Source organism: Sycon ciliatum, chromosome 1 (assembly GCF_964019385.1).
Source record: "Sycon ciliatum chromosome 1, ocSycCili1.1, whole genome shotgun sequence".
Taxonomy (NCBI): Eukaryota; Metazoa; Porifera; class Calcarea; order Leucosolenida; family Sycettidae; genus Sycon; species Sycon ciliatum.
This window is the reverse complement of record NC_088643.1, coordinates 30,266,083-30,493,582: the sequence shown is the minus strand read 5'-3', so window position 1 is coordinate 30,493,582 and position 227,500 is coordinate 30,266,083. Positions and strand designations below refer to the sequence as shown.

Here is a 227,500-nt window from a genome sequence, read left to right as displayed (position 1 = left end):
TGTTATGTACATCAGTCAGCTGCACATTGTAGTGTTTGCAAAGGCGAAAACCTACACATTCCGCTTTCGGCCATTGTGGCCTTGCATCCTGTTCCCAAATGCCACAGACTTGCACGTCCAAAACTAGCGACAGAGGATAGTTGACAGTGCAATCATTTAGTATATAAAAGGAACGGACATTAGACTGAAGAACAGAAGAATCCAAAAGAACACTTCTTCCTCCCAGATTCTCCTAACGCAACTCCCCTAACAATGCACGAGTTGCCCTAAATACCTCTGCTGTAGCCTAGGAAATAATGGCGTACACGACGCGCCGAAACTGGCGCTGCATGTGACAGCACAGCCTTGCGCGGTACAACCTCCGGTAAAACAACATGCATGCAACACATGTAATGAATACAAGGTGTGTGATGACCTATGCTGTGCACATGCACCAGTACTCATATACTAACACCATGTCCCCCAAGTGACGCATGTCACTTCAGAAACAGCATAGCAAAAAAAACCCAAAACATGAATCGTCAACGGTAACGAGCAGGTGCTTGCAGTCGGGATCGGTCACGCAAGACCCGACCAGGTGCACCTGCAGGAGCAGGTCCAGGAGCAGGTGCAGCTGCAGGCAGGTCAACGACTTCAAACAAGTACTGCTCCTCATCTTGCTCTGGCTGATCATCATCTAACTCAGATGGTACATCAGGAAGCTCACCGTTGTCTCCTCCGTCTTGCTCTCCAGCAGGAGACGGATCACGCTTGACTAGCTTCACATTCACGATCTTCTCCGAACCACGCCCAGCATGTCGAATCAGAATCGTTGACGGACCGACGTGCTTCATCACCACCCAACCGACCTCGTACGCTGCAAACCGCTTCTGACGACGTGGAGGACGTAGGAACAGTTCCTTGTCTCCAGGCTGGTACCGCGGTGTTGGCTGATCCAGGAAGTCAACTCCCGCATATGTCTCCTCCAACATACTGCGGATGGCTGCTGATCGCTGATCCAGCTCAGCCACCCATGAACAGATGTTGTAGCGGCTTGGTGGTTGATCGATCACAAGATCACGAGGACTCCAACCACTCATGGCCTTCATCGGCGACACTCCAGTCGCACTGTGGGGGCGAACACGGTAGTAGTAGAGCAGCAGATCCAGGTCGAGCACCCAATCATCTGACTCACCGAGCACCTTCCTGATGAGCATCAGCAGCGTTTGGTTAGGGTTGGTTCACATATCGCCGGTACGCGCCGGGAGTGGGCCTCTTGCAACCTCTCCCGGCGCATTGCGATTATGTGAATCAGTGCAGTCGTAACAAAATCATACGGTAAAATATCGCAGTGGATCGCCGGCAAAGTTGGACAATGCCCAACTCTTGCGATCTGCCCCGGCGCCGATCCCGTACAAATTTGACCAAAAGTGGTTTGTGAACCGTTCGCGCCGGTGATCGCCGGTGCCAGGAGCCAGACTTTGTCAAAATTTCGAACCAAGACTCATCCTAAATTTTCCTAAATTGAAGCCAAAGATGAGGTCCGTTCGCAATTCTTGTTGTCGTTTCAAGGTGGCAAATTAAGTCAGCATACCAACCCGTCCTTCTCGGATGATCTGCTTGACTGTTGTGCAACTTATGAGACAAATACAATTGAAATAAAAATAAAAAATACGAAGGATACATAGACAAGTTCGTGGGACTTCATAAACGTTTGCACGCTTAATTTCGACACCACCGCTTACTAGACTGCAATAAAAGGTGTAGAAGTAGTTTCATGATCTCCAGTAAAAGGTAGCACCGAGTGGCCATCACCGAAAGAGCTTGAACTACTGAAGAAACAAAGAATTCAGGCAAACCTGTCGTAGCATTTGGGCACATTATGTACTACTTTGTAGTAGATTTGGTACTGGAACCGTATGCGCAACGGATCGGGAGCTGGCTCACCGTCGATGTCTTGCGATGTCTTGCGGCGCCGATTTTGCTTATGTGAACTAACCCTTAAATCGCTCAGCTGCACCTTGCGACTGTGGGTGTCGCACTGCTCCATGCGCGACCGTCACCCCAAACGTCTCGTAGACCGCTGAAACCAGAGCATTGCGAAACTCTGTGCCGTTGTCCGATCGAACTACTGTGGAGCACCCCACCGACAGCATATGGACACGAATGCTGCGGCTACACTCTGTGCGTCGTGCCGCTCCAGTGGTTGAACTTCAACCCACTTGGTAAAGGTGTCGACGCATACCAAGACACAGTGATAGCGACCGCTGCGAGAGGGGCCCAGCTCCAATGTGTCAAGCTGAACCACCTCCCGTGGACCACTTGGTGACACCGGGCGAGTTGGCGGCACGCTCCCCGTGCTGGACAGCTTGCTGCGTGGGTACTCGCCAATGCCACAGCCGAGGGGAGATGACGGCGGCGTACCATCTTTCCAGGTCCACTGCGGCTCCCTATAGCCGGCGCTACCGCTCCAGGTCACAGAAACATCGGTCATTTCGAGCGTCACGGCATCGTCATTCTCCTTCACAGACAAGTGACTTGACAGCTTGCTAGAAGATGCCACACCTGCACCAATCACGTCCAGCCGGGTACCGAACACTACTGACGACAGCCGTCCGCCTGGGGTCTCGTACGCGATGTTCACCCCTCCGGTCTTAGCTGCAATGTCTGCGCCCAGCAGAATGTCGGTGTTTAGCGCAGCCAAGTCCTCCACCACCACTAGCGTCGCGCATATGTGCGGTAAGTAAACATGACCGTCCAGACGTCGCATCATCACATCGACGCAGCCACTGGTGTTCAGCGTATGGCCCTGAATCGTCAGAAGCGACTCGTTGCTATCCCTCACGCTGCGCAGCAGACCCAACCTCCTCACTAGTGCCAGCTCCACGAGAGACGTGGTGCATCCCGTGTCCACTACCGATGCATGCCTGCTCCATTTTGCACCACCATCCGACGAAACGTCCACTGCCACTCTCACTAAACCATTGCATGCACTGTGAGGCATGGCCAGACACAAGCCAGTACGGTCCTCTGCCGAGGCCGATGCTGCAGCAGAACCAGACTTAGTCGACTTGTTGGTGGGGCAGTTCCGCTTGATGTGCCCAGGCTGCTTGCACTTTCAACACTTGATTGGTGGCGCACCAGCGCGACCCTGTTCGTGGTTGTCGCCCGTCCGATCACGGGAGCGCTGGCGGGGGCAGTTACTTTTCATATGGCCCACTTGGCCACAGGCGAAACACAGCGTGGGCGACGACACCCCTGCAGCAGCCGCTGCTGCAGCCTGCACTACTGCACCACTCGCCTGCATGACCCGCGCCTTGGTCACCAGCTCCGGGAGAGTGTGCGATTTCGCTGCGTGCTCCAAGCGAAGGGTCCTGCTAAACTCTGCTGGAAGGCCACTCAAAAACTGTTCAATGAGCACGGGATCTTTGCCGTCCGCGGCGAGTGTATGCTTCGACAGCTTCAGTATCCGCTGCAAATCCGCGACGAAGATATCCACTTCAACCCACTTGGTAAAGGTGTCGACGCATACCAAGACACAGTGATAGCGACCGCTGCGAGAGGGGCCCAGCTCCAATGTGTCAAGCTGAACCACCTCCCATGGACCACTTGGTGAAACCGGGTGACACTGGGCGAGTTGCTGTAGCCTTGGTCACCAGCTCCGGGAGAGTGCGATTTCGCTGCGTGCTCCAAGCGAAGGGTCCTGCTAAACTCTGCTGGAAGGCCACTCAAAAACTGTTCGATGAGCACGGGATCTTTGCCGTCCGCGGCGAGTGTATGCTTCGACAGCTTCAGTAACCGCTGCAAATCCGCGACGAAGATATCCACAGTCTCGTCCAAAGGCAAGTGCCTACCGACAAACAAGTGGTATGCTTCAGCTGCCGATGGAGCAAACGCCGTCTCCAACGCAGCTTTGACTTTCTTCGGGTCCTTCCTGTCGCCATCGGACATCTGATCCACCACGACGAATGCCGCACCATCCAACAACAGCGGAAGACGGGCCATCTTGTCGTCATCAGAATCCCATTTCTCCGCAACACACAGTACCTCGAACTTCTTCCAGAACGACGCAAGGTCGTCCCCTCTGACGCCTTTGAAAGGCTTCAAGAAGCCACCAAGTTTCAACGACATCCTGCAAGTTTTCCTTGGCCACGAACGAAACGAAACTCCACTCGTCCAAACGAGTATTCCCGGGTTTCGGCACCAAAGCTGTTCCCAAATGCCACAGACTTGCACGTCCAAAACTAGCGACAGAGGATAGTTGACAGTACAATCATTTGGTATATAAAAGGAACGAACATTAGACTGAAGAACAGAAGAATCCAAAAGAACACTTCTTCCTCCCAGATTCTCCTAACGCAACTCCCCAACAATGCACGAGTTGCCCTAAATACCTCTGCTGTAGCCTAGGAAATAATGGCGTACACGACGCGCCAAAACTGGCGCGGTATGTGACAGCACAGCCTTGCGCGGTACAACCTCCGGTAAAACAACATGCATGCAACACATGTAATGAATACAAGGTGTGTGATGACCTATGCTGTGCACATGCACCAGTACTACTCATTTACTAACAATCCTGTCCATTGTGGCCTTGCAACCTGTCCTGTGTCTTGTGTGCAGTAACTGTTGCAAGGAATGTGTGCGAGCACTACTGACTCACTTTGTCAAGCAACCACCAGCACCAGAGAAACCTGAAGCAGCTAGTTTGTTGAGTAAGTTCACCGTCATGACTCACCAGCTATGCTCATGCTATGGTAGTTTTAGAATGGGGGCTTTCTTCCAGGTTTCTTGCATTATCCAATAGAGCTTTTTCAAGGTTGTACCAACTGTCACTTTTTGAGGTCACGTGCGAGAAATTTTTGAATCGCTGGTGATCAGGCGAAGCCCAGTTCACGTTCACTTTGGATGGGAATGGATGCGTGGAGGTGAAAGAAGCAGTAGAGTGGCACTCCACTTGATGTCCGACACTCGTGTTGAGTCAGAGCAGTTGCCAGGAAGCCCTCTCATGGCTTGGGCGAAAAAGAGCAAGCTTCAGAATCGCTCCCAGTGTTGATGGGGACGAACCTGTCACATTTCGTATACTTTTCAATGCGTTTTGACATGCGACCTGTTCACCACAATCTCGGGGTGATCGCCGAGGCGGTGGCGGGGAAAGGTGTCCTTGAAAAAGCTCTATAAATGGCGAAAACCCACGTGGCTTCCATGACCTACATACACGATGTAAACTTCATCATGTGCAGTGCATCATGACATTCTACTGGTGTGTCGACTGTGCTTGGTTTGGCAGTACTTTGCCGCCAGTCATTTTTCTTTGAGGATCTGAGATGCAAAACCCACTAAGTAACTAGTTATACTTACCGGTATGGTAAATGGCAAAGGCTGAATGTGGTTCCATACGATTTCCACTGAAGTTAATGATTTGTGACATGTAGCATGAAGTCTGTGCCTGTTATTTATGTCCATGGTGTGTATTGCGTAGGTGGCCTGTGGTCCATGGTATTCACAGCAGCACAATCCAGCAGCAGTAGCAGCACATCTACAGTGGTTACATCGCCGCTAGCTCACCTGGCATTACACCTGCTGCTCGTCCTGACTAACTACTTCCAGCAGAAGGGTCAGAAGAACCCATTCCACTTCTCCTTGGCATGTATTGCCGATGATCGGGGTGAGTCTAGTAGTTGTGCTTACCTGGCAGTGCCAAGAGTTAGCTTGGCCATGCTGCCATGGTTGAGGTTTACCATACCTTTTTTCATAACTTAACTTTGCTTGGGATGCGGTGACACTTCAGTATAACGGAACTCCTATCCACTACAAACCCGTATGTGGATTAGGCAAGTACCTGGTGCAAGTCTGGACAAGTCTTGATCTGTTTCATTTGCACCTTGTACCCTATTGTTTTTTAGAGACTGTCTGGACCCGGCAGTAGTCGAATATCAACATTTCACAAGAGCATACTTGACCAGTTTGAGGATTGCGTCAGAACTGTTTTCACCCGGCGGTTGAGATGGGGCAAGATGGTTACCAAAGTAGGTGCATGCGTAGATCTACGTATAGTGCGCAGGGATTTTGCTGCAGATACTCTCGAGTAGGGAGTAGTGGTAAATTACCTTCTGCCAAAGAGACTCCTGCTGCCTCCTGTAGAAACTTGGCGCTGGGAATATCCAGTAATTCTTTGGGAGTCAACCAACCTACTACTTGTATTTTTACAATAGAAGTCCGACAATAGTGGTATCACTTTGGGAGGCATTCCTGCGTGTCGGGAAATTTTTCTGTGTCGATACAAGCTGTTTACGACAACGTAGCCGCATTTTCATTTGTTGACGAACCTGAGAACATTTCACATTTCATTCCAAAAAGTGAACTTGCAAATCTCCAGTATCAGATAATGGGAAATACTGACCATTTCAAGACAGGTACACAACTGAGGAGAAGAAAGTTTGCATCATGTGGGCTCCAAGGGCTACATCTGACTTCGAAATCAGCGCAATCGCTCTTCGACGCCAACACACTACTTCCTCAAGGAAGTCAACTTTGTTCTCCCTGTCGATGCCGTCTATTGGGACGGATTTTGCAAGAGGGGAGGGGGTGCCTTTCCACATGACAATGACGCATATGTATTACAAATAAAAAAAAGGCTGTTCCAGTTCTTCGACAATTACTCAAGATCGATTTGACAAATCGTCTTATTTGCCCCAAAAATATTTTTGCGAGGCAGGCATCGAAAATTATAGTTAGGGCCGTGTCATCTGCCGATGGTTTACTACTACCTGATTTGCAAAACTCGAAGGCACGTGAACAAAAGCACGTGCAAAAGAAACAAAGCCGGAACATGTATCCTCATGTGCCAGCCTTTCTTCCTCAGTTTTCCAAAGACAAAGACAAAAACAGAAAATGAAAATTGTTTTCCCAACAGCCAAGGGAGGGATGGGTGGGTGCACACTGCACAGTGTTCATGAATGCTACTAGGATACGCGTAGAACTCTGATTGGAGTTCGCCGAGGCTCCTCCGATCTACATTTCTACTTCACTCCTCTCCGTATTCATGATCATTACTGTGTATGCACAGTGGTAACCAATCTGATAGGAAACTTCAAAGCCCGAAAACAATCTTCAGCACGCCAAAATCCAGCGAGGTACACGCTGGCACAACGTTCTCAATCGCTCAAGAACACTGAGAAAGAGAACTTTGTAAAATAAGGCATTAGCCGGAGCACGAGAAGGCAATTGCATAATGTCTACTAGAAGACGACAGGCCAGACCAATCACCTGCCCGGTGCAGCACCGCGTCTGCAGGCGCCGCAAGCATTCCAATGAATAGCAGCAGAGCAAGATGCTGCACGTACACTATGGGTACTGAACTTACTGCCTGCTATCAATGCCAGCCTTGGACATGACAGTGTGAATCCAGTGGGTGACCGTGTCAGGGCAAAGTACATGACGGGTGTGCATGGACGTGCCGTACTCTTAACCAGTTCAGCCATGCATTGGATGTGACAGTATTGCCTTTGACCGAAAAGCTTGCAAAGAACGAGACAATCCCTCTAGTAACTGCACATGGCACATTTCACAAAGCATATCCTTGGTCTGAGAGTACACCAGGATGATTCTTCCTCAGGGAAATGTAAGTATTCAATATATCAGCCGCACTGAGCGCATCTTGCTCAGAACGAGAAGGCAGATAAATGGTAAAATAAGGTCTTTGATCCTTGAAAACAAAAAGAAAGGTGCCACTATTCAGAAATTGAACACCAACATCAATGTTTGTTTAAAAAAGTATGGACAAGCGGACAGGACAAGCAAGCCAGGATAGTGGCCAACTAAACTACTATCCTTCAGGCAACTAGAAGAAATCAGTTACTCCACTGCTTGACATAACTCAGAAGATCCGAAGCATTTCAAAGGAATACTTTAAAAGTGTGGGTGGATGCAAATTCTTGGCACCAGGAAGAACCCGACAAACGATACGATGTTCTCCTACTCCTAGATGCTGGTGGGTGGTTGAGGGCTGTAGGTCGGCACCAACTAGAGAACGCATCGCGAGATTGGACTCGCCTGGCATACACCGTCGATATTCGGCCTGGATATCAACACATACCAAGAGAACTGTCACCTTTCTATCATTACTGAGAAGGCCGTGCAGAACCATCGGTTCATTGATGTTCATCATATCAGGAATCGACTGTATTAGTACACTCATTTAAATTATAGTACAGGTAGACTCCCTCTAATTCGAATACGGTATAATTCGAACATTCCGTGTAATTCGAACTTTTTCGTCGTACCGATCTTCTGCAAGTCACTTCAAGTCAAAATCGAATGCATAATTCGAAGTACAAAAAGTGCGCCGGTTGGATAATTCGAACCCAGTCTTCGTACAGAGAGCTATTTACAGTACATTGGCTATGTCCTTTGAACGCTTATTTCGAAGTGAGATTGAGTTGCTATCCTTTCAATTCGAAGTTCATTCTTTTCTCCTTCTCTAGCCAAGAGTAGCTCAAAAATCGATCGATGGTCCGCTGCAGGATCAACTATAGCGTTCAAGAAACCCACCTTCTCTCGAAATTTCTTTCAAGCCCGTGCGAGGCAAATTGCAAAGGTTTTATTGAAGACGACTTCTTCCAGGTGGCTGACTCTCTTCGCGGATCTCGATGGCCTTTCTTGCCGCGCCAGCTCGTGCGCGGAGATGTTGGCGCACAAAAACACTATTGTCGTAAATATTGTCTATGCCTATGCTCCACTTCCGTTCTTCAGAACGACGTGCTGCTGTCCGACAGCCTTTCATGACGCGAATTAGGCAGCGCAGTTCTTTTCCATTGAAATTGTTTCAGGAAAGCTGCAGTGACTGACAACTTCTTCACTAGAAGATGAAGATGTCAAAATGATTTTGTGTCGATCCAGTGTTTTGATGATCCGTTGTACACGACCGGTACGACCACCTATGTTTCGTTGATGCAAATAAGAACGTGCAAAAAATATTCAGCATGCGATTTCAAGCATTTTGACATACATATCAGTGCCTGGGGCTGCATTTGGATAATTAGAAGTTCTGGATAATTCGAAGTTAGGGCCTGGCAATTTGAGGTTCGAATTAAAGGGAGTCTACCTGTATAAAAATCCTCCGGTCATTTGCGTGTTCTAAAAAGCAGTTAATATTTCTGGTAATCACTCATATAAAAAAACCTGGTGCTATAAAAAACCTGTATAAAAAACTGGTGCTGTAAAAAAACCTGTATTAAAAACCTGGTGCTATAAAAAACCACGTTTTAGGAAAAAAACAGTCTAGAGCCTGGAGGTTTTTTATACTATAATTTAAATAGAATATAAGCTTCGCCCTCGTGTTTACGGGAAAAAAACCCTCGGCAAAAAACCTCGGCTTCACCTCGGGTTTTTGCCTCGGGTTTTTATTTCCCGTAAAACACTCGGGACTCAGCTTATATTCGATACGTACATGTTCTATGCAGAGAACATGCATGTGGATACATGTGCATAATTCCTATGAACAGTTCAAGTCCTGAGTTCTTCCAAGTATTCGCTTTCTAGTTTCTATCATGCTAACTTGTGCACTGCATGTTATGTTTGTTCACATGCTGTCGTGTCTGCTTGACCCGTACAGATCGCGACTTGGATCGAGGTGATGTGTCGTTCCCGTTCCACCTTGATGGCTTGTATAATACACTCTGTTCGTAAGTAACACTTCTGCTGCTGCTGCTGCTGCTGCTGCTGCTGCTGCTGCTGCTGCTGCTGCTGCTGCTGCTGCTGCTGCTGCTTCCTTCTGCTGTTGTTGATCATCTGTTGTGCTACCTGTAGTGATGCCTGTGTAGTCACTACACTACCAGTCTTTCCTCCATGCCTACTGTCTGAATGCTTTTTTTTCTTGCTTTTCAAGTACTGTAAGACATGTTATTATAACGAGTCGCAAATTTAACGATGGTCCAAAATTCATAGGTTAACGAGAAGATACGTTAACGATCTTGCAGTTTTCAGGCGTATCCGCACATAACACATATGAGGCATTACAGCCTCAACAGAATTTATTATAACGAAAAAATCGCACCCGTTAGAACGTTAGATTTACCTCCTCGTTATAATTACATGTCTTACAGTATTGGATTTTAGTCTGCTCCTTGATCCTTGAGGGTGATCGTGTTCCTACGTATACGGATGTGGAAAACCAGGCCTCTAGCCGAGTCTCGCGCGAACCATTAATTTTTGCAAGTAATCTTCGACACTATAAAAATTCAAAAGAACAAAGAAAAAATAATGCCGAAACCCGGGATTGAACCAGGGACCTTTAGATCTTCAGTCTAACGCTCTCCCTACTGAGCTATTTCGGCAGTGCAATGGAAAATACTTGAACATAACCCATCAGTTAGGGAGTGGTGTTGACTGTTGTTCTGTGGGACGAGGAATTGGAAGCACGACTCCCTTGTTCTGGCTACAATGTACCTGCTCTGAACCCATGTCTTTGCTGTGAATGTGTGTATGTGTGTGTGTGTGTGTGTGTGTGTGTGTGTGTGTGTGTGTGTTTGAATGTGTGTGTGTGTGTGTGTGTGTGTGTGTGTGTGTGTGTGTGTGTGTGTGTGTGTGTGTGTGTGTGTGTGTGTGTGTGCATGCATGTACATATTCACATGTTACATCATGCATGCACAGTCAACTCACGGAGCCGTCTGCCGCCCTGCTGCTCTATATCTTCCTGCACAACAACCCACGTGTGTCCGGCTACATACTGTCTCGCACTGACATTGAAAACCTGGTAAGATAAGATTGTTTATACAGATGAAACAGATTTTAAATGGAGATAAGTTGCATATCTCATGACTGTGTTGTCTCTACTACAAGCACAAGCATGGTCAATGAGCACTGTCTACAAGCATGGTCAATGGGCACTGTCTACAAGCATGGTCAATGAGCACTGTCTACAAGCATGGTCAATGAGCACTGTCTACAAGCATGGTCAATGGGCACTGTCTACAAGCATGGTCAATGGGCACTGTCTACAAGCATGGTCAATGAGCACTGTCTACAAGCATGGTCAATGAGCACTGTCTGCAAGCATGGTCAATGGGCACTGTCTACAAGCATGGTCAATGGGCACTGTCTACAAGCATGGTCAATGAGCACTGTCTACAAGCATGGTCAATGAGCACTGTCTACAAGCATGGTCAATGGGCACTGTCTACAAGCATGGTCAATGAGCACTGTCTGCAAGCATGGTCAATGAGCCCTGTCTGCTAGAGCTGGCTCTACTTGTCTGTGTGGCATACTTAGTCTTAGGTCGGCGGCAGGCATTTCTTGTGTATTACCGGCTAAATCAGGTTGCTTTGCCCCCACCCCCAGTAGTCAGTGCACCGACATGTACTTCTCTGGATCAGCCGCAGACTGAGGCTCTTTTCCCTTTCGATCAATCATTCATGGACACGGTAAAGTGCACCGTCAAACACACCAGTCCACACAGAGAAGCAGCATGCCAGAAAAAAGGGCTGATGGCGTGCATGCACAGAGCGATGTGATTCAACAATGCGTACACTGTCTGTATACTTAATGCTGCTCTGTTGCACTCTCCTGTTCACCACTGTGAAATGCCGGCCAGCGTTGATTGTGTGCGTTGTTCTTCTACAGTAAAGCATCCACGCCCTTTTTTTCTTTTTGCCAATTTTGGTGTGCGTATGTGTGTGTGTGTGTGTGTGTGTGTGTGTGTGTTCTAGGTTCTACCATTGCTACAAATGTTGTACGCAGCGGACGAGTCTCAGCAACATCACATTTTGATGCTTCTGATTAACATCCTCATTTTGACGCAAGATGAACAGTTCAACCGTGCTGTACATGAAATCGTACGTTCCAGCGGTTGTATGTGAGAGTGTGTGTGTGTGTGTGTGTGTGTGTGTGTGTGTGTGTGTGTGTGTGTGTGTGTGTGTGCGTGCGTGCGCGTGTGTGTATGTATGTGTGTATGTATGTGTGTGTGTCATTTGGTAGGCTACCGTGGACAATGTGTATCTACTGACATGACCGCTCTCACACTAGCATTTGGTAACTGGACGAGATATTTTCTCTCTCTCTCTCTCTCTCTCTCTCTCTCTCTCTCTCTCTCTCTCTCTCTCTCTCTCTCTCTCTCTCTCTCTCTCTCTCTCTCTCTCTCTCTCTATCTCTCTCTATCTCTCTATCTCTCTCTCTCTCTCTCTCTCTCTCTCTCTCTCTCTCTCTCTCTCTCTCTCTCTCTCTCTCTCTCTCTCTCTCTCTCTCTCTCTCTCTCTCTCTCTCTCTCTCTCTCTCTCAGGAGCTGAAATCTGTACCATGGTATAAAGAGCGTGGTCTTGGAACTATCAGTCTGGGCAGTCTCATGGTTCTTGTGCTGTTGCGTATCATTCAACTCAACATGGCAAAGATCAGGGTGAGTGCTAATGATGATTTGAATGATGTGTGTGTAAGTTTATTTATGTGTGTATGTGTAAGTGTGTGTATGAGTGTATGTGTGAACGTTTAACTCGTGTATTTGGGCACTCAGGTCCAGAAAACCCACATGTTGCATATTCAGTGAGAAGAAACAAAGAACTTGATGCATGTACACAAACCTACAAATATAATCATAGCTTCAGGTACCCAGAATATTTATTTTATCCAACAATGTCCAGTCTTGAAGGTGTCGGATATCTAACACGCAACTGTAGGCTCAATAGATTGTTTATTTTTTGCTTGTCTGTACCTATATACTTTTGTATACTATTGTGTGTGTTGATTGCTGCATGCTTTATTCCAATGCTGCTGCTGCTTTTCAGGATAAGTTTCTACACAACAATTGTCTCGCTGCTCTTGCCAACATGAGTGCATCGTTTCGAGACCTGAACGCCTTTGCGGCGCAGCGTTTACTCGGGTAAGGCGACAGTACGTTCCTGTGCGAACTGTCAAAACCTTGATGTGACATGTGGCTATTGTGCTTGGCATCAGTTGTTTTAAAAGTTAGGTTGTTGCTGTTGCACGTCTGTATGTTCAGTCTTCAGCATGGGGGTGTGTGTGTGGGGGGGGGGGGGGGGATGCCTGCATGGTTCATATGTTTCACTTGTCACCGTGAATGAATTGTCGCGTCTCGATGGGCTTTGCTTTTGTTTTGCCATGCAGCGCTAAAGCTTGCATCCACTCCTCTCATACCTGTTGCTGCTGCTGCTGCTGCTGCTGCTGCTGCTGCTGCTGCTGCTGCTGCTGCTGCTGCTGCTGCTGCTGTTGTTGTTGTTGTTGTTGTTGTTGTTGTTGTTGTTGTTGTTGTTGTTGTTGTTGTTGTTGTTCAAATCTTTATTCTCACGATAGCCTGTTGTTGTTGTTGTTGTTGTTGTTGTTGTTGTTGTTGTTGTTGTTGTTGTTGTTGTTGTTGTTGTTGTTGTTGTTGTTGTTGTTGTTGTTGTTGTTGCTGTTGTCACCAATAGCTTTGTGTGTGTGTGTGTGTGTTCAGCTGCTGTTTGACAAAAGTAGACCTTGTCCGCACTGGGATAGAATCTGTACGGACAATGGTATGCTGTTTTCATTTCCATCCACCTCTGTTCTGTCTGCTCAGACTCTTTGAGGCTCTGTCGAAGAAGCACCAGAAACTTCTGAGGAGAGAGCCGTATTCTGTGAAGGACACCGCCGAGACTTCCGATGATCAGGTACTTCGAACTGGATACTTGTACCACCATATACCCTATACCGTGTGCACTATCACTCTTTGCCTACACCTAGAAAACCTTACTTGCGGTTACTGCACTGACTGCAGATGCATTGACGGCGCAGCCGGAAAGTTGATCAGGCGGTGTCGAACCGGTGTTTTTTCTTCGTCGGATGTTGTTGCTCGATACTCTAGCTGGGGTGTCTCTAGGGGGGTGATTATATGTGCAGCTCCAGCCCGGGCTGGTCGACAGGCGGGCCAGCCCGCCTGCAACGGGATCTCGGGGTTGTACACAAATCCACACAAAACCTGTGGTGCATTTAGATGGCAAGCGGGCTGGCCCGGCGAGGCGGGATCCCGCCTCGAGGCACCCGGGATCCCAGCTAGGCGGGCCAGAAAAAGCACATATAAACAGCCCAGCCCGGGCCAGAGTTGTATTATTATGGTGTCGACACTGCGTTCATACTACAAAATAGGTACTTTTACCTTTTGAGGGAAGTAAGTTTTAAAGAGGATTCCCGATATTGTCTTGAAAATCTATGAAGCTTTTTGTACAGCAACAAGAAGGACATGCCGTGAGCACTGTTTATTTGTCGACATGCATGATTGTATTTTACAATGGAAGGGGAGCTACTTGCAAAATACTTTGATATGGACAGCTAAAAAATGTGAAAAACAAGAAAAAGAAACGAGGTGATACAACACACCAAGCATGTGCCATAGCGCGAAAAGAAATCAGCAGAAGAATACATTGCGTGAGAATTTTTTTAGGTTTATAACATGAGTATGGCTTGCAGCCCTGCGTTTCAGCCCGGAGCAGCACACTACAGTCGTAGTGTGTTCGTTGCATACTCACAACGGGCTGGCATGTGCTCAGCGCATATAAACTCACTGCGGGCTGGCAACCAGCCCGGCCGTGCACATGTAATTGTAAACACTCTCGGCGGGCTGGCCCGCTCGCTCCAGCCCTGGCTGGAGTTGCACATATAATATGCCCCTAAGCTCTAAGCTCTAGTTTGCTACTGGTACTGCTGTTCTTGAAGAGAACTGACATAGCTGTACATTAGTTCTGCAAGGAAAACATGGCAAGGTATGGCAACTGTAAAACGGCTAATTTTAGCGACGGTGATATTTTAGCGACTTTAGCGAAAGGAGTGTTTTCGCTACAGTGTTGCCGCACCATTACAGTCCATTTCAAAACTATAGACGCGTACCTAGGCAAAAACCGTTATGCCAGCATCTATACCACATAAAATCTGTGATCACTTTGTGCATAAATTTTTCCAAATTGGGCGTCTGTTATCCAATCGTTTAGAAACTATATGAGAGTAATTGTGGAGCGGTCCTGAGCAATATTCCGAAAACTATTCTCAAAAAGTTCCAGCCAAATTTGAAATATTTCAAAAACCCTACGCGTCTATAGTTTTGAAATGGATTGTAGAACATTTGCATGCACAGTACAGTACGAGTCATCTTTTCTTTCTTTCTTTTTTTTACTCTGAAACTCGGATTGCTAAAGTAATTCATAGCATATTGGTCCTGATTCAGAAAACCCTAAAATTTCTACCCGCTATTATTAGCTTTTCTACAGTAGGTCTGTAGTGCGCTGTGTGCAGTGCGGTAGCAGCTTTTTTCGGCTCTGCTGTGAAACTGTCCTCCATTGTTGTGTACTGTGAACAGAAAGACTCACAGGTATGTCAGTTTTGTACTTTGTAATGCACTGCTGCAGTTGTATTGTATTTGTTTAAAAGGATTCTCCGAAAGCAAATGGATGCTTATCACGGAAGTCTCCTACATAAATGTAGCAAGAAAAATGGGAAAATGGGGGAGAGGAGAGTGGAAGATGAAGCATGGGAAAAAGGGAAACAAGTCCCTAAATATCGAGGTATAACAGCAGGAAGGAAATCGAGTTGATAGTGCCGTCGAGTGGATTACGCAGTACTGCAAAACATGCTCTTATCTTTGCTAGGTGCAATCTTTGCTATCCTGCGGCGAACACTTTCATGATCATGCTTGCCATGTTTGCACCTGTTTGTGTTTTTTATGTTCATCTGTTTGTCGCATGTGTAGTCATGGGACCTGCCTGCATTGGAAGAGGTGTTGCGCACTATCTTGGAGATTGTCAATGCTGCACTGACATCAATGCTGGTTCACAATCAGCATCTGATCTACGCACTGTTACATCGTCAGCGTGTCCTAGCGCCCTACTCTACCTTGCCTGCCTTCTCTGATATCATGTCCAATATTGATATGGTGAGTAGGGGTGCTGCACGTGTGTGTGTGTGTGTGTGTGTGTGTGCGCGTGCGCATGCGTGCGTGTGTGTGTACATGTGTGTGTGTGGGGGGGGGGGGAGGGGTGCGCACACGCACGCAACGTGCAAAGCTCAGCCAGCCACCCTCGGCCCCATATCCCCATTACAAGTAACATCATCTACTAGTAGGGATATCAGCGAACGCACTGCGCAGCCCATCTGCGCAGGTCAGCCTGGCCCATCTACGCGCGGCCGACAAGAAAACTCATGAACACTTTCATTTTTTTGCAAAATAAATCGTGCGAAGAAGATGCACGGAATGGCTGAAAACTAGGCTGAGGAATAGTAGCATCCAGAGACTCTCAAACAAATTCATGGTCCATCGCTTCTGACAATGGCAGCGAAGACATCAGGGAGCTGATTGCAGCAACTCTCTACCAAGCGCGACGCTGGTTACTCACCAGGGCAGGGCGCTTCCATCGCGCAAGAAATGGCCGCGAGTGAGAAATGCAAGTCCGATTTTGGAACGATCCAACCAGGGAAATCCCTTGAAAATTGGCCTGAACACCTCTCGTACTGGTGTTTCACGATGTGCAAACTTTCAGAGAATTCGACCGGGAGAACGTGGTGAGTAGGTGGGTCCTTCGTATCGCGTATGATTTGGATGGTCGCGGGGACAGAAGAACAGTAATTTTACGACTCCCAGCGGTGCAAACAGACCGCGGCCATGTTTTCTCTGTCGGCCGCGATTAGGCACCGGGCAAATATGCTCGAAAAATCACCCATTATGCTTTCTCGCAATTCTTTCAAACAAGCCGATAATGCCTGAAACCATGCCGATAATTCCCAGAAACTCTCACAAATTTTCGCTTGAAATCCAGGTCTTTCTTCGCATCCAACACGAAAAGATGCATTCTCAATTTTAAGCTTTGCTGGTTTCAGCTTGTCCAGCAGAGAAACCACCTTCTTGCTTTCCTCATCCCTTTCACTTTCAGCCTCCTCCTCATCCGCACTATCTACTCGACAAACGTCAGTAACCAGCCGATTATGCCCGCGAAATCACCGATTATGCTCGTATGATTTTTGCACCCAAAATGCTCGATTTAGTGCCGGCATATTTGCCGGGTCCCTAGCCGCGATCACGTTAAAAAAATCGATGACGCAATGCATGCGCAGAGACCTGCGCAGTGCGTTCGCTGACATCCCTACTACTAGTATTCAAAAAAGGAAGTGATTGCAGATTGTCCAATTCTAGGTTGTTTTACGAATGTGATGGAGTGCGTGTGTGAACATTTGTAGGGGCTTTATTTGCGAAGAATAGTTCGTGAGTTCGTCAGAATGTTTCGTTCGCCTCTATTGAGTATTGGGGTTCATTTCAGCCCTACTGTACAGTCATGGCTTGCATGGCTTGCATAGCTTGCATAGCTTGCATAGCTTGCATAGCTTGCATAGGCGAATGAACCACATTGTAGGTACATGTACCATGTGATTCTCAGGGCCACTGTCTAGCATGCAGTGTTGGCTGATGTCAAGAAAATGACTGCTCTGTTGCATCATTGTGTGTCTGGATTAGGACTAAATTTAACTTTTGACCTGTGTTGGCTTTCAGGTGCTAACTTATTTTTCGAGTCGCTTGGAGGACACTGGTAGCGGTTCTGTAGAGGACGTGCTGGCCATGATATCCAAAGGAGCACGACAATGGCCTGCCGACTGTCTTGCTGTAAGTAGTCAGAACCATCTGAATCTGTGCTGCATATGTGCACCCATGTACGTGGTGTGTGGGTGTGTGTTGGTGTCCCTGCTCCTTTATCCTCTCCTCTTAGATCACTCAACCATGGTGCGTGCGTGCATGTGTGTGTGTTCGTATGTTTCATCATGCCACCATTAACGTTATTCTGTCCTAGAATTGACCGCCATCCCTCCCTCTATATTGTCCCGGTAAGGCGACCAAACAAATGAGATCCTGCGCACACACGCACACCAAAATCTAGCCAAAGTCGATATTGTGCACACACTGGTTATGTGAATTGATCTACAACTCCTACTCGTACAGCTAGTCTTCTAGTCTTCTTTTGGTAACTAGTGCCGCTCCTCTGTGCTTGAGCTTATGTGTAAGGCCTTTTCTTGCGCATAACAGCAGCAGCCAATGGAGCTGACGTAGCTCTCTAGGTTATGCTGGTAGGATTGGGCCCAAGCGGATCCTGGAGATTTCCCGCTGATATTAAATGATTTAATTTCGCTGGAAGTATTAAAAGTCATTCCCTTGAACTTCTGACGATTTATAGAAGACTTATTAGAAGTGATTCTTTTTTTTTCTCTCACTGCCGCCTCCTCCGCCGGTCTTGTTACAGAGGTTTCCTGAGCTACGCTACCAGTATGTAGAGGAAGAGCATTCAGTGGAGTTCTTCATCCCCTACATCTGGTCTCTGGTGCAGGCCAGTCCCATTATTCATCTCAAGCGCGACGCCATTAGCAGTAGCAGTGGCAGTGCCACTTCTTGAACGCGGCTGCATATTTTTACCATTTTTACCTTGGTTTTATCCCTCCCCATCATCTCCCCCTTTTAACTGAACATTCCATTCCAACAACAATTTCACCCCCATCTTGCTTTATATTCAACGTTATTTTTTCACATATAATGTGTAGAGAATGTACACCAGGTTTCTTTGCTGCTATCGCTCCTTAGAATAGGAAATTTAGAAAGATATGAGAAAAAGTAGTTGTTTCCTGTCTTTTGTGGACATCTTGTAAGAAAGGAGAATGTTATGGGTATAGAACTGCTCAGGTGGTCTTTTATTGGTCATTTCCCAGGATTGACCTGGGTGTGTGTGGAGTGTGAGAAGCTAGAACTCATTAGGTAATATAATGGAGGGGCCTAGTTGGTGGTGCTGCAGCCATTGTGCTGTTACCCAGAGCTGCTATATCCAGTGCTGCTGGTAGCCCCACGCCACCAGCATGATGACGATGATGCTGCTGGCGGTGATGCTGCTGGTGGTGATCCTGTAACATATACTCTGGCTGGAGTGGCGCTGCTGCTGGTGGTGGCTGTGGTGCTTGTCGATACTGCATGCTGAGGAGATTGGACGAGGGCGGTGGCGGCGGTGCCAGACCAGCAGCAGCACCACCGGCAGTGTTGGGCATTGGCGGTGGATAGGTGTACTCGCGTGCCGTGTCGTACACCACACCGTCCTCTCGTACAATCACCAGTGGCACCTTGAGGCACTCGTTCATGTTTGGATAGTTTGGGTCCAGTGCACACGGATCTGGCACGACAGCCAGGATGCACTCACTGCAGCTGTATAGCGATGATCAACAAAGCACAGGGAGAGAGAAAATATAGGTACAGTGCAGCGCTGAACCACCATGGCAAACAGGAATTGGTCTTAGGGGCTGTCTGGGGTTACTGACTGTTTTTGCGAAGCTAAAAGTTTTAGTATAATGATGCAATGTGCACCGTACACATATTAACAGACGTACCCTGAACCTGTGGTGGACAAAGCCCTATTTGATCCTGTACAAACTAGTGCAAAGAAAGACACGAGATAATTATGTTGACACCCTGTATAAATGTCGTAAATCACTGGTGCAAGGAGCATTGGATCTTAAAAAAATGACGTCGGTACAGCAGGGACAGCAGGTACAGCAGGGTATGCGCGAGTTGCACACTCCGGTGGGTTATGTACTCTTACATATACGAGGGTTCCATGCGAGTGCTAATTTACCCCGTTCGCCGATACTGGCCCTGCATGAAACTGCAAGGTGCAAGCCAACTCCCTGCTCTGCTTTCTATGTACATTACTGTACGGACACCATTGCATGGACAACACTCAAGTGTGTATCTAATGTAAGGATAGCACTCGTTATGATAATATCCGCCATACCGGTAGAAAGTGTCCACCATGAGATCGGCAAACCACACGGTCATGTTGTCGTGGAAATCTTCACCGATCAGTTCGACATACTGCTGAGAGTTGCAGCCAGTCATGTTCATAGACAGTACACGCGGTACAGGTGTCACAGGGTCAGAGACTGGACCCATGGCTTCGTGGAAGGTGTAGCGCATCACATCTGCACCACGGCGAAAGTAGTACAAAACGTACAAGCAATTAACAATTTCACAAGGCATTCGTTTTTGAACCAGACTGTACTACAGCTGTACAAGGGTTTGCAAAAAAACACTGACAATGATCAAGTTTGCCTTTCCAAGGCCAATTTTCTAATCTCTGAATGACCTTGAGAGGATCCAAGTTCAAAAGCGAAGCACTTCCAGACCCTGGCTTTCAAGTTTCGATGACATGTCTGAATGATGCCGGGTAGTATGGTAAAGTACCATTTAGCAGTGCATGCATCGGTTCAACACCGTAGTTCTACGTACAGTCGACCTACCCTTATAACGATAACCTCTATAACGATATTACCCTTATAACGATATTTTTCTGCCAAACCAAATCACTCCATTGACTTGTGTATACAACGCCTTACCTCTAGAACAATATTGCTATAACGATATTACCATTTAGTAGTGCATGCATCGGTTCAACACCGTAGTTCAACGTACATGTATCTGCCCAGGAGTCGCTTCACAGGAAAAAGTTCCAGAGTGGGTAGATCAACAGTACTTTTTGGTACATGACTCAGTAAGAACTCTACACACACCATACACAGTGTGCAGTAACGTTACATATACCATTGTATACATGGTTGTCACTAACTGTTAGTGTAGCTGAGAGACCGGCCAGGGGCAGATCCAGGAGGTGCGACGGGTGCTTCTAATAACTTGACAATTGAGCACCCAGCTCAGGCTTTCGTGACCAGTGTACTGGATCTGGTTTTGGCACTGAGCACTGAGCTGTCTGAAGTAGTACTTCCTGGCCCTTGTGTACCGGTATTCAGTATAGGGTCTGGTCTGTTGCTCTGTGAACAGTCAGTTAGACTCGAGACTGGTCGACCGCGTGACTGCGAGAAGTCATTACAGAGCGAGAATGGTATGTGATGGTGTAACAATGATCTATACAATCTGGTACACAACCCAAGGGCGTCCAGGCCTCTTTTCCATGATGGGCAAACTAAGCAGATTCGGAGAAGCCTTGCTTCAATCAACATTTGCCATTGCATTTTCAGCACCCCTCGGCCTCCGGTTAGAGTCGACCTGGTGACTGAACACAATCGGAGTGTAAGTATGCACCGTGTACCGGCAGTGTGTACCGGCAGTGTGTACCGGCAGTGTGTACAGTACAGCCTGTGTGCAGTACAGACAGTGTGTGATAGTTACACGCAGCAACTCACCAGTACTGATAATTGTCCAGCATGCTCCATCGTTGATTGAGTCACGACTGTCATCATCTTGATATTTGGTCGCCTGCAGAAATGTGGCGAAAAAGAAACAGGTCACATACAGCGGACGTTCAGTCGACATGCGAGTTGAGGTGGACTTTAGGAATAGCACGTAGGAGAAATAGCAAGCAACTCTTGTTATGAGTGGAAGGTGACACAAACTTGCAGCAAGGAATATTCAATATTCGGGAAAACCGTATTTTACAAAATAAAAGTTGCACTGGAGTATAAGCTGCATGTGGGGTGTGGGGTGTGGGGCCACAGGAGCCACAGTTCTCTTTTTCTTACCTTGAACTGGATAATGCGGTCCTGTGACAAGCACAGGTACATGCGGTTGGTGTCCTTCATGTAGAATGCAACCTTGTGCAGCTGAGACACCGGATCATCTGCGTCGACCAGCGCCACCTGTTTGTCCACCTTGCGGATTACCTGATCACGGCAACGAGCAGTGGACAACAAAGAGCGAGTGCATTGCACGTGCAGTCAGATCTCGCTTATCCGGTCCTCGTTTATCCGGATCCCTCGCCATCCGGAAAAAATCGCTGGTTACCGATGTGCAGCATATGTTATGCATACAACATAACGGGACCTCGCAATCCGCATACCGGTGCATGATTTTGTGTACAAACTGGTTAAAATGTGTACAAAAAGCTTCGTCGTATCCGGCTGCATGTGGCTAGCAGAAGCTAGAACCAGGGAGTTGTACAAGCAAATGAGGTCCTTGACGTGCTGGGTGCATGCAGACAGCACTCAGTTGCATGCAGTTGTCATTTTTCTCGCTTGTTTTACATACTGTGCACGCTAGCTGTACTGCATAGGACCCGTCTAGTCTACATGTACATGTATGGACGATGTCACTGCTTTACTGCTTTTTGACATGCCACATGCCACGTATGTGTGTTCAGTTATCCGGTTCCCTCGCCTATCCGGATATTTTTGTGGAAAACAGATGTGTGCGGTTAAGCGAGGTCTGACTGTACCATGGTTGCTGTGCCAGGTGACCTTTGTGCTAGATGAGACATAACTCCATGGTAATGCCATGGTGACTGCTTGGTAACTGCTGAAGTATTTTAATTTTAAATAGAAGCTAGTGCATGGAATGGTGTTGGGAGCTGAGCGAACAAGTTGGGATGTCACCCAAGCACAACCACACAGAGACCGCAGTGCATGACAAAGTAAGATGATGAGCCTAACCCAAGGTTCTTCGGGCTTAGATAGTATTATGAATAGGGATGTAGCAGAGTGGCAATGAATGGCAAGTACGGGTAGATGGTGACAACAAGGCCCGTGCTGGCCATGGCTGCACATCCAAGCAACATCAGGCGTGTACGCAGGGGGGAGGGGGGGGGGGTTCCCGTTGCCCGGAAACCCCCCAAATGTTCCAAACGAGCAACGTTTTGGGGCATTTTTGGTAGGGCCCACGATCGATCTGGCAAGAATGCAAAACTTCAACAGATCGCAACTCAGTCAAATCTCGCTCAAATCCAACGATCCGAATATCCAGGTAGAATAGAAAACTCTCAGCTGTCCGTTGAAACAATTTTCGACGCGCTGCGAGCAATGTCTCTTGAGATAAATCATTCGCAAGTTGAGCCGCGATCTTCCATTTTGAAAAGTGCGCAGTGCGACTGGAGTATCCAGAATTTGGGACTTTTCGTCGCGCTGACTTGCTCAATTTTGCAGGGGCTTCACTTGTGATATTTTCAAGAGAACACAGCCAAACAATCGAAACTCTTGTACTAGTATCACTCTGCGATCAAGAAAAACGAAATCGCTGGAGCAGAACGCGTTTGGGCTTTTGGCCAGGACACAGTACAGTCATGTACATATCCAGCGCTATAGCTATTTATAGCGGTAGAGTGCAGCGACGGTGCGAAAAGATGCCCCAAAGTTTGGGGCATTTTTTCGCACCGTCGAGTTTGGGGCATTTTTTCGCACCGTCGCTGCACTCTACCGCTATAAATATCCAAAGCGCTGGATATGTACATGACTGTACTGTGTCTTGGAGTATCATGGTCGACCTCATTCTCTCCCTGGTACCTTTCCACTTCCAGGAAGCCCAAGATAATGAAGATTGAGTGAGTAACTGTAGTTATGATCCAAAGAACACGAAAAATGCATAATTTTGAAAATTTCCTAGGGCTCTTTAGAAAGGGTTAGAACGAGTCATTGTTTGCGATTCGGTTGGAAACCCCCCTAGAGGTGACCCTGCGTACGCGCCTGAACATTGGTACACGGGTAGTGGACTACACAGTTTTGATAACAGGGGCATCGGAAGGTATTCTTCATCGGAAGGTATTCTTCATCGGAAGGTATTCTTCATTGGTGTAACTATGAAAAGGTGGGGGTCCAGCTCATTATCGGTGCGGCTTTGAGCGCACCTGCCGCACCGGTTCCGACTCCCCTGGGTAAGGCTATACCAGTTAGTGCCCTAACCAGTCTTGGTAACGCTATACCAGTCATAGTGCACTAACCAGTCTTGGTAACGCTATACCAGCAGGGTTCTAGCCAAAGGGGGGTAGGGGGGCGCAGCGCCCCCCTACTCCTTTGGCGCGCCCCCTGTGAAAAAGTGCCCCCCCCCCCTCCCCTACTCATTTTCCGATTTTTGTGTTTTTTCACGCCATTTAACGAAAATACAGTCGATAGTCACTACTACAGGGTTCATAAAGGCACATTTGTGAGGGGTGAAGTCGGGGTTCACCCTGCATGTCGCATTTTGCATGGCAAGACAATTTTGGACAATGGAAAAAATGGGTCATGGGGTAATTTTTCCCATGCCCGCCCCCCTACTATATTGACCTGGCTAGAACCCTGACCAGTCATAGTGCACTAACCAGTCTTGGTAACGCTATACCAGTCTTGGTGCAGACCAGCTTCACTGTGTGCCCATAGTGAATGAAACCCTCGCACGTCGTGAACTCCTCATCTTCCTTCTCATCGTCCGGCACTAAGAAGAGCGACACAAACACAGAACGCACAATAGTGATGCCAAGGACACAGAGCAATGGGAATGAGCCGCCTGCGTGCATAATACACTAAGTATGTAGTGGCAAACTAGTGGAGAAACCTACCTAGGACTGAGATGTTATTGACTGAATACTTGGAATGTTGGATTGCAGGACAATGAAGGTTACCATGACAACCAATAATGTCATTGCACGGTAAGAGAAATTGCTGCGATCGAGTACATCGAGTACAACTAAGATAATTGAATTTTACTGTACACGTTGATTCTCTTCTGTTGTTACCGTACGAGTCCGAGTTCCATGGCTATTCAGCTATTCAGCAATTCAGCCAATCATCACACAGCAATGATCATAGTGGTCTGATGATCATGCAACAGTGACCGAATAGCCATGAAACTCAACAGTTACAACAGAAATTTAGACCGCTTGTTCCAGTGCAAGCTTGTGTCATTCGGCTCTGTCCTTGTGGTATCGAGCACTTTTGCAAGTATTTAGCAACTTAGCGTGTGGATTCGACTTACGCAGATGGATGGTGAAGGCACCCCATTCGTTGCTGCTGGCTTCAAAGTGGCTGCGCGGAACGTGCAGATAGCGGGTACTGACGGTCTGAGAGCGCAGGCGATTGAACAGTGCAATGGTCGTGCCTGATGCAATGCACACTGCTGACAACATAGCAGGCACAGGAGTAGAGGAACAGGCAGCGCACAAAAACAAAAACAAAACAAAACAAAAAACAGGTTTCTATTGAGTCTTCCTGCACAGTACTAGTGACACATTATATCGGTTTAGATTTGCTCGAGTGCTAGCAGTCGTGCTTACAAGTAGCATAGGTAACATCATCTAGTCCAGAAGAATCCCTGCTGTCAACTACAACTACCATGTGTCACATAGCTCTACAGACACAACGCTCTACACGGACACAATCACCATGGCTCTACAGGCACACAATCAGCAGAGTTCTCTGACACACACACCAACATGCCCCCATTCCGTTCAGCCCAAGTGGACCATACACTGGAGCATGCCACTGTAAATCAACAGCCAGTGAAGTACACAGGATGCAACATAAATGTCACGGGCACCACACTATGTACTCGGCTTACACTCCGCATTCTTGACAGACTGCTTCTTCTTAGATGGTTTTGAGATGACCTGACACAGCGGCACACAGCGGCACACACCGGCACACATCGGGACACAGCGGAAGAACACGTACAGAACGCCATTACACCACAACTAGTACGGTCCACTGCGGATACCGTGAAATGAGAAGAAAACTAACCCCGTGATGAAATGTGCCACTTCCAATGCTTGGCACATATTCCTATTGAGAGCAGATTCAGTCTTCGAGAGCAGTCTTGGCAACCACTTGCTGGGAGCACTGGTTTGCTGGGCTTCAGGTTGGCTTGGGGTAATAGCAGCTTTATTCCAGTTGAGCTTGAAGAGGTCAAACTAAACTAGGCTTCAGAGCTTTTATACCCTGGCAACCAACTATGAGCCAGTCCACTCAACTGCACTGTGATAGCACCTCTTGGCCAATCACACTGTGTCATACACTGTTCACACCAGACCAGTGTTCACACCAGACCACCAGACCAGTGTCCACACCAGGCTGTTACTGGTTTACATCACACGGCTGGGTGTACTGGTTTACATCACACCTGGGCGTACTGGTTCACTTAGTACTCCTCACATTGGACTATTGGATTGGGATCATGGGCTGCTGCTGCTGCTGCCTAAGAGTGTATGTGTGTGCATGTGTGCAGGTGTTCGCACCTGCTGGTGACAGGTACAAGAGTGGTGCTAAAGGTAAAGGAGTGGAGGGACCACCGTAGTCTCACTGACACTCACTCCACACACATTCACTATAACGAATGGTAGAGTTGTGTTAAACATCATGCCCAGACATTGTGAAATATGATTTAGAGGGTTTGCCCCGATTTACCCTCCAGAGCTCAGTTGGTCACACTGACCATCACCCTGCCTATTACCTTTATTCGGTTCGAGTAGAAAGATCCTAAGTCGTGGCCGTCTCCATAGATCAACTGCAATGACAGAGAGAACGTGTGTGCATGCATAAACAGAAACACACAATCACGTGTTTGTGTGTATGTGTGCGAGAGAAGAGAGAAAGAGAGAGGGAAAATGAGAGAGAGAGACAGGGAAAATGAGAGAGAGGGAAAATGAGAGAGAGAGGGAAAATGAGAGAGAGAGGGAGAGAGAAAAAGGATAAGGAGAGAGCACACAGTTATGAGTACAGTGACTCAGTACACACATGTCATGACCCTGTATAGATAGTAGTACAAGTACTTCAGTACATGTACTCACTACTACTGCGCTTCGCTCCTGCTAGCTGCTGACCTCGTTTGGTTGCTAGTCCCCGCCGTCCCGGTCGGTACAGCACAGAAACTGTCCAAACTGTGGCGTGGACCATTTACGGTACGAGACCGCCTCACGGATGTTGTGCACCGCATCCAAACTTTGTCCGGTCCTCATGGATGCTTCCAGGTGGTTCACATGTGAATCGTCTAAAGCGCTGCCACGTTCGTCCTGAACGCTTGGCCACCATCCCTGAGATGGCGGAACAAGAAACGTCTACTGAGTCGGTGGAAGATCTACCGTCTTGCTACGCCGCTCCAGCATGTCGTGAGTGGGGCACTCCTGCCACATCCAGCGCAATGGCCATTGGCTCCAGTGCTCAACAACCTGACTCGCCATCATATGCTCCCGTTGTGACCGATAGCCTGTATCAGGATGAAGTCGACGATAGTGTTGAGTCGTTCCCTGAGACTCGTCCCATGCCAGCCAATCACCAGCCATTGCCGCCTGTTGCTCATGCTCCAGCCAATCACCTGTCCGCTGCCTGCTGCTCATGCACCAGCCAATCACCAGCCATTGCCGCCTGCTGCTCATGCACCAGCCAATCACCAGCCATTGCCGCCTGCTGCTCATGCACCAGCCAATCACCAGCCATTGCCGCATGCTGCTCATGCATCAGCCAATCACCAGCCATTGCTGCCTGCTGCTCATGCACCAGCCAAACCTTACCGTAACCGTCGACCACTGGGTCACCCCGTCAATTTCATCTGGGGTACATGCCTTTGACCTCTGACAACCAACGGCTGGTAGTCATGTCAGCACCCATCCGTATATGGTAATAAGTGTCTGTCTCATCATCAGTTTGCTGACCAAGTCTACCATCTTCTACTGCCTCTTCTGCTGTCATCTTCTATTGCGTCTACTGTCTAAGTACCGTCTCCCCACACTCGGCCTGCCTGGAGTAGTGCATTCTCCCCACACTCGGCCTGCCCAGAGTAGTGCCATGCATTCTCCCCACACTCGGCCTGCCTGGAGTAGTGCCATGTGTTCGACCAGTCACATGGGTGCCTCTACTACACTTTCTCATCCATGTTCGGCATTAGTGCACACTATTCTTTCCTTTCCATTTGATTGCGATAAGTCAACCTCTCGCTGTCGCCCTTCAACGCAAAAACAAATACGGTTTGCGTTAAATTCGGCTGGAGGCCAAGTTCTCTGCATCCGTCGGGACGCCACCACCCTCTGTGGATCACATAAGGCCTAGGCCGTGTGACTATTCATTACCACAGAGCTATCATCTATAGTCTCTGTTGCCGGTCCGCTGTTCTGCTGTTCCGCTTTGTTGTTTCCATTTACCTTTGGCGTTAGCTTCCACTTCAATACTTTACTCCTTGCTGACTTTAGCACAGCTCACTGGTCCTAGCTCCTAACGCCCGGCCTCTACTCTTTCCCTTACGCGGGATTCACAGAAGCTTTTTTGCGATGCGACACACGATACGACTGCCGCGAAACCGGGAAATCCCCAAATCGCAGCCATCTCGCACCCCACGTAACTGCCGCAACTGGGCCATCGCAGAAGTTGAGCTTGGCTCAACTTTTGCGATGCGACAAGCGATTTGGCGTACGATTTTGACCTTTTCTACAGCAAAGTTGTACAAAGGTTCAAGAGTTGCCTACAAATTTGTACAAGTTGTACCAAACCGCGCGAATACCATGGTGGCATACCCAAATCAGCAAGATGTTGTCGCATCGCTGACTTCTTCTGTGAATGGTGCTTCGCGAGTTCGCATCGCACGCATCCGTCGCAGATCACGTCGCATCGCGTGTCGCATCGCAAAAAGGCTTCTGTGAATCCCACTTAACTCTCCTTTCGCTATATTAGAGCTTGTTTCCTTTTAGTTAGTCGGCTTCAGAGCGAGTTTGACTAGACTTAGTCCTTCAGAGCGAGTTTGACTAGACTTAGTCCTTCAGAGCGAGTTTGACTAGACTTAGTCCTTCAGAGCGAGTTTGACTAGACTTAGTGAGTGCTACATCTTTCCTCACTATTTCCATCATTCTTTGGACCTGAACTGAATCCGCAACTGACTCCCCCTGAGAGCCTACGAGGTGAGCGATCATCTTTTATGTTCATCCTAAAGGACCAATAATATTTACAGTATAAATACTCCACGGCTGGAATTCCTGAGTTTCGTGTCTAGCGCTTCTACTTGTTGTCATGTATTCTGTTTCTCCCTGGCAGGTTTTACCTGTAGGTTTTCGTGAGCAGTGTTTCTGATAAGTCTTTTCCTTTGTCCCTTTTCACTTCCCTTTCATCAGTCTCATCCACCCTTCCAGGAAACTCCCTTGATAAGAATCCATTTACTTTTGGAGAATCCTTCAAATAAAGGCTAATGAATGAATGAAGCGAGTAACGGTAACGGTTGCCCGACAGGTTGCCCAACACCAAGGTTTTAATTAAGAACGTTTTGACAGTTTGGATAACCTAACTTTGAACTTGTCTATAGCACATTCAACAGTCAGCAGCAGCATTTGCAGGAATTACAAAATCAACGTAGAAAGAACAGTAGCATATCGTTCCGCGCACAAAACCACATGTGCTTACCCAATGCTGTACATGTGCTGTTGTGAAAGTTGCTGGTTCTGCCGGCGGACTGAGAGAAGTCATTTTGCTAACGGATAAGTACGTGCTTATAATACTGATGATGCACAGCGGATCATAAATGCACATGGCCCTTCATGGGCGCAGAGACCAGTCTTCATGGACTTTCATGTATGCGGATACAGTTCGTATGGGAATTCCCTGCTAGACCTGGGTGAAAAGTGATTCTGATAATATCAATGTCAGTGTGTCAACTGGTGGATTATGTAATAAACTGCCCGGTTTGAACTGAAATTGAGGGATTGTTTTCAATGTTTTGTTCATTTTCTAGCACATGGTTCATCTGTGAACATGTGCTTATAATTATTTGGATCTAAGCGTGGGTGTATTTGTACACGGAAATACGGTACCTCAGAAATCATCACTGTCAGATGGACCAAGAGACCATTCAACTCAGTCAGGCCCATACAATACTCTACTGACCCTTATTTTAGGGAAGCTCCCTTTTAGCAACAATTCCAGGTAACTTGTCATTGACCATCATGCGCCTCCTCCCCCCCCCCCCCCTTCTCCAGACTTGCTCTCTATCCCTCGAGCACTTTGGGTTTTCCCTACCTGCATCTTCTTAGTTCTTACCCCTCCCTCCCTTCCCCAGACTTACATGTATTCTCTATCCCCAGAGCACGTTGTATATCTTAGTTCTTACCCTAGCAGCAAGCTGGAAGTTCTTGCGCTTGTCAGAGTCGGATATGAATAGTGTTTTGGCGACGCTGTAACCCTGCACGAGATCAAGCAATCACGGGACTAGGCAATTATGAAACCATGCAATCATGATTCCTGAATCAGACACTGCACAGTAGTCAGAAGTCAGCTGGTGAGTATCACTGCCTATACAGACCAGGCACTGTGATTCATAAACACACAGGAACCCGCACAGTGAGCACACTCACATCCCGCTCAGGTAACCACAGTTGCACATTAGCCGGTATCGGAATGCAACAGCTAGCTTTCCAGTCTATGGCACACTCTGTATTGTACCTTGTAATTGACGGGCAGCTGTGACATTCCATTTTCACCCTCGTGAATACCCATGAAACACCGCGGATAGCCGGTTTCAGGTGGTGGCGGTGGCGTTTTAGACTTTTCCTGCGACTTGCCGTCAGTGTTGTCATCATCTTGTTTGGAGCTCTTCGGGCTGGCCTTGTCGTCACCATTGGCCGTGTCCGCTGCTGACTCGTCGGCTCCTCCTCCTGCTGCTGCTGCTGCTCCTGCTGCTGTGTTATTTGTCTTGGCATGACTATCAGAGCCTGTTGCTTGAGCAGCTGTAGTGGCTGGTGGTGATGCTAGTCCATTAGTTGAGGAGGGTTGATCTCTGGCCCAGTAATCCCCGGTCATGTATACACACGGTGGTGGGCAAAAGAACCTGAAAGGCACACAGGCGTGCACACACATATGCACACACGCGCGCGTGCATGCACACACACACACATATACACATGCACGCACACATACACACACACACACACACATACACACACACATACACATGCACACACACATACACACACACACACACACACACACACACACACATACACACACACACACACGCACACACATACACTTACACACAGTGTGATACATACACGTCATAGTTCTGCTGCCTGCAACTTTGTATTTACCAACCTCCCCTGCACAATATTGAATGATGGCATCTCGAGAGTCCGAGGTCTCCGAATCTACCACCCTAGACAACTGCTAGCTCATCACCTGATTGGGTGAGATCATGAGATGAGACCCATTAGCTGAGTGGGTGACTTGGTGACTGTGTGAGATGAGACCCATTAGCTGAGTGGGTGACTTGGTGACTGTGTGAGATGAGATTCCCCTTAAATACTCTCTATCACAGGTGTTGTTGCGCTCAGTTGAATTGCCGATTTCCATCAAGTCCACTTTTAAAAATTCTCTTGCACAGCCGGGTATCAAGCACGAAGAACTGATATCACTTACCGCTTCTCATTCCCGTACGACTTCTGCGCCACTTTTGCATGTAGAATAGTCACACAGCAATCCGGTCTGGTCCTCAAGTAATCCTGCATTGCTTCTCTATACAACACAATGAACAGAAGCAACACCATGAACGCCACGAACACAATGAACACAATGAACAGAAGCAACACCATGAACACAATGAACACAATGAACAGAAGCAACACCATGAACACAATGAACAGCAGTAGCACCATGAACAGAATGAACAGAAGCAAGAGTAGCAAAAACAGTCGCAGCAACAAGGGCAGCAGCAGCAGCAGCAGCATGGGAAAAGAGAAAGCCACGATACACCTAGTGATACCTAAGAACATACTGTGTTTTCTCTAATAAGAGCCTGGGGTTCTTATTTTTTCGTTGACCCCGTTACCCGTGCTACTATTGGAGACCGGGCTATTATTTTTTCAATGCTGATATCCTGGATATATCGATGTCACAGTGCCATATTACACCACATAAAACTTATGATTGCAATCATACTACGGGTCTGCACTGCGCTATGTGTTTCAGTACTACAGGACTGAACTCTCTAAATCTAATAGTGACCCACGCTACTATTAGAGACTGCGCCTTTAATTTTTCAATCAACCCGCGCCCTGCACTACTATTAGAGACCTGCGCTATTATTAGAGAAAATACGGTAGATATAAGATTGACCCCAATCAGTCCAATCCATTTGCGAGTCTAATAGCCACAGGTCATACGCTGCAGCAGGACGAGAAAACTGCTCTTCCATTTTGGGGGATAAGCCATGAAGTAGCATCAGCACATACCTTGTTAGCACACACTGTGGACTTCTCCCGCCGTTCCTGTAAACAAAATGGCAGGAAGAGAGAGAGAGAGAGAGAGAGAGAGAGAGAGAGAGAGAGAGAGAGAGAGAGAGAGAGAGAGAGAGAGAGAGAGAGAGAGAGGGAGGGAGAGAGAGAGAGAGAGAGAGAGAGAGAGAGAGAGAGAGAGAGAGAGAGAGAGAGGGAGGGAGGGAGGGAGGGAGGGAGGGAGGGAGGGAGAGAGAGAGAGAGAGAGAGAGAGAGAGAGAGAGAGAGAGAGAGAGAGAGAGAGAGAGAGAGAGAGAGAGAGAGAGAGAGAGAGAGGGAGGGAGAGAGAGTGTGTGTGAGAGAGAGAGAGAGAGAGAGAGAGAGAGAGAGAGAGAGAGAGAGAGAGAGAGAGAGAGAGAGAAGAGAGAGAGAGAGAGAGAGAAGGAGAGAGGGATTTCCAGTCGGGCCGACGCGAGGACAAGAAGATGCAACAGCACAGTGATACCTATTCCACAGGACTATTGTCTACTATTAAGAATGGTATTCTAGAGGACAATTGCCTACTATTACTAATGGTGTGCGGATTGCCGTTATAGGTCATGTAGACATAGGACACTACACACATATTCAGTACAATGCCATCTACTTACAAGTACAACCATACTACTTTCACAAATACATTACATATTGTACATGTACCGTGATTGCGGTGCATGTACGTGATTGGGACACAGTGCAGCATGACAACGGTCTGCTGATGTTTGCAGCGTAACAATAACTTACTGAGCATGCGAAATAAAAGCCTGGTGATGAGAGTCAAGAAACAGGGGAGATGATGGCGATAGTGGTGCTGCGCTACACTGTGCTAAGCCATTGCCCGGCTGCAGCTGCTGGTGATGGGGATGCTGTTGCTGAATGCCTGGTGGCAAGCGTGCACGCTTGGCTGGTGGTGGTGCGGCTGCTGCTGCATCCGACGCCATACTGCCATGATGGTGCGGTGTGTTAGCCAGGATGTCTAGTGGCGCAAGGGCTGCAATGGCTGCTGAAACATATGTACACACGCACAAGAGTGCACCCACGCCACACCCACAACAGCAGCAGCAGCAGCAGCAGCAGCAGCAGCAACAACAACAGCAGCAGCAGCAGCAGCAGCAACAACAGTACAATATATCATTGTGGTCAATGTTCTGCCAACTGCTCCTCTCTCCAAATGTACAATGTAGACCATATATATTTGTGGACCAGGATGGGGCTGTGGCAAGCAACATAAGTCACTGTCTCCCCGTTGCCAGCCTTCACGTTCTTGTTTTGTTGATCCTGTGCAAAGCTGACCTCTACCTGCATGGGCGTAGGAACCGGTCCGGCAGGCCCGGCGGTCGCCGGACCAATAATTTTCGAATTTTTTTAAAACATTTCAACCTTGTTGATTGCTTTTCGACTCTTGTACAGGTACCATGTTTTACATCGACAATGCGGTGTATCGTCAGCATGCATATTCTTATTTCTCATATTATTCTGTAGCATTAAAATATGGCCTTTTAGGCCCAATTTTCAAACAAAATCCCGGGGACGACCCCGGACCCCCCTCTCACAATTTCCCCGCACCAATATTAAACTGCTTCCTACGCCCCTGACCTGTATTTGTACTATCACATTCTATCAGCCAATGTTTAGTCTACCGTGGATGTGAGGTTCATGTTGGGCATGAGCTACCTTTCGGAATCAACTTGCACGGAATAAACACGTCGTTTTTCTCTAGTACATGTCATACGATATACACATGGAATCTGTGCGCGGGGGAGGGGGAGGAGGGGGGGATTTAATTCGGGCAGCATGCAAATTGGCCTAAACTTACTTGGCTGCAACATACAGAATACAGAATCAGGAATTTAACGGGGGGGGGGGGGGGGGTGCATTTATACACTGAAAAAGTCTCACATGCCCTCTACTGCGGCTCTAGACTAGTAGACACTAGTTGTGCAATATCAGATTCTAATAAGTACTACCATGACTACTACTGTCCAAGACTTAGTACAGTCCAGCTCAATGATATCCGGTCGTGTCACTCAAGTTTGCGCCTTGCACCTTTTCGCAGCCCAATGTTCGCAGGTCTGGGGCTGCGCAATGCCCGGCGCGTACTTGAGGGACTCGACTGGATTTCATTGAACAGCACTGTAGTATTGCACAAAATGGAACATCAGTCTTCACACGTACATAGCTATAGAGAGGCTGATCACAAAAAAATATTCAGCTACAAACAGACAACCTGGCCAGCTTGTAGTTGTAGAAGGCATTGTACACTCTACAGTGTTTCGGACAAATGAGTCTCAAGTCGAGTCCCTGGAGTCTGAGTCTCAAGTCGATTATGGTCTAAACTTTAGCGTACTTTAGACTAAAGTACAACAAGTCACCCAAGCGAGACGGGTCGACCAACAAGCATTTCTCATACATAGTCATTCCTGGGAAAGCAAGCGTGTTCGAGCTGCGGAAATCAACTCTGACTCCGGCTCCGGCACTGTGGTGCCGCTACGCGGGTATGCGCGGGGTGGTTACCAAGAGAAACATCACCACGCGGCGTAGATCTACATCGTACATGCGCATGCACACGCACAGTTACACAAACACGTATCGTCACGAACCTTGAATTATTGGTTAGCAGCGGCAATTATCTAGGAGACCTAGGAGATCACCATGAACCACTAAGATCTCAAACACGTCCTCGAGCTGATATTGCGAGGCTCTGGTGCAGTGTTGGTCTCATTCGCTCTGGCTCTTTCCACTTGAATAACCCAAGTAACAAAGTTAGTTCCTGCAGCACTCACTGTCTTGTTTTCCTTGTTTACCCAGTCTGCCTGATACTAGTAGATAAAATAATTATTACAAAGGCCTTGTAGTGGCCAGTGCTGTGAGGAGCAATCAGTGATTCGAGGACTACAACTAGCTGGAGCACTCAGCATCGCTTGCCAGATAGACAAACAGCTGCTTGGCCCATTTCCATTGGCGATTCCGAACTGTTTCCTCTTGCGCTGCCCTACATGACTTGCACAGCGGCGACTCCGGCTCTCTGATTGACGGGTGACGAGACGGACGCAGCTGAACTGGCATCGCATTAGGAACAAAATTCGCACCTCTGTTGCTCTGCACCTGACGAAGCATTGCAGTGGTCGACATGTGCCTTGGTCTGTGCCTGTACTGTGGCTGTGACTGCGAAGCGGACCATTTCGTATGACTGTGTAACGACAGCCCGGACAGGTCACCCGTGCTTGAGACAAGTAGTTGCCAAACCACACGGCACACCTATCAGAATATTTTGTTATGACCAGAAACAGCCACATCAACATACATGACTACTAGTAATCACTCACTGACTGTTAGTGTTACTTTATTGGTCCTCCACGCTCCAGTGCAATTCCCATTCCGTTTTTGCTTTAGTGTAGCCCTGAGGTCGACTCACTTATCTATTTTCTACCCTTCCTCTCTCCGTATTTCTGCCCCCCCCCCCCCTCTCTCTCTCTCATTCCCTCTGTCGTCCACATGTACATGTATCAAAGGAGGCGAAACCACCTGTTTGTGGTTCTACATGTACAACAATGGCTCAAACTCAAAGATGTGATTTGTATCATGGCTGCTATTCTCGACGCATTTTGGTATGGTAGGTGTGTACCAGGAGCTGCATGACGTTATGGATACATGATTGTACTTTCCTTTCTTGTCTTTTTCTACAAAAATTACCATGAAAACCACACACCATTTTGACCGCATCAAGCAGCAAGGCAGCGACGGGACATAATCATGGCATGGCAGGAGCGAGGCCAGGAGAGGCAGGAGCAGCTTCGCCGACCAAGCGCTCCACAGAAACAAAAGGATAGAAAAGTATGCAGGGCCCAGGGGTGATTGCGCCGCAGACAGTATGCGCTAGTATCAGAGAGTCACAATCACATAATTATTGCGTTTTGCTTTGGGGTTCACCGGAGGGGGTTGTTCTGCTTCGGGGTTCAATATTCTTTGTTTTTATACTGGGTTTGCATTGTCTAACGATTTTTGTATTGCAGTTTCATTCATCATGTTTATTGTGCCTGTAAAGGAGGCTCCTCATAGAGAGTCACAGAGCGAATGGAGGAGGGAACAAACTAAGTAAGTAACTAGTTAGACCTTTTTTTCAAGGTTTAGTTCACAGCCTACATGTACATTGCAGTACCATCAAAGGCATCATTCAGATACTCAGTTACTGATTCACGATGATTGGGAGTGTCATTGGCATTGGCCCATGCCATGGCGCATCCCGCGCAACTGCAGTGACTGCCAGGCGGAGTCACAGGCCAGCCAGTGACAGCACTGGCAGAACAGCAATGTGGACAGCATGCTCTGGGTGTTGCGGTTTTCCCACGGCAATTGGCATGGGAAAAAGTGGAAATGTCCAACCCTGGACATGGCCTATGGGGCTGGATCCACGGATTTCGTAAACATGTGACCAAATAGTCCCCACTGTCCCAGGCTGCCACGAAAAGCATGAAGAAAAGGAGCACCATCAAATGACTACCCAATGGTGTGGTGAAGTCGGCCTGCCACAAAACATAATTACAATGATTGTAGACATGTAGTCAGTCATTGATGACACTAGTCCTCTGCGATGTTGACAGGTGTAAACCGAAGTCAGAGAAGCACAATACCGTACAATCATGTACATGACATTGCACACAATCATTATAGTGCTAGGGGACGTCTGACTCTTGAGGCTTCCATAGTATCTACCCTTCTTCCACACACTATTAGCTACAGTATTAATTTAGATTGTGAGCCAATATAGTTATGATGAAGAAAGGAAAAGGACAAAATGTTACGAGTTATGACGAACCGTCCACCAACGTAACCAGATCTTATACAGTCAGCGAGTGCGACAAAATGGCACAAAACTGACAAGGAGTAATGAGACATTCGGCGACCTGACACCTAGCTCCAACACTTCTCCAAGGCGCAAACAAACAAACATTCAAACTTGGAAGGCTCTGGAAGGTTGTTGGTTTGCGCCTTGGAGAAGTGTTGGAGCTAGGTGTCAGGTCGCCGAATGTCTCATTACTCCTTGTCAGTTTTGTGCCATTTTGTCGCACCCGCTGACTGTATAAGATCTGGTTACGTTGGTGGACAGTTTGGCATAACTCGTAACATTTTGTCCTTTTCCTTTCTTCATCATAGTATTAATTTAATACTGCACAAGAGTGGCATAGAACTAGAACTAAAGGATTTCACCTCCACGCTGTAACTATCTGTAACTCACAGGCAGAAAACTTTCTTCAGTTGATTCAAAGGCTCTGCGACAGCACAGTACAGACTGGAATACTTAGTAGTGTACACACACACACACACACACACACACACACACACACACACACACACACACACACACACACACACACACACACACACACACACATTGTGGTCATTGAGAGTCTGTTCTGTACACACACACACATTGTGGTCATTGAGAGTCTGTTCTGTACACACACACACATTGTGGTCATTGAGAGTCTGTTCTGTACACACACACACACACACACACACACACACACGCACACACACACACACACACACACACACACACACATTGTGGTCATTGAGAGTCTGTTCTGTACACACACACACACACACATTGTGGTCATTGAGAGTCTGTTCTGTACACACACACACACACACACACACACACACACACACACATTGTGGTCATTGAGAGTCTGTTCTGTACACACACACACATTGTGGTCATTGAGAGTGTCAGTCTGTTCTCAAATGGCCACATCACAACAATGTTTTACAGTACAATTATTATAGAGATTCGTTGTACTAAATTCTACGCGTAATGGTTTACTCACAGGTGGACGCTGTTGATGCAAGGTCTTCATCGCAGATGATGTCGAACGCTCCTGAACTTGGTGGCATCATTGGCGTATGCGGATGTTGGAAACTGCACATGGCCTCCACGTCACTCTGCATGCTGGCACTCATACTGGCAGCATCTGCACAGCTGGTTGCAGTGATAGCAACGGAGTGGTTAGATGCAGGAGATAGTAGGGTGATGGCACCAGTGTCCGCTGGTCCGCCACTGCTAGCCGCCACGGTCGCTAGGTCGTGCGGAGGATTGAGGCTACTCTGTACAACAGTGGTCGACGAAATAACACCCTGCATAGCCTCGGCTGTTGAACAGAGCTCCTCTAATTCGGCAATGTTCACGTCGCTACTAAACCAATGAGGTATCAGGGGCGTATTGGTTAGGCTCTGTGAGGAAAAACCAACACAAGATCAATCTGCCTTTGCCACCCTGTCAATGATTCCCGAATGTGTGGATGTTTATTCTGATGATTGTTTTCTATAGTCACGTGGTCATTCCAATTGTCATTTGAAGGTGCTAGAAATTAGAATCCGTTCATATACACACCCAGCAGCCCAACCTCTGCAGGCAGAAGCAGAACATAATCACTGCCCAGTTGTATTTGCTCAATTCACACCTTTCCCCACTTCGTAGTGTCACTGTGTGAACCTATACTAGTGACAATAGTGCAATAGTGTGTGTGTTTCGCCTGGCCACGTGCTGTTCTTCGCACCATTTTGCTGGCCCCCGCCTTGCTACTGCTTTCACACCTGGCTGAAGTAGCTTTATTGTCTGCTACCATGAACTGTTTCGTTCATTCTCTATCATCTACCAGAAGTAGTTACTGATGATTTCTGGAGAAAAAAAGTTTCTGTCAAAACGAATCGGTGGTAAGTTTTTTTTTACGTTTCTGTCAAAACGAATCGGGCGCAAGTTAGTTATTTCCTACGTTTTAGTCATGACATTTTTGCGGTCTCTCTGTGCTCAACATTATCATCCACTGACAGTACTCTGTTGTTTTGGTGGTACTGATATGACAATGATGTCCAGTGTAGCTTTGGAACATGGGCAATCAGGACTGAGGCAATCAGGACTGAGGTAATCAGGACTGAGGCAATGCAGGACTGAGGACTCAGGAGGTCTTTCAAATCATTTCAAACACATTACTAGTGTACAGACAAATACAGATACTGTACACACATGCACAAACATGCGCGCCACACCCGCGCACACAAACGCACGTACGTACAGACAGACACACCAACGTACCATTTCTACTTGATTGTCACCGACAAGGCATTTTCTCTCCGGGGAATGGTCCTTTTCCATCATTACAGTCTAGCAGTACAATGTCATGTAACACTGGATCTTGCTACAGTATAGCATAGACAAAGATCTGAGCTACAAAGTACAAACGTAGACGATTCTGCCACCGAAGACTAGGTAGGAAGCACACGCTAAGACTAGGTAGGAAGCACACGCTAATTCAGTCCTCGTTCAGTTTGTACTTGCTACTTGTATGCTCCAACTAACATGTACCGACGGTAGTTGGGTAGCTGATCAAACACCTTTTCCAATCGGACCCTTTTCTTTAGATCTGACATACCAAAGTAAGTTGCAGCAGGTTTTTGTCGAAAGGGCGGCGACATAGCGGCCTGTAACACTATACTAGCGAAGCGCAAAATCGACTTTCTCTTGTCCACTCATAGTCATACGGCATGTTGCAGATGTCAACCACTCAGCCGAGATTTCAACCACTGGCGAGTCTGTTCGGTTATGTCAGTAGTCAGGATATTGTCTGTGACAACTGTCGTATCATCATACACTCATGGACTCATGGAGTCATGATCTTCCAAGCACATGTACTCTCAGAAAATATACGCCTACAACATTCAAACATTCATGCATCTGCAAGTCTTGTTGTCATTGACTATGTGCCTAAGCCAAACTCCCAAAGGCCAGGCAGCTATGATAATGAGCCGGTGATGGCCTGCCAGTTTTCAGGACATTTTTCCCAGGACACTCTGCGAGCTCAAGCAAAGGACAGTCATTAGTCAGTGAGTCAGTGAGTCAGTGAACACTGGACTCAAGCAATGGACAGTCAGGGAACACTGGAGACCGTAGTCGCGTCATCGCATTTGCAGCAGATCACCTGCGGGAGGTTGGCGCATGGCCTGGGAGTGAGAAGACTTGTAGCCTACCTGAAGTAGGCTCGCCTACCTCTCAACGTTCCCACACTGCTTTCACCCCGCATCGGTATCAATACACCTAGCGTCACACGGAAATGCCGTTTGAGCCGGCTAGGCTAGCTAGGTGGACTTCGGAAACACAAGGGAAACTCACCTTTCCTACCACCATTTCGGCCGCCATTGCCAAGTCCGCCAAGTCATCGTCGTTTGTATCGACACCATCAAATAGGAGAGCCATGGTGAACGCTCACGCCTGGACGACCCTCTCCGTTGCAACTGTGTTCCTGTGTTGTTCGACGGCTGGTTTCGTACCTTGGAAAGCCAAAGTATCGAAAAAAACCGTTGCATGGTGGAGCACTAAGTATTGCTCACTGCTCAGCCGTGGTGGTGCATCAACCGGCTTTCCGTTTCGCAGACACCAGTGCATGCTAGTGACAGTCAGTACAGTGTCACCGTTATGATTGATGCTTTAGTTTTGGCATTGACCGGTGTTGGGACACCACGTAGATCTACGTGTACCGGGCCTTCCGCTGAGTGAGTACACTGTACAGCTTCGATTGCACATCTCAAGCGCGACGGTGGAGAAGTAAAACGAGCTTCTGGATGAGTAGGCCAAGCGACAGGTCACACTGTCAGATCAGAGAGTCGGGACTGCATACACACTCGACTCAGACTAGGGAAGGCCGAACAAGACGAGACTCGAGAGCGTACTCGTTCCATTCAAAAAATGTTGACAGCCAGTCGAAAGCGCTAGCCACGAGACAATGGAGGCTGGGGTCGTGTTTCCTCGGCTAAAGAGGTGACAGCTAGCGACAAGTCTACCCGACACTACTCCCAGCAATGAAATAGGTCTGGTTTAGCGTACACAAGGTGCCACCATCATTCCACATTGGCGGAACGTGACTATGTTCTTCAGTTTGAACATGCTGCGTTGTTGCTTTGAAAATTTATATTGAAAGTCGATATCAAAATGACTACGGTGTTCAGCTGTAGCTGTGCAATGTTATCTTGCACTTTTCACTCAAATTTCAGTCTCGCAAAAATGTATGAAAGGCTTACCGGTACATGGACAATCAAGAGTACGCGCGGGAGCTTATTTTACTCTTGCCTCTTGGTACAATGATCATGTGTATGCACTAGATGCACACTACTCACTAGTAGTAATAGTATGGCTATGATCCGGAAGGACCATACCGTAAAAGTCCGTAAATAATAATAAGTACCTGCCCGAAAGAAATACCCCCTTCATTCTTTTGGCTCTGTCTGTTGAAGTCAAGTCAAGCCCGATAAACATACTGCCCGAAATAAGTACCGGTACGATGCGCACAGGCACCCTGTAGCATGTACATCTACATGAAAATGACTTCTCCACTACACACAAGTCAGGTCCGAAAGTTAGTTCGTGCCCGAAAGTCAGTACCCGCCCGAAAGTTAGTACGGGTGTGGTCACTAAATTCGAAAGTAAATACGTACTTATTTACGGACTTTTACGGTAACTGGAAGATACATGACTATGGGCCCTATGGGTAAGCTCACACATAAACAAAAAATGATATTGGGCAGAACCGTTTGACATGCGATGTAAAAAACAAACAAACAACTGAACAACAACAACAACAACAACAACAACAACAACAACAACAACAACAACAACAACAACAACAACAACAACAACAACAACAACAACAACAACAACAACAACAACAACAACAACAACAACAACAACAACAACAACAACAACAACAACAACAACAACAACAACAACAACAACAACAACAACAACAACAACAACAACAACAACAACAACAACAACAACAACAACAACAACAACAACAACAACAACAACAACAACATCAACAGCAACAGCAACAGCAACAGCAACAGCAACAGCAACAGCAACAGCAACAGCAACAGCAACAGCAACAGCAACAGCAACAGCAACAGCAACAGCAACAGCAACAGCAACAGCAACAGCAACAGCAACAGCAACAGCAACAGCAACAGCAACAGCAACAGCAACAGCAACAGCAACAGCAACAGCAACAGCAACAGCAACAGCAACAGCAACAGCAACAGCAACAGCAACAGCAACAGCAACAGCAACAGCAACAGCAACAGCAACAGCAACAGCAACAGCAACAGCAACAGCAACAGCAACAGCAACAGCAACAGCAACAGCAACAGCAACAGCAACAGCAACAGCAACAGCAACAGCAACAGCAACAGCAACAGCAACAGCAACAGCAACAGCAACAGCAACAACAACAACAACAACAACAACAACAACAACCAACAACCAACAACCAACAACAACAACCAACAGCATAACAACACCATCAGCGGAGGTGAAAGGCTGTGTAGCTGTTACTAACTTCAAGTGAGTACATGTAATTAGTTTCACGCATTTCAGCCATCATCAGACAGCGACATTTGGCATTATGAGTACTGTACATGTGCCTCATTTCCCATGTAAATAATCATCACCAAGGTCCATGATGGCATCATGTCTATAATCATCGCCGTCGCGCGATGTATTACTATTAGTATTAGTACTCTTGAGTCTTGTGCTAGGGTTGATTGGTGGCATGTACTGATGTAGTTGTAGAACGTCAGTACCGTTGCTCAGTGTCCTGTAGTGATTATGAGCTGATTGGAAGTACCAACTACCAAGTAGCTGGTGGTGTGGACATTACGTAACTTGTGGTTCCTTGATCTTCCTTTTCTCCCTAAAGTAATCATTGTATCTCCATCCGAGTCTATCTTGGTGTAATACATGACTATTGTACTTGTATTTGATTGGTTAGTAACGTTATACATAAACTAGTAGAATCCTACCTTTCAGACACTCTAGTGACTAGTACAGTAGTAGTGTAGCCTGGACGTGTTTTGCAGTGGTGAAGTGCGGGAGCAACGATTCACTACATGTACTGTAGTGGAGTCATTGCAGGCTTTGCAGCGCTAGCGCTAGCGGTGAATAACAGTGCAAGTGCAGTACCACCAAGACTGTGAGAATAACAAGGATGCAGTTTACAGGGTTTTTTTTTTTTTTTTTTACAAAGACCACTTAAATGCCAAACATGAGATGCAGCTAGGTTATGGGCCGTTACCATGGTTACACGCCCGATTGGTTGAGAGACTAACCTCCTCTCCCCTGACTCACTTGTGAGGTCTGCATTCGCCACTAATAAGGTGAACAGGCATAGTGGTGGCCTGCGGATGCGAAGGCTAGTTTGTGTGTTTCTGAACATTCAAGCGATGCCGACGCGGATATCCCGCGAATATTATTATTATTACCAAGACTGGAATAGAGAAGAAGTAGCGACGATGAGCTCAGGAGGAGCGAAACAGCTGTCTGGAGGGTCATTCTCAATCTACATGTATATGTACCGGAATTGTCCTCGCTGTGGTGATGGTAACGTGAGTGCAGAGTTTGGATCGGCCAAGAGCGCAATGTGGTGGTGTGGTGTATAAGACTGCACTGGAGTAATTATAATTATAATAATAATATAATAATATTCGCGGGATCCGCGTTAGCATCGCTTGAATGTTCAGAAACACACAAGCTATACTTCGCTTCCGCAGGCCACCACAATGCCTTTATACATTAAGGTGGCAGTCTGGGTTCAGAGGGTCAAAAAACAAAGTTTCGATTTTCTGTATTTTTTCACTGGCAGCGTCTTGTGTATGGTCCAAAGGGTTTATCCTGAAAATTTGAGCGTAATCGGGTGCTTCCTTCCGGAGATATAGCCGCGCAAAGTCTGCACAATTGTTTTTGAAATACTGAAATATCAGCAAATTTCTACAAAATTTAGGTTTGCACACTATTCCGATTTTTACCGTCAATCTTTGAGCGATTTCATTAAAATTTTCTGGAGCGACTCCTGGTACTCCTCTGCGCTGCAGACTGACAGCCGCGCACGATCTTTGTCACCATGGCAACCAAGATAACTTTTGCGCATGCGCAAATTCAAAAAAATTCAAATTTCGACTCTCATGATCTCAGCTGATCGCTCTGCTGTTGAAACTAGTTACTTTTGGAGTAATTGTTTTGAAGTAATTGTTTCTTGGAGCTAACCCCTTCGTTGGCTACTATGGGGAAGTCTAGAGCCAAGGGAAAGCCCGGACGATCTAAGAAAAGGAAAAGAACGTTCTATGGAGTGTCTCAGGCGCCGAAGGCTCCCTCTGGTGAAATTTCGCCTGCAAAACAAATTCCTGACTTGCCACTGTCTGATGACGACCTTGAAGTGTCAGCTGAAGCCACGTCTTCAAACAGCGATAGTGATGGAAGTGGCGGTGAAGTCGACAGCAGTTCCTCCGACAGTGACTTGGATGAAGAGTGTGAGGAAGGGGCGCATGGATTTCGCCTGATTGATCTCGAGTGCCTTCAGCAGCTTTTGTCAGCTGCAGTTTGTTGCAGTGGCTGTAATGGCGCAGTCACGATCAGCGAATCGCAACGGGGAGGCCTTGCATCATGCCTGGAGCTTTCCTGTGTTAACTGCGGCGACATAGCAAGCGAATTTATGTCCAAGAAGTTCAATCGGGTCTGGGAGGTGAACAGACGAGCAGTATTCGGAATGCGACTGATTGGCCGTGGACGTCAATCAATGGTAAAGCTGGCGGGTGCACTGAATATGCCATCACCTATGAGTCGGTCGACATTTTACAGCCATGCTAAAGGCCTGCATTCCGCGTCCAAGAGCGTCGCTGAGCGTAGCATGACTGAGGCAGCTGAGAAAGCAGTGTCCGCAGCAGATGGGGGTAGCGATATCGCTGCTTCCTATGACGGTACCTGGATGCGCCGAGGATTCGCATCGCTCTTCGGAGCCTTCACTATAATTGCATATGATGTCGGCAAAGTGGTGGACTGCGAAGTGCTTTCAAAGTTTTGCCACAAGTGCACGCACTTGGCGTCTAGAAAAGAGAAGGGAGAGCTAACCAAAGATGACTATGATCGACAGATTGCCGAACACGATTGCTCAGTCAACACCACTGTATCAGCTCCTGCCATGGAGAGTGCAGCCGCCAAGACTCTGTGGGCCAGGTCCTTTGAGAGCCGCAAGCTGAGGTACACCACCTACATTGGTGATGGAGATACCAAGAGTTTTAAGGCTGTGCGTGACGCTTGTCCGTATGGGCCCGAGGTGCCTGTAGTCAAGGAGGAATGTGTCGGCCACGTTCAAAAACGCATCGGTACCAGCCTAAGAAAGCTGAAGAAAAACCTTGCGGGCAAGAAGCTTGCTGATGGGCGCACTATAGGCGGACGTGGTCGCCTCACGGATGCCATGATCGACAAGCTGCAAGCCTACTATGGCATGGCTGTGCGGAACAACAGCGGAGACTTGCAAGCCATGGCCAGGGCCATATGGGCATCCCTCATGCATCGTGCATCCAGCGACAGTAAACCTCAGCACCAGTATTGTCCGCCTGGAATTAACAGCTGGTGTAGATGGCAGCAGCAACAGGCAGGTGGTGATGTCTACGCCCACCACAATATCCTGCCAGAGGCAGTATGGAAGGAACTGAAGCCGGTCTACATTCGGTTGTCCGACCGGAGTTTGCTCGAGCGCTGCCAGAAGGGTGCTACGCAGAATCGCAACGAAGCGTTCAATGGACTCGTGTGGCAGTTGTGTCCAAAGACAGGCTTTGCATCCGCTCCCACTGTCCAGATGTGCGTCTACCTGGCCGTGGCCTGGTTCAATGATGGAGGTGTGGCAGTGAAACGCGTTCTGGACGAGATGGGCCTCCCTACTGGACACCATACGACACGTCTCATCAAGCTGCTAGACCGTGAGAGACAGGCACATGCTGCCAGAAAGAAGTCAGAAGAAGGGAAGAGGTCACGAAAGAAGCGAAGGAGGATCAGGAAAGGCATCCAGGATGAGCAGCAAGAGGAAGAAGGTTTGACATATGAAGCTGGTGGCTTCGACTAAGTTCTAGTAAGTTCTAGTTGGACAGACATACCTCCATCTGTACTTGCACAGAGCACTTTTTTTCTCCATTTTCCACTGAGTCCCGTACCTCTTAGACAGCGTAGCGAAGAACCTGTAAGTCACAGACCCCATAAACCATACATTTTTGGAAACTGTGAGCATTTATCAAGGTGCTAAGTGTCATGGATTTTTATATTTGTCTAGTAGCTTTGAGTAAAGTGCTACTGATCGAGGACCTAAATTTTGCGCGATTGCATGATTTTTGTTTGACAGCTTGAGTACTTTGTTCTGAATATGATTTCAAAATTCCGCTCCACTTAGCACCTAGGTATATGTGAAGGAAATCCTGTGGAGCACTCAGTTTCTACCCAGCTTCTTTCTGCGTTTGCATATTGCGTCTAAGGTATTGGTGGTACGGCATAATCGCAGATTTGACTATTGTGTCTGCGGATTCCCATGTGTGAGCTTGATTTATACTTCATTGGACTTAGTGAAATACACTGGGTATGTGGTCAAGATTTGAGCAAAATTCATCAATTATTATGGAAGTTACGGCTGTGTTCATGCGGTCGGGCCGCGAACCCAGACTGCCACCTTAAATAGTGGCGAATGCAGACCTCACAAGTGAGTCAGGGGAGAGGAGGTGAGTCTCTCAACCTATCGGGCGTGTAACGGCCCATAACCCTGTAAACTGCATCCTTGTTATCTTCACTCGAGCTGTGAGTACCCGGGTACCCAGTTGACCGTGGGTTTCGGCGCAGTTCAACACGCGTAAAAAGTCTTCTTACACGCTCCCTGCTGCCAGCGCGGGTCTCGAACCCGGGACCTCATGATTCGCAGGCAGGCCTGCAAACCAATCGCCTGAATCGGCCATATGCGTTGGTCTAATTAATATTTAATAAAATTTAGTTGCCAAGAGTAATATTAGCTTTTTAAAATACATGTACATGTACATGTGTAGCGCTGGCACGCTAGTAGTAACCATGGTAACTTACACAGCTGCAGCGTGAATCCCTTTTCAATGTATTGGTCACGCGTGTTACACCGCACCCGTACCCCGCACTTGCAACTCTGTACCGTGCTTGCAGATCCATGACATGGTAATATGGATAGTAACTAGTCTCACTGCGTTCAATGTTTCATATTGACCTTAGAAATACTGCTGCACTTTCAACCGCCTCTTTTACGCCCATTGCCCATACTGCTATTCAGCTCCTTCTTCTGCATAGAATCAAATGGCATTCCTTGTGCAATGACTGTAGCCCACACATCTTACTTTGACCTTTCTTCTTCTCTCTGCTGAGCTTTGCCGTGACCATTGCTGTTGCAGCATTTATGCTGTCTGCCTATAAAAGCTGCTGTTCACAATTCTCTACACGACAGTTAGAAAGTTCAGTTAGAAACGCCAGTTAGAAATGCCAGTTAGAAATGTCAGTTTAGAGTTAGAGTCAGAGTTAATGTTTACAATGTAGTCTTCCGTTTAGTTCACTAATAATATGTGTTCACTGAGACCCGTCTGCATTTGCCTCAGAGAGAGAGACTGCGGCCCGTTACACACATGTACACGTACATGTACATGTACATAGTGCATACATGCAACTGTCTGTACTCTTGGCAGAACTGGCAGAACTAGCAGAACTGCATGCATGGTAGTATGATGGTACTGTACTAGTAGTATTCTAGAACTGGCATGCACTGCATGCAAATAGTCAGTTACAACTACTTTTATGTGCTATTTTGGCGATCCGCCACAGACAGTGAACCTAGATTGACCGTTCAATGGTCATGCCGGTCCAAGAACAATGGAATGACCATAGCGTGAACAGATAAGGAGAGATAACACTAAACTGACAGTACATGTACAGGTGGAATCCTGATAATTCGAATAATATGGCTTAATTCGAACATTCCGAGGGCAGTCCCCACAATTGTTTGAACCAGCTCTACCACTCGGTATTGAGCACTCTCTTGGACAGCCTGGAACCTCTCTGTTTTACAGACGTACATGTACATGTATGGTCTCCTTACGGGGTACCCTTAGTACTACCCTAGCCAATCAGGATTGCGATACGAAATTGACTTGGTGAAGCAGCAAGGCGGACTGAGTTCCAGCGGTCAGCGGCTGTATAAAATATTCAACAAAATAATGAGAGTCCTCCGGGCTCCGGCTCGGTAGAGTGTTCAATATTCAAACGAATAGAGCTACATCAGTACTTAAGTACTTTTAAAAGTACATCTTACACACGACATAGAGCTACATGTACATGTACATGTTACACGACACGACACGACATAGAGCACCACGCATCATACTACACACGACATAGAGCTACATGTACATGTACATGTTACACGACACGACACGACATAGAGCACCACGCATCATACTACACACGACATAGAGCACCACGCATCATACACACGACATAGAGCACCACGCATCATTCGTTGCAAAGATGATTGCCCATGGGCATGAAACTGTTAGTAATAGGTTTTTCATTTGACCCGACGAGACCATACGACGCTTGCAGACAACAGCACGAACAGTTCACCAGCCACACTCCACGAAAGCAAGTAGTATTACTCCTGACAAGTCTTGTTTCGTTCCATAAAGATGACGGGGAACTCATCAGAGGAGAAGCAGTTGTTGAATGATGGAGTTAAGCTGAATGTTATTTTATGGAGAAGATACCAGCGCAAGGTGTAAACACTCAACTATCTCACATAATATTATGTGACAAATCAACACAAAAAGGAAAAGTGCAGAACGGAGGTGTTATGAACCCTACCAGACATAACTATCACAAGTGCTAAATCGATCACAATGAGAAGGAGAGGTACACAGGCATAGGTTGCGCTTGTTTACACGTCACAAAGAGTACTGAGTCTGAGGTGGTGACAAAGATAATAATCCATCATTCAACAACTGCTTCTCCTCTGATGAGTTCCCCGTCATCTTTATGGAACGAAACAAGACTTGTCAGGAGAATACTAACGTTACTTGCTGTCGTGGAGTGTGGCTGGTGAACTGTTCGTGCTGGTGTCTGCACGCGTCGTATGGTCTCGTCGGGTCAAATGAAAAACCTATTACTACTATTTGACGGACCTATGGAAGATGGCAACAAAGAATTATGACTTCTCCTGTACCAGGAAACCTGCCATTGTCAGAGGAAGGATGTGATCTGCTGCTCGGATTATAGCGTTAGACGCCAACCCTGCAGTCAAGATCTAGATGGATACGTCGCCTCAGCAGCCCACAGTTCTACTTCAAGTATGTCACACCCAGCAGCCTTCCTTTCACCTACCGTTGGCTGAATTTCAATCATCGAGGTTCGTGAAGTATTTGTCTTGTGCAGTTAGCAATCTTCAGATGTGACGTTAGACGTCCGTGATGATTTGTAGGCTTTCACTTGGCGTCTACTTTTCACTTTTCACCTATCTTTGTCACCACCTCAGTACTCTTTGTGACGTCTAAACAAGCGCAACCTATGCATGTATAGCCCTTTCCCAAAGATGCTCGCCACTTTTTTCGCACCTTCTCGTTGTTTAGGAAGAAATCGCAACCTTCGCAACTTTCTTCATTTTCGCGAACTATTTCGCAACTTTTCCGCAACTTTAGCACAATTGGCATGGGGTCAAAAGGTCAAGTCACCGACTCGCCGACTATATGTCGGACAAAATAATGCATACTCGTACTCGCTCATTTCTCGCCTGCCTTCAGACTGATTTCAGAGAAACAGTAGATCAACGGTAGTTGTGATAATGTGCACTGAAGTACATGTACTACTATAGTTCCCTTTTCCTTGCACTGGAATGATGTACATGTACATGCAACAGGCTACTGGCACTGTGTAAAGTGGTGGTTCACAGCAGGAAGGGTTGTTGTAGATCTACGAGTTTGCTGTCGATGCATTTCTACTAATGCGCGCCTATTTTGGTGGTTTTTGCACAACTCTCCAAATTTAGGTTGCGATATTAGCAACTTTTGAGCTTTTTCTGAAAATATGGATGCGATTTCAGCAACTAGCACTTGTTTTGGCACGGTTGCGAAAAGCATAAGTTGCGAAAAATTATGGCATCTTTGGGAAAGGGCTACATGACTTGTGTACCTCTCCTTCTCATTGTGATCGATTTAGCACTTGTGATAGTTATGTCTGGTAGGGTTCATAACACCTCCGTTCTGCACCTTTCCTTTTTGTGTTGATTTGTCACATATGTGAGATAGTTGAGTGTTTACACCTTGCGCTGGTATGTTCTCTATAAAATAACATTACCCAGCTTAACTCCTTCATTCAATAACTGCTTCTCCTCTGATGAGTTTCCCGTCATCTTTATGGAACGAAACAAGACTTGCTTTCGTGGAGTGTGGCTGGTGAACTGTTCGTGCTGTTGTCTGCAAGCGTCGTATGGTCTCGTCGGGTCAAATGAAAAACCTATTACTACTATTTGACGGACCTATGGAAGATGGCAACAAAGAATTATGAAACTGTTAGTTGCAACGAATGATGCGTGATGCTCTGTGTCGTGTGTAGATGTATAGAATAATAATACGAGCTTAGAACTTAGATTTAAGGAAAAGAAAAGGACCAAGGAACTACAAGTAATTTAGTAAATAGTTACGCTATGCGATAACATTGAACGACACTGACCGACGGTACTGACATTCTACAACTAACTGGCTAACGGCTCTAGCACATCTTGGATGCGCACTCCAACAGCCTTCCAACTAACTTGGAAGATCAAGGTGTGGGTTCTCTTCACTCAGTGGAGTCGAGTCGAGCGAGCTGCAACTCCCGCCGCCGTAAGGCGGGCTCACGCCCCTACATGGCTACTTCCCCTTGTCTAAACCCCAAGACGAAATGATAGTAGCCGACTGGCCGAAATTTTAAAAAAAATTGGAAGGTTCTAAGTTATAGGAGGGGAAGGTGAGCGCAACCAAGACAAGCACGAGCTGAAATTCTCAGCTGTAAAGGACGTTCTTGCACACCTGATGAGCCGCCCTTATCTTAGATTCCTTGGGCAGGCTTGGGCAGTGGGCAGTGGTCCTGGGCACCCTGAAAGAAGGTCATAGCCTAGGCCTGTTGCGGGGTATAAGTACCCAAGCCTAGTAAAATACTACAGTCGACCTACCCTTATAACGATAACCTCTATAACGATATTACCCTTATAACGATATTTTTCTGGCAAACCAAATCACTCCATTGACTTGTGTATACAATGCCTTACCTCTATAACAATATTGCTATAACGATATTACCCCTATAACGATATAAAATGGGCTGACCAATCAACATTTTCCATTTTATAACAATATCTAGCAGGGGATATGTAGAGCCCACTATCCAGGTAGGGCAAGCTTCACTTGATAAGTCGCTGGGACATGACGAAATCCAATGGGGGCACCAGTAGGCACCTTGCTGTGTACACAATGGGCATGTACGTCAGTCTTATGCTATAAAGAGTGTAAAAAATCAACAAAATCCATGCATTATGACGTATGTGTATGAAATGAACCAGTTACCCTTATAACAATATTACCCTTATTAGGCACTTCAGTCACGTGACAGGACCTGTCAAAATTTGCTAAGGTGAGAGTGCGTACTTGCGTGGCACCAGTCAAGTGCATGCGCAAAACTGTACAGGTACGCGCTATGCTTCGTTGTACGGGCTGATAGTTGGGCGCATCGTGTTGCTCTGACGTTGAGCTTTCAGTAGATCCCGCATACGTCATAGTGCGTACATTTTTGCGAGTTGTAGATCACGTACACTACCAGCAAAGAGTTTTTTCACAAAGATCTGTTGTTTGCTCGCGTTTGAAACGCTGCTTATCGTCTTCAGCGTCGTCTTTCCATTCGGAAACAGTAGAGTTCTTGTTTGCCAGGGCTTGCGCATCGCTGCGCAAGGAGACATTACGTACGTAGGCACTGAGAAGTATGCGCTTTAGGCGGAGGAGAACGACGATGCGTCGTCCTACCTGGGCGAATTCTCAAAGCGTACTGAAAGCCAAGTTTTGACACGGTTGCGCTGAAAGGCCTACTGATGTTTACGAACAATCAAAAGGCACAGTGGCTGCTGGAGAAACCCTCTGATGAGCGGATGCTTTGATATACGCAGCCAGGCACGCTTCATCAAAATTTCAAAGCTCACCAGCAGGCAATTCATGACTGCTGCATGGAGCAGTTGAAGGAGAGGGAGGCAGATATCACACCAGGGAAAGAAGCTACCAACAGAGGTCCTGAGGAACTTCTTGCCAACTTGGAATCACTTGAGATGGCATGACTGTGGGCACGAATGTCCTGTGCAGTAATTCGCGCGCGCACGCGCGCGTACTTACCCTCCACGTTGCGGTGTACGGCGTACAACGAGGAAGTTCTCTGTTGTTTTTGTGCCAGAAGAATGTCTTTATAGCTCTTACCCTTTAGTACCCGCAGGAGCCTGCCAGTATGTCGTTATCAGTTCATTTCACAGCAAACTGAAGCTGTTACTATGGGTTACTATGGCGTTGCTATGGGTTGCTATGGTGTTGCTATAGTGATTGCGGTCACAATTGCCGTATTCTTGCCTATTCTGAACTTTGATCTGTATTGTTTCGATCCATACAGGGTTGTTGGTGTTAGGATTGTTTTTGGTTTCCCTTGGCACTATGATGTTTCAGTCTTACACACCAGATATGGCCTTGCTCCTATTGCACTGCGCTATCAGCTTAAACTGTATATTCTTGTCTTTCGGGCCATACGTGGCATGTGTAGCACTCTGCTCTCTGATTGCTTCTGCCTTCGTTCTGCCACAACACGCACAGCTGCCCATACACGTTCCCAGTCCATAGATTCACTTGCTCTGCCTAAAGCACGCACTCGTTATGGCTTATTCGCTTTGAGCTTTCTGGCTTCTGACCGCTGGAATTCTCTTCCAGCTGACATTCGCTCTTGCTCCTCGCTTTCACTATTCCGCAAATCTATACGTGACCACATAGGGTACCCTGTAAAAAGGCCTTAGGCCTGTGGGGATTGCCCTATTCAAAATTTAAATAATAATAATAATAATAATAATAAGTGAGTGATGTGTGCTTGAAAAAAACACTCTGATGTTTTGTGACTATATCCACTGATGATACTTCGGAGATGCTGTTGGTGCCACAAATTGTATTGATTTCGCCTTATGCAACTGCCTATCTTCAACCCTTCATATCTGAGTGGTATCACTGTGGATTTCAATAAAATTTTCTGTGTGACCTTGTGATACCCACCACCATCGATTACCGATGATAAACCTGGAAAAAACGCGATTTCAAAAAATGGGGTGAAGTGCCTACCCTTATAACAATATTTCTTGGTTTGACGCAAATATTGTTATAAGGGTAGGTCGACTGTACTACTATAGATTCTACATGTACATGTATACGGCGAAACGATCGTCGTGTGAAACTGCTGCTTGTTACTGCTGCTTGTTGTCCATCTAAATTGTCATAGTCGAAGAACAGTGCTGTTTTTCTGAGGCGACCAATGGTCTTTCCAGTATCGTCATCGACATGCATGTACCTGTACATGTACAGTCAGTACATTCGCCAACGTTGCAACGTCCTTCACAACTACATGACTGTATGTACAATGTAAGACTTTCACAGTTTCAGCTTAACATGCATGCTTGTCTAGGTTGCGCGTACCTTCCCCTCCTATGTTATGCCTAGTATAACTGCAAATAAAACTTAAAACCTTCGAAGTAACAAGTTGGAAGGCTAGGCTGTCGGAGTGCGCATCCAAGATATGCTAGAGCTGATAGCCAGTTAGTTGTAGAACGTCAGTACCGTCGGTCAGTATCGTGCAATATAGTATTATGTTATCGCATGAGCTGATTGTCAAGTAACTGGTGGTGTTAGTGGACATTATAGCATACATGTACCTTGTGGTTCGTTGGTCCTTTTCTTTTCTATAAATACTGCAATACTGCAATACTGCTCCTCGTTTGGCCTTGACGGATTATGCTAGCATAATTTTTCGCATAATTCCTACCAAAATCGAATAATCGCATAATTCGAGGCAAATTGCATACGAATCGCATAAAATTGGAATAATCCGCCTGTTCGCATCAAATTCCATACAGTTGTACATGTTCTACAAGTACGAGTACAAGTAGATGCACTAGGAAGTTGTAGGTTTACGACTCCCTTGATAACATGTCCAGTCCACTACAATCAGTGATGGTCGTAGCTAGGTCGGACGGTGCGTTGACCCCGTTGAACTTTTGCTACTACAGTACAACGCCCTCTACAAAAAAATTCCCCTGTTATTTTGCACAGAACCATTATGCATTAGCAGCATATGTGAGCATAATGCGGCATAATAATTATGATAACTGATGTCATATCCGGCAATGCTACAACTGTGACTTTTCCTACTCATGACTAGATGTATGTTATTATTATTGTTGGCCGCGAGCATCATGCATGCAGAGCTGTCCTAACGTATCCCCTTACCTTTACAATCATCTGTGTACTTGTTGTAATGTACTAGTAGTAGTATTGATCCACGCCGCCATCATCTTGCCTCTAGCTCTCCCCTGACAAATCAGTTGGTGACAGTGCGACATATTCATACCTGTCACCGTCGTTATGGTCTGGTGCGCATATACATGTACGTCCGTACTAGTACTGAGTACTCTTAGTCCCGCTGATGACAACATAGGACCTCACCGTATAGCCAGTGCTATTGCTGTTGCACTGAACAATACATTAGCAGCGTAACTGCTTCTCAGCTGGCATTGTCGTTCGCTATTGCATTATAACCCGCGCTGATGTTTACTTCATGTTTTTAGCTAAGCTTACAATAGGAGGTGTTCGTAGCCGCTAGGGTCACTTCTCGTTTCTCCCTCTTCTTGTCCGGGGCAATAAACGTCCTTTAGGTTACGGTGACCTTGTTGTGTGAGTGGTTGGGCAGTAGCCGTATATTGCGGCTGAACGCTACTACTAGCGGGATACCCGGTTACGACATTTGGCGCTGCGAGCAGGGTCTGCCCACCACTCTACAAAGGACGGCTAGATGGCGGAAACTAGCAATTGCCAGGCAGAAGAGGTCCGGAGGGCGCTCCGCGATGGAGCGGCGGCCTTGGAGGCAACCGGGCGCGAACGGCCTGCCACGCTGCTGCGGAGGCTGCGTGGCGAGCTGGTTCGGTTGCAGCGGTCATCGGAGGGCTTCTTCTCCTCCTTCGTCGGTGCGGATGCCGGCAGGAGTGAGAATTCCCCTCCGGTACCAAGGCGGAACGGTTCCCTACCCCAGAAGCGGCGACGAGAAAGCGAGGAGTCTGCCAACGTCGCACCAGGAAAGAGGTCCTGTTCTGACCGACGGCGGGTGAAGCGGGAGGAGCGGTGGCAGGCGCATTTGGCCAAGCGAGGTTGGCCCGCGGAGAAGCCTCGCGGTGAGGCGGCGGCAACAGTTGCCGCAACTACTGCTGCAGCTGCCGTGGTGGCAGCGGGAAGTGTGGCGGGAGTTGTCAATGCTGCACCTCCCAAGAAGCCCCCCTATGCTGACGCGGTCCGCGGCGGGCCAGAACGTCAAGGTGACCAGGTCGCGATGGACCTGGACACCGATCTCGATTACGGAGGCACGGAAGACGAGGAAGAGGTCAGCGCAACCTACACCGGTCGGCTACGGTCGGTGGTCGTTAAACCAGTCCGGCCACCACCGCCACCACCGCCGGCACCGTCAGCGGAACCCCAATGAGCGCCTGCTCACGCGGACATCGTGTATACTGACTTGTATGTATTGCTAACGCATGATCTACATGTGCATGTATCATGTATGTCTACCTCTCCTTCAATGAACCAATGCTTGGATATGAACTAGTCTGCGGCATGCTGTTGTGCTGTGTGCGTCACCTGCTTGCGGTTAGCAGTCACTTGCTCGCATGAGTTCAGTTACGGGTCGTGACCGAAACCCTGGCAAGGCTTTAGACTAGGTGTGGAACTGCGGTTAGTTCCAAATCATGTATCAGCATTGGCTGTGGTTCTGATCAGTCTGAGTAGGTGTCATGGTTGGTTGCGTTGTCTGTACGTCTAGAGGCTTGTTGTTACCCTTGAGGGCATTGGTGGTTTGTTCGGAACAGCGCTCTGATAAGGGTCTAGTGGTTGTGATTCGGTGTGATCCGATGGAGTTGATGTATCCTGGGAGCCTGTGGTTAGTTCAGGTTACAGTTGACGAGGATAATTTAAGAGTCTGGTGGCGCCACCAGGGATAACGATGTACTAGGGTACTGTGTGCGTGTGTGTGTGCGTGTGGACCGAATGCACAGAGGTCAGGGTGTCGGGACGGCTAAGGTAACAATGGACAGCTCTTGATGAGCTGGTCGTGGGCGATCGGGAGTATCGCGCGAAGACCTGGGTCTTCGGTGGGCCGCTAGGAAGTGCTAGCGGGCCCAGTGATAGTATAAAGCAACGTGTTCGTCGCTGGGGAGTCAGTTGGTGGTTGTTGTACCTTGTTTCCTGACGGATTGTGCCTGGGTCCTGTCGTCCCAGGTTTTATTTTTATTTTGTGTTCTTAATTTGTTGTGTGCGGGAGAGGTGCGATGGCTCAACGAGGGCAAAACCAGGGTGCTGCCGGTGCAGCGCCCGTAGGTGGTGGTGGCGCTGCTGCTGCGGGGGCAGCTGCGCTTGGAGGTGTTCCTGCTGCAGGAGCCGCTCCAGCGAGAGCAGGCGGCGCGGTTGCTCGGCCTGCTGTTATGCCAGAGACCTTTGATGGAGAAGGAGATTGGCAGGAATACTTGGCCTATTTCATACAGTGTGCGGAAGTCAACGGATGGCAGGATACGCAGAGGGCCCAGTTCCTTGGGGTGAGGCTGCGCGATGCGGCTCGCCGGTTCTTCACTACCTTGCCTGCTGCTCGACGAGTGAATTGGCAACATCTCTGCGCTGATATGGGAAATCGGTTTGCCTCTGCTGCGGTTGCAAACCAGTACAAGGCCCAATTCCGTACGCGGCGACGGAAGGCGGGTGAGGACCTACTGCGGGTCGCTGATGATCTTCGTCGCTTAGTCGTCTGGGCTTACCCTATGATGCCAGATGCGGTTCGCGATGATTTGGTGCGAGACCAATTTATCGAATCTCTTACTCCAGTGGCACACTTGCCTTGTGTATATTGACGACATCATCGTCTTTGGCCGTACGTTCGTTGAGCAGCTTACCCGGCTGGAAGAGGTGTTCGCCAGGCTGGCGACAGCTGGACTCCGTCTCAAACCTAGTAAGTGTCACCTCTTTAAAGATGAGGTTGAATTCCTAGGCCATGTTGTAACGCGGGAGGGAGTTAAGACTGACCCCGCCAAGGTACACCAACTCGTCCACTGGGCCCGTCCTGCTACAGTTTCAGATGTCCGTGCTTTCCTAGGCTTCGCTGGGTATTATCGTCGTTTTGTTCGTGATTTTGCAACTCTTTGTCGGCCCCTCCATGCCCTAACTCAGCAGGGACGCTCGTTTGAGTGGACAGACGAATGCGAGCACGTATTTTGTACATTGAAGGACAAGTTGTCCCGTGCCCCAGTGTTGATGTACCCTCGTTATGGGTGCGATGCCCCACGTTTTGTTCTAGATGTGGATGCTAGTGGGGTGGGGTTGGGCGCGGTGCTCTCCCAAGCTGATTCTGAGGGCTGCGAACGGCCCGTGGCTTTTGCCAGTAGATCTCTTACCGACACGGAGCAGCGGTATGCGTCCACAAAGAGCGAGTTGCTCGGCATTGTTTGGGCCTTCCGGCACTTCAGGTGCTATTTGCTGGGTAGGCCATTTCTGGTGCGCACGGACCATCGCGCGTTGGAGCACTTGTCTCGGTTTAAGGATCCCCCTGCGATTATCGCGCGTTGGTTAGAGTTCCTCAGTGAGTTTGATTATGTTATGCAGTATCGTGCGGGGCGGTCCCATGCCAACGCCGATGGCCTATCCCGACTTCCTGGGAAGGCGTCTGCGGTGGCTTCTGTCTCTGCTAATACGGTGGCAGAGCATGTAGTACCCTCACCTTTGGTGCAGCGTCGCGGTTGGACGTTGCAGGACTGGCGCGACTGCCAGAGCAGAGACACGGATTTGTCTCAGTTAGCTACGTTGCTCAGCGGTGATGAATCTGCTGAGGTCACGGACTTGACAGGTGTCAGTCCTGCTTTCCGGTCTTACTGGCGAGGACGCCAGCGCATGTTCGTTCGGGAGGGGGTGGTGTGCAGAAAGTGGGAAGATCCATGCGTCTCTGTGCCACCCAGGACCCAGGTACTGGTTCCGGTGAACCAGAGGACTGCGGTTTTGTCTGAGTACCATGACCACGGGGGTCATTGGGGAGTACAACGCACGTACGCGCAGTTGTCGCTAAGGTTTCACTGGTATGGAATGAAACGGGACGTCGAAGACTGGGTCGCAAGCTGTGAATCGTGTAGCCAGAGACGTAAGCCAGCGCAGAGAGGGCGAGGCGCCCCTCTGCAAGTAACATGGTGTGGCTACCCTTTCGAAAGGATTGCTATGGATCTTATTCCTAACCTGCCTGAAACTGTGAGAGGCAACAAACACATCTTAGTTATCGCAGATTATTTTACTAAATGGGTAGAGGCCTACCCACTACAGAGGATGGACGCCGAAACCATTGCCTCAGCATTTGCTAGCGAGTTTGTTGCACGCTATGGTGCGCCGGAAAGTATACATACAGATCAAGGCCGGAATTTTGACTCTGCTCTGTTCAAACAAGTGTGTAGCCTGTTGGGTATTAGAAAAACACGCACCACAGCGTATCATCCAGCCAGCGATGGTCTCGTGGAGCGTTTCAATCAGACGCTCGAGAAGGTCTTGTCACACTATGTGTCGGATCACCAGCGGGATTGGGACACACACTTGCCCGCCATGTTGTTGGCGTACAGGGCCACGCCACAAACCAGTACAGGGTATACCCCGGCTTACCTGTTGTTTGGTAGAGAACTCTGTTTGCCACAGGATGTCGCCTACGGTTTACCCCCGGTCACGACGGCTCGGGCCGAGACAACTGCAGGATACGTCAAGGAGTTGCGACTTTCCCTGCAAGAAACACATGCGTTTGTGCGGGACAAACTGCGGGCGGTACATCGCCATCAAGCACATCTCCATGACGCGGGCGCAGTGCTCGTGTCGTTCGAAGTCGGCGATTTGGTGTGGATGCTGGTGCCCGCAATCCCAGTTGGAACTTCAGCCAAATTTGCCAAACTTTGGCGCGGTCCGTTCGAAGTTATGACCAAGCTGTCGTCTGTCCTGTACAGGGTGCGGGACCCTGTCGGGAAACGTGGAGTCATGATAGTCCATGTAAACCGGCTGAAGAAGTGTCTAGTGCGTCCGCAACACCTGCAACCAGTACCGGAGGAGGTCGAGCCCGTGGGTGATTCCGGATGCAACCCCGCTAAAGTTCGACAACCTGAAGCGTACCAACCCGATGCCACAGACCTTCTGTACCAGGACGAGTGCGATAATGGCGAAAATTATGGTGGTGAGCCTGCCGTTATGGCACAAGTGCATGCTCCCATTCCTCAGCTGCCACCAGTAGTTCAGCTGCCACAAACGCCTTATGCCATGGCGCGGCCGCAAAGGAATCGTAGACCGCCGGCACGGTTCTGATATTTCATGTTCTTAGAGAAGGTGCTGTGAACTATTATAATGATCATGTGGCATTAGCAATACCATAATTACCGTTCCTAAACGAACGCGTTAGTGAAATACCTTGGGTAGGTTTAAATTCCCTCCTTTCCCCTCCATTCATTGCTTGCGCTACGCGGACTCTCTGTACAGTCTTTTTCCATTTGTTAGTTATTCCACCTTTGCAAAACACGAGGACGTGTCTTTTGCGAAGCCGGGGGAGATGTCATATCCGGCAATGCTACAACTGTGACTTTTCCTACTCATGACTAGATGTATGTTATTATTATTGTTGGCCGCGAGCATCATGCATGCAGAGCTGTCCTAACGTATCCCCTTACCTTTACAATCATCTGTGTACTTGTTGTAATGTACTAGTAGTAGTATTGATCCACGCCGCCATCATCTTGCCTCTAGCTCTCCCCTGACAAATCAGTTGGTGACAGTGCGACATAATAGAGAGGTTCCGCACTACGTAAAGTTGAGCAACTTTACGTTAGTGGGCGGGGAAAACCCGTGAATTCGCGAGTTTGCACTCCACTTACGGAAAGTTGTCTACGGAGAGTACGTAGATAGGGCTCTGATAACGTAGCTGGTCCGTAAGTGGATTGGGGTACAAATTTATGACTTTCTTCCCAGGTCGATCTGGTCGTACACTGCCGGCATGCCGCGTTCGGAGTTGCCAAGGGCAGCTACGTGATTTGAAAACTCCGTATGGCGGAACACAGATGCGCATGCAGTTTACGTAAGACTTTCCGTAGATCGACTACGTTTTTTACTAACGTAATTACGTTATGCGGAACCTCTCTATTCATACCTGTCACCGTCGTTATGGTCTGGTGCGCATATACATGTACGTCCGTACTAGTACTGAGTACTCTTAGTCCCGCTGATGACAACATAGGACCTCACCGTATAGCCAGTGCTATTGCTGTTGCACTGAACAATACATTAGCAGCGTAACTGCTTCTCAGCTGGCATTGTCGTTCGCTATTGCATTATAACCCGCGCTGATGTTTACTTCATGTTTTTAGCTAAGCTTACAATAGGAGGTGTTCGTAGCCGCTAGGGTCACTTCTCGTTTCTCCCTCTTCTTGTCCGGGGCAATAAACGTCCTTTAGGTTACGGTGACCTTGTTGTGTGAGTGGTTGGGCAGTAGCCGTATATTGCGGCTGAACGCTACTACTAGCGGGATACCCGGTTACGACACTTTTAGCATAAAAATAGCATAATTCTGCAATTTTTTCAGCAATGCGAAAAGCATAATTTCACGAAAATATTAGCATAATCCGTCAAGGCCTACTCCTCGTTGATGTTTTCATTATGTTTTAGTCATCTTTTCACCTTCACACTGTTTTTGACCTGTTCAGCTGAATTTTATTTTTATTCCACACGTGTAGCCGCGGTGAGGTTTTCATCTACTAGTACGTGTATGCCTTTGCTTCAGCTCTATACAATGTAAGTTATCGCCCCTCCCCCCGAGACACACACATCATAGCACCATAGAATGGGGTTGTATTTTTGTTGTTTTTGCCATGTGATTAAGCAATCACGATTGAAACGAGGGTTGCCTGCTGCTCCTCGTTGTTAGTCTTGAAGAAAAAAAAAAAAAAAAAAAAAAAAATCACGCCCATCTGCTGCTGCTGCTAGCTGCCAATATTGATGCTGTCCCTGCATTCGCCACCTCCAACTGCTGAGGTGCCTCGTGCTGTGGCACTACCACACCTTGGTCCGCCCTGCGTTGATCCGGCCTCGTACTCTCGTACTCTGCTCATGCTGCCGTACTCTCGCGTTGTGGCCTCGTGGGTACGTCTTACGCTATTTGCGCTTGCCACGTGCTTATGTGGCCCGCCTTACCTGGTGGGCTCTCGCGCCTTATTTCCCATATAAGCATGGTGGTGTCTGTCATTGTGGGCCGGGCGGCATCCGGGGACTTCGCCTCTTCCATACGTGGTATGTTTGCTCCGCCACACCGCCTGTTCTATCTTGCGTACTCTGTTAGTACTGTACTCTGGCTGAGGCTTAGTACGCGCGCTGGAGTCCTTTCGTGCCCTAAAAGGAACTGCTTCCTAATATAGAGATTAGGCGCCATGAGCCCTGCTTGTAGTAAACATTGCATTAGTAGCGCTGATACCTTTATGCAAATATGGGGTAGACTCGCCCGCGCATATGGGCGTACTCGTACTGCGGCCTGGGCTTTCCCCAGTACGGCTGCCCGCCATTGCATGCCAGACACCCCCATTGTTGCGCGCCTAGCCACGCGCGTGGCTTTTGCCTGCTGCTCGGTTGTCAGCGATAACTACGGTTTGCCGTACGCTGCAAACCTACATTTCTGTATTTGACGTTTTCCATTATTCCCTGTACTTACCCATGAAAAGAAGGGAACGAAAACGCTCAGTTACCAAATTGGCTGTACTTGACTGTGTGGATTGCATCGGTGCTGACACTTCTTTCAAAATGACTTCGTACTAGGTTGATATGAACTAAAAGTAAAAAAATTACTAAAACTCTCGTAAAACCGGACCTCGGCTTCAACTACAGCTCGGTCTTTTACTGGTTTTTTTTCATTCATTGATCTCGTACTCAGTTAGTACAATCAGTCATGTACATGATTGTTTAGCAGGACAATTATGTACCTATGGCAACAACGAAGTGCTGTCACTGCACTGGAGTCACGTGTTGAATCAGGCTAATGATTCTCACAATCGATAATCGCAAGTACTAGTATTCAATCACGTTCATCATGTCAGTGACTGACTACTCTTCGGAATGGGATAATTAATTAGCATTTAATACTAGTAGTTAGTCAACAGTACAAAATTAATACGAAATCTCCCGACTGAGATGTAGATTCTACTAATCCGGAAGTAGTATTTTATGACTCCCCTGTATACGCGGTAAGGGGTCGTCCGTAATTTTCGAAAAATTAAAAAATCCGTCCTCGTGCAAAATTGTGTCTGACCCACCCACCCACCCCCCATTTTTCCCATCAATTTTTTGATTTTTACCGATGCCCGGCTCGAAAATAAGAAATCCTGACCCCATGTTTTCTGACTGCACCTGTGTCAAGTACTAGTAGCTAAGTACAGTGAGTATTAGGTCTACCAACGTCACGGCCATGCACCGTCCTTCAACTACATGAAAAGTCATATAGTACATACTGGTGTTTGCGACAATCGATCCTACACTACGTCTACAGTACAGTACACAGTCAGCTATACCTACCGTATTTTCCGGAGTATAGTGCGCACCTTTGTATAACGCGCACCCCCAATCTTCATTGGGGGTGCGCAATTCAATCTTCATTGAAGTACATACATTTCATATTCGGAGCATAGTGCGCACCTGCGATTTAGGGCCTAAAATAGTTCATCTAAAGTGCGCACTATACTCCGGAAAATATGGTACAGTATATCAGTGCAACAAGTGTATGAAAGTCACTGGAGCAAAAAAAAAAAAAAAAGTTCGAAAAATCAAAAAATTAAATTCCGCCAGCACTCTTGACCACCCACCCTCTTTTTGCCTGAGGACGGATTTTTTAATTTTTCGAAAAATACGGACGACCCCTAACAGACAATGAGACCGTCATACATGACTGTACAGTCATGTACTTGTACATGACTGTACATGTACAGAGTCAGTCATGCGTTTCATGCACAACCCGGCATGCATCAGGCGACATGATACTGGTACCATGGTGATCTCGGCCAGTACCGTGTGAGCATGGTGAGTGCCATTAGTTGTGTGTGTGTGGGGACAAGCTAGCAGCCCGGCGCCCATGCATGGGTGTAGAAATCACAATCTGAAAATAAATTAAAAGGGCCAAGCAGTCACACTACATGTAGACCACTGCGCACGTACACAGACGTCAGACATGGTCGTCCGCTCAAGTGACGGCACAGGGACTTCCTAAAAGCATAAAACACAAGAACGATAGTTCCTGGCCATAGCAGTCTATATCCCTGCTGTGTACTTGACATGATGACGAAATGTACAATGTACATAGTTACTGAGTGTTATTGAGTGAGCGGAAAAGGTCACATGATTCAAGCAGACGCAAATGTGCAGGAAAGAACACAATCAGGAGACTCTGAACGCTGCGATAGAGCACAAGGAAATAGTCTGAAACCCTTGCTGAACTGTGTATACATGAGGTAAGAGTACTGATCACAAGAACTGTACACACCCGCAGCACTGCAGTAGAAGTAGACAGCCAAAGATGCTCCATACGATAGATCGGATCAAGACAGAAATTCAACCTGTGATACACTAACTACATGCGGTGTATACACCGCATATACCGATAGCAACACTGATAGCAACACTGCTCATGGCCATTGCCAAATAACTCAAGACATGAGGAAAACTGAGATATAGAGAGGATGATAAAAAGAGAGAAAAAAGAGCGAGTAAGCCCACAAGAATTGCGTCTCCAACACACACACACACACAGAACAGAAGAAAACGCGGGCGGTTACGATGGTAGAAAGAGATAACACAGCTTCCTGAAATTCCCCGCCACCGTACCAACTTCACCACCTGGGTGCATACGGACAAATTGATGTTTAGTCTTAACACGAACTAGTGATGGATGCAACCATTGTGAAGTCCTTCACTGATCTGTTAATTATAGCAGGGAGTAAGGAGTACTGACGTACACTAGAATAGGTCTGCTCACCAACATGTCTATTCCAAGACCAGCTTGGTCTATTCCAAGACCAGCTTGGACATGTAAACTACATACTACTCATTTACTGCCAGAACTCTATGGGTAACACGGTCAGAACTCTATGGGTAACACGGTCAGAGCAACTAGTGTTCCAGAACTGTCTATGGGTAACACGGTCAGAGCAACTAGTGTTCCAGCAACTTGCTCAAACTCTCTATCAGATGGGTCAGGCCGAAGAGATAGTTCTCGTCCAGACTCTGCTCGCCCGACCCCGCCACCAGGAATGTGTGCGCAAAGTCGATCATTTTCACCTTGACGGTGGCAGGCGATGCGGGCAGGCCACCGTCATACACAATCAGTAGTGAGCTAGCATAGAAGTGTGCGGCCGACTGCCGTAGAAACACCTCCCGCAAGCTCTGCAGCTGCGACAGCACATTCCTAATGACATCAGCACGCTGACCCACACCGTCGTAGAAAAACGCGTGCAGCGAGTCCAGCACAGCGCACTCGTCCAGAGATAGCCCGTACAGCTTGCTGTAATACTTGAATTCATTCTTGGTGCGGTTGAACACACGCATGGCAGAGATCCGGTAGCCAATGTGCTCTTGCTGTGGATACTTGGCAAGCTCAGCATTGATTTTGGCTGAACTTGCACTCTCATCCCAACATCGTCGGCCGATTTTCAAATCAATGACACTAGCATGGGGCAATGTGGATGCCAGGTCTTCTAATAGGAGAAATGTCTGCTGTCGTTCTGCGATACCATCGGATATTACTATGTCCGTTACTCCATGGAACTGTGGAACCCAGGGTCTCAAGCACTGCAGCTCATCTCTGCACTGCGACGCTGACAGCTCCTTGTAGAACTGCAGCTCTCGAGGACCTTTGGGCGAGCGTTGTACCGGCTTGAGCACTGCTGTACCGTCCCCACATCGTCTTAGCATGCCTAGCTTGCCATTAGTGAAAAGATGACCAGCTACTTGGTGCGGTAGCGGCTCGTACCCGTCCGGCAGACTCACACCGCGACCAGCAGATACTGCTGGGCTGGTTTGTCGTCGTTGTTCGCCTGTCGACATTGCAATTGGGCTCCGACACACATCCACCATCGTTCCTCCAGGCATTCGTACTGCTGTTGTTGTTCTCCTCCTTTCAGCACTGAGAGTGTTCGCTCTCGCTGCCTTCTGCACGTTTCAAATGATCTGGAGTCCCTCGTTCAGCTGCCAACCGGTTCCAGATGGCACGATCTACCCCTTCTCTGCTCGATATGGCGGTTGCTTGCCCTTGGTGGGAGCAGGCGACTCGTGCTGTCGGTAATTCGTCCCGGACACAAACGCAGTCAATGTGCCCACATGTGTTGCTCACGAGAATATGTCTCGGTTCGGCAAGCCCGGTGACTAGGTGTTGACTGTTGGTGCTGGTGACTCTGACAGAACAAGTCCTGAACGACTCGCTTACTTCTACGGTCTTGGAAGGAATCTGAAAAAAAGAAATAGATGAACATCCGCGGATCTGCGCCTACAGTAGTACAGTTTGACAGCCCGTACTGCACCGCTACTCAAAAGCACTCGAACACGTCGGTAAATCTACGGATGGTGGCCAGCAGCGGCCGCTACTCATGACCAACACGGCATCGACATCAGTTATTCAGTACAGGAACCAGTACAGTGACGGCCTACGTGGCTAGATACATGGTATTACTGCTGCTTTCCCCACCTACTAGTACTAGTACTACTAAGCGCCTCTTCACTGCACCAACGACGTCTGTCTTTACATACCGCTAGCGCTCAGCACAGACTGTCAGTAGAATCGGATGACACCGACTAACCCTTTGAGGCCCATAGTACGGATATATCCGTACCAGTGTACAGTGCATACTTTTCAAAGCGCAACCTGGCGTAACTCGGCCGTCCCTTGACCAAATCGGACAATCGAAAGGGCTATCGACATTAGAATTGTCTCAGCTATCGGCTCGAAAAAACCCGAAAGCGATCCGAGTTCGGAGAGCGGAGATACGAGACTCGAACTAAATTTACTCAGCAGAGTCAACTCGAGCGCGTGCATTTTGAACTCGTTTTTAGGGGTTTTCCCTGACTCGCGGCCCACGCAGCTACAGATAGTTTACGTCATCGCAAAGGCATGTTTCTCAGCTCTCCAGTAAAAAAAATTTGAGCGATCTGCGATGCAATTTGTTGAAATGGCAGAGAATTTGAGTTGGGCGCTCGCAATGCTGGCTTTGGAGCGCCGTATCGCGCTGCGGCGCTGGTTCTGTGGATCGAGTGATGTATTGCTGGCTATCGCTGTATTCCTCTGGCCAAGAGCTTTCCAGAAAGCCCAAGATCACCAAAATCGGCCAAAGGACACCAAAGTTACGGCCAGATAAGTACCCGGGCTCGCGTATGCAGTGCATTTCTTGAAATAATTGTGGGCCCTAAAGGGTTAATACAACGAGTACAGTAAAACTGACTGGGAACCAAAATGATCAGAGATGAATCGAACTGCACCTCAAGCAAAAGTGCAAAGCACTTAGCTTTGTTTCAATCGCTGAATCTGCCACCTGGCAGAGAGTCAAACTGACTCATCAAGAAGCTGTGTTGCATGGAATGGCTTGCCTCAAACAAACCCACGTAGACTGAACACCAGTGACACACTTACATGCACAACCATTCACAAAGACTTGGAACAGAGGTCGCAGGCACATAAACAACGTATCTCCACAGTGGAAGCAGATCACTCATGCAGTCATGGCATTGAGAGGCGCTTCTTTTTAGTCAAAACCAACTCATCGGCTTGCTCGAGATGTGCTGACGTGCATAGGACAGGTCGGTCCTGTTGCCAGTGTTGGTAGGACTGGCAGTCGAAAGATATCGCTGCTTTACTTCAATGTCTTGTCCTAGGTCCTGTACTGATACATGGCGTGTGGTGATGGGTGGCCTTGCATCTGCGCCTAGAAGTACTAAGGCTAGATCCTGTAGCGGATACCAGGATACAGACAATGCTCTATGCCTATGTTAAGGGTTACCAGGTTACGCAAAGCAGTCCGGACACAACGCTACGTAGATCTACGAGTGACTACGAGCAGCTACTGAGCTAGTGCATGCCGAGTCTGAAACAAAAGTTACAGTTGAACTCGAAGATTCAAATGCGGAAAACGAGTTACCGGGTACGTGCGTGAGTACGGGCTGCGCGGTTTCGATAGCGCCGAAATCATGAGTAAAGATAGGTAACGACTTCATTTACAGCCCGCTGCCTGTCATGAGTCATGACGCACTGTAGTCAGTGTCTTGTGTTGCCAGTGCAGTGTTGGTAGTTTTACTTTAGCTGCACGTCTTGACAAAGACTAAGTGCATGCACCGCCGCAGACTCAAAGGGACGTTGACAAGCGCCCGTCCCTTGTCTGCAATGCACTCGGATCAGCCTATCACCTGCCTATCACCAGCCTATCTCTATCGCCAGTTTTGGTCGGTTTCAGGCTACATCGCACGACAACCTTTGTCACATTTTTGTCGTAAGTGGCGCCAGCATGGCCTTAGCCTTAGGCCTAGTCCTGTGCGCCTGGCTAGGCTGGGGTGACCTGGTGACGGCCCGCTGCACTGGCGGGCGCTGTGGCATGTCGACGTGATGTGTAGCACTGAAGACGAGTCAAGACCGTTGGGAGGATCGATTGTGATGTTGAGGACTGTGACAGTGTGCGGCTGTGACCCTGACTGCGGCCGGACAGACAGTGCATGCAGTTCTAGTGTACGGAAATGACTTTTCTGATGCTCCGCGCTGTATTAGTTAGTTCCACAGTGGACCACACTACCATCGCACGAAGTATCGGGTTACAGAGATCGCAAATAACCATAGTTAGTTACTTGTCTTTTACCAGGGAGTCGTATAGACCGTATACGACTCCCTGCTTTTACTAGTTCGCAACTCATCCCTACTACATGTAGTAGTACTAGTACTACATATACGCAAAACCGAAAAACATGTTGAACTACCAAGCAAGGCTTCTGTATAATTAATGTACGTTAGTAGTACTACACATGTACAGTGTGGTACTGACACAGTGACAGTCTGTCTCGAGAGGAGAATGGCTGTACAATGTATTATTATCAAGAGTACATAACTCATATGTGTAGTTATGTACTACAAAGCGCGCGCGTGCATCATTGGCGTTGTCATTGACAACACTAGTCTAGGCCAGTGCCACACGCGTATTCACTGCAAGTGCAACTACAAATTACAATGTACATGTACATGTACATATTGTTAGATTGACAGCATGAAACAAGGTGGAGGACACTGTGTTCGGAAACAGTGACCTTACTACAACCTTCCGCGGTTGGCGGAGCCCCAAGTAGTATAAGGTCACTGTTTCCGAACACAGTGTCCTCCACCTTGTTTCATGCTGTCAATCTAACAATATGCGTGAACTATAACAAGGTTGATCTAATACATGTACTAGTTCTGAACTAGTAGTACATTGTATACATGTGTACTTGTGTAGTATTGGGGTATAATACCATACCTGTACATGTGTACAATCATGTAATCATTTAGGTTACGTTTGGTTGGTCACATTCCCAAATGGGAATCACTTGGAATCACTCGGAATCATTCTCGCCCGTTTGGTTGGTCAAAAAAGTGCGTTAGGTTGGTCACATTCCACATGATTCCAGAATGGGAATCGCTGAGAATGATTCTTTTTGGAGAATGTTCATTCCACCTCATATGCTGGAATGAGCATTCTCATTCCGGAATCAAAAATGATAATGGCTGCCACGAGCCAAACAATGTAGCAACAGGTTCAAGTGCCTCAAATCATGCGCTCAGAAGTACCATGACTCTCTCAAGGAAACTAGAGTCGGGTAAAAGAAAAGACAGCCGCCGTTCCACAACGACATCATGGAATTGTTATGTCAAGTGATTCCTAATTGATTCTGGCGCGTTAGTTTGGTCAGGTGATTCTTGCCGATTCCCATTCCAGAACGGTTGTCATTTACATTCTGAAAATGCCCAACCAAACGCAACCTTAGTGACATCATTGACAGTCTGATTGAATCATTCATGCACATTTTACATCTTTCAAAGTATTCGTCTAGGGATTTAATTGAATCTCTTACACAACCTTGTTACATCTGCCTTGGCTTGAGTTTCTTTGGATTAGACTACATGTACTTCAAGTACATAATCATTGTACATGTACATGTATTTCAATTTTTCATTTTGATTTCACCGCCGAGTTTCATCCCTTGTATCTTTGGTGTTCTTCCTTTTTCCATGTCGTATTGATTGAATAAACCCGTTTAGATAATAAACATTATGACAGTCGAGTCTGGAGTACTAGTACAATGGACATGTACACTGTACATTGTACTAGCGGATGCTCGCAGCATGCTCGAGAAAAAACAGCCAATTATGCTTTTATATGCTTCACCAAAAAGACCAAAAGAACAGATAATGTAGTGTAGAAAGGAAAAGGACATATGGATACGAGTTAAGAGTAACTGTCCACCACTAGTGCACTGTATCTACACGTACATGTAGATACGATATACATGTACATGTATCTACATGTACATGTACGTGTGTATCTTTTACTGCTCTCGTCATTGTCCAGTAACAATCGACATTCTTTGTTCCGGTCGGACTGTAGCTTGTGCTCATTTCCGTTGCGCTTGCCTTCCCCTTTTTAGTCTTTCCTTAACCTTGAACCTTCCGAGTTGGAAGGCTGTTGGTTAGCGCTACAGAGATGTGTTGAAGTTAGGTGCCAGGACGTGGAATGTCTCAGTACTCTGTCAGTTTTGTGTCGAGTTGTTGCACTTTCTGACCATACATGTACATGTACATGTACATGACTGTACAGTATGTACAGAGTACTGTATAACACCTTTATTTCGGTGTAATTTAAATTTCGGTAACTTCGGTACTGGTCCTGGATCACCTAATTTAACATTACACCTAAATTTTCCGAAATCCAAAAATATGTAAAAATCATGAAAATCACTGTCAAAAAATCAACTTGTATACAGTCATATTATTACAGGGTGCGACAATCGTCATGTACATACCGGTATACATAATGATAAGTACGAGCCTAGCCGGAGATATTAGTGCAAGAGCCGTTTTTTTTTTTTTTTTTTTTTTTTTTTTTTGGTGCCATGCATGCATACCGAATTTATCCTTCCACCGAAAGGTCAGGGGTTGGCTTTTACCGAAATTTTACAACACCGAAAATAAGGTGATATAAAGTGGTGGACAGCTCGTATCCATACATGTACATGTACACTGTATGTCCTTTTCCTTTCTACATTTTTTTTTTTTTTTACAAAGACCACTTAATGCCTTTTTTTAATTAATACTGGCCCAACATACTGTACGAGTTTCAAAGAACAGATAATCGTCATGAAAAAAGGACTCAGACCATTGTCATGATGTGGACTGGGAGCTTTGTGGAAGTACAAGACAATAATACATGTACAATGTATGCAAGAGGAATACCAAATTCACAAGCAAACGCTGAACTTTTGGGAGGTGTCCTATACTGGCTATAGTGGCTGCTAAAATATTCATTCCAAATCGACAAGAAGCGCTACCTGTACATGTATGGTCCTTCAATAGCAGGTGTAAGTACATTGTATATACATTGTATATACATTGTACATTGTACATGCAACAGCCTCATTGGGCATCTGCCCTTGCCCTTGTTTGTCGGATGCCATTTTATGCTCCTTCTCAAAAAGGACCTGATTATGCCTTCAATAGCAGGTGTGTATAACAGCCTCATTGGGCATCTGCCCTTGTTTTTCGGATGCCATTTTATGCTCCTTCTCAAAAAGGACCTGATTATGCCTTCAATAGCAGGTGTGTGCATGTATAACAGCCTCATTTGGCATCTGCCCTTGTTTTTCGGATGCCATTTCATGCTCCTTCTCAAAAAGGATCCGATTATGCCAAAAATTATTCCTGCATAATCTGCTTACCCCTAGCCACCATCCCCATTTCCAATTACCTCCCGGTACCGAGAGGCGGGCTCACGCCCCTAAGGTTCTACGTCACTTAGGAGCGGGACATTTCGACAAGCGTCAGTTCGAAGAGGTCATATCGTCGAGAACCGTCTCGTCGCGGACACATTTCGAAACCCGTCACTTCGCTGCCACGACAACTCATCGCACGTCAACTGGGACCTGGGAAGTTCGGACCCCCGACGTTTCGAAGCGCCATTGCAATGTTCCCACAGCTGAACAGCTACAGACCGACTGCTTCAAAGTACAATACAGTATCGTGTAGTATTGTGTAGGTATTTTGTACATCAATGCAGTGACAGACTCACAGTCAAACCAAATTATTATAACAATGGCAGTTCTGTATCACGGGGAGTTGCAGTTCCACTTTCGGCGAGGAGAGAGAGAGAGAGAGAGAGAGAGAGAGAGAGAGAGAGAGAGAGAGAGAGAGAGAGAGAGAGAGAGAGAGAGAGAGAGAGAGAGAGAGAGAGAGAGAGAGAGAGAGAGAGAGAGAGAGAGAGAGAGAGAGAGAGAGAGAGAGAGAGAGAGAGAGAGAGAGAGAGAGAGAGAGAGAGAGAGAGAGAGAGAGAGAAAGAGAAAAGAGGTGCGATTCTTCTCCCAGCAAAAGCCATTGCTTTTGAAGGACGGAGTTATAACCAGGGAGTCGTGAAATGAACAGGCGAAAAGTTCAAACCAGGGATTCGTGAAATGAACAGGCGAAAAGAAGTGCGATTTTTCTCCCAGCAAAAGCGGGTGTGACGACGAAATGAACAGGCGATGTCGTGGCCATTCTCCGAACTGGTTCTCGTCGAATCGTCTGGCGCCGAATTTGACACACTCCGAAGTGTCCCCGTTCCTAACTGACTGTCTTCGAAATGACCGCTTCGAAAGGTCGCGCGACGAGACGTCACGCTCCGAAGTGACGGGACACCTAAATGGCTACTTGTACAGTACTTCCTCTTGTCTACCCCCCCCCCCCTCCCCCAGACGAAAAAGAAGTATACATGTACATGTATATGTAGTAGCCGACTGGCCTATAAAAAAATTGAATAATCACTTATTTCATGCGTGGTCAGAGTTAGACTGCTGTAAATAACACCATGAAGAGCCTGCATGTGGTCACCAGCAGTGAGTGGGCAAAGTGTTGTGGAAACCGTGTTCCGCAAAGGACGATCGCACTTCAGGTGCATGTACTACATGTAGCTCTGCATGCTACATGGCTTGACTTCGGGAAGAAGTAACAGCCGCCTGAATTCATACCGATATTTAAAAGAGCGTTCTCCGTGTAGCGTTTGATAGGAGGCTGAGGACGTGTTCAAGCCTTGAAAAAAGCCACCTCCATCCAAACTGCCATGGTCAAAGTCAATACGGAAATGATTACATGTACATGTACATGTGTATGATGAGCATCTATCCGTTTTTGTTTCGCTCTGTAAAGAGCACTTAGGGCTCCCTGTAACAAGACGGCAACGTCTGTAGGTCCTTCCCTATCAAAATAAAAAATTCTACTACTACTACTACTACTACTACTACATGTATAATAATATAACCCAATACTAGTACTAGTTCAGAACTAGGAATGGGTTGGCTCCCACACTGGAGCTCGCGCTATTCCGCCGACGACTTGACACTTGACTGACTCACGACTGCCATCCAGAGAACACGAGAAGTCCATCGAACCTTCGACTCGGCAAACCTGCAAGAAAGCACCACTCCCTGCTCAATACACAGTGTTTCGGGGAATTCACCCCTCATCAGTTGAGCTTGAGTAGGCTGAGGAAGATTGTGCCTGAAGAGCACCACTTATATAGTGCTGTCCAGGCACAAACATCACCAGGGATACAAACTTACAGAGACACTCCGTTTCCAGCGCGACAAACACCTCGTGAACACCAGATAGCAGCGTGAGTCAGTTATCGCTCCTGGACGGTGAGAACAGACGAAGAGGACCCTCGGTCATTCACAACGCTGTCACCTCCAAACCACCTAGTCGCACGCCCGCGCTGGGCACAACAGTACGAAATAGAGGTTGCGACTTCGGCGATGATTTTGTTTAGGAATGGGTTGGCTCCCACACTGGAGCTCGCGCTATTCCGCCGACGACTTGACACTTGACTGACTCACGACTGCCATCCAGAGAACACGAGAAGTCCATCGAACCTTCGACTCGGCAAACCTGCAAGAAAGCACCACTCCCTGCTCAATACACAGTGTTTCGGGGAATTCACCCCTCATCAGTTGAGCTTGAGTAGGCTGAGGAAGATTGTGCCTGAAGAGCACCACTTATATAGTGCTGTCCAGGCACAAACATCACCAGGGATACAAACTTACAGAGACACTCCGTTTCCAGCGCGACAAACACCTCGTGAACACCAGATAGCAGCGTGAGTCAGTTATCGCTCCTGGACGGAGAACTAGTACATGTATTATATAAACCTTGTTATAGTTCACGCATATTGTTAGATTGACAGCATGAAACAAGGTGGAGGACACTGTGTTCGGAAACAGTGACCTTAAGTTACTACAACCTCCCGCGGTTGGCAGAGCCCCGGTCTCTGCGGACCATCTGAACCATATGGGTGTCGCACCCGGTTCTGACCCTCATTATGCTAGGGTGGTAGGAGACTACTCCTGACGTCCGTCGTGTATTCTTTGGTCGCTCCTGGATGTCGTCCTGGTAGTCATGTAGCTACTTAAACCTCAACTTCTTTTCTTCCAACTTCTGCCCATGGCGTCCTTCTCTCAGCTCGTCAGCTGTCGACAGTTACTGCCACCACCATGACACTGTCGCGAGAAGGTGCTCTCTATAGACGGGGTTGGTGATGTCCCGGCGTGGCCATGGGTAGGCCTTCACCACGTCGGAACACCCCACGTGACCCCGGCTACACGTTGGTTACCTCCACTCGTTAACTTGTTTGTTGTTGATCTTGTCACGTAAACTAGTACTGGTCAAGAAAACTTAAAATTCATCTACAAACCTGAGCAACTGCTTCAATTTTGCTACACGTTGGTTACCTTCATCAGTACCGCTTGGAAATAACTCGTATGTTGTTAATGTTGTCACGTAAACTTGTACTGTAAAAAAAACTTGAATTTCATCTGCAAACCTAAACAACTACAAGTTCCTCAATTTGATCATGCAGTTTCGTTAGTTACGTGCATACCCTCACAAATTTAAAGAAAAAACGAGCTTGAGTTACGTCTTACCTGTTTCCGAACACAGTGTCCTCCACCTTGTTTCATGCTGTCAATCTAACAATATGTACATGTACATGTACATGTATCTACAAGACTGCTGCCTCGTAGGGGACGCACCTCCCTCCAAACGTTGTCTACATTTGCTTTCCCATTTGAAATCAGCCTGTACTTAAAAAGTTACCTGTAGCTTTGCGTGGCAACCCAGACTCAGGCTGTCTGCATGTTCTGGCAACCCAGACTCAGGCTGTCTGCATGTTCTGGCAACCCAGACTCAGGCTGTCTGCATGTTCTGGCAACCCAGACTCAGGCTGCCTGCATGTTCTGGCAACCCAGACTCAGGCTGCCTGCATGTTCTGGCAACCCAGACTCAGGCTGCCTGCATGTTCTGGCAACCCAGACTCAGGCTGCCTGCATGTGCTGGCAACCCAGACTCAGGCTGCCGGCATGTTCTGGCAACCCAGACTCAGGCTGCCTGCATGTTCTGGCAACCCAGACTGCTGTCTGCATGTTCTGGCAACCGAGACTCAGGCTGCCTGCATGTTCTGGTAACCCAGACTCAGGCTGCCTGCATGTTCTGGCAACCCAGACTCAGGCTGCCTGCATGTTCTGGCAACCCAGACTCAGGCTGCCTGCATGTTCTGGCAACCCAGACTGCTGCCTGCATGTTCTGGCAACCCAGACTCAGGCTGCCTGCATGTTCTGGCAACCCAGACTGCTGCCTGCATGTTCTGGCAACCCAGACTCAGGCTGCCTGCATGTGCTGGCAACCCAGACTCAGGCTGCCGGCATGTTCTGGCAACCCAGACTCAGGCTGCCTGCATGTTCTGGCAACCCAGACTGCTGTCTGCATGTTCTGGCAACCGAGACTCAGGCTGCCTGCATGTTCTGGTAACCCAGACTCAGGCTGCCTGCATGTTCTGGCAACCCAGACTCAGGCTGCCTGCATGTTCTGGCAACCCAGACTCAGGCTGCCTGCATGTTCTGGCAACCCAGACTGCTGCCTGCATGTTCTGGCAACCCAGACTCAGGCTGCCTGCATGTTCTGGCAACCCAGACTGCTGCCTGCATGTTCTGGCAACCCAGACTCAGGCTGCCTGCATGTTCTGGCAACCCAGACTCAGGCTGCCTGCATGTTCTGGCAACCCAGACTCAGGCTGCCTGCATGTTCTGGCAACCCAGACTCAGGCTGCCTGCATGTTCTGGCAACCCAGACTCAGGCTGCCTGCATGTGCTGGCAACCCAGACTCAGGCTGCCGGCATGTTCTGGCAACCCAGACTCAGGCTGCCTGCATGTTCTGGCAACCCAGACTGCTGTCTGCATGTTCTGGCAACCGAGACTCAGGCTGCCTGCATGTTCTGGTAACCCAGACTCAGGCTGCCTGCATGTTCTGGCAACCCAGACTCAGGCTGCCTGCATGTTCTGGCAACCCAGACTCAGGCTGCCTGCATGTTCTGGCAACCCAGACTGCTGCCTGCATGTTCTGGCAACCCAGACTCAGGCTGCCTGCATGTTCTGGCAACCCAGACTGCTGCCTGCATGTTCTGGCAACCCAGACTCAGGCTGCCTGCATGTGCTGGCAACCCAGACTCAGGCTGCCGGCATGTTCTGGCAACCCAGACTCAGGCTGCCTGCATGTTCTGGCAACCCAGACTGCTGTCTGCATGTTCTGGCAACCGAGACTCAGGCTGCCTGCATGTTCTGGTAACCCAGACTCAGGCTGCCTGCATGTTCTGGCAACCCAGACTCAGGCTGCCTGCATGTTCTGGCAACCCAGACTCAGGCTGCCTGCATGTTCTGGCAACCCAGACTGCTGCCTGCATGTTCTGGCAACCCAGACTCAGGCTGCCTGCATGTTCTGGCAACCCAGACTGCTGCCTGCATGTTCTGGCAACCCAGACTCAGGCTGCCTGCATGTTCTGGCAACCCAGACTCAGGCTGCCTGCATGTTCTGGCAACCCAGACTCAGGCTGCCTGCATGTTCTGGCAACCCAGACTCAGGCTGCCTGCATGTTCTGGCAACCCAGACTGCTGCCTGCATGTTCTGGCAACCCAGACTCAGGCTGCCTGCGTGTTCTGCACTGTAGGCCCAGTTCAGGGAGTTTGCATCGACTTGTTTCCTGTAAAAAATGGTCCATGCTTCCATGTCCATGTGCATGTCCATGTCCATGTCCATGTCCATGTCCATGTCCATGTCCATGTGCTAGCTACACATTACTGCCTAGTCGGTCTGTTTGACCAGCAGAAAGACCAGTTCGATATCTTTTCTCCACATAATTATTATTTTATAAAATTTTGTGTTACTCCCTACGTGGGAGCTTGCGCTATTCCTGCGAACTTGTTTTTTTTACTCACTTGACTGACTCACGACTGCCATCCAGAGCACACGAGAAGTCCATCGAACCTTCCACTCGCAAAACTGCAAGAAAGCACCACTCCTGGCTCAATACACAGTGTTTCGAGGAATTCATACCTCATCAGTTGAGCTTGAGACGGCTGAGAAAGACTGTGCCTGAAGAGCATCACTTATATTGCTCTCTAGGCATAAACATCACCAGGGACACAAACTTACGGAGACGCCCCGTTTCCAGCGCGACAAACACCTCGTTAACACCAGATAGCAGCGTGAGTCAGTGTCGCACAACGGTATTTGAGGCCTCCAAACCATCGAATTCGCAAGCCCGCGGCGGGAACAACAACGTGAAGAAGAGGTTGGTGTGACTTCGGCGGTGCTTGGGGAATTGTGTGTTGCTCCCTACGTGGGAGCTTGCGCTATTCCTGCCGACTTGAATTCTCACTTGACTGACTCATGACTGCCATCCAGAGCACATGACAGGTCCATCGAACCTGGGAGCAACACACAATTCCCCAAGTATCGCCGAAGTCGCATCAACGTCTTCTTAACATTGTTGTCTCCGGCGCGGGCTTGCGAATTAGATGGTTTGGCGGCAACAACGTTGTGAATGGCCAACGGTTCTCAGCGTTTGTTCAGCACCTTCATGAGCGACACTGACTCATGCTGCTATCTGGTGTTAACGAGGTGTTTGTCGCGCTGGAAACGGAGCGTCTCTGTAAGTTTGATGTTTGGGCCTGGAGAGCACTATAAGCAGGGCCGGAGGCAGGTTCCGCGGAGCGGTGCGGCCGAAGCCATCTTTAAGGGGGATCTGGGGTCCTCCCCCAGAAATTTTTGGAATTTAGACGGCAAATCCTGCACTCTGGGCAAATCCCTGTACAAAATCATACATCGAAACTTTTTCTCCCCGGTTTTGGACGTTCCACGTGGACCGACTCTCTCGCATCGTACCGGGAAATGCCTCCGGATGGCTTACGGTGTTGCCCCTGAAGCGCGAGGGGTATGATCTGTCGAGTACAGAATTCCGAGATCAACTTGCCATCCGCTATGGTCGGCAGCCGCTTGCCCTGCCAGCGCAATGTGATGGTTGCGGGAAGCCCTTCTCTCTTCAGCATGGCCTTGACTGCCCGAAAAGTGGACTTATTCAAACGAGGTCACAATGATCTGCGTGATAGCGATGCAAAGCTAGCTGATATGGCATTCGGTGGTGTTGTCGTCGAGCCGATCATGGTACCGCAGGATGATCGGACGGGGCAGCCTGCTCTTCGGGCAGATTGGCTTGCCCGGGGTGTGTGAGAGGATAACAGGGTGGCGTTTTTTGATAATCGCATCATTGATGCCAACACACCCAGTTACAGTACTCCCATTCAGGTCTGGGAGGCTACTTCCAACCGCGCTGCTAACGCGAAGAAAAAGAAGTATCGTCAGGCCTCCGAGGACCTCCGTGGGTCGTTCACACCACTGGTTTGTTCCACGGATGGGGTGCTACATCGCGAATACGCCAGCTATCAGAAGCGACTTGCTGGTCGCCTCGCCCTCAAGTGGGACAAGCCATTTTCAATCATCATGGCTTGGGTGCAAATTCGCAGCCAATTTGCTGTGTTCCATACAGTCGACCTCCGGCTACGCGGGTCCAGAAGGCGCCTGGCAGGCCTGTCGACGCAGGATGGTGCTGGGGTAGGCATCGGCCATTGAGAACTGAATTTCGTCTGTTTTACTTGAAATTTCTTGGAGTTTCCCAATGTATTGTACTTGAATAAAATTCTATTTTACCTTTCATGGTATCTCTATTTTTTTCACGTCTACATGACTTTATCTTGCCCGTAAAAGAGGCCGTTACCCCCGAAAAAAAACTTTTTGGGAAGTAATAGTTGGTACGGCGGCTACGGCTACCGGTCGTACCAGTGGCGCCGGCCCTGATTAGTGGTGCTCTTCAGGCACAATCTTCCTCAGCCTACTCAAGCTTACCTGATGAGGGGTGAATTCCCCCGAAACACTGTGTATTGAGCAGGGAGTGGTGCTTTTTTTCAGGTTTGCCGAGTGGAAGGTTCGATGGACTTCTCGTGTGCTCTGGATGGCAGTCGTGAGTCAGTCAAGTGAGAATTCAAGTCGGCAGGAATAGCACAAGCTCCCACGTAGGGAGCAACACATAATAGAGAGGTTCCGGGGTACGATTTTCCGTGCCAAAATCCGTATGGGCGGTACGGATTTTTTCCAGGCCTGCTCCATACGATTTTTCGGCACGAGAATCCGTGTAGACTGGCTTTCATACGAACCATGCTTCGTATGGAGATTTTGCGTCATCGGGTGCAGAAAGATTTTTCGCGTACAAATTTGGTACGAGAAACATCGATTTTTCGCGGGAAGTTTTGATTTCGGTACAAATTTTCAAAATAAAAAGGCATAGCGCGGGAATGTGACGTGTTTGCGATCGTAACCTAGGCAATGACGGCAAACACATAAGTTCCGTACCCCGGAACTTTTCACTGCTCGAAAACGACGTATAAAAAATCCGTAGAGCCTCCACGGATTTTGGCACGAAAAATCGTACTCCGGAACCTCCCTAATAGGGAGGTATATTCCCACGTAATCCGTGGGTACTTTACGTGTGTGTACCACGTGACGTGATACTCAGTGACCCACGGCCACGTACAGACGGTCTTTGTGGTCCACTTTCACGACAATAACAGAAATATAAGCACAAGATACTGCTGCTAGTCGCACAGCAAAGCACACAGAAAACGACAAGATGTTTCAATGAATGTAACAACACCCGTCCAAGCTAAAGGACCTACATCCCTGCCCCAGGACGGTATCTTGAAAACCCCCACACACTCACCACACGGTCATCATCCAGCTTCAGTTCAATCACAATACAGTAGTATTCTTTCCATGCAGATTCAATTGAACTCCCCTGGCACTAGCCATACAATCTGAAGCTGTACGTAACCATACAAAGGCCCGCGACGCACACACCACCCCTACGTTTTTTAACTAAAAAAGAAAAGCAGTCGTGACTGCCACAGCCACATGGCCAATACGATTATTATATCGATAAACACACACCCAGACGTCAGGGGTGGGAGGGTGGGATACAAACTGCACCAACTAAAAGCCACTGCGAAGTGACAGGAATGCGGTCAAGCACAACATTTTTGCTGAAGCAAAAAGTTGCAGGGAAATCCCAAAATCAGTGCGATTTTACATTTATTATTATTATTATTTATTAAATGTTTAATAGGGCATTCCCACAGGCCTAAGGCCTTCTTACGGGGTACCCTATATGTTTTTGTATAGATGAGCGGAAGTCTGATACATGAGCCCCAAATGTCCAAGTTACCCACAAAGACACAAGCTTTCCAACTCTCTTTGGCCGTTGGAAAGCGTACCTTTTCTGATCCACGACATACCGTGTATGGAGGCTTACCCACGTTCCGCCACAACGTGGGTGAAAATCAGAATGGAGCGCATTGTGCGAGCTGTGAGGGTGCTCAGCTGAAGAAGTTTCCGAAGCATGAAATCAAAATTAATATTGGATGAGCTTCTTAGGCCCGGGTAGCTTCGTCTTTGACCAGGTTTGGGCCTTTCGCTTGATGCTTTTGTTTGTTCCGTGTGACTAAACACAACATTGCAACGTGGGTGCCCTTCATCCACTTCTTTACCGTACGCGTTTCCGTTACGTGGGAACTAAACCTCCCTAATTCCCCAAGTATCCCGAAGTCGCACCAACATCTTCTTCATAATATTATTATTTTATAGAAAAGAAAAAGGATCAAGGAACTACAAGTTACGTTATAATGTCCACTAACACCACCAGTTACTAAACAATCAGCTAATGCGATAACAATGCACGACACTGACCGACGGTGCTGACGTTCTACAACTAACTGGCTAACAACTCTAGCACATCTTGGATGCGCACTCCAACAGCCTTCCAACTTGGAAGGTTCTAAGTAATAATTATTAGTTATGTGATAACATATACATGTACTTGTACGTGTATAAGTGGTGAAGGTGAGCGCAACCAAGACAAGCACGTCAGCACCATCGATCATAGTCGTGCAATGTTATCGCATGAGCTGATTGTTTAGTAACTGGTGGTGTTAGTGGACATTATAGCGTAACTTGTAGTTCCTTGATAACCGCAAATTATTATCTCCTCGCAGTTTGTTTGTAGTTCCTTGGTCCTTTTTTCTTTTCTATAAATACTTTTATATCCTTGACTCTCCATCCGAGTCCATTCTTCCACATCTTATTATTATTATTTCATCATCAATCCCCTCAGTCTTGGCAATGGAAATCTTCTTCGCAAACAACAGCACCAGATGGCTTGGCCGGCCACGCGTCACACTTCCCAGCGTGCTGCCTCAAGATCTGCAGAAAGCCGGGTTGGGTAGACTCCTGACTCTGGGAGATCTGCATTCATTCGCTCCGGGCAACAGCTGCCTGCCGTAAGGAAGGCTCTGTGCGAGGCAATTATATTATGTTCATCTAACTAGAATGTAGTTACAAATCAATGTAATCCCATATTATTAGCCCGACAGTGCAACGTAACATCAAACTGGATATATCTCCTTATTTTGCTCTCTCCCTAGGCCCTATGTTTCTCTCTCTCTCCCGTGGCCAGGGAATATAGCATTATAGGCCAATATGGAGGAATGGGGGGGGGGGGGGCGATAGCCAGCCATGGCAGTAAGCAAAAACAATGCAAAATATACATGTATGCAGATTGAGTGTCATGTATGTATACATGTACATGTATATACCGGAGGGTGTACCCAGTGCGCTGTACCCAGTGCGCTGACAGTGCTCAACACCGCGGAGGCAGAGCGTAATACAGAACAGAACAACAAGGACAACTTCTTAGGTACATGTACATAATAAACAGCTTCACTGTGCAAGATTCAAGAATTATTATGATGGTTGGTGTGGTGATCGCGTTTCTACGGGTCCGGGTAAGAATTTTCGCCACGCATCCCCTGCGAGGAGGTGCTAGGTCGCTATCCTAGGCAGGATAGATACATCATGTACATGTAAATGTACAAGTGCATGATGCAGTGTACATGTACATGTATGGTGGTGATGGGAACACACAGTACGCGTAGTGCTCGGAGTCGTAGTCGTAGATCTACGAAGTAATGGTCCCCCTCCTCTCCAAGGCCTGCATGTACTCCTGCAAGTGAAAATAATATTAATATTGATGGGTGGTTAATGATGGGGAATGCGTGCCGCTACAGGTGACACACGCTCCAGTGTTGGGCGGGTGACAATTGCCTTGAATTGGATTAAGTATTCGCACTGACCTCCTTTGGAGAGTGAAACCTGCATGCTGTGCTTGAATAGTCCTTGACTCCCAACTCTAGCTAGTGCCAGTGCAGTACTAGTAGTGGAGCTGTCGTCGTGTTGACTGTATCTTCACACTTCGTAGTCATGTTACTAATACTACTAGTAGTATGAACACATCCAACCTGACACATCCATCCTGATTGAAACGGACAACAAAGGCTACATGTCGCCTACATTAAAATTTTTGAAATATGCAAGGTGCAGGGACAATCAGTCATGTCACATGTGTCATGTCATGTTTTCAGTGGTCTTATAATGTGTAGGCACTTAAGTGCACTATTTCTGGGCACTTCGTCACGGCATGGTTGCCAAGCTAGTTGTCACGCAGTCATGAAGAACTGCACTAGCCATTACGCCTGCATCTGGCCTGTAGTTGTGCTAGCTTCACCTTCGGGGGGGGGGGGGCTGTACGGGTGCCATACAGCAGCAGTCTTTACCGCATCGGCGCAACCGCCACGTGAACAGTGCCGGTTAGCTCGCGAAATTCAGTGACAGCAAAATATCCTAACCGACTTACTTCTCCAAGTCTACGCCGGCCAAGTAATCCTCGCTGCCCAAGCTGGCCTGGCGAATGACTGCTATCGACCCATCAGAGTTACATCTTTCCTTTCCTGCTGCAACACTCGACGTTCCCTTGTAGCTAGCCATGTCCAGGCAGTCGCTTGCCCCGAAAAGCAGCGTATCTCCAGCCTTTTCTCCTCGATTCCGACTAACAAAATGTATTACTATTACTGTATTAGTATCAGGACCCGCAAAGCGGTGGTCATCTTTGTACCTTGCACGTGTACACCCCTCAGGCTCAGGAGCAAGGAAGCAGTCACAGTCACCTTCTCTCACAGTCACAGTTTCGTCACCATCATCACACGAACGACTTACGTACACACGTACGCGTACACCACAAACACAGGCGTGCATAGGCTGACAGAGGATCTAGGAATAGGCTGACAGTGGAATTGCGTAGGTCCAAGACAAGGCGTCCACTAATCGTCTGGCAGTACCCCGCATTGCACTGACTGTGCAGAAGCAGAGGATTATATGGGGGATGCTGCAAGTCAACCTCCAACGCGGTCGCTGCATGCAGCAGTCACTATTACTTAGAGTAGTATTAGTTTATCAAAACTCAGCTCAGACATGGACGGGATGCGACTCACTGCGCAGTAACAGTTACTGTACGTACCGTACGTCATACGTCATAGGTAAGCAGAACCACCCCCACCATCAGGCAGCACCAACTCAGCTCTTACTTAGTCTTAGTCTTAGTCTCAGTTAGACTTAGAGTTAGAAGTAATTTTAGTTAGACCGTCGACCACATAGCTCAACATCAGGAAACAGTCAGCAAGTCACCCACCTGCCGTCAGTGTGGTGTCCTGTTGTTGAGTACTACTGCCAGTACGTGTAATATTGGTTGGCAGTATGGGATGCAGACGCAGACGAGAGAGTAACAGTTTCTTGATGAACTGAGAGTGAGAGATCAAGAAGATCTGTCCAGTTTACAATTTTCCCGGCGCTCCGTGACCCAGCTCTGGAGTTTAAATGCGTCTCACTGAATTCATAAGTGTGTTCTCGCCGAGGATTGGCTAATCATTGGACTTCCATGTACATCGTGTGCCGCTGGCAAGTAGTGAGGGTTACGAGGAGAGGAAGTTAGTTAGCTGTGATCCACCTCAGTCACATGGTGACTGCGCTGCTAGTCAATCTGCAGCCTTCTTCCGATCCGCATTCGGTGGCTTCGCTCGACCTGCTTGAGTGTATCACCAGAGTCCTGTGCCACAGATTAGCTAGCTGCATCTGGAACAGTTCAGTCTCTGATTGAGCTGACATTGCCATCTACGAATCGACGCCGTTGCAGAAGTAAGTAGTTAGTTCTTCCTGTCAGCCGTGTTAGCGGAATGGCTGTTGATGCCCATGCACTACTACGCTGCACTTGCTCGTCACCGGTAACGAGAAGGTATCGTCACTGCCCAAGCCAAATCCGCCCGTTCGTGATGAATTGTTGGACAATGCTGTTACTGCTGGTGGTCGCCGCATCAAGTAGCACAGGGACCGGCGAGTATTTTGACCGGTGTATGCCGAATGAGGTGAGTTACTGTAGCGAGACCCTCTGGTACAACTTCACCGTCTCTCACCCAGAGCAGCAGATATATGTGTCAGGGTTCATGAACCACTTCGAGCCCATTATAGCGAGCAGGGTGTGTCATCGGCATTTGTTCCGTTTCCTGTGCTTTAGCCTGGCGCCGATGTGTCTACCAGGCGAGGGAGACATGCCGTTAATGGAAAAGGTAGTACTGCCCTGCCGTAGACTCTGTGAAGCAGTGCATAGTGACTGCTCGCCAAAGATGGATCTCCTCTTTGGAGTGCAATGGCCAGGATTTCTGAAGTGCTCAGACCTTCCGGAAAAAAACTGTTATGAGTTTTATGGCGACTCGGACGCTGTGACTGGCTACGATGTAATACCGTTCCGGAGGATAGGCGGTTCTGATGAGAAGCTGTCTGGAAGAACGCAACAAAAACACACTTCCAAGTCAGCACCTCAGCCGGACAAGAGTGTATGCCCCAAGTCGATGAGCACCGACAACAGTTCGACGTTTTTCAATGTGGCCAATATCTCCCACTGCGGCATCCCGTGCAAGGGGAGCATCGCTCAGGAATTATCGAGTCCGATAGCCCTTACAGTGATTCGTTTGCTGTTATCATTGACTACTTTTGGGGCAACCATGGTTGCAGTTTGCTTCTACTTCACGCATCGAAGACGCCTGTTTGAGTTACTGGATAAACCTGTTGTGCTTCTGACAATGTCGATGGCTGTTCTGTCCATGGTACTATTTCTAACGCGCATAATCACGATGATGGATGGTAAAGGTGTGTTTTGCAGTCGCCACCATGGAATGGTTCATCAGCCATCGTCCGCATTGAAAGATGGCACCTGTGTGGGGGTATTCCTCTCGACACATTTTATGTGCACAGTATCCGCTCTCTGGGGTCTGGTGTTTGCGTGTCTTGTGTTCCTAAAACATGCCATGCTCTACACAGACGCAAGCATCAATCAATCGTACTGCTTCACTTACCTAACTGCTGTTGCTGTGTTCATGGCCATGGTGTTTACATCAGCAGTTGCCATTGTCGGAAGCATAGAGGGCAGCAGTATCACTCAACTCTGCCAGGTACAGCGCTCTTTCAGCGTCTCACAATTTATACTACCGTTGGCTGGAATCTACCTTCTCACTTTGATCATAACTATCCTCGCTGCTATCATACGCTATAATCAGCAAAGGCAGCCGAAAGGTGGTCTCAGCTTCACTGTGCCACTTGTAAAGCGTCCCAGGCACAGTGCCCGAGTTCATGATGATCCAGTATCCAGCAATGAGGAAGAGTCATGGATGGTATCTGTCGTGTTCATCTCGGCTCTCCTCACGTTTGGTGGAGTTCTGATTGGTGCAGTTGGTGTGAACCAAGCACCTAACACTGTTGATCACTGGGAAAAGACCATCTTGGCTTGTCAGCAGCAACCACGCTCGCTTGCCTGCACCCAAGGGAGCCATCCCTCGATGGCGCTCATTGTGTTGGAGGAACTCGCACGTCTACTGCCGGGGTTTCTATGTGCTGCGTGGCTATATATCAGACAGAAGCGGGTGAAAAACACAAGAACTTCACGCAGACCACTTGAAACAGCAATATGATCTGCAATGGCAAAGGTACTACGAAAGCGTTGAACCAAGCTCGGGGAACCATTATAATGATCAGGAAAGAAGAAATCCCAATCAACTGCAAGGCGCCGCCCTGTTTCTTTAGTCAGCTGCTAAATCTATTTTGAGGAACCCAGATGATATAACATTTCTGAGGACTACATTGTAGTATTCTCGACTCTCGCAATCTAATTGTACAATTGCATGTATAAGTATATCTGCACAATTGTAATGATGTGTTGCTTGTCTATGCCACTCAGTCTATGCCACTCACTATTTTTGTCAAACTTACCAAGAAGGGGAAGAGTGTGTTGCTCCCTACATGACCAAGAAGGCATGATCAACTCTTCTTTAAAAGCGACACAATGTATGGAGACTTCATTCCTACCATTTACCCGTGTTACTCATCCAGAGTTTATACATGTACATACTTTGATGTGGTTAAATTACGTTTCTCGAAAGTCAAACCCAACACCCTATTGTATTCACGAAAGAATTTATGCTCGCTCGAGTGATACATACAGTACTCGTCTTCCGACCACTCCCTTCATTCGCTTGTGCTTTTTATAAAAAAATCAGATCCCAGCGAAAGTAGACGACAACGCTACATGAAACAGACCGCGGGGCTTCACTCGTCTACCCTGAATTCTTTAGGAACGATGTACCGGTAATCAGTGTACTCGCCTCTGTACTACTGTAGTGTTCATTCCTACAACAAGTACAAGGGTACACGCCCAAACTGGAAGTGGAAAGAGCTGCAGGCAGTACGACTCGGCGGCTTGTCGTGCCAGTGGTTGCTATGCAGGCCAGTTGTCATGACATTTATTTATTTATTTTTATTGAAAAACCACAAACCTTCAGACATGTACATGTGAATGTGCACATGATATACAGTGTACATACGCATGTATTGAGAAGGCAGCACAGAAACGGCAGTGGTGGTGAGACCTGGGCAGCTCGTCCGACCGTGGGCCTCGGAGTCAACACTGGGCACATGCACATGCTCTACCCTGGACCTGGTCGCGTTGGCCTGGTAGATTCGACAACACAAAATGTTGTACAGTGGTCATGTACTTACGACAAAGACTGTGGCATCATCCACAAAATACGGGACATCACTTGCGAAACGGGACATTATTCATTCATAATCGCCTGGTATAAACATCTACCGTGCCGAATCAGCGGATGACTACAGCAGAGCAGCTTGTACCGTGATAGCGGCAGGACAGAAGGATTGTACATGTATTCGGCTATTCTGACCAAGCGCTGGTACCGGTATATACAGCGTGCACAGCGTGTTGGCCAAAGAGTCAACACTCCCGTGGGCATGGATGGACAATCTCCCCTGAGGTTGACGCAAGTAATGGCCGCGATAGTGATCTGCATTCTGAGATTTGCTCACTTCTCACTCGCAGCAGACAGCAGTCCGAAGAATGTGTTGATGATAGCCGTGGACGACCTGAGACCTCATTTCGGACAGAGTTACGACACACCCCAAGTCCTCACACCCAACATGGACAAATTGGCGCAGAGAGGTGTAACATTCAAACGAACGTATTGCCAAGCAGCTACATGTGGTGTTAGTCGTTCATCACTCCTCACAGGACGAAGACCAGACACCACACACGTACTAACAAATACGGGATGCTTCAGGAATGCTGGAAACTGGACTAGTTTACCACATTACTTCAAGACCAAAGGCTACACCACAGCTGGGGGCGGAAAAATCTTCCATGTCGGTGTGTGCGATGGTGCGGCGTTCGGTGAGGATCGTTTAGCATGGAGCCTTCCCTACTACCACGCACCATGCACACGCCTTGGAACATCCACGCCATGTGCTCCTCCCCGAACATTCGCGGCAAGGCCCTATTCCTGGTTTGCCAATGATTCAGTCACAGATGATGGAGTACAGGATGGGCTCATAGCCATGAACGCCATCTCGCAGATGCACAATCTCACCAAATATCACGCAGATACACCTTTCTTCCTGGCCGTCGGGTTTCACAAGCCACATCTTCCTCACATTGCGCCCAAGAAGTACTTTGATATGTACCCACTGGAGAATGTAGATCTGCCAGTCAATCCAAGGGTTCCCAAAGGCCTGCCTAAAGTAACGTGGAATGCGTGTAGCGAGTTTCTCTCATACAACGATTCCCATGTGGAGTCCAGGGAGGTAAGACAATTTATGTGCTACATACACCTGGATATCAGTGGTCAAATAGTAGACTCCACCACCCCCCACCCCCCCCCCCCTTGACCTTAACCTTTGAGGCCCATCGTTGGAGGCGATGATAGCGATGCTACAGCAGAAGCCTAAGCAACTAATACTTGTGGCAATCTACGTACATGTATTGTACAAGACTTTAGTGCACATTGTGTTTTTCATAGGGCACTAGATTTCGCACTGGGGAAGCTCTTTTTCATTTTCAGAGCGGTATCGTAATAATAATAATACCGCGCACTGTACATGTATATCGCGGCCTCCGTTAGTTAGTACTAATACTAGTAATAGTAGTTGCAGATGAATCACCCGGGATGTGCACACCACGTGACCACGGGCTGCAGACTGACTCCTTATCCTATGACTTATGAGTATGACTCGTTGCCGTCATTTTGCGACAGCTCCGCCTGTCGATCGACTAAGCTATGGTCAGTGAGTAAGGAAGATGAGGCTTGCACGTAGGTCTACATGTATGTCAAAATGCACTGTGAGTGATGCAGTATGACTACTAGTACTACAGTACAGTACAGTACAGTACAGTACAGTACAGTACAGTACAGTACAGTACAGTACAGTACAGTACAGTACAGTACAGTACAGTACAGTACAGTACAGTACAGTACAGTACAGCACAGGTGCTACAAATACATGTAGGTGACCGTGTCGACGCCTCCAACTCCAAGCTACTGCTCAGCGCCTGTAAAGTCAGTGTCTTCATCCATGTGTGCCACGTCCAAGAAAGATGTTATATCGTGTACTAGAAGTATTTTAGGAAAATTACACGAAGAGCCTCGCAAGGCGAGCAGCCTTTTTATAGAACAACCTATACGATGGAAGAACGAGCTATTATGAAACTGGCTTTGGTGCATGGCGCTGGCACTCCCAGGGCTGCTTCTCAGCGCTGTTCAACTGCCGCTTGCAGCAGCCAGCAGTCCGAAGAATGTGTTGATGATAGCCGTGGACGACTTGAGACCTCATTTCGGACAGAGTTACGACACACCCCAAGTCCTCACACCCAACATGGACAAATTGGCGCAGAGAGGTGTAACGTTCAAACGAACTTATTGCCAAGCAGCTACATGTGGTGTTAGTCGTTCATCACTACTCACAGGACGAAGACCAGACACCACACACGTATTGTCAAATGGAGGATGCTTCAGAAATGCAGGCAATTGGACTAGTTTACCTCATTTCTTCAAGAAGAACGGTTATACTACGGCTGGGGGCGGTAAAATCTTCCATCCTGGAGTTTGTGATGGGCTCGAGTTGGGTGAAGATCGCTTAGCCTGGTCTCTACCTTATTACCATGCTCCATGTCCCAGCCATGGAAGTTTCCCATGTCCCATTGGTCAAGGGAGACCCTTCTCCTGGGTGTCCAATGAGACAGCTACGGATGACCAAGTACCGGATGGTATGATCGCTCTCAACGCTATCTCGCAGATGCACAATCTCAGCAAATTCAACACTGAAACACCATTCTTCTTAGCTGTCGGCTTTCACAAGCCACATCTTCCACATGTTGCGCCTAAGAAGTACTTTGACATGTACCCACTGGAGAAAGTGGACTTACCTGCTAACCCAAATGTACCCAAACACTTGCCCAAGGTCACCTGGAACGGCTGTGGCGAGTTTCGGTCCTACAATGACTCGAATACTGAAGCCAAACTCGTAAGTCAAAAAGGCAAAGTCAAGTTATTATCTCCCCGCTCCTATAACAAAACAATAAAGGGAGAAAATACTAAATTGCCCACAGTAGTATACTGCAAGCTAGAGAGTAGAGGCGTGAAATTCCATTCATATCAGTAATCCAGTATCGTTCTGTTCGTTTGGTATTCGACCACGATCCCGCCGAGTGCAGCTGTAGCCGGATTTCTTTTTGAGCAGCATCTCTCCGCCTGCGAAGATCAGTCACTGCCACTGGTTGGAGGGCCCAGGACGTCCCTGTCCATTGAGTCTCTATTCTGCAACCACACAATGGGGTGTGTAATTGGCAAAACTGGTTTGGGTATTGCCCTCCCAGTCCCAAACGAGTCGCGAAGTCGGCTCAGGTTGCGGCGTCGATTAGTTTGTGCGAAGTAATTAGTTAGTTAGTAGATGACCACATGCGGGAGACTCATCTGGGATTGGGCACCCGACTTCAGCTGGGGAGGAATGCGAATGCGGAGCTGAAAAGGAGATTGGTGCTGCCCTCACTATGTCGAACCTGGGCCGGGAATTAGACCTCCGAGGCATTGTACTATTCCCTGGCCAGGAGTCTGAGGAGAGCTAAACATGTCTCTACAAGTAGATCTGCATGGTTATTTACAAAGATGCCTCCAACACCTCTTGCACCTACCGTTGGTTTCTGGCAGGGAGTCGTAAAAGCCTACCTGGTTTCTGGCGTAGTCTGCGATGGACCACCATTGTCTAGGAGCGACGTGTACGTCCTCGGCCTCGGGTCACTATTTAGAAGCATGCGAGTATCATGTGATCGAAAAAAAAGGTCTGCAGACTTTTTAGTTTTACATCAGATTCTACACTGCGACACTAGACTACGCATAGCTCAGATACACGATCATGATCAAGAAAGCGGCATATTATTATATCCCTGGCCCATGCAGTCAGTATCAGTGACTTGTATCGGTGGTCGAGAGCTTGGCCACCGGTGCACCCGCACTGCGATCCCGCACGCCAACTGGCTGTCTCAGATACATTGTAGGTCTGCGCTCCGCAGACCGAGACTTCAGAAGTGCGATTTTTCTTTCAAAGAGAAAATATTTCGCAATGGTCGATACCTTCACCTCCGGTGCTGATCTGACCTGTTTTGTAGGGGTAGTTTTAGGAGACGGAAGTAAATCAGGCAGAAATGGCGATTGTAGCGTTTGCAACTGCATTGGCTCTTCTTCTTAGCATTGCGCAGCCATCGCTGACTTCGTTCAGCAGTCCGAAGAATGTGTTGATGATAGCCGTGGACGACTTGAGACCTCATTTCGGACAGAGTTACGACACACCCCAAGTCCTCACACCCAACATGGACAAATTGGCGCAGAGAGGTGTAACGTTCAAACGAACTTATTGCCAAGCAGCTACATGTGGTGTTAGTCGTTCATCACTACTCACAGGACGAAGACCAGACACCACACACGTATTGTCAAATGGAGGATGCTTCAGAAATGCAGGCAATTGGACTAGTTTACCTCATTTCTTCAAGAAGAACGGTTATACTACGGCTGGGGGCGGTAAAATCTTCCATCCTGGAGTTTGTGATGGGCTCGAGTTGGGTGAAGATCGCTTAGCCTGGTCTCTACCTTATTACCATGCTCCGTGTCCGCAGCTTGGAAGTCTTCCGTGTGCAGAACCTAGGGGTTTTCCCCATAGAAATCACTCGTGGATATCGAATGAGACAGCTACGGATGACCAAGTACCGGATGGTATGATCGCTCTCAACGCTATCTCGCAGATGCACAATCTCAGCAAATTCAACGCTGAAACACCATTCTTTCTGGCTGTGGGATTTCACAAGCCACACCTTCCACATTTCGCTCCCAAGAAGTACTTTGACATGTACCCACTGGAGAAGATGGATCTGCCGGCAAATCCCAACGTGCCGAAGAACTTGCCGAACGTCACGTGGAACAATTGTAACGAGTTCCTGTCGTACAATGACTCGCAGGTGGAAGCACATATGGTACGCGACCAGAGAAATCTTGAACCCCTAGAGACTAGAGAGGTCTTGTTTGCACATCCAGTGCCAGGTTTTACGACAAAGAAACATGTTGATCAGTTGATAGCATGTTACACTGAAGGCGGAGGATGCACTGTGTTGAAAACAGTGCACCTGACTACTTGACTAAGTAATTAGTTACAACCATCATCGGTTGGCAGAGCCCCGGTCTTGTGACCATTTGAACCGTCTGGCCACGGTCTTGTGACCATTTGAACCGTCTGGCCCCGGTCTTGTGACCATTTGAACCGTCTGGCCCCGGTCTTGTGACCATTTGAACCGTCTGGCCCCGGTCTTGTGACCATTTGAACCGTCTGGCCCCGGTCCGGACCCTAGTAAATTACACTAGGGAGTCTTTTGTCACGATATGAGGGTCCGAACCGGGGCCAGACCCGATACGGTTCAAATGGTCGCGAGACCGGGCCTCTGCCAATCGACAATGGTGGTCAGGAGCCGCACTGTTTTCAACACAGTGTGTTTCCGCCTTCAGTGTAACATGCTGTCAACCGATCAACATGGCAATCTATCAAACAATCCTTCCATACGACAAAGAAACTTGTGCGAATGTTTAACAGCTGGCTGGTTGTACAGCTACATGAATACTGTGCAATAGAAAATCATTATGTCCTGGCCAGTGCTGTACATTGAGCTGCTCTATCTAGTTGTTAGCACTGATTGAGTTTTGTCATGTGTGCTCCCTCTCTTTCAGGATCACTTCTCCCAGGAACAGCCGCTTAGTGACGCGCACACACGCATCCACCGCAGAGCGTATTACGCAACCACAACATTCGTGGACGCGCAGGTCGGCAGAGTTCTGGATGCTCTGGATGAGCTTGGCCTGACAAACGACACAGTGGTCATGCTGTGGGGTGACCATGGCTGGCATCTCGGAGAGAACAACGAGTGGGCAAAGCACACCAACTTTGAGCATGCCACTCACGTTCCTCTGTTCATATCGGCACCGGGCGGCCAGAAGGGTGCCATCAGCCAAGCACTTACTGAGCTTGTAGACGTGTATCCAACACTTGCTGAGCTTGCTGGCTTGCCTGTGCCCACAGAGTGCCCGTCCGATTCCAAACTTGTTGACGTTTGCACGGAGGGCCGTTCTCTAGCCCCATTAGTAATGAACCCGGCTGTTGCGTGGAGCCCAGCGGCATTCAGTCAGTGGCCCAAAGGTGGAGACATGGGTTACACAATGCGCACGCAGCGGTACCGCTACACAGAATGGGTAGGCTACAACAAGACCTCGCATGGCCCTATCTGGTCTAAGCTGCTCGGCACAGAGTTGTACGACTTCATGACGGACCCGAACGAAACCGTCAACCATGCACAAGACAGCGCCATGGCTAGCCTAGTCACAGAGCTCAGCCATCAGCTGCACGCAGGTTGGAGGAATGCTACTGTATCCACTGTTCCATCTTGAGAAATCACACTCACATAAAACATAAAAACACACAAGTGCATGCATACATTTTTAAAACAATCTCTCATTGTCCCTCTACACTATTTTACCCCATCTAAGATTGAAGAGTAGAGTTTGTTTTCGTCCATGGGTTGGTATGGAAGGAGATTTTCAATCCAATCAAGACATCGAGCTATTTGAGTACTTGTAAGTTGTAGTTGAAACAGAAGCTCAGGGTATTCTAAAAGCGATACACCACTTGATTGTCCAAATCGGCCCACAGAATGATGGTCGAGTGACGCGCATTTGAATGCACTACAGTGGTATGGATTGATCCGCTCAGTGTATATGTATCCGAGTCAGTTTACAAAACCGGCATTCTGTGTGCATTCATACCACATGTACTCGTATCGTATTACACGTATTGTAGGGATGATTCAGAAAAGCCTCACGGGATGGAATGCAGACCAGGTTTATAGTGACTCATATAATGACAGACTCACAGGAAACCTTTTAACGTCGTGTCCCTGTGGTGCTGACCTACGTGAGGATAGCTACCTTCCCATGGCTAGTGCGTGAGACTCCAATTACAACATAGTCACAGAGTGGTCAGGCCTTGATTGCCCGGTCTTTCATTCACTTCCGGTCGGTGCACAATCAGCTGGAGCAGAACAACAGCCACTGCTACGGTTTGCCTCACTGGTGTGGTGAACACGCCAATCGGCTTATCCAGTTCCCTTGTCCCTGCAGATATTCAGCAATTGACTTGTCGGACGGCTCTATGGGCATGCAAATCAGTCAGTCCTGTACCCTGTGCATGCACCTGAAATACGCAAACAACACACTGAACAGAAACCCGACCGACAAAATGTTAAAAGTATATGGCTCAGCGCAAAATAAAATTTGTTTGAAAATTCAGTACATACCAAGCAAGGTGGCCGGAGATAATAAATGTGAGGACTTGGCTGGCTTGGAAAAGGAGGACAAATTTACACGACTCGTGAGCATTCCATAGCGATGAACTCATTGCTGTCCCGTGTGAGTGGATATAAATATGTTTTCACTTTGCTATATTCACGGTAGGGCCGTCACAACAGAAAGATTGATCACGAGAGAAAGCCACAAGCGACTGAATCATTGATATCCAAACAACATCCTTTAAAAGTGCCACCAGCAGAGACAGGCAGTAAGTCAAAGCAGACACAGGAACAGTGGGAAGACCCACCCACCCACACGCTCGGGGCACACACACAACAAAAAGGAAGATGTGGCAAGCAAAATGATGTTCAAAAAGGTACACACATGTTCTCAAGTGACAGCTACAGTTATAGATAATGGAAGAGTTATGAGGGTAGCGGTTAGCAGTTTCAAGAACTTGCGCGTGTTTTGTTCATATATTATTAATATACGTGTTCGATTTCCCACCATCATGTCGTAGAAATTATGGAGAGAACATATCCGTTTCACAGCAGCGTTGCGAGCAGTCGGCACCGCTGTCAGTGCGGACCACTTAAACATAGAAGACTCGAACAAGAGAGGTACTGACCAGCTCTGATTCGTCAAAGAACAAGGTTTCAATAATCACCTTGCCACTGTGTGTATGTGCGAGCAGAACAAGAAGCAAAACAGTATAGACAAGAATAATAACGATTTCCGGCATGGAAGCGCCCGTCCCCGTACAGAGTTCTTAACGGGTGCATACTGCATTAGCAATGCATTCCGTCCACACTTGGTTAAAAGCCCCTCTTGAATGATAGCCCCCCCCCCCCCCCCCCCCCCGACTGACAGGCTGCAGGGGCGTGCATGCAGGCTCCCGCAGACAAAGTGCCTAGTACGTATTGTCTCACACATCAACATGTACATCATTGAGTATACAACTCCTTATGTACCGACTGGTACATGCAATAGTCGCACTTGAACACATCCCACTGACTGGCCGGGTTGCAAGAGGTGTGCTAGGAACAACACGTGTATCCGATTTATTAGAAATCCTAGAGCAGATACTTAGAGTGTGTACATTTCATTACTATTAAACACTCGACACTCGACACTCGATACCTCGCTAGAATATTATAGCTTAATGATTCACTCGTTCACCCCTACTATAAATGCACTGCGACCCTGAAAGGTTTATTTAAATTTGGCAAAGAATTGACCGAGATATGAATACAGTCGACTCCTGATATAACGAACACCATTTAATATGCAGGAGAATTAGTTCTTTATAGCCGAAGTTCGTTATAACAGAAATGCACTAATACTGTGGGTTCAAATTGGAACATGGACTGCGGTTCGCTATACAGTCGTCCCTCTCTAATCCGGCACTTTATAATCCAGCACCCTCGATAAACCAGCACAATTTTCAGTAGCCAAAATGTCCTCTTCATGCACATTGCAGCAGTAAATCAGATTTGTTAATCCAGCACCCTCCCTAATCCAGCAGATTTTCGTGGCACAAATGGTGCCGGATTATAGAGGGACCACTGTATCATGAAATTCTCTATATGCGAGAGTTTGTTTTAAGTGGAATCGACTGTACATTCCTCAAGTCTCCCAGGAATATCATATCTATCACATCCATGTTCATCCTCTCACCTTAGAACATTAGCGGGGATCATATCTTGAGCAGGTGCTGCCTCAATGATTGACTGCCATGTGTTTGTGGAGTTCGGGATGACAAATCCAAAGTCGAAAAACCATTCTGCAGAAGCAGAGAAGCAAGCGCACGCACATTCACACATTTCCAAGGTAAGCGACCCCCCGCCCGTACATCTACTGTAGTATGTCCATTGCAATTCTATTCGACCAGCATCACAGCATCACTCAGTCATTATCAGTATGCCAATGCTCTCGCGAGGATTTATAGGTCTGATGGTTTCTCTGATTGATGACCATGTGCCAATCACAGGTCTCAACCTCTCAGCTGCAACCAGAACGACAGCCCGCTTTGCTCAATGTGCACACCTGAAATATACAGGTCACTCGTACAAACACGAATCCAGTGTAGCTGTACTGAGCATCGGCAAATATCACTCTCTGCCTGCAGAACAGATAGCAATGTCGACCACCGTAACCTTGGACCATTGGGTTTACACCATGAGAATCATAACTATTATTATATTTCCTTATGTGCCAGTTCCCTGGCCTGACTTCCAAGGCCATTGTTCAAGAAGGAGAGAGATGGCAATGTGCATTAAAAAATTTGCTTTAACTGGTTTTTTTTTAATAGTAGAAGACAAGCAGACAATTGTGCACTTGCCACTGCATCCTTTCACAAGACGAAATGTACCGATTCAATAGCCACTTATATGGAGTGTTGAAATGAAAACGATTGCAAGCGTCCACTCGCCTTCAACCTACTGATGAATCCACAGTGTGCATATCAGTTGCAGCACAAGCAGCCATATCACTCAGAACAATATCAATACCACCAGAACATCAGCAACAGTGGTTAACCCCGATCAATATCAATGGCAGTACCTTCCAGGACAGTATCATTCAAGATAACACGTTGCTCAAGACGCAGCTTCTTGATTGCTTCTCTCGAGGAAAAGTTTATTTCACGGGACACACTCCTGCACTTGAGAATCTTCTTCGGAACACGAGCTGCACAGGCAGGGCAAGAAGTTGATCATCATCATCAACAGGAGAATTTCACAATAGCAAACCCATATCGCGTGTGACGTTCTTCAGTCACAGACTCAGAAACACATGTCTTGAGTTATCTCGGAAATATTTATTGGCGCTATGATGAGACGAACCTTCGCTCTAGAAGAACCAGTAGTCATTGGATAAATGTCTTATTCACTGGATATATGAGGCATCGGCAGCAAGAACCGGGGCCGGGGTCCTGGCGATTTTTCAAAATGCCAATATTTGCGAAAAACCGAACCGATGTCGTTTTTTAGTCACCGCGTTCAAAGCGAAAAGACTTCTAGCGCTATCGCTTTGAAAGTGCCTTCCTCTTGGTGGCTTCACTATTATTTTGTCGTCGTCGCAGTTGTAGTTTATCCGCCAAGCACTTGGGACGTCCAGGTAGGCGTTTTCAGCCACTATGGAGGCGTTTGCGCTCTGGGTAGCATCTGCAAATCATGCGCTCAAAAGAGAGCGAAACAAATAATTCTTGGCGGAACGATCCCGTCACAAATTTTTGATGGAGCACGAGCGACTAGAATATTTGGCAGCTGGATCTCCAGAGATACTCCGCTGCCTGTGATAGTCCCCCGCAAGAAGAATCAGGTGAAAGTGAAGAGGTTTCGCTCAGATGACAAGCCATCAGCGGAGGCAGCGGAGACGCTGAGTTTGAGAGCTCCGTGACACGAAGTGGCGACGCGGACAGCAGCGCTGAGAGTGCCGAACGGGATTCAGTACTCCGTGGCGACTATTCTCAGCTGGATAAGTTGGTGAGATACGGAGACAGCCCTGAATGAACTTAAAGGGGAAGTATACCCTAAAATCAAATTTTCACAAGTTGTAGTCTTCGGGGTGCTGAGTCGAATGGTCTTGGTCCAAGGAAGCTGAGACGCTCCCTTCCTCCTTTATTCCCAATCGAACTCGCGCACTTCCACCGAAACTGGGTGACTGCGCCCTACTAGATGGGGATTTGTATGCAAAATGTCACAAAAGCGCCATTTCGTTCTTATAAAAGCACGGATGACCGCCATTGGCCCATATGTTGTAGTCTTTTGGATGCTGAGTCGACTGGTTTTGGTCCGAAAAGGCTGCGATGCAGCGTTCCTCCTTTATTCCTAATCGAAAATGGTTGAACAAGCGGTCACGTGCTCCTGCGTACACTAGTCACCTGGTCACCGTGCCTGCAGGGTACAACTTACTAGCCTGTTTGACCTTTTTTGGGTGCAGTCCTGTCACTCGAGTTGAACCTTGGTGTGAAAGTTGTCGGCTGCTGGCGCGGTGCCCTGTGATTTGGGCACCCAGGAGCACGTGACCGCTTGTTCAACCATGTTCGATTGGGAATAAAGGAGGAACGCTGCATCGCAGCCTTTTCGGACCAAAACCAGTCGACTCAGCGTCCAAAAGACTACAACATATGGGCCAATCGCGGTCATCCGTGCTTTTATAAGAACGAAATGGCGCTTTTAGTGACATTTTGCATACAAATCCCCATCTACATATAGTAGGGCGCGATCACCCAGTTTCGGTGGAAGTGCGCGGGTTCGATTGGGAAAAAAGTAGGAAGGGAGCGTCGCAGCTTCCTCGGACCAAGACCATTCGACTTAGCACCCAGAAGACTACAACTGGTGAAAATTTGATTTTAGGGTATACTTCCCCTTTAACCTTACTTGATACAAGATATTTCGTGAATAAAATTGTTGCAATATATAACCATGCACGCTTGCAGTGCTCATGAAATTTATCACAGTATAATGCATGTATCTACGAGCTCCTGTGCGTAGGATCAAGGAGAGCAAGGCATGCTTGGTGGATGTATCTGGCTTGGCCCAGCATGCATATCTAGTCTTGTAGGTTCTTCCCAGCAATGTAAAACGTCAGTTGCTTGGCTTCTTTCTGTCTGACAAGTCTGCGTACAACACCACACCTGCACATGACAGGGATTGAGTTTTCAAGCACAGCAGCAAGTGCAGGCAACAATGTTACTATAATTACCAACTAGAGTACGCTGTGCTTCCCTCAAGACCTATAAATATGCTAAATCATTCTCAACCACTCCATCAGAGCCAACTGTAACTGCATTCCATTTTGCCTTTTTGCTGACCATTTTTGTCAACCTTCACCCATCATTTCGGGCGTTTTTTACCATCTTGGTAGGTGCCCAGAGCTCCAAAATTTGGCCCATAGATCACTCATTTAGTGGACAGTTCAAACCCATCAAAAACTAATTTTTGCCAAATATCACCTAACCCTGGTTTTTGCTGCCCATGCCTCATAATCATAATGGATAAGAAGAACTCCCATTGTTGCGAACAAATACCAGCAGTACCTTGATGTTCGTCCTAAAGAGTTTTAATGTACGAATATCAGTTATACGCTCCACTACAAGATATGGCTTGCTATACAGTGTATATGAAAACAGCTCGCTGCAAAGGGTTTTGTGCAGACTCAAAAATAGGCAAGGACAATGGCTTGGTAATATCACAAAATTTGCTCCACACGAGTTGGTTAACCGTGGAGTCAACTAAAAGCCCTGTAGGGATATCAGCGAAAGCACTGCGCAGCATGTTCGTGTCTTACGTCATGCAGAAATCTATGAGGCGCACGGTCGACAAGAAAAAATGGCGATCGCAGAAATCACGTCGCGGATCAGGCTCAGCGCAGACCGGCAAGGAGTAAAAATTAAAATCGACACTCGACAAGAAGCTTGTTTGTTGGTTTGCTTGAGCTCGATTCATTCAGGAAAGGAGACATCAGGAGCCAATATTCTTCGGCGCCCATGCCTGTTAAACGTTCTCAAGCAAAGACATGACGAAGGAAGAAGACGTTCGTAGCTGGATGGAGCTATGTTTGCAACAAAGAACAGTACTCGTACTTGAACAGGCCACCTGGTGACCTCTGGTTGCGTCCGAAACTTACTTGTTGATTTTGCTCTAGCCACGCCAAGCAAGTTTCCAAGACTTGGGCTCCTACTCCCTTGTCTAGACAGCCATGACCCGAAACTACTTGGGCAAAGGTCCTCGACGCGAGAACAAGTAGTATTGCCACTGTCATTCAAAACTTCAAAAGCGCCATATGTGTGGTACATGGTGCCCAAGTAATCTTTCAATTATTTTCGCGCGAACGCCTCCGTGGATTTCCTCCAATCTTGGCACGTGTAGTCCACATGGTCACGCCAATTCAATGACGTCTTCAAAAGGGGACTTCCCTGGTTAGATCTTGCCAGGTACCAGCCGACGTTCTACGAAATCTAGCTGATGATCGACCATTTTTGAGCTGGAAGAAAGTGCCTCGGAAAACCTGTGGACGACGTCGAGAACAGTGTAATAAATGATGAATGTATTCCTAGTAACCTCTGTAGCCATCGTCCAGCGTCGTAGAGGGAAGCTTCGAAGTAGCTCGGCTCTAGCTGGTCTTCTTCCTCAGACACTTCTTCGCCATTCCGTCCTTCTTTTCCATCCTGATTTACTTGCGAATTTTTTCGGGTGTGGATGGTCGCGGCTTGTCGGCCGCGTTAGATGTGCACGTGATCACCTGCGCAGTGGGCTGCGCAGTGCGTTCGCTGATATCCCTAACACAGGGCAGCCTATGCAGAATTACTGATGGATAGTCAGTTAGGATTGCACGCCTAGCCATCTTACCTATGTGCTCTTTTCCTGGCTTGGACCTAGCGGTCAATTAACACATGAAAACAGTGCAACGCACACACACACACACACACACACACACACACACACACACACACACACACACACACACACACACACACACACACACACACACACACACACACATACACACACATACACACACATACACACACACACACACACACTTGTACTTGTTGCACACTGCCAAAACTGGTCACGTGGGTCTCCCCGGGAGAGAGGAGAGAGACTCAAAAGGAATCTTGGAAAGATGACTCAATTGGCTATTGAACCGCCCAACGGCCGACACCCTCTGAAATCCCCAAAACTCTGGGTGGACTTCAAAATGATCCCACTTATGGGCTCACCACACCTCAGTAAGTGGGTGAGGACAAGGTGCAGAAAAAGGATTGACGGCATCAGGGTATCCGTCCTGGGATCCAACTGCAGTTACCCCTGCCCCCAGTGAAGGTAATACTTGCTACTAGTGTGGGTGGCTAAATCAGAGTGGATCTGATATAAGCGTCACTAGCACAATTGATTACACAAGACACACACACACACACACACACACACATACACATTATCAAAACCAAGACAGCTGGAGATGAACAAGCACCGTGTGTACTCCCAGTCACAGAGACTTACATATCTTCGCTACTCTGCCAGAGCACCTTGCCGGAAGCTGCATCACGCAGGTTCATCCAGTTGCTGCAAGAATCATGGCAATCTTGTCAAGGGTTTCACAACACTACAGATTTGGGGAAAAAAGTAGCATATCACCTCAGTCCTGTCCTGAGCCTGCATACACTCATATACTGTTATGAGCTGGCTGAACAGTGCAACAGAGACAGGAAATTCGAGACCAGTTGTGATACGGTTATGATAGGAATGAAAGATAATTTGCCCCCCCCCCCCCCCTCTCCTCCGTAAATGCAAAGTTATTTGTACAGTGGGACTAAGAAGGCACATACATGTACTCTGATATGGCGTGTACTTGCCAAGAAAGAACACCAGTGTCCGGAGGGGGCATGGATGTGTGGTGCATTGTGTGAGTGTCGGGGTATGTAGTGGTGTGTTGTGTGAGTGTCGGGGTATCATGGGTATGTAGTGGTGTGTTGTGTGAGTGTCGGGGTATCATGGGTATGTAGTGGTGTATTGTGTGAGTGTTGGGGTATCATGGGTATGTAGTGGTGTATTGTGTGAGTGTCAGGGTATCATGGGTATGTAGTGGTGTATTGTGTGAGTGTCGGGGTATCATGGGTATGTAGTGGTGTATTGTGTGAGTGTCAGTCAGACACACTATTAAGTACTAGCATCTGCAGGAATGCCATCACCCTACTCCCTAGCTAGGAATGCCATCACCCTGCAGGAATGCCATCACCCTACTCCCTAGCTCAATGATCAATACGCTAATGCAGATCGGCTCAGACATCTGTGTAAGGCCGTTTAGACACCTCTAGAGAGAGGGACAGTTCTCATCACCAGTAACCTTCAAAAGATAATGAAATAGTCTGGTAATACTAAGAAAGTTCCAGCACGTAAAACAACCTACCACCCCCCCCCCCCCCCCTCCCACACACACACACACACACACACACACACACATCAACCTACGCTACCCCTCTCTCCCCCATGGCCCACGCAAGACAACGCGAGTTTTGATAATAAAATTAATATTATTATAATAAACAATCAATGACATTCACAAAATCAGCCTGTCCGTCTATACACCGGAACGTAATGTCGTAGCATACAAGCAGCAATATTCTTTGCCTCGGAGTGTGTCGCGTTACCAAGCAAGAGCACGAATAAGTGTTACCTCAAGATCAGTTAGCGTGCATGCTACACAAGCTAGCGGACAAATACCCGCACCCGTCAGCATGCTTGCAGTAGCCAGAAGTAACAGCAATAATAAGAATAATATTATTATGATGTTTGCATCGAGAGGATACAGTTTGAAGCCGTCTAGTATTTTGTCCTTCACTTCTGGTGCCGTTGGACTAGCCATCTCCACGCCGTTTTCCAAGACAAGCAACAAGCTATTCACAAAACAATTTCTGCACTACGTGAAGTCGATAGTACTAGTACTAGTAGATGTCTACAAGCGACGACGTCCAAGCGCCAACAGTGAATGTGTCCATACAATCCGGGCATGTGCTGGTTTCCTCCTTCAAAAAAATAATATATTCGTTGTGATGTGTCCACTGCGCGTGTACTGACTCACTCAGTCACTGATATGAGATGAGTCTGTCGATGTGACTCCCTGGCCTTGGCTTAGCCCTACGCGCGTAGACCAAGGACTTAGGTAGACTGTACTCTGTAGTGTAGAGTCTACGAGCACCGGCGTCGTAGATCTACTTGACGGAAAGTCTGAACTGAACTGAAGCATCGTGATCGATAGACGATAGACCGCGATGGGAGTGTTTTGTCATTTTGACAATATTATTATTTTGAGCAACGACGTGTATCATGAGTCTTCGTTCGAGCTTCGCGCGTTATAACTAAAACCGTTGCATGACGTGACACGTACCAGCCTAGTAGTACTGAGCTGTAGCCACAAATGCGCACCTGGCATATGCATGCTGTAGATCTACTCATAATAATATTATTATCATTCTTGCGCGAAAAGAAGACGGACAGATACTCTACATACATACACACGCACACGTAGATCTACTCTGTGCTGGAGGTAGTCGTGGCAGCGGCTTGGACGTGACACTGACAGGCGTGCAAAGTGACTTCAGTTTTGTGGGAGTAAGTAGACTAACCAGAGAACTGCCATCCCAACCTACACCAAAGAGAAGATTGTACTCCGAACGGGAGGCCTAAACACCGGTAGTACTGGTGGTAGTATCGGTCCAGCGGGCCGTGGAGCTGAACAATCGTGGAATGAAGTGACTCCATACTCTGTGAGCCACCTCGAGGATTGTGGTCAAGAACGTTAATTTTTGTACGACTTGTCGGAGCATCATACAATAATAATAATATTATTATTATTGTGCAAGAACAGCTGTCCCTACTGCTATCGCAATGGCAAGACCATTGCGCACCATCGTTCCTGCTCGATTCCTAGCGCTGTCGGCGCACTTAGCTGTTGTAATTATGTCATTTTATGCACGGGTAAGACAATGTGATAGCGAGACGAGTATTGAGACGAGTAATGATGATGAATGAGACTAGTCATGCACATACAAACAAAACTGCCCAAGTGCCTGGGTGTAGGAATCATCTCTCTCATCTCTTTCATTGTAATGATTCCAATGGGTGAAATGTGATGTGAGTGTGGATGTGTCGAGTCCCGGTGTACATGTACTATGTAGGTCGTTGTTCCCAGGGAGTACGTGTAGTAGGTCATTGTTCCCAGGGAGTAGTAGGTCGTTGTTCCCAGGGAGTAGTAGGTCGTTGTTCCCAGGGAGTAGTAGGTCGTTGTTCCCAGGGAGTAGTAGGTCGTTGTTCCCAGGGAGTAGTAGGTCGTTGTTCCCAGGGAGTAGTAGGTCGTTGTTCCCAGGGAGTAGTAGGTCGTTGTTCCCAGGGAGTAGTAGGTCGTTGTTCCCAGGGAGTAGTAGGTCGTTGTTCCCAGGGAGTAGTAATGAATAGTAATGTCTAATGAGTAGTAATCAGGCGCGTGCGCCGGTGCCCTTCAAGGGGCCCCCCCCCCAACAAATTCAAAAAAAGAAGCAAAATCCTGCATTTTGAGCGAAAGGGGGGGGGGGGTTCCGGGCACCCAGGAACCCATACGGGCACCCAGGAACCCGCGCCTGGTAATGACTACAATGTACGCATTGCCCCACTCCCTGGTTCCTACTGATTCTAAACTCATAAAAGTCGTGAAGATGAATGTGCTGACCGCGTTTGTGTGTGCATCTGTGTGTTTGTGTATGTGGTGTGTGTGTGTGTGTGTGTGTGTGTGTGTGTGTGTGTGTGTGTGTGTGTGTGTGTGTGTGTGCATGTGTGTATGTGACTGTGCGTGTATTTGACTGTGTGTGTGTGTGTGTGTGTACGTGTGTGTGTGTACGTGTGTCTGTCTGCGTGCGTGTGTAGGATGGTAACATCAAAGAATGTTTGCCGTTGCAGTATACAGCAAGTGAGTACAACAGCAAGGATGACAGGTGGGTTGGCATACACAGTGTTGCATGTGTGTTGGCATACGCAGTGTTGCATGTGTGTTGGCATACGCAGTGTTGCATGTGTGTTGGCATACGCAGTGTTGCATGTGTGTTGTGTAATATTCTAGCCAGGCAGGGTGTTACCATTCTCGCACTGTGTTGTTTACTTAGGCCGTTAGGCTACTAGTACATGTACATGTACACATTTTGCGATGTAAAATAAAACTTCAAACAAACATGTACTACTTGCTTGCACAACAAGAATGAACACAGGGGCGTGCTTGGCGAGGGGCACAGGGGGCAAGTGCACCCCCCAAAATATTTCGACCGGGGTTTTGAAAAGTCACCAATGTATTGCGGAAAGCCCGACCTCGCGGGAGCACATCCACAGATGAGGCGCTGAAGCTGTTTTTTCGACGCTCTCCTCGCCGAATCCTGTGTCCAGATACGTCAACTCGTGTGACGATTGTTCTTAGCTATATCCGTGCAATGTGTGTTTGCATCGGCCTGCCTGGCACAGTGCCGTCAACGGATTGGTTTTTAAACATTTGTAAAGTTTTCATCCTTTATTTTGAAAAAATTGATAATTATGATGCTGTACTGTGTTCCTTCTTGATGACATACAATCTTTGTAACAGTAATTATGACGTCACATGTACAAATATCTGATGATGATGTCACCGGTACAACCTTTTGAAAACTGCTGTCGTCTAGAAGTGGTGCACCCCCCCCCCCTGGAAGGGGAGCCGAGCACGCCCCTGGAACACAATGGCTTACCACCGTGAGCTCATTCCTGCCGGTGATTTTTTTGTGTTGATGTCTTACAGGCTTATCGTTGGTCTTTCCTTCTCACTCGGATTCCTGGCCATTGAGTTCTTCGGCTTTCTGTTCGGCTTCACCATGTTCAACAGTGCCATTAGCTTAGTCTGTATCCTTTTCAACACGCGTACCATGAGTTTAGGCTGTGAGTTTCACAGGGCATTGCCTATTGGCTGCACCTGTGCAATGGATGTACCAAAGGAATGTAACAGGCAATTCACACGGCGCGCTTAGCTAATCTTGAATGTGTCAATGTGTATTCATAGTGGCATGTCTGGTAGTGGCATGCCTGGTAGTGGTGCCAGTGCTGGTGCCAGTGCTGGTGCTGGGCTTGCAAGTGGAAAGAGTACCGTAATGTGAATACTGAATACAGCGAACATCACAACATCACACAGTGACGTGAAAAAAGAATAAACTAGTCAGTCCCCCGTTCCCCGAATGAGTATGAGTCGGACTGTATCTCTAATTCTCTATGCATACAGTACGACTAGTGGACTCTTGCTCTTTGTGCGAATGGCCGATAAGTGAAGTGTCACATTAAAAAATTATTCGCTTGCACTGAGATAGTTGTTGGGCGTATAAAGCAGCCAAACTATTTGAGACCGATTCCATAGTATAGGTGCAGGGCAAAAACATGTACCAAGTATAGGTTAGTGCATGGCAGGGAGGGCTTTATGGCTTGTTAGTGCCCAACAGGTTACCCTGAGGGCCGTACATCTATAAAAAAAATGATCAGTTTGCTTGGCTGAAGTTGTGGTGGCACCTCTGCATGCACTGATCCTTGACAGTCACACTGTTTAGCAATTGGTCTTCATATCAGCGGTGCTGTTTCCATGCTCTTCTTCCGCATCAACACATGGGACTGCGACCGCTTTTGGCCGATATTTGGCGTCTGTAGGTAAGCAATGCCCGGGTGTGTAGTGCAGTAACAATGATTATGAGGTAGAACAAAACGAAACAAAAATTTAATGTTCTTGCCGTATGCGAGGGCTGCTCAGTTGTGCCAGGCCTTTGCCACCATTGAAAAGGGCCACCGCGGATGTCCGCCAACTAGTGCGTATGCCCTGTCGGTACAGTCAAAGACGCTAGCTGTGTGCATTCAAAGCGGCCAGCCTGCTAGCTCGGCTGTTTGGCGATAACTACGGTTTGACTTACACGGCAGACCTACATTTTTTAATCGGCGGAATGCTCTAATTTCCAGCATTACAAAGAATATCTACAGATGGAATCCTGATAATTCGAATCCCCAAAATGCCACGCAAAAACTTCTAATTATCTGGACATTCTAATTATCCAAACATGTACCCACAACACATTATGTATGTCAAAATGCTCGCCGGTTGACGCACAGAGTTGCACTACACACCCTGACACAGATTTAGTGGACACTGAACTGCCTGCGGATGCAAACCAAACTGATTTTTAGAAAATATACTGAACTTCGAATTATGCTTTGCTGACTTCGAGTTCTCAGCATGAATCCCACACATGTTCTATGTACATGTAAGTGGATTCCGTGGGACTACTGATTAACCGGACATACCCAGTTTGAGGTTCGAACTATCAGACATTATTATGCCACTCACTGTGACTGATCGGTACACGTGCTAAGGTAGCTGGGCCGGATGGAAGAGTTCATGAGATGGTATCAAACACATGTACAGTGTACACTGTACATGGCGTCTGTGTATGTAGAGTAGTTTGGTGTGCAGTACAGCACTGTGACATGTGTTGGTTCTCTTCTCACCGCTCTGTCATGTGCAGCGCTCTACCGGCTGTCCTCGAGGCAATTGTAATCATCTACACAGCCAAGTATCGGCGGTGAATGCCCGGCAAACAGTATCACACACAGCACTGCAACCAGCACATACTCAGCAGCATGCGTGTGTGTATCTACAACAATACCGCCCTTGCAGTGCCATGCTGGATGTGTGTATCTACAACAATGCCGCCCTTGCAGTGCCATGCTGGATGTTTGGCACTAGCTACTGGCATGTACACCGCTGCAGTCAAGGCAAACCCAGCCATAGAAGTGCCAAGCTATAGCCGACAGGATTCATTTTCACAGGAGTGCTGCATCATGATCCTTGTGGCAGTACATGTACACACTGTACTGTAGCTAGAGTTGTGAGTGTGCCTGGTGGCAGACCGGAGGAGCTGTGGATATGTCGGCGTAACGCTATAACCATGATCAAACTGTGAGAAGACCTCAGAGTCTGATGCGGGCACAGGTGACATCATGCACTGAGCTGCATCTACTGTCTGACAGACCCAAACAACACATGCATCACCATTCGAGAGAGAGAGAGAGAGAGAGAGAGAGAGAGAGAGAGAGAGAGAGAGAGAGAGAGAGAGAGAGAGAGAGAGAGAGAGAGAGAGAGAGAGAGAGAGAGAGAGTTTATGGAGTTATCAACGCTAGGCTAGATTAAACCAATCATGGTTTCTGAGCTGAATCCACGCAGGCTGTCTTACTTTGGTTCACAGCATAGCTAGTTATTTGCCAGTACATGCAAGCAATGCTGAGCATCAGAAACAAGTCACTGGCTGATCAGCTGTGCATGTAGCCAGATCAACATCATCGTACCACACAGCAGTAGACACAAGTACGGGTGTGAGATAGTTGTGTCTAGAGTAATGTACACACGCATACATTTGCACACACATACACACACACACCACACACACACGCGCGCACATACACACACACACAGACTCAGACCCAGGCATGCCCATCGCGGAAGTGATGATAGCGAACAGCTATGTCAGACATAGCAACTTGTGCTGGGATTACACCATTCAACAGCTTGCAAGGCTGATGAATTGACCGCCACCAATTTTAGCCTGGTATCCACCACAAAGCTGATTGAAGTGGCTTTTTCTGGCCAGTGAATCCCTATTTTTCATTTTTTTTTCATTCTAATATAGCTATGAATAGGATGAAGGCCGCAGACATCACGCAACTATGTTACTTGTTTGACACGTATATGACTGTGTATTTTATAACAAAAATTAATATTATTGAAACCCAGAATCGATTTTCTCGTTCCTATCATCAGTGGGAAAAATACGGAACTAAAGTAACCGTAAGCAAAGGTGAGAAGGCACTGAACGAACTGTGTCAACCTATGAATACAACCTCAGTGCAACAAAGTGCTCTTTCTGCTTACACAAAACAGGCTTATGAATACGTATACAAACTGCCTCAAGGACTTTCAACTGTTGGACATAACGCGCATGACACAGTACAGAAAAATGAGAGTCATCATACACACCAAGACAGCCAGGACGAGATAACAAGTGTAGATACACAGCCGACTTCTTACGATCAACACATTCGTCTGCCTCATCTCGCTTTATCCCATCCGACTCCTCCTCGTCCATCAGATCGTCCTCTTCCTCGTTCCGCTCGTCATCTTCATGATCATCATCACTACCATCATCTGCCTCGTCCTCTGTCTCTTCACCAACCGTTTCGTCATTCAATTCCTCTTCCATCCTCTGATCATCCGTCTCATCCTCCGTTTCAGTACAGACTTTTTTCATTCTTTTTTTCTTTTTCGACACACACACACCACATACTCCGGCATACACTGGCTGTTGGTAACCACCCAGGAGAATGAAAGAAGAGCTAGGAGAATGAGAAAGAGAAGAAAGCCGTGTGGGACCATAATCGTCGGGAATTGAACCCGCAACCTCTCGATTGGAAATCGACTGTACATACAACTGCACCATATGGGACACACACACACCACACGCATACACACCATACACACACACACACACACACACACACACACACACACACACACACACACACACACACACACAAACACACACACAGAAACGCGCAAACAATAATTTGAGGATAAAATAAATGCTCCAAAGCAAATATATTGTAGCGAAATTCAGTCCAGCGTACATGCAACAAAGGAAGTCGTGGGACGTACCCAGCATTTCCTGCCCTCCCTCAGAGGGCCCTAAAGCTACGCTACACAACATCATGTACTTGCATTAAGAAAAATAACACAGTCCTATGCACATGTTGAAGAAAACCGTATGTTGCACTGATGCCGCCGTACCAGTCCTTATTGGGTACTCAGGAAATTAAATTAAAGTATGTGCAAGAAAATGAGAGTGGGGCAGCGCCTTTCTACAAAGAAGGTGCAATAAAAGCTAGACATGTACAACTATGGCAAAAGTGGAACTTGCGAGAAGAATCAAGGCAATTGCAATTGGTAGGTGTACATGTGATTTCGGACAAGAGACTGTTTACAATGTTGTCTTTAATCGATATGGAACACGAAAGCTGTCAGTAGCTGCATAAGAACACTAGAGCGCTCGTAGTGTTCTGCTACTGGTGCTGCTGTTGCAACTGCTGTTGTCACCGAGTGTGTACTGGTGTGCTGTTGATGCCATGTCGGCATACATGTACACACGTACACACTGTATACCACACACACACACTTACACACACACACACACACGTACACACACATGTACACACACACACACACAGCCCTTGCCACGGGATCGCCAGGAGACAGCGCCGCTGGCAGCACATCGGAGCACTAAAAACAGGACTGCTCACAGCTGCTGCTGTTGCGGCTAATGCTATCCTCTCCTCCGACGGTATAGCATGGTACGGATCATCATCATCACACAAGACAAGCAATGACATACCAACAACCCATTCCAGCTGGGTGCTGGGTCATGATGCTGTCAGCCATGTCATGCCACAGCACCCTCCCTTCACTGTGTTCACTGTGAGATCACATGCTAAACTGACTGCGGCTTGGACTACTTATTTACATAGCCAACCCACGGCTTGGACTACTTATCTACATAGCCAACCCACGGCTTGGACGGTGCCAAGTATACACGTTGGCCGCTGGACAGGAACGAAACAACTCCCTTGTAGGCCATGCGTGGAACACCGGCCTGGAAAAGCAGAAAGGACACACACACACACACACACACACACACACGCGCGCGCGCACGCACACACACAGGCAAGCACACACACACAGCTATGTCTTTGCATTGTTCCACCACTAAAGAGAGCCTGAAGGAGGCAACACAGAAATCAGAACATACAGGCCATGATCCTGTGGCCCAGTCCTGCATTCACTTTCGTAACATAGTATTTATTGGCTTAGAAGTGCTTAGTGAACCAAAGAAAACTCAGTAAAATTTGATACTGTTGATGGTGTGGTCGCTACTTAGTGTGGGTACTACATGTATTTAATAAATGCGAATATAAACAGTCTATAAACAGTTTAAAACCCTCAGCTATGCCTTGATTTTTATAGCAGTGTTTATATTCCTTTTTCAGTCTCTCAGACTTACGAATATTTGATGCATTGGGGCTCATAATAATGGGTGTTAGTCTGAGTGGTCAGCTGCTGCTGTCGCAAGTTATTTACGCCGGAAAAACCAACCACTGTCACCCATCTGGAAATGTCCTTCCTCTTTGGAACATCACGCACTCGGATAAGCACTGGTCGACGGACACAGACCATGCTGGAGTATATTGACAGTGTGCTAGCTCTGTTCATGGCCAAGCAGAGGGAGGAGTTGGGTCAGCCAACTGATGCCAGGGGATTGCTCTTGTGACATGTGTTCAAGGCACATCAGTGCTGGAGAAACTTGCTGTGCATTAGTGCTGGAGAAACTTGCTGCTCACCGCTGTGCATTAGTGCTGGAGAAACTTGCTGTGCATTAGTGCTGGAGAAACTTGCTGCACAACATCAAGGTGGTATTCATTCCAGTCGGATGTACATGTACTGGGATGCTCCAACTTCTTGACCTGACCGTCAACGAAGCTTTCAAGCGATGCTTGAAGAATGAGTTTTCGGAATTGTATGCAGTGACAGTCCAGACCGAGTTGGAGAAGGGTAATATCGTGCCTCAGAAAAAGAAGAGAAAGCTGTCTTTGTTAAAGCCGAATTTCTTGCCACTCATGAAATAGCCGTGATCTTGGGACATTTTCTTAGTATTTTAAAACGCTTTTCATGTGCTGTGCTATTTGCTGCTTTACTGTGCTGCTATGTTCCATCTTTCTGCTTGCTTTCTTGTGGTTCTTGGAATGGAGGGTGTTGTAGTGCCCCCCCCCCCTCCACCTACAATTACATACCAGTTAGAAAAACCTCGGCTTCGCTTCGGTTTTTATACTAGTATGTAATCGCAATAAATCCTTCGGCTCTACATTAATTATATACCATAAAGCTTGTGACCAGAAATTAGTGGGGTTAATAAAAAGTGGATATAATGGTGCCGTATTTTCCGGAGTACAAGCCGACTATAAACACCAGGAATTCACCCAAAAAAGTCGGTGCAACATGTACTACAAAGGTCGAATTAACGGTGATAAACAGAGTAGATGTCTGTATTTCGTACAAAATCTGCATGCGACTTACTACTCCGGAAAAAATATGGCACTTGCTACTTCAAGCACAACGGGGTTTTTTCTTCTTCAGTGGCGTGTACTGCATGATTACTGGTTGTGTAGAGCGTCCAGCCCCTATATGATGTCCATCCCCTATATAGAGTCCATTGGTCCAAAATCCACTATACACAGTCCAAAGTAGGAATCAACTGTAAGTTCAAAGTTTAGATGGACATCACTCCCTGTATAGAGTCCAGCCAATTGGCTCCCCCTATATAGAGTTTATTGGTCCAGAATCTATTATACGCAGCCCAAACTTGGAATCAACTATAAAAATAGTCTTCATGTGGACAACACTCCGTGTATAAAGTCCACCCAATTAGGCATCCCCTACAGAGAGTTCAAAATTTAAATTAGACATAATTATTTACTAGTATTGCTAGTACACGCATCGCGGTAGTGTTATTGCTGCAGTATCAGGGTGTTGATTTTATTAGTGAGGTTCTGCAATACGTGAAATGTAGAGAAATCACGTAGAGAACAGGTGTCTGGGTTAGAGCGCACAGCTTCGCGTGTTTGGGTCCAGATTTCTACGTGTAAATGAGGTTCTCTACGTAGTAGCACACACAAAGAAAATGCACAGGGATCTGCTATATGTAGGTGTCCTTCAAGTTAGGCAGAAAACTGCCAAATTCTGAACGTAAGGCATTCCCAGTACACATTCCATGTGACTTATTTACGCGGACCTAGAGCAGAACGGGTTTCCTTTACGTTATGGGGACGTGAAGAGAGTTCCCATGATTCTTGGCGTCGCGTTCCCGTAACGTAGAGCGGAACATCACTATTATTGGTTGTACATGAGTAGCAGCCTGAAACACAGTCATACCTGTAAAATCGACTGGTCGAGTGGTGTGCAGCACTGGCATTACTATCATGACTTTTACAGTAGATCACAACATACTGAAGTACTCGATCCAGTGCAGCCCCCCCCCCCCCCCCCCCCCCACACACACACACAGAGTATGCATAGCAATCTTACGCGAAGATCATCCATGATGCCCAGCTTCTTGGCCTTCATCTTGAAGTCAATGTTATTGGCGTACAAGACGCGAACAGACTTGGCCCCGTTCAGAGGTATACCACTGAAGGCAACCTCCGGTGATCCGTACACAGCCTTGTCGAAGGCTTCATCATACTGTGTCTTCAGTAGGTAGTCCAGGTTGAGTTGGTTGAACTTCACTGGTTTGTTGTTGATCTGAATATATTGCAAGTGTTGTTTCCAGTACTGACCCTGACTGACGCCGACCAGACCAAACGTGTAGGTACGTGATATCTCCGGGCTCAGGCACGCGCGATCCTTGCGCTGCGCGGGATTTCTCATCCAGTCGTCCCAGAAGGCCTTGGGCCACTTCGGTGACAGCTCATCCCACACTGCACGCTTTAGCATCCAGCCAAGTCCGGGAAAGAAGTCCGTGCGATGGAGCAGCTCGGGATGGTCAGTGTCAATGAAGCCAGCCTTGCCATTGTCATTCCATGCCGACACACACCACAGACTCTTATCCTGGGCCATGAGTCGTTCACCAGCCGCCATGTAGTCGAAGAAGTCTTCCGAGATGTCAAGATCATCTAAAAAAAAAACACAACGAAAACAGCAAACACACACACACACGGGCACCGTAGCTGCTGCTAAGTCCAGTATTCCTCCATGCTAAGCCCATTGTTTTCGAGTAGCCAGTAAAATCCAACCAGATAAACATAACCGCCTGCAGGCTGCATGGTGCTGGTACTACACACGCACTGTGTTGTGCCGTGAACAGGACTCTGCCATCATCACTACACAAGCACTGTGTTGTGCCGTGAATAGGACTCTATCATCATCACTACACACACACACACTGGATTGTGCAGTGAACAGGACTCTGCCATCATCACTACACACACACTGGCTGCGTTCGATTATGCACTTGAATCGATTCGCCTGCATTCATGAATCGATTCGCGTGCATAATCAAACGCACTCACTGGGTTGTGGAGTGAATAGGACTCTGCCATCATCACCAGCGGGCATTTTACTTGCTACCACCACTGTGCTACATTGAAGAGTGCGGGAAATGCACTCGTCAGGAAGGCATTGCATCACTGTGGCTAAATTGTGCAGGTACTTGCGGACATTGTCACGGTACTATTCTCACCAAGACGCCATGGTGTGACCTGCTAGGGCTAGTGTGTGTGGGTGAGTGCATGCGTGAGTGTGAGTGTGTGTGTGTGTGTGTGTGTGTGTGTGTGTGTGTGTGTGTGTGTGTGTGTGCGTGTGTGTGTGAGTGTGTGTGTGTGTGTGTGTGTGTGTGTGTGTGTGTGTGTGTGAGTGTGTGTGTGTGTGTGTGAGTGTGTGTGTGAGTGTGTGTGTGTGTGTGTGAGTGTGAGTGTGTGTGTGTGTGTGTGTGTGTGTGTGTGTGTGTGTGTGTGTGTGTGTGTGTGTGTGTGTGTGTGTGTGAGTGTGTGCGTGTGAGTGTGTGTGTGTGTGAGTGTGTGTGTGAGTGTGTGTATAAGTGTGTGTGTGTGTGCGCGCGTGTGTGTGTATGGACGAAGACCGCACCCCTCGCCAGCTGTTGTCCGGATCACTGCTACCTACACGCCCCGCATGTGGTCTCCGAAAGCGTTGGCGTGATACCGTCCGAGCTGACATCCGTCACCTAAATCTTGAAGAAGATTGGTTCGACACCGCGCAGCAACGAGGAGAGTGGCGCACAGCATTCAGAAGTGCTTCACCAGCACAGCCGGTCTCCCGTGAACGGATTCAGTGCAGTATTTGTAAAAGATTTTCCTTTTGCCACGCCACAAGTGCACTCAAGAGCGTCGAAAACCTGTAGCAGATCACAAGTGCACTCAAGAGCGTCGAAAACCTGTAGCAGATAAGGCTGGCAGCAGGCAATGCACTGCATGTCTTCGCTGGTTTCGCAGTCCTGGCAGACTGGCCGTCCACAAATGCCTGGATATGCCCCCATCTGCTACTCCAGTGCATGGCCAAGTCACCGCTGCTGGACCATCGTGTGACACCCGTCAGCGACTCACCCTGCCTTGCTGCGAAGCCCACTGCAACCAATGCGATCGGTGTTGCAAGTCAACCCGAGGGTTCCAGCTGCACAACTGCAACAAATGGATGCAAGAAAGGTCTAGGAAATCTCGCTACGACGTTGATGCAAGACAGCGCCTCAGCCCAACTCTCCATGTCTGTCGGCCCCTCACACAAGGGGACATGTAACCGGAAACGACAATGTTCAGGACAGGAGCGTGCGTGCGTGTGTGTGTGTGTCTGTGTGTGTCTGTGTGTTTGCAGATTTGCGTGCCTCTCTTGCGACGGGTGTATGCATGGTACATGGTGCATGGTGTGTGTGTGCATAGGAGAGAGAGAGAGAGAGAGAGAGAGAGAGAGAGAGAGAGAGAGAGAGAGAGAGAGAGAGAGAGAGAGAGAGAGAGAGAGAGAGAGAGAGAGAGAGAGAGAGAGAGAGAGAGAGAGAGAGAGAGAGAGAATGTCCAGCATATATACGAACATATCCAACCCACCTTCCACAATGACCACAGTCTCATACTTCATCTTTTCAAACACTTCTGTCAACGCAAACTTGTAGTGGCGAGATATCTTGGTGTAACCCTCAAACATGCGCCGCTTGCTAGGAGATATGTTGCCAAGATCAGGCGGTGCCAAATCGGGTTGCTAAAGTTGAAAGAAAGACAGAAATAAAGAATTGTGAGCAGTACTATATAAATGACTTATAGAGGTTGAAACCAGATGTAAAACCAAACCCACAATAGTGCACATGGACACACATGCATAACACACACACACACACACACACACACACACACACACACACACACACACACACACACACACACACACATACACACACGCACACATCACACATCATCACAGACATGCCCATCGTGGAAGCGATGATAGCGAACAGCTATGTTAGACATAGCAACTTGTGCTGGGATTACACCATTTCAACAGCTTGCAAGGCTGATGAATTGACCGCCACTAATTTTAACCTGGTGTCCACCACACAGCTGATTGAAGTGGCTTTCTCTGGCCAGTGAATCCCTATTTTTCATTTTTTTCTTCTTCTTTTTTTGGACACACACGCCACACCACATACTCCGGCGTACACTGGCTGTTGGTAACCACCCAGGAGAATGAAAGAAGAGCTAGGAGAATGAGAAAGAGAAGAAAGACGCGTGCGACCATAATCGTCGGGAATAGACCGATCCCCTTATTATACTGGGTTCGAGCACGGGGGCAACTGCACTCGCGATCGAGCTAGTTTTTGAACGTGACAGCATCTTTGACAGTGTGTTTCAGGTTTGTTTTGGAATGTCTTCTGCTTAGTTCAAGTAGTTTGCGATGGCTTCGAGCGGTGCTGAACCTCCTGCTGGTAGGAGCAGAGTCTCCGAGAGAGACATGGACTGTGATGCAGCTGCAGGATTTTTTCAAGGCGCGGGAGGGAACGATCTCGGGCCACAAACAGGAGTTACTCCAGAGGTGAGTTTTGTTGTTGTTGAAATATTCGAATCGCGAATCGTGTTGTGAGATTTATGTTGTGCCTAGGCTACAGCAGACCGTATTTCTTTCTCCTTGAGATCGGTCCTGAAGATAATAGTAACCTTTTCTGGTTTGTATTTTCCTCTCCAGAGCCATCTTCTATGAAGGTAACCGTGGTGCTGCCAAGTCACCAAGTCGCGATCGCGATCAGCAGCCTGAAGTGGAAAAATCGATTTTCCAACGATCTGGTTGGACATCAGCCACTAAAGATTTGCCTGTAGTGACAACAGCAGCCATCCTTGGACACCTTGCAAAGACAGGAAAAGCCACTGGTGGAAGCGACTGCTATGAGGTGACGATAGCAGTGCAGTGGTGATCGCTGTTTTGTCAAGTCGAAGGGCTAGCCAACCCAGAGGAAGCATTTAAAAAAACGATGAGCAGTGCGTGGTATTTGTTGAGCGTGAAGAGCTAGAGGAGGACAGTGCAAACACATGGACGGAGTGGATAGTGTTTGAAGAACAGTGTGCTGTGTGCCGGCTGGTGATGATGGTGGTCTTTGTCAGCATGTATTCGTGCTGCTTCTTGTGCTGGAACACTTCTCGCCCAGGAACATTACCCCAGAGCCAGTGATGAGTCGTACCTTTGAAAAGTCGTAAAAAGGAAGACGTCTAAACAAAAACAAAACAGCTCAAATCAAAAGTCCTTGTAGCATTTTTGTAGACAGGCTTGCACTGCATGTAGATTTCGCGTGCTCTGCACTTCGCATGCGAGAAGTCGCGCACAGCCGAAGTGAGGTTGGTCGCGTGTGTGCAGCAGGATCCCACGCGACTGCGGAGTTGCCCCCTTGCTCGAACCTAGACAATAATAAGGGGATCGGTCTATTGAACCCGCAACCTCTCGATTGGAAATCGACTGCACATACCACTGCACCATATGGGACACACACACACACACACACACACACACACACACACGCACGCACGCACACACCCGCACACACATATACAGTCACACTATTGCACAATGCACACCAATTCGACAGCAAGATCGCTAACGTTATGTTGACAGTTGATCAATCTCAGATGTGAATAGCAAGTGAAACTCTCCAGCTAGTTGGTGAGTAGATACAACGTAGACCAGGGCTCACCTTGATGAGCTTCGAGACCGAATTTCCAAACTCTGCCACAGCTTGTTCAGCACCAGAATGACCACAGTCCTGCATGCACAATCATTGACACACACACACACACACACACACACACACACACACACACACACACACACACACACACACACACACACACACACACACACACACACACACACACACACACACACACACACACACACACACACACACACACACACACACACACACACACACACACACACACACACACACACACACACACACACACACACACACACACACACACACACACACACACACACACACACACACACACACACACACACACACACACACACACACACACACACACACACACACACACACACACACACACACACACACACACACACACACACACACACACACACACACACATACACACACACACACACACACACACAACATCAAATGAAGAAACACTATGACTCACTATGAGCCATCACCTACCAACGGAGTACTACAGAGGCTTAAGCGCAAGGCAAACGGTTTTGCAAAAAGAACAGAGCCCCCCCCCCCCCTTTCATGATCTTGGGAAGCTGATAATGAGAGGAACAAGTTGCGCACAAGCTCAATGCCAGCAGTGGCACAACTTGACAAGACCAGCGCTGCAGCCCAGAAAACTCACTCCAGGGATGAACTAGCGGGAGAGATCAGTCTTTTCAGCCATTTCACTCTCTGCTCGCACGAAGCTCAACCTTTGCAGAGAGTCAAACTAGTCCAGCCTATTAAAAATGTGTGCATCCATGACAACTTACAGAAACAGAAAAAACCCACACTCAAGGCTGGCTGCATGTCCCCAGCAAACTTGTCGTGATGATCGTTACGAGCGTAATGCGAATCATATCTCAACAACTGTTGATCGCAACACTTGGTCAATGGTTCGTACGGACGGCTGGGGGTTTTCTCTTCTTCCTAGATAATTTTCGAGCGAGAATCGACGAGTTACGACAACTTGAAAAGCCACTGCTGAACGGATATACTTAATTAATTTATAGTGCAGCTCCATGATCACCACCTCTTCACTTACCAGACTGACAACCACCGGAAATTGTTCAGCAGAGGGCCTACGCCTGGAACAGATGAAACAACCGAATAAAATACACAGTCAACATGATTCCGCATACAGCATAGCATGTACCACTCTACACTAGCATGTGTACATCACTACACAGTCTACTGTGCGCAGGACATACACAAGCCCAGCTAGCCCACTGTGCGTACGCAGGGGGGGGGGAACCAATCCCAACCCTGAAGCTGAAGTTGCTGTCTGCTACCAGGTGGGTTGAGCGGCACACGGCCATCATGGATTTCAGGCAGGTGTATGAGGCTGTTGTGTTCTGCCTGGAGGTGATATGTGGCCAATCCTCAGCACCAACGCATGACCTGCAAGCTGAAGCTAGAATTGAGAAACCTTGTGAGCTGGCCAAGTTCAATGGCAAGTCAGTCACGGAGGCAAACGGACTGCTCCGTGCAATATCATCGCATTACTTTATTGTCTCCTTGCACTGTAACGTTTTCGTCTCTGCATACCTGAAAGGTCTGAGTGCTCTTCTCCAAGGTTCACATTAGGATATATTGGAAGCATACTCACAGATATCCGGAGTCGTTGCTGTCTTTCAAGGTCACCGCGAGGAGGCGGACATATCATTCAAGAAGTTCTATGGTGAAATTTGCAGTCTAACAGCTATCCATGGGAGAGAGAGAAACCAGTCGTTCCTCGCACTTCAGCGGCCTGCCTCCAATGCAGAGGAGTACTGGCGCAGGTCAGTTTTCGTGCCGTTCCTGGATTCGGTTATTTCTGAAAAGGGCAGTCGTTTCAGTTCCCTGAACCAGAAGGCCATCCAGGCACTCCTTCTTCTCCCTGCCAACTTGGATCGCATGTCATCCAATCACATTGCCAACATAGAGGCAGCCTATACTTCTGATCTCCCAGACAAGAGCAACTTCAGAGCTGAAGTGGAGCTGTGGATGAAGAAGTGGGAAATGTGCCCAGCAGGACAACATCCAACTTCTCTCCCCAGTACTGTCAAGGAAGCCAATCCCTTGCTCTTCCCAAACATCTCGCGCATCTGCTGGCGTCGAACGTGCTAACTCCACCCTGAAGTTCATCAAAACGGAACGCCGCAGCACCATGACACAGTCACGACTGAATGTCCTTGTGCTTCTGCATTGCCACAAGAGCATTCCTCTGGATCTGGATGCTGTATGGAACAGGTTTGCTTCAGCTCATCCTCGGAGAATGCTGTTGGTAAACCCTGTCCAGGAGGAGTCCGAAGGTAACTGCCCGACTTGTAATTTCTCTCTCCTGTTGACGTGCCCTGCCGAACTTTGAAGCAAAGCTGTGTGTACTTACCATGTGCAGAGGCAACTGCTATATCCCTACCATGTACTTTCATTATTAATTTTGTGATGCAAGCTATGGAAATACATGTACAATAAATGATTTACATACATTTTGTTTTCGTGGTGTGTGAGATTCACGGCTTCTTGACATCATTTTCAAAATGGCTGACCCGGGACAGTAGCATGATGTCATCTATCCCCACCGCGTCCAGGCCGCACCCCCCCCCCCCCTTCAGTGTACCCAGTGCACGTGCAAAGGGACATGCTTACTTGAAGATCTGTGTAAGCGAGCGTTTGAGGGCATCCGGCCGATTACAGCCCATTACGAGCACGGCAATGACTGTGTTCTTGCCAGCTGTCCTCACAACATCATGTACTACAGGTGCAGGCTGGGCGACTGTGGGCTGTTGTTCGATCATAGGCTCATTGAAAACTGGCTGCTTTGGATTCTCAGCCGCAGCTTTCCGCACAAGCTCAGCTTGACGTGCATTGTCATTGACAAGAGCTTCAAGAAAGGTATAGTCATGTGCACACGCACACATGCACACGGGCACACACACACAAACACACACACACACACCACACACACCACACACACACACACACACACCACACACACACACACACAGACACACACACACACACACACACACACACACACACACACACACACACACACACACACACACACACACACACACACACACACATACACACACACACACACACACACACACACACACACACACACACACACACACACAATGCACACGAAATGTTAAGCTTGTCAATGCGGCCAAATACAAATACAAATATTCAAACCCTAAATTAGACGCAGAGACCTGACTGTGACCTTACACTGCAAACTACAGCTCAGCTATTAGACGGTGAAGCAGGCAACATGCATACTGGAAAAGCCATATATATAACGAAGTGCTAAATCTAACGAATTACTGTAAAAGCCATTATTCTAACGTGGCGCATATATAACGATTTCCTAAAATTGACTGTTTTACGTGTACCAAAGGTAACGATTCTCACTTATTCTCAACGCTTAATAGCAACAGTATTGTATCGATTTCTGTATAACGATTTCTATTTTAACGACAGATTTCTCCTCGTTAACTCGTTAGAGTTAGCACTTCGTTATATATATGGCTTTTACAGTAAAGAGGAGAAGTCAGTCGTTATAATAGAAATCGTTTTACAGAAATCGACACGTATTAATGCTATTGAGCGTTGAGAATGAGTGAGAATCGTTACCTTTGGTACACGTAAACCAGTCAATTTTAGGCAATCGTTATATATGCGCCACTCGTTAGAATAATGGCTTTTACAGTAGCCCACACACATCCCAAGAATAGGGGTTCAACGATATCGTGCAAAGTTTGGTCAGGGTTGTGCTTGTCCAGTCAAGCCCCTCCCCCCCCCCCCCTCCTCCTCTGCCAATACACCTCACAAGCAACAAACCACTAGCATCACTGGCGCGTAAAGGCAGCACACACGAGAAACCTACCAACAGCAATACAGACGTAGTACTGAAGGAGCAAGAAAAGCAAACAACATGCAATTACCCTCCTTACCTAGTAGTTCTATCTGCTTGGCTTGCATTTGTCTGAGCTCCTCACGTAGTGAGTGCAGGTTACTCTGCCACGTACGCCGTTCTCTCTCCAGGACATTGCCAATATCCAGTCCATTGCGGTTGTTGGTCTTTATTAAATAAAGCAGAGACAGAATGCACACGAGTGTGAGGTTGCAGACTCAACTATTAATGTTGCACTGTCACGTATAAAAGTAGGTGGCGTAGAACAGAAGCTTGTTTCGAATTCAAGCCTAATTCTGAAGGTGAACCTTTGGCAAATAAGCCTGTTTTTTTTAGTTGATCTACAAAGAAATGCCTCGTCTGAGCGCAAGTCTGACTTGAAAGGAGGCCTTAGTTTCCACGGCGGCTTATGGACACCCTAGCTAGTTGAGAGGTTCTGCTACACGGAACTACGTACCAAACTTCGTGTCAACTGCAGTGAAGTTTGACACGGATTTTTCGTACGTTGCACCGGTTCTGCTGTACGTAGCATGCTCGAACCATGCACGAACACCCCGCCACATGTACTCTGTACGCTCACTTTTCACACGGAGTCCGGTCCGTGTGAACCGCGCTTCACACGGAAAACGGTATGAAAAAATCCGTATCAAACTAAATCCCGTACCGCGGCGAAGTTTCCATACGTACTTTGGCACGTTATACCGTGTGGCAGAACCTCACTAGTATTATAATTACGGTAAAGTACAGCCAGAGCGCCCCACCTTGATTTTACAGCCAGGGGAAGGAAAATCGCATGGCAAAGTGCAGCGGAGTTTGTACGGTGTGAGAATCTTAGTGTACTAAGGTCACACTTAGGTTTTTGTGTGAATCTCGTGTCCGCTCGAAGGTAAATTGAGTACGGATTGACTGCAAGTGTAATGTGTGTGCAAGGTTCGTGTCGTATGACCTACAGACAGGACACCACCTCCACAATACGACTACGAAAGGACAAGATGGTGGGGCGCTCTGGCGATACTTGGCGGTACATGTATGATTGTGATTATTACGGTAAGTGGGTTTGCATACAGTCAAGCGTTCGCAATACCACTGAATCACTGGACCGTATCGCAATAACTATGACATCTACTGAATTTAGACATACGCTGCTTGTGCGTGCAGTAGGAAATACTGTAAAAGCCATTATTCTAACGAGGCGCATATATAACGATTTCCCAAAATTGACTGGTTTACGTGTACCAAATGTAACGATTCTCACTTATTCTCAACGCTCTATAAAACAGTATATGTATCGATTTCTGGATAACGATTTCTATTTTAACGACAGATTTCTCCTCGTTAACTCGTTAGAGTTAGCACTTCGTTATATATATGGCTTTTACAGTACTGCACGCAAACAGCACTTCTGTGGCCGCATGTGTCCAATACACTGTCCCTGCGGAAATTTGCGGAAAAAACTCTCGAAAACTTGCGCAAGAATTGCGGCAGAAAGTAACAAAAAATGCGACGAAAAGTGCGGAATGATGCAGAACTTGCCAGGAATTCGCGGAATTATTTGCAGAAAATTGCGGATTTGGGCCAAATCACGAAATTTGTTGCATCGTATATCTAGTCGGGAGTCGTATACGTACGAGTACTGTGCAAATAACCTACAGGATCATGGAAAGAACTGCGTGAAAAGTGCATAAAAATGTGAGATATAGTGCAGAAAACAACAAAAAACGCGGGAAATAGCGGATTTTGCTGAAAATCGCGGGTTTGGGCCAAAATCGCGAAATTTGTTGCATCCATGGAATCGCGATTTCCTGGAGGGACAGAATACAGCGCATGTGTCCGATGCAGCGCATGTGTCCGATGCAGCGCATGTGTCCAATACAGCGCATGTGTCCGATGCAGCGCACGTGTCCAATACAGCGCATGTGTCCGATGCAGCGCATGTATCCAATACAGCGCATGTGTCGATGCAGCGCATGTGTCCGATGCAGCGCATGTGTCCAATACAGCGCATGTGTCGATGCAGCGCATGTGTCCGATGCAGCGCATGTATCCAATACAGCGCATGTATCCAATACAGCGCATGTGTCCAATACAGCGCATGTGTCCAATACAGTCCAAATATCTGCCATGGTCATGCTGATAACTCGCATAAAGCTGAGTGGATTTCTGTCAGGAGTGCTATTTTTTCAACTCCACTGGTCGCTAAAACGGACTGGGAATGTACAACGGGAGCACTACACCACGTGATGTGAGTTTTGTCATTGGCGGACCCCATAGAAAGGGTATCCAGACTTGCACACTCTTGGGAGCTTATTTACTCTTGGTAAAACATGTCAGGGTGACCAGTCGGATATGGCGGCCACTCGACCAAGACAACCACTTTTCTTTATCACGGATGCGCTCCCTGTCGAAACAGCTCGGCTAAGGCAACCACTCTCCCAATGTGATTGCCCTTGAGTGTTGCGCCCTGCCTATGCAATGCACTGTGCCAAGAGTATCTGAAGACCGGAGTGTGTAAAAGCAGGTCTCCTGCTGCACAACTGAAATTCAGTTATATGCACTAGGCCACTTGCTGCCGGATATCTGCACCAACAACAGTAGTCGTACGCAGAAGAACGGCCAGGCGTCGAAGAACGGCCAGGCTAGAATTTCACCATTTTTAAGAATGGTATAGACTGGAATTTTGCAGATAAGAACGGACACTGTAATGTACACTATAATATACACTCAGAAGTATAACTGCAGGTTTGGATGATACATTTCCGTAGTTTCACAAGTCAAAACATGTAAGCTGCCATGTGTGTGTATGTGTCACCATGCAATAGTCATGTACTGGTACATGTACATGCATAAGGTGCACATGCAAACTTAGCTATTACTTTCGGACATACAATGACATGCACGAGTATGACTTTGTCATCGAATAAGAACGAAACGGCTGTGTTCGCGAAAAATAAGAACGGGCTAGGTTAGAACCCTGATACCCCCCCCCCCCCCCCCGTTCTTCGGCGCCCGACAGTACTATATGACGTAATCCCGGAATTTTGAAAAAGTCACAAGCTGCACACTCTGCATCTGGCTTTCATGTACATGTATTCTTGAGTCGGGCTGAGTCGGGGAGTCGGGGAGTCGGGTAGCATTTTCTTCGGGTGTCGGGTTCAGGTAGTTTCCACGGGTAGCACGGGTACCCGATCGGGTAAGGTTTCCATGGAAACACCACAATGCACCCCTTCCCTTACACACTGTCGATGTCCTGGGTAGACATGCAGAGAATTACATGAATTTGTACACGTGTACTATACATGATGGCATCTGCGATTTCGGGTTTTCGGATACTATTCTGCACCCATCTACCCGAGGTCCTCACGGGTAGCACGGGTATCCGACTACCCGTGCACACCACTAATTCTTGACCGTACATATCAGAGCAGGAACCGGTATTGAAGATCGCAAAGACAGATCTGGGCGTGCACGAAACACGGTCAACAGTCATGCCTATCAATGGGTTGATCATCATCATCGGCGCAGGGATAGAGTACATGCATCTACAGACACGGCTAAAGAAATCTGACCGACGAGCCATAAGTAGTGCCAAGTTTCCATTTTAATGACATGTATGGTCCAAAACCCAATCCGAGGGCCGCAGGGGCCACACGAGCCTTGGTGCTGCTATTACCTCACGGGTCGGATCTCTTTGGCCATGGTTGTGTGATATTCTTTACACACTGTACATAGGATAGGTGTCATGTACATGTGCTCATTACAATCATACAAATCACATGTACTGTACTAGTATGAAGTGGATGTGGTCACGTTATAATAATATACGATTTGACCAAGTCTGAATTTGAAAATGAACTTTTCTGAAGATGAGTATAATTGCGAATGACCCCATGATATCTTGGCCCCATTGGGCATACATGCCGTGTTGGCAAAGCATGTGTAGTAGTAGTAAATGCACATGTAGTAGTGAAGTACTCACAGAAGAATTCGAATGCGATTCCAGTTGAAAATACAGAATTATGGTGACCAGAACAAATGGTATACCGATAAGCAGCCAGCGTTGGGGCCTTCGCGTATTCATCATATCTGAGAATAAGCAATGACATGGGTCATCCTTACACAGCAATATCACTGCTGCTGCAAAACTAGTACTACGGAACAAATAGGAGAAGAAAGAACCTGGCGATATTCACCAAATGCACTTTGATTGAATTCTAAGTAAAGATCCGAAACCACTCTAGACTGTCGAACTGCCAAGACTATAATTCGTACGAGACAGGGAACTACACAGGACCGGCGTTACATGCTACAGGCAGTCACAGGGGAATAACAATAACTAATTGGTAATTTCTAGTCGGGGAATGGTACATGTGTATTTACAATTTACCAGCCACCTGAGGCTCATACGACTCGTACTGATAATCATGATAATAGTCATAGCTCAGCATGCAGATCACTACCAGAAAGTCAGAAACATCGTACCGTACCGTATGCATGCATGTCTTGACTACATGTATGTACTGCTGTACGATCGAGCTCAGCATTATTTTTTTTGTACGTGGCACACGTGCGTAGTGTACGGTGCAGTGCGCAAAGCTACTCTACGATCGAGTGCAGTCACACCTCGCTTATCCGGTCCTCTTTTATCCGGAGCCCTCGCCATCCGGAAGAAAATCGTTCGTTACGGATTTACAGCATTATTTTATGTCCTGCATACATACAGTATGCCTTGTGTAGTAGGTCTACGCTCTGCCCTTGTTGTGTAATAGGGTACTCGTATTGCGGCAAGGACTTCAGACACTTAAAGTCTTTGTGTACAGTACAGTCAACTTCGCTTATAACGACACTCGGCGGGGCATCAGAAAAGTGTCCTTATTCGCGAAGTGCCGTTATACCCGAAGTCTCATTCTATGTATTACAGTTGGATGGGACTTTGCTCTGGGCATGGAAATTCTGTCGTTATTCGCGAATTGTCGTTATATCCGCAGTCGTTATTAGCGAAGTTGACTGCATCTGTGTTCGATTACCCGGTGCCCTCACCTATCCGGATATTTTTTGTGGAAAACGGATGTGTGCCGCGGTTAATGCGGAATGAAATCCGATCTTGTTGCACGTGAATGCCACGCCAGACACCATAGCCATACTAGGCCCATAGTCTAGGCACTGTCGTAATCTGTGATTACTGGGATGTCACGTGAACTGGCGCATGTACTGTAGATCTACTCGTAGCTGGTATGCGCCCAACGACCTCGAATCTTCTGAGCTGGCAGTTGCGGTGAGCCTTGCAGAGAAGTCTAACCTACATTTTGTAAGTCCTTGACTTGTGGCAGTCACTGAGTGGTGCCACTACCTCGGATTCCAGTGACCAGAGCCACCACCCACCACCCACCCATGTGTTGAAAAGGCAGTGATGGCAACTGGCAAATGGGCAAAGGTCTAACAAGGAAGTGACGGAGACGGTAATGACACGGAATACCACGACTTGGACGGCGAGACTGATGGAGGTGATACGGATGGCAATGGTGAGAGTGACAATGATGGAATTGTCGGAACGGAGGAGCAGAGGAGTTGGATGAGAATGATGAAAATAAGAAGTCTGCCGTGTATAAAATGAAAACGGGCACATGGGTATGAGTTATGAGAACAGTAGTGCTGTCCACTACTGTAACTGTGAAGATAATACAAACAGTCAGAAAATGTGATAGCTAAGCACAAAACGGATAGACTGCTCAGATATTTCGTTGGCAACGACCTGACACCTAGCTCTCACACACAATCTCCAGCTCCCAAACCAACAGCCGCTTCCCGGGAAGGTTGAAGGTGATGGTAGGACCGAAGATGGGGCGTAGCCAGGATCATGATCAAAGGGAGGGGGAGGGGAGGGGAGGGGAGGGGGCACAAATTTCCCACAAACGTACAGGTGCATGTTTTTAGCCCCATCATGCCATCATGCCCCAAACCATGTCATGCTACTACAGTGCTTCAAAGTAAGATGTCAAAAGATTCTCCGCTCATACCGTGATATGAACGGGCAAAAGAAGCAGCCCTTGAATGATAAGTTTCCAGATAGTGTTGAGCCAAACTCCTGGATGCTGCTTTCCCTAGACTATGATTACCACACTTTCCGCAATACTCAAAGTCAGATCTCTCCGACTCTTTTTCTCTCGGTCTTCTTCGACAGTGTAGCAAAGAGATTCGGTTGATCAAGCAGTCTACCTTTCCTAAAGAAAAGCGAACTCCACTTCAACGTTTACCCCGGCTCTGCTACTAATTAATTAGCCTCATGTACGTGAACTCGGAACACATGAACTATAATTTTTTTTTCTTTCAGTTCATATCCAGCAACGCAAACAACCAGAACTACAAACCACACTGCATACTGTGGACCAAGTAAGTTCGTCGCTATGTCACGTGACGGATTTTCTTGTGCCTAGGGCTATTCGGCAGTTACACACCCGTTTGGTTGAAAGCCTCATCTCCTCTCCACTGACTCTGAGGCACTTGCGAAATTGTGCAATTGATATTTTTTAGTGTCAAATGCACAACTTCACAAGTGCCTCGGAGTCAGTGGAGAGGAGATGAGCCTCTCAACCAAACGGGTGTAACTGCCGAATAGCCCACGGCTATAGACGTGTCCTTGGATAGCACAAGAAAACCTGGTCGCTTTTTTGTTAGGAAAGGTCCTCGGTTTTTGGTGATGCTTGCCCGCTTGCAACAGATTTCGTTCCAATTCATATGCCCCTCTATCGGACAGTTTTGCCCCGCCATCGCGCCATCGTGGCAGAACGTCTGGACTAGGAGTACTTTCAATATCTACCCATATCCCAGGTGTAACCCTCAACTGAGCCCTGCCAGGAAACTTGTTGTGAAGTACTTTGCCTTTTGGTTGTACTCCAAGTACTGCAAGAACATGCTTATAATTATATTCCCGAGGGTATGGGACCAGACACGCACTGCATTGCTGGCCGATAGTCACACGTAAGTGGTTACGTCAATGACATCATCATCTTTGCATTGAGTGACCAGCCAGTGCTTATGATGCGGGCAATACACTGAAAACACCCCAAATGATGACATAGTCTCATGACCACCATCCTCCTTACATTTTAATGTCTTGAGACAAACGTTGCTGAAGTTAATGGTGGTCATTAGAATACATCATCATGTGCGTTGTTCTATATTGCTGGTCAGTGGTCACTCAATACAAAGAAATTTTAAAAGCAGAACATCGCAAACGAAGCAGGGCTAGAACAAGACGCAGGGGCATCATGGCACTCCTGGACCATGTAGACGTGTTCAAGAATGACGGCCTGAAAACCACACCGGCAGTGGATGGGATACTCTTAGATGTGATCATCAAACTGCAATCAAAAATGACCGTGAACAAGATTGGAGTCCAGGGAACAGCTATGAACTAGTGCTGGACTCATCAATTTTGGCAAATCACCATCCTTGGTAACAAAAGTACGATTCACAGTCATTTCCATCACGAGTTGATATTGAGATATTGATGAGAATAGATAACCTGAGGCTGACGTGGTCCAGCATGTGCATACAACCTACACAATCCAGCACACTATCCGTACATGGAGTACGTGGATCATTACTACCACAGCGGGGCCTAACTGTTATCCTCAGAAAGGACACTTGGGAAATTCCGATGCCTAGAATTCGAGGACACCTTTAGGCAGCACCTTGGCTCGGAGGTACAAATTATCAGCCTTCAATCTTCAATCATAGGACGCCTTTGAAATGAGAGCTGATTCGGCTAGTACATTTGGCTAGTACACTGTACATTGAGCGGGCGCAGGTTTCAGGTCCCACTGTATTCTCTTGCATGTTTGTCACTGATTGAAGTGTACCAGCCCACAGAATGCCGTGACCATACATGTAGCATTGTCTTTGCTGAACAATCGCTTGAATGAGAGAAAAGAGAGTAATGTAAAGTAGGAAAATGAAATCATGAGGACTCTGGTCAGTGAGTATGACTTATTGTCCATCAGTCACTGGTATCCGTGCAGTGTCACACGTTCCCGGCTGATACTCACATAGGCGGCCGGCTACACGCACCACCATCATTTCCTTGCCATTCTAGCTGCCAGGCGGATGGCATGGAGGAGGTTTGCTGAATCTGCTATACCCTTGCCTGCGATGTCTGCACAAAATGGGAGAGAGAGAGAGAGAGAGATAGAGAGAGAGAGAGAGAGAGAGAGAGAGAGAGAGAGAGAGAGAGAGAGAGAGAGAGAGAGAGAGAGAGAGAGACAGACAGACAGAGAGACAGAGAGACAGAGAGACAGAGAGACAGACAGACAGAGAGACAGAGAGACAAACAGAATAAAGATGATTCAGTCAAGAAGAAAGCAGCTGACTGCAAAATCCGCACCTACACAGGGAAATGCAACCACCTTCGGGACTGAGCTAAGTGAGCACATTTCCTTGCTGGACTGATCTATTCTATGAACGTACTACATGTACGTGTATGTGTGGAGGTTATGCGGGGACTGGGGATATTGGCCTAGCATTTCTGCGGTGATCTTTGACCATCAGGTGTTTGGAGACTGAGGTCCCGACCTTAGTATAAACTTGTAGTTGTTTGAATCAAAGCCATAGTCTTGCAGTCTTGCAGTCTTGCTTACTCTCTTACATTGTCTATTGCATAGTATAGGGCTTGAAAGTGAGGCTGCGTCACCACAGCCAGCCCAGAGTTATCTCAATGCTGATTCAGTTTGGACCCACTTGGATCTCTTTTAAAGCAGAGGCGGATCTAGGGGAGGGCGCGGTGGGCGCGCACCCTCCCCTCAAATATTTCGATTTTTTTAGTGCGTGCACGTGGGCAGTTGCGCAAGTGTTTGCACATGCTGTGACAAGTAGTTTCTAGTGTCCGATAAGAAAGTTCTTCTGAACACGGAATAGTTGTTCTCTCACGGCACGTTCGATTGGTAAGGATCGGGATCCAGATCTCAGATCCGTCGGATCCTTCAGATTCAACTGAACACTTTATTATGGACCTTGACTGTTGCCATGTTGACAATGGCGGTCACAAGTCACCCAAAAGGGTGAACGTCGTACTCATCGCGTGCGTCGTACAAAAAGTCAACAAGCTCTATCTCCATCCACGTGTGGGTACCACAATGTGTACAAAAATGATTTTTACCCGCCATATACGCACAAAGATCACATTTGGATCCGTTGGATTCGGTCAACCCTGCTCCCCGAGGTGGGTTGACCGGATCCAAATCCGAAGGATCCGGATCCGGATTCGACCAATCGAAAGGGTACGAATCCAGTGGATCCGGTGGATCGGGATCCTGATCCTACCAATCGAACATGCCCTTAGACTTTGGTTGACTTTTAGTTTTGAAATTAGTGTTCAGTTGACGAACTTGTATAGCTAAGTCGGTGAAGGGGATGGCGCACCGCCCGCCCAAGCGGCCAGGGAGCCAACAAACTCTCCACGGATTTTTCGCAAAGCAAACTTGCGCTTCGTCAGCTGCTCAGTCGAGCGATCTGTCTTTGGAGGAGAATTCGGACCACAGCAAAGATCCTGAGATCGAGGTCTGCTCAGACTCTGATCTTCCCCAAATGGAATCCGAAGTAGATTCTGACGACGATGGTGGGACTGTCAGTAGTAGTGATGCGAGTCAGGAGCGTTTACCTGTTGAAACTATCGCAGATGATGACGTTGTGACTGTCACGAATGTGGCTGGTGGCACTGCTACGCAGCGAAGTTACTCGGATGCTGTTGATGCAGCTATTGGTGGTGCAACTCTCAGCGATGCAGAAAAGCGCAACATACCTGGGAACCGGAAGCCTGATAAGCAGACGGTGTTGCCATCTAGGGATTATCCCGACAGCCGCCGAAAGACAGGTACTTCCACTCGCTCGCTGCTACTGAAGTGGTTTGACAGGTTTGAGGGGCTTGCCTATTCCGGAAAGGCTGGCGAGGAAGGCGTTTTTTTGTGCGCCGTGCGTCCTGTTTCCTACATTGCATCGACTAGGATCAACCAGAGGTGAATACTTCATCAGCAAGGTACATAGTGACTTCAAGCACACGTGCGGTGAAGCGGTGGACCACGAGGCCGTCCAGTACCATAAGGATGCCGTTGCCAGAATGATTGCCTTCTATGTCGTAATGTGTACAAAATACATGTACCGCATGGGTTCCCTGTCATGAGTATTACCCGCGCCCTCCCCTCAGCTGAACTCTGGATCCGCCGCTGCTTTTTGTACGTATCCACAAACATTTCAGTCAGTTTGTGTGGTTGTCCGTCACAGTAGGGTGACTCTGGTAGTGACTGGAGGACTGGGCCCTACCCATCCAGAACTGCCTCTTGCTATAGAACATTCACACGTGCATGCTACACAATCGACCTGCCCACCATATTCCATCACATACTGAACTTCCTTTTATGGTCAGAGTAGGTCCACTTTGACTAAGACACAGTATTTTTTGTACTACTGATGTCATTGCCTTCAAGCCCTATTGCCTATTGGGTGAGTGCACGGACAGCACGGACGGCAATTGTCCAGGAAAAGGTAGTACTTTGCACGCCTGATAAATTTGTGCAAACAAGTTCAGAAGAAGCTTTGCAGCGCATTTTCGGATAATTCACTGCCCATGACCATTTGCAGGACCAAGAATGCATCTACACTGATACTATGGTGCATAGCCTGCGTAGACTGCACAGCCAGACATGCAGACCTATCAGTAGGCTATCACGCACTCACGATTACACATGTACACACATGTACACACATGTACACACATGTACACACATGTACACACATGTACACACATGTACACACATGTACACACATGTACACACATGTACACACATGTACACACATGTACACATCGACCCCCACACACATTATATACATTGACACATACACACACATGTACATGTACATGCGCACATGCACACTGTACATACACACATGTGCTCACACATACACACACACACACACACACACACACACACACACACACACACACACACACACACACACACACACACGCACGCACGCGCACACACACACACACACATACACATACAGACGTTCACTAACTTACCAAATGCTGTGCCGTGATCAACACTGGTCCGTATGATGGGCAATCCAAGCGTCACATTCACTGTGCTTCCAAAATCTGTTAGCTTAGCGGGAATGTGGCCCTGATCATGATACATAGCTATCTGCTCAACACACAATATGTGTACACACAACATAGTGGATGATATATAGCTATCTGCTCAACACACAGTAGGGATGTTTAGTCCCACGTAGTCCGTGTGTACTTTACGTGTGTGTACCACGTGCTACTCAGTGACTCACGTACAGCCATTTTCTGATACACCACATACCGTGTATGGAGGCTCACCCACGTTCCGCCAGAACGCTAGTGGAAATCAGAATGGAGCGCATTGTGCAAGCTGTGAGTGTGCTCAGCTAAAGAAGTTTTCGAAGCACGGAATCAACATATTCGATGAGCTTCGAAGCTTTGTCTTTGGCCAAGTTTGGGCCTTTTGCTGCATCATGACCTCTGTTTGTTCCGTTGTTCCGTGTGACTAAATACAACATTGCCAACCTGGGTCCATTGCATGAACTTTATGTGTATCATCCACGTTCCCGTATCCGTTAAGTGGGGCTAAGCCTGCCTACTGTGTGCACTCAACACAATGGATGATACATAGCTACATCAGTGCTCAACACACAATGGACGATACATAGCTACATCAGTGCTCAACACACAATGGATGCATAGCTACATCAGTGCTCAACACACAATGTATGATACATAGCTACATCAGTGCTCAACACACAATGGGAACATACCAGTAACAAGTGGTGGGGGGGGGGGGGTCAAGGGACAAAGGGAATGCTCACTGATCATCATGCCACATTTCAAACGTTACAACACCAACACGCCAACACTAGCACCTGCTAACTAGTACCGGTGTTATTCATTCGGAATGCTCTCAGACATGTCCAGATGGCACTCTATCATCTGACATGCCTGAGCAGCCGAGATTAGGTCGGTTGCAACTCGGAGTGATGCTTGTGCAAGCGAAAAATTCGGAGTTGCAACCTTTTGCTCCTCATGGCTATCACTGCACATGCAGGCACATGGTACCCCCCCCCCCCCACCCTTCCCATGGCCAGCAATCGAGGACATTTGAGAGTTGTAATTTTTGTACTCCTCCGAGGTGTGATTTTTGGCGTGCTGGGCCAAGCACAAGGAAGCCATCTGCAAAAAAACTGCAGAAAATGGTTGTTGTTTGATCCTTTGGTGTAATCTTTGTTTCTAGTCGAAGCTAGTTGCTGTTTGGAGCAGAAACGCTGAAATTGACTATTTTCTGCATGTACTCATACATGTACTCAGGCATGCAGTCTCACTCGTATTTTAGCTATTTTTTCTGGAATGGAAGCTGCTCTGCGCCCCTTGGTGAACATTTCCTGCGCTCGTGGAGCAGCTGAAAAAGACCACTGGTATGTCTGGTTCCTGGTTTGAAAGTGGAGAGTCGACTTTTGTGCCTTGAAAAAGGAGTAGAGAGCGATAAAGGTACGTCTGTGGCTGATTTTTGAGTGCTCCTCGTACATTTTTGATCGTGATAGAAATTCTCAGACCAAACTTCATCGCGATGATGGTCGTACAGTTTTCTTGTGGATTTTTTAGTTGTTTCATCTCGTATCTATGTCAGTATCGTGATAGTGAAGTGGAGAGGGTGATTTTCTTCCTCTAGGCTTCGTTCGGCCGACTTTGCTTCGTCCTCGTTGAAAAGTGATCCCGAAAAAAAGGTCGATTCGCAAAATTATGTTGATTTTCAATGTACGAGATGACATGCGATTGCTGGCTATGCAACTTACCACAATGTCAAACTCTCCTTTCAGTGTGCGACAGAAGAGAGTGTCCGATGGAATAGGATCACTAACAGTCCAGCTATGGCCGAGTGCACGGCACTTAGCTATTGCCGGCGCCAGAACTGTACGCTCCTCATCTCCAAACAGACCTAGAGGCAAGGGCACAGAAGTAGAATGGAATGACACATTGGGGAGGGGGGGGGGGGGCTGCACATACTTATTATGGTGTTGCCGCACAAGCGTAGGAGTCAAGTGACCCAAGCATAGGAAGTCATGTGACCCAAGTGTGGCAGTCATGTGACCCAAATGTGGAAGTCATGTGATCCAAGTGTAGGAATCATGTGACCCAAGTGTGACAGTCATGTGACCCAAGTGTGGGAGTCATGCAACACAGACCATTTTACTGAACATCATCTTACACCCGTGCAAACCTGGTGAGAGGCAACGATACGCTTCTCCAGTGACAGCAGTGTGCATGCCCCATTCCGTCCACCTTCAACATGGGTATCACACATCAGTGATGAAGGGTCTGGGGCTTGAGATGTCACGTGTAACACCGTCTAAGGCTCTGAGCAGTGAAGTAAGCCTGGGGGCAAGACAGTCATTCTATAGTGAAGTAAGCCTGGGGGCAAGACAGTCATTCTACAGTGAAGTAAGCCTAGGGGCAAGACAGTCATTCTACAGTGAAGTAAGCCTGGGGGCAAGACAGTCATTCTACAGTGAAGTAAGCCTGGGGGCAAGACAGTCATTCTACACGTTACCAGTCTACTGCATGCCATACCTAGATGATCACTGTCAAGGACCAGCACCCCAGCCACCGGAAATCTTATACGTCATTGGTATCAAGTAAACGGACAATTCTCAACTTCTCACCTCCATCGCCGGCATGTGGATTGAGGCCAGCGATTGCTATGCGCGGCTTTGCCATGCCCTGCTGGTGAAGAAACTCGCCAGCCATGACAATCGTATCAGACAGTCGCTCTACAGTGAGTTTGCTAGGAACATCAGCCAGGCTGCAGTGACCGGTAGCATGAACTACCTGTCATCAGAAAGAAGAAGCAGAGAATCCAAGAACCCGAGACCTGAGCAATGGCATTGCTCTTGCAATGAGGATTGGAAATACGCATTGACTCAAGCCAGCAAGTCATGCTTACGTAACTTATCTCATGCAATAGGTTACTTCACTCCATAACTATAACAAGTACAGGGTTCTAGCCAAAGGCAAAGGGGTAGGGGGGGGGGGGGTAGCACCCCCCCTACCCCTTTGGCTAGAACCCTGTACTTATTATTGGCAAAGGAGTAGGGGGGGGGGGGACTGGAGCCCCCCCCCCCCCCCCCTACTCTGATTGAGTGCCCCTGTAAAAAAAACCCTGGCCCCCTACTCATTTGTCGATTTTTGGTGTTTTTTTCAGGCCATTCAATGAAAGTGCAGTCGATAGTCAGTAACCGATGGTTCATAAAAGCACACCTATCTGGGGTGAAGTCGGGGTCGTTGCATTCTTTGTGGTAATACAATTTTGGAAAACGGAAAAAAAGGGTTACAGGGTAACTAATAGGCAGTGTTTATATGAGGCGTTTCAACCCGGGTCGAGTTCGACCCGGCCAAATTCCAACCCGCCTTGTACGCAGATAGATTGGAGCGTTTACATGACGCATTGCACTTAACCCGGGTTGAAATCGAGAAATCATACTACCATACTTCGGTGTGTATTTCGCGCCATACTTACATAGCTGGTTGTTTGGACAGGTTTGGACTGGTTTGGACTGGTTTGGACAGGAGGAATAAACAATACTGTACACACTGCACAGGCAAATTTCGCGCAAAAGCAGTCACGTGACCATGCGGGATTCTAGAAGTGGACTTTTGTTTGTCGGCATACCAGTAAGTGCCCCAGGTCAACTGTCTTCATGCAAACACCCACCTATTTTTCTCACTGTACAGACTTTCAACCCGGCTTGAAAAGTCTCATGTAAACACAGCCTAAGAAACGTCTTTGCACGATTATCGAGCATATGTTTTTGTATTGCAAAGACGTTTCTATCAGTTCTAATAGCACACGTGATTACCTAGGTAAAACAAAACACAGTGAGGGCTCCTGAGCTTTCAAGCCCTCTCATTAAATATGATCCTGGCCTGGCGTTGAAACACCTACATGGTAATTAGATATGTCGCCAGCTCAGTGTCTTTGACGGTACGAGATACGTACGGGATAGTAACAAATGTACACACAGCACTACGGTACAAGTACGACAAGGCGCGCCAGACATGCCCGACAACACAAACACACAGACACATACCGAACGAAACCGCTGTGGACCCTGGCTAGAGCCAAACGCTACTAAAGCAGCGTTTTTTTGCATAGCTTTGGAAATATAGTCACTTTGCCCGAGGCTTCCCACTTGTCATGGATGTAACATGTTGTCAGAACCGAGATTCGAAGCCACACATACAAAAGCAGGCGCGTAGCACCACCGTTGGGGGCGATCCGGCCGGAGGGGTGTGGGGCAAAAAGGTCTCCCCGCGGGACAATTTTGAAATTAGGGTGCAAAATTCTGCATTCTGGGCACTTTTATGAAGTTAAAAAAACGTGGTCCTGCCAAAGCCGGACCGGTCGGACCGGTCGGACCGGTCGGACCGGTCGGACCGGTCGGACCAGCTGCTACGCCCCTGAAAAGTAGCAACAACTACTTTTATGAGGCCAGATTCCTCTCGATCAGCCGCTATGGATTTTGAAAACGTTGCACCGAGAGGTCGCAGGTTTGAGCCCTGCGGTCGCACATCTGACTGCAAAATCCCCACGACGCAGCTCACCAGATCAAGGTGTGGGTCCTCTTCACTCAGCAGAGACGAGTCGAGCGAGCTGTATTCCCGAGCTGTATTCCCGGTGCTGAAAGGCGGGCTCACCACCCCAGTTTATCAGTATGGCAACTTCCCCGGCATGTCTAACCCGGGTAACCCGGGTAACCCGGGTAACCCCCAAGACGAAGTGATTACTGTAGTACTTTGAAGTAGTCACGCTGGCCGAAGTTAAAATTAAAAATTAAAAAGAACTTTGCACGATACGTTTACAACTTCTTAGTTTGTTTACAACTTGGCGACATTAAAAGGTCGCCGGGTTGTGAACATACATGTACCGCACAGAGCTAATAATGACCTTAAGGAATAAGGAAAGATGTACCTTCAGCTTCTCTGAAGCTAGCATTAGCCGTGATGTGCGTGCTCCACTGTGTTTGGCCTGTACCACAAAGTACGACATGATGCATGCACACATTAAACCATTATAATCACATCATCACAATAATTTTAATCTATAAGCAGTACAAGTATGAGTAGACGCCAGTGAGAAAGTGATAAAGCATAATGTCATCATCTGCTATTGCACTCTGAACAGCTGGTTCAGGTTGCTGCATAGTTCGGGAGGTATAGAAAAGTATCTTGTCAACGTTCTGGGGTGGCATAATCTCCTGAAGTGAAGTTGAATTTTCAGAGCAGCATTGAGAAATAAGAGCTGATGGAAAGGCGGATACATTCAGCACAATGTACCAGTTCTGTTGCCCCACCCACGACAAGACACCACGACAAGACACCAGTGGTGCTGGCAAGATGCTTGAATCAATCAACCTCGAATGCAGACCTGTGCTGCGTAGAGAAGTGGAGTGTGTGTAAAAGGAGCTCGGCGTGCTTCACAACCACTTCATCTACCTGGTATTTAAATAATTTTTTAGTTCAATCACCCGTAAGTTACGTCATCGATGGTTGTGTCGGGGCCCAGGGGGGGGGGGGGGGGGGGGTGACAGATCCAGCTACTTGGGCCAGATGCATCTACTATATCCTTTCTTCCTGAGCTCTTGTTTCTCCTTCCGGACTTACCAGCAACTCCGTGTGCCCAGCATATGCATAGCCAGCTTTGTTCATGGACTCTTTGTTGAGTGGTGCAGTGACGATTGCGTCAGCTTCTCCACTGACGCACAGCTGCACGGCCTTGATCACCCACTCGGCTGCACAACGACCTGCCAATGGCGACACCTGCAGTATATATTATAGATAACATTAACAAAAGGAGCATTTTTACTTGTACACATACAAAGAATAATCCATGGGGAGAGGAGATCGACAATTGACATGGCCCAAGTCCCATACGTCTGGTCTGCTGGTGATGCTTGTCTCACTGATGTGCAGACATTGATACTCTGCAAGCCTGCTACATAATCTGGGGCCCAGGGTCAGTTCTGCTAGAATATACTTGTAATTAGCACTCAACTACCAGCCCATACAACACACCTATGCTACATGGAAGGGGAACACCAGAGTACTTCAAACGATTGCGATTATACAACTTTGAACTCAAAACATACCTATACTAGCAAGCAGTGTTGGTGGGAGGGGGGGGGGACTCTGAGGAGGGGCTGCTCACCTTTCCAAGAGCAATCTGCTCATAGGCACATTCTACGTTGGTGATCACTGGCACACGGCCCTGGGTTACTGATCCACTGTCTGTGATTACCAAGAATGAACTAATGGAGGTCCAGTCGATGTCACTTGCACTATGCACCTATTGGCATGCATCAACAACATTCATAACAAGTTTCACTTAGATATCTCCAGATGATTGTGTAACATTGCGTAACATTGTATGACATTGCGTACCAGCATGAAATCCTGTGAACAGATGCACCAACTTCCTTCCACTAGATCCCGTGTGTGCAGTGAGAGCCTTAATACACCCATCACGGTGTGTGTGTGTGCCTCTCTCATATCCAGTATAGAAATATGAAAGTAAAGACTCAGCGTTCATGTCATAGCATCTCTATGTTCCGTTTTCCGAGCAAGGGCATAGTGTTTGCCATTCTCGCGCCCCCTGGACCCACCACTGCGCTTGCAAAGACATCACTGGCAAGTGGCTGCGGGATCCACGACTGTGCTTGCAAGGACAGCCCTGGTAAGTGAAAACTAACCTCTAGTGGCTCGATTGTACCGCCAGTTATCTTGTTGGCTGCCGCCAATGCCTGCTTGCTGCCGACAACGATTGGCCGGCACAGCTGCCAAGTTTCAGCCAGACTCAGCACTTTGGCCACAATCTCTGGTCCGATACCAGCCACGTCGCCCATTGTAATAGCCAATACAGGTCGCTGTGATGTGTCCATAGGTGCCTGGGAAACATGTGTATCTATTGTGAAAGCAAACAAATAGAACAAAGAGGGATAACTTGAGTGTCATCCGTCGCCATACAACAGCCTGGGAATGTTTCATGAAGCAGGTGACTGATAGTCACACTCATTCTTGCACTCTGCCTTGCACTCTGCCTTGCACTCTGCCTTGCCCATTGCTGCAGCCTAACAGTGTGCCATGTAGGTAGAGTCTTGTACAAAAAGTATGTGCACTGCTGCATTGCTCAACATTGTCTGCCAAACAGAGAGAAAGCCAATTTTTGCACCTTTTTACATGGAAAACAATTAAGTTCCTAAGGCCCTCCGGCATTATCGATAATTTTCACGAAACGAAACAATTTAGTTACGACCCCCCCCCCCCCCCCCCCGAACGAAAATAGATTGACTTGACAGCAAGAATGCCTTGATGTCTCATCTATCAATATTTTTCAAAACGAAACTCCCCTTGACCCACCCACATATAAACGAAACTTTTTCTCGTCGTGTAAAAGATCGATAATTAAGGACGGCCCCTAATTCCATAAAAAAGAGCACAAAAAGCGCTCATCTATATGCACAGGGGGTTATTGGTGTAACATACACCGGGGGGGGGGGGGACCCACATACCCACACACCCACATACCCACATAACCACATAACCACATAACCACACACCCACTCCGAGCACCCACATACACATACACCCGCACACCCACATACACACACACCCACATACACACACACCCACATACACACACACCCACATAAAAACGTACCTGCACGCCCACATACCCCGCGCCGCGATATGATACCCACACACCCACATCCACCCAAGCAGTCAAGGGAGCTGGATATATTAACTCAAACCCATGTTCCCACAGGTTGGCAAGGGAGCCCAATAGACAACATCTGCTTGTAACAGTCAATTAGCAGTAACAGTAACAAGCATCACATAGCACATGTCACCCAGTGCCAGCACTCCTACCATTTTTCTTTAGTCTGAGATACGCTTGCAGAAATGCGTCATCACCACCTAGTCGACCTCCCTTTGTGACGATGAGCTGGTTATCCAGCTGTCCACTGTACAGCAATATATTGTATATACATGCAGGTGACAACACACGACACAGGAATTTTCAATGCATAGGTTGTACAGTGGTCCCTCTATAATCCGGCACCATTTGTGCCACGAAAATCTGCTGGATTAGGGAGGGTGCTGGATTAACAAATCTGATTTACTGCTGCAATGTGCATGAAGAGGACATTTTGGCTACTGAAAATTGTGCTGGTTTATCGAGGGTGCTGGATTATAAAGTGCCGGATTAGAGAGGGACGACTGTATTTACATTTGCCGTGTGTGTGTGTGTGTTTGTGTGTGTGTGTGTGTGTGTGTGTGTGTGTGTACGTGTGTGTCACCTCCACCTGGAAGGAGATTGGTTCGACACCGCGCAGCAGCGGGGAGAGTGGCGCACAGTATTCAGAACTGCTTCACCATCACAGCCGGCCTCTCGTGAACGGATTCAGTGCAATATCTGTAACAGATCCCTTTCGAAGAGCGGCCTGCCACGCCACAAGTGCACTGAAGAGCGTCGCAAACCCGTAGCAGACCAGGCTGGCAGCAGGCAATGCACCGCATGTCTTCGCTGGTTTCGCAGCCCTGGCGGACTGGCCGTCCACAAATGCCTGGATATGCCCCCATCTGCTACTCCAGTGCACGGCCAAGCCACCGCTGCTGGACCATCGTGTGACACCCGCCAGCGGCTCGCCCTACCTTGCTGCAGAGCCCACTGCAGCCAATGCGATCGTTGCTGCAAGTCAACCCGAGGATTCCAGCTACACAACTGCAACAAATGGATCAATGAAATGGCTAGGAAATCTTGCTAGGACGTTGATGCGACACAGCGCCTCAACCCAACTCTCCATGTCTGTCGGCCCCTCACACGAGGGGACATGTAACCGGAAAAGGCAATGTTCAGGACAGGACAGGACAGGACGTGTGTGTATGTGTGTGTGTGTGTGTGTGTGTGTGTATGTGTGTGTGGGTGGGTGTGTGCGCGTGCGCGCGCGCGCGTGTGTGTATGTGCGAGGGAACGAGGGTGTATGTGCAAGGGAACGAGGGTGTATGTGCAAGGGAACGAGGGTGTATGTGCAAGGGAACGAGGGTGTATGTGCAAGGGAACGAGGGTGTATGTGCAAGGGAACGAGGGTGTATGTGCAAGGGAACGAGGGTGTATGTGCAAGGGAACGAGGGTGTATGAGTAAATGAAAGCAAAAAAGAGAATACGACTAAGAGCGCAGAGATTAGATGGATGCATGGTTCGTATAGTTATACATGCTCGCTGAAACAACACCAGCAGCAGCTAAAACAACAACATCAACAACAACAACAACAACAACAACAACAACAACAACAACAACAACAACAACAACAACAACAACAACAACAACAACAACAACAACAACAACAACAACAACAACAACAACAACAACAACAACAACAACAACAACAACAACAACAACAACAACAACGACAGCAACAACGACAGCAACAACGACAGCAACAGTGGCATCAGCAGCAGCAGCAACAACAACACACTACACATTCTCTCTCTCTCTCTCCCTCTCTCTCTCTCTCTCTCTCTCCCTCCCTCCCTCCCTCCCTCCCCCCTCCCTCCCTCCCTCCCTCCCTCCCTCCCTCCCTCCCTCCCTCCCTCCCTCCCTCCCTCCCTCCCTCCCTCCCTCCCTCCCTCCCTCTCTCTCTCTCTCTCTCTCTCTCTCTCTCTCTCTCTCTCTCTCTCTCTCTCTCTCTCTCTCTCTCTCTCTCTCTCTCTCTCTCTCTCTCTCTCTCTCTCACACACACACACACACACACACACACACACACACACACACACACACACACACACACACACACACACACACACACACACACACACACACACACACACACATAATCAGACATATACATGTATACCCACACATAAACATACATACCCGACTGCATGTATAGGTACATACCCGACTGCACGTAGTAGAGGTGTGCAGGAACTAATCTCTCCCACCACATCAAACCGTTGCACCGCTCCACCAGTAGCAGATGTAGGCACACTCCGCAGCATGGATAGCAATGTTTTCAAAGTGTATCCACCTGATACCACCAACCCTGAACAGTGATAATCATACATACCACAAACAGCATAAAGTGTACAATTCCACTCTGAAAGTAGACCCCGGGAAGAAGCCTTCATTAACATTATTGTTAGAGACAACACAACCTCCATCCATAAATTGATGGCTTTTGATTTCTAGTTTCGCAATCTTGAGTGTCACTGCCATGTTTTTCAGATCTTGGAATGAATAACTTGAGTTGGAATTTAAGAAAAGGCCATGTCTTCTAGATGCAAAAACCTTCCTAAGTGCCATGCTCCTTGGTCCAGCAAAGCTGCTGTAATAGCATTCTGCCAATGCCCAATGACGGTAACAGTTCCACATTCTATAGAGGAGGTGTTGTACAGTGGGTACACAGGAAACAACGCAGGGTGAAGAATGGCAAAGCGGCAGGCAGGCATTATGTGCATCCAATACAAGGTAGAGTAAAACTTGTGACTAAAGACCATCCCTTGTAGAGAAAAAGCGGTCTTTAGTGGCAGGTGGTCTTTAGTTGGAGGTTTAAGCCGCGTTGCTATATACATGTGTGTATTCCATTATTATAAGGTTATGTATGTCAAAGCGCAGCTAACAATTCCCCACCACTTGCGCATGCCTTTCTTATTTCAGACCACGCAACACTTAGAGGGAGAAAATTATGTTTTATCACTGATATCAAATTCAGTTGCTACTTCAGAAGCCAGGAGCCAAGTGCTCCCTAGGCCCTGTGCAAGTTCGGCTTGGCGCTGGGCTTCAAATTTGTTGATGAAATCACTAAGTTTATTAGCATCCATTCATCCCACAGTAGCCAAGCCACTCTGCAATGTACCGTAGCATGCTAGCACTGCAGTGCTCATCTGTGCGCCTGGGGTATGCAATTGCACTTCGACAGAGCAGCTCAATCTTCGATTCTCCTTCGAGCAGTATCTTCGACGAGAGAACGCTTTCAATGCGCTCTCAAGGACGTTTTCTATCATGTTTGTTCTTGAAAGCACTTGAAAGCATGACAGGTGCAGTGCAGGTCACACTCACAGCCAGATGAACCCGCGTCCATTTGTTAAGTTGCAGTATCAAAAGAATCTCTCTAGCCCATAGGGCTACTTACATCACTCAGGAAAGCATCGTCGCTCATTAAGTTGTTTTGCGCACATATGGCTGGCTGCCAAAGCCCAACGCTTTCACTGGGATACTCCCGTCCTCGGAATCGATCTACCACAAGCATTCAACACTATCGGGCATGATCAGTGGATGAGTGCGCTGAAGGAGGTTGTGAACGAGGGGACCAGCTGCGTATGATACAATATCTACTCTCGGAAACAAAGCTTCATTTCCACCTTGGTAGAACGTCATCGCCAATATTTCAGACGGAAATTGGCACACTGCAGGGTGACTCCTTTTCACCGGTACACTTTATGGTATATCTGGAAGCAGCATTACGGCAACTGAGAAGGAAGCAACTCCCAGGCCCCCATGCTCGCTCATTGATGTTGATGACACAGATTTCGTAAGCACCAGTCGATCGTGGCTCTTTCAACTAGAAGCTACGGCGAGTTCTACCCTGGTGCAATGGTCGCTCAACATGAATCATGGCAAAACGGAGTACACAGGAATCACTAGACTCAATGATCCCAACAAAGAAGAACGGAGGTTGACATGAAAACTTGGAAGTGAAAACTTGGAAGTGTGATTTTTGATGTACTGAGGAGGAAGCAACTGGTGAAAGCTGCCTTCCAGCACCTGTGGAACCTATGGAAGCGCAGCTAGCAAATCAGCAAAAAGCTCTGCCTATGGCTACACCAAGCCTTTATCATCCCGTACCGATTTACAACTCCGGTACGTGGGCAATCACCAACATAGCTCAGGAGCCACCGGACTCTTTCCACCACCATCAACTGAGGTCACCTATAGGCATCAGTTGGTCTCAGACAATATTGAATAATGCACTACAAGCTCGATGCAAAAGCCAGCTGATTAGTCTCCCTATAAGTATATCGCAATGGAAGCCATTCGCATGTCCTCCGCAATAACACACCAGCCGTCCAAGCAATGGTTAATTATTCCCGTAGCTATGCAGAAGACGTTACTTCAGTAACGTCTGGCGCTAGCCAGGGTCCACACAGCTTTAATTCCCGTAGCTATGCAGAAGACGTTACTTCAGTAACGTCTGGCGCTAGCCAGGGTCCACACAGCTTTAATTTGGTGTTTGTTTGTTTGTGTGTTTGTGTCACGCCTGGCGCTATGCCGTATCTGTCCTGTACCGTACCGTACCATCAAACACAGCTGGCCACATACCGCTGGCCGCAATATTCAAATAGGGCTTTCAAACGCAAGATCATAACGTGAAGCAACTTGGACAAATGAGTATGAATGCGAAGTGTATGGGGGAATGCATGTAGGGCGATAGTGCGAGTTCGAATCCCAGGTAATGCCTGAAAAAAAATAGGAGAATTGAAAAAATTATAACATCCCTTTTCTTTTTTTGCCGTCATCAAGGCGGTAGACGGTGCGTATTACCCTCGACCGTACCTGTCCCATACCTGTCCCGTACCTGTCCCGTACCTGTCCCGTACCTATCCCGTACCATACCGTACAATCAAAGACGGCTGGCCACAATGCATATTCAAATAGGGCTTTCCAATACAAGATCATAACGTGAAGCAACTTGGAAGAATTAGTATGTATGCGAAGTGTATCGGGGGATGTATGCAGGGCGATAGTGCGGGTTCGAATCCCAGGTTATGTCTAAAAACAAAAAAAGTAGAAACTTATAAGAATTTATAACATCCCTATGCTTTTTTTGTCTAGGTCATCAAGGCAAAAAAAGCATAGCGTAGGGCCCTGAGCTTCCAAGCTCTCTCGTTTGGTGTTTGTGTGTTTGTGTGTTTGTGTCACGCCTGGCGCTATCCCGTATCTGTCCCGTACCGTTACCGTACCATCAAACACAGCTGGCCACATACAGCTGGCCGCACTATTCAAATAGGGCTTTCAAACGCAAGATCATAACGTGAAGCAACTTGGAAGAATGAGTATGAATGCGAAGTGTATGGGGGAATGCACGTAGGGCGATAGTGCGGGTTCGAATCCCAGGTAATGCCTAAAAAAATAGGAAATTTGAAAAATTTATAACATCCCTATTCTTTTTTTTGCCGTCATCAAGGCGGTAGATGGTGTGGTATTACCCTCGACCGTACCTGTCCCATACCTGTCCCGTACCTCTCCCGTACCGTACCGTACAATCAAAGACGGCTGGCCACAATGAATATTCAAATAGGGCTTTCAAATACAAGATCATAACGTGAAGCAACTTGGAAGAATTAGTATGTATGCGAAGTGTATCGGGGGATGCATGCAGGGCGATAGTGTGGGTTCGAATCCCAGGTTATGTCTAAAAACAAAAAAGTAGAAACATATAATAATTTATAACATCCCTATGCTTTTTTTTGTCTAGGTCATCAAGGCAAAAAAGCATAGCGTAGGGCCCTGAGCTTCCAAGCTCTCTCGTTACGCTAGAAAGAACCTCATAGGTTTGAGACTGACGGCGGCCGACAACCAGCCTACCGGTTATTGTGTCTGCTGACTTGGAAGCAGTGGACGCCAAAACGCTGAGGAGTTTGGAGGACTTGCACAGACTCAGGCAGGTTAAAGCGGACAGGGCTGAATGGCGAGGTCTGTGTCAACGTGCGCCTGGAAAGGATTAGAAAGGGACGGATGAAACTGCAATATCTGGACTCACCTAAACATAACCTTGTGTGTTTAGACGTTTTCTTTGTTGCTATACATTCAACTCTTGGGATGATGGAATTAAATCTACTCTTGGCTGAAGTAGGCAGGCAGGCATAGTGGGATGGTCTAAGACCATGATTGAGAAACAGAGGGTACCAGGTTCAAGTCCTGCTTGGAAGCGGAAGGATTTTTCCAGCCGTGCTGCGACCCACGGTTAATTGGGAACTCGTGGCCTGGCACGAGGGAAACATGGATGCAGTGAATGGGATTTCGGTCTTTGACCACTTTGTGGTGGGTCTGATCTACTCATCTCCCACCGCTTAGGAGCTGCATCTGCGCCTTGATCCAAGAGGGTGGTGGCGTTCCTGCGGATGCGGAAAACTGGGCCTTTGGCCGAGTCTCACGCGAACCGTGATTTTTTTTTTTTGGCTGAAGTACCACTAAATGTTCTACTTCCGCGGCTCTTTTGCCCCTCTTCTTCCGATTGGTTCTGTTTTGGTTGTGGTACAGTGATCAATGTGTCCTTTTTCGTCTTCATTTTTGTATCTTGTTTATTTTCCATAGAATATTTTATTTTATTCTGCTGCCTCCGTTGTCCAGCACAAGCGAAGAAGTGGACCTATTGGTCAACTTCAATGCGAGAATGCACATGGTAATGAATAAGAATCGTTCAAGACCATGGAAAATATTCAAAATTTCAAAGAAGGATCTTCGAACCTTTTATTTCCCACACCGCTGCCGCTAGTTACGGATCAAAAATTGACCTCGGCATAAAAAAAGGCGGTCGCTGGTCACATTGAGCAGGTAGTTGCTAGTCAAAGAACATTTTGAATTTGAGCGCGTCCATGCCTGGTGAAATGATCGACGATAGTACATGTGCCAGGCTGGTCGCAAGTCATGAAGGTCTTTAGTTACAGGTGTTACGGTACGTTCCATTTTCCAGACTGAAATGTTCCACTGAATCCACATAAAGGTATAATTATACCTTGAAAAAGTCCCCGACAGGAAAATAGTTACTCTCCATGTTCAATACTGCAACCAAGAGTCCATAACCCCAAGAGTGTGCAACTGGGGTCTGGCTGCTGTAGGCCCACTGCACGGCGGAATTCCAACATTACGTCATGCTGCTGAGGCACAGAGGACAATACTCCGCATTCCGCGGTGCTTGGAACCAGGGAGTAGTACAAGCGCAACGAACGTGTACGTCATTTTTGACGTAATGTTGGAATTCCGCCGCGCGGACCCCCATGTACAGAGTTGCACACTCTTGGGGTTGTGGACTCTTGCTGCAACATAATTGGTATCAACGGTGTCACCTTGGACAAGACTAAGCTAGCGTTGGCCTCACCGGCTAGTTTCGAACCAAGTCTCAGGATGAAATCCTTTGCTACTGTGCACAGTCCGGTGATAATGTTGCTCTGAAAGACATGCAGACAAATACATACAATGGCAGAGAACATGCAGCACATTCAAGCTGAAATAAGTGACGCTAGATGTGTTGTAACATTTTGTATAAAAGAGCAGAGGATAAATTGCTACAGGGTGTGTTTCAAAAGTACTGAGCACTGAACACTAAGCAGCATTCCACACAAAAAAGACCCACTAGGCACGCATCCATGCCACCCGCTAAACGATCACGGTGGTCACTTTCTGCTGAACTCATTGAAATTCGGAGTTGTTATTGCCTAGACATTTGCATGAGGACAAATGTGAAGATGAGGACAGTCTCAAAGATTTTCTCCTAAAGTATGCACAGTTGTATGCCCAGTTGTATGCACAGTTGTATGCATGGCAGTTGTGAGCAATCAGGAGTGTGTCTTTAGGGCTAGATAATGTTGTCCAAGAAATCATGAAATCAGATGGTGAGCCAAGGAAATATTTTAAATTGAAAACATGGAAAACAGTAGCTCATTTTCATGCCGTGGAATGTCTCAGAACTCCTTGTCAGTCTGGTGCTCAATTGTGCACGTACGACTATTCAAAAATCTGGTTTAGTTGGTGCACTCTAAAGCATAACTTGTGCCCACAGATTTCCATGTTTTCAAGAAATTAAAAATTAATCATGATAGTTTTTTAGTGTCGGCGTAATAGAGTTGACTACTAGTCCGCAGTCCAGGGTGCAGAATTGTGACTTTTCGTTCGCCACGAAAGGGCACCAAGGTTTGACATGACCAAATGAAAGAGCAAGAGCAGGGCTTTCCAGGCATGTGTCTCTTGATTAGCTGTGTTGGGGCTTTGTTGACCAAATCGCGACAATTGTTTTTCTACGCGTTGCCATGGCAACTGGATCATGAATTTGAATTTTGAGGCTATTGCAAGCATCATAGCGATGTTTGTGAACTGTATTCGAGCCACAGAGGCTGAGGAAAGCCAGCATACGAATTTTTACTGAATTTGGATGAAGTATAGGCATGTAGAGAGGAGAAATAGTACTGCACAGTCTGCACAGTATGACACAACATGCGACACAGTTGTCATGTCATGTACTACCTTGCAGTGTGTACCTACAACCACACTATCGCATAACGGATGAGTTCAAAGCAATAATACTAATAATTATATTATGTTCTAGAATTACATGTGACAACAAAATACACAAAGGAAACCTGATGAGACGAGTTAGTTAATTACATGTATAGAGACTGTTGAGTCACCTCCACCACAGTGTATAGAGACTGATATGAGAAAACCCGTGCCAAGCACACTGGAGTCGGCCTTAGAAAGAGTGCATTTACTTCAAGTGCAAGTCAACGTAATGGTTTACAGCAATGCAGTGGCTGAAAATGCAGTGTGTGTGTCAGCACCTAAACATAAAGAAATGCGGCATCAAATTTGTTTCAAACTAGGGAAATAGTTCCGCAAAATATTAGACAATGCTGATAGTTAACCACTGTGTATATTGCGACCCAAAGACCAGGTATGGTCAAACAAAGGGAATGAACTATTTTTAACTGTACTTCCGCAGCGACCACAACAACACCAGGGGCATACGAAGGGGTGTTTGGGGTGCCAAAGCACCCCCCCCCCCAAAAAAAACCGAATTCGATCTTGGTTTGCAGCTCGTTCAAGAAAGACCATAACGCGCGGACCATAACTCTACACATCGCACACTGTAGCCATCCCTGTTCGGACTTACGTGGTTTTTTATTTAAATCTGAAACCAATCTACGCGTTTTTACTTGCCCTTGACTATTTCGTCTGATGATTGGCCATTTTGGAATGGTTAGTACGCTACACAGTGCGGCACGTCAGCCTTATAATGTACATCATCCGCTTTGAATGTCTTGTTTTATGCCGTTATGTTCTCCACATGTTTCTCCGTAGAGCTGTTGTGGTTATGATAACAAAATATACCATGTGACGTTCATCCACTGTCCGTAGACGGCTCAATTTGCCGAAGGCAAAGAGCGGAATACACAGACTGAAGAACGAGCAGTTGCGGTTTCGTAACTCTCAGTTTCACGAACTAGATCGATCATCAGACGAAGATTGATACTGACCCTGCCCTGAGAGTGAGAGTACTGATATATACCATGGATGTGGCAAGCGCAGCGGACTTAGTATTAGTAGCACTCTCAGGCCAAGGTCAGTATCAATGTTCGTCTGATCGGATTGATTCAGTTCATGAAACTCAGAGTTAGGAAACAACAACTTCACGTTCTTCTGTCTGTGTAATAACAAAATATATAAATATCGGCCGACATGAAAGGACCACAATGAAGGCATGCTCTTTTGTGTGGGAACGTCGAGGAAACCACCTTGATCACTATCCTGGCTACGCCCCTGAAAACAGTCATCAAGTAGTTCACTGCCTACAGCAGAGAAGAAATCATCCTCAGAGGAATTCGATGAGGCAGTGAGGTCAGCAATGTGCGTCTTTTGTCTGCTTGCTACAATCCTAGCGAGAGTTTCTTCATAAGTGCATGAATGATAGCAAGACTTATGGTAGTGTACCTCTCTAGCGATCAGATTCGCTGAACTGATTGCTGCCATAATCCTTTGATCTTGTCGTGTGGCAGCAGCGTTCCGCAATTATTTCTTTTCTGCTTCCACTGTCACGAGTTGAGATGTCGCCTGCTTGGTTGTACAGCTCGCTTATTTGTTTCAGCGTGCCACAAAACAGGCATATTTTTTCTTCTGGTTCAACAACAGGGGCTCGTAGCGATTGATGAGTCCTGTCCATCGAACTGCGGACTCCTCGGATGCCGTGCAGGCTGTCAGAATATTTGGCACTTGGCATTGGGTGAATACACTTCAGAGCTCTATTCGTTTCAGGTTCCGGTACAGAGGAGATAGCATCATGTACCTGGCCGGCCAGCATTCGGCAGGAGCTCATCACTGCAGTTGGTATTGCCAAAATACGTGAAACCATGGCATAGGCGAGGCACACCCGATCGACCTAGAACCTAAATTCTACAGAGTACCGTCCAGGAATACGTTTTTACATCTGAAGCGCACCACGTGGCACTCGAAGTGTGCGAGATTTCAAATTTGAACTTTTGAGTGGGTTTGATGCATGCTCAAACTTACGCTCCGCGAAACTTGTGCATGGATTTGCCCCGAAGAAATTCGCCTCTATCGTGAGAGCGCCCCAGATCTAGAAGCAGTTCTCGACTGTTTTGGGTACCTCAAGGGGTCCTCTTTCAGGCCCCCACATCAAACCTTGGTGCCCCGTCGTGGCGAACGGAATTTTTTTAGGGCTACATTTTGAGCACTTGGACTGCGGACTATACAGCCTGCATCTTCAAATCTTTCTGACATTTCCACTCACCTTTGCCATGCACTTGCAACATTAGCCGCTGACCATACATATGTATAATATGCAGTAACTGGTCGCAACCCATAGAACAAATTTGAAATAATTATTCCAAAGGCTGACATTCAGTGTAGGTGTATGGACCGGGTATGAGTGACAGTTCATGTGCCATTGTGTAAGCAAGATACAGTAGTACTGAGGTACTGAGGGGCATAGCCAGGGTACTGAGGGGCATAGCCAGGGTACTGAGGGGCATAGCCAGGGTACTGAGGGGCATAGCCCAGTGTTACCAACTGCCCGTATTTGTCCGTATTTTTACGGAAAAACGATGATTTGTCCGCAGTACGGATTTCAATCGAATTTTCCCGGAAAAGCGAAAAAAATACGGTGTCTTCGAAAGGAGGGAAAATGGTGCAGAAGTCACAATTATCAATGGAATTCGTGACTAAAGAGAATGATGAAACTACAATAGGATTTATACACTTGGAGTGAAACGACGAGGATACAAGAATAGTAAGAAAAATAGCACAAACTTAGGAAAAATTTGCACAGGTAATAAAAAATATAAACGTGAGAAAAGAAAGGAAATTGAGCAAGTGCAGTGTGACAATGGACATGCATGTGCAAGTGTGTGTGTATTGGTTTTTTCCAAATTACACTAATAATCAGTGAGAATGTTGACCTGAAAAAAACGAGTACGGAAAACGCTGAAAAATTCCGCAAAATGGCACTGAGCAATACGGATGGGGGTAGAGGGCACTTGGTAACACTGATAGCCAGGGTACTGAGGGGCATAGCCAGGGTACTGAGGGGCATAGCCAGGGTACTGAGGGGCATAGCCAGGGTACTGAGGGGCATAGCCAGGGTACTGAGGGGCATAGCCAGGGGGACTGGAAGTGTTTCCCTTGCTATCTCAACTTTGCATTCGACCCGGTGTTCATGCACAGCAGTTTGCACTGTTTTCTGACCAAACTGCCTGCGTTGCCTGGTTGCCGGGCATGCCACGGATCAGTCGGCCTACGTCAGTGAGTACAGTGGTGGGCCTTTGGTACACATCATTGTCATAACCAATTGGGCAGATTTTACTGGCTGAGCTTGGCAGTGTTGCTGCCACACATACCAGTGTCTACATGTTGATAGCTCACTAGGACAATCATGAAGCAAACCTGCTGTTCTTACCGTCGTCTCAGAAGCTCCTTCATTCATACTTGCTCTCAGGACAACAGCAGTCGGACATTCTCCTTTCTGTAGAGATTCAAGTTTCGCATCAACGCCCCCCGCTGTGCCCCGGCCACAGTCCACCTCCACCAGGCATGTGACAGCAGAGTGAAGGGTGTGCAGCTGTGTTGAGCAGGTGGGAGAATCAGAGCCGATGACAAACACCACCACTTCACCACCAGTTGGCACCTGTTCATGGTGCCAGGGTGGGTGAGAGATAGTATTCGAGAGCGTGTCAGAGGGAGTGTCAGAGGGAGTGTCAGAGGGAGTGTCAGAGGGAGTGTCAGAGGGAGTGTCAGAGGGAGTGTCAGAGGGAGTGTCAGAGGGAGAGAAGAGAAAACAGTGTTACGGTAGTGTGACGCAATGGTACATTTCACGAATCCCAAGGAATCCCAAGCTGCCCAACCCCATCATTATAAGCTGCAAGACTTGCTCTAGGCTGTAGCCACAGCTAGCAGAGCAGTGCTCCAGACACAAACCACAGAGCTTCCGTGACATTCACAGTTAAAACATGCTTAGCTTTCTGCTTCTCTATGGACATTCAAACATTAATAGGTCACTGTCATGCCACCACAAGGGCACTAGCTGAGACTAGTAGCCTGAGTAACAACAACCGTCCTAATAACAACTGTACATCATCACATGCACCAGGTTCACTTCAAGTGTGCAGGTAGCACTGCACAACGGAAGCAAAATGAGCACAGAATAGAACACAATATAGAGACAGAATTGTGAACCGAGCATTGTCATTTCTACTGTTTGGAAGCAAGAATTTCAAACACTCCATGAATCCTTGATATCCTGCAGTGATGACAATGCGTCAGCAGGTGCCAGAAAGACTGCCCTTAGAACCAGTATGCCGACATACATTATGTTAGACTACTAGTACACATACCTGCGCCGGCTGCGGTGCCCGGCACACAGCCTGGTCACAATGCCGTTCAGCACTCCACGCAGTGGCAAGTTCAGCTGCAAGGCCCTACACCAAGGCAGAAGCAACCGAGACATTTTACAACTTGTGTCAAAGTGTAGTGGACATCACTGTTTACATCATAACCATGAACCTTTTCTCCACACCTCAGTTATTTCAACCATGGGGAAACTTGGCTCTTGTCCTGCAGAGACTACATATCAAGTAAAATTCACCCACTACTTTCAACAGGTTGATCATTCTCAGTACTAGTACAAAGAACTCTCCCAGTTAATGTCAGTGGCGGTTGCGACCATAGATGGCAGTCTGGTCCTATTTAACTCATACATGTAGTTGGAGTGATGAAGCCTCCCTGGTCTAACAAGTTCATTTTGTCAGCAGCAATCATAACATTGTGTATAGTAAGTGAGTTAATGATCAGCTAGTGCTTACAGCTGATCCACAGAGTAGCATTCTCTGGGGCTGCATAGCCACGGCCTGGGCTAGAGTACGTAGGTGTTCTTGCTCTACAGCATCAACAACGGCGATGCTCTCTTGGCGATTGCTTGTAATGTGCGACAGGGAAGATGCAACAGCCTGTAGAGTAGTGCAAGGCAACACGAGGATATGTAGCAGCATGCACGATTGTCACACCAGCGCATGTATACAGCACTGGCCAGGGATTTCTAACCAGTGGCTGCTTGATTCAAGGAGCAGAACTCCCATGGTCCCATTCTCCCATGGTCCCAGTCTCCCATGGTCCCAGTCTCCCATGGTCCCAGTCTCCCATGGTCCCAGTCTCCCATGGTCCCAGTCTCCCATGGTCCCAGTCTCCCATGGTCCCATTCTCCCATGGTCCCATTCTCCCATGGTCCCAGTCTCCCATGGTCCCATTCTCCCATGGTCCCAGTCTCCCATGGTAAGATTCTTGGCTGACCAGCGCTTTACATGACCCAATCGGTAAAGTGCAGTGGGATACAGGCAGGAGTGCAGTGGGATACAGGCAGGAGTGCAGTGGGATATAGGCAGGAGTGCAGTGGGATACAGGCAGGAGTGCAGTGGGATACAGGTAGGAGTGCAGTGGGATACAGGCAGGAGTGCAGTGGGATACAGGCAGGAGCGCAGTGGGATACAGGCAGGAGTGCAGTGGGATACAGGCAGGAGTGCAGTGGGATACAGGCAGGAGCGCAGTGGGCAGTGGCGTGTCCAGGATTTGGCTGAGGGGGGGTTGCGGCCGGGATCAAGGCGGGGTGGGGTGGGGGTAGATGACATCATGCTACTGTCCCAGGTCAGCCATTTTGAAAACCGATGTCAAGAAGCTCCTCCTGTAGCCCCCTTCTTCAACAGTTATTCACCCGAACGGCCCCAGAGACTGTTCCGGAGGATCAGCGCACCACACGGGGTAAAGTGTCGAACTTGCTTCAAGTTCCCTTTCTTCGTGGGCCTGCGGGACGATCGACCATGATGTTTCGGGGAAGCATTCTCTGGAACGCTCTCCCCTCTGATTTTAGAGTGATACGTGTCCCTGGTCCCTTCCGAAAAGCTCTTTCTGCCATTGATATACTTTCTTTGTGAATATCCTCGTTTTAAACTTTTATTATCTGCCATAAATTCCAACCTTCTGATCTATCACATTTGTTCATGCATGTCTATAAAATCAACCAAGTGTTCCTGACTCCATGAGATTGTCTTTCTATTCTTTGACTCCATGAAATTATTGTCTTTCTATTTCTGACTCCATGAAATTGTCTTCATATAAATTTTTCCTTTTCTTCTTTTGGTCCTTTCTGTCTTATAATATTATTATTATCATTTCTTGTTTTCCCTTGCATATCATCCCTTCATCATTCTGTGAGAACCTGTCCTATGGGCAGGTGAGAAGGCATCTCTGCCTGCTCATTTGGTGAAGTAAAATAAACAACAACAACAACAACAACAACAAGCCGTAAATCTCACACACCACGAGCAGTATTTCTGTACACGCAGCAACAATGTACATTGTAAACTTCAAATAATAATTTGCCGTTAGGTGAGCGAATCAACTGCAATTATTTATGCGAGTCCAACAATTTCTCACCGCTCTCAAAGAGTCAAAGCATCCTTTACATAGGCAGCGGTACTTGTCACTGTGCGCTGCTAATGTTCTTCATGTTCTGGCTGCTCGCTGACAACAGGTTCTTCCACGCGTCTGGCGGAGTGTGACTGTCAGTCCGCTCCGAAAGTTCAACTGGAATAACAGCGACTTCATCACCCCCACTGTTTCCTGTTGGAGCGGCAGCAGGAGTTGCGCCGCCACAGGAACGCTTTACAAAAATGCCAGGCTCTGCTGGCTAGAGCTTGGCTTTTTGGGATGTCCCTGAGACATCGAAGAAAAGCCTTCGAGTCAACCAAAACACGATTCGAACGAGGATGATCGCCTGAGCCCTCGGCATTCGAATCGTGTTTTGGTTGACTCGATCGAAGACTTTTCTTCGATGTTTGTAGATCTACCGTTGAAGACGCGTCGAGCGCGTCCCAGCAGGGATCACACTGTACAACAGTACACACAGGTCACCGTGTTTCTGTAGCCGCGCCGTGCATGCTCACTGTACGTAGACTCTACTCTGTAGACTGAGTCTGTACTAGTCTGTACTCGTAGTGTGTACAATCAACACCAGCTCGACCGTGCAACCGCTTTTGGACAATCGTTTCAGGCCGCGCGCGCCCCGCGCCTAGTCTAGCTCGACCCGGCGCCCTGCCTATTATTTTTCGAAACCTAGGTCGAAATTTTTGAGGGGGGGGGCGCGCGCCCCCCGCGCCCCCCCCCCCTAAACCCGCCACTGGTGGGATACAGGCAGGAGTGCAGTGGGATACAGGCAGGAGTGCAGTGGGATACAGGCAGGAGCGCAGTGGGATACAGGCAGGAGTGCAGTGGGATACAGGCAGGAGTGCCTTGCACCGTAATAGTGCTCTCCGATTATTCCCCCATGCCACGATCCAAGACTGAAATCGTCTCCCATCTGCCCTGCTACGCAACCTTCCTACGCAGAAGGGAATGCAGGCATTCAATGAAGGCGCCTACAAGTCTCTCCGCAGTCAAGACTGGCACTCAGCCACAGATGCCTTGTGAACCCTCCCTGAACACCCTCTCCGCTTGCACCCTGGCTCCCCATTTTTTACTCAATGACATGTATCATCTTTCCATTTCTCACCCTCTATACAAATTTACTCCCCTCCCTTCCCCCTGTGCCTGTGACTCCTCCCCATTTTTGGTGCACTGAAGTGTCGCTGAAGCCGAGTCCTCAGTTCGGTGGAGATGCTCCAGTTTTACCACCACAGTTGCGTCTGCAGCCACCTCTATCATGCAGCATTCTGTTCTCGAGGTTCAGTCGTGGTTTCTCGTAAAAAAACCTGCATACTTTCCATATGAGAAATACATGGGTTGGCAGCATACATGCCATACAGCTGTAGTTAGTAAAGCTAGTCCGGGACCTGCAGAACTCTGTGACACATCCATGCGCACTATACAAATACATGGATGACGGGCAAGTAACGTGTTCCAATGCCCGATGAGTAATCAATGACCGTAAATGCAGAGCTCTAAGCACAGTCCGGCAAACACATGGTGATACACTTTTAATAATTATGCACCTCAAACTCAATCATGCACGCACATATGCACACACACACACACACACGCACGCACGCACGCACACACACACACACACACACGCGCTCGCCCACACACATGTGCATAGCTACACTAAATGCTCAAGTAGTACAAACATACTCACCTCCTTTCCTCCCAGAACTGTGTCAATGTTAACAAGCTTTACATCATCCGTTGCTACGTAACCATCCCTGCACACCAGTGCTACAAGACTGCTTACTACAGGAAGCACCTCACCGCCCAGAACAGCCGGCACTTTGCTAGCAGTGGCTAGCATTGAGCTTTGAGCCAGCGACTTTGAGACGGGCACCTGCAAAGGCAATCAGAGCAGCAGATCACATAGTCACGTGCTGACTGTGGGGCACCTAGCTACCTGTATACACAACCAAAAAGCATTACTAATGTAGTATCATGTGAATGCAGAGCATAAGTCTTTGGCCACAAACAACTGGCCTCTCAGTGATTGATCTATTTCACTGGAAAATTCAAAAATGTCACATATCCTGCCACTTTCTTCTGGGTACGCAGGCTCCACTGCAGCCAAGTCAATGACTAATTCAATCACCAAAACTCCTTTGAACTGCCCTCTGTACTGCATTCAAAAAAGAAAAAAGAACCGATATTTCAGCCCTGGGCCATCTTCAGGATTGATAAGAAGCAAACATTTAGGTGGAGGCGCCTACAAATTGTGTGAACTGGTAATAACTGTTGACTTTGCCCTATTAGAGAGGTTCTGCAAAACGAAAATGTGTACGAACTTTCGCTCCACGTCACGAAGTGAGAAACTTCGCACGAACTTTCGCAACTTTGGACGCGAAACTTGCAGGGAACGCGAAATGAACTTTCGTAGGAAGTTTCGTGAGATTGGGTCATCCCTGGTCATGTCGTACGTGCACTTGGCGCGTGCAAACTACGAAAATGTGCAGAACACAAAGTTCGTGCGAAAATTCGTACACATTTTCGCAAGGCCTGTCGCGAAACTTCGTTCGAATTTTCGTTGTGCAGAACCTCTCTATTATAAAGCACATGTACTTTGACTGGATAGTTAGGTAATTGAACAGGAGGGGTGAATTTCCTATCCGGCATTTCTCACCTGTATCGCTTTTTTTAGCAATGCAATATATTTTTGAAGTATGTTCTATTTTTTTTACTATTCTTGTATCCTCGTTTTTCACGCCAAGTGTATATAGATCCTATTGTAGTTTTATCATTCTCTTTAGTCACGAATTCCATTGATAATTGTGCCAAGAAAACGTTCTGGAATCCTTCAATGGGAGGTATGCATCTAAGATGGCCGTCACCTTTTTTTGCAGGGCAAGTTACCCATACTTGGCAGGTACAACCCGTTGCAGTACATTTATGTGTATGACCTCACAAAGTTCATGACCTTTTATGCAGAGTTGGTATCAAGGTGTGTACGGTTGTAGGGGACTTACCCCGCAAAACCTAACGGCGGGAATTTGATGCATACGTCCCATCGTTGCTATGTTTGTGATATGAATGCACACACAGTTTTATTCAGTGCTATAGTTGGATAATTGTTATCATGAGTCTTTGTGTGAATGTTGTTGTGAATTCTTCTTGTTCTAGTTGGTGACACGTTCGACATCACAAGTTCTATTTCACCCAATTTTCTTGAAACAATTGTTGAGATGAGGTCTTTGGAAGGCTAAGTAATGGCGCAAAATGCATTGCGGGCATATGTGCGATTTTATCAATTGTCAAAATGGCCGCACATGCTTCTGTCGGAACGCTAGAAACTCTGTCCAACGTGAATTTTGACCATGGCACATCGATCGTGCTGAGGACCTGATGTCTTTCTCAGCCTGCCATGGCTGAGGAGTGCAAATCCCATAATCCATTTCCATGGTTATCATGGGCTATTGCCATGGAATTTCACAATATCAGTGCCTTGTACGATCGCGTCCAAAATTCGTGGACTCCTCCATTGGCCCCTTAGCAACAGTTTAGGGTCAAGTTTTTGGTCAATGTTAGAACAGAGGCCATGCAGCATGTCTGTGTATGATGGTCCTACCGGTAGGACCGAGGTCTATGCAAGCTATCATTTTAAATTTTTTAATCATCCCATGACATAATGCCTATGACTTCAGTGACCAGCGTACGGCCCGAGGCAGAGATCTAATAGTAACAGCCAGTCAAGGCTGCACTAAGATTCTGTGCTCAGTCTGCTTTCTCTTGCCCTTGCATGAGGGCAGTATCTGCAATATGCTTCATGCTATGCCTTTGGGCTCATGATGAGGAAATTGCTCAGTGTAAGAAATACAGGTAACTGGTGGTTTCAGGCGTAAAATCACAAAATTCATCCATCACCGGTCACCGTGAGATGTAACACGCTATGTCGAGCCAAGACCAGACCCTACTAACAACACAATGTTCAATCAAAGATGGAGCGCTACTATACACCGTACCCCATGCAACAAGTGAATACCACCCACAGTCGTCCTGCCAGCCTGAGGAAGGAGAGAGGCACAAAACAACAACAAGAAGACAAGACACAAGTAAGAGCATTGAGGAGCTCATACAGTAGTTAAAAAGGGGAAGTTAAGGGCGCGCTCACACTGCGACCATGAGCTCGCGTCCATGCGTCAGCAAAACGCAGAAACGTGGCAGTCGTGCTCACACTAGGCCTCGTACACGCGTAGACGTGAAGTTGTCACACAAACTTTACGAATTGCAGTTCGTATCCAAAAGAGTTCGTGCATTTCCTAGTAAAGTTGTGGCCCGTTTTGGATGTAATTTTTCGCATGTTGCATGTTGGAGGAAGTGCCTCGTGTGGTTCGTATTCTTGAAGTCGACGAAAATAATTCATGCAATCAGGTAGGTTTGGACTCTTGAGGAACTGCCGCTGACAGCCAAGGGCTTTCGCTTTCCTGACCTCGTGGTCAGAGCAAGTGCCAGTGCAGTGGAAATTCCGGTAGTGGTTTCTTTTGTCTGTTGCCGAGAAGAGAACTGTATTTTCCGATGATATGTAACTGAAATGTCTTGAGGTATGGCATTCCATCATCGCAGAAAAGTAGACTGGAAAGATGATTTCCCAAACCGAAAAGCCAGACCAAGCTGCAATCGTATTGAACGAGTACACTACACTGTAGAAATTGGTCACTGACCCGATCACAACGAAGCAACTACAAAAACAAAGACATCGTCCAAAAAGGGCAAAGAATGCATATATGGCGGTGCGTGCGTGCAGGACCACAACTACAAAATTTTAAAAATGTACAAATGTCGAGGATCGATGACATCGACAACCGCCGAGTTCCATGAATCAACACACCGGAATTTGAGAAATTGAGCATACTTCAGGCCAGGTTGTACACAAATATGCTTCACGTCTACGATCATGTTGCCGCCAAGTCGTGGCACCCCCCTCCGGAGGTCGCGGTCACGATTTGAAACGTGGCCGCGACGTTTTGGTCAAGTTCATGCCGTTGCCATGCAACTTGGCCGCATGGCCGCATGGACGCTGGTTTTGGTCGCAGTGTGAGCGCGCCCTAAGGCAAAAATTAAAATTTCACCAGTTGTAGTCTTCGGGGTGCTGAGTCGAATGGTCTTGGTCCGAGAAAGCTGAGACGCTCCCTTCCTACTTGAATCCCAATCGAACTCGCGCACTTCCACCGAAACTGGGTGACTGCGCCCTACTAGATGGGGATTTGTATGCAAAATGTCACTAAAAGCGCCATTTCGTTCTTATAAAAGCACGGATGACCGCGATTGGCCCATATGTTGTAGTCTTTTGGACGCTGAGTCGACTGGTTTTGGTCCGAAAAGGCTGCGATGCAGCGTTCCTCCTTTATTCCCAATCGAACATGGTTGAAGAAGCGATCACGTGCTCCTGGGTGCCCAAATCACCTGGTCACCACGCCAGCAGGCGACAACTTTCGCACCAAGGTTCAACTCGAGTGACAGGACTGCACCCAAAAAAGGTCAAACAGGCTAGTAAGTTGTACCCTGCAGGCACGGTGACCAGGTGACTGGCGTACGCAGGAGCACGTGACCGCTTGTTCAACCATGTTCGATTGGGAATAAAGGAGGAACGCTGCATCGCAGCCTTTTCGGACCAAAACCAGTCGACTCAGCGTCCAAAAGAGTACAACATATGGGCCAATCGCGGTCATCCGAGCTTTTATAAGAACGAAATGGCGCTTTTAGTGACATTTTGCATACAAATCCCCATCTCGTAGGGCGCAGTCACCCAGTTTCGGTGGAAGTGCGCGAGTTCGATTGGGATTCAAGTAGGAAGGAAGCGTCTCAGCTTCCTCGGACCACGACCATTCGACTCAGCACCCCGAAGACTACAACTGGTGACATTTTAATTTTTGCCTTAACTTCCCCTTTAAGTTTTAACACCACACCCGCAGTGACACTAGTCCTAGTCTTGTTACATCTCTACTTCAGAGCACAGCCGCGTGATGTGGTCATATTCCGCCCATGTCATCACAGCATGTGAGTCGCATTCCCCTTTGTATCACCCTTGACGCTGGTGATGGTCTCCTATGCTGTGCCTTCTTGCTCTCCCACACACAGCCTTCTGTTATGAACTGTGTGGCTGGGAATCTACTCCATGGTACCAAGGTGTGCATACATGTACGACACCACCATTTACGATGCCACAGCACGCTGCATACCTGACAAGCTGTGTGTTGGCACAGTATGCACATTTGCATGGTATCAATGTCCCCTCAGGCCTGTTCCAGTGTGGGAACATTTAACTCACCCACCCCACTGTAAGAACAGGCATACCGGAGGAGTATAGCGTACGGCAATCTTAAAGGGGAAGTTAAGCCTAGAATCAAATTTCACCAGTTGTAGTCTTCGGGGTGCTGAGTCGAATGGTCTTGGTCCGAGGAAGCTGTAGTGACACTTTGCATACAAATCCCCATCTAGTAGGGCGCAGTCACCCAGTTTCGGTGGAAGTGCGCCAGTTCGATTGGGAATAAAGGAGGAAGGGAGCGTCTCAGCTTCCTCGGACCAAGACCATTCGACTCAGCAGCCCGAAGACTACAACTGGTGAAACTTTGATTTTAGGCTTAACTTCCCATTTAAAGCTGGGCTTACCTCTGGCAGGGCTGGTGCTAGAACACAGTGCTTTCGTCCAAGATTCTTCATAGCCACCGTGATATCCTGTAAGCACGCACAGACACACAGACACACACACACAGACACAGACACACACACAGACACACACACACACACACACACACACACACACACACACGTATGCACGCACATGCACACTATGATCAATATGTTATTCCCACAACCATGCAAACATTGTATATAGATGCAAACATTGTATATAGATGTGCACAAGCAGAGCTAAACATAACCGTCATTGTCCATGAATGTCTAAAACACGCAATTTGACCTTTTGACCCTGGTCTGTTGTGATAAGGTGTCGCACAACTGCCAGCGTATTGCACTGGACCATGTAGTCTTGATACACGGGTAGCTTTGAAACAGGTAGCGTTGGACCATGCAGCGTTGGACCATGCAGCTTTGGACCATGCAGCTTTGGACCATGCAGCTTTGGACCATGCAGCTTTGGACCATGCAGCTTTGGACCATGCAGCTTTGGACCATGCAGCGTTGGACCATGCAGCTTTGGACCATGCAGCTTTGGACCATGCAGCTTTGGACCATGCAGCTTTGGACCATGCAGCTTTGGACCATGCAGCTTTGGACCATGCAGCTTTGGACCATGCAGCTTTGGACCATGCAGCTTTGGACCATGCAGCTTTGGACCATGCAGCTTTGGACCATGCAGCTTTGGACCATGCAGCTTTGGACCATGCAGCTTTGGACCATGCAGCTTTGGACCATGCAGCTTTGGACCATGCAGCTTTGGACCATGCAGCTTTGGACCATGCAGCTTTGGACCATGCAGCTTTGGACCATGCAGCTTTGGACCATGCAGCTTTGGACCATGCAGCTTTGGACCATGCAGCTTTGGACCATGCAGCTTTGGACCATGCAGCTTTGGACCATGCAGCTTTGGACCATGCAGCTTTGGACCATGCAGCTTTGATACCTGGAGCATTGTTACAGGTAGATGGACCAGAGTCTACCACCACCACACACACACAAACACACACACACACACATACACACACACACACACACACACACACACACACACACACATACACACACACACACAAACACACACACACACACACACACACAAACACACACACACACAAACACACACACACACACACACACACACACAAACACATGTAGCTCATTCACTTAACACTAGAAACATCTACCTTGGGAATATTGCCTCGCACAGATGAGTCCACTTTGAGATATACATGGATCTCCTTGTTGTTCTCGATGAACCGACGAACAGTGGTATAGAAATCGTCAAGGTCGGGACTGTCGACCTCTCTCGAGTTGCTGCTCACAACAATGACTTGAGCTTGTTGCAATGGTGTGTCCTCATCAGAGCCTGCCGGTGCCGGTACAGACTGAGTTAGCACTAAGCTAGTGTAGTCCGGTACAATGCTGACATTCAGACCCGACTTGCTTATGGCCAGTGCAGCATCACATGCACCAGTCACATCATCCGCTATCACCAACCTAGTGGAACCAAGCCACACAAGAGAAAAGAATAGGGTACATGATTGCACAATAGTGCCAAAAAAGGAAAGCTTTATATGCATGGAGCGTATCAACAAGCAATCCGAGCTAATGTTTTAAACAGCCCACATGACAAATAACGTTATACTTTTCAACTTTCGTCTATCTGTCTATCTGTCTATCTGTCACATAACAATCAACATTTCGAGTGCCCCTTCTGCCATCATTCAGACACCGATAGTTACCGTTTCCCTACCCTACTGCTGCACTGGTTGTGCTGGTGCATGCTTGTCCCTAGCCCAGCCCAACCTATTGACACTAACCTACATTTACACAAAGTCAACACGACACGTAGTTGTAAGGAGTGGGCGCATTCAATGGCCTGATGTGCAGCAGCTCAAGCATAGCGGGATAGCGCTAACCAGTAAGGACTAGCCACTCAACTTGCAAGTGTCATGCAGGTTGGTTATAAGTAGCAATACCAAACGTAAGCATCACCGAGATGAGCAACAGCTACATCTCATGGCGCTGCATAGTGCTGGCTGGTAAATCAGGAGTGATGCTGACAAGAGGTTTTCTATAAATGGAGTCCAAACTGCCCGCGACATACGGCGGCACTCTCCGGCTGACCGCGTTCACCACACCAGCAACTTTGGCACGACTCTAAGACGGTGCAGACCATGACTGCCAGTATAAATAATTCTTCCATACAGCTGTTGCAATCATACAGATCTCATCAGTGAAAGCTGTAGAATACTGTATGGCTGGAACTTGTGGAAAGCCCTCTTTTATACAGAGTGTAACTGTGATTACGCGAAGTCGCGTAATCACACGCTTCCAGGTCACATAAATGCTTACGTGCGGAAAATAAGTTCGAGACTACACTGATAGCCGCTAAGTGATGCCAGCCTAGATTATGTGTACTACGATTATGTACTACGATTATGTACTACGATTATGTACTACGGTGGATACAAAATGGTCCTGTCTCACTGCAATAGTGACACAATGAAAACATCTCACTGCAACAGCGCACTGCAACAGCGCACTGCAACAGCGCACTGCAACAGCGCACTGCAACAGCGCACTGCAACAGCGCACTGCAACAGCGCACTGCAACAGCGCACTGCAACAGCGCACTGCAACAGCGCACTGCAACAGCGCACTGCAACAGCGCACTGCAACAGCGCACTGCAACAGCGCACTGCAACAGCGCACTGCAACAGCGCACTGCAACAGCGCACTGCAACAGCGCACTGCAACAGCTCACTGCAACAGCGCACTGCAACAGCGCACTTCAACAGCGCACTGCAACAGCGCACTGCAACAGCGCACTGAATATTGGGCTGGCAATGTTTTCGCTTCTTTGGCAGTTCACTACTTCCCTGCCTGTTTGCAATGAAATTGAAGTTCTTCCAGTTCCCATACAAAAAATGGCTGGTAGCTCGGCCTATTTAGCTCGTAGCTGTACTGATGAGGCCTTTATGGCCCTAACAGCTTGCCATCTACAGCATTGGATAAAAGTTAAATGCAGGAAAGTTGCCTTGTACAAGGGTTCACACCCTGCCTGAAAGGATTGGGCAGCTTTTTAGGCTTCCCGCCAGATTCGTGTAGTTGTCTTGGAAACTTCTCTGTAAATGTGACTTATAGGCTGTTTTGTACTTAGTCTAAAGAGGGCCTAAGGCTAAGGCTGTGTGTTTCCTGCACGCATCACAAGTACACTGGGTTCTTGCAGACCAGTTCATATTGCTATGCTAGACGGTAAGTGAACTGTGCATGGCTTAATTGACGTCACTCTACGAGTTGAATCTCTATATACTAATCCTTTTCTCCACTGTGCTAGGGAAATAAAAGACGGGGTCAACTCTTACAGTATGCAATTAGGCAATTACGTCACCATTTCAGAGCGCCAGTACGTCATGATTTCAGAGCGCCTCGCATGAAGTGACAAATCAGTGGCCCTGGCATTGATTTTTCACTAAAATCTCAAATCAGCACAGTTTGCAAGGTTTCGTCAATCCATTCCATATTCGAATATCAATAGAAACTAGGGGCATGTTCGATTGGTAAGATCGGGGTCCAGATCAACCGGATCCACTGGATTCGCACCCTTTCGATTGATCAAATCCGGATCCTTTGGATTTGGATCCGGCCAACCCACCTCGGGGAGCAGGGTTGACCGGTTCCAACGGATCCAAATGTGACCTTTGTGCATTTATGGCGGGTAAACATCTATTTTGTACACATTGTGGTACGCACACACGTGCATCGAGACACATGTTGTTGACTTTTCGTACGACACGCGCGATGAGTACTTGAAGTACGACTTTCACCCTTCTGGGTGACCTGTGAGCGCCATTAATCTCCCTCCTGTCCTGTGTCTCCAAACTGCTAGAGAGTATAGTGTACGACCGCTTGTATGACCATATCTCCCCTCTTCTTCACCCCGCACGATCTGGCTTCCGTCGTAAGGACAACACATTCCTGCAATTGTCCCGCATAATTCAAGACCTCTGCTCCCTAAAAGACCAGCGGCAGGTCTCCTGCATCTGTTTCTTCGACCTCTCCAAGGCCTTCGACACCGTGTGGCACAAGGGCCTGATCGCCAAACTTCGTGCCCAGGGTGTCTCCGGCTCCCTACTCGCCTGGATAACTAGTTACCTCTTGGACCGAAATCAGTGCGTCACAGTGAATGGAACCTTATCTGATCCCGAGTCTGTGACATCCGGAGTGCCCCAGGGCTCCATTTTAGGTCCCCCGCGCTTCCTCACATACGTTAATGACCTATGCAATTCCCAATATTTCTTTGTTTGCAGATGATACCACTGTCCTTGCTTCCTCCCCATCTCACGCCACCCTGTACCCCAAAGTTCAGACCTGTATAAACGACATTGTTCACTGGATGAGCACTTGGTACCTTAAGCCAAATGTGACCAAAACCGAGCTCCTCCTTTTTCCCCCTCCCACAGATCCAGTGCCCATCTTCCACTTTCCCGATGATCCCGGTCACCCTATCTCTGTAGCGCCCCACCATAAACACCTTGGCATTGTCATAGATTCCGCCCTCTCCTGGTCTCACCATGCTGATCATGTGTCGTCCAAAGTATGCCGATCTGTCGGCATAATGTCAAGTCACTTGTCCCATTTGCCCCAAAATTGCCGGATTAATTTTTATAAATCATACATTCTTCCCCTCTTCACGTACGCCTTCCCTGCCTGGTCCACCATTAACAAAACCCACATAGGTAAATTAGAAATTCTCCATCGCCGTATACTGCGCATCATATTTCGTACTGATCTTTATATCTCAAATCTAGACTTGTATGCTGCTGCATCCACTACCACTCTGCAACACTACCTTGATGCTTCCAAGTGCACCCTGGCACATTCAATTTTTCTTGACCAGCACCCTGCTCATTTACAGTCACTTAATTGGTGTAAGTCTGGTGGCACCACCCGAAGCTGCGTTCGTCTCCCCCTAGCTAGGTCTACCCTATTTGTAAATTCACCTTTCTTTTCCTCCTACTCCACGTGGCTCCAACTGCCTCCCAGTGTTAGACAAGCTCCAGATATGCCCAAATTCCGTACCCTCGTCAGACAGCACTTCAATATCTCCCAGTAAACAAAATCACAGTCACCACTTCCGCTGCATAGCTCGCTGGGCATCCCATTGCTTTGTAAGTTGCTAATCCCTTCCCACTTTGTGTACGTGCTCTTCATTTTCTTTTTTCTCTTCTTCCGTGGTTGGTCTCACCCTCTCCTCAATTCAATTCGCTGTCTTGACATGCCACGAGGTGAAGAAATAAATAAATAAATAAAAACGAGAGAGCTTGGAAGCTCAGGGCCGCCCTACGCTATGCTTTTTTTGCCTTGATGACCTAGACAAAAAAAGCATGGGGATGTTATAAATTCTTATAAATTTCTACTTTTTGTTTTTAGACATAACCTGGGATTCGAACCCGCACTATCGCCCTGCATGCATCCCCCGATACACTTCGCATACATACTAATTCTTCCAAGTTGCTTCACGTTATGATCTTGTATTGGAAAGCCCTATTTGAATATGCATTGTGGCCAGCCGTCTTTGATTGTACGGTACGGTACGGGACAGGTACGGTTGAGGGTAATACGACACCATCTACCGCCTTGATGACGGCAAAAAAGAATAGGGATAATATAAATTTTTCAATTTTCCTATTTTTTTTCAGGCATTACCTGGGATTCGAACCCGCACTATCGCCCTACACGCATTCCCCATACACTTCGCATTCATACTCATTCTTCCAAGTTGCTTCACGTTATGATCTTGCGTTTGAAAGCCCTATTTGAATAGTGCGGCCAGCTGTATGTGGCCAGCTGTGTTTGATGGTACGGTACGGTGCGGGACAGATACGGGATAGCGCCAGGCGTGACACAAACACACAAACAAACAAACACCAAATTAAAGCTGTGTGGACCCTGGCTAGCGCCAGACGTTACGTTACGTTACGTTACGTCTTCTGCATAATAATAATAATAATAATAATAATAATAATAATTTGATAACCGCAATCAATAAAACTAGCTGAACCGACATTTGTGTACTTTATTCATGCAATGTAAAAACGGTGGAGACGATGTGCAATAAAACGATGAAAATATGAAGAAATGGTGTAGGGAAAAAATATATGGATTCAAACAAGTTTTCGTACAACACTCATCAGGAATCGTCGTTGTACTAAAGGACACTGAAACAAAAATTGAACTATTATAGAAAATCTAAGTTACAGAAATAACACTAAGAGCAACAACAGTGAAATTTACAAGTGTGAATTTTAACAATCAAAGCGAGAAATGAACAAAGGAGAAAGGAAGGAAAGACAACGTGATAACACATAACAGCAGTACATTACACCTAGAACATTAACGGCCAAGCTTGGCCGCACTAAACACGACACGTTACTTGAACAATTTCAACCCAATTATACTATCTTTCTGTACACACAAATTAGGCTTGTACAGACGCTGATAGATAGCTTCCAACACTTTTAACTGTAGTCCATAACCATGACGACCACGGCACAATACAGTGAACGAAGAGTCGGAATACGAATTGCAACAATCAGGACTAGCTAGCAGATGATTGTACACTGAAGACTTGCTACCACGAAACCTACGCACAACACTAACACTCTCACCGGCATTCTCACCATCACTCCCATCACTGCTCTCCGACTCACTGCTCCTTCCGCCGTCCGCTCCATCCTCCGCTTCCTCTGTACTCTCTCTGTCTCGTCCATCCCGCCTGACCGGGTCCATTGAAGTCAACTCGGCCGTCACCCTGCTATCACATCCCTCCTTTCGCCCTTGTCCGCTGAGTGCGTAGCTTCTGTTGTAGTTGGCTGTTGATCGTCTTGGTCTTTCAATTGTGGGCTTGGATGGTGGATTAGTTGTGGTTGCTGTAGATTGCGTTGTTGGTGTTGGTGTGGGAGCTACTGATATGCAAGGTGGGTCTTTTTGAGTCGGCATTTGTAGTGTTAATGCAGCTGTCAGTGTTGCTCGCGGTCTCCCACTGGCAAGCTCCACCGCCGCAAGAACCGATGGTGGAGGATCGGGAGGAGGCAGTGGGACCGGGACCGCAAGCGGCACCACCTCAGCCAAAGCCGCCGGGGGCACTGACGAGGGAACCACCGACGGCCGGAGCAAAGGCGGCGACACAAGCCGACCCGATGAGCCACCACGCCCATTCTCCTCCCCCACCGCCACCAGCGACGGCGGAGCAAGCACAGTCCGTGAGCCAGGGTCCGCGGGTTGTGTAGGCAACGGCTGTGTGGTTATTGGTTGTTTTCTAGGTCGCCCTCGCTTCGGTCTTTGTTGTTGTGCGCAAGGTGGAAGTATGTGACGTGGTGTGTGTTGTTTGATGCGTGCGTTCAGGTGCTGAACAGTCCTACCAACATACCGACTAGCGCATTGTCGGCATTCAAAGTTGTAAATAAGATGACTTAGGTGATGGGCTGGTAGGACATCCTTCCGCACCGTAAACGCACGCATCGTCGTAAAGACGGGCACAAAGTGTACTGCGTAGTATGTTCGACGAACAACAGACTTGACTGCACTACAAACTTTAGTCGACTCCTGCCCTTTCCACGGCAAACATAAATAAACGGGACAACGAGCAGGACCAATCATAGGAGCCTTCGTAGTTTGTTCGACTTTCAACAACTTCTGCAACAAAAACTCAGGGTACCCGTTCTTGACAAAAACTGACCGGAGAAAATCAAGCTCTTCCTGCAGCTTACATGACGAACAAATACGCTTCGCACGATCTACAAGGTTACGCACTAAGTTTACTTTATATTGAGACGAACAATAAGAGTCATATACAATGTACTGACCAGTAAACGTCGGCTTTCGATAAACGGTGGTCAGAACGTCACTACTCGTTTTTTCCACAAGCACATCTAGAAATGACAATTTGTTGGACTGTTCATGCTCACATGTAAAACGAAGGGCAGGGTGAATACTATTTAACACGTCAAGAAACTCGTTACTACGCTCCTCATTATCAAAATATGTGAAGGAGTCGTCCACGAAACGTACATAAAGGTCAGGCCACAATGAATCATCAATTTTCGACTCACAGTAACCGACAAACACGTTTGCCAATACCGGACCAAGGGGCGAACCCATCGCAACACCATCGACTTGTTTGTACATGACATTGTTGAACGAAAACTCAACACCAGTTGTGACCAGCAACAACAACCGTCTAAACGCACTTTCAGATATCCAAGGAGTGTCAACGTCATCATTACGGTACAAAACATCCATGCAGATGTCGACAGTTTCTTCAATCGGCACATTAGTAAATAAACTGACGACGTCAAACGAACACATGTGTGCGTTGGGTGGTACAGGCTTGTTGCGGAGCTTCTCGACGAAATCAAAACTGTCTTTTACAGTGCGCTTGCAGTAGTGGTCCTGCACTGGTTGTAAGTAAATACACAGCCACTTGGAAATAGAATATTGGGGTGAAGCCGTCATGGAAACGATGGGACGTACTGGACATGTGGGCTTGTGTATTTTTGGTAAGCCATATAGCCTAGGCCGGAGGGTGCCTGTCGGTTTAATGCGATCGAAATCATTTGAGAATATTTCACCGTCGTCTTTCAGTTTCTTTAGGTAAGCTATTAGTTCTTTTTCTACTTTCCCTGTTCGATCAAAACTTTCAACTGGGCCGAGGGTCTGGAACTTTGATGTGTCATTTAAGATGACAGACATCTTGTCGATGTAATCGGTTCTGAGCATCAGAACTGTAGCCCGCCCTTTGTCCGGGCGCGTGACGATGATTTCCGTGTTTTTGCGGAAGTCACGGAGGGCTTTCATGTGTTCCTGGCCTAAGGAAAATGATCGCTTATCTGGAAGTTTGTCCGCATGCTCCTCAGCCTCAGCTCGGATCTTTGCTGCGCATATTGATTGCTGGGCCTCTGATGTCGGCGTAAAACGTAATAACTTTCGATAAAACAATTCAAACTCGGTCATGATAACTTCCTTTTTATTTGATGATGGGGGAACGCCAAAATCAGTGCCACGGCAAAGGAGCTCCTTCTGCACGGTAGTCAATTCCAATGGTGTGAAGTTTATTATTGTTGTTTCAGGATCGATGTTAACTTGGCCGTAACGTTTCCTTCTGAGCCAGTTATATGTCTTGTCATGTTTGGTGATAAGTTTGACTCGTTGTTTCTGGTCGTTCTCAGAAAGGAGCACTGAGAAACGAAGGAAGTCATGAGATGACAAAAATGTACGTGCACGATCATACAAGGACCTAAACTGGGAACGAGACTTGCACACCGTGTCACCGGACCTGGCAATCTCATCCTTCATGAAAACTCGCTCAATGTTCAACGTGTGGTATGCCTTGGCTCGGTGAACACGCTTTTCTACACCGCTAGGACATACGCCATTGTCTAAACACCGTCTAAGAAAAACTACATTAAGGGCGACACTACGGTAATGAAAACGTGCTTTCAGCGTTAGATTCAGAACATCTATCTGAGGCTGGGTGTATCTCGATTTAAAATATTTAAACACACGGCGAGGAGACAATAATTTGATAACCGCAATCAATAAAACTAGCTGAACCGACATTTGTGTACTTTATTCATGCAATGTAAAAACGGTGGAGACGATGTGCAATAAAACGATGAAAATATGAAGAAATGGTGTAGGGAAAAAATATATGGATTCAAACAAGTTTTCGTACAACACTCATCAGGAATCGTCGTTGTACTAAAGGACACTGAAACAAAAATTGAACTATTATAGAAAATCTAAGTTACAGAAATAACACTAAGAGCAACAACAGTGAAATTTACAAGTGTGAATTTTAACAATCAAAGCGAGAAATGAACAAAGGAGAAAGGAAGGAAAGACAACGTGATAACACATAACAGCAGTACATTACACCTAGAACATTAACGGCCAAGCTTGGCCGCACTAAACACGACACGTTACTTGAACAATTTCAACCCAATTATACTATCTTTCTGTACACACAAATTAGGCTTGTACAGACGCTGATAGATAGCTTCCAACACTTTTAACTGTAGTCCATAACCATGACGACCACGGCACAATACAGTGAACGAAGAGTCGGAATACGAATTGCAACAATCAGGACTAGCTAGCAGATGATTGTACACTGAAGACTTGCTACCACGAAACCTACGCACAACACTAACACTCTCACCGGCATTCTCACCATCACTCCCATCACTGCTCTCCGACTCACTGCTCCTTCCGCCGTCCGCTCCATCCTCCGCTTCCTCTGTACTCTCTCTGTCTCGTCCATCCCGCCTGACCGGGTCCATTGAAGTCAACTCGGCCGTCACCCTGCTATCACATCCCTCCTTTCGCCCTTGTCCGCTGAGTGCGTAGCTTCTGTTGTAGTTGGCTGTTGATCGTCTTGGTCTTTCAATTGTGGGCTTGGATGGTGGATTAGTTGTGGTTGCTGTAGATTGCGTTGTTGGTGTTGGTGTGGGAGCTACTGATATGCAAGGTGGGTCTTTTTGAGTCGGCATTTGTAGTGTTAATGCAGCTGTCAGTGTTGCTCGCGGTCTCCCACTGGCAAGCTCCACCGCCGCAAGAACCGATGGTGGAGGATCGGGAGGAGGCAGTGGGACCGGGACCGCAAGCGGCACCACCTCAGCCAAAGCCGCCGGGGGCACTGACGAGGGAACCACCGACGGCCGGAGCAAAGGCGGCGACACAAGCCGACCCGATGAGCCACCACGCCCATTCTCCTCCCCCACCGCCACCAGCGACGGCGGAGCAAGCACAGTCCGTGAGCCAGGGTCCGCGGGTTGTGTAGGCAACGGCTGTGTGGTTATTGGTTGTTTTCTAGGTCGCCCTCGCTTCGGTCTTTGTTGTTGTGCGCAAGGTGGAAGTATGTGACGTGGTGTGTGTTGTTTGATGCGTGCGTTCAGGTGCTGAACAGTCCTACCAACATACCGACTAGCGCATTGTCGGCATTCAAAGTTGTAAATAAGATGACTTAGGTGATGGGCTGGTAGGACATCCTTCCGCACCGTAAACGCACGCATCGTCGTAAAGACGGGCACAAAGTGTACTGCGTAGTATGTTCGACGAACAACAGACTTGACTGCACTACAAACTTTAGTCGACTCCTGCCCTTTCCACGGCAAACATAAATAAACGGGACAACGAGCAGGACCAATCATAGGAGCCTTCGTAGTTTGTTCGACTTTCAACAACTTCTGCAACAAAAACTCAGGGTACCCGTTCTTGACAAAAACTGACCGGAGAAAATCAAGCTCTTCCTGCAGCTTACAGGACGAACAAATACGCTTCGCACGATCTACAAGGTTACGCACTAAGTTTACTTTATATTGAGACGAACAATAAGAGTCATATACAATGTACTGACCAGTAAACGTCGGCTTTCGATAAACGGTGGTCAGAACGTCACTACTCGTTTTTTCCACAAGCACATCTAGAAATGACAATTTGTTGGACTGTTCATGCTCACATGTAAAACGAAGGGCAGGGTGAATACTATTTAACACGTCCAGAAACTCGTTACTACGCTCCTCATTATCAAAATATGTGAAGGAGTCGTCCACGAAACGTACATAAAGGTCAGGCCACAATGAATCATCAATTTTCGACTCACAGTAACCGACAAACACGTTTGCCAATACCGGACCAAGGGGCGAACCCATCGCAACACCATCGACTTGTTTGTACATGACATTGTTGAACGAAAACTCAACACCAGTTGTGACCAGCAACAACAACCGTCTAAACGCACTTTCAGATATCCAAGGAGTGTCAACGTCATCATTACGGTACAAAACATCCATGCAGATGTCGACAGTTTCTTCAATCGGCACATTAGTAAATAAACTGACGACGTCAAACGAACACATGTGTGCGTTGGGTGGTACAGGCTTGTTGCGGAGCTTCTCGACGAAATCAAAACTGTCTTTTACAGTGCGCTTGCAGTAGTGGTCCTGCACTGGTTGTAAGTAAATACACAGCCACTTGGAAATAGAATATTGGGGTGAAGCCGTCATGGAAACGATGGGACGTACTGGACATGTGGGCTTGTGTATTTTTGGTAAGCCATATAGCCTAGGCCGGAGGGTGCCTGTCGGTTTAATGCGATCGAAATCATTTGAGAATATTTCACCGTCGTCTTTCAGTTTCTTTAGGTAAGCTATTAGTTCTTTTTCTACTTTCTCTGTTCGATCAAAACTTTCAACTGGGCCGAGGGTCTGGAACTTTGATGTGTCATTTAAGATGACAGACATCTTGTCGATGTAATCGGTTCTGAGCATCAGAACTGTAGCCCGCCCTTTGTCCGGGCGCGTGACGATGATTTCCGTGTTTTTGCGGAAGTCACGGAAGTCACGGAAGTCACGGAAAAGTTTTGATCGAACAGAGAAAGTAGAAAAAGAACTAATAGCTTACCTAAAGAAACTGAAAGACGACGGTGAAATATTCTCAAATGATTTCGATCGCATTAAACCGACAGGCACCCTCCGGCCTAGGCTATATGGCTTACCAAAAATACACAAGCCCACATGTCCAGTACGTCCCATCGTTTCCATGACGGCTTCACCCCAATATTCTATTTCCAAGTGGCTGTGTATTTACTTACAACCAGTGCAGGACCACTACTGCAAGCGCACTGTAAAAGACAGTTTTGATTTCGTCGAGAAGCTCCGCAACAAGCCTGTACCACCCAACGCACACATGTGTTCGTTTGACGTCGTCAGTTTATTTACTAATGTGCCGATTGAAGAAACTGTCGACATCTGCATGGATGTTTTGTACCGTAATGATGACGTTGACACTCCTTGGATATCTGAAAGTGCGTTTAGACGGTTGTTGTTGCTGGTCACAACTGGTGTTGAGTTTTCGTTCAACAATGTCATGTACAAACAAGTCGATGGTGTTGCGATGGGTTCGCCCCTTGGTCCGGTATTGGCAAACGTGTTTGTCGGTTACTGTGAGTCGAAAATTGATGATTCATTGTGGCCTGACCTTTATGTACGTTTCGTGGACGACTCCTTCACATATTTTGATAATGAGGAGCGTAGTAACGAGTTTCTTGACGTGTTAAATAGTATTCACCCTGCCCTTCGTTTTACATGTGAGCATGAACAGTCCAACAAATTGTCATTTCTAGATGTGCTTGTGGAAAAAACGAGTAGTGACGTTCTGACCACCGTTTATCGAAAGCCGACGTTTACTGGTCAGTACATTGTATATGACTCTTATTGTTCGTCTCAATATAAAGTAAACTTAGTGCGTAACCTTGTAGATCGTGCGAAGCGTATTTGTTCGTCCTGTAAGCTGCAGGAAGAGCTTGATTTTCTCCGGTCAGTTTTTGTCAAGAACGGGTACCCTGAGTTTTTGTTGCAGAAGTTGTTGAAAGTCGAACAAACTACGAAGGCTCCTATGATTGGTCCTGCTCGTTGTCCCGTTTATTTATGTTTGCCGTGGAAAGGGCAGGAGTCGACTAAAGTTTGTAGTGCAGTCAAGTCTGTTGTTCGTCGAACATACTACGCAGTACACTTTGTGCCCGTCTTTACGACGATGCGTGCGTTTACGGTGCGGAAGGATGTCCTACCAGCCCATCACCTAAGTCATCTTATTTACAACTTTGAATGCCGACAATGCGCTAGTCGGTATGTTGGTAGGACTGTTCAGCACCTGAACGCACGCATCAAACAACACACACCACGTCACATACTTCCACCTTGCGCACAACAACAAAGACCGAAGCGAGGGCGACCTAGAAAACAACCAATAACCACACAGCCGTTGCCTACACAACCCGCGGACCCTGGCTCACGGACTGTGCTTGCTCCGCCGTCGCTGGTGGCGGTGGGGGAGGAGAATGGGCGTGGTGGCTCATCGGGTCGGCTTGTGTCGCCGCCTTTGCTCCGGCCGTCGGTGGTTCCCTCGTCAGTGCCCCCGGCGGCTTTGGCTGAGGTGGTGCCGCTTGCGGTCCCGGTCCCACTGCCTCCTCCCGATCCTCCACCATCGGTTCTTGCGGCGGTGGAGCTTGCCAGTGGGAGACCGCGAGCAACACTGACAGCTGCATTAACACTACAAATGCCGACTCAAAAAGACCCACCTTGCATATCAGTAGCTCCCACACCAACACCAACAACGCAATCTACAGCAACCACAACTAATCCACCATCCAAGCCCACAATTGAAAGACCAAGACGATCAACAGCCAACTACAACAGAAGCTACGCACTCAGCGGACAAGGGCGAAAGGAGGGATGTGATAGCAGGGTGACGGCCGAGTTGACTTCAATGGACCCGGTCAGGCGGGATGGACGAGACAGAGAGAGTACAGAGGAAGCGGAGGATGGAGCGGACGGCGGAAGGAGCAGTGAGTCGGAGAGCAGTGATGGGAGTGATGGTGAGAATGCCGGTGAGAGTGTTAGTGTTGTGCGTAGGTTTCGTGGTAGCAAGTCTTCAGTGTACAATCATCTGCTAGCTAGTCCTGATTGTTGCAATTCGTATTCCGACTCTTCGTTCACTGTATTGTGCCGTGGTCGTCATGGTTATGGACTACAGTTAAAAGTGTTGGAAGCTATCTATCAGCGTCTGTACAAGCCTAATTTGTGTGTACAGAAAGATAGTATAATTGGGTTGAAATTGTTCAAGTAACGTGTCGTGTTTAGTGCGGCCAAGCTTGGCCGTTAATGTTCTAGGTGTAATGTACTGCTGTTATGTGTTATCACGTTGTCTTTCCTTCCTTTCTCCTTTGTTCATTTCTCGCTTTGATTGTTAAAATTCACACTTGTAAATTTCACTGTTGTTGCTCTTAGTGTTATTTCTGTAACTTAGATTTTCTATAATAGTTCAATTTTTGTTTCAGTGTCCTTTAGTACAACGACGATTCCTGATGAGTGTTGTACGAAAACTTGTTTGAATCCATATATTTTTTCCCTACACCATTTCTTCATATTTTCATCGTTTTATTGCACATCGTCTCCACCGTTTTTACATTGCATGAATAAAGTACACAAATGTCGGTTCAGCTAGTTTTATTGATTGCGGTTATCAAATTATTGTCTCCTCGCCGTGTGTTTAAATATTTTAAATCGAGATACACCCAGCCTCAGATAGATGTTCTGAATCTAACGCTGAAAGCACGTTTTCATTACCGTAGTGTCGCCCTTAATGTAGTTTTTCTTAGACGGTGTTTAGACAATGGCGTATGTCCTAGCGGTGTAGAAAAGCGTGTTCACCGAGCCAAGGCATACCACACGTTGAACATTGAGCGAGTTTTCATGAAGGATGAGATTGCCAGGTCCGGTGACACGGTGTGCAAGTCTCGTTCCCAGTTTAGGTCCTTGTATGATCGTGCACGTACATTTTTGTCATCTCATGACTTCCTTCGTTTCTCAGTGCTCCTTTCTGAGAACGACCAGAAACAACGAGTCAAACTTATCACCAAACATGACAAGACATATAACTGGCTCAGAAGGAAACGTTACGGCCAAGTTAACATCGATCCTGAAACAACAATAATAAACTTCACACCATTGGAATTGACTACCGTGCAGAAGGAGCTCCTTTGCCGTGGCACTGATTTTGGCGTTCCCCCATCATCAAATAAAAAGGAAGTTATCATGACCGAGTTTGAATTGTTTTATCGAAAGTTATTACGTTTTACGCCGACATCAGAGGCCCAGCAATCAATATGCGCAGCAAAGATCCGAGCTGAGGCTGAGGAGCATGCGGACAAACTTCCAGATAAGCGATCATTTTCCTTAGGCCAGGAACACATGAAAGCCCTCCGTGACTTCCGCAAAAACACGGAAATCATCGTCACGCGCCCGGACAAAGGGCGGGCTACAGTTCTGATGCTCAGAACCGATTACATCGACAAGATGTCTGTCATCTTAAATGACACATCAAAGTTCCAGACCCTCGGCCCAGTTGAAAGTTTTGATCGAACAGAGAAAGTAGAAAAAGAACTAATAGCTTACCTAAAGAAACTGAAAGACGACGGTGAAATATTCTCAAATGATTTCGATCGCATTAAACCGACAGGCACCCTCCGGCCTAGGCTATATGGCTTACCAAAAATACACAAGCCCACATGTCCAGTACGTCCCATCGTTTCCATGACGGCTTCACCCCAATATTCTATTTCCAAGTGGCTGTGTATTTACTTACAACCAGTGCAGGACCACTACTGCAAGCGCACTGTAAAAGACAGTTTTGATTTCGTCGAGAAGCTCCGCAACAAGCCTGTACCACCCAACGCACACATGTGTTCGTTTGACGTCGTCAGTTTATTTACTAATGTGCCGATTGAAGAAACTGTCGACATCTGCATGGATGTTTTGTACCGTAATGATGACGTTGACACTCCTTGGATATCTGAAAGTGCGTTTAGACGGTTGTTGTTGCTGGTCACAACTGGTGTTGAGTTTTCGTTCAACAATGTCATGTACAAACAAGTCGATGGTGTTGCGATGGGTTCGCCCCTTGGTCCGGTATTGGCAAACGTGTTTGTCGGTTACTGTGAGTCGAAAATTGATGATTCATTGTGGCCTGACCTTTATGTACGTTTCGTGGACGACTCCTTCACATATTTTGATAATGAGGAGCGTAGTAACGAGTTTCTTGACGTGTTAAATAGTATTCACCCTGCCCTTCGTTTTACATGTGAGCATGAACAGTCCAACAAATTGTCATTTCTAGATGTGCTTGTGGAAAAAACGAGTAGTGACGTTCTGACCACCGTTTATCGAAAGCCGACGTTTACTGGTCAGTACATTGTATATGACTCTTATTGTTCGTCTCAATATAAAGTAAACTTAGTGCGTAACCTTGTAGATCGTGCGAAGCGTATTTGTTCGTCCTGTAAGCTGCAGGAAGAGCTTGATTTTCTCCGGTCAGTTTTTGTCAAGAACGGGTACCCTGAGTTTTTGTTGCAGAAGTTGTTGAAAGTCGAACAAACTACGAAGGCTCCTATGATTGGTCCTGCTCGTTGTCCCGTTTATTTATGTTTGCCGTGGAAAGGGCAGGAGTCGACTAAAGTTTGTAGTGCAGTCAAGTCTGTTGTTCGTCGAACATACTACGCAGTACACTTTGTGCCCGTCTTTACGACGATGCGTGCGTTTACGGTGCGGAAGGATGTCCTACCAGCCCATCACCTAAGTCATCTTATTTACAACTTTGAATGCCGACAATGCGCTAGTCGGTATGTTGGTAGGACTGTTCAGCACCTGAACGCACGCATCAAACAACACACACCACGTCACATACTTCCACCTTGCGCACAACAACAAAGACCGAAGCGAGGGCGACCTAGAAAACAACCAATAACCACACAGCCGTTGCCTACACAACCCGCGGACCCTGGCTCACGGACTGTGCTTGCTCCGCCGTCGCTGGTGGCGGTGGGGGAGGAGAATGGGCGTGGTGGCTCATCGGGTCGGCTTGTGTCGCCGCCTTTGCTCCGGCCGTCGGTGGTTCCCTCGTCAGTGCCCCCGGCGGCTTTGGCTGAGGTGGTGCCGCTTGCGGTCCCGGTCCCACTGCCTCCTCCCGATCCTCCACCATCGGTTCTTGCGGCGGTGGAGCTTGCCAGTGGGAGACCGCGAGCAACACTGACAGCTGCATTAACACTACAAATGCCGACTCAAAAAGACCCACCTTGCATATCAGTAGCTCCCACACCAACACCAACAACGCAATCTACAGCAACCACAACTAATCCACCATCCAAGCCCACAATTGAAAGACCAAGACGATCAACAGCCAACTACAACAGAAGCTACGCACTCAGCGGACAAGGGCGAAAGGAGGGATGTGATAGCAGGGTGACGGCCGAGTTGACTTCAATGGACCCGGTCAGGCGGGATGGACGAGACAGAGAGAGTACAGAGGAAGCGGAGGATGGAGCGGACGGCGGAAGGAGCAGTGAGTCGGAGAGCAGTGATGGGAGTGATGGTGAGAATGCCGGTGAGAGTGTTAGTGTTGTGCGTAGGTTTCGTGGTAGCAAGTCTTCAGTGTACAATCATCTGCTAGCTAGTCCTGATTGTTGCAATTCGTATTCCGACTCTTCGTTCACTGTATTGTGCCGTGGTCGTCATGGTTATGGACTACAGTTAAAAGTGTTGGAAGCTATCTATCAGCGTCTGTACAAGCCTAATTTGTGTGTACAGAAAGATAGTATAATTGGGTTGAAATTGTTCAAGTAACGTGTCGTGTTTAGTGCGGCCAAGCTTGGCCGTTAATGTTCTAGGTGTAATGTACTGCTGTTATGTGTTATCACGTTGTCTTTCCTTCCTTTCTCCTTTGTTCATTTCTCGCTTTGATTGTTAAAATTCACACTTGTAAATTTCACTGTTGTTGCTCTTAGTGTTATTTCTGTAACTTAGATTTTCTATAATAGTTCAATTTTTGTTTCAGTGTCCTTTAGTACAACGACGATTCCTGATGAGTGTTGTACGAAAACTTGTTTGAATCCATATATTTTTTCCCTACACCATTTCTTCATATTTTCATCGTTTTATTGCACATCGTCTCCACCGTTTTTTACATTGCATGAATAAAGTACACAAATGTCGGTTCAGCTAGTTTTATTGATTGCGGTTATCAAATTATTGTCTCCTCGCCGTGTGTTTAAATAATAATAATAATAATAATAATAATAATAATAATAATAATAATAATAATAGTCTCTTTCCCTCAAAACCAGTTAATAATAATAATAATAATAATAATAATACCACAGCACGCGTAATAATATAATTATGTGGGTATAATTATACGTTCCGCTTCTGTCCTATCTCCTATGATCAAATTCCATTATCAAGGTAATTATTAACACGGCGCACTGATGACCTGTGACGCCAGATCATGGATTGTCGGCCAGATTTCTCCATGTAGGCTTGTCCAGAGCGATGGCCCTCACATTCCCCAGCTGACTGCTGCGCTTCAAGTCGATGTTCCTCCTCTGTAAGTCGCTTGTGATGCACGTCGCAATGGATGTCCTTGGACGTCCATGCCCAGCCTTGGCATCTCCCGCAAAATAGCCCGTCAGCGCGATCCATGGCGGCGCATCCCTGTCCATACGGAGAATATGGCCGGTTAGCTGCCATCTTCTCCTGTCCACAATGTCAGATAGTGGTTCCGTGTTGCACCTCTCATACAGCTCAGTATTTGATATCCTGGCTGGGTAGACTATGCCAATGAGCCTTCGGAGCTGCTTCCGGTGGAAAACGTTAAGCGATTCTGCTTGTGCTGCCGTGAGCCCCCATGCGCCGCAGTTATACAAAAGAACGGGCAGAACCAGGGCATTATACAGGCGGATGCACCTCTGCTCACTGACCTTCCCACGCCTCAGCCAGAGGCTATACATCCTGCCGTATGCACTCGAAGCGAGGTCTTTCCTCCGCTCCAATCCTCACTGTCGCCAATGAGGGACCCTAGCTGCCTGCTGGACCGCCAGGAGTCTGAAGTTGATGTCAGATGCAAGAATTCGGTCTTGGTCTCGTTTACTGTAAGGGACCAATCCCCGAGTTCTGCGCTAATGATGGGGAGGCTTCGCTTCAGCCACTCCTCACTGGTTGAGTACAATGTCACATCATCGGCGTAACCTGTTTCTCCGGGTATGTGACGGTCGGCGAAAGGGCGTTCGGGAAGGTTTGCTCTCACTTGGCGCAGTGCTGCCTCCAGGTAACAAATAAAAAGAACAGGGCTCAAGCCATCTCCCTGGGGGGTGCCGATGGTGCTGAGAAACGGATTGGCAGTTGCCTTTCCTACTTTCACTGATATTTGTGTGTGGAACAGTAGGTGCTGGATCATGCGCACTTCATCGGGGCCAGTCACTAATGCCATGACGTCTAACAGTTTGGTGCGATCGATCGTGTCGAACGCACGGGACATGTCAATCCCCAGCATGTGGCATTCCCAGTTGTATCGAGTCGCCTTGGCCGCAATCCAGCGCTGTGTCCATACCACATCTGTTGTACTTCGGCCTTGTCTGAAGCCAGATTGAGTTGGACCAACATAACGAGCAACGTCCTTTGCGATTCGGCAGAGCACTACAAGGGAGAAAACTTTTCTTCTGCATAGCTACGGGAATAAATAAAAAATTTTACTTTGTCAACATGGCAACAGTCAAGGTCCAAAATAAAGTGTTCGGTTGACTCTGAAGGATTCGACGGATCTGAGATCTGGATCCCGATCCTACCAATGCGGCAATGGAACATGCCCAAGCACAGTTTGCGAAACTAGCACCGGTTTCCACTCCGTACAAACTAGCGCCATTTTTCCACTCCATACAAAGCATTATTATGACTGTGATGATCTCATTCGACGTTTGGCTCATCAGCCATGCATAGTTGTACTGTCTGCGAATACGTATTTCTAATTCAAAATTTACTTACCCGATCGGAGAAGAATTTTTCCTCTCGTATTTGGGTTTCTTCGGAATCGGCTCCATTTCCACGAGTCACTACACCCACGATAGCGCCGTTCCGTTCTCCTGGTTCCCAACAGCAGCAACACTGGTGATGCGATTATGAAACCATCGCTAGGTAAAACCCAAGCAAACACACTCTTCAAGCATAAAATAATTGTCGAACCGCCGCCCCTGTCGGACATCGGTGGTAGATATTGATATTGTACTCATAGTCATACTTCATAAAGCACTCTACCTGCTCGCCCATTTGACTGACAAGTGCAGTGACAGGCGACGATCATTAGCCAAGATAAGAAGTCGAAAAATGCTTTGCTTTTTACTTCACCTGCATTCGATTCCACTGGCAATCTGCTCACAGTCGTCTTGGTCGTTGTGCAAAATCTGTGCCATGTGTACAGAAGTCTACAGACTGTCACTTGTCAGCACAGACAGTGTATGAAGACATTATGTAGACATCTACTAATGACTATGTCATTGTCAGTGAATTATAATACTAGACTACTACTACTAGTAGTAGTACTAGTATGAGTAGCCAGGATTTTACCTTCCTGACCTGAGGCTTCCTCACGTGCGCTGCTAGCTAGCTAGCTAGCTGTCGACCACAATGCCAAGAACGCAGCATCCGAAACCTTCCCTGCTATGATCATGATGATGGCTACAGTACAGCGAAAGCAACAATCATTATTTATCTCAGTGACTCAGGCAGGTAACTGGTTGTCATGAAGCACAGAGTCACGGGCGCAGTTATTGTTGCAGTTGTGAAAATGACTGTACATGTAGTAAACCTACCCAGATCTAGATCCGGACCTCCCTAATCCGGGCACCTTCGGCATGGAGCTTCGTCTACCGGGCACCTTCGGCATGGAGCTTCGTCTACCGGGCACCTTCGGCATGGAGCTTCGTCTACCGGGCACCTTCGGCATGGAGCTTCGTCTACCGGGCACCTTTCTGACCCATCTACAGTCACGATCATAGTCACTTGACATAGTCACTTGACATAGTCACTTGACATAACTTGACATAAAGGTTATTAAAGCATTTCAACGAAAAAAATGGCCCCAAAACTATTGTACCAAGGAAAAAGGTGTGAACAAGTTATGCGATCGAGTCTACCAACTAAACCAGATTTTGAACAGTCAGACGTGCTCAATCTAGCACAAAACTGACAAGGAATACTGAGACATTCCACGGCATGAAAGTCAGCTTGAGCACTGCTCGATAGCGCTAACCAACGTCCTTCCAACTTGGAAGGTTCATGGATATTTGTGCTAACTGACTTTCATGCCGTGGAATGTCTCTGTATTCCTTGTCAGTTTTGTGCTAGATTGTGCACGTCTGACTGTTCAAAATCTGGTTTAGTTCAGGGCTCGATCGCATAACTAATAATTATTGCTTGTGTCCACATTTTTCCATGTTACAATTTTTTCCTTGGCTCACCATCTGAGGTCAAAAACTATTGATTGTCATTACAAAATGTTTGTTTACTTGCATCATTCAGGAAGTACATGTATGTATGTTCTGAGTTACGGGCAATTCCTAGTTTTTGTTTTTGGCAATTCCTAGTTACGGGAAGTGCTCGGTTCCAAGTTCCAACCTACTAGTACCCGGATCTGGGCAGTTTTACTGTACATCATCTGATCATCATGCACTTCGGCAGTACTTCAAGTACATGTGTAACCAGGTAACTGTAGATGCACAGTCAGTGCACAAAGACAATCTGTACCAGTAGACATCCTTAGCAAAAGTACGATAACGCTAACTTTTACGGTACTCACTCCCAGCCGTGACAAAAGACGTTATCGGATAACGGAAAAACGTTACAGAGCTCAAAATAACGGGCCGACGTTCGTTATGGAAATTCTGCAAAAAATGCAAAAACTCGCATTGTTTTGTAACTGGCGGGAGATAAAAAGCACGTCGTGCAGATCGAGAGTCGAGATTGCTTCCTCTTGTGACATTTAGCTTTTTGGCGAGTTTTGCCTTTCAGTTGACAATTTCTGCTTCGTGCCTTTCTCCCTCTATCCCATCTGGGAAACAAAGGACCAGTTCCACGGCACTCCTGAGGAAGAAATTCATCGGCCTCTCCCAGACGTGCTGGAGCTGGAGAACCCTTACAGTCTTCGGTGCTGCGTTTAGGAAAGGGTTTCCAAGGACCTGGGAACAGCGAAAACTCATGTTCGCCGTGCTTTTGCTATTCCAGAGTAAAAGACCTCGCCAAGGTATTCTTTCGGAACGAGAGCAAACTAATCCCTGGTTCAAAATTTTGAATTTCCCGCATCTGTTTCCACGAAAATTCATATCGCCATGGTTGTCACGACTACTTCGTCTCAACTATAACGTACTTTGTGCTAAGGGAAAAGTCAGCTTGAACGATCCGAAGTACGGAAAGGTTTGCGTTTACGTTAGCGTTTTTTTAGCTAAGGATATCTAGTACCGCCTCGTCTCTGCATACATGTACATGTACATGTATGTACACAATTTCGTGATCGTGCAAGTTTCGTGGCCACGAGGCTTTTATTTTCCAAAGTTTTCTCTTACTCATCCGCAATCAATGTACAGTGGTGTAGTTCGGGAAGCTGTCCGAAGTCAAATTTACACAATACTTTTACATATACACAGGACGTGGAACCACTCTATACGAATGTTGTATGCTGATGAAAACTTGATTTAAAACTCCTGGATAACTGATAAGGCCACGCCCGCACATAACCCCAGGTAAAGGGTAGGCGTCAGCACACCAGCACACCAGCACACCAGCAGCCCATGTGCTTACATACATGTACACTTGAAGTACGTTTCATTGTTTGTTTACATGTAGGTCATCTTCCTGCTTTGTGTTGCCTGAATGTGCCACTTTGTGGGCGCTACTTGCTGCATGTTGAAGACAGAAAGTCCTCAATCTCTTTTCTCTTTATAGACATTTCGGATTATTGTTTCACATATTCAGTGATCCATTATCAAAGGCAAATCCATTTCCAGTACAGTACTCGATGGCACACTATGATGATGTTTGATATACTTCAGACTGAGTACAAGTACTTAGTACATGTTGTAACTATACTGACAAGGTTTATCTGGTGATCTGTACTACAGTACTGCAGTTGTAGTATTGAATTACTTCAAGTATCTAATACGCATGTACATGTATGTGGTACGTTGGTGCTCAGTGTGCTGAGAACTTGGCAAATATGACATACTCACACACAGACACACTTCGAAGTAACTTTCCTCTTTTTCTCCCAGCACCATTCACCAACGCTCCTACACTCCACACATGTCTGGCACATTTCGGGCACATAATCATTTCTCATTCTTCTTTTCACTTTTCTACAGCACCTCACGTGGAAAGGAGCAGAATTAGGGGAATTGCCAACCATGAGCTTCGTACAGTCCTGCCTTCAGCCCTACCTTGGCTTCAGTGCTATTCGCGCAGAACCTGCGGTTTTTCGAGCATTATCCGCCATAGCCCTGGATCACTAATTATAAAAGTATTGGATACCTGGGCACACCGGGCCGTCATTGGATGCCTGGGCTATATTATGATTAGAGAAATATGGTACTGCACGTAAACCCTGGCGGATCATGCTCAACATATTGACATAATCTGCTCGAAAGCGAAACGCAGTGAAATAATTGGCAGAACCATACAAACAAAACGGGCAGGCACTTCCTTGAATTCTGCTCCATTTCCTTATCCACATACATGTACATGTACATGTACCGAACATGCATGAAACATAACAGAAATTTACCTGCCAATTTTTCTGCTGCAGCCATGGCATTATCCGCCAGGCCCAAGGGCTGTACTGCACATACGATTTATGCTTTTCCCAACATGCATGAAACAACTACACGTAGTAACTGTTAGTGTTAGTTGCAGCGGGTACATGTACAATCATGTTAATCATGAAAAGAGCAAAGACTGAATGATAGCCACAGCTTTGGGCACAGTGCAATGAAGCGAACAGCAATGCATCGATCAGGAAGAAAACATTTGAAACATAGGGTGGTTAGTTTTCCGGTGTGCTGATGCTTGAAGTCAGTGTCACTTGGGATTTTGTGGGCCACCAGAAAGTCGAACGGAGTCAGGTCATCCGGTGTTCTGGCAAGCACTAAACCGTGACCGGAAAACCGGAGTCGGGCTGTTGGGATTTACATGTACACTGTGCCAGAGAAGCCAAGCCAATCTCTGCACTTGTCTTGTGATAGAGGTGTTGGTTGTACAGCCAATATTCATGTAAGCAACCTGATCAAGAGATCACCGGGTTTGAGCAGCCAATTAGTCTGTAAATGAGCGAGGGCCAACCTGCGTTCGAAGAACGCGATAGGCCAGTACCATGGGTGGTCGATGCGTGGAAGCAACCTGCACTTGTGTAACATGATTATGAAAAGAGAAATGAAACAACAATTCAAGAAGACAGTTTTAACTTTTAAAACATTAGTAGAACACGACACCACCCGTCTTGTGAGACCGCCGCGCCAGTCATTGCAGTGTCACATGCAAAGCGCTACTTGCATGCATTCAAAACTGCAGCGAAGTACCACAAGGAAAGAAGGTCTGTGTAGCATATAACGACAGAATCAGCTAGGCCAAGAGCCTACACTCGAAAATTACTTGTCAGGAATGAGAGACTAGAGGCACAGCTAGTAAGAAAGCATCAGTTCTGATATGCATAGATGTCGATGGAGCAGGCATGGCGTGGACCAAGCAGTTAAGGTGTGAATGGAGCACTTGCTGGGTGGACAACGCAGCTAAATTAGCCTTGAATGGAGTAGTTATGGTGTAACTGTGATGTTGTAGATGTGTTCTCCTTTTGTGTTTATGTACGACGCCTGCATCTTAGTGTCGTCCACGTTGACCACCATGAAGCCAGCATCTTTCGACAGGAACTGCAGCTTCTCCACCATTTCACTGTCGCTTTCATAGACTTTGCCGAAACCGCCACCACCACTGATGAAATAGTCCATATTCTGCTGATTCAAATGCTCCAGATCATGCACATGTCCACAAAAGTACATCTGCACACCATGCTTTGAAAGCACATCTTGGACAAGATCCATACTCACTCCGCTGGAAGATTTGTAGAGCGTGTTTCCAGCATGAGAGACGATCGGGTGATGGCCAACAGCAATCTTCCATTTCGATTTAGAAGCTGCCAGCGTTCTGTCGAGCCAGGCAAGCTGAGCCTTGTAGTCCTGCTGAGCAAGCTGAGACTTCATCCATTCGTTCTCAGGATGATCAATGTAATCCTCGATGAAGACATTCGTGTCCAAGTGTACAAACGTAGCTGACTCCTCTGTGAGCTGGACCGTCCAGGTGTAATAGCGTGCAGGTATCACCCACCTTGGATCCAGTGCATTGTACAGTAACTGTGCTGTGGTGTTGCCCATATAGTCATGGTTACCCAAGACCGTCACGAACTTCACATCCTTCAGTGATTCATTGTACATGTTCTCAAAATACTGCTTCCATAGTGGGTCGGTCAGACTTGTTACACCACCCTGGCGCTGCCCAGATGGGGTCAATTCATCTTTGTAGAAATTATCACCAACGTTGACAACGAAGCTAGCCTGCTCAGCAGTCACCACCTCTTTCATTCGAGCCGCTGTGGCTCGCTGTTGGTCATTCCCCATTCCCCAGTCGCCCAGGACAATGAAGTTTGCAGGCAACGCCTGACACCCACTCCATGTCGAGGCAGCAGCTAAACAAAGGAAGGCTAACACCAGTCCTTGGCGAGGAGTCATTGTGCACCAAGCTAGATGTAACACAGACCTGGAAATTGAACTAGCAACACTGCATGCAGTCAGCAAACAACTACTTGTCTGTCGTTCCGACTTGGATCGGAAGAACCTCGCGATAGGCTTCTCTCACTTCGCCCCACTCTACGCTTACTACCCGATTGAATATCATGTGACCATGGTGACGTACTTATGATTATGTAGCTACCGCCAATCGGCTGGTGAAAGAAGGAGCGAAATGCCAGCGCTGATAGCCTACATTGTGTAGACTACCAACCAGGAAGTCGTCGGCTTTCACGGCGACTCCTGGGTAAATGGCGCGAACTCTGCATGCTGCATGTTGCGAACTCGTCTGGAGCTACAGCCGCATTACGGTTGCCGGATTGATACACCTCGCCACAATGTAGACTGTAGTCTACCATGGTCTACCACTAAAGATAAGTAATGATGTGCTACATGCGATGTCTGCAGCTGGCAGCCTGCGAGTTTTGAGAAACCACCTTGTCAAAGACTGCACGTGTCATTGCTATTCTGATCTTCAGATCTCCCTTCCTCTTTTCCAAATTTCCCCTACGTTTGACGGGTGCTGTGTGAGACTGTAGCGTTGTAGTCCCCTGTTAGAGTTCTTGTTGGTTTCGTGCTAGTAGAAGTACACTGTCTGTACGTAACAATAATTACGTGTAGTTCGATAATGTACTTTCACCTCCTTGGATACACAAGGATAATCTCGGACAGGACGCTGATTTGGGCTGTTGTTGACACATCTATGTCAGCGTGGGGGCGATGCGCGCGATACAGCAAGCCAACAACATTACGCACTTGGCCGAGTGTTGCTGTGTGTAATCAACCAGCGCTGTATACGCGAATCTAGTGGCCGGCGCTGTCCGGGATGAGAGCTGTTCCTCTCACAAGCTGGCGTTGAGTTATGTTGATGATCACTCACGATGAAAGTCGAAGGCGTTCGGATCAGGAAATAGAGCTCCTCGTCCATACAGAATGAAGATGGGTCGGGACGATCCGAGGAAAAGCTTCGCTGTCGGATTGAGACTCTGGCGTGACTCGTCGTGTGACTGTTCGTTCTAGATCTGTTCCCTGCTACGAGCACTATCGTTACTCGAAGTAGCCGCAGTGTTTGCTCTGGACTGGAAAACACGAAACTTGTCGTCAGGAAGTGTGGCACTCATCGCCACTGCTAGCGCTTAGCGGCTAGTTCACAAAGCGGAGAACGGTGCAAATTTAGAACCCGTGGACTGGCTGTGGAGGACGGAAGAATCGAGCTCGGCGGCTTGAAATAAAAGGTACGTGCGATAGACGAAAAATCAACTAGCAAGTGATTATTGAATATGAGAGATGTCGGGTTGTGTTTCGTTGAACATGAGACGCTCCAAACTTGATAAACTGCAGAAGGGAGAAACAAGACAGTGACTTCAATCTTCATCCAGGTTTCATCCAGGCTTCGACCACGCTGCAACCAGGCCCGGTCCACAGACTAGTGTTGGGAAAGGGCTTTGGCACTTTCCAGTACTCCAGTGCATTACATGTAGTTGTGTATGGACTATGGGGCAGCTCAAAGGTGTACTAGTTTTTTTGTTTCTGCTAAGAACACAGCCCTACCAAGAGGCCTGTGGAGACAAACACAAAACAGGACACAGGCGATGTAGCGGGACGACGTGCCGATGTGCAGGGAGCAACTCGGCCGACCAGAGGTCTCGGCGTTAGCGTTGCAACCTGGCATGGCATCAAAAAGTATGACCGCCAACTACCTACAGTACAAGTAGCTATTACTTCATCCGTCCTGTGTTTCAACATGTCAACAAACTGCTTTTGTCCACTATCTCCACCAATGTTGTGAAGCAGTTATCCTGTAGGGATTGAGCAGTGTATTCCTGTTTTTGGTTTTTATAGCAATCAATAATACTGATTGCCAATCATGTGACTGTCTTCAATCATGTGACTGTCTTCTGCATGTTTCTATGTGACCAGTGAGCTATGGCCAGCACCACTCCTCAGGACTGGCATGCTGACAGCTCCAGGGCCAGCTCCAGGGATAGGAGCAGACGTACTGACAACGAAGTGTACTTTTACAAGGTTAGATAAGCATTTCCCTCCAACTTTTCTACATACATGAATGTTGCTAACAATATAAAGCAAAGCCAGTGTTTGCCGGACCCTGTGCCAAGCAGAATCCTGTATTGTCTGGTCACATATTCATGCACCAAACTGCTGTGGATGGAACGTGCATTCCTGGATCGAGCAGAATTCCGTCACATCAGGGCAGCTTCTGCGGAACCAAGGGCGTCCGGTTGGGGCAGGTTTTACTGTATATTCAACTACTCCATTGTCGGTTTGTGTGCATGCATGCGTGCGTCCGCGCGTGTATGTGTAAGTGTGCATGCGAGTGTGTGTGCGTGTGTGTGTGTGTGCGTGTGTGTGTGTGTGTGTGTGTGTGTGTGTGTGTGTGTGTGTGTGTGTGCATGCAAGTGTGTGTGTATGTGTGTGTATGTGTGTATGTATGTGTGTGTGTGTGTGTGTGTGTGTGTGTGTGCGTGTGTGCGTGTGTATGTGCGCGCGTATGCCGCATAGTGAGCAGCTTTCTAAACGAGAGGTGCGGGCTCAATTTCCAACCATTATAGCTTCACACATCTTTCTTCTCTTTCTCTTTCCCTGGGTGATTCCCTTTTTGTAAACCTTTCTTCTTTCTGTGATAAAACGAGTACAGGATGAATGACGCTTGGAGCAGCCAACAAATGTAGAGACATGCAGGCACTTGAATAAACGAGGGGTTTCCACAGAGTTGATAGGAATCGTTGAGCCCAGATCATTAATTAGAATTGGACTGCGATGGTTGTCTGCTTCAGCTGAGAAAGTGCAAATGGTCTGTGTTCTCAGCCAGGCAGTTACGCAGTTACTTCATAAATAACAACAGTTATTGTATGCCGAAGTATGTGGTGTATGTGTGTGTGTGTGTGTGTGTGTGTGTGTGTGTGTGTGTGTGTGTGTGTTTGTGTGTGTGTGCAGTTAAAAAGAAAGAAAAAAAACAGATAAAGGATCAGGGATTCATTGTCAAAGAAAAAGCACTGTCTAAGCTGTGAAGTGTATACACATGGCTAAAATAACGGTGGTCATCTCACCAGCCTTGAAACTGACTGTTGAATGGTGCAATCCCAGCACACAAGTAAAGTTAGTTGCTATTGCTGGTGCTGTAGCATCGCTATCATTCCGAGCTTGTGGGAAATGGGATGATCATCAGATGTGTATAGTTCTTGCATCCCCAGGGTGTGATCATTTGTTACCATTCCATGTTCAGTAATGTATAGTGCAGCACAGACATCCATGGTGGAGCAGTGCACCATCACTCCAGTATAGTGCAGCACAGACATCCGTGGTGGAGCAGTACACCATCACTCCAGAATAGTGCAGCACAGACATCCATGGTGGAGCAGTACACCATCACTCCAGTATAGTGCAGCACAGACATCCATGGTGGAGCAGTACACCATCACTCCAGTATAGTGCAGCACAGACATCCATGGTGGAGCAGTACACCATCACTCCAGTATAGTGCAGCACAGACATCCATGGTGGAGCAGTACACCATCACTCCAGTATAGTGCAGCACAGACATCCATGGTGGAGCAGTACACCATCACTCCAGTATAGTGCAGCACAGACATCCATGGTGGAGCAGTACACCATCACTCCAGTATAGTGCAGCACAGACATCCATGGTGGATCAGTACACCATCACTCCAGTATAGTGCAGCACAGACATCCATGGTGGAGCAGTACACCATCACTCCAGTATAGTGCAGCACAGACATCCATGGTGGAGCAGTACACCATCACTCCAGTATAGTGCAGCACAGACATCCATGGTGGAGCAGTACACCATCACTCCAGTATAGTGCAGCACAGACATCCATGGTGGAGCAGTACACCATCACTCCAGTATAGTGCAGCACAGACATCCATGGTGGAGCAGTACACCATCACTCCAGTATAGTGCAGCACAGACATCCATGGTGGAGCAGTACACCATCACTCCAGTATAGTGCAGCACAGACATCCATGGTGGAGCAGTACACCATCACTCCAGTATAGTGCAGCACAGACATCCATGGTGGAGCAGTACACCATCACTCCAGTATAGTGCAGCACAGACATCCATGGTGGAGCAGTACACCATCACTCCAGTATAGTGCAGCACAGACATCCATGGTGGAGCAGTACACCATCACTCCAGTATAGTGCAGCACAGACATCCATGGTGGAGCAGTACACCATCACTCCAGTATAGTGCAGCACAGACATCCATGGTGGAGCAGTACACCATCACTCCAGTATAGTGCAGCACAGACATCCATGGTGGAGCAGTACACCATCACTCCAGTATAGTGCAGCACAGACATCCATGGTGGAGCAGTACACCATCACTCCAGTATAGTGCAGCACAGACATCCATGGTGGAGCAGTACACCATCACTCCAGTATAGTGCAGCACAGACATCCATGGTGGAGCAGTACACCATCACTCCAGTATAGTGCAGCACAGACATCCATGGTGGAGCAGTACACCATCACTCCAGTATAGTGCAGCACAGACATCCATGGTGGAGCAGTACACCATCACTCCAGTATAGTGCAGCACAGACATCCATGGTGGAGCAGTACACCATCACTCCAGTATAGTGCAGCACAGACATCCATGGTGGAGCAGTACACCATCACTCCAGTATAGTGCAGCACAGACATCCATGGTGGAGCAGTACACCATCACTCCAGTATAGTGCAGCACAGACATCCATGGTGGAGCAGTACACCATCACTCCAGTATAGTGCAGCACAGACATCCATGGTGGAGCAGTACACCATCACTCCAGTATAGTGCAGCACAGACATCCATGGTGGAGCAGTACACCATCACTCCAGTATAGTGCAGCACAGACATCCATGGTGGAGCAGTACACCATCACTCCAGTATAGTGCAGCACAGACATCCATGGTGGAGCAGTACACCATCACTCCAGTATAGTGCAGCACAGACATCCATGGTGGAGCAGTACACCATCACTCCAGTATAGTGCAGCACAGACATCCATGGTGGAGCAGTACACCATCACTCCAGTATAGTGCAGCACAGACATCCATGGTGGAGCAGTACACCATCACTCCAGTATAGTGCAGCACAGACATCCATGGTGGAGCAGTACACCATCACTCCAGTATAGTGCAGCACAGACATCCATGGTGGAGCAGTACACCATCACTCCAGTATAGTGCAGCACAGACATCCATGATGGAGCAGTACACCATCACTCCAGTATAGTGCAGCACAGACATCCATGGTGGAGCAGTACACCATCACTCCAGTATAGTGCAGCACAGACATCCATGGTGGAGCAGTACACCATCACTCCAGTATAGTGCAGCACAGACATCCATGGTGGAGCAGTACACCATCACTCCAGTATAGTGCAGCACAGACATCCATGGTGGAGCAGTACACCATCACTCCAGTATAGTGCAGCACAGACATCCATGGTGGAGCAGTACACCATCACTCCAGTATAGTGCAGCACAGACATCCATGGTGGAGCAGTACACCATCACTCCAGTATAGTGCAGCACAGACATCCATGGTGGAGCAGTACACCATCACTCCAGTATAGTGCAGCACAGACATCCATGGTGGAGCAGTACACCATCACTCCAGTATAGTGCAGCACAGACATCCATGGTGGAGCAGTACACCATCACTCCAGTATAGTGCAGCACAGACATCCATGGTGGAGCAGTACACCATCACTCCAGTATAGTGCAGCACAGACATCCATGGTGGAGCAGTACACCATCACTCCAGTATAGTGCAGCACAGACATCCATGGTGGAGCAGTACACCATCACTCCAGTATAGTGCAGCACAGACATCCATGGTGGAGCAGTACACCATCACTCCAGTATAGTGCAGCACAGACATCCATGGTGGAGCAGTACACCATCACTCCAGTATAGTGCAGCACAGACATCCATGGTGGAGCAGTACACCATCACTCCAGTATAGTGCAGCACAGACATCCATGGTGGAGCAGTACACCATCACTCCAGTATAGTGCAGCACAGACATCCATGGTGGAGCAGTACACCATCACTCCAGTATAGTGCAGCACAGACATCCATGATGGAGCAGTACACCATCACTCCAGTATAGTGCAGCACAGACATCCATGGTGGAGCAGTACACCATCACTCCAGTATAGTGCAGCACAGACATCCATGGTGGAGCAGTACACCATCACTCCAGTATAGTGCAGCACAGACATCCATGGTGGAGCAGTACACCATCACTCCAGTATAGTGCAGCACAGACATCCATGGTGGAGCAGTACACCATCACTCCAGTATAGTGCAGCACAGACATCCATGGTGGAGCAGTACACCATCACTCCAGTATAGTGCAGCACAGACATCCATGGTGGAGCAGTACACCATCACTCCAGTATAGTGCAGCACAGACATCCATGGTGGAGCAGTACACCATCACTCCAGTATAGTGCAGCACAGACATCCATGGTGGAGCAGTACACCATCACTCCAGTATAGTGCAGCACAGACATCCATGGTGGAGCAGTACACCATCACTCCAGTATAGTGCAGCACAGACATCCATGGTGGAGCAGTACACCATCACTCCAGTATAGTGCAGCACAGGCATCCATGGTGGAGCAGTACACCATCACTCCAGTATAGTGCAGCACAGACATCCATGGTGGAGCAGTACACCATCACTCCAGTATAGTGCAGCACAGACATCCATGGTGGAGCAGTACACCATCACTCCAGTATAGTGCAGCACAGACATCCATGGTGGAGCAGTACACCATCACTCCAGTATAGTGCAGCACAGACATCCATGGTGGAGCAGTACACCATCACTCCAGTATAGTGCAGCACAGACATCCATGGTGGAGCAGTACACCATCACTCCAGTATAGTGCAGCACAGACATCCATGGTGGAGCAGTACACCATCACTCCATGTCCATATTGTACTAGACTTTGCACTACAGCAGAACTGATGCAGAGTGCCATAACATCCAGTACAGTACATGTAGATGATAATGTTTGAAAGTGTACAATGATCTTACCCACTATTTCCTCCTCTGTCTACTCTACTGTGACTTCCCCTTCTGATGCCCATTGGGCTCTGGTAGGTCGTCGATGGATATCTCCCTGGGCTGTCCAAGGCGATGGATTTTGATCTTCTCAACCGCCTGGCACGTGAGGATAGCACTATTGCTCCGGATGAGTGGTGGCATCTTAAAGAATTCCGTGAGGAGAGCGTACCTGCCAAGAATCTCAAGCTGCTCTCCGCTCTAGCACAGCATGGCAAGCATGGTGTGGCCAAACTAGTAGCACTACTGGAGTATCAAGGAACCGAGCAATGCCTCCATCTAGCACAGCAGCTCCTCAAGAAATCAGGTAGGCATCAGGTTGCCATGTGGTACTATCAAAGAAATGTATTGCTAAGTACATGGAATTGAATCTAGAAATCGATTCCAAGAGAGTGAACACTATGTGCTGGTTGGAGGGGGGGGGGGGGTGAGGCATGTAGATTTGACCTACCACAATGTGTTTGTGCTGCGTCGAATCTACATGCTTCAACTCCCCGCAAGCACATCGCTTTAGCACTGAACTTCTGTCTCCTTGATATACGCTATTGTTTGAGTGTGTCTCCTTGATATACATGTATGCAACTACTAGAAAGGCTGTGAGCCATTTTACACACCTATTAAGTTGAGGGAATGGAAAAGGGAAAAGTCTGAAGAAAAAATTGACTGTCACCATCAGGAATCGAACCAGGGACCTTCACTTGAGGTCAGCAATGCACTAACTACTGAACTATAGTGTAGCCGTCATCCAACCTATTATTATGTTGTGCTTCGTATGGATAAATTAGAATGTCCAGAATTTCCTGGGAAATCAAGGTATGAAGTGTCAGGCCTAGTTCCATCCTGTATCCAATGTATCAGGATTTAACCGTGGGGTATCCATCACCTTAGCTACATGTAGGTAAATGTCTAAGATGGTGTTTGCTTGTCTTGCTGTGACTATGTTCCATTAGGACTCGCACACCGCACTTTGATTCCACTGTCCTGGATAGCATCGTCTCGCTCCAGGCAAGCAACAACCCTTCCTCAGTCCAGGCTGGCTGATGACAACATTAGAGTACACAGCAACCCGGCGGCGTGGAGCTTCTTGATTGCAACTCTGCGCTGTGATCAGCCTACCACTGGGAAAAGCCATGCCCATCCAAAAGGGAGCCCTTCTGAACATGCCACTGATGGCGTGGAGGTGGAAGAGTTGGATGTCTTTGATGAAGATGCTGTTGGTACTGAAGAACCATCATATCCATCAGGTACAAGCAGTCGGCGTAGCTACCCTGCACATAGCAATCCTACACAAGGTATCAGTGGCCACTCTCAGCCTCGGGACAAGATTGGTGACAGATCAACAGCTGCTGCAGCAGCAGCGGCCACGGCAGCAGCAGCAGCAGCTCTGACCTCAGCCGTAGCATCCACATCGTCTGCTTTGATTCAGAGTCAGCGTGGTGCACCTACCGTACACTCCACAGCGGATTTACAAAAGGCAACAGCTGAAAATCAGCCATCAAGCACTACTAGCAAAGCGTCAACAAGTAAACCCAAGCAACATGTAACAGGACCAAGCAGCCAGGCACATGCAATGGCTAACAGCGTCAGCAACAAACATGCAGTGGCAGCAGCTGAACACCGCGAGTTACTGCACACTTCTCTTGCTGGCTTGAACGATTCTGTTCGAACATTTACAGGAGCACTCACAGACAATTCCACTGATGAGCAAACCAGTGACACCGAAGCGTCGGCAAAGAAAGTGGTCAAGGAAAGCGTACAAAAAGCAGACTTCTTGACGATCCTAGATACCTTGTTTCCCGATAGACACACCTCTGCTGCTACTGATATCCCTACTGGCGATTCCTTTGGCACAGACCATAATGATGGCCCCAACAAACCACTGTCGGATTTATCCGTCCGACATGATGGGACGTGGAAGACACGCATCAAGTCGTTTGCTGTGTTAGGCAGTGAACACCTGATGGAGACATTTCTGGCCCATCACCAGCTGCTGGATGAGTTGTCGCTACGTCGCCTGATGCAGCCGTCATGCAGCACTCTGTATGCACTGCTTGATTGGCAGGACAAGTCAGTGATTTACCTTGTCCATCTGAACAGGCTTGACAACGCCCTGCTGCAGTTGCATCTTGTCTACCAGGCCTATCAGGCCACTCATACTATGCTGGTGCTACTGGAGAGAGCGGACTTCCCAACGTACTGGTTACCCAGTCATCTCGCGCAGGCACCGGTAAAACTGACAAAGTCTAGCCTGATCATGACCCGTGCCTCAGGACGTCGTCCGGCTGATCAACAGGATGTGCCGCTACCAAGCTGGGCAAGCTGGGCATTTGGTGTACTGCAGATGACGTTCAGGGAGTTCTTCTGTTCATTCAAGCTGAACAACACAATGATACCTCCCACGCTAAACCTGCATGTGGCGGTCAATGATCCTGACGACGACTTCTGCAGAAAAACAAAGTGCGCACTTGGTACGAAGAAGAGTATTACCCTCGAGAATTGTCTGAATAGCTTCTTCACTCCTGAGCCGAATCCAGACAAGCGAGACTCAACTGCAGTCCTGCACAACCAGAATCCTTACCAAGAGTATCCTCAACCTCCACAGAAACTGGGCTGGAAAAGGAAGAGCACAGGCAGAGGCGGTGCAGCAAGATGTCCGGTTGTAGAAGACCAGCGCATCACCACCTCCTCCATCTTTACTCTGGACCCGATAGATGCGTTCCTCGGTGAGCAGGATGGACAGGATGTGTTTCTTAACGAGTATGCCACAAACTTGATTGGTGTGACATGCATCACAATGATGGAAAGCAGTCACACCAAGAAACAACGTGGCTATGGGCATCGGCGAGAACAACGCACACGCCGCAAGCATCTACAGACTGGCGACATCACCATGAAGATGGAGTTCCCGGTTGAACCTGACCCGGCGACACGTAAAGCAAGTGCATCGGCAACACCTGGCAGCATGCAGCATTCATTACCTGAAGCTAGCAGCACCGCACCAAGATTGCACCGATCTTCAAGTGTTACTGGCACAGATCAAGTTGCGGACCTCCCAAAGACTCCCGTCACGCCAACGGGCAGCAAAGAGGGTACTGGCCTGGCCAGCTCCGCGTCAGGAAAAGGGGCGACTCCCACACGCTCCCAAAGCATCACTGAACGCACAGGTGCAACGGGCACGAAACGGCCAAAAAAGCTCTTGCCTGGGCCAGCTCTGAATACTTGTCTGGAGCAGGGAATTATTGAAAAGCCAGAGGATGAAGAGGCTGAAGGAAGTGAGCAGATGCCAATGCTCAGCATCTATTCATCAGATCCCATTCAGCAAGGAGAATACCTAAAGACATGGCAGACCGGCAGCCAGCCTACTCTATTCGAGCAGTACAGAAGAATTGACCAAGCAAACCCACTCAGCCATGTGCTGCTCTCGTGGAAGAAGCCCGTTCGCGTTATCTGCTGCATGGCTGACGATGAGACTGAAAGCTACCGAATCCTTAATCGGACATTTGGAACAGCCATATCGCCCAGCATGCTATACCGCTCCACAGATGATGGGGCGAGTCGTCTTGTTGTCTGCGTCAAGACACTGCCCAACTGCTTGTATGTGATCCTGTGCTTCCATGGTGTCAACCTAAAAGAGGCGTATACCGAATGGAAACCTGCGTATGAACCGCTCCTTCTCGCCGCCGTTGGCCTGAGCAATCTGTTTGTGCTTGTGTCGGCAGAAATGGATCAAATGCTGTGTGCTTTCACTAGTGTGTTGCATGCTGCAATGCAAGGGTTGCGTGGCGATGCAGCCGGTGCTGATGGTGATGGTGATGGCCAGCATCATTGCCCAAACCTGAAGCAGCTTGACGAGCCACTCTTCAGCGGCAAGCTTCTTCTCATCAATGCATCCAGTGGCGAGGCTGACGCCACTCCTGCGCGTGGAGTCAGTGAGACTAGTGGGCTGAGGCAGTCGGACACAGTTACGGTGGAAGGCGTAGTACGCGCATCATTCAGTCAGCTTGCATATCTGTTGCCTGAGACCAAAGCAGGTGGAGCTCAGGTATTTCAGCGGCTCAATCTCATTGCTGAGGAAATTGCCTGCAATCTGAGGACTGGTCAAGTTGGTTTCTATTCGACAGGCTGCTGTTTCCTTGAACTCCAACAGCTGTTCCTCTCTGCCATTGCTGCTGGACAGTATGATGATGTTCATGTCCACACCATGATTGGCCATCAAACAGCAGCGTTGTGCGAGCAGATAAAGACAGTTCTCTCGGACCACTCCAGCTCCACAGGTACACCAGCAGTACAGCCGCTCTACATCAATATCAACAAGCAGCGCACCATGCTGACATGCCCGGAAGAGTCTAGTCTCCTCAGCCAGTATCCTAATATTCCCCTGGCTCCCGTGCAAGATGCACGGCACGATGAAGATCAGCGACAACTACTGCACGAGTTGGCCATGGCTGTGGTACATACGCATGGCTGTATTCAGCGCTGTCGGATACTCAAACGGCACCTGAAGAACGGCGTGCTCAGCATTCTCCGTCAAATGCTACAAACCAAGTGCAGGGCTGTGAAGAGTGTTGTGTTGCATCATCTTCAGGAGTGTCACCATCCTCAGCGTCTGGAGCAAGTGTGCCGCCGAGAAATGGAGGCGTTCCTGTCAGCATGGAAGCTGTGCGATGGACACTGTCGCTGCACACATCCTTGCCTCAAACCTGCAAAACATGATGGCCCGTGTGACTGCTACTCCGAGGAGAGACTGAGCCAACGAGAAGAGGACTTTGGGCAATGTACACTGGGCTGTGAGCAGTGTAGCTTTTGTCGTTGGTATTTCATCCAGTGAGTCCTACTCAGTGGCCAGTCACACCTCTCCATGAGCCATGAGCACTGCAGGGTGAGCCATGAGCACTGCATGGGTGAGCCATGGCCAATCAATACTCTCAATGCCCGGTGCTGAAGGTGTGCTGTGGCGGTCACTCCATTCCATGCGCAATCCATGGCTCCAGGACTAGTCAGCTTCCGGTGTGTCTTCACAAGCACGGATCACGTCCAGGATGTTTGCTCGACATCACCTGTGAGTGTGTGTGTGTGTGTGTGTGTGTGTGTGTGTGTGTGTGTGTGTGTGTGTGTGTGTGTGTGTGTGTGTGTGTGTGTGTGTGTGTGTGCACTTTGTGCACTGGTTGGTGGGTGGTGCCACATGTTCATTCACTGGGCCACGCTTAGCATATCTGCAAAGAGTTATTATTATTTTAGGTGCAAGTTAGATTCCGTAGACGTCAGTTTTTTATCCCATGTTGGCAATGCCAATTCAAAATTTACGATAGAAACATTTGGATTCTGTTATGAACTGCTATGTTAGGTGCCGTATGACTCTTGTTTCACTATGTATGTTGCTATGCATGCAGTGTACATGCTCACCCATGCACGCGCCTCCGGTTGGTGTGTACACCGCACATGTCGTGCATGTGTCTAGCCACGCACAGTTCACTTCTTGCTTTAGGCCCAATTAGGGCTAGCCGCTGTCTAACTGTGCATCCGCTGTCTAACTGTGCATCCGCTGTCTAACTGTGCATCCGCTGTCTAACTGTGCATCCGCTGTCTAATTAGGGCTAGCCGCTGTCTAACTGTGCTGCCGCTGTCTAACTGTGCATCCGCTGTCTGGTCACAGTGACCTTGCTTGGCTGTGTCATGTCGCCGGAAGGGTACGACTGGTCCGCGGTCTGAATGACCAACCGTGTTGCATGAATGGTTTGATTCGGTGTAGCTTTACTGCTACATGATTGCATTCATGTTGCATGACAATGGGACTATTTAATGATGCGTACCTTCCATTGTCTTTGCTGCCTTTCAGTTTCTTAGTTTGTCAGCTAACGCTGTAGCTGGACTTCTTTCTTATATTGCACGCCCGTCTTTCTGTAGTTCAGTTGATCTTTAGTTCAGTGTACTTCAGTCTGGTTCTATGTCTTTCCCAACTCACTTGTAAATATAACTCGTTTCCTAATCCGAAGTGTTGCGTTAGTGCTGGGTGGTCGAACGTGGGTTCCACAACAATTCTGGCCCATTTTTTGTTTCACTTTTACTGCAACTGCTGTGCCTGGCGAGGTGCTCAATCCTGGTGTCTTTACATGGTTCAGGGCAGCAGAAAGAACACATCCGAACGGCCTTATTGCAAGCATTTCTCTTTCTCTCTCCTTCTCGGCTTGCTGCATCTATATTTTCAGCATGTTTAAATTCAACATGTAGCTAGTATTCTAGTTCTATGTACCTATTCTAGTTATCAGTTGTCTGATGATTGCCTATGCCTATGCCTATGCCTATGCCTATGCCTATGCCTATGCCTATGCCTATGCCTATGGGCCGCATGAAGCTATTAGTAACAAGGGAATGATGCGTGGCCATGACTCTAGCTCTGTGACTTGTGTGTAGCTATTCTAGTTAAAAAGTTGTGCCTTAATAAGTCGGCAATACAGGCACTGGAAAACACAAATAATTTCCATAGTGAGTTATCACACAGTATGAAACTGCATCTGAGGTTGCTACTTATACCATTGCTGGTTGAGATTCAACGTGAACCGGCGTGTTTCTGTGCAACAGAGAGAGAGAGAGAGAGAGAGAGAGAGAGAGAGAGAGAGAGAGAGAGAGAGAGAGAGAGAGAGAGAGAGAGAGAGAGAGAGAGAGAGAGAGAGAGAGAGAGAGAGAGAAATAGAGAGTGCGTGCGTGTGTGTGGTGGTGGTGTGTGTGTGTGTGTGTGTGTGTGTGTGTGTGTGTGTCGTGTGTGCGAGCCGTGTGTGTGTGCGTGTATGTGTGCGTGCGTGTGTGCGTGTATGTGTTTCTCCTATCGATGTCCTAACACACCTTGACGATGATCAGGATTAGAGATTAAGAAATTGTCGAAACTAAGGAGAGTTCATTATGGGTAATTGAGATTTCTGAAACTTTGAAAATTCATGGTCATGACTCATGTACTAGAAGGAGCAGTGGCATGACCATTATTATTACATGTATACAGTACAGTACACGCATCGCTCTTTTACTTTTTATAAGGTTGTAGGTGGGACCCCCCCCCCGGCCCCCGCCACCGGTACGGTCCAGGATCCCCATAGCATTTTTTTGTAGTGATTGCTGCATAATTATCGTAAAATTCAGTTAACAAGCCCGGGGCGTATACTTTGCAGCAGGGAGTCGTCAAAATGGTATTTGACGACTCCCTGCTTTGCAGAGTGTCAAAAACCGGGCGTATATTTGGGCATGGGCTTATTTTAGGGCATGGGCGTTATTTCGGACGCAATCTGCAGAAGATCAATCTATCAGCAGCCCACTAGTTTCAGTGAACCACCATTCACACAGAGCGCGGTACATGTACATGTACATGTACATCAAACCACGGCTGGAATTAATAATTATTATTTGGTCGTATTAAACCAAGAATGTAGCGATAAATAAATTACAGATTTGATAGGTAAACCACTTGCTATGCATGGTAACAAGAGTCCATAACCCCCGGGGGGTTATGGACTCTTGATGGTAAGTACAAGGCACAACCGGTACCGGCAAAGGCGGCATGGCTGAAAACGTACGCAAACGCACGCTGGTCATTTTGAGTCCACTTCACGCCCTGGGCTTATTTCGGGCATGGGCGCTAAAACGGACTTGAAGTGTAGATCTACACCGCCTAAAACTGGGCTTATTATCGGACATGGGCGTTATTTAGCGTGGGCTACGGAATTTTACGGTATGCATACTGGAATGAAGTTGGTTGCTCCAACGAGGAGCACACGCTTCTTGCCGAACTTGACACTTGACTGACTCACGACTGCCATCCGGAGCACACCAGGAGCACGTCGCACCTTCCGCTCGGCAAACCTGAAAGAAAGCACCACTCCCTGCTCAATACACAGTGTTTCGGGGAATTCACCCCTCATCAGTTGAGCTTGAGTAGGCTGAGGAAGATTGTGCCTGAAAAGCACCACTTATATACTGCTCTCCAGGCCAAACCATCACCAGGGATACAAACTTACAGAGATGCATACTGGAATTGAAACAAATCCTTTGCGACAAGTAATAATTTAAACAATCGACGAGGAGACAATAGTCGTAAAATGGCAATAAAATTAATAAGATAAATTGTGCACTCATCAAACAATGCCTGGAGTTCGGTGTACTGATGACAGTCACAAGAAAACGTTATGGAACTTGACTTTCTTCATTTTTGCTGTTGTTATGAGTGCACAATTTATCTTATTTATTGCCATTTTACAAGTAATAATAATAATTATTATTACCGGTATGTAGTTTACCACACTTGATTATTTCTGGACGAAGGCGAAAGTGCTATTTGTCAACTCGTTTACCCTTTTAGGAAGAAGAACTCCACCGGCAGTCCACCGGCTCCGGCAATACCGATACGATGTAACTGTAATTGTGCTTAAAGTCTTTGCTTGTCGGAATTCGCCGGCTCCTCCGAGTAGCCGCGAGTGCTACTCGTAACGTTACAATAGATACAGGACTGGTGACGTGTACTTACCTGGTCGCTGCTCACAAGGACGCCGACATTTGGAAGTTGGATTGAGCCATCTCTCCAAGTTTCCTACTGGTGCGCGTGAGTGCCACATACATAGTATACTCCGAGGCTCTTCCAGCGAAATAGCAGCAATTCCTGAATACTAGCAGTAAATGTTTACACCGTCATCGTCATCATAAGCCTCTTGCACGGGCAACATCATTGATGCATGAAAGTGCAAAAGAAGAAATTGTCGCAACCCATAATTAATACCAATCAGGACACAAAGTTCAGGTAAAGCAAAGTTTAGTAGAAACACAAAGTGAAAATAGAGCAGCAAAGTGCAACTGCTGTTCAATCATCGGCCAGCAGCACCAAGCCAACACAGCTCTACCAGTCTCTTGCCCAACTCAATCTTGGCATAATGTAGACGTGCAACCACGAAAATCATCGTCATCGTCGCCGTCACCACCATCGTCATGATCATCGATGGTAGCGATGTGGTGGTATGGATTAACTGAGCCGTGTCCGGACATACTGAGTGAAAGAATATATCGATGCTAGAGAAAAGCATAACCGGAGTTATGATTGCTTCACTAAAGGTGAGCCGGGACTGGTTCAGTGATTGCCTCCTTTGACTAGATTGGGCCGAGGAAAAGCGTTGAGCAACATTGCTGATGGCAGCATGCTCCCCCTTCAAGCCACAGGACATCACCACAATCAAAGATCAAGGACCATCTGAGGGTAAGAAGCTCTGCATGCAACATTAGGATTCATAGTTCTGGTCAGTGATGTATGCTGCCAAGAAAAATGCATTGCAATGGTAGAGTACACAGCACAGTGTTTGTAGCACAGGTAGTTCATGAGGGTGAACTTTACTCGCCAGTAAATTGAATGTGGAGTAAGTCTATAATCGATGTAGTCAAACGCGTACGAGATGATAGTTATCTTTCCCGCATGCTTGCCTCTACCGGCTCTAGCTTGCGATGGCACGTACCCGGCTCCAGGTATGGTGGTAACAGTCAACTCTTTCTTCAGACTTTTTTCATTTATTTCATTTTATTTTATTGATTTTCCGAAGGCAAATAGATGCCTAGCTATCACGGGAATCTCAAGGGTGAAAATGCATGTACCGTATTCTCTCTAATAAAAGCCCAGGTCTCCAATAATAGCCCAGTCACTCCAGTAATGACCCGGGGTGAGGGTGGTTTCAACTTTGAAATAATAAGACCACAGTCTTTAATAGTAGCGCGGGTCACAATTGGAGTATGCAACAAGTATATTGACTGCATATAAAACAGCAGTACAACATGCCAAGAACATATTTGTAAGGAGGTTGTCGGTCTACTGCTTCCTTCCTGGCGCCGATGCTATTGTGAAATATCTGTTTTGACAATATTCCTGAGTTTTAGGGTTGAAAAATCAGTCTTGATATGGTCAGTTTGTGCCTATATAGACTGGAGTTGGCTTGATAGTGGAGCATTGAAAAAATAAAAGCACAGTCTCCAATAATAGCACAGTCTCTAATAGTAGAGCTGTCACTGAAAAAATAAGAACCCCGGGCTCTTATTAGAGAAAATACGGTACGTAAAAATAGAAATGTTGGAGGATACTTCCCCTTGCTAATTCTTGAACCTCGAAGTCACAATTGATATAAATCACCAATTTAACTCAGATACTGAGCCAGTCAATATAATAAAAATAGAAGAAATCACATGGGAATGAGATATGCCGGAAGCAACTATCCACGACTGTAACAGGATAATAAGCAGTCAGAAAGTGCGATAACAGGGCACAAAACGAATAGGTCCTACCATAACCTTGAACCTTCCAAGCTGGAAGGTTCAAGGTTTGCGCACTGGAGATGTGTTAGAGCTAGGTCTCAGGTCATTGAATGTCTCAGTAGCCTGTCAGTTTTGTGTACTGTTATCGCAGCTCTTCATATGGCAGTTACCTGGCTCGATTACTAGTGGTTACTGTTGATTTTTCTTCAGATTTTTCCCTATCCCTGTCCTGATAGTCCAGGGTGCCCATCAGGATTTGAGATTTCTTCTTGCATTTTGCCAAATAAGGAGAGTTCATCATAGGGAGATCTCTGATAAGCAAATGCCCAACTTGCCATTGTAGCGTAGAGCGGTTGCTGCTCGGCAAGTGTTACTGAGAAAAGCTCACGAAAGGGAGCGCACACTCACACAGTGATATATTCCACATTCGTGCACAACGGAAAACGATTCGGAGGAACAACAACCTTGAACTTTCTACATAAACTCCGAAAGCAACTGCTCACACTAACTAGTCTCTAAAGTCCAACAACCAGGAACTAAACAAAAGCAGCGCAGCACAGCGTAGCGCAAGCTGCGGTGCATCCGGGAACTCACGGGAAATGGACAGGAGCACGTGACCGCTCAGGTCTACAAACAATCATCGCGGCAACCATGAATACAAGCAGATGCGTAGCAGTACAGCACACTCATGCATGTGACACGTTGGTTCAGACTTCGGGATCTTCTGAACAGGAAGACTTTGGCAGGAATTGAAGGCGAAGCCAATCCAGACTGGGGATGGGGCTGGGGTTCTTTACTGTTGCAGAGCACTTCTCGGGAGCCCTTTCGTGTAGGTCTCCAACACTGATGAAGTGACTCATGTGAGCACAACCATGCTTCTTCAGCCATGACATCTCCCACCATCCCTTGCAAAATTCCCAGAAACTCATCGTATATCCCAGGTTGGCCATCATTGTGGTGGCGGAGATCGGCAGCCAACTCTGGGAGCTCGCCTAGGGCAACACGCTTGGTGCGGTAGTCCAGATCACGTAGACGTGATGTTTCAGGAGCACTGGTTGTCACCTGTTAGCGAAGAATATAGGAAGTATCGTGCAGCGGAGGTTATGCTAGCCAGGTTGCTGCAATGCTCTGCAAAGTTGCAGTGCATCTGCCTAGTGTGGTACTGGAGAAGCTTTGGCTTGAACTCCTCAATGACGCAGTTGCTCTTTGTGAGGTACTCTGATTGAGTAAGGCCAGTTGGCACTATTCTCATGAACACGATGTTACCCACTTTGCCACCCACAGCGTATGCGTACACGTGGACGGGAGACATGAGTCAGAATGATTTCAGGATCATATACCGCAAGGTGTGTGTGTAGTGACATCATCGCTAAGCAAGCCAGCTCCATCAAATTCGACTAAATTCCGGTCACCGGCGCTATCCAGGAACGACTGTAGGTTCGCTGCACAGGTGCTTGTCTCTCCATTGTCAGTTTGCTCTGCTCGGATTCTAAATCACTGATTTCGCGCAGGGGCCTGATAACATGATCCATTGCCTGTCGTGTTGTAGTATGGGCAGCTGCCTTCACCAGGTGCTCCACATAGGTAAGCAGAGAATGGGCAAGTGTCTTAACCTGTTGCCTGAAGTCACTGAACACTGCCGCAGTGTGCGTAACATTGGCTTGCCCAGCATGCCCAGGAGCAGCTCTGCATGGTCTTTCATCCTAGACGCAGACAGCTGTGGCTTCTTTCACCTTCTTGGCCCTCCAGTCATTGTGTAGCATGGCTACTTTATGACACGTAATTTGTATACACATAAATAGTACACCGTAGGAATGCATGGATAGCAGTGCGCATACTCGTCTTCTTCTCCTTGTGAGACAATGAACGAATGATAACTACTTACGTAACAACAAGTATGTGCTTTGAGTGCTGAGAGTATACGAGTTACAATGGTGGCAGCGGTGGGATTCGAACCCACGCCTCCGGAGAGACTGGAATTGCACCGATCAAATCTTTCCCATACTGTAGCCCTGTCAAAGCAAAGGTGATATACCGTTGTGCTTGACTACTGATTGCAATGTTGAATGATTCCCATCAATGCACCACAATGCACGAATGCGCTAGTGTGTGCATTAGGATCGTGTGTGTACATGTATGCAGTCGACTTGTCATGCATGTACACATGGAACAAAAAAAATTGCGGTCGGGTGAAAAATGAAATTCGGTCGGTGACCTGAAACAACGAATAAATTCTGGGTGGCCTCACTGTCAATTTTTCTTCAGGTTTTTCCCCTTTTTCTGTCCTAATACATGTAGTCCTGGGTGATCATCAGGATTTGAGATGTTTTGCTTTTGGCCAAAGAAGGGGGAGTTCACCATGGGTAATTGAGATCTCTGATACTTGAAAATGTATGGTAATCACAGGGCAGTGCAGTGCAGGGCAGGGCAGGGCAGTGCAGGGCAGGGCAGGGCAGGGCAGGGCAGTGACCTGCTTCGAATACTGGTGGTCACTGTGAACATTTTCTTCAGGTTTTCCCTATCCATATCCTGATAGTCATTGGTGACCGTCTGGATCTCTCTCTCTCTCTCCCTCTCTCTCTCTCTCTCTCTCTCACTCTCTCTCTCTCTCTCTCACTCTCTTTCTCTCTCTCTCTCTCTCTCTCTCTCTATCTCTCTCTCTCTCTCTCTCTCTCTCTCTCTCTCTCTCTCTCTCTCTCTCTCTCTCTTTCCCCAACGTCTCTTATCTAGGTATCTGTCAAGGTATGCCTTTGACCATGTTATTTTCCCGGCACTGTCCCACTTTACTTCTTCGCTGCACTCTGCCTGTTCTGGCCGGCTCTAGATCAACCCAGACCCAGAAGATCGCATCAGTCAGAGAGGAGGGCAATCAGAGAGACACAAGAGAGCATGCCACCCGCTGCGTTCCGAGGTTGTTCATCAGCTGGAAATGGCGATATTTTGCCAATGCACAGCGGCCTGGGACCCCAAATTGCTGGTGAGCAGGCAGCTGGTAAGATGTCCAGAAAAGACTGGTGTGAATCATGTCCTTGTGGCTATGTCTCCTGTGGAGTCTGAACAACACCGGAGACCTACCTGAGTATTATTTCAAGTATCAAAAATTAATAGATCACCTGTAAAGTATTTCCTCAACCTGGGCTCAGTGTGTTTTTCAAGATACCTGTACTGTGATCCTCGAACATGTACAGTGCTGTTCAATGAAATCCGACCGTGCAAGTAAAGTTTGCGCACTGCACCAGTTCACATCCCATCATTTGCAGGTCTAGGGCTGTACAGCACCTGGCACTATACATGTGTACAGTTTACATCTTCATTGAGCAGCACCGTGGACATTCCTCTGTCATGCTGAGCGAGTTTTTGAGGAGAAGAAATGATGAATTACCACTTACTTATCTTAAAGGGGAAGTTAAGGCAAAAATTAAAATTTCACCAGTTGTAGTCTTCGGGGTGCTGAGTCGAATGGTCGTGGTCCGAGGAAGCTGAGACGCTCCCTTCCTACTTGAATCCCAATCGAACTCGCACACTTCCACCGAAACTGGGTGACTGCGCCCTACTAGATGGGGATTTGTATGCAAAATGTCACTAAAAGCGCCATTTCGTTCTTATAAAAGCACGGATGACCGCGATTGGCCCATATGTTGTAGTCTTTTGGACGCTGAGTCGACTGGTTTTGGTCCGAAAAGGCTGCGATGCGGCGTTCCTCCTTTATTCCCAATCGAACATGGTTGAAGAAGCGGTCACGTGCTCCTGCGTACTCCAGTCACCTGGTCACCGTGCCTGCAGGGTACAACTTACTAGCCTGTTTGACCTTTTTTGGGTGCAGTCCTGTCACTCGAGTTGAACTCGAGTTGAACCTTGGTGTGAAAGTTGTCACCTGCTGGCGCGTGGTGACCAGGTGATTTGGGCACCCAGGAGCACGTGACCACTTCTTCAACCATGTTCGATTGGGAATAAAGGAGGAACGCTGCATCGCAGCCTTTTCGGACCAAAACCAGTCGACTCAGCGTCCAAAAGACTACAACGTATGGGCCAATCGCGGTCATCCGTGCTTTTATAAGAACGAAATGGCGCTTTTAGTGACATTTTGCATACAAATCCCCATCTAGTAGGGCGCAGTCACCCAGTTTCGGTGGAAGTGCGCGAGTTCGATTGGGATTCAAGTAGGAAGGGAGCGTCTCAGCTTCCTCGGACCAAGACCATTCGACTCAGCACCCGGAAGACTACAACTGGTGAAATTTTAATTTTTGCCTTAACTTCCCCTTTAACACCCTTGCTCAGTGCTTATTATTTCTCTTCAATTCGGTCGGACAATATGCCGCCGCTTTCCGATTCTGCTCCCGTATGTCTGCCATGCTCTGCTATCCATTGCCATGACATTTTTCTTTCTGCATTCTTCATAATTTATGTCCTTCTGCTTCAGCTGCTACATGCTGCGCATGTGTGTTTATGGCTCCGTGGTTTCCGACCACTCTCGTGAAAGCATAATGTCAGCCTTTCCGTGGCAACCGGAACTTGGCCTTGCTAAGATCACGTGGGGTCAAGAAAAGTGGTTGCCATGGAAAATAATGTTTTCTTCACGGCAGTATGTGTCGTTGGGAGTTGAGCTCTCTTCGGCTGCGGCATTACTCATTAGGGATCACTCACATTTTCCTCTCTGGTTTCTTCATCATACAGTTTTGTTTCTTTGTTTCAATAAACATGCTGCGCTAGCTCTTGTCGTCCACAGAATCTGTGAACATAGCCACTGCCCTGAGAACTCCTATATATCTAGTGGAGGAAAAAGGGTGGAAGGTGGGGTCCCAGCAGCGGAAGTAGGTTGCATGAAACATGGCTGTTTGAAGGGACATGCAGGGCTAGTGAACAACTCCAGCACTGAAAGCCACCATTTACGACTCCCTGCTGAAAGCCCACCATCACCGATGGATTGGCTACAGCACATAATTGGCAAAAGAAAGACAAAATTGACGCCACAAATCAGTCTAATATGATCCAACTCTTTCTTCGCCGGTGCTGAATTATGTCCTTCCCAAAGCATGATAGCACTTCGAAGTAGCTTTACTTCCATGCCATTCAAACATGTCTTGTTCTATGTGTCAAACTGGATATCCTTTCTTCTTTTTTCTTCAACCCACTGGGATTTGAACCACTTGCTAGTGATTCGAATTGCACCAGGCCTAACCATTCCGCCATTTTGCTGTTGTTGAAACTCAAGTATCTAACATGACAGTCATGTACCGTACATGACTGGTCACCTGCAACAGAGTGACTGGTGCTCTGCTCATGGCTGGTGCTAGCCATGCACATCTATCACACTGGCCTGCCATCAGTGGACGCAAATCATTATGTTGACCCTCTTCTAAAAGTAGCATTATAGTCATAGCGACGATATGCCGCAGAACTCTTTCTCTCTACACTTATATCTCTCCAGCTCTTTCTCTCTATTTCCCTCACTTACCCATCTTTCTCTCTACACTTATATCTCTCCAGCTCTTTCTCTCTATTTCCCTCACTTACCCATCTTTCTCTCTCTTTCTTTCTCTCTCTCTCTTTTTTTCTCTCTCTCTCTTCTATCTTGTGCTCTCTCCCTCTCTCTATCTATCTATCTATCTATCTCTCTCTCTCTCTCTCTCTCTCTCTCTCTCTCTCTCTCTCTCTCTCTCTCCCTCCCTCCCTCTCCCTCTCCCTCTCCCTCCCTCCCTCCCTCCCTCCCTCCCTCCCTCTCTCTCTCTCTCTCTCTCTCTCTCTCTCTCTCTCTCTCTCTCTCTCTCTCTCTCTCTCTCTCGCTCTCTCTCCGCCATTCCTCTCGCCCCTCCCCTCTCCCATGGTGCTTGCTGTATACGCCGATCCCGAGACCCTTGGCCTTGGTCGGGGGAGTCCACTGCATCTCACCAGCGCAGCTCATGTAGCGCCTACACACCCTTTGTTGTTTTTTTGTTTTGTCCTCGTTTTGTCTCCCCTTCTTCCGTAGGTATGTGTAATGTGATAAAAAAATGTTATGCGTCACATGATGGAACACGAATGAAAGTGTAACTCAAGAAACCATGGCAGATTTATGAATAAAGCCCACTTGAAGTCAAAAGGACAAATCCAAGTCATGGAACGAGTCAAGATTTAATGTCACTGGCAATCTCTGGCTCTCACGATAGTTTCAAAGGTCAGTGACTTGTGACGGTGCACGAGTTCTATTCATGGCAGTCTTGAAAGTAAAATGAAGAGTAAGGGAAGTCAAGCAGCAGGAAGAACAGCATAATTGGCTGGATATGACTATTTTAATTTAAACTGATCTGTGAAATGATGAAATGAAAATTTGAAAGAAAAAGATTGTATACTGAGAAACGGGACCTCTGCCAACCGGTAGTTGTACCTGGTGTGGCGGAAGGAAATGGCAGCAATATCTGCCATGGAAACAACAGACAGACTAATTCATGCATTCATTGGTGAACCTGATCACACCTTCTTGGGGAGTGCATTAGGTTTGGCCACACACTGCAAAAGGCTGAGTTGTAACTGATCACTAACAATCAGGAATAGCCAGCTTCTCACCCCCAAGATGACTGAACGATGGTGGCAGAGGCTCTCATGGACCAACAAGGTTCTAAAAAGAATGGTGCATGCCCACTGACGTATGAAGAATAGCTAGCTAGCTGTCGTAAAGAGACTGATAGCAGTTGCATTGTGGGCAAAGCATTGCAGCAGGCAATGTTCAATCCTACATGACAGGGGTGCCAGCCGAAACAGTGCTGCTTGTGCAGGCTGCCGGTGATGCTCGTCTGAGCTGCAGGTATTGGTGTTGGTACAAGTTTGGGCTTGACTGGCAGTACTACTCATCAGCTCAAGGCCAGCATTCGAGAGGAATGACATAGGATGTAATCCTGCATTGTTCTTGCATTTTTTTAAGCAGTCATACGCAACAAAAAGATTGAGGACTTGCTGGGACACCAAAGTACGAGGGAGACAAACCAACACCACCATATGGACTATTACATAATTAATTGTAGAAGGAAAAAAATCCTTGGGAAGTCCATTGATCTCAGGTTCAATAGTTCAATATCCCTCCCAAACCTGGAAATTGAACATGGACCATAGACGTCTCATTTTCACTGAAACGTGGATGCTGTGCCGGTAGTCTTGGCCTACCAGCACAAGCACTACTTCGAAGTAGGTTTCAAACATATCACACACTCACATCACAACTACCACCACAAGCACTAGGTTTCAAACATGTCATACACTCGCATGATCACATCACAACTAGCGCCAAAGCAAAAATACGGTTAATACAGAATGGATCTCAAAATATTATAGAGAGGTGCAGTGCACGTCAGCATTGTCAGCAGGGAGTCGTAAAATGCCATACGGTGTTTTACGACTCCCTGATAGTCAGTGTGTTTGATCACGGAATACTGCAAGCATCCTTCTGCAATACACTACTATGTATTTTCATCCTAACACACAGTTATTCTGAAGGTTTCAAGTAGTGAATGAACAATATTGCAAAAGGCTGAATGTTGCTGGGTTTTATCATTGGGGTCCCGGCAACGAGAGAGCTTGGAGGCTCAGGGCCCTACGCTATGCTTTTTTTTGCCTAGCTCATCATGCATGTTATTAGAACTGATGGAAATGTTTTTTTTTTCCATTGACTGGCTACTGTATTGCAAAAACGTTTGAATATGAGTTAGGCAAAAGTTAAAAAAATTAATTTCTCCTTTTTTTTTAAGACATAACCTGGGATTCGAACCCGCACTATCGCCCTGCATGCATTCCCCCGATACACTTCGCATACATACTCATTCTTCCAAGTTGCTTGACGTTATGATCTTGCATTTGAAAGCCTTATTAGAATATTGTGGCCAGCTGTCTTTGATGGTACGGTACGGGACAGGTACGGGATAGCGCCAGGCATGCCGACGGCACAAACAAACAAACACGGAATGGGAGAGCTTGGAAGCTCAGGGCCCTACGCTATGCTTTTTTGCCTTGATGACCTAGACAAAAAAAGCATAGAGATGTTATAAATTCTTATAAATTTCTCCTTTTTTTAAAAGACATATTAAACCTGGGATTCGAACCCGCACTATCGCCCTGCATGCATCCCCCGATACACTTTGCATACATACTAATTCTTCCAAGTTGCTTCACGTTATGATCTTGCATTTGAAAGCCCTATTTGAATATGCATTGTGGCCAGCCGTCTTTGATTGTACGGTACAGGACAGGTACGATCGAGGGTAATACGACGCCGACTACCGCCTTAATGACCTAGGCAAAAAAAGCATAAGGATGTTATAAATTTTTCAATTCTCCTATTTTTCAGGCATAACCTGGGATTCGAACCCGCACTATCGCCCTACATGCATTCCCCCATACACTTCGCATTCATACTCAATTCTTCCAAGTTGCTTCACGTTATGATCCTGCGTTTGAAAGCCCTATTTGAATATTGCGGCCAGCTGTATGTGGCCAGCTGTGTTTGATGGTACGGTACGGTGCGGGACAGATACGGGATAGCGCCAGGCGTGACACAAACACACAAACAAACAAATACCAAATTAAAGCTGTGTGGACCCTGGCTAGCGCCAGACGTTACTGAAGTAACGTCTTCTGCATAGCTACCGGAATTAAAGCTGTGTGGACCCTGGCTAGCGCCAGACGTTACTGAAGTAACGTCTTTTGCATAGTTACGGGAATAAACTGTATTCTCCAAAGATACCAAGGACTGTTCATGCCCCCCCCCCCCCCACACACACACACGCATGAACACTCTCTACCCGCCTTTTTTATCTCTCCCCTTCTTGGGCCATAGTCATTGCCCCTCTTTCACTAGCAACTTCCCATGTGCGCCGCTCTGGTTCAACTCAAATTTTCCATCAGCACTCGGCCGAAGATTGACACCCACTGGGCTGGAGAAACGCACAACGCATTTTGTAAATAACGATCATAGGAAACAGGAGAGGGTTTGGAGGAAAATTGAACCAAAAGAACTCCACCACCCACCCCAGAAGCATTACAGATCAAGGACCTTACGCAGGATAGCTGCCGAGCCAAGGAGAGTAGTCTTTTGCACATCCTTTTTCTTCTTTTTCTCTGGCAAAGAGCAGTAGTTGGTGATACCGATGGTGTCAAGGCATCCTGGCAACTGTTTGGAAACAGTGTCTTAAGTTCCAACTACCACAGGAACAATCTGAGTCTCAACTTGCCATAGCAGATGGATCTCGTGAGCAAGAAGTTTTCTTGCCACATTTCAAGTCTCACCTTCCTTTTCAGCAATGCGTGGATCACCAGGTACAGCATTGTCAAAAGATCAGGGCCTTCTTGGCAAGTCCATCGACCAGAATGATATCAGGCTGTCGGTGCTCAATGAAGCGATCGCACAGCCTGACGGTGAAATGACTGAAATCCCACAGAATCTTGATGGCATTCTGGTCTTGCTGAGAGATGTTGACATCTGAAGTATCTCTAGCTTCAAACACATAGTCATTATCCCGGAGTGCAGGGTGCTCTTGTACCGATGCATTGGTCTTGGCATGCTCAATCATCGGATCACAATGGTGCTTCAAGGTAGTACTTGTCTTCACATGATATCCCATGTACACGACAGGGCGACCAGCGGACCATGTACCAAAGGCTAAGTCAGCCTCCATGTAATCCCGTGCAGCGAGTTTTGAACACTCACACAGAAGTCGATATGGGCAACCCACTGGCCCGCCTCCCCACACATTCCGCCACTCGGGGCTTCCGCCCTGATTGAAAATTTAGGCCATGATTAGATCAGTTGAGTCTCGCTGCTGAACCGAGCAAAGCCGATAGTGGCGATAGTGCTTCTAAAATTGCCGCTATGACAGCAACCAGTTCATCGTTGTCCAAATCACCAAGCCCGAGACTATCAACAAAGACTGTGCCTACTTCATTTTGGTCCTCTCCAGGGAGTAGTATAATAATCCGTGTACTACGCCCTACTCCGAGCCGTGGCCGGCCTGGTCCTCTCCACAACAGGGAGTTGAAAACGAAAAGGTGTGCATTTCAATCATTTTCAATCCGACAATCGCTTGGTACATGGTCGTGAGCAAAACATTCTTGTTTACAATGTAGTTGGGATCCACGTGCGCGGTCATGTCAATCATGATACAGTCATTATTATTATTTTTATTATTTTTATTTAAATATGTACAGCTATAGCCTACAGTATCATGATACAGTCATCATGGTCATGTCAACCCACGTAGACCTACTTCTTTTCACGTTCGCCCTTGAGCAACGGGAGAAAAATTCAAAATCCAGGTGGAGTCAGCATTGTAGAAACTGGGAGTAGTTGCGACGAACGCTCGTTTACTCGTCGAACAGTCTTGTTCGGCAAGATGCAGGCTTTCCAAAACCAATCTTCTGTTTAGAAAAAAAACACGCAAACCGCGTTCCACTCACACTAACAGAGAGTTGTGTCGAGGAGCATAGCGCGCGCACACTGTGTCACAGTGTGTTGATTGCCTATCCTACTGTAGTCGACTAGTCCTTGGCTTGGCATTACATCACGAAATGGAGCGTCAGAACAGTTTGCAAACGGACGGGCACAGCAGCGACCGCCAGGGAAGATCTTCTCAAACTCCCATGTGGAAGGCCGTACTGGTGGGAGAGGAGGGAGTGGGCAAGACCAGCCTTTTCCAGCGTCTCTACAGGAACAGGTTCGTAGAACATTTCCGGAGCACAATCGGAATGGACCAGGGCGAATTGACGGTGACGCATGAAGCCAGTGGAAAAGTGTGCCGATTTAGCCTATGGGATACAGCTGGATCTGAACGTCACGCTAGCATTACACTGTCCTACTATCGCAACAGTGTCGTTGTGCTGCTTGTGTTCTCCTTGGATTCACAGCTTAGTTTACCGAAACTGAGGAACTGGGTGGCCGACGCCAAGATGTTCTCACCACCGCTTGCCTGTTTCTAATCGGAAACAAGATGGATGTAGCATCAAGTATGGACGAGGATCTAGCATCCATCAGTGCAGAAGCCGCAGAGCACTTCTGGAAATCTGAATTCCCCAACGATATCAAAGCCCTGTATCGTGTGTCGGCGAAAACAGGCGATGGGATTGCAGAGGCTATGCAGGGAGTGTGTGGTCATGTTCTACAGGTGGAGAGCGAACCGAGTAGGAAAAAAGCGGCATCTGACCCAGCTAGAGAAGATAAACTAGTGGATAAATCTGTGCTTGAGCTTGATCGACAAACCTCTACCGGCAGAGAGCACGCACGGCAAAGTCGATCATTCTCTTGCTGCTGACGGTAATACAAGATTGTGGCGAGACGGTTGCACCTGAACACGTGGATGTTATCATTGCAATGGCTCGGTGCAAATATTGTGAGTGAGCGTGCAGATCAGTGCTGATGTCACTGTATTGGTCAGTAGGAGCATGTGAATGGCTGTGCTGACTGTGCTCCGCAATGCAGTAACATGCTGTAGCAAACGCTGGGCATGCGTTGGCAATAACGTCCTCCGAAACAGCACCTTATCTTGCCAGGCAGTGCAGGAAAGTAACTGTGCTGCTGTATGCGGTGTGCAGGTTCGGATTGAGATAATGAACCGGCGTGATTTGAATATCCAATATGTTGGACGACATGAACAGCCCGCTGCTATGCTGGTCGCAACGCTATCCTCCACGTATCCGCTGGTATGCGGTGCCGCAATGCTGCACTGACATGATCAGTGCACACTAGGAGTGACAGTCTCATCCCTAGTACTGGATGTGACCAAGTAGATCCTGCAGTGCGGATCATTATCCCGTGAAACATATCCGGCACCGTATTCATAGAGCTCCATGAAGCTCAATACAGTCAGGACTTGAAACTGAGGAGACGGTGGAACAAATTCTTTTTTAATGTCTACTTTTTTGCAATCATGACATAGGCATAAAGGCTTTACATGGCTGTTTGCCATGTTTTTGGACCATTGGCATCAGCAAACACATCTACAGTTTTGACGAACATTTTTGGCCATCCAAGGTACATTCTGAGTATAACGCTCGGCCTGGGTTTGAGACAGTAATTTATCATTCAAGACACGATGCTACACACTCCTTTGATACTGCTGTACTGATGCAGCTGTACTGATGCAGCCTGCCCCTTCATTTGAACCCGAACATGATGTGTTTTGAGCAAAACAGACACAACTCACATTTTCACTCCTATAGTATAAAGTAAACAGCAGTGCAAATTTTAGTTGTTCGCCCAAAACACTTTTTTAGTTTTCAAGCACGTCTTGAACTTGAATTCTAAGATCTTATTTAGACCCTAGGCTCTACATAGTGACTGACACATGAACAAATATGAAGAAAACTAACTTTTCTTCAAGTGAAAAGTTTAGCATTTGGTGCTTGGTGCAAGATGTGGTCTCCGTCCAGTACGGTGCACTCTCTCTCTCTCTCTCTCTCTCTCTGGTCTAAGAGGGGGGGGGGGGGGGCGGGTCAGAGAGATACAAGCTCAGTAGTAGTAGTCGCTCAGCCCCGACGTTTCCAAGGGGTCAGGCTGGGACATTTCTTCTTCTATTTCAAAAGTTTAGCACTTTGGCCTCGTTCTTATAGGATGTTCTAACTTCAGGCTCTTATCATAAACTTTAGGCTTTGACATTTTTTAGGAGTTCAGGCTTGGTGCTTCTCGGCTCTTCTGTGCACAACTCTAACGTACTGGCTCAAAGCAGTTTATTTTTACCTGCAGCAGTGTACCAGTGTCTGAAACACCAGTACTTCATACCAGCGGCAGATAAGTCTTAATCTTCGCTAAGATTGCTGCCCGGGGAACATTCAGCGGACGGTGATGTCAAATGTTGAGGAAACAATAGGAGCAGGAAGTTATTGCACATAATCACGGTACAGCAGAAAACATAATAATTATAGAGATCGGCATCAAAAGCACAGCGACCGGCAACACCAGTGGAAGGGCCCATACTAATTACAACAACAACAAACATGTAGCTGTAGAAAGCATGGACGTTGCTGATGTACTGCTGTGGCACCATCATGCATCACAACTCCATATTCACTGGAGAAATCAGGATAGATTAGCATAATGCATGCTGCAAAAGGTCAGGCAGACGTGAAGATGCTGCACAATTTTTACAACAGGAGTGCAAATAAGAGTCCTCCGGCTCTTGAGAGTGCTCAATGTTCATGCGAACTGAAGTAACAGTAACTGATGATTGCCTACGGGCATGAAACAACTAGTTAATGTTTATATAGGCCATGTAAAATAATATTTTATTAAATTATTGATTGTTTATTGTCAGATTTTCCCGAGAAATCGGGGCGGATCCCGCGCATTTATTTTATTTTTTATACTGCATGTATGGTGTATGGTGTGCCTAGTGTAGGTGTGCGCAACCCCTAGACATGCCTTTTCTTCACTATTCTTTTTCGGAAGCCATTTTGCGCAGAGTGAGATAAGTCCATGTGATGCGGATAAATCATCAACCGCGAATAACATCTTGCAAGAGATTTTGAGGATGCACATAAGGAAAAGTGAAACAACCAACTTCGGACAACAAAGAAAATCAGGCAGCTGATAATCTTTTTCACTTTTCAAGCCCATACAGTCAACTTCGCGAGTAACGACACTCGGCGGGGCATCAGAAAAGTGTCGTTATTCGCGAAGTGTCCTTATACCCGAAGTCTCATCATAATTATGCATTACAGTTAGATGGGACTTTGCTCTGGGCATGGAAATTCTGTCGTTATTCGTGAATTGTCGTTATATCCGCAGTCGTTATTAGCCAAGTTGACCGTACCACCTACTAGTACATGTATGGTTCAATCTGTGGACTTCACTTGGCCTTCCAAGATCTACAGCCACGCTGATTAGAGGCCGCATAGGCGTAGATCGCAGTACATACAGTGCATACAGTACATACAGTACATACAGTGCATTTACTGGAACTAAACAAATATAATAATCTGGCCGGGAGGGCAAAAATTCGGGGCAGGCGCTGACGATAAACAATCATTTTTTTACTTGGCCTTATCATGAAGATGCGTGGGGGAGGGGGGGGGGGGGGTGCTCTTTGCCTTGCGTGTGTTAGGTTCTTGTTTCCGTATATGCACGCACTCACACAATAATGACCCTCCCATATATGCACGTACACACACGAATTACTGCATCCACCTTTTCCCGGCCCCCTCTCCCATACATGTATATTACCCATATAAAAACCGCTCTGTGAGCGGTTCTGAAAAACCTCTACTGGTGCAGCCCCGTCGTAAAAGTAAGAAATTAGAACTGGCGCATTGTCCTCCCAAATGTGAACTGATCCACCTAAATCGCGATTGACGGGACCCGAACGCACCAGTAGCACGAGGTTCCTACCTGTGGATGCAGCTGGGGACGCTGGTCCATAGCCAAAGCCAAAGCGGCAAAGGTGAGCTTCGGTGTAGATCTAAGTGTTGTATGGTAACTTGATCAGCGCCGACGCCGGCTGTGATCCTGTGCCCTCCCGACCTCGTGCTACTGGTGCGTTCGGGTCCCGTCAATCGCGATTTAGGTGGATCAGTTCACATTTGGGAGGACAATGCGCCAGTTCTAATTTCTTACTTTTACGACGGGGCTGCACCAGTAGAGGTTTTTCAGAACCGCTCACAGAGCGGTTTTTATATGGGTAATTTCAGTTCTTTTTCTGTTCCCTCCCCCACCCTAGCCCAGCTCCGAAGATAAACATGGTGAGCACGCGCGCGATGCACTGTATGTAGCCATGCAACTACAGTAGCACACTGATACATTCCAGCCCTCCCCACCTCGCTACCCCGCACACAGACACCTTGTGACAAACACGCACATGCACATGGCACACACACACATGGGCACGCACACACATACATGTACATACACACACACGACCCAAACAGGAAATTCTTGATGAACATTGTATAATGCCATGCAAAGCAGTGGCCACCATACTTCAGGAAGTCAGTTGTGAAACAAAAATAATTCAACTACATGTACAATGTGTAGGTAAGCTAGCGGCCAAAGCACAATATTGCAAACCGTGATGATATTTGCCTAAGGATTGCAGTTTGCAGACCACACCATGGAAGCAGTGAATACAGAATTATTGTAATGTCATACAAAGACAAGCAAAGAAGTGGCCACCATACACCAGAAACTTGCAGAAAGTCACATATCCAACAGATAGAGAAGTGAACAGCGTCTGGTACAGCCCACACAAAACCAAGCTGACCTGATACTCGTCCGAAGATCGTAAGTGGCAGATCCTTTTCAACGATAGCATGCAGGTGTACGTTACACGCATGGACAAAATCTGACCGTGTCACCGGCATACATTGTCATCACATGCATACCCCACAGGTTACACACATGCACAGTAGAAGCACAATAAAAGCAATGGAAAAATATGAAGGGGCTGCTGAAGCATCTTCACACTTCAATTTCAGACTTCGATGTGGTCGTCACGGGGTGATATACCTGCAAGATACAAGTGATACAGAAAGAAAGCATAAGGTCGTGAGGTAGGCTATGAGACACCACAAATGGGTCACCTACATGTATGTTCAGGGCTGGTGTACACACACACGCAGAATTATCATAATCGAGAATTTCCCAAACTACAGAAGAGCAATGAAATCCATTTGCATGCACAGGAGCAATTTTGCAGTATGATGAGCAGCTCGGGAATACACCTGTTGGCAATGGATTACATTCCCATTGGAATTCCCATTCACGTGGGATTCACAGAAGCAATATGGCAGTGTGCTGCGCAATGCGACACGACCTGCGATTCTGCGTGCGATGCAAACTCGCACAAAATACCATTCACAGAATCAGGACAAGACGTCAGCGATGCAACAGCGCCTTGCTGACGTGCCTCAAGTCAAAGCTCAATGAGAATGCGTTTGTCGGTTACAACTGGTACAAATGTACAAGCAATTTCTGAAAATGCTCCTGTGAATCCTGCTTTAAGAAGTGCAGGAATGTCCCTCCTCCGCTCCCCCCCCCCCCCCCCCCCCTCCACACCTTCAGGGAACTTGACAAGGAAGGGTGGTCTTCGCGGTTCCCAACATCTATTTGCAGTTTCTGGTCTCCACTGTGTCTTTTCAATGGGGATTTGTACGTACCATAAAAGCAAGCCTAAAAAATGAACAGCACATTTGCCGTTCCCCCACTGGGGAGGATGCGTTCCACAGCTATCCTGACAAGATATTCCGAGAAGCGGTGCTGAGTGCAATGCATTGTGAAACTGAAAAAGCTGACCAAGCCGCGACATATAACGTCTAAACTTCAATTGTAGTTCGCCAGCTGACTACTTTCAAACTCCATGAAGGTTGGAGTACAGCTGGCTTAGAAGTTGACAACAACGGCGCACGCACATAAGCAATGGCCACCTTACCTGTACTGTAGCAGTACTTCCGAGTTCCCGTATGGGAGTTCCCTCACTGTGTGTGCAATAGCAGCCTCATCGGACCAGTTCAATGCGACGCGGACAGTCCGACACTGAGGAGGACATTGAAGAAGTCAGAGACAGGAAGAATGGTTGATTTACAATTCAACTAGCAAGGCTGCACACCCACGAAGTTCCACTCACCATTGTGCCGTCCTTCTTGGAATGCAGAAATAACGCTTCCTCTCGAGAACGCAGCCTGTGACAGAGAAAAAGGAAGGAGCATCGCCATCGGCATTGGTCCTCTGCTATCACCGATTGCCGAGTTGCACAGTTCACTCTAACAAGACTGAGGATGTTCAAGAACTCCCCATCCATACCATTATTGGAGTAAGAGGAAAGGTCAGATTGCCTAGTTCCTAGGGCCTAGCATTCCTGGATGCCAGGATGTGCTGCCCCCCCCCCCCCCTCCCTTCTACTGTCTGGAAAGGGCAACATATGTGACAGCGTTCACCTGTACAGTCGGAGGAGAACATGGGAGAAGGCAAAAAAGGGCAACACACATGAATCCCTTATAAACAAGCAGTGGCAACTCTAGCACCAGCAATGTTGGACTTACATCCCAGCCATTGCCGCCGGATTCAGCGGCTTCTTCTTCTTCGTCTCCCATCTTGGAAGCACTCCTTCCCGTAAGTTCAGTCCTGGGATCGGGAGTACAGTCGGAGGAGGACGTCGGAAAAGGCAAAAAGGCAACACACATGATTCCCTTATAAGCAAGCAGTGGCAACTCTGGCACCAGCAATGTTGGACTTACATCCCAGCCATTGCCGCCGGATTCCCACGCTTCCTCTTCGTCGTCTTCCAGTTCCCAGGTTCCATCTTGCAAATACTCCTTCCCGTAAGTAAGTGCAGTCCTGGCCTGGGTGGATGCGCAGTACATACTATGTTTTGACGATGGCGGAGATGGAGCAGGTCAGGGAGCCCTATAGGGGTCCCGAGAGCAGATTGTGGCCAAATTCGGGACGATGCCGGACGCCAGTCAGTATGAAGTAGCGAATTGCGGACCGCCACGTAGATTGGGGTCGCGGGGTCATAATCCATGGGCACTACTCGTACGTTGCTCCAAAAAAGGGCACTGCACTGTTCCACAGTTGCTGTTAGCGGTCACCAAAGGCACTTGGTAGGCCGGTAATTGGGTCACGTGTCAACAAAGTGTCAGCAACGTGTCAACAAAGTGTCGACCACGTGTCTTTAGCGGTACACTAATTTTGGTGTCCCCAAACTGAAAACATCGAGCACCAGTATGGAAAGGCTTTAGACAGAAAGCCTTTCCAATACAAACTCACACAAGAATGGCTACATGCACCTCTTTTCCGCTTCCCGCTACCCGTTTCTCGATGCTCTAGTACTCACTAACTTCTTGCTCCCGCACTCTCCCCTCACAAGTTCCCACATTATCCTTTGGCCTGGGTAGCTACATTCGCGCTCCCATCCATTCATTGCCATAGCTACCCAGGCCCTTTATAGCCTCGTATTTTCCACTTAGTTGTCCTCTCGAATTGTCTCTTCACTTCTGCAAGTGAGATTCGAAAACAATAAAATAATTATCAACCCCTAGGCCTTGTTAGCTGTGCGTGCTGTGATCTCCACACGTGTACAACAGAGTGTAAGTAATTGTTAGCGATATATCAAAGTAATAATTTGAAAATACTATCGCAAACGATCAGTGTAATGTGTTGGTAGCTTGACTGGAAAAAGTTTTTTTTCAGTTGCACTCCAAAAATACCCCCCCCCCCCCCCCCGCCAATTTCAACCAATTGTGCTCCTTCAACATCCACCTAAGCACAATTTCTGCAAACCATGCCCATGTTCCTTTGTCACAACTAGTACGTCCCTCGTTTACATGCATGCATAATAGGATACAGCCAACCACGTGTATACACACCACCGACCACATCAAGACACATGCACGCGATGCATTAACAACATGGTTTTATGTAGTTTTAAATATTATTAATGCCAGACAAATAGAGGTTCTGCTACTGCACACACACACACACACACACACACACACACACACACACACACACACACACACACACACACACACACACTGTTATGTCCCCTTGCGGACTAACATTCCATTACACTCATGCATTCTCACTGACACACACAAACACTAGCTTTTGGAAGACATTCCTCTTGGTCAAGTAAAGTAACAACAACAACCATATGCGAGCATGCGCAGTCAGTAGCAAACGGTGTAGTAGATATATAATGACTAACTTGCATACACAACAACTGCCCCCTTTCAAGAATGTTCCAGGGAATATTCTACCACAATTAAATACCTCAAAAATCGTTGAAGAAACACATAAAATAAGTTCATCAATCCACCGTACGTGAATTCTTAAACTTTGACACAGCACTACAATAACATAATCTGACGCAGGAATCCGTCAGTCAATATTAGCAATACCAAGGATCTTGCACACTATTGTACATGGTAATAATTACTAGTTCGCTAAACAGTCCAGCAATGACATCAGGGAACGGCTCAAAGCTGTTCAATCAGTCTATCCGGACGAACACTACGCCGAGACGAACGTCTAACAGTGGTTTCACAGGGAGTATTCTCGACCTGTGGTAAACCAACTTCAGGAGCAGACTGCTCACAAGGAGGATCCGCCTCAACTTGTACAGTAGCAGACTGTGGCGAGACGCTAGCCGGAAAATCACTGGACAGTGACGACTCTCCTACGTCTGACAGCACTGGTGACGGTGACGTCTGATCGATTGTATCCAACAGTGGTTCTGGCAGCGATGCACTCAAGCTTGCCGGAACTGACCGTAGACGCAACTGATCTCGGTGACGCTTCCACAACACATCACCCACTTGTACTTCATAGTTGTAGTCACTGAGGACACGCACAATTCGTCCCGGGACCCAACGATTACCTTTGCCGAAATTCAGCGCAAACACAGAGTCACTCTCTGTGAACGCTGGCTTGACGCGATTGCCGTCCTCATAAGCCTTTGCTTGTTGACGTACCTGCGAGGGACGCAGAGCACTGAGCCGCGTGCGTGGCTGGCGTCCAAACATCATCTCCGCAGGTGTTCTGCCGGCATGGTTGGGTGTCGTGCGGTACGTTAGCAGAAACCTGTCGAGCCGAGCTTGCAGTGGTTCGCTCGTTGCACCCATTTCCTTCAACTTCTGCTTAAACACACCCACATAGCGCTCAGCAAGTCCATTCGTAGCCGGATGGCCTGGAGCCGTCAGGGTGTGCACAATGTCGTTGGCACGGAGGAAAGCCTTGAATTCCTCGCTCGCGAATTGGGTTCCATTATCTGAAACAAGATGCTCCGGCAGACCAAACACAGAGAACACGTGCCGCAGAGCCGCAATAGTGGTTGCAGATGTGGCATTAGACATTGCAATTACATCCAGATACTTTGTGTATGCATCCACCACAACCAGGAACATCTTGCCCATGAATGGTCCTGCAAAGTCGATATGCACCCGTTTCCAAGGACCGTTTGGCCATGACCAGGTTCCCGACTTGGCAGGTGGACATTTCGCACTTTCTTGGCATTGAGCACATGCCTTGATTAACATTTCAATCTCTTGATCCACATTTGGCCACCATAAGTACCGTCGTGCCATTTGCTTGGTTTTGACCATGCCAAAGTGCTCCGTGTGCAAATCACGTAGCAATACCATTCTTAGTGATTTGGGTATGACAACTCGTTGTCCCCACAATAGGATACCATCTTCCGCAGACAGCTCATCCCTCTTATTGTGGTAAGACCGAAACGATTGGGGTACTGAGCTAGGCCAACCATTCACCACATAGTAGAGCACCTTAGATAGCTCAGGGTCACGAGCTGTTTCCGATTTCACTACGTCTGCTTTGATTATCGTATCTTCCTCCACTAGCAAGACACGAACCGTAACCATTTCCTCTGCAGACGGACTGATATTCTCACATGGTTGCCTAGACAGGAAATCCGCGTAGACATTTTCCTTGCCTGGCAAATACTTGATCTCATAATCATAGCCAGCTAGCATTAGTGCCCATTTCTTGATGCGAGCTGATGCAATTGTAGGAACTGGTTCGTTGTTTCCCAGTAACTTCAATAGTGGTTGATGGTCGGTTTGAAGCGTGAAGTGGCGCCCTAGCAAGTATTTCTGGAACTTCGTAACACCGAAAACCACAGCTACGGCTTCCCGTTCGATTTGTGCATAACGCGATTCAGCCGGTGTCAATTTCCTTGACACGTAAGCAACCGGCAAAACATCACCATTCGTTTGCCTTTGCAATAGTACGGCACCTAGACCCATTGGAGAAGCGTCCACCTGGAGTGTGACTGGCTTCTTGACATCGTAGTGTGCTAATAGCGTATGCTCACACATTGCATCTTTCAAGGCCTGGAATGCATCTTCCTCTGCCTTGCTCCATTGCCATTTCATTTCTTTCCTGAGCAGGTTGTACAGTGGTGCAGCAATCTCTGCGAACCGAGGTACAAATTTCCGTTGAAAATTGGCCGCACCCAGAAAAGAGTACAATTCATTCACGTTGTTAGGCGGCTTTGCGACTTTCAAGGCGTTCACTCGATCAGGCGAGGGTGCGATTCCCTGCGCGGTTACCTGATGACCGAGGTACGTTAGCTTATCCGCCATGTAGCTGAACTTCTTAGGATTGAGCTTGAATCCTTTCTCATTTAGGCAAGATAGCACTTGATCCACATTTTTCTCATGGATCTCCTCATCACGACCAGTACACAACACATCGTCGATGTAGCCCCCGCATCCTGGCAAATCGCTAAGGGTTTCTTCCATTACCCGTTGGAAAATAGATACGGCGCTGTGAAAACCAAAAGGGAGTCGTTTGTACTGATACAACCCCTGCATGGTATTGATCGTGGTGTACTTCCGACATTCAGGTGCTATCTCTAGCTGGTGGTAGGCTTGCGACAAATCCAGCTTCGTGAATTTAGACCCCGGGCCCAATTTGTGCAATAGCTCCTCAAGAGTGGGTAGCGGGTATTGCTCGCATTTAGAATGCAGATTGATAGTGCCACTGTAGTCACCACAGATTCTCAACCCACCTCCTGATTTCTCTACCGTGACAGTGGGGGAGGCCCATTCTGAATGCGTGACTTTCTCGATTATACCATCTGCTTCCAATTTATTCAGAGCCTCAACATAGCTCTCCCGAATTGACAGTGGTACCGGCCTGGCCTTTCGGTAAACAGGGCTCTCATCAGACACATGCAATTTCACCTGCACGCCTTTCACCTTTCCCACTTCTGAGGTGTCGAACAACCCTGGGTATTTCTCAATGAATTTAGCGCCAGACTTTTCGACCTGGTGCACTTCGAAAATTGATTTCCAGGGGAGTTTGAACAAAGCCATTGCATCTCTGCCCAGAATAGATGGACGGTTTCCATTTGTAACCCTCACCAATAGTGTGTGCAATTGTGTGCCCATTCGGAACTCCATTTCCGCTTCCCCGAGACAATTAATCACATCTCCAGAGTAGGACACAAGGTTGATACTGGATTCCATCAGGTTACTCAGCACACCATTGCATTGCAAGAAATCTGCGCTGCTGAGAATCGTGACAGCACTTCCTGTATCAATCTCCATTTGGATAGTGGTACCCATTACATCTAATGATACAGTGTACGGTAGTCGCCCCATTGCATT

At 47.5% G+C, this 227,500-nt stretch overlaps 13 protein-coding genes and 1 non-coding gene across 22 annotated transcripts in view; 6 read left to right on the top strand and 8 right to left on the bottom strand.

Annotated features, from left to right (window-relative positions):
• Positions 1-18,644, top strand: part of LOC135822519 (dymeclin-like) — a 34,919-nt gene extending 16,275 nt beyond the window's left edge. For both annotated transcript variants that reach the window (XM_065335315.1, XM_065335306.1), the window contains exons 10-20: positions 4,603-4,694; positions 5,462-5,647; positions 9,596-9,665; positions 10,633-10,735; positions 11,688-11,813; positions 12,257-12,370; positions 12,756-12,850; positions 13,526-13,616; positions 15,686-15,868; positions 17,477-17,587; positions 18,219-18,644. In XM_065335315.1, the coding sequence (XP_065191387.1) occupies positions 4,603-4,694; positions 5,462-5,647; positions 9,596-9,665; positions 10,633-10,735; positions 11,688-11,813; positions 12,257-12,370; positions 12,756-12,850; positions 13,526-13,616; positions 15,686-15,868; positions 17,477-17,587; positions 18,219-18,368 (1,321 nt within the window). In that variant the 3' untranslated portion in view covers positions 18,369-18,644. The remainder of the gene's footprint in view (positions 1-4,602; positions 4,695-5,461; positions 5,648-9,595; positions 9,666-10,632; positions 10,736-11,687; positions 11,814-12,256; positions 12,371-12,755; positions 12,851-13,525; positions 13,617-15,685; positions 15,869-17,476; positions 17,588-18,218) is intronic.
• Trnaf-gaa (transfer RNA phenylalanine (anticodon GAA)) lies at positions 10,244-10,316 on the bottom strand. Its single transcript has one exon. It is a non-coding gene; the product is annotated as a tRNA-Phe (tRNA).
• Positions 18,476-40,243, bottom strand: LOC135822479 (recombining binding protein suppressor of hairless-like). 6 transcript variants are annotated; one of them, XM_065335256.1, is made up of 15 exons: positions 40,096-40,243; positions 37,757-38,159; positions 32,673-32,931; positions 31,908-31,943; positions 31,096-31,191; positions 30,124-30,508; positions 29,792-29,863; positions 26,159-26,212; positions 25,271-25,319; positions 24,689-24,829; positions 24,036-24,148; positions 21,490-21,630; positions 21,154-21,226; positions 19,749-19,935; positions 18,476-19,162 (listed from the first exon to the last, which is right to left on the bottom strand). In XM_065335256.1, exons 1-15 carry the CDS (start codon positions 40,177-40,179, stop codon positions 18,721-18,723), a joined length of 2,535 nt encoding a protein of 844 aa, XP_065191328.1. In that variant the 5' UTR covers positions 40,180-40,243; the 3' UTR covers positions 18,476-18,720. The 6 variants fall into 6 exon arrangements, with proteins under 6 accessions (XP_065191328.1, XP_065191343.1, XP_065191335.1 ...); XM_065335271.1 differs by having other exon boundaries at positions 24,689-24,826; XM_065335263.1 differs by having other exon boundaries at positions 32,673-32,928.
• Positions 40,244-63,377: 23,134 nt separating this feature from the next.
• LOC135822416 (inositol polyphosphate multikinase-like) lies at positions 63,378-65,792 on the bottom strand. Its single transcript, XM_065335188.1, has one exon. The coding sequence runs from the start codon at positions 65,274-65,276 to the stop codon at positions 64,341-64,343; it is 936 nt and encodes a 311-aa protein (XP_065191260.1). The 5' UTR covers positions 65,277-65,792; the 3' UTR covers positions 63,378-64,340.
• Positions 65,793-83,299: 17,507 nt separating this feature from the next.
• Positions 83,300-86,254, top strand: LOC135822411 (frizzled-10-like). The gene has a single exon (XM_065335176.1). It carries the CDS (start codon positions 83,929-83,931, stop codon positions 85,714-85,716), a length of 1,788 nt encoding a protein of 595 aa, XP_065191248.1. The 5' UTR covers positions 83,300-83,928; the 3' UTR covers positions 85,717-86,254.
• Positions 86,255-86,902: 648 nt separating this feature from the next.
• On the top strand, positions 86,903-93,359 carry LOC135822383 (iduronate 2-sulfatase-like). 3 transcript variants are annotated; one of them, XM_065335138.1, is made up of 2 exons: positions 86,903-87,895; positions 92,356-93,359. In XM_065335138.1, exons 1-2 carry the CDS (start codon positions 86,963-86,965, stop codon positions 93,067-93,069), a joined length of 1,647 nt encoding a protein of 548 aa, XP_065191210.1. In that variant the 5' UTR covers positions 86,903-86,962; the 3' UTR covers positions 93,070-93,359. The 3 variants fall into 3 exon arrangements, with proteins under 3 accessions (XP_065191210.1, XP_065191227.1, XP_065191219.1); XM_065335155.1 differs by lacking the exon at positions 86,903-87,895 and adding an exon at positions 88,681-89,611; XM_065335147.1 differs by lacking the exon at positions 86,903-87,895 and adding an exon at positions 90,650-91,610.
• Positions 93,360-93,905: 546 nt separating this feature from the next.
• LOC135822403 (retinal rod rhodopsin-sensitive cGMP 3',5'-cyclic phosphodiesterase subunit delta-like) lies at positions 93,906-102,512 on the bottom strand. The gene is made up of 6 exons (XM_065335166.1): positions 102,281-102,512; positions 100,974-101,036; positions 100,320-100,345; positions 96,529-96,654; positions 95,644-95,749; positions 93,906-94,640 (listed from the first exon to the last, which is right to left on the bottom strand). The coding sequence occupies exons 1-6, from the start codon at positions 102,334-102,336 to the stop codon at positions 94,559-94,561; spliced, it is 459 nt and encodes a 152-aa protein (XP_065191238.1). The 5' UTR covers positions 102,337-102,512; the 3' UTR covers positions 93,906-94,558.
• Positions 102,513-103,067: 555 nt separating this feature from the next.
• Positions 103,068-108,278, top strand: LOC135822374 (transmembrane protein 107-like). Its single transcript, XM_065335127.1, has 5 exons — positions 103,068-103,448; positions 104,370-104,437; positions 105,262-105,362; positions 106,055-106,151; positions 107,018-108,278. The coding sequence occupies exons 1-5, from the start codon at positions 103,359-103,361 to the stop codon at positions 107,076-107,078; spliced, it is 417 nt and encodes a 138-aa protein (XP_065191199.1). The 5' UTR covers positions 103,068-103,358; the 3' UTR covers positions 107,079-108,278.
• An 830-nt stretch (positions 108,279-109,108) lies between these two features.
• On the bottom strand, positions 109,109-125,671 carry LOC135822364 (alpha-1,3-mannosyl-glycoprotein 2-beta-N-acetylglucosaminyltransferase-like). The gene is made up of 8 exons (XM_065335115.1): positions 125,236-125,671; positions 121,300-121,426; positions 119,987-120,221; positions 118,401-118,443; positions 117,329-117,397; positions 115,203-115,353; positions 112,678-113,264; positions 109,109-110,191 (listed from the first exon to the last, which is right to left on the bottom strand). Exons 1-8 carry the CDS (start codon positions 125,338-125,340, stop codon positions 110,084-110,086), a joined length of 1,425 nt encoding a protein of 474 aa, XP_065191187.1. The 5' UTR covers positions 125,341-125,671; the 3' UTR covers positions 109,109-110,083.
• Positions 125,672-128,502: 2,831 nt separating this feature from the next.
• Positions 128,503-182,500, bottom strand: LOC135822356 (uncharacterized). The gene is made up of 19 exons (XM_065335102.1): positions 182,210-182,500; positions 162,959-163,271; positions 161,745-161,810; positions 159,098-159,139; positions 156,793-156,978; positions 153,473-153,616; positions 153,005-153,088; positions 152,071-152,298; positions 147,484-147,553; positions 142,284-142,428; positions 140,251-140,345; positions 139,074-139,285; positions 138,533-138,670; positions 137,989-138,144; positions 137,297-137,353; positions 134,991-135,156; positions 134,124-134,266; positions 132,331-132,451; positions 128,503-129,411 (listed from the first exon to the last, which is right to left on the bottom strand). The coding sequence occupies exons 1-19, from the start codon at positions 182,263-182,265 to the stop codon at positions 129,332-129,334; spliced, it is 2,502 nt and encodes an 833-aa protein (XP_065191174.1). The 5' UTR covers positions 182,266-182,500; the 3' UTR covers positions 128,503-129,331.
• A 4,520-nt stretch (positions 182,501-187,020) lies between these two features.
• LOC135827547 (uncharacterized) lies at positions 187,021-187,878 on the bottom strand. The gene has a single exon (XM_065340051.1). The coding sequence runs from the start codon at positions 187,876-187,878 to the stop codon at positions 187,021-187,023; it is 858 nt and encodes a 285-aa protein (XP_065196123.1).
• A 992-nt stretch (positions 187,879-188,870) lies between these two features.
• LOC135822345 (uncharacterized) lies at positions 188,871-201,540 on the top strand. Its single transcript, XM_065335091.1, has 4 exons — positions 188,871-189,281; positions 189,967-190,071; positions 195,194-195,461; positions 196,105-201,540. The coding sequence occupies exons 2-4, from the start codon at positions 189,973-189,975 to the stop codon at positions 199,980-199,982; spliced, it is 4,245 nt and encodes a 1,414-aa protein (XP_065191163.1). The 5' UTR covers positions 188,871-189,281; positions 189,967-189,972; the 3' UTR covers positions 199,983-201,540.
• Positions 201,541-215,953: 14,413 nt separating this feature from the next.
• Positions 215,954-216,361, top strand: LOC135827440 (ras-related protein RabC-like). Its single transcript, XM_065339966.1, has one exon. The coding sequence runs from the start codon at positions 215,954-215,956 to the stop codon at positions 216,359-216,361; it is 408 nt and encodes a 135-aa protein (XP_065196038.1).
• A 7,629-nt stretch (positions 216,362-223,990) lies between these two features.
• LOC135822334 (uncharacterized protein K02A2.6-like) overlaps positions 223,991-227,500 on the bottom strand; it is a 12,588-nt gene continuing 9,078 nt past the window's right edge. The window contains exon 6 of the mRNA XM_065335080.1: positions 223,991-227,500. This exon is cut by the window's right edge and continues 1,320 nt beyond it. Coding sequence (XP_065191152.1) covers positions 224,348-227,500 — 3,153 coding nt within the window. The 3' untranslated portion in view covers positions 223,991-224,347.

What these genes read in the sequence shown, in the direction of transcription:
- LOC135827440 (XM_065339966.1), top strand. Translation starts at nt 215,954, where the DNA reads ATGGAGCGTCAGAACAGTTTGCAAACGGACGGGCACAGCAGCGACCGC.
- LOC135822411 (XM_065335176.1), top strand. Translation starts at nt 83,929, where the DNA reads ATGGCTGTTGATGCCCATGCACTACTACGCTGCACTTGCTCGTCACCG.
- LOC135827547 (XM_065340051.1), bottom strand. Translation starts at nt 187,878, where the DNA reads ATGGGGAATGACCAACAGCGAGCCACAGCGGCTCGAATGAAAGAGGTG.
- LOC135822345 (XM_065335091.1), top strand. Translation starts at nt 189,973, where the DNA reads ATGGCCAGCACCACTCCTCAGGACTGGCATGCTGACAGCTCCAGGGCC. An exon ending in ACGAAGTGTACTTTTACAAG is followed by an intron (nt 190,072 to 195,193) that starts GTTAGATAAGCA and finishes GGGCTCTGGTAG; the next exon opens with GTCGTCGATGGATATCTCCC. An exon ending in GCAGCTCCTCAAGAAATCAG is followed by an intron (nt 195,462 to 196,104) that starts GTAGGCATCAGG and finishes ATGTTCCATTAG; the next exon opens with GACTCGCACACCGCACTTTG.
- LOC135822403 (XM_065335166.1), bottom strand. Translation starts at nt 102,336, where the DNA reads ATGGCTAGTCCAACGGCACCAGAAGTGAAGGACAAAATACTAGACGGC. An exon ending in ATACTAGACGGCTTCAAACT is followed by an intron (nt 101,037 to 102,280) that starts GTATCCTCTCGA and finishes TGATTCTTGCAG; the next exon opens with CAACTGGATGAACCTGCGTG. An exon ending in GAATGATACTGTCCTGGAAG is followed by an intron (nt 95,750 to 96,528) that starts GTACTGCCATTG and finishes CTGCTTCTGCAG; the next exon opens with AATGGTTTTTCGACTTTGGA.
- LOC135822356 (XM_065335102.1), bottom strand. Translation starts at nt 182,265, where the DNA reads ATGGAGCCGATTCCGAAGAAACCCAAATACGAGAGGAAAAATTCTTCT. An exon ending in CAGTTCTGGGAGGAAAGGAG is followed by an intron (nt 153,617 to 156,792) that starts GTGAGTATGTTT and finishes ACTACTCTACAG; the next exon opens with GCTGTTGCATCTTCCCTGTC. An exon ending in ACTTGGTTCGAAACTAGCCG is followed by an intron (nt 142,429 to 147,483) that starts GTGAGGCCAACG and finishes ATCACTGTTCAG; the next exon opens with GGTTGGTGGTATCAGGTGGA.
- LOC135822364 (XM_065335115.1), bottom strand. Translation starts at nt 125,340, where the DNA reads ATGATGAATACGCGAAGGCCCCAACGCTGGCTGCTTATCGGTATACCA. An exon ending in AATCGCATTCGAATTCTTCT is followed by an intron (nt 121,427 to 125,235) that starts GTGAGTACTTCA and finishes TATTTAATAAAG; the next exon opens with ACCAACAACCGCAATGGACT. An exon ending in CGGTCTCGAAGCTCATCAAG is followed by an intron (nt 115,354 to 117,328) that starts GTGAGCCCTGGT and finishes TTTCAACTTTAG; the next exon opens with CAACCCGATTTGGCACCGCC.
- LOC135822479 (XM_065335256.1), bottom strand. Translation starts at nt 40,179, where the DNA reads ATGGCTCTCCTATTTGATGGTGTCGATACAAACGACGATGACTTGGCG. An exon ending in TCTACTCGAACCGAATAAAG is followed by an intron (nt 25,320 to 26,158) that starts GTAATAGGCAGG and finishes CCGCTGTGTCAG; the next exon opens with GTCATCTCAAAACCATCTAA. An exon ending in CTGGACAATTATCAGTACTG is followed by an intron (nt 19,936 to 21,153) that starts GTGAGTTGCTGC and finishes GCCGTGGTGCAG; the next exon opens with ATGTGATGCGCTACACCTTC.
- LOC135822374 (XM_065335127.1), top strand. Translation starts at nt 103,359, where the DNA reads ATGGCAAGACCATTGCGCACCATCGTTCCTGCTCGATTCCTAGCGCTG. An exon ending in TTATGTCATTTTATGCACGG is followed by an intron (nt 103,449 to 104,369) that starts GTAAGACAATGT and finishes GTGCGTGTGTAG; the next exon opens with GATGGTAACATCAAAGAATG. An exon ending in CCGATATTTGGCGTCTGTAG is followed by an intron (nt 106,152 to 107,017) that starts GTAAGCAATGCC and finishes TGTCATGTGCAG; the next exon opens with CGCTCTACCGGCTGTCCTCG.
- LOC135822383 (XM_065335138.1), top strand. Translation starts at nt 86,963, where the DNA reads ATGTATTCGGCTATTCTGACCAAGCGCTGGTACCGGTATATACAGCGT. An exon ending in CCCATGTGGAGTCCAGGGAG is followed by an intron (nt 87,896 to 92,355) that starts GTAAGACAATTT and finishes CCTCTCTTTCAG; the next exon opens with GATCACTTCTCCCAGGAACA.
- LOC135822416 (XM_065335188.1), bottom strand. Translation starts at nt 65,276, where the DNA reads ATGCCTGGAGGAACGATGGTGGATGTGTGTCGGAGCCCAATTGCAATG.